This window comes from Podarcis liolepis (genome assembly GCF_965112155.1).
Source record: "Podarcis liolepis genome assembly, chromosome: 10".
NCBI lineage: Eukaryota > Metazoa > Chordata > Lepidosauria > Squamata > Lacertidae > Podarcis > Podarcis liolepis.
Window position 1 is genome coordinate 29,862,793 of NC_139562.1, and position 247,622 is coordinate 30,110,414.

General features: G+C 43.7%; 12 protein-coding genes and 1 long non-coding RNA gene across 44 annotated transcripts; 5 read left to right on the plus strand and 8 right to left on the minus strand.

Annotated features, from left to right (window-relative positions):
• Positions 1 to 10,087: 10,087 nt before the first annotated feature.
• Positions 10,088 to 24,772, plus strand: KDELR3 (KDEL endoplasmic reticulum protein retention receptor 3). 2 transcript variants are annotated; one of them, XM_083462414.1, is made up of 6 exons: positions 10,088 to 10,406; positions 12,447 to 13,080; positions 18,799 to 18,899; positions 19,999 to 20,157; positions 20,356 to 20,608; positions 21,710 to 24,772. In XM_083462414.1, exons 2-6 carry the CDS (start codon positions 12,990 to 12,992, stop codon positions 21,748 to 21,750), a joined length of 645 nt encoding a protein of 214 aa, XP_083318540.1. In that variant the 5' UTR covers positions 10,088 to 10,406; positions 12,447 to 12,989; the 3' UTR covers positions 21,751 to 24,772. The 2 variants fall into 2 exon arrangements, with proteins under 2 accessions (XP_083318540.1, XP_083318539.1); XM_083462413.1 differs by having other exon boundaries at positions 10,254 to 10,368.
• DDX17 (DEAD-box helicase 17) lies at positions 22,856 to 40,195 on the minus strand. The gene is made up of 13 exons (XM_083462328.1): positions 39,676 to 40,195; positions 37,016 to 37,154; positions 35,379 to 35,478; positions 34,515 to 34,648; positions 33,402 to 33,467; positions 33,109 to 33,250; positions 32,077 to 32,237; positions 31,820 to 31,992; positions 31,276 to 31,386; positions 30,655 to 30,716; positions 30,276 to 30,335; positions 26,239 to 26,475; positions 22,856 to 25,558 (listed from the first exon to the last, which is right to left on the minus strand). Exons 1-13 carry the CDS (start codon positions 39,717 to 39,719, stop codon positions 25,044 to 25,046), a joined length of 1,944 nt encoding a protein of 647 aa, XP_083318454.1. The 5' UTR covers positions 39,720 to 40,195; the 3' UTR covers positions 22,856 to 25,043.
• A 1,607-nt stretch (positions 40,196 to 41,802) lies between these two features.
• DMC1 (DNA meiotic recombinase 1) lies at positions 41,803 to 56,664 on the minus strand. 13 transcript variants are annotated; one of them, XM_083462386.1, is made up of 14 exons: positions 56,585 to 56,664; positions 54,064 to 54,154; positions 53,343 to 53,387; positions 52,013 to 52,159; positions 50,778 to 50,860; positions 48,848 to 48,900; positions 48,351 to 48,392; positions 47,309 to 47,381; positions 46,940 to 47,031; positions 45,979 to 46,052; positions 45,363 to 45,477; positions 44,899 to 44,959; positions 43,595 to 43,711; positions 41,803 to 42,660 (listed from the first exon to the last, which is right to left on the minus strand). In XM_083462386.1, exons 2-14 carry the CDS (start codon positions 54,118 to 54,120, stop codon positions 42,591 to 42,593), a joined length of 1,029 nt encoding a protein of 342 aa, XP_083318512.1. In that variant the 5' UTR covers positions 54,121 to 54,154; positions 56,585 to 56,664; the 3' UTR covers positions 41,803 to 42,590. The 13 variants fall into 13 exon arrangements, with proteins under 13 accessions (XP_083318512.1, XP_083318505.1, XP_083318508.1 ...); XM_083462379.1 differs by lacking the exon at positions 56,585 to 56,664 and adding an exon at positions 56,356 to 56,570 and having other exon boundaries at positions 54,064 to 54,114; XM_083462382.1 differs by lacking the exon at positions 56,585 to 56,664 and adding an exon at positions 56,356 to 56,570.
• LOC310687392 lies at positions 55,106 to 61,988 on the plus strand. Its single transcript, XR_014516403.1, has 2 exons — positions 55,106 to 55,194; positions 61,070 to 61,988. It is a non-coding gene; the product is annotated as an uncharacterized lncRNA (long non-coding RNA).
• On the minus strand, positions 56,937 to 82,417 carry FAM227A (family with sequence similarity 227 member A). 2 transcript variants are annotated; one of them, XM_083462343.1, is made up of 17 exons: positions 82,122 to 82,251; positions 81,104 to 81,169; positions 80,385 to 80,522; positions 78,206 to 78,291; positions 77,594 to 77,663; positions 75,607 to 75,671; positions 74,317 to 74,463; positions 72,484 to 72,585; positions 71,110 to 71,214; positions 70,433 to 70,556; positions 69,389 to 69,496; positions 67,257 to 67,327; positions 66,173 to 66,245; positions 65,091 to 65,209; positions 63,171 to 63,328; positions 60,744 to 60,893; positions 56,937 to 59,831 (listed from the first exon to the last, which is right to left on the minus strand). In XM_083462343.1, the coding sequence occupies exons 3-17, from the start codon at positions 80,503 to 80,505 to the stop codon at positions 59,708 to 59,710; spliced, it is 1,623 nt and encodes a 540-aa protein (XP_083318469.1). In that variant the 5' UTR covers positions 80,506 to 80,522; positions 81,104 to 81,169; positions 82,122 to 82,251; the 3' UTR covers positions 56,937 to 59,707. The 2 variants fall into 2 exon arrangements, with proteins under 2 accessions (XP_083318469.1, XP_083318468.1); XM_083462342.1 differs by lacking the exon at positions 81,104 to 81,169 and having other exon boundaries at positions 82,122 to 82,417.
• A 136-nt stretch (positions 82,418 to 82,553) lies between these two features.
• On the plus strand, positions 82,554 to 88,836 carry CBY1 (chibby 1, beta catenin antagonist). Of its 7 annotated transcripts, XM_083462431.1 has the most exons (6): positions 82,856 to 82,890; positions 83,965 to 84,034; positions 84,467 to 84,585; positions 85,758 to 85,863; positions 86,380 to 86,495; positions 87,545 to 88,836. In XM_083462431.1, the coding sequence occupies exons 3-6, from the start codon at positions 84,508 to 84,510 to the stop codon at positions 87,623 to 87,625; spliced, it is 381 nt and encodes a 126-aa protein (XP_083318557.1). In that variant the 5' UTR covers positions 82,856 to 82,890; positions 83,965 to 84,034; positions 84,467 to 84,507; the 3' UTR covers positions 87,626 to 88,836. The 7 variants fall into 7 exon arrangements, with proteins under 7 accessions (XP_083318556.1, XP_083318553.1, XP_083318552.1 ...); XM_083462430.1 differs by lacking the exon at positions 83,965 to 84,034 and having other exon boundaries at positions 82,554 to 82,870; XM_083462427.1 differs by lacking the exon at positions 83,965 to 84,034 and having other exon boundaries at positions 82,635 to 82,890; positions 86,380 to 86,506.
• Positions 88,837 to 92,131: 3,295 nt separating this feature from the next.
• On the plus strand, positions 92,132 to 97,419 carry TOMM22 (translocase of outer mitochondrial membrane 22). The gene is made up of 4 exons (XM_083462436.1): positions 92,132 to 92,301; positions 92,800 to 92,918; positions 95,230 to 95,347; positions 96,772 to 97,419. Exons 1-4 carry the CDS (start codon positions 92,197 to 92,199, stop codon positions 96,844 to 96,846), a joined length of 417 nt encoding a protein of 138 aa, XP_083318562.1. The 5' UTR covers positions 92,132 to 92,196; the 3' UTR covers positions 96,847 to 97,419.
• Positions 97,420 to 97,687: 268 nt separating this feature from the next.
• Positions 97,688 to 104,915, minus strand: JOSD1 (Josephin domain containing 1). Of its 6 annotated transcripts, none has more exons than XR_014516386.1 (7): positions 104,750 to 104,887; positions 103,220 to 104,059; positions 101,029 to 101,157; positions 100,714 to 100,908; positions 99,803 to 100,060; positions 98,976 to 99,066; positions 97,688 to 97,913 (listed from the first exon to the last, which is right to left on the minus strand). XR_014516386.1 is itself a non-coding variant. In XM_083462425.1 (5 exons), the coding sequence occupies exons 2-5, from the start codon at positions 103,402 to 103,404 to the stop codon at positions 99,961 to 99,963; spliced, it is 609 nt and encodes a 202-aa protein (XP_083318551.1). In that variant the 5' UTR covers positions 103,405 to 104,059; positions 104,750 to 104,915; the 3' UTR covers positions 97,688 to 99,960. The 6 variants fall into 6 exon arrangements, 1 of the variants encoding a protein (XP_083318551.1); XR_014516388.1 differs by having other exon boundaries at positions 99,336 to 100,060; XR_014516387.1 differs by having other exon boundaries at positions 97,688 to 99,066.
• Positions 104,916 to 109,538: 4,623 nt separating this feature from the next.
• On the plus strand, positions 109,539 to 129,880 carry GTPBP1 (GTP binding protein 1). 4 transcript variants are annotated; one of them, XM_083462314.1, is made up of 13 exons: positions 109,539 to 110,048; positions 111,539 to 111,650; positions 113,194 to 113,374; positions 114,692 to 115,040; positions 118,036 to 118,159; positions 120,434 to 120,548; positions 121,732 to 121,876; positions 122,018 to 122,200; positions 123,338 to 123,473; positions 124,795 to 124,973; positions 126,229 to 126,429; positions 127,404 to 127,445; positions 127,875 to 129,880. In XM_083462314.1, exons 1-13 carry the CDS (start codon positions 109,818 to 109,820, stop codon positions 127,965 to 127,967), a joined length of 2,091 nt encoding a protein of 696 aa, XP_083318440.1. In that variant the 5' UTR covers positions 109,539 to 109,817; the 3' UTR covers positions 127,968 to 129,880. The 4 variants fall into 4 exon arrangements, 3 of the variants coding, with proteins under 3 accessions (XP_083318440.1, XP_083318441.1, XP_083318442.1); XR_014516381.1 differs by lacking the exon at positions 127,404 to 127,445 and having other exon boundaries at positions 123,338 to 123,545; positions 124,313 to 124,973; XM_083462315.1 differs by lacking the exon at positions 127,404 to 127,445.
• Positions 129,881 to 131,783: 1,903 nt separating this feature from the next.
• On the minus strand, positions 131,784 to 162,327 carry SUN2 (Sad1 and UNC84 domain containing 2). 2 transcript variants are annotated; one of them, XM_083462312.1, is made up of 18 exons: positions 161,871 to 162,327; positions 158,006 to 158,172; positions 152,656 to 152,852; positions 151,568 to 151,705; positions 150,228 to 150,323; positions 149,396 to 149,489; positions 147,946 to 148,016; positions 146,947 to 147,068; positions 145,783 to 146,001; positions 144,857 to 144,934; positions 143,125 to 143,168; positions 141,969 to 142,134; positions 140,651 to 140,866; positions 139,785 to 139,869; positions 139,263 to 139,378; positions 138,115 to 138,282; positions 136,636 to 136,728; positions 131,784 to 136,249 (listed from the first exon to the last, which is right to left on the minus strand). In XM_083462312.1, exons 2-18 carry the CDS (start codon positions 158,134 to 158,136, stop codon positions 136,133 to 136,135), a joined length of 2,151 nt encoding a protein of 716 aa, XP_083318438.1. In that variant the 5' UTR covers positions 158,137 to 158,172; positions 161,871 to 162,327; the 3' UTR covers positions 131,784 to 136,132. The 2 variants fall into 2 exon arrangements, with proteins under 2 accessions (XP_083318438.1, XP_083318439.1); XM_083462313.1 differs by lacking the exon at positions 161,871 to 162,327 and adding an exon at positions 161,335 to 161,536.
• A 6,734-nt stretch (positions 162,328 to 169,061) lies between these two features.
• Positions 169,062 to 189,533, minus strand: LOC310687333 (extracellular serine/threonine protein kinase FAM20C-like). The gene is made up of 11 exons (XM_083462341.1): positions 189,515 to 189,533; positions 182,858 to 183,980; positions 181,452 to 181,615; positions 181,053 to 181,131; positions 179,236 to 179,328; positions 178,821 to 178,936; positions 178,299 to 178,479; positions 177,169 to 177,278; positions 174,451 to 174,532; positions 172,548 to 172,607; positions 169,062 to 171,583 (listed from the first exon to the last, which is right to left on the minus strand). The coding sequence occupies exons 2-11, from the start codon at positions 183,331 to 183,333 to the stop codon at positions 171,307 to 171,309; spliced, it is 1,638 nt and encodes a 545-aa protein (XP_083318467.1). The 5' UTR covers positions 183,334 to 183,980; positions 189,515 to 189,533; the 3' UTR covers positions 169,062 to 171,306.
• An 802-nt stretch (positions 189,534 to 190,335) lies between these two features.
• Positions 190,336 to 197,905, minus strand: DNAL4 (dynein axonemal light chain 4). 2 transcript variants are annotated; one of them, XM_083462442.1, is made up of 4 exons: positions 197,783 to 197,905; positions 195,206 to 195,407; positions 193,677 to 193,760; positions 190,336 to 191,369 (listed from the first exon to the last, which is right to left on the minus strand). In XM_083462442.1, exons 2-4 carry the CDS (start codon positions 195,275 to 195,277, stop codon positions 191,205 to 191,207), a joined length of 321 nt encoding a protein of 106 aa, XP_083318568.1. In that variant the 5' UTR covers positions 195,278 to 195,407; positions 197,783 to 197,905; the 3' UTR covers positions 190,336 to 191,204. The 2 variants fall into 2 exon arrangements, with proteins under 2 accessions (XP_083318568.1, XP_083318569.1); XM_083462443.1 differs by lacking the exon at positions 197,783 to 197,905 and adding an exon at positions 197,453 to 197,737.
• Positions 197,906 to 206,096: 8,191 nt separating this feature from the next.
• On the minus strand, positions 206,097 to 233,358 carry NPTXR (neuronal pentraxin receptor). Of its 2 annotated transcripts, none has more exons than XM_083462351.1 (5): positions 232,392 to 233,358; positions 212,135 to 212,348; positions 211,210 to 211,454; positions 210,018 to 210,197; positions 206,097 to 209,154 (listed from the first exon to the last, which is right to left on the minus strand). In XM_083462351.1, the coding sequence occupies exons 1-5, from the start codon at positions 233,019 to 233,021 to the stop codon at positions 208,930 to 208,932; spliced, it is 1,494 nt and encodes a 497-aa protein (XP_083318477.1). In that variant the 5' UTR covers positions 233,022 to 233,358; the 3' UTR covers positions 206,097 to 208,929. The 2 variants fall into 2 exon arrangements, with proteins under 2 accessions (XP_083318477.1, XP_083318476.1); XM_083462350.1 differs by having other exon boundaries at positions 212,135 to 212,351; positions 232,392 to 233,353.
• Positions 233,359 to 247,622: the final 14,264 nt, after the last annotated feature.

Sequence of the window (247,622 nt, forward strand, 5' to 3'; positions counted from 1 at the left end):
AAACATTTCATGTTTCATTTTAGGGTTTTATTTTATTTTTTTGCCACCTCATGAAGACCTTTTGTATTTCAGCAGGTATCCAGACATCTGGGTTGCTAGTTTTGTTGTTGTTGTTTTAAAAAAAGTTCTTGTGCCTGTAAGCCATTTGGATTTTCATCTGATGTATTTGTTTTTCATTGTAATTTATTTTAATTTATTTGTCTTCTTATTTTAATTTATTTGTCTTCTTAATTGTTAGCTGATTGTTATACTGAACTGTTGTAAGATGCCTTACATAGCTCTTTTGAGATTAAAAAGCACAGTGTATAAAACTCTTAACTAGCTTGCTATTTAGCTAGTAGATAGCATAGGAGAAAAATAGTATCTATCTGTCTACTGGATTGACCAACATATTGACTGACTGGCACTTGGTCTGATTCACCAGGGCTCTTATGTTCTCACAGGGACACTAGTAAGAATTCAGGAATGCTTGTTACATATGTTGGCAGACATCCTATTGATTTACGGCATACGTTTTTGGCTAAAGTTTCGCATGTCTCTGTCAGTTTAAAAATATTATCTATTTGGTACTGAAAAACAAGAATGGGCCTAAAAAACTATGTGTGGAATTGAATTTACAGCTTGTCAAAAATCATTCTGTAATAGAGGATTGGACACCAGTTGTTCAATACAATTCAGTTGAACCCTCTATTTCATATGCAGGTTATGAGTATTTATCTTGGTTTTGACTAGAAAAGTTATTTTCTGGAAGAATTATGTCTTTAATTGTGAAAAGCTTGTAAGATAGATGCTTAATAGCAGATGTCAGTGGATATCAAGGGAGAGAAAGTATTACCCTTTTTCCCCTTTTCAAATTCTGGTGCATAAGATAAAAGCCTCTTCCCTCCTCTTTCAGTTTTTGAGATTTCTGGTGATGCCTGGCTAGAAACACTTTACCAGAATAGTAGTGACGTTTTATGTATTTTCTTAGCATAATAATACATCTCCTTTCTTCTACCATGAATCTCAAGGTGGCATATACAATGTACCGAGGCTGTCTCCCATCCAAGCACTGCCCAGACCTTGCAAGGTGGCTGGATCTTGTGTTAAAGGTAAAGGTAAAGGTACCCCTGCCCGAACGGGCCAGTCTTGACAGACTCTGGGGTTTGTGCGCCCATCTCACTCAAGAGGCCGGGGGCCAGCGCTGTCTGGAGACACTTCCGGGTCACGTGGCCAGCGTGACAAAGCTGCATCTGGCGAGCCAGCGCAGCACACGGAACGCCGTTTACCTTCCCGCTGGTAAGCGGTACCTTATTTATCTACTTGCACCCGGGGGTGCTTTCGAACTGCTAGGTTGGCAGGCGCTGGGACCGAGCAGCGGGAGCGCACCCCGCCACGGGGATTCGAACCGCCGACCTTTCGATCGGCAAGCCCTAGGCGCTGAGGCCTTTACCCACAGCGCCACCCGCGTCCCGCGATCTTGTGTTAGGCAACCCCTATTCCTCTCACAGAGCTGCAATTTCCAGATCAATCTCTCTTCCTAGGAAACTCTGAAATTTGTAGCTCTGTGAGGGGAATAAGGGTCTCCTAACTATTCTTGGCACCCTTAGCAAACTACAGTTCCCAGGATTCTTTGGGGGAAGCCAAGGCTATTTAAGTGGTATGACACTGCTTTAAATGTATAGTGCAGCAAAAACTCTCTGGACTCTGGAAAGTATTCAGGTTGATACTGCAAACTAGAGGGCACTCTTGATCCACAGAGCCCAACCAGCCCTTTTTGTTGAACACGGGAATCTGCCTTATACGGGGTCAGAACTTTGGTCCATGATCTAAGTGGGAGAGACCACTTCACTTTTGGATTAGGATTGGATTAGGATTGGCTGAGTGGTGCAGACACCTGCCTAGTCAAAGAACAGTAGATTGGCATAAATGTTTGCAGAACTTCTCTGAGTTCAAACAGAAGTATAAAATGTGTGTAGGGAAAGAGTGTGTGGCTTTCAGATTTGGCAGGGGCAGTAATTGCTTGTCATTCTCCTTGGGAAGGCTGTGCCCCAGTAGCATCAGGGGACCAGCCTCCACTGACCTCATAAAAGGGAAGGCACCAGAGACAAACAGCTGGAGGTCTTTGTTCCAAATCTACTCTGGCATTTTACAGTTCTGGATTTTCACAGGTGCATGCCAAAGAGGCTTAAATGCACTTCAAGTGTGAAACTGACCTACACATAACTAATAAAGGGGAAAGTAAAAGAGGGAGCGCCGTGGTGGTGGTGGTAGAGTCCTCCTATGGGGCCTGCCCTACCATTGCTGAGGAGAGACCAGTATCCTCCTTTCTTTCTTGCCCTCACTTCAGTTTCATCAAAGCACTGGTGGTGGAAAGGAGACCTGAAGGGACAACATTTTATGAAAATGATGAGGTCCCAACCTGGGGGCAGGAGGGAGAGAATAAACAACTCTCTCAACTTGGAAAAAATAAAAAATAAAACCCCACAAGAACAACAGATAATCAAGAACCCCTTCTATTTTTAAAAAAACATTTCTCTTCCTTGTCACCCTAGCGACATTGCTTGCAGTCACCATGGAAACCTAAGGCACTAGTGGGGTGGCGGGTTGGGTGGGGGCATCACAGGGAGAGAGACAGTAGAAGCATCTTAGATTATTTTAGGAGGCAGGGAGACACCTGGAGCGAGGCTTTTCAAGCTTATTTTGCAGCAAAGAAGGAGGTGGGGGGGATGAGGTTTATTTTTACTTGTTCCCACTTCATGTGCCAACTTTTTCTTTTTCAGTTATTCCAGATTTGGAAGCCTCTTCCCCCTTCTTTCAAGCCTCTCCTCACCCACATCCTCCCTCGACCATTTTGATGGCACATGGATGTCACATTCTGAGCATTCTCATTGCTCATTCCCCAGCTACTTCCTCTGCATAAGGCCTCTCAGCCTGACGAAAAGGGCTGAGAAAGAGAAGCTCTCTTGAGGGGCATGTTTGCATGGTGCGCTTCAAAGGCACTTATATGTGTGTGCCCTTTCACCTCATGCTGCTCTGCTGCACACTTGTCTGGATCAAATTGCAGCTAGCAGCTGCAGGACTCTGTAGCATGTATTGCCAGATTTACGTATAGCTTAGGGTCCCACTCTCTTGCGGGCCCCCCAAAAATCTAAAGGAAAAAACAACAACTGGATGTACATTTCCAAAATTTAAGATAAAAAACAAATAAAAGAAAGCCTACATGCAGCAACAGTGTTGTGTAGGCTCCTATGATGTAAGTAATAGGCCCCACCCATTTCACTATTAATAGACTTCTTAATTGTATTTCAGTTCAACAATTACTTTGATAAAATACATATTTTGTTATGTGTAAATGCCTTTAGATACCTATTAGGTCCACACATTACCATATAGCATATATTCAAACCATTCAAGCAGTGACAATTTGTTGTTGACAAAGGACAGCTGGACATATAAAGGGCCCCATGACCTACAGTAGCTTAAGGCCTCATCAAACCTAAATCCAGCCCTGGTAGCATGCAGTTACTCAGGTTTGCCCAACCCCAACCCCCCAGCACAGATCACATTGTATGTCCATCAGGAGCATGACAAGTAAAGTTTGGCCTGACATGGCGATGTGGTGATGGAGGAAGTGTTTGTTCAGTTTCTGTTAATTGGTTCTCGTGGGAAACTTGCAGATTCTGGCTAACACAATTAACTCCAGCTGGTGTCAATTTACTCTTGGCAGAAAGCCCAGGTCTGCTTGACCTAGAAACTACTTACTCTGATTGGTTAACGAGCAGCACTCAACTCTGTTATCAAGGGATTGCTAGCTCAGTTTGATGTGAGGTGTGTTAGGAGTTAGAAGTGCTGTGTATGGTTAAGAGAGAGAGAGAAAGAGAGGATTTATTTTGCTTTTATTTGTATGCAGAAACTCTGCTGGTTTTATTTTTTCCTTTTAATAAATCCTGTAAATAGTTATTCTGAGTCTAGCTGACTAGTCATTACTGCCGCAACTAGCTTCTTCGCTGTGCAGGAAAACTCTGCTACGTTTGGGCTAAAGCCAATAGGGCTATGCCTGACACTTCAAAGTTCCATGAGGTTATGGGCATTGTGCTGCCAGCCTGAGTTGTGGTGGTGTCAGCATCAACGGCGTTGGTTCCAGTAGTTCCAGAAGTTGTTGTTCCTGTCGGTGCAGCAGATGGACACTGGCTGGTTCCTGACCGTGGTGAGCTGGTGACGCAGCGGACACAAGGACAACAGCTGCAGCGTGTGAGTGCTGGGTGCTGTGGTTCCTGTTTTCTCTCTCTGTGGTCGTGAGTAGCTGGTTCCGGGTTCCAGGGACATCGCTCTCAAGATGGCCTCACAACCAGTTCAGATGGCTTTTGAGCGTCTGAATGACTCCAATTACTTGCTGTGGTCGGAACGCATGCAGGCAGTGCTGCAGAGGGATCGTCTCTGGCAAGTGGTGAGTAAGTTTCCTGCGAAGCCTGATGATGAAGACCTCGATAAAGACCAAAGAGCAAGGGCCACAATTGTCTTGGGGCTGGAAGATTCCCAGTTGCCATATGTGAGGGGAATCAAGACAGCTAGAGGTGTGTGGCAAGCACTTAAAGAACTCCATGTGCGTGAGACAGCGGTTTCCAAGCTGTTCATTCGCAAGGCATTGTACAAGGCAATGTTACAGCCTGGGGTTACAATGCAGGAACACCTACACAGTTTACAGTTAAAGTTTGTTGCGCTACAGGAAAGAGACTGTGCGTTAGACCAGCAGGAGAAGGTGGCTATTATTTTGAGTTCTCTCCCGGAAAGCTGGGATAATTTAGTTTTGTCTCTAGAAGGCATACAGGAGCGTGATTTATCAGTCAGTTACGTTACTGGGCGTTTGATTGAAGAATGGCAGAAGAGGCAAGAAAGGTTGTTGGCTGCAGAGGCTTCTACAGGTGGACGGTTTGGAAGGAGTTCTCATGCCGTGCCAGAGGTGAAGCAAAAGCAGCGTACTGGTGAGGAGTCAGCGTTTGCTGTTAGGCGTTGTTTCCGATGTGGGTCTTCAGCGCATCTAAAACGACAATGTCCGGAGTTGGTCAAGTCTCAGTGGCCGGTGCAGGAGCAGAGACGAGATCAGCAGCAGCAGCAGCGTAAAAGGAAATTCTTCAAACAAAAACAGTCGGCTCAGCTGGTGACCGGCGAGGTCAAGAGTGCTGATGAGAAACAAGCGGTCTGGGTGGTCGATTCGGGAGCGTCTCGCCACATCGTGAATTCAGATGAATTGTTTGTTTCCAAGAACTCAGCACAGCGCAGCCAGGTGGCTCTAGCAGACGGAAGTACTTCCAAAGTGATTTCGGGGGGTGCAGTTTTTGTTCCTTGTCTTCGTGAATGCCTGCAAAATGTACTTTGTGTGCCGTCATTAAGGAGCAATCTGATGTCTGTAGATTGTTTGCTAAAAGCTGGGTTTAAAGTGTATTTTGAAGGAGACAGTTGCATTATTAAGAAGGCTGGTGAGATTTTAGGCACTGCTAAGTCAGAGGGAGGCTTGTTTTGGCTTAAAGCAGGATCTCAAGTTGCAGCAGTAGTCAGTAAATCTCAGCCTGCAGTGAATAACAAAGCTATACATGACAACTGTGTGCACTTATTGCATAGGAAAATGGGGCATGCTTGCTGGAAAAGTGTACTAAAAATGTCTGAATTGGCTGATGGGGGTAATTTAAAGAGTTGTAACAGGTACCTTGATTGTAATGTCTGTAAAAAGGTTAAAACCCACAGAGTCTCTTACCCCAGAAGTGACAGAGTTAGTGAGTCACCGCTACAGCTGGTTCACATGGACGTAATTGGTCCATTTGCTGTAAGCAGGGGTGGATCGCGCTTTTCATTAACAATTGTGGATGACGCCACGCGTTATTCTTGGGTTTTTCCCATGAAAAATAAGGGTGACGTGTTCACTAAGTTTAAAGGCTGGGTGGCATCTGTGGAAAGATTTCTGTCCATTAAACTCAGAAGGATTCAGACGGACAGAGGTGGCGAATTTATGTCAAATGCCTTTAAAGATTGGTTACAAAAGCGTGGCATTGGGCATAGAAAAACGAACGTTTTTTCCCCAGAGGAGAATGGCGTTGCAGAGCGGAAAAACAGATCTTTACAAGATATGATGTTTGCCATGCTTGATGATGCTGATTTGCCCATGTCTTATTGGGGGGAGAGCATGCTCACCGCGTGTTATCTCCAAAATAGGCTCTTTCATCAAACAATAGGTACAACCCCGTACTTTAAATTGTTTCAGAAAAAACCTAAAATTGACCATTTGCATGTGTTTGGATCAAAAGCCTGGGTATTAATTCCGAAACAAATGAGAAAGAAGGGAGATCCTAAGACCAAACAGCTAGTGTTTGTGGGTTACCAGGAGCTGGGAAAAGGTTTCCGCTTTGCTGAAGGGACAAATGGCATTGTGATCTCCAGGAATGCCAGTTTTTGTGAACATAGTGGCTGGGAGAGACTACATGCCAATACTGAGGTTTGGTTTGAACCTTCCCAGGAGCTTCATGACTCTGAAGGTAAACATAGAGAATCAGAGTCTGAGGGGGAGGAAAGTTCAGATAAGAGCCCTCAAGAAAGTGGAGTTAGCCAAAGACCAGTTGCTAAGCAACAAAAGAGAGGTCGTAGTTCTGAGGAGGAAAGTGGGTCAGAAGAAAAATTTTCTCCCAGAAGATCTAAAAGACAAAACAAAGGAGTGCCTCCAGTGCGTTTTTCTCCTGATACTGCAAATGTGTTTAGTGTAATTGCAGAGCCCAAGAGTTTTCAGGAGGTGTTAAAGTTACCAAAAGAGGAGGCAGAGCTCTGGAAACAGGCAATGGAGGAAGAGATGTCCTCTCTGAATGAGCACAAGGTTTTTACACCAGTAGCAGCGCCTGAGGGGGCAAAGATTGTAGGCTGCAGGTGGGTGTACAAACTTAAACCTCTGGTGACAGGAGAGTACAAATACAAAGCTCGTTTAGTTGCTCAAGGATACTCTCAGAGGCCTGGAAAAGATTATGACGAGACTTTTTCCCCTACTGCTAAGGGGGACAGTGTAAGGCTGATTTTAACGCTTGGAGCAAAGAGAAAACTCCTGTTAAACCATTTTGATATCCAGACTGCATATTTACATGCACCAATATCAGAAGACCTGTATCTAGCCGAACCGCCTGGTTATGAGACAGGTTCCAATAGAGTGTTAAAATTAAACAAAGCTCTATATGGTCTCAAACAGGCTGCAAGATCTTGGAACAAATGTTTCCATGAGGCCTTAGTGTCATTTGGTTTCAAGCAGAGTACAGCTGACAACTGTGTTTATGTACGTGGTACAGGCAGTGATCAAGAGTTTTGTCTGATTTATGTAGATGATGTATTGTATGCCTGTAAAACAGATAAACAAACTAAAAGGTTTGCCAAGCAATTGTCCAGTAAGTTCAAAGTGAAAGACTTAGGCCCGGTAAGGACATATCTAGGGTTGGAAGTGTGCTGGGCCCAAGATGGCAGCTGCCTAATTAGTCAGCAGAACAAAGTTAAACAACTACTGACTACATACAGGATGCAGGATTGCAAAGGGGCAGCGGTGCCTATGGATCCAGGTTTCATAAAAACACTTCACATAGATGAGAGTCCTGAATTTGAACATCCTGATGTATATCACTCTGTAATTGGAAGTTTATTGTATCTAGCACAGTGGTCCAGACCTGATATTAGCTACGCAGTAGGCATATTAAGTAGATTAGTCTCAAAACCCACACTAAATGCCTGGAAAGGGGTAAAACAAGTTCTGAGATATCTCAAACAGACAATTGGCTATATGTTACAATTAAATTCTTCAGAGGATGAAATGTTGAGTTGCTACTGTGATAGTGACTGGGGAAATTTGCCAGATAGAAAATCTGTCACAGGACTAGTTATAATGGTCGGTGGAGCTTTAATCAGCTGGCGGTCACGCAAGCAAGACGTTGTAAGTGTGTCATCAACGGAATCAGAGTACGCCGCATTGAGTGAATTGTGCAACGAGGTGATTTATTTCAAGCATTTGTTGGCAGATTTAAATGTAAATTGTGGAGAACCAGTACAAGTTTACATTGATAATCAGGCTTGTATAACCTTAAGTAAAACAGAGGGTTTCAAATCGCGTTCCAAACACATCTCTGTAAAATACCAAAATGTACGTTGCTGTGTACAAGACAATGTAATCACCTGTACTTATGTGTCAAGTGAAGAAAATGTAGCAGATGTGTTAACTAAACCATTGGCAAAGATAAAGAACAAGCGAATGTGCAAGGGTTTAGGTTTGCTGGAAAAATAATCTCCTACATAGGTGTATTTGGTGTTAATTGTTCAGCAGAATCTGTGAGGGGGTGTTCAGTTTCTGTTAATTGGTTCTCGTGGGAAACTTGCAGATTCTGGCTAACACAATTAACTCCAGCTGGTGTCAATTTACTCTTGGCAGAAAGCCCAGGTCTGCTTGACCTAGAAACTACTTACTCTGATTGGTTAACGAGCAGCACTCAACTCTGTTATCAAGGGATTGCTAGCTCAGTTTGATGTGAGGTGTGTTAGGAGTTAGAAGTGCTGTGTATGGTTAAGAGAGAGAGAGAAAGAGAGGATTTATTTTGCTTTTATTTGTATGCAGAAACTCTGCTGGTTTTATTTTTTCCTTTTAATAAATCCTGTAAATAGTTATTCTGAGTCTAGCTGACTAGTCATTACTGCCGCAACTAGCTTCTTCGCTGTGCAGGAAAACTCTGCTACGTTTGGGCTAAAGCCAATAGGGCTATGCCTGACACTTCAAAGTTCCATGAGTGTTATCGGCTGAGTGTTTGCTTGAGGAACTTGAGGAAGCAATAATGGTGCGTGGAGCCATGAAGTCTGCCAAAGGAGAAGCCAAAGATAAAGCAGGACTGAAACATAAACTTCACACATGGCCTAAGGTTGCTGGACTACAATTCCCATCATTCCCATTGGATTGACTGTACTGGATGGGACTCATGGGAGTTAGACTCCAGCAATGAGCAGAGAACCACAAGTTCCCCATCCTGACTTAAGATATGCCTCCATAACTTGTAATCCACCAAGCCAAACTGCCTACCTATGATGCACTGTGGCCTACAGGTGCTACAGAAAGATACCTTGTACTAAGTCAGTCCATAGGCTCATCTAGTTTAGTACTTTCGGTGCAAATTGGCAGCAGTTCTTCAGGGTTACAGACAGGGGTCTCTCTCAGCCTTTTTGAATTCTCTCTTCTTTTTTCACAGCCCTTATTGCCTGCTTGCATTTCTTTCGCTAAACCATGTTCTGTTTTTGTTTCTCCTCATTCGGATGAGACTTCAATTTTCTGAAGGAAGCCTTTTTGTCACTAATAACTCTGCTTTTAAACCACACTGGTATCCTCTTAGACTTTTGGTAGTATGTTTTCTGATTTGTGGTATAAATTCTTAGGTGAGCTTCTATTATTGTGGTTCTGAATAACCCCCAAGCAGAGATTTGACCCATTTCACTTTCCCTTACAACTCCCTTTTTAGCAACTCCCATGCTTGTGAGAGGCTTCCTCTTTTGACGTCAAAAACCATTGTGTTGGACTTTATTGGCAACTGGCAATATTAACTTGTCGCCAGGTAGGCCAGGGATTCAGGACACTTACACTGAAACAAATTTGGCATTTTAATGCCTGCTCATCCAATGAGCGTTTGTTCTGAATCTTTTACAACCCAGAATTCACTGGATGATCCTGGGTTCTAACATGTGGGACAGAATAGATAAGAATTCTAGAATTGACAGTTTTACTTATAAAAACCATGTGTTTCCCCTTCTTCATTTTTTAAAAGTCTATCCCAGGTGCAGGAACATCTAGTTATGACATTGTAAAGAGTACATACACATTGACAGTTTAATGGCTCCTTTTTGGAGCTTGGTAAGGGTTCCTTGACCCCCATTTAAAATTGGGAACTGTTTTAAATTCCCCCTCAGTTTCCTAGTTTAGGGTGTGTGTGTGTGTGTGTGTGTGTGTGTGTGTGTGCGCGCGCGCGCGCGCGCGTGTGTGTGTGACTGCCCACATGGTTCCAGCACTTTCAAGAGGCTCTGTGGTTGTGTGTCATACTCCTCCACACTCATTTGTGCTCCTGGAAAAGCTGTGGGGGTGGGAGGAGGAACACATGTGCAGGCTGCAAAACAGGGGGAAGGTATATGAGTCCTAAAAATGGACTCACCCTACGAGGCAGCTCAGAAGGGAACTTTGGCTGTCACAGTCAGACTCTATTGTGTTGCCATGACGCCAGTGTGGCTTAACTCATTTCATGGAGCCAGTAGCACATCTGTTATTGACGAGATCCAAGTCATGATGACCACGGGCACCTCAGTTAAAGCTACCAAGCTTGACTGGCCCTGTTCTAGAAGGTTCTACCTATTTAGTCAGTCATAGTAAATGCCTGGAAGTAAGGCCTAGTGCTAGCATTCCAAATGAAATTTATTTCCCCATCTTCGGGTGGTGGGGAGGAGGGCGATATGAATGCACATACGTGAATGTGTGCGCATGCCAATAGGCAAGCAAACGTGAAGCAAGCAGTGAGAGACTGAGAGAACTCATGTTCAGGTTTCCCCTGAGCTAAGAGTAAAGTGGGTGACACACCAATCCTATCTGAAGGTTTGGTTCACTGGTGCGATAATACATGTGAAGGAGGGGGAGGGGGAGGGGTCCTGGCAAGTCCCTCACACTCTGGAACATCCCATTTCCCTTCCATAGACAAGTTGAAGGGCAAACGTCTGAAGCGAAGAGCCTCAGCGAGTGCAGGAGGCTGCTTGTTAAGCAACCTCATGTTCCTGTGGGGGGCTCCATGCGCAGTTTAGAGCCCTGGTCATGTCTCCACAAGAATAGGAGGGAAGCTTCCAGTTTGATAACCTTGCCCTTTAACACTGTTGCAGGAATTTATGTATAGGTTGGGGGGGGGGTTGCCCCTCCAGCAGATATCATGTACATGCAGCCTACTACCAAAATCAGCACAATCACTTTTGTGACTTTTGTGATTTGTCCCCACAAAACACTTCATCAGAGTTTCATCCTATCTATTCAAAGGGCCTTTGCTGCACAATACCAAATGTAACAATTCACTGATAAATGTATCTATGTACTGGCTGACAGGGAAAACTTCAGAAATTCATATAGACATGTGAGCTCAGCTACTCAGCAGCCCCTCTGCCTGAGTAATAATCCCTGGCATCCTGATACCTGAGTGCCAGACAGGTAGCCATTCCAGAAATAACAAACCCAGATAAAGACAAAAGGGTGTGATTAGCTTGGCTGGGAAACAGGGAAATGTAAATATCTTTTTTGTTACACTTGATGGGTGTTTGGTGGAGGGCAAGGAGAACCATGGGGCAGGGTCCACAATGCTCAGATTACTGCCACCAGACCTCCCCTTTTATGATATAATTGTGATGTATGATTGATGTAGTTTGGGGTGGTGTTAACATGGGGATCAGCAGCTAATAAAATTTTGGGGGATACATATTTTGTTCGAGGCTTCCATCTTGTTCCACCTTGTGGCAGGTGGGAGTCCTGTCGCGACAGTCTTCAATAAAGACCAAGCCTACTGGCTGCTGTTTTGCTCTGGTATTCCTGGTGTCCTTGTCCAAGGGAGCCCTCAGATTTCTCCATTAACAATTTGGAAGAGGGCTGTAAAAGACAGAAAGGGACACACTTCAGCAAGGTGGCAGCTGCACTGTGGACAAGCCATGGCAGTGACCATCCTGAAACAAAGGCTCACTGAGGAGAAACTCACAAGTGAAACTGCTGAATAGAAACTTAGCAAAAGGGTCTGCTCTTTAAATTTGGGTCGGAATAGAAACAATGGATTCCACTATAGGTGTTAATTTATTTCAGCTACAATAAGACAATTTTGTTCTCACCAATTACTGCTTCTGTGGTAATTTTCCAATATTTTTATTCTAACTGAATTGCCAGAGGCTGTGTACTTTCTGCATTCCATTGCCATTTAACTCTTTTACATTTGGTTACATTTCCCCGCTTTGCATGTGTGTGTCTGACAACCGAGGTTCATGCTCCATGCATCTGGGCTCTAGTCAGTGAAAGTTGATGCTATTATAAAAAAGTTGCCGGTTTATAAGGTGCCTCAAAACTCTATTATGTCCCCAAAGCGACAAGGCGGAAAGGCCTGGCAGAAATACTTCCTGACAACAAAACTGGAACATAGTGAAGGAAAGCCTGTTAAAACGAAGAAAGCAATCTGTGACCCTGGTCCTACAAATCTCTTTGCAGACTAAATAGGTCTGCAAAACAACACTGAGGGTTTGGCGACACTACTTTGCGTTGGGGCCCTGAGTAAGAAATACATTTTCTAATGGGCCTTTCCCCCTAATCTTTGGAATCTGGAGCAATTCACATTAATTTCCCCCTCAAGCGGGCAAAGGGGTGTCTGCTCCTCTTAACTGTCTTTTCCTCTTTAACGACATTCTAGGTTGTAACTTGAGAAGTTGGAAGGATGCAGGAGAAAGTTTAACTCGGCCTGGTTGCTCCCGCCTCCTTCTCCACCCTCAGTACAAACAGCATCCACGCCACGTCACCCAGTGGCTGTGCTGGGACTGCAAAGCTTTGGCTGTGATGTTCTTCCACTTCTCTGTCAGAGAGAGCAGAACGACTTAGGAGGAGAGCCAGCGAACCAAAGACTTCCCTACAGACAAAGTGATCAATAGGGAAAAGCAGAAGTGCACCAAAAGTTCAAATTCTAAGCTCATTGCAGAAGCCCGGTGAAGACAAAGATAGGCAGTCTGAGTGTAATCCTTCCAAGAGAGGGAAAGGCTTAGCAGAATACTCAATTGGAATAGAAAGGAATCATTTGGCTGTTGAAGAAAAAGGAAGAGAAACACCCTTTATCCAAGCGAGGAACCAGAAAGCATCTACTAAGAAAAGCGAAGAGGCCTGCTGTAGTGCCACAATCCTTATCGGGATATTAAACTAGCTGGTTTTCCTTCAGGACTCTCTGGGACATTCTTTGGCCAGCATGAACATATTTCGGATCCTGGGTGATGTCTCTCACCTATTAGCCATGATCATGTTGCTGGGGAAGATCTGGAGATCAAAGTCATGCGCTGGTAAGTTCTTGTTCTCCTTCCCTCTTCATCCCGTTGTGCTGGTGCTGGTGCAGAAACAATGCAGAAGGAAAAGAAGGGGGCAGACAAAGCTTCTGGGAGTTACTTGTCACCAGAGCACAAACTGTGCCCCAGAGACTGAGGATTTGGGTTTGGCCTCAGCCTGCGTGGGTCACACATCTGTCCTAAGGTGTGTTCACATTATCACTTTCAAGCACAGTGAATTTGTTCTCCCACCCCTGCATTTCACAACTCTTTCCCCTCTAGCTGTTCACATCAGCACGACTTCATTAGTGTCAGATTTGTTGGTGTGCACACCAGGGAGCATGGATGGGGCACCCTATGCAAAGGTGCTCACACATTTGCTAGAGATAAATTAGGGATGGCTTAAGGACTCAAATTGGATTGAGTAATAGCACATCCAACGGTAGTATTTTGCAAGGAAGTATGGAATGCATATGCATTTTGGGGAACTGCTGTGTGAGCACAGATTTAAAAAACAGCACTGGAAACACTGTGAGTGCACAGTAAGTGGGAGTGTGACCACTTGCCTAAGAAGCTGGATGTTTTAAGTCTTTCCCAGTAAATTTGTAGGACAATGCAGCATAAATGAATTAACATGGAATATTGATAGGAAAAAAGAGAACCAGCTATTAAAGCAAATAGCACTTGATAACTCACTGAGGTCAACACTTTCCCCATGTCTCATGCTAGACACCTGTCCATTGTATTGACAGGCAACCCTGCCCAGATGAGGTCATTTCAATGTCACGTAGAGATGCTCCTACAATATCTCTTTATGCAATTTTCAGTCACCATTGTTTTCTGCAAATTTTGAGATTTGTAGCCACTTGTGTGGGTTCCTTCTGGGCCTTTTCGCCAACTAAAACACGTTTCGTAAACCTGAGCAAAGTAAATGCCTTGGGGTGTGTGTTTGTGAATAAGACAGGAATCCTTCTGCATTTCAGACAGAATATTTCCCCAGGGCAGAAGGGTGGGGGTGGGGGCTGGGAAGCACAATACAGCCGGGGAAACCTCTGCCAAGGATTTAAGTAAACTGGTAAAGAACAAAGGAACCTGATCGACCAGGAACAGAGAAATGGATTGCCCAGGACAATGACTAGTCCTTTCTCTCCCACACAGCACTCTTAAGTAAGTCTGCAATCCTATGGATCTTTACTTCGAGGTAAGCATAGGACACTTTTGAAGAAACGTATATAGGACTGTGCTGTGCGGAACTGAAAATGTGAAACAGCACTGCATGAAATGCAGAAAAACCAAAAGTGCCGTTTAGGAAGTGCATTTTGGAACCCTCACCCATGTCTCCTATATATCTAATCTCCCAAGTTTTGGTGTTAAAAAGCAACCACAACAAATGGTCTTAATATACACTGCTTGTTCTCAATTTAATCTTGATTGTGAACTACAGCGGGCCTTTTAGTCTTCTTCCCAACCACCTCGAAGCCTGATTGTGTTCATGGAGAAAGCTTTTGAGTCCCAGAGTTTATGCTGCTAACTCCTTTTACTTTCTTGATTTCCCCTCTCCCCACTCCTCTTCTGCGGCAATATTTCCATGGCCTCTTGTTAAAACTTCTCCTTCTATTCCTAGTTTCCTCCTTTCAAGCCCTTCCCATTCCATTAAACTCCCCCTCCCCCTTACGCTCTTTGTGGGCGGAATCAAGATTCGTTTAGAAGGAGTGGTGTTGTGATGTGGCAGTTGAAGTGGTATAGGCATATCACAGTCCCTGGTGTGGTGTATGTGTCCATCGACATATATCCTGGGCTATGGAGACTGTTTAAGTTTGTAGCAGGAGGAGGAATGAACTTGTGGAATCGAGTTTCGTTCTGTACGTTCAGCATAATTTCTGTGCACCCTGCCTTTTTGCACTATCCCGTTGAGGCTGAAAAACAAGACGTATAGGAGCATCACTGTAAAAGTAAACTGCAGGGCCACGTCTTGCGTTGCAGATTAAACAATGAGGCAGAAATACTTGTCTTTGGTCTCTTTCACCTGAAGATGCCTATGACTCTTAAATGTTTGCAACTGCCCACAACATTTATCCAATAAACAGCATAATTTTACTTTCTCATTTTACTGCCTCGAAAGAAATAATGATAGAGGAGTGGAAAACTTTTGTTGAGTAGAGGGGAATTAACTGTGCACAGTTGAAAACGCTGGCAGCATTAAGATAAATTCAACAGTTTAATATTTGAGTGATTTAAGGTGGGAGAACTGACTTAAAATGGTTATAGTAAAATATGCAGGAAGGATAGACAACTAAAATGAACCATGGAAGGGGAAGGAGGGAAGTCATTGATTATATGATATTGTGCAAAATGTTTATTTTGAGATGTTAAACTATTCAAAAAAAGAAAATAATTATATTGTGTTGCAAAAAGCAATGAAGAGTCTTCAGCACCTGAAAACAGGGATGGGCAGCCTTTTTTCTACTAAAGTCCACCTTACCTCAGGACCCTTTAAGCCGGCGTCCTTTTCGTTGGATATTCATGCTGATTTGTGTTCATGATGGTATTGGGGCATTTATACGCAGCTCTACTTTGAATACTGTTTGTGTCTTCCAAAGTTTTGGGGTGGACATAATACTTCGTTTCCAATCAGTGCATCACCCATACATAGACAGCTTCACACCATGGCAGTTGTGCCTGGCTTTCGTTGTGCTATAGTACAAGATGGCAATAATGCCACCAACCTGTAAACCAACGACGACTCCCTAATCTACTTTTCTAGCTTTGATCTTCCAATCTGTTTAATCTCGTTTCTCTGCATTCGGGAACTTGTTGCACTCTCAACACAGAAGAGGCTGCCCCAGTGAATATTGCCATTTGAACTGTTCAAGGTCGATCAGTATGGGAAGTGTTGAGGGCAGCAAAATGATTGCGCAAGGATTGAGAATGGTCTCTTAGTTTGGCAAGATACATTGATGGGAGCAGTTTGAATAAATAAAAAAAAAATGTGGGGGGGGGGGAGAGAGAACAGCCATGCTGCCCTGAATTGCAAACACCCCTACCTCAAGTGACATGCCACGTGTGTAACATGGAAAAACCAAGCACTTACAATTGCACACCATGCAATATTTGTCTTTTTGGCTGGGTGGGAAGAGGGTGATCTAGAAACATGGGATATTGACATCAGTCCCTTGTCATGGTCAGAGGACCTCTTGTTGAGCTTTAGGCTTTCAGCACCTTTCTCCCTTTGCAGAAGTGGGAGACCTTTAAGGATGGTCTGCCCTCAGAGGTTGATGGATCCAAGTGGTTTCCATATGGCCGGTGTGTGTGGGGGGGGGGCTGTTATGACTGGCGCTCCTGTTAAATATCTGGATGGCTTGGGCCATTGACACAATTGCTCCCAAGTGCTTCGTGGAGCCTATTTAGCTCTGTGGTATACTACTGAAAATAGGGCAAAGAAGCAATCTGGGAGATGACTTGAACACAAGTGGAGGGAAACGCCAGACAAATACAACTGAACCCTGGTGAGTGTGCATTTTTTTAGCTTACTCAGTGGCAGAGAAGGCAGGAAAGAAGACATACTTGCTACCTCCACTTCAGCCTCACTATGCTATCTGGCAGAGCTTTTCTAGTTACTGTGGGGCCTTTTGCAGACTGGCCCCAAAGAGGTGGTAGAACCTATGGTAGCTCACTGCGACCTATTTGCCAAGCATTTTGAGGATAAAATTGCTTGCCTCTGTCGGCACCTTAACTCTGCTGCTATAGCAGCATCCTGAGAGATGCCCAGAAAACATTCCTCTTTATCCAGACCTTTGACCATTAAGTAATCTATGGCTTGTTAAAGGTGTGGGAGGGGACTGTTGGTATGATTATTTTATCATTATGCTGTGCATTGTGGTTTTTATTGTACTGCACAAATTATGTTCTTAATGTCATACACTGCCCGAGGATCTTTGGCTAAGGGGTGGTATATAAATTTAATAAATAATAATAATAATAATAGTGTGTTCACTAGCAGCGCTAGGGCTGAGAGGGTTAGTAGCAGCAGTCTGTGAATCTTGCTCTGGCTTCCTCACTTTCCTACCTGCTCCCCTCCCCCCTTCCCACTTCGCTGCCTTTCTTTGAGCTCTACGTAAGGGAGTATCGTAGAAAAAAACCTACAAACAAATTCCAGATGGTAGCTGTCAGGGGTTTAGGAGCAGAGGCAAGGGCAAGGGAGGAAACAGAGAGCGAAGGGGAGGAGGCAGAAGAAAAGATGAGTGATGACGACGACCCGAGATCTCCGAGTCTTTCCAGTGAATCAGAGGATTCACAGAAAGGAGCACCAGTGGCCAGGGCAAGGGGGGAGTCTAGGGGGGCACCCCAGGAAGATAGAGCCAGAGGGGACTCAGAGGAGAGCAGTTGGAAATCGGGACCAGCGTCACCGCCAGAGAGCAGGGAAGAGGAAAGGAGCCAGGGGGCAAGCGCTGGCAGCTCACCACAGGAGGGAGGGCACGAGTCAGGAGTGGCCACACCTCCATCGGGGAGCGAAGAAACGGTTAAGCGGAAAGTGGAAGGTTGGGCGCGCGCGCCAAGTTCAAATGCAGAGGAAGGTGGCGCAGTAAGCAGCCCGGAAAGGGAGCCAGGTCCTAAAGCCCGGCGCAAGGAGACAGGAGGGTCCGGGGGGTCAGCGTCAGAAGAATCCCGGAAGGAAGAGACCCCGGGGGGTAGAGGGACCCAGAGGAGGACAGTCAGGCGGAAAAGGTGGAGCCAGGCTAGGATATTAAGTTGGTGCACACGGGGCGGAGACTCAGACGGAGCTTCGCCGATCTAGCTACTAGACGTAGAGTTGCGCGCAGCAGCGTGAGAATGGAAACTGTAACTCAATAAAGACTTTTACTTAATGATCGCTGGCTAGCGTGATCCTCTGTGAGCTAGGATCTTCAAGCAGCTCTGACAGTAGCCATGTTAGTCTCTTACAGAAAAAAGAGGCTTGTGGCATCTTAAACGCTAACAGGCTTCTTGTGGCCTCCAGCTGTACAATAAATCTGTTGGTTTTCAAAGTGCCATAAGGATCTTTTTGTGTTTCCATGAGCAAAAACTGCTGCCACCTGGGGATCAATTACCTTTCTCCTGCACTGCCCCCCTACACCCCCTTGTTTTCTTCCATTACCATTTATTTTCTCCACTCATTTTGTAATATTTGCCTGAAATTTCCAGGCAGTATACTGTAGGTCAACTTGTCTTTCAGAAGAGAGAGGCAACACTGCTCACATTCACACCACACATTTAAAGCACATTGCCTCTCCCAAAGAATCCTGGGAACTGTAGTCTACCGCTGTAATTGTTAACATCCTTAACAAACCACTGTGTTTATGCTGATTTTCTGTGTTGGGCATCAATACAATGATGGTGTGTGGGTTATCTTTCTTCCCACCCTGGATCCTGGGAAGACATCCACAGGTTCTCCAGTTCACTTGGCAGTGGAGCTGGCTTGAGTGTTGAAGCTGAAACAGCCCCCTTTCATTCTCTGACTGTGCCTCTTCACTTGGCAGAAGGGTGATCCTCTCCAGGCTGTGTTTGTGCTGCCAGAGGATTCAAGTCCGCCTCTGTGGGGAGCTCTGAAGTTTGTGGCTTGTGGTGCTAGTTGCTACCTTCCTTACCCAACTAAGAACTTTGCTTGTTTATTATGCCAGTGCTAAAGGCCCAGGCACTTCTCCCGGCTTGTTTATTTTCCTTCATCATCTGCTCATTTAATTTCTTTTTGGCCTGCAGGTATCTCAGGAAAGAGCCAGATCCTTTTTGCACTTGTCTTCACAAGCCGTTACCTTGACCTGGTCACGAACTTCATCTCCATCTATAATACTGTCATGAAGGTAAGGGCAAGAGTTCAAGTGCCCTCCATCTAGTCAGTCTGAGATAGGAACAATTCTGGTATGTTCAGACCCTGATTTATAACTTTTAAAAAAGGGCCATTTTCAGTGGAGGTAGAGGGTTTTCTATTAACATTTTACTGAAAGAATTTCAATTACAGAGCTAGAGGGTTTTCTATTAACATATTACTGAAAGAATTTCAATTACAGTGGTACCTCGGTTTAAGAACTTAATTCGTTCTGGAGGACTGTTCTTAACCTAAAGCACCACTTGAGCTAATGGGGCCTCCTGCTGCTGCTGCGCCGCCAGAGCACGATTTCTGTTCTTATCCTGAAGCGAAGTTCTTAACCTGAGGTAATATTTCTGGGTTAGCAGAGTCTGTAACCTGAAGCGTATGTAACCTGAAGTGTATGTAACCCGAGGTACCACTGTATAAAGAAATAAAGTGATACAATCACTCGGCATCTTGCTTCATTGAGATTGAACAAGGCAGTCCATTCCCATCCCAAAGCCACAATGAACTTGTTTACGAACGCAGAGCTACAGTGCTCAGGGCTCTAATAGAATAGTGCCAGTGCACAATAGGTTTTTGTTGTACTGGGGAGAGAAAGCAGACTGTGTCAGAGAAAGATGACATTTTAAATATGTGCAGTGCAGCGCAGCCTCTTCCCTGTTCCCCCATTGCTTAATCTAGAGCAGAGTGGTAATGACCCAGTGAGTCTGATTGGAACAAGGTGCACCAATTCTGAGTCTTGTAAAGCCACTCTTACAGCAGGTTAAGCAAGGGTGGCTAGGGAAGAACAAGAGATGTAGTTAATGGGCTTCGTGTGTGTGTGTGTGTGTGTGTGTGTGTGTGTGTACATGCATTAAAAAAATGCAGTATCATCTTAAGAGTGCATTAAAGGTGCCAAACCAGAGTACCTTAGGCGAAATATAAGATAATGACAACAAATTGAATCTTGTCTGCAATCAGCCAAAGAACAGCCAGCAAACACTTAGGTTAGTGGATTCTAGCAGACACGGCTCTAAAAGTTTGAGCAGACCCATCCTTAAAAGATTTGCACTATGAGAAAGTAAGTTGATTTTTGTATTCCTCTGCAGGTTGTTTTCTTAAGTTGTGCCTACTTTACAGTGTACCTGATCTATGGGAAATTCCGGAAAACCTTTGATAGTGAGAATGACTCTTTCCGCCTCGAATTCCTTTTAGTTCCAGTTACAGGCCTGTCATTTTTAGAAAACCACAGTTTCACCCCATTAGAGGTAAGAAAGCCATTCATATTCAGTGGAAGAAGGTAGTAATTGCATCAAGTTTCCTTGAACCTTTGGTGTCTCGAACTGAACTTTATTTTGCCCAATGAAAGGTAAAGGTGGCCCAAAATAAAACTCTCATGTTTTTCTCTGGACTAATTCATGTATTACTAACATTTAACATGGACTTCCCTTTATTCTTCCCTTAAGATTCTCTGGACTTTCTCAATTTACCTGGAATCAGTGGCTATCCTTCCACAACTTTTCATGATTAGCAAAACAGGTGAAGCTGAAACTATCACGACACACTACCTTTTCTTCTTGGGCCTCTATCGCGCTCTCTACCTTGCAAACTGGATCTGGCGCTACCACACAGAGAACTTCTACGATCAAATTGCTGTGGTGTCTGGAGTAGTACAGACCATCTTCTACTGCGACTTTTTTTACCTCTATGTCACGAAAGGTAAGGGTCACAGAATGTTGGCTAGTCAGTGGCTGAAACTGGCAGTAATTGTGGCAGAGATCAGGCAGGTCAGCTATAGCTCTGCTCTCCCCACACACCCCTTTCCACAGAACCTGTTGGCTTTGTTTCTTTTCCATCCAGAACATTTAACAGCGGTCGTCTGAAAGACCACCTGGTCCTGTACAGATGGGCAAGAGCACTTAGGTCATATAGGAAAATTCTGATTGCGGTACTGCTGCTTGCAGAGTATCATGGCACAGTGATCTGAAAATTGGCATTCAAAAATGTAGCTTTCCACATTCTCCAATGGGAGGGCCCCCAGCAGTAAAAAAACTCTCAGAATTAAGCAGCAGTATATGCCATTTGTAAAGCGGCAGCCATCGGCTACTTTCCAAAATCTTGTAAAGACTTCCTCCCTGACCCATAAGAGAGGGCTATTTTATTTGCTTGAAGACTCTGAATGCTTTTATTCTGCTTTCTGTGTCTTGAGTTACTTTTTTAAAATACTATTTTTATATTGTATACTGCTCAAGAGATTTTCAGAACGTTGAGTGGTTGATCAATGCTTTTAAATAAATAAATTACATGAAATATTAAACACTTAAACCCAACTCAGAAGCTACCAAGCCTATAAGACAATTTCTACATTGCTATATGAGTAGCGTGCTCTGCACGTTAAAGCAGCGCGAGGAAGCCTCTTGAGGGTGGGGAGTCATCTCAGATTACAAATACTGGAAACTATGCAGAACACTCCACAAATTATGGAGTATTTTAGCATAGGACTCTTTTAATTATCTTTCAGCCTGTTATTAACTACGTCCCGTGTTCTGAAATTCTAAGGCACTGTGACCGTAACATGTGCAGGGTTTCTTGCTGCTATTAGAAACAAAGATTTGGACAGAGGTGACAAGAGTTTATGGAATCTTCTCATCCTAAAGGGGTTGCCTACAAAACACTTATTGCTATGTTGGGATTTTTTTGCAATTCGCGAGCTAAAAGCACCATTAAAAATGGCAGCATGAATGCATTTGGTAGAGGCAAGGTGGCATTCCTTTCTGTCAGAACAAACAGTTTAAGTCTTAATTCATTTTTCCCATTTAGTATTAAAAGGCAAGAAGCTGAGCCTCCCAATGCCTATCTGAAGACACACCCAAGCGAAGCAAGTTCCTGAAGACCCTGCTCCAGGACTGGAGGGTGTCCTCTTCCGCTTTTTCCCCATTCAGAGAACTTACCTGCTTCTCTACACTGTGACTAGCAGACTGTGCCTGAGAGATTTGAGGTCCAGGTGGCTAACACTTTAGGCTTAACACTTTCTAATTTAGTGTTGGAACAGTATCTACGTTTTCTTTTGTATGGGGATGTTTGTTGGTGTTTGAACTATAACAAATAAAATAGTGTGAAGTATCTTTTGGTATACTTTTCTCACAATTATCTCTATTTCTCTCTCAAATATGACTATCAAATCTCTTTTCCAGGCTAAACATTCCCAACTTACTTAACCATTCCTCAAAAGCCTCTGCTTCCAGACCCTTGATAATCTTGGATACCCTCCTCTGCACACATTCAGCTTGTTAACAACCCTTTTACATTGTGGAACCCAGAGGTGGACACAGTACTCCAGGTGGGGCCTGACCAAGGCAAGGTAGAGCGGAACTATTACTTCCCTTGATCTGAACATTATATACTTCTGCTGATGCAGCCTAGAATAGCATTAGCCTTTTTGGCTGCTGCATCACACTGTTGACCCATGTCAAGCTTATGGTCCACTAAGACCCCAAGACCTTTTTCACATGTACTAGTAAGCCAGGTGTTCCCCATCTTCTATTTGTGCAGCTTGTTCTTCCTGCCTAAGTGCAGAATCTTATTTGTCCCTCTTGAAATTCATTTTGTTAGTTTGGGCCCAGTTCTCCAATCTGTTACGATCATCTTGAATCCAAATTTTGTCTTCAGTAGTAGCATTAGCTGTCCCTCCCAGTTTGGTCCATCCAGGTCAGTTATAAAGACCTTGAGCAACAATGTGGACCCAGGAGAGAACCCTGTGGCACCCCACTTGTTTTTTCCACAACGCTGAAGAACTATTAGTGAGCACCCTTTGGGTTCAGCCAGTCAATCAGCTACAAATCCAATGAAGCCTACTATGGACATTAAAATGTTCATTCCTATACTTGTTGTATAGAGAAATTAGATATTTCTTACTGGAAAAAGAGCATATGAGGTTCTACCTTTTAAATGAGAGAGAGTTCAATCTTTATTGACAAGTATTTTTATTCATACCTACAAAAGAAAACAAGATGGTATCAAAAGGACAATTTACAAACTAATAGTAACATAGCTTTTTAGTATGCTGTGCCTGAATACCACAGAGCTATGAATCCTTCCATTCAAGTCTTTGTTAATACAACAGGAATGTGTTCAAATACCAGTAAGGGTTGAAACAGAGCACTGATCCGACCCAAAAAGCCTCTAAAGTTTAAATCTTTCAACTTAAAGCCCACACAGTAATTTATTTGGAAGGGAAGATGCTGGACTGGCATTTCGACAGACGTTTACTGGAGGAACAATGGACATCACCGCTTTGTCAAGGGGGCTCTTTAGCTGGTAAGTGGAACCAAGCAGCACCAAGTGGGACATGGCCAGAACATACCAGAGCATTCAATGGTTGTTAATATTCTGCATGAGCTAACAAGATATTCCATGATACGTTTCTAAAATGAGCGTTCATTTCTGATCTTTTCAGCACTGAAGCTTACTACTAGACTTCTCATTTCTCCAGTGTACAATTACAGAAGTCAAATGAAGCAAGGGCTATTTGAACTGGCAAATTTCCCTCTCACAGTCTGTGCCAACAACCTACCTGTATGTTGCGTGCAGACACACAACTTTTTATCGATCCCCGGGCTGTTCTCTACTGAGGAATACAAATGTAACGGCCCCTTTTTAAAAAATAAATGAGCCCCACATTGCAATAAAGTAACTGGGCTGTTGTACTTATTTGAACTATGCATTTCCCAAAACAGAAAACACTGTAGCACATACATTATGCCTCTCAATCAGTACAGTACACAAGTGATCTCCTGCCATGTTGTCCAAACATAGCCGGTGATGCACTAAAAAAAGCCAACTACTTGTCAACCCTTCTGCTAATAGTCACAGGACATAAGCCTTAGTACTTGAAGAATTCTATCCCACTCTCCCCACTCACTAACCTACAACCTGTTAAGGGTTTCAACAAGATTGAATGGAACGGTTTACTAAAGTTCCATCCTTTCCTAAAATTTCCTAGAATGCTACCTACCTGTAAAAGCTGAGTGTAAAAGACAGTTGAAGAAACTCACTCAAAAAGCCAAGGAAAGCCCTATTCAGATCAGGATGTGAATGCAGCTCCAAGACTTACTAGCCATCTCTTCCTCCTCCCCACTAAAGAGGGGGTTAGATTCCATTTGGCCTAAAGTAAATCTTCAAAATTTGAAACAGAAAAACTGAACCATTTTACACAGCACAGTGGGATCCTGAAATCTGCCCAATAAGAGATGTTATATTAAGGACATATATAAGTAAGTAAATGGTGACTGCTTAATTTTCCTCAGTATTTTCTGCTGAAGTGCAATTTGGAACTTGAGGTGGGGAGGCATAAGGTTTTATTATTATTGGGTGAAAAATCTAGCTGGTAGTAATTTTGAGTACCACAGAGAAATCCAATTAACTTTTAAGAATGAATGATTTAGTTATGAAAACTGGGGAGAAGTACAGAAAAGAAAACTCTTTCTAACACACTTTCTTTAAATCCCTTACGCAAAGGGTTGATAAGACATCCAGGTGCTGCAAAAATGCTAGCCAAAATTAAATGTTTTTGTTTCTTTCTGTCTGTAAAGTGGAGAGGTTTGGAACAACTGTAAGACGAGTCAAAACAATTATTATATTTTCAAAATCCACCTATTCAAGGACTCGGGTTCAATTGTCCTTGTGGAAAGTCTCAATTTTAATAAGCAAAAATTACACCACCTCAAATATTCTGTTAAGGAGTATTACACAACAACTTTCTTGTGGTCTATGTGATGGATAAGTTGTCCTCTCTGCAGCAAGTTTTCATACACAAGCCTCAGACACAATGACAACTGGGCTGGGACATATCTGCCTTGTAGGTGTTTTTTTGGAGGGGGGGTGGTGAGAAAAAAAAATCATTTCAGGTTTCTTAACATGCAAGGCCAAAACATGTAAAGAGAAGTTAGTTTTCCAGTCAACTCTAATTTTAAAAACAAAATTGGAAATGTAGACTGGGGCCAATGTTTATGGACAGTATCCGATAGTGAACTCTACATCTAACCTGCATTAGGGGAAAACACCACAATGGGGGTGGCAGGGGTGGTGAGGGAAAGGGGAGAAGAAAAGGTTCTTATTTGCAAGTCTTGACTGGTCACCTATAAACCAAATGGTCTCACTTGCGTGCAGGGGGAGGGGGTGGTGGAGGTGGTGGATACTGGTAGTTGGCAGTCTGTCCCATATAGCCCATCACGTTAGTGCCTGGAGGCTGAGGAAACTGTTGCGACATGAGAGGCTGAGGCTGCTGGCCGGAACGGCCCATTCCTGCATACTGCTGCTGGCCTGTGCTCTGCGAGTTTCTCCCGGCATTGGCAGCATTTGCTCCGCCATAGCCAGCGGCACCATATTCTGCCCCATAGCCACTTGCACCGTAAGCAGCAGCTCCATAGGCTCCCTGGGCATAGCCATACTGGCCCTGCTGCGACCCAAACGCAGAATTTGCACTCCCATATGCACCACCGTAGGCCTTGTTGGCTCCGTTTGCAAAGCTCTCGCCGCGTTCACGGTCTCGGAAGCTGCCCGAGTCTCTCCGGCCATCTTTAACACCCCGGAGCCGCCGTTCACACTCCTCCTGGTACATCAGATTGGGATTGTTGGAGGTGTTGCTGGTACGGTAACGAGAACGGCCGCCTGATGGTACAGATGAATGAATATGGTGTCAAGCTCACTTAAATGCCCTCTAGATCAGGGGTAGACAACCTAAGGCCCATGGGCCGGATGTAGCCCAATTGCCTTCTCAATCCGGCCCACGGACGGTCCGGGAATCAGCGTGTTTTTACATGAGTAGAATGTGTCCTTTTATTTAAAATGCATCTCTGGGTTATTTGTGGGGCATAGGAATTTGTTTATTCCCCCCCCCAAAAAAAATATAGTCCGGCCCACCACATGGTCTGAGGGACGGTGGACCGGCCCACAGCTGAAAAAGGTTGCTGACCCCTGCTCTAGATCAACTGAGCTTACACTATACACTTAACCTTATGCACGAGTTTTTTGCATTTGCATGTAGGGGCAATACCATGGCAGGGCCACACTTTCCCGCTCGCCTCACACTAACCGTGCATTGAGTGTGGTTGTCTGCCAGGAAAGCCCTATGAGGCAATTGGTTGCTCATGCACAGCGGCTCTTTGCAGATAACCCCATATTGGGAGGTCAGAGCTAGCACAGCAGTGTAATGCCAGGCACAGGGTAATAGACAAGGCACTGGGTACAGTGCTTGATAGCATTCTATTAAATGTAGCTGGCAAGCTAAAGGCAACCAATATGGAAACTGCAAAAAAAAAAAAAAACACATGTAGAAAGAAGCTTCTTACCTCCTCCTCCACCACCACCTCTATGGTCCACAAGCTGCATCAGTTTAGGATTGATAGCCTGATTGGCTTCCTCTAGGACTTTTATTAGCTCTCTAGCCTGCTTCAAATTCCCTGGTGTGAAGAATGTATAGGCAGTGCCTTTGTTGGTGCTACGGGCAGTACGGCCGATTCTGTGCACATAATCCTCCGAGCTGTTTGGATAGTCGTAGTTTATCACAAACTTTACGTCTTCCACATCTTTGTGAAGCAACCAAAGCACAGTGAGAGGTTGAGGACAGGATATGGTGGAAGGATGTGCCAACAGAAGGTGGGGAGCACAAATGCAGGTGACAGTAACAAGAAAAAAGAAAAAAGTTAATAGTTGTAAAGAATAAAGACAGTACAGACTTTTCCCAACAGAGCGAAAGGCTAAATGGAGAGATATGCCCATGGACATAAATAATTTATTTTCAGAAAGTCAAGTCAAAGCAGTTCATTCTTCCTCTAAAATTCATCCATCCTTTGCTGCATGCATGCTATGAACACACACACAAATAATATTAATCTCCAAACATTTCATTTGTGGAATTCAGGCAACTTTACACCAGCATGTCATCAAACAAATGTGCCATTCTTTTTATGGACACAGCAACTGGACTGGATGTAGGAGAGAACTGCCACATGCTTTTAACTCTGTTAGGAGAAGTCTACAAAGTCCAGCAACACTGAAACCACTTACCTTCCAATTGTTACAAAAATGGGGGGCAAATGCTTTCCCAAAAAAACTGATAGCTTAGATAATTTATTCCCCCTCTTCCTGGTATCTATAAATTACCCCAGTTTTAAATTTGAAGTACAGTTTGGCCAATGGACATTCAGATAATTTTAATTCTCCTTTAAAAAGGTGTATCACACTAACATTTGATACCACCAAGACTATCTTGGTGAGATTTCTAGCATAAACTGCTTGCAGTTAACTTGAACAATGGGAATAACCCAATATGTAAACATTCAAAACCTTCGAGGAAACATTTTAAAGTTCACAGGTGCAAAAGGCAGAAAATAAGTAAATGTTAGTGTAATGCTTTGAGAAAAATTGCAATACATTTTAAACAGCAATTTTACATTAAAATTTTAACAGCTCTTACAAAAAAATCTGCATTTTACAGAGAATATTGAGATTATATCCAAGATAAAACACAGATTGACTTTTCTCGTAAAAATTAGAAACGTTCCCTGTTTTGTTACCAGACCGATGCACACTCCCTCCTCCTGTGGGAAATCGCTGCAGACGATCCCGTCTCTTTGCCTTTTATTTTTGGCGGCCTCCTTTCGAAAACTCCGCCCTCTGACACGGGACCACTGGAGCGCGGGGAGCATGCATCAAGGGTCCATGGCAGCGAGAAGTCCCCACACACGCTCGCTCTGTGAACTGGCATGGATGCTTCTCTGTAGCCCCATTTGGCTGTCAAGCGCCTGAGAACCTGGGTTCACGTAAAGGTTTCAGGTCCTCCAACGCTTGTTGTCCCCTCACAGGGCTTAAAGGGGGCAACTGTCAAAAATGCAGATGCTAAAAATTACATCCAAAAGGTCAGGCTGCATCTATTGCCCAGACTGCATCAATTTCAAATAAAGGGATGGGGAGAAGGGCAAAAATAAAAGTGGGCTGTAGTGGTGGCAAAGGGGTATTACGTCTGTTTCTTATTACACCAAGGGGGGGCTCCTCAATCTTTCCAGACTCCAAAGTCCTGAATCACACCAAAAAGTGAGAAGGCAAGATTTCACAGGGGGCAGCGCGAGTCTCCAGCTAGGGTCCTTGGTGCAAAGATCTCAAAGGGCAAGAGTTGGGTAAGGGCAGGGTAACACACCAAGTGCATTCACATCTTCATAGCTAGGATTTAACTGGAGTCTGACAAACAGCAGGCTATGGGACCTCAGCCAATCCCATTCTGTACATCCATTAGTTAGGTAGCCATAATGAATACCAGGAAGCATATCCTTGTTAGAAAGCACAGAGACTGCCAGTTAACAATGAAGGTCTCAATGACTGGATTTTGGTGGAAATCCATGGAAGGGCAACAAGGAAGAGAAAAGAGGTGGGGTCAATTTCTACCTTTAAAAGGTGTGTATCAGATCCACATTATCTGAGTGGGGGAAGGGAGGTAGCATGCAGTAAAATGACTTCTTACTATTCTATCTTGCACTGATGTAAAATTGTGCTCATCACAGTACTTCTTCCAAGGAATTATAGAGATTCCGTTCTTGATCATTCTAGAAAGGAATATGGCTACCTGGGGATGCATTCACACTGAGATGCCCCCGGAAAATGACTGGGCATTTAATTGGGAGGGGCAGAAACTAGCAAACACGCTTCATCTAGAGAGCTGCTTCGACCACCAATGTAGATATGTCCCCAGACCTGCACTGAGTGATCGGCAGCTGATAAAGTTTCTGTTAAAGAAAACAAACAAAAAGAAATTTAATGATTTGACTTTAACAGAGTGAAGTGTTTAATGAAAAACAGTGCAGAGGGAAGTCTTCTCTCCTGGGGGTTATTCATAAAGAAGCCATTATGGGGGACTCAACTTACCTGGAAGGAGTTTTCTGAGACCAATGTTCCTTTGAGTAGAAGGAAAAACCCTGGTGACTCAGCCAAAAAGTGCGCGCCCCTGTTCTATGTTTTAGGTAGAAGCCTTCACTTTCCAGGAACTTGGAGGAATTCGTCCAGAGGTTTGCCAGCTACGTATTATTAAGCAGCAAACTCTGGGCCCCAAAACAAGCCAAGATGTTATTTAGTAACAAGAAACAGACTCTGGTACCTTTCCCCCCCAGCCTCGGTGAAGTGGAGAAGGCAGAACGGGGAGACTGTTTTCCTTAAATAGTATCCAAGTGAGTTGTTTTGGGGAAATATATATATATATGAGAGGGGCTGATTTTAAGTGTCTAGGCAAGATGCACAAAGAAGCTACCAGCACACAGCAAGCCTGTTTAAAAACCACTGCCAAAAAAATCTGGCCTCACCCCTTCTCCTAACAGGCCCAAGTTCTACCTGCACAGGTCCAGACATGACCCCAGAGGACAGAGACTGAAATCCATATGAACACCTCTAGAGAAGTGTTTCCAATTTAGGGGATGGCATGTGAGAATGAAGGTTATGTGATTAAAGGCTAACAACTTTTTTAGTATGTTTATCACATTTGGGAACTAAGCATTTCAAGTGACAAAATCCTCTGTTTAAACAAAGTCACTCTGAACAACCTGAGGGATTGTTTTCATTGATTGGGTACAAGATCTGCCACTGTGGGCCAGTCCACCAAATTCAACACTAACAGCTCCCAGGAATGGCCTCTTCCAGATTTCCAAAATATCTACAATATGGAGAATCTGACATTTCTGGCCAATTGAGATGCAGAGCTTAATCACAATACAGATATTAAAGCGGGACTGTTTACCCAAGCATCCGGAAGCAGCCATTTTTACAGCACTGAAGAAAACTGAGATACATCACACTACAAGAAACCCCTTGTAGCTTTTACTATATAACCTCAGCAATCCAGTCTAGGTGGGAAAATGAGGGATAATGCTCGTGTGTTAAAATACAAGTTACGTTCATGTATGTGAAACAGTGCTCCATAGTAGTGGTGAGTCTCTAAGGTGCAATTACATTAGTAATGCATCTGGACAGAGAGGGATTTTTAAAAAGATGTTTGCTCTACCGTCTGGTAATTCTGAACAACTTAGTGGGTGCAGTCCAATCCTAGTCATCCAGCAACAAAGCTGAAGCTGGAAATGAGAGGGTGTGTGGAACAATTGGGCTTGAGTAATTGGACGTCTCTTCTCCCCACTGGCGATCGATTAGTCATGCCTAGGCCTTGCTGCAGACCAAAGCCTGTTGTTAGGAGCAGGAAGAGATTTTGAATATGAAAGAAAAAAAAAGATCAATGTTAAAAAAGGCATTTCACATGTGGGGGAAAGTCACGCTTTAAAATTCTTTGGAATAAGTTTCAAATCTAAAGAAACGACCTGAGAAGCAGGCAGAGAAGCCCATGTGTACAAACCTAGCCCACGAGATGCAACATCCGTAGCAATGAGGATAGGAGCCTTTCCAGAACGGAACTCTGAAAGGAAAAAAGCCATTAAGTCACAAAAATCACACATATGAAACGGATCTTTCTTTCCCATGGTTCCAGAATTAGACTTGAAACCTTTACATCGACTCACACTAGGACTGCATGCACTTAATTTTCTGTTTTGTTGCATTTCCATTAGGAAAGCATGTAAGAATGCAAACTCAATACTGAAATCAACAAATAGCTAAAAATAAGCATGTTCAGCATATAGATGAGATCAATAAGCTTATGATTTTGTATTGTATTTCACTTATGCGCAAAATCAAGTATTATCTGGGAAGCTAGGGAAGCTTTTCCTGCTACTCACCATTAAGCACCCAATCTCGTTCTGGTTGACTCTTGTCTCCATGAATACACATAGCTGGCCATCTACAAAGACAAAAGGTTTTCAACAGTTTTAAGCTGCCATATGCACCTCTGGGGGACAATGTGGCCCTACAAAAGCTAGAGACTGCACCAGCGAATGTTCCAAGTGAGGGTGGCAACAACATACATTGGGGAACAAGAGCATGTTCTTCAATATTATTTTACTTGCACCACTCAATTACTGTGTGTGCATTTCCAAAGTAAGAACATAATTATCTATGTGTCATACTTAAAGTGCTAGTGGTTAATTAGTATCTCATTGCCTGGAGCTGCCTCAACAACCTACCTATCCCCTCAGATTCTGGAAGAGTAGTTTTCCCTTTTTATCTTATTGGCAATTGTTTTAATGAACATCTTTAAAACATGTACACTCTGGATTCTCAAATACAGTACTGCATACATTAAGTTTCCAAGTAGGCAGCCACACCATTCCTTCTGCAACCTGGATTCCATTGCAAGCGAAACATAGGAACATCATTGCAGCAACAAAATTAAGCCCTATGCATCTTTAAGGCTTTTCATCTGTAACATTATCAGTTCAAAGAAAGAGCAGAAGGCCTACCCATCTCTACGCATCCTTCGAGTTAGGTCATCACATCGTCTTTTTGTCTCCACAAATATAATTGTCTTATTCTCTTTTTCAGCCATGATTTCTTCCATCAGTTGGATTAGTCTTCGAATAAAAACACACACACACAACAAATTATAAACATAAAAATAAGCTAATTTTGTATTATTTGAGGCAAGTCATTTACAGCAATATTCAATCCACTCAAAATTAATTATACACAGCATTTAAATAATGAGTAAAGACTCGCTTAGCTCAGTGGGTGTTTTATGGATAAAGTAACGAACTATAGGTTTTTGGCCTCAATCACATGATTGAGGCCACATGTTATGTTATCATAACAAGGAGCACTGTTTGAACTGTCCAATTAAGATCCAAAAGGCAGGATAAAAACAAATAAAAATCATTAAATAGTTACATGTCCGGGGTCTGCCTGAATAACTAATTGCCATAGGCTTACTTAAATAATGCTACTTTAAAGGAGAGAGGGGAAGTCTAATTTACAAGAAAATGTAGGGAACTACAGCAGCATCCATACTTATGATCTTTTTCGCTCTCCATGCACACGTCCACTATTTGCAGGATATTATGATTGGCACTCAGCTCCAGGTTGCCCACATTGATCTGGATGTAGTCATGCAAGAAATCCTCAGCAAGCTGGCGCACCTCCTTTGGCCAAGTGGCACTCCACATTAGAGTTTGCCTGTCAGGCTGAAAGAATATATGTTAAGCTGGGTGGTATTCTTCAAAGGGGGGGGGGGTTAAGGAAAGCTAATACAGTGAAGGTTTACATACCCGTATCTGATCAACAATTTTACGAATCTGAGGTTCAAAACCCATATCCAACATCCTGTCAGCTTCATCTAGCACAAGGTACGTACATCGGCGGAGATTAGTTTTCCCTGCTTCCAAGAAATCAATTAGACGTCCAGGTGTAGCAATGCAAATTTCAACACCTTCAGGGAATGAAGTTGGGGTGGGGATGAAAGTTAGCATAAAAGGAACTTAATATTAACCAAGGATTCAAATACTGAATTCAAAGATACAACAGTTATGTACACAGCCAACACTTTTATGTGCATCAAGTTAGCCTAGGCCTTTTAGCCTAGGATTCTTAAAGAAGTTTAGATAGAGATACTGCAGACATTAAATATGCAATCAACATTCTTAGCCAACAGTCTACATACAGTCTATGCATACAACTCTTTGTTTTTTTAATGAAGGCAGACAGAAATCTTCCAATTTAGGTCAATATTTAAAAGACTGCATGGGAAAGAAAAGCCTCACTAGTACAGCTCACAAGCTGTTCATGTAAGACTTATCCTAAGGCTTCAAATTTCTACTTCCTCAGCCTTTATAAATATTTCAGTTGATTTTTTAAATACAGTAAGCCCACAGCTTAAGCAGGGGTTATGTTCTAGGGACCAGGCCTAAAGCCAAAATCACTTATCATCAAAACACATTGTGGTCAATGGTGGATGGAATTGCCAAAGTCTTTTTTCCAGGACACCCACCCCATTTCCATTTAGTTTTTCTTTTTTTGTCAAGCATATAAACCTGAATGCGCACAAGTTAAATGTATGTAAGTTGCACACTTACTGTAACAAATTTAGTAAAGAAGAAACAGAGGAAAGAAAATGAAAGGGGGGAAAATCCATCAACTTTCATTAAAAATACATTCACCTATGAGACAACCAACATAATTTAAATATATTAATTGAAATATGCTACCAAGAAAGTATCCATACAAACTTTTAATCACATATTGGGGTTGTACAATTAGTATGTTACAACCATCCTGCGTAAAGCAAGCCCACTGTTAATTACCTCTCTCCAAGTCTCTGATTTGAGGACCTTTGGGTGCTCCTCCATATATACAGGTACTCTTCAACCTTGAACATTTACCATAATCATCGGCTACCTGTTGGACTTGCTGGGCCAGCTCTCGGGTAGGAGCTAAAACCAAGCACTGCAAAAGAAGGCATCAAAGAATACCATGTGATTTTATGTAAACTGCTTAAACATAAGAGGCAAAGCCCACAGCTCTCTTTGATTTACTGAAATGTAATATGATAAAGCATAAAATGTATGTAAAAAAAGCATTAAAAATATTTACTTACAATTGGACCATCCCCTCTTTCCAAGTATGGCTGGTGGTTGATATGAACAATTGCAGGCAGCAAGTACTGAAACAGGGATAAATCAAGATATTATGGGACATGAAAATGAAAGTCACTTCTCAAATCTTACCTATATACTGCTTAAAGACACAAAGTGGATATACCAGCTGTCCAATTCACAAACGCATTTTAAGTTAAAATGAGATTTACAGCTTTCACCTCTTCATGTATCTGAGAACAGCCAACTTGGAGGTGAAAGGGGCAGGACACCAATACTGCAATGGGTCAACATGGTTCCCATAATCATCAGGCATGCACGGGTGCTGTACTCTCAAGTTTTAGTCACTGAACCAAGTGCAGAGAAGCAAGGATCAGCAACATTAGATGCTTCTGCCAGTAAGACAGTAATCATAGAAAGCCAAATACAGAAAGCTGAAAGTACTCCATCAGCTAAGCGAAGGATGCTTAGCGTAAGCTACAGCACAACTGAATAAAAGGCTCATGAGCTATGACAATATTCCCCTCAGTGTGATGCTACTCAACATTACACGGCTGACTTCTTACAACCCCTCCAAGCACATACACCACAAAAGCCTAAATCTACTTACATGACATCAGCTTCAATTAACAACAATGGACCATGCTCAAATAAGCATTTAGTATTGCTGCTTTAGACTGATAACTTCCAGATAAGCGCAGAAAGCATTATGTTAAGTCTCAAAGGACAAAGTGAGACTTGCATTGAAGGGGGTTGGATTAGATGATCCACAGGCTCCCTTACAACTCTATGATACTTCTGAGCAAACATGCACAGGCTCAGGTGTCATGATATAAAATGTGAAAAAATTAACCAAATATCACACCTTTACCTTGTCCTTGTTTAATTTTAGATATCTATCTATCTTTACAAGATGTTCACAGTTTACTATAAAAGGAAAAATATGCCCAAATTCTGCACTTAGCCTTGGTGTACTGCAGAAGTAACAGGAGAGGAGCAGCTTTGTTCTATTCTTTTCACATGAATGCATAATGTCACTGTGATTGAAAGTAAGTGCTTTCCTCCCAAGGAATTTGGAGACAAAAATCATTCAACAAAAACTGAAAAATACATACTGCCAATGTCTTTCCAGAGCCAGTCTGTGCAATGCCCACCATATCATGACCACTAAGGGCCAATGGAAAGCCCTGGCACTGAATTGGAGTTGGTTCTGTAAAATGCTGGTCAATCAAGACATCCATTACATACTCTGAAAGTTAAAAACATAGATGTAATCATACATTAAAAATAGCACAGCATATATTCTGTATGAATTAAATTTTTACAGAGTGCAGTTTAACCAATGCTACATGTTAGTATCACATTCTGGGGCCAAGTACTGAAGATTTATTGATTTTTATACTACCTTTCAGGGCTAAGGTAGTACCCAACTTAAAAATTATTTAAATAAAAGGTTGTCAGATACAAAATTCACAATAAAAGTACTAAAAGCAATTTATTTAGAAATAGAACCGATTGTTAAAATTACAACTAAGAACAAAGAACAGCATTGTTATCACTTAAAAGCAGATTTAAAGCTTAGTTTCGCCCCTGAGCACTGGGAATCAATGCAACTGGTAAAGAATCAGTGTTATATGCTCATATTGCTCCCCCCCCCCGAAGCCACTGAAGCTTCTGAACTGTTTCAAAGGTAGTCCCAGAAAGAGTGCATGACAGTAATTTAGTCTTGAGGTAATCAGCTCATCAATGACTATGGCAAATAGGGGTGCAACTAGCAAATGGCAAATCAGCTAGTTGTCTGGGAGAAACTCCAAGTTGTATACCTGGTCATTCAACCTCACCCAACACATCCAGTTCAGCAGATTTCCCAACCTCAATATTTCTGTCAATGAGGTTTCAGATTCTTCACCCTCTTTCATCCCAAAACTGATGTCATCCAAGATCTCCCATTAGTCACAGCTGCAAAGCAGAATACTTACGTGGAAAGTTACACTGGTGGAAGGCAAACACAGGCTTGGGACAAACATCTGATCCTCTAACTGTAATCTCTTTCTTTCTTCTTAGCTCTTCAACCTCATACTGTTTAGAGTAAAAAAATGCACATAAATCTTGTGAAAATAAATTTTTATATAACCTTCCATTGTCATGAAAAACATTACTGGCTGTCACGAAGAAGATAATCCCTTCATTTCTATCAGTGCATCATCATCCATTTGCACTTAAAGTAAAATGCTCTGTAGCTTTAGCTTTATGTTCCAACAACCCTACGTGATAGACAACGCATCTTTTAACCTTTTTAACCATCTTTTAAGGCAGAATAAGAGGTTTTTTAATAAAATATTTCTCTCCATATTAGTTCCATTATCAAGAAAATATTGAAAGTATAGCCAAGTAGGTACTAGAATTCACGTCCAAAACTGCATCCACCTCAGGGGATCACAAATCCCATGTAGTAAAAGCAACAACACACAAACCACCAAAAAACCTCTAGAGCTGCATTCCTGAATACATTTATCAGGAAGCAAATCCCACTGAATTCACCATCCAGAGTCTTATAGCAACAAAGTTTTCTCAGGTGAATTCCTTGCCCAAACTGCAAGATGTTCAATATGCTACTAATCCAAAAACGAAACACTAGTAAGTCACATATAACTCCTCATCTGCATCAATATTTCAATTTAGTTTAGATAAAGAATCTAGCAAGTTATTTTTCCCACTTGCTTTGCATCTGATTGATAGTTTCCTTTAAAATGCTTTATTTGCATACTGATTAACTTGAAGAGTTGTGAATAATTTCAACAAGCACTTCAGAAACCTAATTTCAGAACATTTCCAAGTGATTTTCTTCCAAGGTGACTTGCATATTAAAAATTAAGACATACACAGTATCAACAAAAAATAGTCAATTTGAGCACATACAATTCATAATACATAACTGTAATGCCACAGAACCAGCATCTGACAGGGAACAAGAAGAAAAAGGTTTCCTACCCAAAAGGGCACTGCCTATGTAAAACTGACCTTTAATAACTAAGTCTTCAGGGCCTACAAAGATTGGAGCACAACAGTCTTCTGTGCTTGGATTGAAACAAGCCAGAAAAATTGATATGCACTTAACACTTGAAACCAAATTTATTCCAGAAGTTCATTTTTAACAAAATACACTGCAACTCAAAAAACATCCAGGCCACAGTTTTAAGGTGAAATCACCTATATAAACATATATAACAAGTTAGACTTGCATAGGCAAAACTGGCACCCAGGTAATTACGAAGGGCAGATATTATAAAACAGATGTTTTTTCTCGCTACCATTTAGGCCATTTGATATGATACAAATTACTAACTTAAGTATGTCTGGGCAAGTAGCTTAAAATACTTTTGTAGGCTTTTTTACAAGCCTTGTGTAATCACAGAAAAGATAGGTTAGAAGTAACTTTATAAATTGCAGTAAGTGAATGAAAAGATTACTACTGCAATGTGCAGGCTGACAAAGCTATTGACAGAATTAATTCTAGTTATTTTCATATCTGTGTTAGCACTCTATATGGGAAGTATTAAAGCTGGGAAAGTTTCCAAGTATACCAAGCACAAAAGGAAGAACAAATGAAACTTACTGGAGTCAGTCTGGCCACTTCTGGGTGTTCAGCATAGAAATTTTTTTCAAACTTAGGCAATTCATTCAAGTCCCATTTCTTCTTACGGAGACGTTCACCCGGGTTTCCAAATTTTTTAGGAGGAAGTGGACCGCCAAACCTGGAGAGGAGGGGGATTCCAGTTGAAGTTATTTTTCAAAGTATTTGACAAACATATGCTTGCGTCTTTATTATTAAGCTAAGAAAACATTTCTGTAATGGGGAAAAGTGTCACCTATTTCATCTTATTGATGCCACTACCGAGAAGGCCCTCTGCCTGGTTCCCTGTAATCTGAATCTTAGTGAAGTTATATTAAAGCAACATTCTCCCCCTCTGACTATTTGCTATACTATATCCTTAACCAACAAATAAACAAAATGAGACCTTGGGGCAATAGAAGTATTGTTGCTTATCAATAACATAACAACAACAGTTCAGCTTCTGGAAATACTGAAGACAGCAAGAATTGATAAAATGTTTATTCCAGGGATTGTCTTTTTGTTTACTGTTGCAGGAAATCAGCAAAAAATATTCCAAGCAATTACTTTAATCTAAATGTTTTAGAAAGTATTATCAGCAAACACTGAAAAATTCTAAACATACCTTTAAATATTTTTGCAAGTTTTTTAAACTTTACTTTCTAACAAAACAGAGCATAACTTTGAAAGATCAAATTCCACACATGAAAACAAAATGAAAAACAAGGTAACTTTATAATCAAACCATTTTATGCACAATTTAGCAACAAGTTATGGGAAGCATGCATATGTACTAGGATACAGTTTTAACTGCAACAGTTCATTTATGACACCAACAGTGCAACTCTAAGCACATTTACACATAAACTAGTCCTAGCGAGTTCAGGGAAGTTTACTCCAAAGTGTGCAAAGGTTTTCAACCAATACTTATATGGGAGTAAATCTAACTGAACAAATCTTACTTTTAAGCACATATGGACTGTGCTGTAGGCTGCCTAAAGCTAGCTTATCAGCTGTATGAGCAATGGAACGCTCAAAAATTACTTTATTCCAGATTTTCTCATTTACTGGGAAGTAAGTCCTATTTAACGTAGTGGGCCTTACTTCCGAGTAAACAGGATTAGGATTGCAAAGCCAGGGTGCTTCCAGGCAGAGGTGTTTGGAACCTCAGTATCAGTGACACTGAATCAGCAAGTCACACATCTATAAACTGTGGTAAAATTGTGCAAATCCCCATGCAGTTCAATCAGACTAGCAATATCGGTATTGGCAGCACAGTGACAGCAGCACCAATGCTTCTACCACATTAGTGTTTACAGTGGTTGGAGAAGCAACACCTGGGGTTGTTATCATTTTCAGTATCACCACAAGCTGTGTCAGCCGATCCCAATTCTTTCAAACTGAATGCTGATCCAAAGCATATTTACTTGCAAGTTGTCTCCTTGATTTGAACAGGGGTTATAACAAGTAAATGTGCTTGGGACCACGGCATATGCTCCTCAAGTAACAACATAAGAAAATGATACTGATACTGATAATGATACATATGCTATCTAACTGTTTATGCACTCTATAATTAGGCTTGCGCTTAAATATCCCAAGTAAGAACACGACAAGGCATTGAACAACAGCATTATACAGTCACAAGGAAGTTCTCACAACTGAGCTAAAATGAGCTTAGGTTGCAATCATATTACAGAACACCCCATCTGATTTGAACAAATTCACCCTGGGGTAAGGATTGCACTATGCCTCTGCAGCTGTACTTTAGAATCTACAATACTTTACTACTGCTGCAAAAGTGACACTGACAGTCAGAGGAAATACTGTGTCCCACCTTAACCCGGAGGAAGAGGAGGAACGCAATGTTGGGGATCAAATAAAGTGATCAACAAGTATAAAATCTGCGGGAGTTGGGACCGGTGCAAAGTGTGTTCAGAGGCCTGCTGCCCTCCGATCAGTTAAAGGAAGAGAAGAGGAACACAAACGAACTTTGTCCAGGGAGCCTCTACTTCCCGCCTCCCAAGGCCTCGCATTTCCTACCCCAGATCTCCACCCCTCATGGGCCCACATTAAGCACCTCCCTGTCCCCACCTTGGACTCCATATTGCAACGCCATTTTCCATCCGCTTAGTTACATTCAGCAACCATATTGCAACCTTTAATTCCTGGCAAGGGAGAAGCCAGTAGTAGGTGAAGCTTTCCTCCCCGCGTTGCGGTGGTGCAGAAAGCTTCACCTGTTGGATTACAGGTGCAGCTGTGTGAAAAACCAGTAAGATTTGCTACAAAACACATACACACGCACGTATGTATGTATGTAGCAGCTTTTAACACACTGTAGCCCCTTATGTTTACTCAGGATTACCACCCGAGATCAAATAAACTTATTCCCCGAAGAAGCGTGTTCATAAAATCCTCTAGCTCGCTTCCCCACCCGCAGGGGCCGAGGACCCTCCGGCCTCTCTCCTCTCCTGGCGGGTCTCCTGTGCGGCAGCGACGAGGCAGGCAGAGGCCCAGCAGGGAAGGAGCATTTGCCAGCGCAGGAGCATCGCCACAGGAAAACGGCTCCTGGCGGCTTTCTGTCTGCCTGTCGCGAAGCCCAGTAGACTCGGGTTCCCCGGAGGAGACCGCCCCGCTCCCTTCCCCGCCCAGGCCTTCCTTACCCGCCGCGGTCGCGGTCTCGGCCTCGGTCTCCAAAGCCTCGCATCCTCACAGGCCGAAGGAGTCCTCTGGCGCCAGGCTACGTGGGCGAGCAAAGCGACGACCGGAGTCCCGGCGCTGAGAAGACCCGAGCGCGGTTGTTATTGTCCTGCTATATCCCTTCTTTCTCCCGCTAGGGCTCGATTCCCGCAGGCTCCAAGGCAGGCCGAATGGAAGCAGGAACCGCTCGGCGCGAAAGACAACGCCGTCTTTCTTCTCCGACCTCCCGACACAAAATGGCCGCCGCCAACCTAGCTCGCCGCCTCTTACGTTGTCGGTCTGGCCGACTGTTGCGTAGACTACGGCGCTGAATAGCCGGGTGGAACAGAGAGGGAACGGGCGCCTGCGCTTATTCTCGAAAAACGCAACGTCGGTCCTGTTGTAAAGGGCTGGTTCAAAATGATCCTTCTACCGTGCGCGGTACAGAAAGTACGCAGGCGTAGCCTGCATTCGTTTAGCTCCTTGCGTCGGGGAGCCAACTTCTGCCCATTCTTGAAAGTCATCTGCGCAAAGATCCTGTCCTATGAGCCTAAAGAAAGCTCTAATAGAGGTAATATAAAACTGCCTCCGTAATTTACGTAACTGGTGCCAGTGCTGCTACGTTGCGGGACTGTACAGTATGTGAGGAAGCTACGTACCCATATTTCGTAGAAACTACTGGGATATAGCAGAGCTACGCACACTCTGTAACGTGTAGGCTTCAGAGAATATCGCCTACCGGCTATACAGAGGAAGCGAACTGCGCTTGTGAGACAATGAACTTCGGATGCCGCAACACGGATCCGGTTTTGACAGCAACTTTCGCTCCTAAATGCTCCAAGACGCGGATTGCTCTCTGAAATTTCAGTTCGCTTCACTGCTAGGAACCTATTACTACACTACAGGCCACGCCAATGTACACGAGCAGTACGGGATTGCCGGGATTGCAGGCGGGCCTTAACCCAGGGCTTCAGATTTGTTTTGTTATTGGAATTAGTATTTATTTATTTTTTTGGCTTGTGCACCACTTTGAGGTCCTCAGGGCTGTGAAGCAGTTTATAAACTTGTACGCAACCGAAGTACAGCGAAACCGCAGAAATCGTTTACTTGGGTGATAAGCTTGAGATCAGGAACTTTTGTAAGCACCTTGGGAGCCTTTGTGTCTAAAAGCAGGTTACAAGAACATTTTAAAATGGTCTGCAGAATCAGACAAAATGTCCACTAGTGTAGCATTCTGATCTCAAAGGAGATAGCTAGATGTCATAAGAATAGTTATAATAATAATTTTATTATTTATACCCCACCCACTCTGGGCGGCTTGCAGCACATATTAAAACATAATAAAACGTCAAACATTAGAAACTTCCCTATACAAGATATAGCTACAGTCACCAATTTAGCTTGAAAAGAGGATTAGACACATTGCCTGTCAGTGGCTACTAGTTATGATGGACATCTCCACTATCAGGCAGCATTCCTCTGAATGCAAGTTGTTGGAGAACATGAGAGTACAGTACCATCAAATTCATGACCTGTTTGTCAGCTTCCATATTTTCAGGGTTGTGAGAACAAGTTGCAGTTGTCTGGTGCCAGCATAAACACTGAACCTACTCAAGGTACTGTCTGCTTTATAATTACTGCATGTGTCCTAGGCCCAAATCCTTGAGTTAAAAGCAGTACTGTACAGGGTGCTAAATCTTGGTTTATCTGAATGAGGCAGCATCAGAAACCATGGTTTGATCTTGGCTTGTTTGGATAAACCACGGGCAGTTTGCATGAATTAACAAATTGCAGTTAGTTTTAAAAGGCAGCAAATGCTTCTGATCTCATCGTGATTGAGCCCGAGGAAGAGAAGAAAGGTGGGAAGCCCACAAGCCTCAGGTTCAAAAATGTAATGCTATCAGCCCTCTGCCCTTTGTGTTCAGAGATGTTCAACATCACCTTTTGATTATGTTTGGCATTGCTGGATGCAGAGAATTCCTTGACACATATGCTGTCAGTGGCACAGATTACATAGAAAGAATAAGACAGTTAGAATAAACTTATTGGGAGGCAGCTTCCACATGTTACCCACATAACAAATGGGAAAAAAGTAGTTTAATGCATTTCACGGATGAAAAAGCTAGCAACTGCTACATTTTATTAAAAATGCAAGTATGAACAATTTAGTTTCAGTTAAATAGAGCTGTCAAGACTCATAAAAACAATTTTATAAACAGTTCTTCTATTCCTCTAGCAGAAGCAATTTCCATTTTTCTACACCAGCTTATGCTTTATCTGGAGGCTCCAGTGACAAGCATACTTTTTAAAATGCTGGGCAGTTAATAAATACTATTTTATTCTCAGTAGCATTCTATGCTATTATATTATATTCTACATGCAAATATTGTAAGACTTCAAGGACATAGTTAGACAGCCCTTGGCAGTAAAAACAGTGTTGGGTGTTATGTCCTTGAGGTGGAATGTGATTTTTTTGCAACAGAAACATCAGTTTTAAAAAAGGGCAACAAACAATTAACAACATCTCTTTAAAATAATTCCTAAGCATTTTGTAAGCCTTAATTCTCATACCCACTGGGTGCCTCTCAGCCTATTGAAATTGCTTTGTATTGACACCTAAGTTGTAGCAAGCCAGTTGCCACCTTGCACAAAATCTGTGTCGGCATGCAAAAAGCTCAGCCATACAGGTTTCAGAGGCTGACCGTGACCAGTTTACTACCTTCATAGAGCCAACCTGCTCTACAATTCCAAAAGATCACAACAATCTCAGTGATAATGTCAACAAGTGTTTAGAAATTTAAACACTCTGGATCTGGAACAAAAGTAACCAGGAATTAACTAACTTTAGACACAATTTAGCTTGTGGGCGTGCCTTCCATTGTTCACCACCAAGTTCTGCCTATTCTTTGGCATCTCCAATTCCTCCGGCAGTTATTGCAAATGTGGCTTCATTCTCAGGCATTTCTGGACTGATAAAACACAGAATTTGAGTCCATTTTTAATAACTCTACATGCAGGCATTGATGAGGGGAGGGGGGAATCCAGTGCATACATTACTTTTATGGGGATTTGGATAAAATTTGTCTTGACTTTCTCATTGAATTTATTTCTTTTTTTTTTTACTTGGTAGAAGCAATAGCCTGTATCACACATGGTTTTCAAGCATATTTTTCAGATTTACTTGAATTCTGATTCAGATCATCATAACTGAATCAATATAAATACTCAGACTTGGTTACCATCCTCCTTAATATCAAACAGGCACCTATAGGCCACGGCTAATTAGCAAGACTAGGGACACGGGTGGCGCTATGGGTTAAACCACAGAGCCTAGGACTTGCCGATCAGAAGGTCGGCGGTTCGAATCCCCGCAACGGGGTGAGCTCCTGTTGCTCGGTCCCTGCTCCTGCCAACCTAGCAGTTCTAAAGCACGTCAAAGTGCAAGTAGATAAATAGGTAAGGTAGACGGCATTTCTGTGCGCTGCTCTGGTTCGCCAGAAGCGGCTTAGTCATGCTGGCCACATGACCCGGAAGCTGCCTGCAGACAAACGGCAGCTCCCTCAGCCTATAGAGCGAGATGAGTGCCACAACCCCAGAGTCAGCCACAACTGGACCTAATGGTCAGGGGTCCCTTTACCTTTACCTAATTAGCAAGAACTGTTAATTACATATTTGGTTCTTTTGAAGGTGCTGAGGAGGAGAGAAGTTTAGTTCAGATTAGTAAGGGCAGTTTCCCCTCTTATTTGGAACCTGAATCTTAATTTCAAAATAGAGTGCCTCCTTCATTCACACTTCTCTTTTTTATATACATTCATTCAGTAACAAAGTTAACTCGAAGCCAAATAAACCGTAATAAGTTATTGGAACTATAGCATGCACTGTACCACACAACTTCTATATTACCTATCATATATCTTAGCAATACGCAACTCTCCTCTTCCTTTACGCAAACTAATCCTAGTTGTAGAAGCATGAGCGAGGATGTGGCCCCCAATGGGCTTTTTGGGATCAGCCTGAAAGCTAAAACAAACATACATAAAGGGATACATAAAAGGTACATCACGTCTGGTTACAAACACATCAAGATAATTGTAGTGAAGAATAGCTATGGATGTTATTTTGTTTAATTTCTATATTTTCTGTACTACAACAACCTCGAATGTGGTCCTTGAATTCTACCTTGAAATTGCTTAGGGCTTGCCACAAATGACAGCCCTAAGCAGAGGGGGGGTGGGGAAGCGTTCCTACAAAAAAGCATGAAGCAAAGGTAAGCGGCAGGGCTCATCCACACTTACCTTTGCTGCATCACAGGTCCAGGCTTTCCAGCTCTGTGTCTGAGTGCTTTTTCTTTTCTTTTCTTGCCCCTGTGCTTTCCCCATGAAAACCCACTCTTTATTGCTGAATCGGAGCAAAAGGCAATCTGTGGGAAGCCCAAATTGTGGTTTGCTCTGATTCAGTGGTAAGGATCAGGTTTTTCTGGGGGGTGGGTGAGAGAGCTCAGACACGGACTGGGAAAGTGTGGACCTGTGGCTAGAAAGCATAGGGCAAAAGTTAAGTGTTCCAAGTTAGTGTTCCAAGAAACACAAGGGGCTATGAAGGAAATTACTCCCTATTCATTAATTTTACAATGAATGATTTTAGAGTGTTGTTTATGTTATACTTTTATACTGTTTTATTGTTGTTAGCCGCCCTGAGCCCGGCTTCGGCTGGGGAGGGCGGGATATAAATAAAATTTATTATTATTATTATTATTATGTGCCTCCACTATCTGTTAGGCATTGTCAGAACCATCCCTGCTCAGCTGATGCTATATACATTTTTTTTAAATGCAAAGACATTTAACACCATGGCAGGTTTCCAAGCTGAAAAGTGCTGACACTCAGATGAGAATCTCCCCAGAACTATTTATATCTGAAAGTGAAACTCTAGTGATCTCCATCCATCTCCTTATGAACTTCAACTGGCATATTCTGGAAATGTGGATTTTTAAAGGGGCCACATTCTGAGACTGATGTTGATGGAGAGGGGCATGAGTTGGCTAACTGGTCCTTCTTTACCCATAATTGCAGTGCACTCTCAGAGAAGTGAGAATATAGAAAAACCTGTTTAACATTCTTCATAGACTATCCCACCTATCCTAGCCCTTTCCCCATACTATCTTACTTCCTATTTCTGTGGTTTATGAAAAATCGCAGTAAATTGCTTACGTCATTGTTGCTCCCGGGTCAGCAGTCATCTGGTTAGTTACAAACACAGCCACGTTATATTCTGCAGTGAAAACAAGGTCCAAGGGAAGATGTTACATATAAAGAGAAAATTCATTATGTTTCCTCCCAGAATGCTTTTAAGCATTTCTAGTAATAAATGGTGAACTATGCTTATTAAAGTTCCTGTAATATTGAAAAATATTAACTGCGTTTTAAACAACTAGCACATTTTTATTACATTTTCTGGTGGAGTAGAGGTGTGAAATACATTTCCCACAACCAAACTTGACACTTATCTACTACACTATACTTGCTCTGCTGGCAGTACATTATTTGGTGAAAATGCTATTATTAAATGCTATTATTAAATAATAATAAGAAGAAGATAATAGCTTTGGGCTACACTAACACTTATTTTTCAGTCATCTAAAAGCATGGTATTCTGCCTTACATGCTTCTCCTACCTTCTGATATTTTTTGAAGCCTTGACAGCATCTGAGCAAGCTTCTGTTGCCTTTCAGCCAGTTCCCCCCGACCACTGAAGTCCACGCGGAATAGTGCCATAATGGAATCAATTACCTGCAAAGAAATAGTAAAGAGGGAGAGGATGTGAAAGGAGAAGAATTTACTTGGAAAATATTCAAGATATAGAAATGAGCAGCACAATCTTATACATGTCTACTCAGAATTGAGTCCCATTGGGTCCCATGCTGGGTTTTCTGTGGGGCTGTTTGCTGTTAAGTTGTGTTCTTTTATAGTACAACAATGGATTTTAAATTAGGTGACTTCTATTTTTATTTTTCTGTGCTTTACATGTTAGCTGCTTTGAGCTACTCCTTTGGGAAGGGGGAATTGGGTATACATATTAGTATAAATGTAACATGAGTTCAGTGGGGTTTATGTTAGTGGATATAGGGATGTAGCTTATTATTTATAATTATTTATTAAATTTGTATACTACCCTATACTCATAGATCTCGGGGTGGTTCACATCATAAAATTACAATATAAAAACCACAAAGTATATAATAAAAATAAGGAAAGCAGAGCAGATCACTAACATAATCATATGAGTTATACCAATAGTTTGAAAATTCCTGGCTCCTCGTGGAATTTGGCAGCAACATAATCAAGCAATTCCATCTGATGTTCACCTTGAAGCACCATGGAAGAATGATAAAAACAGGAAAAGCAGTTAGAAACCAATATGAAAGGGGGGAAGAAGTAGGTAGCTTGCTTAGAAAGTAGAAACTTGTGTTCCAGAGGATTTGGCAGAAGCATAGTTTTCCACCAACAAAAATATATTGTATCTTTCATCTCATGTAATAATATCATGGATAAGGTTCCATCCACAAAACGTTTAAGATTTTTAAAAATATTATGCTATACTGAAGCACTTGAAGTGGCTTTTGCACATCCAAAAATAGCTTTTCACACAATTGTTTGTTGAAGAAGCAGTGGAAATCAACTTCACATTTACAGCTTTAGTTGACTTTGAGCAATGCTACTGTGGACTGTCTTCTGCATTTTTTTTTCTTGAGGTAACTGCTACTTTTTCTGCTTTAGGCAAAGGTAACTATCCAGAGCTTGGTAGGTGCTAAGGGAGCATATAATTATACCACTTGTTAGAATTGCTGTTTGCGCTGAATCAGCAGTAAAGCACAGGTTTTTGCAGGGAGAGCTCCAGAGCAAAAAAATTAATAAAATTATTTGGACCACAGACCTTAAAGCATGGACTGTGCATGGAAAACACAGAGGAAAGGTACATGTGGATAAGCCCCGTGGGCTCATCCCAATGCAGGTAAGCTTTATACCCCAGACTTAAATTTGTTCTGCTGAAACCTACTTTTACCCAATGTAAATTAGGTAAAATAATCATATACACTACAGGAATGCATAAGTACCACAACAACAAAAATACAGAGTTCATATTTTAAAATGGTAATTCATAATATTCCTGATGGCCCCTCGGTATTGAGATGAGAATTGTTTAATCTTAAAGTAGGGAGGATTTCCACGCAATCTTCAGTTGCAATCTTACTTGTATATGCCCGTGCATATAATACATTGTCAAGAACTGCATCATGGTCTGCATTGAAGCGATCAGCAATATCACGAAGACGGTCTGGACGGCTGGGGTGTTTCCTAGTTAAGGTATCTAGTTTCTAATCCAGTTTCTGAGATGTGGTAGCTGAATTCCCATACAAGCAAAAATTCTTCTCAGCAGTTCTTCATGCACTACAGTTAATTAAATGAATGGTATTTTTTATACACCCACCCATAAAACTCAAGTTTCATATAAATGGCTCTTCAGATCTTAACACCACAAAACTTTTTTTTTTTTTGTCACCATTAGGAAAATCTTCCAATTTATTCTGTTAAAGCTGTAATATCTCAAAAGAAAGGATACAAGGTGTTTTCTGTGTCAATGAAAATAATCTTCCCACCAGTATAGCCATCCGTTCCAGGAAGCTGGGCTGTTACTATAAAAAGGAGTGAACAAATTTAAGCCCTACTACATGCCATTTTAATACCTGGAATTTTTCATTATTGATAATCACTATCAGCTTTATAGTAAGGCCAGTGTAAATCCTCAAGACTACGTAGAAGTATCCCAAGTAATTTCTGTTCATAACAAGCCCCCAAAGGCATGATCAAAAGCACACAACGTGGAAAGAAGTTCCAAGAAAGTGGAGGAACTTCCCTTTCCATAGAGCATAGCAGAGTTCACTGGTTAATGACTCCGCCGTTAGGGCTGCCATACATCCAGATTTTCCTGGACATTCCTGGTGCTTTGTCCTGGGTCTTGTGTAAAAAAAACTCAACAACTTTTGGGGTGTCTTGGCTTTTACTTCTTGAAATATGGCAACCCTATCCTCCATTAGCTGAAGCAGAGAGCCTAGAAAACTGGGAAAAGGTCAATTTTGTTCTAGCTGTTGAGGAACGAGATTGAGGGTGTTGTTTTCTCTTCATCTTCCCGTCTCCCCCTGTACTAGCTGAGGAACCCAGTGATATGATCCCTTGGGAGATCTGCAGATCCTAAGCCTCCAGCACTCTACCCCAACTCTGTTGGTAGTAGCCTCCTGCCTGCTTGGGCACACCAGAAGCCTCAGCTGTGGCACATTCCTCCCCATCTCAGCAGCACTCCTTTCCTTTGGCAGGGAGGTGAATATACACCATCCTAACCTCTCCCAGGCAACAACATTGGAGGGGTGGTCTTAGGATTGTACCCTAAGTTAAGTTAGATCTGGAAATTATAAATAACATTAAAATAGTAATCATAATTAGTGGCAGTTTTTTTCATTTGTAAAACTAATAGACTTTTAGGCCTTCATCCTTAAAATAGATTAACCTTGATGCAGAAATATTTATAGTAGTTATTATTTTAAAAGCAAATTACAAGTTTTTGGAAACAGAACATACAGTTCTCAGGATGGGTGTCATTTACATACCACAAAGAGTGTGGGAAAGCTGAGTTTTGCCGGTTCGGAATTCTAATTAAAAATATAAAGAGTTAAATTTGCTAGTCATATGAAACAATATAGTCAGTATTCCCCCCCCACACACACCTGCCCCAAACACACACACACAAATTATTTGGGCTGCTTTCTGCAAAAAGTAGAATTGAACTCCCCATGCATCAGCTAATGTTTAGCAAGTTTGTCTGAACACTGCACAAAGCTGGATTAAGTTTAAGAAATTTAGGGCATAACTTAAACTGATCTTGAAAGAAATATTTCTTTTAAATTACCCATTCACCCTTTTTACTCATTTATATGGCCCCACCAAAAACACTAATGGCAGACATCCCCAGCAAATACATGCACTACAAAAATAGGGGTATGCCCCCCAAATATTTCTACAAACAAGCTAGAGTATCGTATCACCCAAACACACATTTGTAATAGTTTAGGGAAGTGAACGTGTTCCATGATATACTTTCACTCACCCCCAAAGGCTTCAGTAATTGCCATGCTTTCAATTCCACCACCCAAGAGTTTACTGGAAGTGCAGATAAGGGGAAGAAGTTATGCAAAACAAGTCACAAAGCCAAGAAAGCAATATGAAATAAACTTTTTGCTCTAAGGAAAGTGTGACCATGTTGAAAGACCCTGCATGTGATTTTCACAGCTTGTAGGGACAACATGGGTTGCTATTAGCTGGCTTCTAGCTTACAGGGAATTGTTATTCTTTTAGATCTCGAATATACACTATAGGGTTACTGTTGTGACATCAAATGACAACATTTGTACAGTCATTAAAACAAGATATGGACAAGCCTGTTGGCCATAGATGCAGCCCCTTTGCAAAAACTGGCAAATAAACCAGAAAATCTTCCATTGTTTCCCATTTCATCTGAATCAGGAAGCTATAATTAAAATCTTCAGAACAAGCCACAATATTAAGCTATGGTTTGAAGTTGGCTTAATATACTTGCTTGTTCTGAAGAAGCAGTAGAAGAGGAAGATATAAATAATTGGTTCATAAAGTTTCTGATATTTAAATATTTTGGCCACATTCCAACATGGAGTTTGCTACACTTGTTCATTGAAATAAATGAGCTTAAACCTGCCAAACTGTGTTGGACTCTAACCTTTTACCATATATTGATCTTTAGGCCACTTATTTGTACACTACCGTATATTTTTTTTAAAAAAGGAAGTTTGTGCTTTAAATGTGGTTTGTACATATTTTCTCCTATCTACTAATTGCCACCCATTTTGCCTAATAATATAGTTGCCAACTGCTCTTTCTTTCTTAAAGTATGAGGAGTAAACAACATGGCTTGTCCTGTTATTTGACTTCATTCATCTGGGAAAGAGAACATCACTTGGGGATCCAGTGTGGTGTAGTGGTTAAGAGCGGTAGTCTCGTAATCTGGGGAACCAGGTTCACGTCTCCGCTCCTCCACATGCAGCTGCTGGGTGACCTTGGGCCAGTCACACTTCTTTGAAGTCTCTCAGCCCCTCTCACCTCACAGAGTGTTTGTTGTGGGGAGGAAGGGAAAGGAGAACGTTAGCTGCTTTGAGACTCCTGAAGGGGAGTGAAAGGCGGGATATCAAATCCAAACTCCTCCTCTTCATCCATTGCTCCTCTACCCCCACTACCATGCCAAGAATATGGACACCTGTCCAAGTCATCTCTTGTGCTGTAGGAGGTACTGCTTACAGAAAAGGGCAATGGCCTTTCAAAAGAACAGACAGCTCTTCACAGTGCTGATAGGCAGTTCAGTCAGAAGACTCAGAAGGCTTCTGCATACTACTGAGGCAACAGCTCTCCCTAGCCACCACTGGGTACTCTGAATTCTCCAGGGGATGAAAAGCTGCCTTGTGTTTCCTGCCTCCCTGGTTAGGTTTTGACAACTGCTCCAGATTTACAGAATGTGCAATCCTCCTGATGTTGCTAGAATACAACAACTACTTTCCTGCTCATGGGAATTGTGGTCCAACAACAGCTAGAGGGACACAGGTTTCCCATCCCTAGTCTACCCTTACTGAATTGTCAGTTTTGACTCAATTACTTGACTGGACTTCTTTTGTCTTGACCCTGTTCTTGGGATTGCATCCTCTGTCCTATAAGGAGTGTCAGGACATCAGCTTGGACTTCCCTGGGACCTTAAGTTGGGAGAAGACAGGATAATGGCCCTGGCATCATTAGGCTTCAATCCTATACACAAACTTGCCTGGGAGTAAGGTCCATTGAATTTAACAGGACTTGTTTCAGAGCAGCATGCATAGTGTGACACTGTTAGCCATTAAATTGGGTCTGGATATAGAACTTGTTAGCAAACAAACAAACAAACAACAAAACAAGCAGCAACAATGAAAGCTTCTTGAAATACTGAGTTAAATAAAAAGCAGTGTTGGCTGTTTACTAACTCAAATTCTTGACTTCCAGTGGTGATATGGAACACCATCCTACGTTTCTCACTGTACTCAAAAGCTGTCAAAAATCCTGGTTCCTGTAAGAAGCACAAAGTGGTTGAAACCTTAATCAGCATAAACAATGATCAAGGATGATGGGAGCTCTAGTCCCACAACATCTAGATGGCCACACATTCCCCAACCCTGGTCTACACTAACTGGCAGCTGCAATCCTAGATTTCAGACAGGGGATGTCTCCCGGCCCTATCAGGACATACTGAAGATTGAACCTGGAACCTTTGGCATGCTAAGCATGTGCTGTAGCCACGACCCTTCCTTACTTAATAGAGAAGAGTCCTCTACTTGCAGGGCTGTCTGGTCCATCAGCTGACTATAAGGTTGTGCTCAGTGGAATGAAGAGAGAAGCAATTTTTCATGATTCCCTCTCTCCCCCAAACTTCCAGATCTACCCCAGAGTGTTAGGAGAACCCCCTAGAGGAGATTTAGGAGGACACAGGAGGCTGCAGTGGGGAGGGGATATAGCTGGAAATTGCTTCTCACCCAGTCCTGCTGATAGAAGTCAATCGACTGATCAACACCATTGGATACATACAACACATTCTTTCTAAATTTGCACATATGAAGTAGCATATGCAGGTGTGTGCCATATTTTGTCCATTTTGTGATGCATTTCCTCTGTTTCTGTGATAACTGATGTCTGATTAGAAGGCAATTTCCAACTACTGAACTAGTGCATTAATTACATGTTTATTGCATGTTTTGACAATGATCTCTAAAACATGTGAAACAGCTACACATTTATTTCATGATGTGTTTATCATGAGTACAAATTGCAGAAAGCCATGGTTCTCTTGCCACATGCTTTAAAAGTTAATGTGGTGAAACAAATGCATTGAACTGCCTCGCAATGGCTCATTATAAAGAAACACAGCTTCCATAATATGTGAAATTGACCTCTAAGATAAGTGTTTTGGTCAAGAAAGTACTTAGCTAGGAATATACCAACAGCTACTCCACGATAGATAGATAGATAGATAGATAGATAGATAGATAGATAGATAGATAGATATGTACTGGATTGCCAACCATTCCTGGGTGAAGTTATGATGGCTTGCCAGGCACATTAACTGGTACAAATATTTAATATGAGGGTTTCAATAAAGCAGTCATGATTATATTCCATCTTATGCTACCAGTGAGAAATGGATGGAGTGCTAGTGTTTGCTTACTATAAGTTTGTTGGCTGCCTCTTTTATCTTCTCCACTTTGGCCTCTGAGAGTCCCTTAACATTGCATAGTGCCCGCCTAGTTGTCATCTGAATTCCTTTGATTGTACAAATTCCCACTGTTTTCAGCTTTTTAATATCAGCCACATTCTGTGAAGGACATAAAAAGGATTAGAACTCTTGATGTTCATGAGATGTTACATATATCAGGGAGGTTAATAAACCAAAATCTTGTTCCTCACTAAAATTAGGAGGGCTTAGAAATGGTTTTTGGTGCAGGTTTTCTAATTATATTTATTTTTATTTCATTTTAATCAATAAATGTAAGTGTATCTTGATTTCTACTCTGTGGTGTGTTTTTTAGTCAGGTCCTTTTCAGAAAGAAAGGCTAGATCAGCATTATGAAAATAAATTAGCAGAATGAATGTGGCGCCTATATATTGTTTGGGTCTCCTTGTTTTCCTAAGCAGCTGGAAATCCAAGGCAAAATTGCACAACAGGGAAGAATGATGTATAACACAAATGGGGAACCGATAACCCAGGCATAGACAAACTCGGCCCTCCAGATGTTTGGGGACTACCAACTCCCATCATCCCTAGCTAACAGGACCAGTGGTCAGGGATGATGGAAGTTGTAGTCTGAAACATCTGGAGGGCCAAGTTTGCTGTGCCTGCTGTAACCCTCCAAATGTTGCTGGACTACAACTCCTGTTACCTCTATCAATTGGCCATGCTGGCAGCAATGGATGGGAACTGAAGTCCAACAACATCTGGAGAGTCTCAGGTTCCCCCCATCCCTAATTTCTAAGAATATTAAGCTGTGCCATTTCTATATTTTCTGGAGACATCCATATAGGAGTACTTATACCCTGTAGTTCTCTAAGCATTCATTGTATTTTTTTCTGAATGTAGTGGACATTTAATAATTTCTCTGTGAAGGTAATAAAAGCAGTTCCAGTGCAGTAGATTATGACACGAGCAATGGAACAGCTGAGTATCTTTTTGGGTACAGGCTGCATTTATGTTAGTCATTACCTTTAGGATGGCCAGGTAAAAATAAAAAAGACAGAGTTCTTGCAGCTTTGTAAGTTGTGTAGAAGAAGGAATTTCAGCAGACACAATGGTCTTTTTCACCTGGCCACCACAGCTTATCTCAGTTTAACAGTAGTGTACACATAGTCCAAGTAATCTTGATTACTATAAAAGACTGAAAATTTTATGTTTTCTTGCTTGAAATTAAGGATGTGACACCCGCTTCATAATAGCAGTCAGAGCTCAAACAGAGAATAGAAAGGCAAATAAGGATACAGATGCATTTTTAAAGTGTGCTTACAATTCCATGCTTCTGTAGCAGGTCGATGTCCTGGAAAAAGGACTCCTAAAGGGATGCAAAAACAAAGGCAGCTACCAGAATCTTTGTTATTTTGATATTTATGCACACATCTCTGGTCAACCAACTAACTTTATTTTATCCCAGAGCAAGGATTACTTTTAGAGGGTTTTCTCCATGCTCAAAGGTACGCAGTACCAGGACCACTTTTTTGGTTAAAAAGTATGGCACGTACTGTAACAACTTTATGGTGAGTACCGGCACCTATTTTTCTAGAAAAAAAGCACTGGGCGTTTCTTTAATAGTGACAATTAATTAATTGTAATGAATTAATTTGATTTTTTTTACCCAACCTTCACCATACGGTCCCAGGCAATATAAAAATACAACATTAAAATCAGTTAAAACAATTTACAGTCAAAAGAATAGGGTGGGTCCTAAAACATGCATCTCAGGTGCTAAAGGCCAGGATAAAGAGAGGTGCATTTCAGCTTATGATGAAAGCTATACTATAAAGGTGCCAGATGCGCCTATTTGGGCAGCTTAGGGGCTGCCCTTAGAGAATGCCCTCTTTCAAGTTGCCACCCCTCAAAATTATATGAGTATGCACATCTTCTAAGTTTTCTCAAATATGAACCATTTTGTTTACTAAAAAATGAATGCTTTATTCCATTTTATATAATTTTCTTGAGGACTCCAGACAAAACAAATTTTGCATCTATACCTCATCATCCTGGAATCCTGGTTCTTCCTGCACAACTTGATCCTCCATGGACTTCATTGTAATATAAGATATAGTAAGATTTCAGTCAGTGCTGCAGGAAGCAATTGGAGAGTGTAAAAGCATATAAAGCAATAAGATATGCAACTCTTTTATGGATCTGGTGTGTGCACTTCATGTAAGACGGCAGCCTTCGTCACTTATATAGCATGACCAAGAAGGGACTAAGCGTACTGAATAGTTTTGTCATAGATTTAAGAGAGAGTTGTTTGATTCCAACATGCCTGAAGACTTCCATCACACTGAGGTAGAAATGGCTAATTTATTCAGCCTGGGTTGTGAGACTCACATCCGTTATGGAGCATTGGAACATTTGATATTAAATGAAAGCTATAGTGTAAGAGAGTTCCCACATAAAAAATCTCCAAATTTACCATATAAGAGAAAATACAGATTTTGAAAGCTTTTCGTTTTTCTTTTCTGTTGTGATAATTTTGAAAATTTTCACGTGAGCCTCCTGTAAAGAGCTCCTCACATGAAAATGAGGTGAACAAGTCACCATACATAGACCTCAGCACCTCAAAAATATGGATTGGTCTTCAGTTTCTGTTCTTCTCTCATGCTACAACTGTGGAATGCTCTCAACTTGAAAAAAAGAATGGCATCTGCCATCCAATCACTCAGTTTCAATTCAACAATATGCTATTGAAGTGACAAGTGATTTAACAGTGAGAAAGCGAAAAACCACTAATTCGTAATCGTCATGTTTCAAAATAACTTTAGGAAAAGGTAAAAATATTTTCCTGAGGTAACATAACCACCCGATCTTGGTAATGACAGATGGGAAGCATCCAATTAAAAAGATGAAGGACATGTTGTAACTCCTTTTTATAACATCTTGCCTATTTATTGAAGATCACATCATACTTGCACATTGTTTTCTCATTGTTCCCAGCTTTCTTGACCTGGATACCGGTTTAAATATATATATATTTAAATTATACAACTGTGTCCATTCTCATTTTTGGACAGTGGCGCTACATATCAGGAAGAAGTGAGGCTATAAGTATATTCTCTACCTCAAGTTCCAGTGCCGCAAAGTGAAAATGGAACAGAGGCCAGGAGACAACTCAGGTGACTGTTTTACTAATTGTGAGGTATTTTTTTTTTAGGTATGTGAGGTGAGAGCACCCGCCATGACTCACCAGTGTATCACTGAAACCATTCCAGTGCCATATGGTTCTCATCACATTACTAAAAGAAATCACCTGATGCTGAAAGAAACAGTAATGTGAATCCACCCATACTAGTATCTTTTTTGAGGTAAAAATTAGTGGCACTCTTCTAATATATCCAGTGCAAGGTCATGGCCCTCTTTCTCGTGTGTTTTTCGTATTTTTTATTGTTTCTGACCGTCCAGCACTTTGACAGAAAGATAGTAAATATATACTAAAACTAGAAGAATGTGCCAGAAAAAGGAGGGCAGTTTAAGCATTCAAGTGGCAGAGAAGGCTCAGAATAATGTATGGTGGGAAAGAGCATTTTTTTCCTGTGCTTCTAACTTTTTACCATGACATTTACTTCCTCCTGGATGCCCTGAAAAGCAAACTAAAACCCTGAGACGTTACAAAGGAGAGATGATGTATTATTTCAGATTGTGATAGGGTTAGAGGTTTTTTTAAATGTTCAGATGTATCAATTTTTATGTTCAGCCTTACTTACCTCCCCCTCACCTCTCCTGCCCAAAAAATCAAACCTTTCCCCAGCCTCTGTGGTAACATATGACTGAGGCTGACTTGGTTTAAACAAGCAAGTCTGCTTCTGCTACACACTCTGGGATTCACACTCCAGCGTTGGAAGAAAAAAGGTGTAAAAGCTGCTAGACAGAGCTGCCAGATCTGAGGAGAAAAATGAAGCCAAAATGGCTTCCAGCTATACTCTGGGTAGTTGGGGAATGTATATTAAAAAAACAACCACCACCTCAAAGATGACAAATGCTTCAATCCTATCCACATTTACACCAGAAGAAGAATATAGATGTTGTATCTACAGGGGTTGCTAGATCTCCTGAGGAAACCTTGGAGCAAAGTTGCAGGCATTTTGACAGATCAAGGGCACAGCCTGGCGGTGCTTAGAGGGGCTATGCGGTGTCAATGGAAGAGCCCTGGTGGATTGGACTAAAGACCTAGACACCATCCTGTCTCTCACAGCGACTAAACCTGATGCTTTCGGGAAGTTCGGCATATACCCATTGTGACTTGTAGCCACTGAGAACATATCCTCCATTTCACCTACTAGGGCAGCGTGCAGATGGGTTTGGAGCCACAGTCTGAAGGATGTGGCGCTAGCAGTAAAATGGCTCCCAAGACAGAAAACAGCCTGTCCCCTTGGCCTCAGTTTTTATGTATTTTCTCCAGAGAACCTGAGGAGGCAGATATCCAGAAAACTACCAGATATCCTGTCCAACTACACCGAGCCTCCTTCTCACTATGTATTAAGTGCCCAGGCCACCCCTCAGTCTCACCCAAGAACAGTAGCTGCAAGTCTAACTATGGGTTTAAATCAGGAATAGACAAACTCGGCCCTCCAGATGTTTTGGGACTACAACTCCCATCATCACTAGCTAACAGGACCAGTGGTCAGGGACGATGGAAGTTGTAGTCCCAAAACATCTGGAGGGCTGAGTTTGCCTATGCCTGGTTTAAATCATGTTCAGTGCAGCCATCAGCCAGTCCAAAAGGGGGGGGGGAGATATATCTTAAAAGAAAAATGGCCTGTAATGTTGAGATCCTGACTGGTTCACAGCCCAGCAATGAGTAGGGACATTAAAGAGTGAGGGAGCTGGATGGAGGAGAGAGCAATGAGGAAAGCCAACAAAGATTAGCAGGGGTTTTTTTTATTGCAATCTTTAACTGTACATGGATTAGGAGAAGCAAACAAATCAAACACATTCTCAGGAAACAAAGCAAACCTATGTAAGAACGTATCAAAGAGACAAATGTATGAATGCACCAGTTGGTTGTGCTATTGGGCCATGCTTTGGCAACATGTTCACACTTGCAGGCTTCTGTCTGGCTATACCAGAGTAATAAGAATTTGGCCTCTACCATCTGCAAAGAGGATCAGGCCCATGAATTCTTATCTTACACTTTGAATTTGGTATGAATTTGGTACATGGCAAGTCTGGAGAGAGAGAGAGATTCTGCTACATATCCTTTAAAATTATTAAAATTCTTAGGAAGGGAAAAGGCAGCACAGAAAGGATTAGGCCGCTTAGAATCATATAAACACAGAATCTGAAAGCATTTTATTTACTTTCAACATTTATATGCTACCTTTTGGGAACAGGGCAGCAAACGATAAGTTAAAACAGTAACTAAAATACGATCAAAACAAAGCACACATCAAAACTACCAGTAAAATACACCATCAGCGCAAGCAACTTCAGCATCATGTTAATAAAAATCATACTTTTAAAAGCCTGCCAACCGAGAGTGTTGGCCAGTAGCCAGAAAATGAGCAGTAATTGGGCCAGGCTAACTGGTTGAGAAATGTTGTCTACTATCTAGACACCACTACAGAAAAGGGCCCATTCATTGTATCCTTCTGTCACACATCAGACTGCAAGGGGATATGGAGCAGCAGCTTCATAGGTGATGTTAAAGGACAAACAGATTCATAGTACTTCTTATGGGACATGTACAAGACGTTTAACATGTTTGCTCACATATGGGAGCCATATATGGCCACTGTCACCATTCACACTCCCAATGGAAACTTTATTATGGGACAGAACAATACTTATTTACTAAAAACAGAGGGGCCAGCTCTTTGCTCAAATTCATTGGGATTGATGGGATGTGATTCTTTTCAGTGATGAGGGAAAGGTATTCTGTACATGCTTAGAGACACAATTTTAAAACTATTTCATATGCACCTTGACTATATCCCAGTACTTAAATCTATGGTTCAGAAATGCAGGAGTACAAACATAGCCTTACTCTCCAGTTCACACTGTTGAACGTGGCTATTGCAAGAGGATTGGCAGTTGTAACTTCAAATATTTGGAGATGGGTACCTTCTTCTCAGTCCATGCAAAACAGCATGAAATCTGGCAAACTGCCTTTTTTTGGTTCAGAATTAAGAAATTGGCAGGTGATGTTTTTATGGACATTGCTACATGTCTGGGTATTTTATATAAGACCACTACACTAAAAGATTTCTTCTTCCAAAGACAGAAAATGTTAACTTGGGCACGTTTTTTGCAAACTGATTGTAAAAAAAAGAAAGAAAAAAGAATTCTAGTAGGATTGCTCATGTAATCCTCTAACTCCTTTTATTGCTGGGATTATAAAATGTGAAAAGGTAAACTTGTGCTAGATAGAACTGATGTCCTGTTACAATTTCTTTCCTAGATCACTATGTCTCAGGGAAACTAAATTTGATATATTCTTCATAGATTTGTAATAATGAAACACAGGTACTCCATAGATATATCACAGTACTTTTATGGGCATAAAATACTAAATGCTGCATCCCTGAGACCACCAACACTGAAGACCAGCACATTCAGTTCAATGGGCTGCAGGGTAAGATGTTAAGTAGAGAAAGATCATACTGCCTTGTGTTACAGCACTGATTAAGGAGCCTTTGAAATCATTGAAAAGGGTAGTCAATTCTGATTTTAAACAAATATTGTCAAACACAAGTTCAGACCTTTGAAGTGTACTAAATTAGTGTTTCTGTGCATTGTGTTCAGAATAACTGCATGAAATATGTACTGACAGTTGTAATGCACTGTTGAAGTAATGTAAATGACTGAGTTGTGTTAAATATATGGTTATTGCAAAAAGCCATTATTTCAGTACATAATGGTAGATTTTCAAAAGCAATGTAGGTTGGGATTTTTAACATTTCAAAATGCTGCCCCTTAAAGGTAAATATTACAATTTGCTTTTCATGAAAACAGAAAATAAGGTGAAGAGAAAACACATATGCTTAAATATAGCTTTCCAAGTAAGGTATGCTAAGATCTAGAAGATGTATAGAGATCTAGGCAGCAAAAATAAAATTTCTAAAGACAGCTTCCAGGTGCCTCTAAACCAGGCATGGGTAACCTGTGATTTTTCAGAGGTTGCTGGATTCCAGTTTTCATAAACCCCAGCTGGTGTGGCTAATGATCAGAGATGATGACAGTTGTAATCTAGCAACATACATACCCCTGCTTTATACTTAATCTGTCTAGCCTAGGATATATCTGAGCCCTGTTTTTAAGTCCCGTTCATAGTCAATATATTATTGAAATGGACACAGCCAAACAGTGGTATAAAAATGAGAACCCCCTCTTAAAAGAATTCAACATAAATGACATGCCTGAATTAATGAAGGAAACTCCCTCTCAGCCAGTGCTCACCTTACTCCTGTAATGCAGTAATACACAATTGCTTCTAATCAGAAATGCTTTTGTACATCTCTTTGCACCAAATCTAGGTTAATTTCCTTTAAACATTCTTTTTATAAAGCAGATAGTAACAATGTTTATAGAAGAGCTTCTCCCAAATAGATTCAATTTGAACTTAAGTCTCATTCATTTCAAAAAGAGAAAACTAAATTTATTGTTAGGGCCACGTGTAAGTTAACAAGTCAGTTAGTTGAAAGTGACTTTTGGGGTGCGGCATATAAACTTGTCTGAAGAACTCAGTCCCTCTGGGCAAGAAAACAACTCTTTCTGCTTTTGGGCCTGCTTTTTCATCTCTTCCAGCATCTCTTGCCTATGGTGACAAGGGAAAAAGTGTAATTAATTATGCTTGAAATTAATTTAAAGAAAAAGCCATTAAATTTAAGGAAGGTGAAGAGAAACCTTGCAATACATTGCAGAAAATTAGGGCTACTTTCACAATGGTCATTTACTGTGAAATAGCCACACTCTGATTACTCATTTTTTATAAGGCATCTGCACATCATGAATAAAACACAAGGACAGACAACCACGCTGAGAGGGACATAGTCTTGCTGAAGTTTATCCTTAAATATGCCTAAATGAGCCCTCCATCATAAACAGGGAAAGCACACAACTTCAATTTTTTAAAAAAAGTTTATGCAATTGTGCAGGGAGAGTTGTTCTGCTCACGAGGGATTATCACAAGTAAAACATTTAATTTTAAATGCTGGGAAAATGACAAGTCCATGCAATAGAAGTACAAAACTGAGAGGCAGTATGTGGACTGGTACAATAAATGCACAAGTTTAACTGTACACTACAGTATAAGGCAACATAGCAAAATTACAAGGATGTCTAAAACAAGAAAGGAGTTTCTGATTAAACAGCAGGAAGAACTTTCTGATAATAAGAGCTGTTCAACATTGGAATGATCTCCCTCGGGAAGCCGTGGACTATCCTTAACTGGAGGTTTTTAAGCAGAGGTTTAATGGCCATCTATTATGGATAATTTAGTTGAGATTCCTGCATTGCAGGGAGTTGGACTAGATGACCCTTCGGGTCCCTTCCAATGCTACAATTCTAAGCTATCTGAACTGTCATGACAGTTCTTAGTGTTAGAAAAAACAGCAACCACGCATTGGCTATGCATACAGCTGATCGTGGAAAGGCCCTTAGACAGTCCAGCCTCCTTCATGTTGAGATTGTAATGTATAAAGCTGTACTTAACAAGCTCTTTAAATACCTGAAAACCAACAGGTTATACTTGCTCAGTTGATCAAATTTCCTCATTTCTCTCCGGTGTCTCCGATAAGTCTTCATGAAATCCTTGTGCCTCCGGCGGAGGCTCTGAAAACTTTGCTTGATCACTTCTGCATATGTCTGGGCAGAATCCGTGATTTCAGAAGTAAAGGAAAATTTTAATCCGATTGCTTACCTCAAGCATACCAAAGAGAACATGTACTGAGCTTTTGGGGGGCGGGGTGGGGTGAGGGGAAGCATATTCTGTAATTATCTGGGAATAAAACTCAGTCAATGGCAACTCTATGGATATGCAAAACTATTTTTCAGAAATCTGTTACACCAGTTGAGATGGACATCAGTAGCAGCTTGGGGGAGGAAGCACCAATCTGCAAAGGACCCTTAACATCTGGCTACTTAAGCAGCCATTTCCAGGCCAGGGTTATTTCCTCCAAGACCTGTTGTGCGATGCAGAAATTCATCCGCTTTGGGGCATCCAAAGACTGGAAGGTGAGGGAGGCCTTTGCCTCACCTGTAATTCTTGCATCTACCACCAGGAGCCAAGGAACTAAGTAGATATCAAAATCAGCCAGGGTGAGGAAACCCTGCCCCGTGAGTGGGACTCTAATATCCAAATTGTTTTTGTACAGCATTTTAGCAATATTGTACACTCTCCCAAGGACTTTGGTTAGTAGGCAGGGTATAAATATTTCAACTACACAGATGTAAATATATTGAAATAAATGGGCTTAAGCATGCATAACTGCGCTGGATAGGGGCCATTATCTTTAAATATGGATCTAAAGTAGACTGAAGGTTCAGAGTAGGCTTTTATAAGAGCCCAAGACCACTAATACCGAGTCAAGAACTGCATGCACTCCTACCTTCTGCATTACAGTGGTAGAAACAGCCCCATGGTGTTTCTGGGAATGCAATTTTGCTTGAGTGGACCATGAAATGGCCAATGAAAGTCAATGGCTGCAATCCAGTGAAACTAAAAGGTATACACATGTGTTCCTTTTGTGCTCTTTATAACCCAGAAGTCCTCAGCCCTAGTAAATGATAAACTGATTTATAATCAGAATTTAAAACTTAAGTTTGATCCTTCTGCAGCACAGGTTGGTCATTTAATCACAAAAGACAAAAAAATATTGGGAGTGTGAACATGTCTTCCATACAGGGAACTAATTTGCAGACAGAGATGTTGCATCTTTAACTATAACATATTAAAACCAGCTCCTAAATCATTCTCTAGCCGTGCTTTTTTTGTCTCTGCTGACTAAATTGTTGCCCTCTACTCTAAGAAGCAGAACTATTTTATGTCTGCTTTAATTACATTTTAATGGTTGACTTTTCTATATTTTTAATTTGTTCTATTTTATCTGTGTAAGTCCCCTTGAGTGGGGACTTTTTCCCAGACTGGGAAAAACTATTACTACTACTACTACTACTACCACCACCACTTTCAGGGAACCCTTTCTGTATTGAATTGTCTCCCAAGAATGGATGGGGGAGAAATTTGATTCAGGTTTGCATTTAAAGGTGACTCTTATCAAATTTGCGCTTTTCAAAACACTATGAGAACAAGAACACAACCATGTTTCAGAATTAGCACTTATCCAATTTCACAATGCAGTTCTCCAACCAAGTCACATGTTTACGAAAATGCATATATTAGGTCAAAATGTGCATTAAAATGAACATATTAGTGAAAATAACACAAAAATGCTTTAGGAGAAATTGCTTGCAAAAATGTGCACAATAGTCAAAATTACACGGAAAAGGTATTTATTAGGACAAATTCACAATAAATTGCCAAATAATTCTCATAAGGATTTTTTTAAAAAATCACAAATTCCTGCAGAAATACTGCGAACTGAATTTAATGTTGGAAAAATGAGAAACTGAGAGAAGCAAAATTGACAGATCCTTCCCTGCATCTAAGAATTGATTTAGGGCACAAGGTTTCAGCTAGGCTTATCTGGCCTAACCTGTCAGATACTGAGAGCACATCCAGTATTTCACTACTGTTCTGCATTATTTCACAGAGAGATCAGGAACAATGAGCAAACTGTTATTCAAGTTTGTCTTCCCTCATGATCATCTCATTCAAGAATTCCTGACAGAGGTTCAGAGGAACTGCATGGTTCCCAGAACATAGTCAAAAATTACTTTTGTATATTTAAATTGACACTACACCCCTTGACACCCGGGACTCTTTGATGTGGCTTAGCTTAAACTGTTAAGTGTGGACATTTTTAAAAACAACAACCCTAATGCTCTATTGTCCTAATAATAAGCTATGAACTCATCAACATACTGCATAATGCACTGTACATAAGTAATTCTGAACTGGTGAATCATGAACAAAAACGTAGCTATATAAAAGAATTTCCCATCCTCGTTTCCCTTGAACAGTTCATAAGGATATGGTATTGGCTTGCAGATTGCCCTCCTGCTTAAAAATATGTCACATCCTGCCTTTGATACAGCATTCCGCTTCTGAAGAAAGTGCTGAATTAGTGGGCAGTGACCATGAATATTCAGGTGGTGCCAGGTGTACTCAGGACCAGAACTGGCTGGGTGTGACTAGAAGATAAATGAGGACAGTGGTTACTTCTATCACACTCAGATTTCTGGATGTAGTAGCATCTTACAACTGTAATTGTTTCCATCCAGAGTGAATGATCACAGAACTTTGATAATACATTCAAACTGTCCGCAACAACCACTGCTAACACCTTGTTAATAGCTTCTCAAAGTCTTCCTGAATTTTGATGGAGAACATTCTCCAAACGTTCCCCAGCTACCATTTGATATTCAATCATTTTGAATCCAATAATTCGACATCCAATAATTTTGCAGCAGCTGTTAACATTTCATGGCAAAAGGCATGTAGTATTCAACATTTGGTAATAGCTGGCAGCTATTCATTCTATTTCACTTTACATGCAACAGAATTCAGTATACTTTATGTAGATGCATTTGTTCCTTTCACCTATCAAGGGACGTAACAAATCAAAAGCAGTAAAATTTCACGTTTATGTTGCATTTCAGGTCAGAAACCTTGAATTGTTGCATCCAATTTTCACAATAAAAACCAAAGGGGAAGATTTAAAATATATTTTGAATGTCAATTGTTTTACAAATATACATCATTCTTCTAGATCTAGAAGATACATTATTGTATCCCTGATCTTTGATTTCCTACAGATTGTTCATTGGCACAATAATGCAGCAACCTCACCTTTACAGTTTGCTATATTTAATATCCTAATGTGAGCCCCTCAATAATGGGAAGGGTTGTCTCATGGCTGAGCAGGGCTTGCAGATGCTTTTTGCATGGATTCACGTTTTCTGTGGTTCCGCTAGCATTTTTCAAAACTTGCCCTTCTGGAGGTTACACAGGCTTTCTGCATGGGTGATGCCTTGTGGTCAGCCTGGCTGTGGCCCCTTATACTTCCATGTGGGTAGTTTTCAAGTGTGAATCAGCTCACAGATAATCTGGGACTGCTCTCTGATTGACATAACTGCTCATTCAAGATGCTTCTTTTCTGTTTCACTCCTGATTTTTGTGTCTCTCAAAATAATCATCCTCATTAAGCTTGTATCCTTTAAGGTGCTGGTTTTAACCTTCAAAACTCTATACGGCCTAGGACCCTCGTACTTACGGGACCGCCTCTCCTAGTATGCCCCGCAGAAGACCTTATGTAAATAACAACACCTTGGAGGTCCCAGGCCTCAAGGAGGTTAGACTGCCTTCGACCAGAGCCACAGCCTTTTCGGCACTGGCCCCAGCCTGGTGGAATGCTCTGTCACAAGAGACCAGGGCCCTGAGGATCTGACATCTTTCTGCAGGGCCTGTAAGATGGAGCTATTCCACCATGCCTTTGGTCAGGGCCCAGTCTGACCCCCTCTCCTTCTATAAGATCCTTTTATAAGACCCTGCATGTAAGTGGTCTCCGAAACTCTTCCCAATGTCCCAATAAGGCCAGCACAAATAGTTGGGCCTAGCAAGCACTTAATGTTCCCAACCCTTATAGTTATAATTCGTGGGTTGCCATCTGATTTTATTCTGACCTTAGCTTGATTCTAAGTTGTATTTTAATTGATTGTTTGATTCTATGTTTTTAACGTATTATATATTCTGATGTTAGCCGCCCTGAGCCAGGTCCTGACCGGGGAGGGTGTGGTATAAATAAAATTATTATTATTATTATCCTAGCTGAATAAACTTTCTTTTCTGTATTGAATTCAAAGGACATCTGTATAAGCAGTAGGGATATGTTACTATCTTATCCTCAAGTAATTGTGCTATTTTAAAATGTCCCCTCTACATGAATTACATTACCTCTCGAGGAAGCAAAGCAATCTTCAGTTTCTTTTTTGATGAACGTTGATGCTTCTGTGATGAATGCTGCTCATCATCCTCTGTAGTCCTCAAAGAGTGAAAATATAGACTCATTTTTTCTAGGGGTTGGGGGAAGGAGAAAAAGCTTCTCAGTTGTTATGTAAGCTGTCTCTTAATTTAAAAAGAATGACTAACAACAACAACAACTTTTTATTTATACCCCCACCCTTCCTGGCCAAGACCGGGCTCAGGGTGGCTAACACTAAATATAAAATACAATAAAAACATTTTTAAAAAACCAGTTGATTAAAATACAGCTTAAAATGCAGCCTCGTTTTACTGGGAGCCCATACACTTAATATATGAAGAAATGAGAGAACATTCCATGCTTTACCCAAAGGAGAGATTAACAACAACAACAACAACAACAATAATTTATACCCCACCCATCTGGCTGGGTTTCCCCAGCCACTCTGGGCAGCTTCCAACAGAATATTAAAATACAATAACCTATTAAACATTAAAAACTTCCCTAAACAGGGCTGCCTTCAGATGTCTTCTAAAAGTCTGGTACAGTGGTACCTCGGGTTACAGACACTTCAGGTTACAAACTCCGCTAACCCAGAAATAGTACCTCGGGTTAAGAACTTTGCTTCAGGATGAGAACAGAAATTGCGCAGTGGCGGTACAGCAGCAGTGGGAGGCCCCATCAGCTAAAGTGGTACCTCAGGTTAAGAACAGTTTCAGGTTAAGAACGGACCTCCAGAATGAATTAATACTGTAGTTGTTTTTCTCTTTGACATCTGGTGGGAGGGCGTTCCACAGGGCGGGTGCCACTACCGAGAAGGCCCCCTGCCTGGTTCTCTGTAACTTGGCTTCTCGCCGAGTCTGTAACCTGAAGCATATGTAACCTGAGGTACCACTGTAATTCATCTACATCTCTTACTTATGAGTCATGACAACACACGCTTCCATACACTCACTTGGAAAAAGCATGCCACATCAATGCTGTTAGCGTAATGGAGGACTCTAATGTTTACAACAGATCTTGCATACATTTATCAAATTTTTCACGGTATTACCTTCCAAAGGAAACTGCTTTTGAATTTTTTTCCTGGAGACAGACTTCTTGACTTTTTTAATGGCTGTATGCTTCTAGATCACAAGAGAGGAAGAAAAAATTCATACCACATTTATGTTTTTACATATTAAATTTGGGTGGGGAGGAGTAAGTTTGGAGATTTTAAAAAGGAGGAAAGGACTTTAAATATTGGGACATTATTCAGGTAGCATTTTTCATTTCTTTTTAATAGATCAGCGCTCACTCTTATTTACCAAATGCAACACAGCATTGGGAAGAGTTACTGGTACTATTTTCTTAAAATCATTGTACCATGGGGCTTATACACCTTAAGTCATATGAGCAAATGCCTCGATCGATAGGAGCACCAGACTCTTAATCTCAAGGTCGTGGGTTCAAGCCCAAGTAGGGCAAGATTCCTGTTGGATTAGATCAGGGGTCTGCAACCTTTAAGACAAAAAGAGCCACTTGGACCCGTTTCCAAAGAAAAAAAAAACTGGGAGCCGCAAAACTCGTCATTATAAAAACAACTTTTTTGTCACTTTTTTATTATTTCTTTGTTTGACCCCTCAGAATTACTCCTCCTCATAGAAATAAACGTTAAATTAACAAGTTACCTTTTTTTGTGTGTGTGTTCTTCACTCCCCGTCAAAACAGTGACCAGTGTACATGCCCCCTTTCAATGCAGTGACCAGCATACATGCCCCTTACAGTGTAGCGGGCGGGCGGGAAGATGACGTCGGGACGGTGCGTGACTAACGCACGCACCGCCCCCATGTGACGTCACAGCCAGTACAGTGCCCGCCACAGTGGGGAGTGTCGAGGCGCACAATGCGCCTCCTCCCCTCGCTAATATCCGCCCCGGAGCTGCGGCAAAGGTGTAAAAGAGCCACATGCGGCTCCGGAGCCGCGGGTTGCCGACCCCTGGACTAGATGATCCTTGTAGTCACTTCCAGCTGTACAATTCTATGATTCTATGAGTTGATCCTCCACCTACTCTGGTATAATCTTTCGTCTATCTTTAGAACACTTTGCCCGTATTAACAGCCCCTATACTGATGCTTGCAAATGAAATAACCTATTACCTTTCGGAGTGTCAATGGGTGCTTCCGTGTAGTACCAGGTAACGCATAGTTGCTAAAGGAAATATCACAGCCTGTGGAAATCAAAGTTGCTTATTATAAATTATTTCCTTATTACCTATGATTAGGTGAATAGGGAATTTCTCTCTCCGCCTGGGACACAGAACACACTGTCCACAATGCACACTTTATACTTCTTGCATATGCAGTTTGATTCTTTGGGGGATTTCTCAGAATCCTATTGAAATGATGAGGATTCTTCTTATGGAAGGCTATGCTCTACCCCAGTCAGTACATAGCCATCTTCCTTCCTACACCATCAGTTATGAGGCTCATATGGAAGCTGACCCCAAATGGTTCTGAACCAGCCAGGTAGGAGCTGAACAATCATGAACACTTGAATATTTTGCTGATCCAAGGGGGTAAATCCCATCAAAATAGGGAAGTGGATAAAGGCAGTGCTCCCTTCACAGCTGGATGTCAGCTCCTACGAAAGACAGTCCCCTGATCTATTGTACCTGGAACTGAATCTCCTCCTACACCACAAATATACTATATCAGACCTCCTGACATGTTGATTACACAGGGCTGTATCCAATTCTAGAGCCCTACTCAAGTAGCAGAGTTACATGAACACAATGGAACTTTTTCTCCTATGCCCTCCAGCCCGCCCTGCTCAAAATCAGCTCCCGAACATTGTGAGACCCTCCAAAGCAGATCTGCAGAGTGCACAGGTGAAACGAAATTCCCACTGTGCAAGCGGTATTCTGCTTGCCCAGCACTGGAATACATCCCACAATAATGAACCTAAGGAGAGGAAAACCCTCTTTAAAAGCCATTTGCAAATACTGCCTCCAACAGAAAAAAACCAAGAAAGGTTCTTTACAAAACTACGCTTACCCACTATAGTGACTCCATGGCACCACAATCTGTGCTGGTGCAGAAATGGTTAAGAGATTGGAAATGCACAATAGGATCACATACATGTGCAAATATATGCATTCAAACTGCCTACTCCAAGTATGAAACTGCAGAATTTTATCCCTTGCAAATGCTCCATTTTGAATCCAACCCGTTTTCCCCAACTAGAGAAAGGAAGTTCCCAAATTGACAGGCACTTCCTAATTAGGACCACAAGCCAGACATTCCCCACCACTGGCTTAGTGTGTTGGACTAGGATGATCCAGACTCAAATCTTCACTCAGGCATAAGAAAAACCTTGAACCAATGACGGCTTCTCTGCCGAACCTAGTTCACAGGATATGAGAAAATAAGAGGGAGCAGAAAAACCCTGTGTGCTGCCTTGAATTCCTTGGAGAAATAGCAGGATATCATCATCATCATCAACAACAACAACAACAGTGAAACACATACTGGCAACATCTGTAAAAGACGCCAAAGATTAAGAGGCGCTCTCACACATGGCATTGTTACTGTTGGGATACTGCCAGGGAGACAAAGTCCTTCATGGCCCCAAGCCGTCTGCCGGATGATCCATCAATCTCCCGTGGGCACGCAGTATCAGCAATTAGCGACATGAGTTTCTAGAAAATATCTTGCCACATTCTAGAGCTATCAGCAGATAATGCACAGCAAAAGTCGCACTCAGGAGAGCATTATTTACAAATTTTATTCAGCGTTGATCAGAACAAAGAAAGACATGACTGCCTGCATCAGTGTCTCCGACACAGAGAGAAACGAAAGCAAAGACACAAAAGAAACATCCTGTGAAAACAGGAAATACGCAGACTCTGTGACTCACAGCCTGCTCCCTTTTAAGGTGGAACGGAAATATCCTAACAGTTACATGTCTTTCTTACAGCTTCCAGTTATTCTACATGACTTATCAATTTCTCCCAGTTGTCAATACATTATTAAAAAACAAGCAACCAAAAGGCACCCTTCCCCCCACACCCAAAATGCCCTTTTTAAAGCATCCTTAAACAGAAAGTTGAAACTAAATAAATAAAATTGCATACAAAAATGTAAATATTAGGAGAAAGTGACACACATTCTGATGAATTTTCATGTGATTTTTTTAAAAATTTGCAAACTGATGTGGAATTGTAGAGAACTGAACTTAATATCTGAAAAATGAGAAACTGAAATTGAAAGATTTGCTCATCTCGACTTACCAGTCCCTAATTTTCCTTTTCCAGACAGCAAATCTTCTCTTCTGGATCGCTCTGGCTCCAGCTGAGAATAATCCCATTTAGTATAACTCCCTGGTGCATTCAAGCTACCTATATGGGGCGAGAGGGAGGACAGATAGTGAGAAGCAAAAGAATGCACTCGTTATTATCATCTATACACAGTAAATCATAACTTATTGGACAGTGTTATGTATGATTATGTTTTGTGTTGGAAAAAGACAGCCTCCACCCAAGAACTGAGGCATGCCCAATGGGTTCTTGACTTTTTTATGCCTTCATGCCATATTGCAAACTGCTTCTGAAAGATGCCTCACTTTCCAAAACCATTTCCAAAGTAACACGGAGAACGGCTGTTTAACAAATACAATTGCAAATTCCCCCTTGGGCACATATAAGTAGCTTAAACAACATAGAGTTTTATAGCACCTTAAAGACTAACTGGTTTATTATGGCATAAACTTTGATCATCTGATGAACTGAAACCTAATCCACAAAAACATATTCCTCTTAATAAATGTGTTAGTTCTTTTAAGGTACTACAGGACTGCTAGGTGCTTTTGTTACAGCAAACTAACATGGCTCTTCTCTGGAACTTATAACTAGTCAAGTGATTCTTTGGATTCGACTGTAGGGTAAGAGAAGGAAGCCTAAGGACAGCTCAAAAATGTCAAGATGAGACACATTTCTTGACTGAATGTGACTCAAAGAGGGGAAGGGGGTGGCAGCTAACTGGTTATGTTATGTTGAAGGATTGCTAAAAACAGTACTTTTTTCTTTAAAAAAATGTTTAGGGGTACTCTCATTTTGACTCAAGAAAATCACCATTTTATAGTTCAAATCGGGGATAAATAAATACAGTAAATGGACAAAAGTACAAAGATTTACAAAATGTTTAGGGGTATGCGTACCCCTGTGTCCCCCCAGAAAAAAGCACTGCCATAAACATTACTGCATTGTGTGAAACATGGATCTCCAAGCAAAGTCTGCCCAGTTCCCTTCATAAGCAAGGAGAACAGGCTATCTCACCTCGCAGCCACTCGGAGAATATATCGCAGAGCCCAGCCTTGAATTCATGTGTATTGAACCAGGACCTTGAGAAACAGTAGCAGAAGCAGGTGTACACAGCTTGGCTCAGCAGTGAAGGGAAAAGCTAAAACCAAGGCAGGGGAAATCAGAGCTCAAATAAATTGGTTAACTGCAACTGTTAACATGTTAAGTTAATGATGTGATCCACAATCATGCTGTGGGTTTTGAAATACTAAATACCAGGTCAGGTGAGTGATTGTCACTGTCACCACAGTACAGTGGTACCCCTGGTTACGAACTTAAAACGTTCTGGCGGTCCGTTCTTAACCTGAAACTGTTCTTAACCTGAGTTAAGGTACCACTTAAGCTAATGGGGCCCCCTGTTTCCACCACGCCACGGGCGCACAATTTCTGTTCTCATCCTGGGGCAAGGTTCTTAACCCGAGGTACTACTTCCAGGTTAGCGGAGTTTGTAACCTGAAGTGTTTGTAACCTGAGGTGTCTGTAACCCGAGGTACCACTGTACAAGGATAGGGGAAGGTTAAGCCTTCCCAGCGCAATAACAGTAAGCAATATCAGGGTGAAAATTAGTATTCAGAAAATATCTCTCATTGGCACAAATGGGAGTTTCCCTGCTTGAAACTTGATCTCTCTTTATGGATTTTTTTCATACTTACTGTAAGGATGAGTTCCTGACTGGCAACCTTGTGACAGCCCAACAGAATGCGAGAATAATTTTCTGAAATGCGTTCGAACAAACGCCCCTGAATCTCTTGATTCGGCTATTGGGAGAGAAATAAATGTGAGGCGTTTGCAATGAGGCTTCAGAAAGGTAGGATAAACTACAAACCTACACATAGTGAAATGAAAGCTACTTATACATGAGACTGCCTTTGAAAAGCATACAGAAACTTCACCTGGTTCAAAATACAGCTGCCAGACCATTGGCTGGAGTTCACAGTAGGCTTCTGATTTGATATTGGGCACAATACTACGGGCTACTGCAGACATATAGTGTTAACTTGTCTGAGACCCAGGTATCTCTGATAATAAGTGAAACATCAACTCTAAAAGCATTAGCTTTTATCACGATTTGATAATGCTATTATACTGATTTCTGTGTTAAACTGTTTCCTTTGCTAATGTTTTAAAGGTTTCATTGTGATTTTTTTATTTTTATTTGTTGGCTGCTTTGTGAATTCCTGTGATTATAAATAATACTATTATAAAAAATGATAAATAACTTAAAAGAAAGAAATGGCTACATAATGAAGAAAAGCAGGACAGGTGTTGGATTGAAGGATGCTATGTGGCAGTTGTCTAAATATAAGGGCCCCTCCAGACTGGTTTGTGTGGGTGGGTAGGCGGGTTTATTCTGCAAAATGCCATTGATTTAATGCATTTGTGCATTAGTGATGGATTTATACTGGATCATCTACACACCAGTCTGCTTTATTAGCTGTTTGCCAATGCATCTCCAATGTTATTGCGTGATGGCCATCTTGAAGGGTGTTCTTGCACTGCAGTGCAACAAAAGAAGGACAAAAAAAAAAACCAAACAAAAAAACCAGACAGACTAGAAAAGTTACAGGATTTCAGTAGGAAATTATGAGACATGCACTGACTGCAAACGGTATGTCTACCCTGAAACTTAACCAGGCACAAACTGCATTGAAATCAGGACTGTGTATAACTGTCCCGACACAAAAAATCAGGAATGCACAATAAAGAGGATGTCTAAAGCATCCCTGAAAGATGATGCAAGACAGTCAGTGCTTATTTAATGACTTAACGGGCAGGCCATCCCTGTGTGGCACTGAAAGTGAGGCTAGCAAGCAGGTCCAAAGCAGAAGTTACAGGTTTTTTTGTGCCTCTGCAATGCAATAAAAAAAAATCTGGAATGTTCATTTGCAATTGCTGGGCTGGCATTGGGACTAGCATTAGAAGAGGAATGCACTGTCACTGAAGAAGCTGAGCAGCTGCAAATCAGAAACGAAAAATCAGGAGGAAAACTATCTTCCAAGCCCCCAATATTCAGCCCTTATTCTTACATGATACAAGTGCAGAAACTGCCACCAGAAACTGTCCAGCAAAATAGCTTGGATACATGGCGCATCGAGAAACCTTTGCAGCATCTTTGAAGCCCAGCGTGTCTTTAAAGAAATTAAACAGGAATATAATGGTCTTAAATCAAGATTATGGATTTTGATCATACTGCATGTGTTAATTGGCTGAACAATAAATGCATCTCCATGGCCTTGTTAATTGTATCTCTCTTGCTTTTGTGTAATTATTACTGTTGCTTACTTTTACATTTTCATTTCCTCTGACCTCACTCCTCTTCAGTCCTGGCTCCATACTATTGGTACATCCAGACTAGTGTTTATTATGGGATGAGTGCTCCTCATCCTTGCAAGCTATTTTTGTAATGCCCACATAATGTCATAGTCATCAAAAGGCAAGTCTACCCCTGTTCCCAATTTAATCCAAATTTACGCTTTCTATAGAAAATCCAGTAAGTTTTTTTTTTAAAAAAAAGCTGTTGCCAACAATCTGTTTGCAACATCTCAATGACACATTTACATTATTTAACTCCTGTCTGGAAAACCCACATGGTGTGTGTGTGTATGCCTGTCAATTTAGGATTAAATTTCATGCATCTGATGAACTGAATTCCAGTCCATGAAAGCTTATGCCATAATAAATCTGTTAATCTTTAAGGTGCCAAAAGGCTCTTTATGGTCTAAGGAGCATTGTAAGGGGCTGGCCTGAACCTTTGATTTTTTGTACTGGATTATGGCTCTCCTGTATCTTCTCCCCACCCCCTTTTTTTAAATTGTTACTTTGCTTACAGGGTGGCTTTCCCGCTGAAGATCAGCTCAAATATGAATCCATAACGAGTATCAGTACATGCAAATTTTATGCAAATATGTCTGATTGGCTGTGCCCCAGGTCTTTCAAAGGCCTAGAAATGCTCTCGGTGGTCTAGAACAGAGCTTTCCAAACTTTTCATGTTGGTGACACACTTTTGGGACATGCATCATTTCATGACACAGTAATTCAGTTTTACTAGCAAACCAGCGGTTAAACTAACCCCTTTCCAGACCTGGGAGGGGCGCGGGGACTGTTCGCGTGACACACCAACACACTGCAGTCGACACACAAATGTGTCGCGACTCACAGTTTGGAAAGCTCTGGTCTAGAAGTTTCAGACCTTGATTTCACATCCTGGTTTGTTGTCCAAGATTAACTAGAGTTTTCCAGTTGAGATATAATGGGGAAATGTGGTATAAGAAACACTGGATGTTTCAACTGCGCCTTGAGAGAGAATGAAGAATGGAAGGAAGGTAGGAAGCAGGCAGGCACAATGCTCATTCTCCGGCCAATTAACCATGGCTATTATAGCAAGATCATAACTCCTGTACCAGATTATACACTTGGGTCAACTCCAGGTTTAAGGGAGCCCTAGTTAACGTGTCCTTTAGTGAGCTCTGTCCTCTGTCATTGGGCCCTAACTTACCAAGCTGCAGTCGCAGCATTCCAAGCGGTGATAAGCAACTGGATCTAACCACCATTTTAACTGCCTACAATGCCGCAAGGGTGATGCTAGGTTGAGCCACCTGGGGCTGTTCAGAGTGATAGACCAGGAAAACCAACAAAGGGGAGGGCGAGGGAAGTCATCAGATGTGACGCCTTGCCAGGATGCTGTGGCCCTAGCAACCGCCCGAAGATGCCTGGTGCTGACACTGCCCCAGCTATACTATCTTGCGCCAGGTAAATGCACGTCAAAAAAGCATGTACGGCCCTACATTATCAATTCACCCCTACTACCTCCTTCGTCCAGCCTGCTATCAACTTCTGAATGTTTGAGATATGCAGCGTACCTTACCAACTGGTGTTTTACCCTGGGCGCGAATCACCTTCTCCAAAATTTCACTCAGCTCTATTCCATTTGGCAATGGTGTAGGTTTCTCCTTACAGTATCCTGGGTATTGATATAATTCCACAAGTTTATCCTTTTCTGTTACCATCTAGGGGTTAAAAAAACCAATTAATATATGAGAAATCAAGAAGACACTCAGCTCACAATTCAACCCAGTGAGCACACTAATGACAGTCTGTTGACATTCCAAAGTTTCTGGGACTCACCAGAGTACTGACAAAAATCACCTTCATACACAGCAATGGTTAACTATTAACAAATCTAGTGCCATATTCAGCCTTAGCTCCTCCTCCCCACCTAGAATAAGGTACTAATAATATCTTAGTTTATTTCCAGGACTGTGGCGAGTTAAAGGATGTGAAAAAACCTTTGAACATTCAAAAGCACTGTACTGTACAAATGCTAATGACTAGTGTTATATAAATGAAACAATTATTATAGGAGTGTATAATGGATTAAAAAAACCAATTATCTGATTCATCATGAGACCTTCCTAGGCACTTTTGTCACAATGCATCTTGTTAAGTTGTGGGTGAACGTATCAGACGACACAGCGGTTCTTCAAACAGCTCTTGTTTATTCACAAGCCAGGACAGAACTGAACTGAAGGGTTCAGTCAGCCTACTTATATAGAGCTCCAGTACAATGTAACTGTAACAATTTCCTAAAAATATCCAATCACTGAATGTCACTTTCGATCCCTTATTTGCATAACTATCTACAGTATCCCCCTGCTGGCCCAGGGTAAGAACTTCAGTACAGTGGTGCCTCGCAAGACGAAATTAATCCATTCCGCGAGCCTCTTCGTCTATTCGTCTTGCGAAGCAACCCTATTAGCAGCTTAGCTGATTAGCGCTATTAAAGGCTTAGCGGCTATTAAAGGCTTAGTGGCTATTAAAGGCTTAGCGGCTATTAAAGGCTTAGCAGATTAGCGGCTAAAAGGCTATTAAAGGCTTAGCGGCTTAGAAAAGGGGGGGGGGAGCGAAAAAAAATCAGAACACTTGCAAGACGTTTTCGTCTTGCAAAGCAAGCCCATAGGGAAAATCGGCTTGTGAAGCAGCTCAAAAACGGAAAACCCTTTCGTCTAGCGGGTTTTCCGTCTTGCGAGGCATTCGTCTTGCGGGGCACCACTGTACATAACACATCTCATACTTCCTGAGCATTTAGGATTCTGCATCTTTCTAATATGCACAGGAATCAATGACTCCTGATCCCTCACATGCCATCATACCTTTTTCTGAGCTATTTTCTCTGTAGCATGCTTTCCAGACCTCTGCATCACCTTCTGGTCTCTCTCTACATCATAAGAGAAAAAAATGGCCACCCTTAGCACCTGAAGAGCATCTTAGGACGAAATGGACAATTTTTTCGTGGGAATTAGTTAAGTAAAAGCACTGGATTTGGGGTTGTTGTTTGCAGATATTTTTGCTCCACCAGAAAAATGAAGTAGCATATTTTCCCCTTTCCACTGCACTCCACCACATGCCTGTGCCAGTTATTAATGGTATTATAGTAGGTAGCAAATGGATTCCAAGGAAAGGGAGGTTTGTTATTTGTCAGTGGTTTGCATGGGTACCCAGAATGAAGTGAGCCCATACAGATGACCAGGAGCCAGAGTGGTATAGTGGACAGCATGCTGAACCAATGCTTGTTACTGAGAAACGTGGTTAAATTGGAACTCTAAACAGGCCTTAAGACTAAGTATATTCATTAGGGTTTTGCACTGAGCAAAGAGCATAACACTAACATAAGTAATCAGAGAAAACTCAAATTGAATGAATCATTTATTGAGGGGGGTTCCCAAAGCTTCCCACCAAAGTTCCCCAAGTGGCCTACCATAAAGGGTAATTTCCCTGCAGTGACCAGTATTATGCTTGTAATCGCTTAATGAACTCCCCAGTGCCTAGTTCAAAGCCCTGATTTGACCATAAATTATCCTCTGCAAGTAACAGCTTCCCTCCAGTAAGCATCCTCTTCCCTAATTAAATTCAGCACCTTCTTTTGTATTTTCCAATATATCTAAGCTCAGTCCATACCAGGAACACTTTCTTAAATGTACTTTGACTGGCTAAGATGCTCAACTGATTCTACTGCAACTATGCCCTTGGGAAACCTACCGTATTTTTCGTCCCATAGGACACTCCGTCCCATAGGACGCACCTAGTTTTTTTGGTGGGAAATAAAGGGAAATTTTTTTCCCTTTATTTCCCCCCCAAAACCAGGTCAGGGAAGCCGAACCAGGTCGAGGAACAGTGGGATGGCGGCGCTGCGCCTCCCTTCTGTCCCCCGAGCTTGTAGGGCTGGCCGATGTCTGCCCGGCGCGCGGGGCGCTCTGCTTCAGGGTGCCCCGCGCGCCGGGCGGCAGGCTGCTATCTGCAGTGTGGGGAGCCCTGCGGGGGACTCCTGCAGGGCTCCCCATGCTGTGGATGTCTGCCTGGCGCGAGGGGCGCTCTGCTTCAGAGCGCCTCTCGCGCCGGGCGGCAGGCTGCTATCCGCAGCCTAGACAGCCCTGCGGGACCTCCCGCAGGGCTGCCTAGGCTGCGGATGTCTTCCTGAAGCCTAGAGAGCAAGAGGGGTCGGTACGCACCGACCCCTCTTGCTCTCCAAGCTTCAGCGAAAGCCTGCATTCGCCCCATAGGACGCACCCAGATTTCCCCTTCATTTTTAGAGGGGAAAAAGTGCGTCCTATAGGGCGAAAAATACAGTAATTGTTGCGACTCATGACCTGTTTTTGTTATTACTAAATCTTATCCATGTCTGTCCCTGGACATCAGGGGGGAAAACCCTTTACAAATTCAGGCTAACGCTCACTGATAATTTTTCCCTCTATAACCAGACTCTTCTCACACACCCAAGTTGTTCAGTATTTTGGGACACAAAAAGAGAATAAAATGGTGATGGCAGTGTGGAGCCGAATAGCCATGTATTCCAAGCTCAGTGCCTTGGAGAAAGAGTAAGACAAAACAGTAATATTTATCTCCCTCTCTAATCCTTCCTTAGGGCAGAGATTATGGAAGGTCCCTATTTAACCACGCAACAACTTGGCCATCGGTGGTTTATTGCCAAGAGTTCTCAACCGCTGTTAGCACAAATCATGGTTTGGCATATCTGAACTACAGGACAAAATACAAATTTACTCGAATAAATATGTTCTAACAATAACATCATTTTTAAGGGGTTAGAGCCTCCATTTCATATTTGGTAGTATTAATGCATACCTTTCGCCCTAAGTGGTCTCGATACTTTTCTGGATGTCTTGTGTCTCTTGAGCCCCATTTCCCCAATCACCTTCAATGAGAAAAATAATGAAAAGGGTGGTTAGGCACTAACTTCCTACAAGGTCCTGGAATTTACCTTCTTTGTATTAAATAAGAGAGGCATTATTAAGTCCCTCACTATCTTGTAGTTCTTTTAACACTGAGTTTCAGTTAAAACCAGAACATTCTTCAGGAACCTAAGAAATGTATTTGAAATTAGGATTAGAAATGTGAGTAAAATAAAATATTTGACAACTAGAAGATCTTGTCAATAAATATATGTGCATGAAAAATACGGGGATTCAAAAACTTGCAATATTTAGGCCTAGCTGGTGCGATAGCTTCATTGCACCTGATGTATCCTATTCTAGGGTTCAACACAGTTATATTAGTGTTGATCTAGGACTTCACCTCAGTTTTAAAAAACAACAACAGCAGCAACTGATTTTCAGTTTGTCATCAAAAAGGCTAAGAAATATACTTTGACCAAGCATCTATTATTTAGAAGCAGCAGCAGCAGAAAAACACAGCGGGATTCCTTGTATAAAGCGCTGATAAGATTTCTTTACTCACTCCTTCACTACTGTCATATCTTTTCAGACCCAGTTCTAAGTGAGAAATTTTCTGGTTCACTTGTCCTATGCTGCCAATGACGTACGCTAACAGATATTTGTTAAGGAATATTTTGAAAACCTTCAAAGCATATGCAAAATTCTTCATCCTCCTTTTTGTTAAACCTCCTATTACCATCACTTAAATGCTGTATTTCCTTTATAAACTGTTACACACCACCCCGATCTCCCTGAGTGGTGTGAAATTCCAGGGGTTGCAGACATGCTTACTAGGGTCTGTATTACCTTTTGAGGCACAACAGAGACTGTGGTGTCTTTATGATATATGGTTTTATTACACATATACAACCTGGACCTAGATGGAGCGACTGAAGGGCATTCACATCCTATGAGGGTCTGACTTCCCCTTTAAGTGCAGCATTGGTTTCAAAGGACAGCCACCTTCTGTGATTCTTAATTCCAGCTTGTTATCCCCAACTCACATGGAGTCCTGCCCCTCCTCCTTCTTGCTGCTAATTGACTCAAAGGACTCACCACAGTCTACATCATTCAAAGTTGAAACCCTAATTCTAGCCTACTAGCACTCAACAAAGAAGCCCGGCTCCTGCTTGCCTGGCAGTCTTGACCTCTGATGGTTTCTTTGATGGTCCATGACTGGCCTGTGTCCTCTGCTAATGGCCCATCTAGCTAGCTCTGCAAAGCTGGCTTAGCTCCTTAGCATAGCTAAATCTAGGAGATTTCCATGTTTGCCAAAATTTAATCAAATCTTGATTAATTCTAACTTTTACTACATCCATGAATTATTGGGAGGATCTGGCACACCGGAATTTAGGGGAACCTGGCCCTCCACAAACCAGCAACTCTGGGAGCTTCCAACATATATAAAAACATAACAAAACATTAAACATTAATGAACTTCCCTGTACAGGGGTACCTTCAGATGTCTTCTAAAGGAATGTTGCTACTGCTCGGGCAGAGCATGAAGGTGGAGCACAACTTTTTTGTTGTTGTTTAGTCGTTTAGTCGTGTCCGACTCATTGTGACCCCATGGACCAGAGCACGCCAGGCACTCCTGTCTTCCACTGCCTCCCGCAGTTTGGTCAAACTCATGCTGGTAGCTTCTAAAACACTATCCAACCATCTTGTCCTCTGTTGTCCCCTTCTCCTTGTGCCCTCCATCTTTCCCAGCATCAGAGTATTTTCCAGGGAGTCTTCTCTTCTCATGAGGTGACCAAAGTATTGGAGCCTCAGCTTCAGGATCTGTCCTTCCAGTGACCACTCAGGGCTGGTTTCCTTCAGAATGGAGAGGTTTGATCTTCTTGTAGTCCATGGGACTCTCAAGTCTCCTCCAGCACCATAATTCAAAAGCTTCAATTCTTCAGCGATCAGCCTTCTTTATGGTCTAGCTCTCACTTCCATACATCACTACTGGGAAAACCATAGCTTTTACTATACGGACCTTTGTTGGCAAGGTGATGTCTCTACTTTTTAAGATGCTGTCTAGGTTTGTCATTGCTTTTCTCCCAAGAAGCAGGCATCTTTTAATTTCAATATGTTATGTGTATGTTGAGTCAACAAGTGTTCAACTGACTGCCTGATTTTGACCACATGCTGCTTGCTGCCCCACTAGATGCAAGACAAATAATACTATTTCCTTATTTCAACTCACACAATTATCATGTACAACTGATTGCAATTATATTTCTTTTTTTCATGACAAAGTATCTAAGTTTGGGGATGATGACCAGGTTTGTCATACATTAGGAAAATTCCTGACATGTCCTGGTTTTTAGGGTGTAAAAATGGCGTCAGGTGGTGAATTTTGTTGAATGTCAGGGAAAACCCGGATGTATGGCAACATGATGGAAAAAGCAGTGGAAACAGCTCAAAAAGCTTAAAATAACTATTTTTGGTTTAGATTTCCCAAAAAAAGCTCAACAATGTGGGTTTGTTCTCCAAAAAAGTTCCACAACTTTGTGGGTGTCAGGAATTTTACTCTTTGAAATATGGCAACCCCAATGATGACTCAAGATTTCTCCAAACCTCAAAAAAATGAGGTTCAGGTACCGAATAAGTATTACCCAAACAATTGAAATTAAAGCAAAAGTAAAACAGTTATATATGATACAAGCTATATATTTATTTACACATACATTGTTAATTATAGGAACAAAGGATACATCGTGGTTTGTCATCTAATGTGCAACTGACGGTGTCTCTTTTCTTTTCTTGGGTTGCTGATGGCAATATCAAGAATCCCTTTAAAGGGCTTACAAATGATTTAATAGTTACAAACTGCATCTTGAAATTACTAAACCCTAAAAAATAAAGTGGAGACAACACATTTACCGTATATTAAAAACAAGAAGTGTGCATGCACACAAAAGCTCATACCAAGAACTAACTTAGTTGGTCTTTAAGGTGCTACTGGAAGCAATTTTTTTATTTTGACTATGGCAGACCAACACGGCTACCTATCTGTAATTAAAAACACATTTCCCCACAAACTTGCTTACTATTTTGTTCCCAAAGCATGATCACACTTAAATTAACTTTTCCAATTGGCTTGAGCTGATTTAATCTTGAGTGCTATTTTAGGATTCCTCATGTGGAAACCAAAAGGGTTACTTTATAAATATACCGTAACACTTCTGCCCCACTCCCCTCCACCAAATATAGCTTATTAAGAGGAAGAAAGGGTCCCATGGGGAAAATTATCCTAATCTGTTTTACTTAATTTGTAGTAATTACAGCTGCCAACTCAGAGGCAGCAATTTGGAATTCTAGCTATAGTTAGGTATTCCCAGAAGAAATTTCAAGCCTGAAAATCACAACTATTAACTGCATTGTTCTCCACCATACGGAGGGATAGCAAAATATCAGGATTTTATGAAGCTACCAGAATTTTGTTTCTTGTTCTGTCACACACATTCGTTTTCTTGCTAGTGTTACTTTTTCATTCAAACTGTGAAGAGACACATAAAATTGTATTACCTTTGATTATAATTTTTTTCAAGTATAAAAAATGTGTATTTTAGCATTCTGAGGCTGCATTATATACACTTCCTTCCGAGTAAAAATGTGCAAATTCTAATCAGCCTAAAAGTATCATTACACTGGTGTATTCTCTACACAATTTGTCAACTTTATTTCCAAGAAAACATGTCCAATGCTGGAGTGCTTTGCATATCAATGTGCAGCCCGATCCTGCGCATGTTTATCCAGAGGTGAAATGGGTCAGGATAGGGTGGGAGGAAGAGGTTTGTTTGTTTTTTAAGCGTGTGCAGAGGTGCTTAAAAACATAACGGTAAATTCCATGCTAGTGATCACCAGGAAATTAAAACATGAAACTGAAATACCTTAATGACCTTCTAAATATGCCAATGCTGCAGCTGTGCATGGTATAAAATTCTGATTGCCCCATCTCAAAAAGAACACTGTAGAACTGGGAAAGGGGCAGACAAAATAACCAAGGGCTTGGGAGAACCTTTCCTACAAGGAAATGCACGACTATTTCAAAATTAATCAGTAGCAACAGAAAACTGTCGATAAGAAAACTACCAGTTTACACCACATCTGCACCAGGCATTTAAAGCACAATACCACTTTTAACAGTCATGGGTGTTGATATGGCCTAGGCTGAATTAAGAGAAGAACTGTCCACCAGGCATGCAGAGCGTTACTGATGCAGATCTCCCAGATTGGTCGCCAGATTAAGACTGTGAAGAAATTGCGAGCAAAACGAGAGCAACAAAATGAACAATAATAGTCCGTGTATTATGATCTCCCCCGCCTTTCCTTTGGGAAGCTTATAGAGGCTCATCAAAAGACGTTGATGGTCGACGTGAAAAAACGACGTTCCCAACTTATTCGGGTGTTACATAGCATCGCAGTAACACAGGAGCGCCCATACGCACCGGAGTGAAAGGGCAGGAAGAGGCCCCTCCTTGCCCACACAGCTGTGGGACCCTGTTTGTTTCTTCTGGACCCTTAACAAGACCGATACCAGAAGCTGCCCTTGCCCCACCGACTCTACCTCTCGAACCACGACGGAGTCTCTGCCGACCCCGCCCACAACAGGCCCTTTTATGTCCTCCTCCCTGAGCGTTCTTCCGTCACCGTGGCAACTACTCGGAGCAAACTATTTATTTCTTGAACCCTTATGCATCTCTAAAAGGTAGCATTCGATGCCGGCTACGACTGACGAATCTGCGTGTGAGATGCAATTCACTCACAAGCCCTGTTCCCGAGGGATAACACTGTTAACGTAATTTTACAACTCGGCCAAAACTCTTTTCTCTCCCCCCTTCGCCTTTTATAAACAATGGTACGGTCCCGTCCGCGGCGCTGCCGTTCGCTCCGCCTTTCCCGGCGGTTTGGGATACAACCATGACACGAAAAGAGAAGGGGTGCATTTTCTGATATTCTCACAAGCTTCCTCCAGACGCAGGGCATTTTACTTATTTTGAGCCGTTTTTTTAAAAAAATCCGTCACTCTATGCATTTAAAATGAAATGCGTATGCCCCCTCTTCTGTCCCGTGGAATTTTCGATTTCTTTCCTGGGGTGGTTCCGCCCGCTGTGCGTTTCTCGGCTACCGCAAGTCGCGAAGCATCAAAGAGTGCGCATGCGCAATTCACCTCGGAGGATACAACCGGGGTGCGGAGGTGTGTGGTGCATCTGTCGGGTGAGGAGCTCCACGGTTGTTGGTGCGCGATGCTGGGGTGAAGCCATTTGGCGGGTTTAGGACGGCAGCGACTCTCGACTCCCTCCCCCCCCCCCCGCTTCTTTATTTGCTGCGGTCTCGATCTGCCCCCTGAACAGTGGGGTTAAGAGTATTAAGCTCCCATTATAACCAGAGTCAGGATTTTGTTTGGTGTAGATGGGGTTAGTTAGGGGTCTCGGCACTTAAGGTGCCGCTAAGGTTGCCGCTTGCCGGCCCGAGAGAGCTTTTAAATGAAGCTGTAGTTCAGGCAGATATTCAACAGGTGCAGCTTTCCCAAAGATGGAGCTGCAGTGATGAGCTGCACCTGTTGATTTTTTGCATAGCGGTGCATCTGCTAAAATTGTGTGTAAGAGGTGGGTGGAAAATACTTGTATTCCAAGCTACGTGGTAAGTGATTCATTTCCACACTCTCCTTAGATGAATCCAGCAGTGCTAGGCATGGCTTCAAAGGGTCTCTCACATAATTGCATAAATAATGAAGAACCACCTTTTACAAGATTCAATTTAAGATATTGTGCCTAATCACACTCATTGTGCAGCTAAACCTCCAAGCCTGACTTTGCTGAAGCAGAAGCAATGACAACAGATTTCATTGTTTCAATATTAGTTCCAATATTGAGATAATTTTGAGGAATGGCACTTTGCAGGCTTGTTGTTAAGGGCAGTAATGAGCCGCAAAAGGAATAGGATATATGATACCCTTTTTAATTTTTCAAGTACTGTACATACTGTATTTAATCTTTTGCTACAATTGATATTTCCCAAACCATGCATACACTAAAGCAGATTGAATGACCTGATGATTTCAAATATGTGAAAGATGGTGACGGATTAGTCTAATTTTGGGTTTGCAAATAGCATTTGTTATTCTGTCACTTTCTATCTTCTTAAATAGGATATTTCCCCTCAGCCCAATGAAACTAAGTTAAACAGACAGAAGATTAGTGCTAAGATCCACCAGACCTGTGGAGAATGTGCTACCGTTCTGTATCCCCTATTCCCCCTTGCATTTTTTATTTTATTTTTTTGTGATAGGAATAAAGGGAGGATTGCATATGGATGACAACACTGTTTGTAATTCCTCCTAAAAATATGAGTGCATAAGGTATTATTATTTATTAAATTTATTACCCACCTTTCATAATTAGATCCCAGGACTAGTTACAACAATTTAAAATTCATTATTAAAAACAGTTAAAACAAATTACAATATGGAATAGGGTGGCAATTCCACACAAATTACTTAGTGTATTTAGTAGCCTAAGATGAAGCCCATAGCAGAAATGTTCTTTTTAAAAAATTACCAACCATTTTTCTTTTTAAAAAGGTTAGGCTAGGGGAGCTGTAAATGTTTTGACTATCCCCAGATCCATGAGAACTAGAAACTGCTTTCTGGAAAATGACAGTTATTGCTCTCACTATTTTGATGACACGAAGTAGGCCAATCTGCTCTGACTCACAGCCTCTTAATGTTGTGCACAGTGATGAGGTCATGAGGTAATGGTCTTTTGTTTCTTTTTCTTCCTTCTTATTTCAGGCAACCAGAACAATTCTAACAAGCTTTTAAGCGAGGAAGCCATGCCGCTCTTTGGAAACACATTCAGTCCAAAGAAAACCCCACCCAGGAAATCAGCCTCACTTTCCAATTTGCACATGGTAAATTCCGGAACCTAAAACAGGTGTCTGGGATCTAATTCTCCCCTTTTTAAAAATAGAGTCCCAGGGTCCCCCAGCTACAGTCAGTCACAAAATAGTGCCTTGGAAATAAGAGAGGCAGAGCCCGTCACAATCATATCCTGTACACAGAATGTATCATACAGTGGTGCCCCGCAAGACGAATGCCTCGCAAGACGAAAAACTCGCTAGACGAAAGGGTTTTGTGGTTTTTGAGCTGCTTCGCAAGACGAATTTCCCTATGGGCTTGCTTCGCAAGACGAAAACGTCTTGCGTTTTTTGCAAGTTTGTTTCCTTTTTCTTAACACCGTTAATACAGTTGCGACTTGACTTCGAGGAGCAACTCATAGAACGCGGTGTGGTAGCCTTTTTTGAGGTTTTTGGCGATTTTTGAAGCTTTTCCAAAACTTTCCCGACACCGTGCTTCGCAAGACGAAAAATTCGCTAGACGAAAAAACTCGCGGAACGAATTAATTTCGTCTTGCGAGGCACCACTGTAGACTGGAGTGTGCTGCCCATAGAAATCCATAAATAATACAGACCATGGGTTTTATACAATTGTGCTCAGTGTAGATTTGAAATTATGTTAGTCATTGCCATTCACCTCAAAAGGTCTGTTTTGAGCAGGACTAGCATTGGATACAGCCCCATCAATTCTGACCCAAAACTCTTAAGCAGCTGCACAACAGGAACAACTACACAACTACACAGGCAACTTATTAATACCTCTAATTTACAAGCGAGGAGTACCAACACTTAGAATAGCTCATCCACTCCTAGAAGGAAAAAGGGTTATGTTTCAGATTCTTGCTCTGATTTTTTTCTGAGTGGAAGGTCTGAATCATAATTATTGCAGTGTTTGTGTTGATTAATTTTAAAGGCTTCCAATTGTCTTTTAAAAACAAATAAACCATGCATCTTTGTTACACTGTGTGTCTGTCCCCCGTACCACTGTTTTAGAAGGTAAAATCTTGGATTGACAAAACCAGGGATGGGGAATATTATTCAACCCAAGGGCCCCTGTGGGGAACCTTTTGAGGGCCACATGCCAGTTATTGGCAAGATCAGAGTCAAAGTGGACAGAGCAATGAATATTTGTATAGTTGAGTTGAGGAGAATGAAAACAAAACGTTGTGTCCATTTTCCTCCTACAGCTGGATAGATCAAGCCGGGAGATTGAGCTAGGCCTGGAGTATGGCACTCCTGTCATGACCCTTACTGGACAGAGTATGAGGTTTGAGAATGGCCAGTGGATAGCAGGTGAGAGAGAACACTAATCCCGTTAGCCATAATCCAAAAGCAATCCTTATCAGGTTCTCAGTGGCCTCATCCTTTTCCTCAGAAGATACAACTCTTGCAATAACCCCCAGCCATTTGAGTCTGTACTCCCATTGTCCTCCACACCTCCTTATTTGATGTATTCTGGCAAATAGTACTGTAGTGTTGATGCTGGTTCTGGTTTCCGGCCTTGTGTCAGGAGTGGTATTTTTGTTGTAGTCTGGGTCTGACTAGGTGCAGATGCCAGCTTGAGTGGGTGGGTGTGCATGGTTCACCAATGGTCATCCATGTCACAAGGTTACTGACACTCTTCTTGGGGCGGACATTTAATAGGGTATCTTAAAGGTACACCAAGATGTCAGCACATTGACCGTGTTGGATCCCATCTAGCTAATGCAGTTGCTTCTCAGAGCTGCTAGAGGGCTATAGTTGCATAGTTTTTGACACTTTTCTATGAGTGAAAGGTGATTCTAGTACTGACCACTTTCTCTCTCCTAGAATCATTTGGGGACACGGGGGACCGCAGGGAGGCAAACCGCCTTCGGAAACGGATCCAGCAGCTGGAGGAAGAGAACAATCTCCTACAGCTGAAAATTGACATTTTGTTGGATATGGTGAGAATGAGGTGATTCACTCACCTCTGTGCATCAATATGTCTTTGATATCTACAGTGGTGCCCCGCAAGACGAATGCCTCGCAAGACGGAAAACTCGCTAGACGAAAGAGTTTTCCGTTTTGGAGGTGCTTCGCAAAACGAATTTCCTATGGGCTTGCTTCGCAAGACGACAATGTCTTGTGAGTTCCTGCTGGTTTCTTTGTATCCCCCCCTTTTCCTAAGCCGCTAAGGCGCTTATCAGCTGATCCGATCAGCAGATAAGCCGCTAAAAGCAGCTAAAAGCCGCTAATAGCGCTAAGGCGCTTATCAGCTGATCCAATCAGCAGATAAGCCGCTAAAAGCCTCTAAAAGCCGCTAATAGCGCTAATCCGCTAATTCTTCAATGGGCTTGCTTCACAAGACGAAAAAAACCGCTAGACGAAGAGAATCACAGAACGGATTCTTTGCGTCTTGCGAGGCACCACTGTACATTAATTTTTCTGCTTGATACAAAATCAGGGGAATGACAATGGTGACACAGTGGGTCCATGTCTCGTGGGATTCAAACCAGGCACCAGAACACTTGATGATCTTATTGAGAACCATAGCTGTCAACTTTTCCCTTTTCTTGTGAGGAAATCTATTCGGAATAAGGGAGTTTCTTTTTAAAGAAGGGAAACGTTGACAGCTATGTTGAGAACCCTGGGTGCCTTTTATGAGAAGACAGGCAGTGGCAGCATGGCTGCCCAGAAGAGAGCTTTTCCAATATTATTCTATTGATTTCCCCCACAAAGCCCAGGTTCATAAGGAATATGAAATGCATTCCAGAGGACTAGTGCTGGCCATTCATTGTAAATGTGCCTCATAACAAGTCCCAGAATCACCTGCAATAGGCAGCAGTTAATGGAAGATGATATGATGTAGAAGGAATTCCCTCTGGATTTGTAGTTTGAAATCCACTGCTTTAGAGAGAAACAAACAAACGTACTTGTTTTTAAGGGTTACCAACACTAAAACAGCATGGGAAAACAAATGCCATTTTTTGCCATTTCGTCCTTTTATTCATAGCTCTCTGAGACGACTGCAGAGTCTCACCTCATGCAGAAAGAGATGGAGGAACTGAAAAATTATAGCCGAAAGAGGAAGTGAACTGGATGTGAGGGCCTCTAGGAGCTGGAAGAGGGGAGAGCAAGAGGATATGGTTAAAACCATCCACTGCAAGGAACTTAGGAAGCCACACCTGCCTTGGAAGACATTTGTTGTTGTGACCTCACGTTGCTGAATATCTAGCCAGGACTCCAAATGTGAAATACTATTAAGTTCTACAGTGCTATCAGAAAGCAGCTATCCTACTTTTCTTCTTCCCTAATGGAGCTTCTATCCAAGTGCTCTTAACATATTTCCGCAATACGCATTTAATCTAATCAGTAGCAAGTAGTGGTTTGTAGTTAATAAGCATCTCTTCCCACCCACCCAAGAAGGCAATCAAGATCATGGGGTGTGGGGAGAGCAAAAAGAAATGGGAGAAACTGCTTGCAACATATAGCTACATACTCTTGCTGTCTCTCTCTTAACATGTTTCAGAAATGCTTTTCAATTGGCTGTTTCGTATCTTTGGGTCGCAGAATTCTCTGGAAAAGTAAGGTCCTGAACCTGAGCCAGTGAGCTGATACAGAGACACCACTGGGGATAGGCAGCATCCTGGGCCCTTACCCTTATAGGCCTGCAATATATGTTAGTGACGGAAACCTTTTATAATCGGAGATGACAGTGAACAATTTGGGAAGTTACATGCTTCAGTTGGTTCACAGTCATTCTGAATAGCAGTGGCCTATACTCTAAAGCTGACTGACACACCACGGGGGGGGGGGACAGGGGACCTTTTCAGCTCAGCATAGTGGGCCAGATCCTTAGTTCACCCACCTGTCAATCACATGACATCACCGTGTTTTGAGGTGACCTATTTTTCCTTTGCAGAGCAGCTTGAGTTCACAGCCACAGTACAGTGGTGTACCGGGAGACCTCTGTCCTATATGTTCTTTCATCTTTTCCTTTCCCACGCCAGCCCAGTGATTTGCTGTATTGCCTTATTAATATGGCAGAACTCCACATTGAACAGCTGGTTCTCTTCCATTTTTATCCCTCCCCTTCATGATGTATCAGAGTTCTATAACACTCCATGAATTCTGTGTGCATTCTACCTTCTTCCTTATCTTGGTAAAAAACAAATCTTCAGGCAATTCTTTGTACAGCCACCAGTTCCATTCAGGCCACTGTAAGTTAAATGTTGAGTTGAATTGTTGTATAAATCTATTTTTATACTTTAAAAATAAAGTCATTACAGTGTTTCTATTGCTGCAGCGTTGACTTGTGTTTTTGTTTTATTACATAGCCCATTACTCCACTGTGGGTGGTGTTTTAAGGGACATTGTCCAAGTTCAAGAGAAATCTGGCCCTCCTCAAGATTAACTCCTCAGAAAAGTATTAATCCTATATAAAAAATAATAATTTTAAAAAAGCACCCTGAAAACATGGATGCTATATATATTTACATCCACACACACACATTTACCTACCATATTATTTACCCCTTCGGAAGTGCAAAAGCCCCATTTTTCATAATTTACTCTCTTTAGAACAGTGTTTCCCAACCACTGTTCCGCGGCACACTAGTGTGCCGCGAGATGTTGCCTGGTGTGCCGCGAGATGTTGCCTGGAGGGAGGCGGGCGAGTCGGGCGGCGAGAGGCGGGGCGGCGGCGGCGAGGAGAGGCCGCCCAGCGCGGGGCTCTCGCCGTCTGCCTGCCTGGCTGCCTGCGAGCTCGGCGGGCAGCGCCTCCGTCCGCAGCGCCCGCCTCGCGGCTCTCATTCCCTGCCCCTGCCAAAGCTCACCCAGCCAAGCCGCGCTCTCCTTCCTGCCTCGCTTTGCTGCCTCCTCCCCCCCCACCCCCAAAGCTTGGAGGTTCCCCGGCAAGGGGGGGGGGAAATTGAAACTTACACTTTCGTGCATCCCTCCCGGCGTGACGCTGCGCGCTGACGTCACGGGGCTGTAATGGTGGTGTGCCTCGAGATTTTTTTCATCAAACAAGTGTGCCTTTGCCCAAAAAAGGTTGGGAAACACTGCTTTAGAATAAATCTTTGTTTGCCTTCTGGAATTTTGTGTCCTCTCTGTGTGTGAATAAAAGGGCCTGCTTTGCTGGTGGGCGGGCGGGAGCTCTTCAACTTTAAAAGCACCAGAGCCTCAGAGGTCAGAAAAACAAACACATCTGCCCAAGAAGACTGAGCTCAGTAGCCACGGGATCCTGAATGTCATTGGAAAAATGAAAGAGAGATGGAGTCGGACTGTCGGAAAGAGGGAAATCCCCTGCCAGATCTCTTCGCATCTTGTTGCAGAGGCAGCCATTGTGGTGGCCTCCAGGTCTTGCTGGACTCAGCCCCAGCCAACACAGGTCCATAGTCAGGGATGATGGGAGTTGTAGTGCACCAACATCTGGAGGGGGCCACCACATCTTACAATGTCCCTGCCTTATAATTTCCTGTCGTGGGGAGTGGGTTGGCTGACCAGCACCATAAGCAGAACCACTCTGGTCGTAAGGTGGGAGTACGTTGCAACAAAGACTATGGAAGAAAGGGGTCAAGTTCACTGCATGTACAGTACTAAAGGAAAATATAATGAAAATGATGTACAGATGGTATTTGACCCCTGTAAAATTAGCAAAGATCTACCATAATAGTGATAATCTATGTTGGAAATGTAAAGAAAAAGAGGGTAGTTTCTATCACATGTGATGGACCTGCCCCAAGGTGAAAGACTTCTGGGAGAAGATTTATAATGAATTGAAATATACATTTATTAAGAAACCAGAGGCCTTTCTTCTTGGAATAACAGGTATGGAATTGCCCAAGAAAGATGTTAAATTATTTTTGTATGCCACAAATGCTGCTCGAATTTTATTAGCTAAGAATTGGAAAACACAAGAAGTACCAACAGTGGAAGATTGGCAGATGAAGATGATGGACTTCTTGGAGCTAGCCGACCTGACTGGGAGAATCCGCGACCAGAAGAAGGAGGACTATCAGGAAGAATGGACGAAATTTAAAGATTATCTAGATAAACATGTTAAGTTAATTTAATTGAAAAAGCTTGTAAATACCAGATAGGCCTAGGATTTTAACATGTTAAGGGATGAATTAAGATGTTGTAATGCTGAATTGAAAAGAAAGAAAGATGTTAAGGACTAAGTTAATTTTTTAAGAATATTGGTGTTGGAAAACCGTAATAATAATAATAATAATAATAATAATAATAATAATAATAATAATAATTTATTTATACCCCGCCCATCTGGCTGGGCCTCCCCAGCTACTCTGGGCGACTTCCATAAAAACCAAAAATACACTAAAATATCACACGTTAAAAACTTCCCTGAACAGGGCTGCCTTAAGATGTCTTCTGAATGTCAGGTAGTTGTTTATCGCTTTGACATCTGCTGGAAGGGCGTTCCACAGGGCGGGTACTACTACCGAGAAGGCCCTCTGCCTGGTTCCCTGTAGCTTTGCTTCTCGCAATGAGGGAACCGCCAGAAGGCCCTCGGCGCGGGACTTCAGTGTCCGGGCAGAACGATGGGGGTGGAGACGCTCCTTCAGGTATACTGGACCGAGGCCGTTTAGGGCTTTAAAGGTCAGCACCAACACTTTGAATTGTGCTCGGAAACGTACTGGGAGCCAATGTAGGTCTTTCAAGACCGGTGTTATATGGTCTTGGCGGCCGCCCCCAGTCACCAGTCTAGCTGCCGCATTCTGGATTAGTTGTAGTTTCCGAGTCACCTTCAAAGGTAGCCCCACGTAGAGCGCATTGCAGTAGTCCAAGCGGGAGATAACCAGAGCATGCACCACTCTGGCGAGACAGTCCGCAGGCAGATAGGGTCTCAGCCTACGTACCAGATGGAGCTGGTAAACAGCTGCCCTGGATAGAGATTTGACCTGTGCCTCCATGGACAGCTGTGAGTCCAAAATGACTCCCAGGCTGCGCACCTGGTCCTTCAGGGGCACAGTTACCCCATTCAGGACCAGGGAATCCTCCACACCAGCCCGCCCCCTGTCCCCCCAAAACAGTACTTCTGTCATGTCAGGATTCAACCTCAATCTGTTAGCCGCCATCCATCCTCCAACTGCCTCCAGACACTCACACAGGACCTTCACCGCCTTCACTGGTTCTGATTTGAAAGAGAGGTAGAGCTGGGTATCATCCGCATACTGATGAACACCCAGCCCAAACCTCCTGATGATCTTAAAATGATCTACACTGAAATTCAACCAGGGAGACACGAGGAAGTCACTTAACAAAGTTACTGAAGTTTAGTTTAAACAGAGTGAAGATTTATGTTTGTTTGTATTGTTTGTTTGTTTGTTTTTAAAGCTTTCGGAAAAACTAATAAAAGTTTGTGGGGGGGAAAGAGAGTACGCTGCAACATCCCACAATTCAGCTCAGAGAACAAGGAGCTGCCGCGTCTGCAACTCGGGGCTGCCTTTGCACGACGACAACGAGCGAGCTCCGCGTTGCCTTTTCAACACTTCCTCCCGTCCGCTGGGTGTCGCTGCGCAGCAGCAGAGCACAGCCCGCGCGCTTCCGCTCTCCCTCTCTTTCCGCTTCCGGCGACGCTCGCTCTCTCCGCCGCCGGCCGCCAGCTTCGTCGTTGCCTGCCCTCCCCTCGTTGCAGTCATGGCCGCCGCGATGCCCCTTTCCCCGGAGGACCTGCTGCTGCCTAAGTCCGCGGCGGGCAAGGCCGAAGAGCTGGAGGAGGAGGTGGAGGACGACGACGACGAGGTAAAGCCAGCCCCTGCTGCCGCGAAAGCGCCGAGCTTGGCCGGGCGGCCATGTGCGAGGTGACCCCGCTCTGGAGTCGGCCCTGCCTTGGGCCCAGGCGGGGAGCTCGAGTGAGCTGAAGCCCCGGCCAGGAGACGTGGGAGGAGGAGGAGGAGCAGCGCAGGAAGCGTCTCCTCTGTATGTTTTCTGGAGGGGGCCTTGCACGAGCCGGGGTGGAGGGGGCTCTACGGAGGGGCGGTGCTGCTGGGAGCGTGGATTGGTGCCTGCTGAGGTTTCCCCTTGCAGGATGACTCCCCGGGTAATAATAATAATACTATTGTTATTATTGGCATCTGGCTGGCCGCTGCTGAGAACGAAGCTCCGGACTAGATCGGCCTTTGTTCCCATTCAGCAGGGCTCTTTCAGTGTTAACGGGGTCCAGGTTTAGGGAAGCGGATTGTGGGGCGGGTCTTGATTTGTGGGGCTCCCACCCTCATCTCTCCTTTCCCCCATTTGCAGCTGGACGAGACGCTGGCAGAGAGGCTCTGGGGCTTGACAGAGATGTTCCCGGAAAGCGTCCGATCGGCGGCTGGAGCTACCTTCGGCGTGTCTCTTTCTGTAGCCCAGAAAATGTACAGGTGAGGAGGGGTATATGGGAGGTGAGGACCCAAGCCCCTTGGTCCCTGGTCCGCAGATACCTCAGATACCTTACCATGGAGCTACCTTCGGCGTGTCTCTTTTTGTAGCCCAGAAAATGTACAGGTGAGGAGGGGGAAATGGGAGGTGAGGACCCAAGCGCCTTGGTCCCTGGTCCTCAGATACCATGCGCAGGTGGCCGCTTATCTATGCCTCGCAAGACTTGTGGTTTGTGGGTGGTTAAGGTAGCCCTTCTCAGGGAAGTGGCTGGCTCCTTCAACCACCAAGGGATGGAGAATTGTTAGGGAGTTGGTGGTGTTTTGCGTTTCTTAAGTTGGACAGAGAGCCATTGAGAACGCTTAAACTTCTTAATTCAGAACTCTAGATGTGTGTGTTTTTAGTGTGAGGACAGAAATGACCCGTTGTAAGCTGTTTGGATAATGATCATCAAGCAGTTGAGAATGTACCATGCATATTCAAGCTTTAATGAAGAAAAGGCTGAGAAATGAATGCAAATTAAATATAAAAAACCCTTTGCCTGCAAGGAGCCATTGACATGGAATTGATAATAATAATAATAATAATAATAATAATAATAATAATAATAATAATAATTTTATATCCCGCCCTCCCCAGCTGAAGCCGGGCTCAGGGCGGCTAACAACAATCAATCCAACATTCTAAAAACATATCATTCTAAAAATTAATTAAAATCAAATTGATAATAAATAATTGAGATAATTGTGATATCTGTAGTTGGGGAGAAAAGGGGTTCTATATTTACTTGTGAGAGTGAAGTTCTAGAGAACTATTTTGAGTATGCTTAGAAATATAGCACTCATAAGTCAGTTATAGTAGTTCAACTAAACTGAGACCTTGTAAAGGGCTTGGGCCCTTTATTACCTGAAATGGTAATTTTCCTTTTGTTCGCTCTTTAAACTCTTTTATTACACACACATACTCCATATAGACATGAATAATAAATGCAAGGCTGTACTACACCAAACAATTTGTCATCAAATATAAATATAAATATAAATTTCTCAGGACACAAAATAACCCTGTTAAATAGAATTTATATTCTCATTTTGTTCTTTTATTAATGTAGTCGTGATCATATTTTCTTAATCATTCTGAAACAGAATACATACTAAGAAGTTTCCATTCAGAAGAAACCAAAATTATTGCTGCTAATAAAAGATTGTGAATCAGTAATTTGCTTCAAATATAATTATATTCTTTTAAGACCTCCAGTAAAATAATTTCCATTGGAATATCCTTGTAAGTCCTTTGCATCAAAAACAAAGAATCCTATGATGCTTTTAAAAATAACAAGCTTTTTATAGCCTAAACTTTCATGGACTAAAGTTCATTTTGTCAGATGTATGAAGTATTATCCTGAGATAGGTATATATAATGAACCACTGTTGGCTGCTAATGATTAAAATTAAAATGTTGCTCTTCCAGGTGTCTCAAATTTTGTGAGGGTTGGAAAGCATAGCTTTGTTCTCTTGTTTAATTTCTAAGCTTTCATGACACAGTATCCTAATGTTCCCACAAAGATCAATCCATGTATTTAACTCCCCCCAAAAAACATTCTTAGTGAGTTGAGGAGGAAAGGTTTTTCTTTTGAAGTGATATCCAGTTATGTCCACTTATTTACAAACTTCTGTGAGTAGAAGAGGATTTCCCCTTCCCATTGTAGTCTCTGCATGCTCAAGTTTGCTCTGGAGGGTTGGAGAGCTTTTCAGAACAGATTTGGGATCTAAAGTGTGCTGTGGATGACAGAAAGCTGCATCACATGAGTAGAAGGCTGTTTGTTTGATGTTGGATATCACTCAGGTTGCCTATGATCTTTAAGGAAACTTCATTATGGTATAAAACCAAACTTTATACACTATTTATGCATTTAGTTCCTTCCTTTGCTAATTCTTTGTGTTTGAATGGAATCTTGGTAGTTTTAAGGGAGAAATCCTGGAGGTATTTCAGATTGTGATGGATATTTATAGGGAGAGTATTTATATTTGGAAGCAAAAATATGATTGTGATGAGACATGTTGTAAGGTTCACACACACTAATGTTGCAATAGGAAGGGGATTTAAGGCTGCAATCCCATAACCGTTTACCAGAAGGTATAAGTTTAGACAAGTGGAGCTTACCTTGGAGTATATATGAATAGGATTGTACTGAAACTGGAATAATAGTCTAATGCAATCTAACAGTGAGATCTTTAGGATAAGTCATTTCCGTTGTAGTAAAGTTGGAAACATTAGCTTATTACCTTCTCTCCCCTTCTCCCACCCCCAAAAAAGATTCTCCAGGGCAGCTTTGTGGATTGGGACCACTTCCTTCATGATCCTAGTTCTTCCTGTTGTTTTTGAAACTGAGAAACTGCAAATGGAGCAGCAACAGCAGATGCAACAGCGACAGGTGAGAACTGAATTACAGCATTTTTTGGCCTATTAAGTCTGTGATTCTCATCCTTTTCAGAATGTTCCTCCTTTTATCTGTGAATCTTCCTCCACCACACAGTACATTTAATTCCTGAATCTTTGCATAATTACCTGTCTCAAAGCATCTAGTGGATCAGTTTCACTGTATTTGATTCCTTTCTTCATCTATATCTTTTTGTGCACGTTTGCTCATGTAGCATATACCTTTGCTATATGATGAAATAATAGCCCCCCTCATTTACTGCATGACCTCTTTCACTTTTTTTCTCCTGATGAATCACTTCCCGCAGTGTCTTTTACAGGCATTCCATCATCCTAACACTTTCCTGTCACCCCAGCTGCTGATGCAAGATGGGGTAGATTTCTGCATAGTCTCTTCCTTTCTATGTTAATTCTAGCTTTGTACTGGCCATAATTGCACCGAACCAGCTAAAAGAGTACAAAACATCACATTCCCAGATTTGGCTGGGGTATTTCCTATTTTGTGACTTCAGAAGCACATCGGCTGATGGTTGTGTCCGCTCACAGCAAAACTTCTGAGTGATGACATTGGACTGGCCTTATTAGTAACAATGTGTTCCTTTATTTACAAATAACACTTGCCCTACTTTTCTTATTAGCATGAAATTATGACTGGTTAGTTTTCTTCCTTTACTATGTCTGCAAAAGTTACACTTTTTAAAGCTGCATATCACCCTTGATATAAGAGAACCTCTTTGGTCACCTGACGGGGGGGGGGGTATTGAAATATTAGAATTGCAAAATACCTGACACTTCTCACACCGCCTGAATGACCATGTCAGACGCAGCTAATACTGTGTTTTCAACTACCTTACACTTCATTCACTTAATTTTATCAGGGCAGTTTTTTCCACTTATATGAAAGTAGAAATCTATTACAGTGGTACCTCTGGTTGCAGACATGATCAGTTCCGGGGTGCCGTTTGCACCCCGAAAAGTCCGCAACTAGAGCGCCTCTTCTGCACATGTGCATGGCACGATCAAGCACTTCTGTGCATGTGCAAAGCACAATCGCTTTTGCGCATAGTGCGCAGAACGCTTCTACGTGTGCACGCACAGCGAAACACTTCCGGGTTTGCCACGTTTGCAAGCTGAAAAGACGCAACATGAACCTAACGAAACACAAGGTATGACTGTATTGTAACACAGCCTTGTATTTAAGTAATGGAATGCCACACCAGCAACAGCATGGTTTTAAGAAGAGACTGCTAATATTCCAGAATGGTAGGAAATGCTGTGTTCCCTTTTTTTAAGTTTTACAAAAGATCTGGAGGGTTATTCACCAGAAGGTGAAAATCCTTCCTCCAGTAGGCTGCTAAGTAGTTAAAATGCTGCTCTTGCTTTTGAAGCATTTGTAAACTTTTTCACATTTCTTAACAGATTTTATTAGGACCAAACACAGGATTGTCTGGAGGGATGCCAGGTGCTCTGCCGTCTCTTCCTGGAAAGATTTAATGAAGCTACACTGGACCCATATCGTGGAATGAAATATTGAAATCATTTGTTTGAACTGTTTGATTAGGCCAGCGTTTTTTTCTCATAACCTTGGGATATTAACTATTCTTAATGAAGGCAGAACCCCTATCTGGATCTCCTGCAATCTTTAGGCAGTCATGACTTTTCCATCCATTCAAGCAACATTATAGGTAACTATGGAGACTTTGGAAGCTTCTGTTTTGGTAGCCTTACCTCCAGGAAACCACCTCAGGACATGTCATATTTGGTCAACTTTAACCTGTAATTGTCAGTGTAAATAGCCCTGCGTTCTTCTCCAACTGCATTTCAGAGCAGTAACAGCAAGAAATGGAGTAAATATGCCAGAATGTGCCGCATATAGAAGAACCTAGAATGCACTTGACTCTATGCAGTGAGCTCTTACTTGAAAGATATTTGCCCTACAATGTTACATATTTGAAAAATAAGGGAAGCAGGAAGAGTCATTTTTGCCAAGTCTTATCTGTGCTGAATCTATTAGTATCAAAGTTAGCTAGAGCACTTTTGTATTAAAGTTTCAGTGCAAACATGGAAGTATTTTCTTTATTATCTCAGGCTTTACATACATTATGCTTGCTAACAGCAGGATACTAAAACTTACCAATTGCGTGTCAACCCTTAGCTTTACATGCTTGTGTTCGGTAGTAATGGCAGGGAGGGACCCTCTCTGATGGAGAGTAGCTGGGCAATAAGTTCTTCTTAGGCTATACAGCTTCATACCAATATGTGTTTATTTTTTTCCTTTATATACATTATTACAATACAATTCAGTTCAACACACAGAAGTGACAGGACACAGGAAGGCTTTTTCATGTTTAATATTTGGTTAAACAAAATACATCTCTGTAAACAAACCCAAGACAAGGCTATAACAAAACCAAACAAGCAGGAAAACAATTAAGGGCTTCTTCATTCCCAAGCAATGGGAATGGGCTGATTCCTTTCCTCTGCTGCCATAACTCTGGTCCAGAGGGGTGGGTGATCACATGTTCCCTTTTCCTGAGCTGCTGAATCACACCACTTTTTCCCTAAGGACAGAACAATGGCATAAATACACACAGACGGAAAGAAACAGCTGTATGCTTTAAAAGATATTTGCATATTGTGCACTGGTCCATTGGCTTCCATGCAAACGGGGTCTCTCCAAAGTGCTATTATTTAGCCAGCAGATAAAATAACGTCTTTGAGATTTTTTTTATTTTTTTGGGGTGGGGGATGGCTTCAAGTCAGAAGCAGAACTGCAAGCCTGATGTTCTGCTTGTGAAGTGTGTGCATGTGTGTACAAATTCTGCTAGCTGGCTTTGGTTATTGGAATGTGTAGTCCAGAAGAAAGGGGAGGGCTTTTGTAAAAATAGAAGTAATTAGGCTAGGACTGTAATACATGCAGAGAATAGCCAACACAAGTTCCCAGTATATTGCCTGCAAGGTGTCCAGAGGTCAATAAACAAGATGTTGAATACCATTCACACTGCATTCAACTGTGAAGGGCTTGGAATGCTGGCTTAGAAAGCATGTATCTTGCTCATGCTTAGAATGGACAGGTCAAATTCCAAGGATGTAAGGGGTTGGTTTCAGCCCTCCTTAACCATTACATTTTCCTATAGAATGAAACTAAAAAAGTGGGTTCTACTTCCACTGTTCCAGTACTACTGAAAATGAAGCTGGCAAAAAGCATTAATAATGAAAAATGCAACAATAGAATAAACGGGGTTCAAGGAGAAGTCAATCGAGTGAAAGGCCACCTTCTCCATTTCACCTACTAACTAGCACAAAGAAGTGATGTGAAACACCTGAATCAGATCAGAAGGAAAACTAATTCAGTCTCCTGCCAGGGTCTTTAGCTCGTTCACTTAGTTGGTGAGGAGAGAAGAGTTAAATTCAGGAGGGTCACCTGCCAATCATAATGGAAGAATGTGGCTCAGCCTACCTGTTGTAAACAGTCTTCCCTCATCCCCAGCAAACTTGCTTAAACATTCTCAACCCCAACAACTGACAGCTGCTATACAAGAGCAACAGAAATCTAGCCCTTTGATCTTGTTTCCCATAATTCCACTTGGAAATCAACATTTGCTCCATTTCCAGCTTCCTACCTTGCTGAAACTTGGTTACTCTTCCCTTTTGTTTCATGATTTCATCCTCAAAACAGCCTGTAGTTTTATTCCCTGCTCAGTGAATATTTCCCTGAATTACAGGACAGACAGATAAGAAAAATAAACACAGGCTACATGTGGACCACCTAACAAAAATACTTGAGGCTTTTAAATAAGCATCAATTTAGCTACCACTTTTCCAAACTATTCAGTCTTTCATTTTCAGACCACACTTAAAAAAGAGCATGAGACAGGAAAACTCCTGTAAGGAGTTCCATTATTATGGTCCCATTTTGTCTACATCTCCCCTAACTCTTGGCACAATTACTATTACAAAAGGGGAATCCACAAGCACCATACCTTTGCTAAGAGTATCTAGAGTTTCCTGAGAGACCCAAATGGTTTGCAAATTTCTTCAACATGAGTTTGGTGTTGGAGACAAAGGACACACATAATGAAGAGTATGGAGGCAGGAAAAGCCCAAAACTCCTGTAGGGAGTTCCACAATGAGGGTTAGAGGGAGGCAGGCATGGCTTTGGGGGCGGGGAGAATATGCCTGGCCCCAGCCCTACCCTGAAGGAGACACACACTAGCCAAACAGTAGCTATAGGAACTCCTGGAGACAGTTGTGTGTAACCCAGTATGAAGTCCTTCTAAGACCGGGGGGAGGGGGAGCAGGAAATTTAAGGGGAGTATTCCAACACCCATTTCTAAATGAAAGTATGCATTATAATTAAAGAGCACAGATCTGGTTCTGTTACGTCCACCTCCTTCTCTTCCCCTACTACATGTCCAGCTTCTGTTCTTCATGTTGGCTCCGACAATACCTTGTGGTTGCCTTATGGCCTCATAATGGCGGGGGAGGGGGAAATGCCAAAGTTCCAGGGAAGAGGAGAAGAGTGCTCATTATCCACATCACAGGACATTAGAAATTGGTGGAGGGAGAAGGACCAGTATTGTAGTGCGAGGGCAGGGTAGTTGCAGGTCATGCATCCGCTTTCCAACTCTGATGTGCTTCCACCTCTTCAGGCACCACTAGAAGAAGTTCACAGTTCTTTCCTCGCAGCTGGTGTCTCAAAAACTTCCTGTAGCAGTTAAAGGCGGGTAGGGGGAAAATAAAGCACAGTTCAAATGCAATCTTTTTGTTGAGTGTAATTTTTGGTATGCACCTACATTCTGACATTTAAATAGCTTTAAGAACTTGCAGGTCAGCCATGATTTCATCTTATTGGTTTTCTTCAGCTGGAACTGCAGAGATCTTAGAACTTTCTTTAAAAAATCTTACTGTTCAAAAGACAGTAACACCCTTTAACAAACTTTGTTTTAAAAGTCTATGAAGAAAATGGAAGGTGAGCCTTGAGCCTTACTATGAATTAAGTATTAAATAAACTAAAAAGAGAAAAAACGAGTGTGTGTGTGTATGCTTCTGGTTGTACCTGCCAGTCGAATGCAGCCCCCAACATCTTTCCACCAGGGTAATGTTGCCCTTGCCCTGAAAATGGGTTCCTATTACTAAATAACGTCAAATGCCTACTTATGAATCTGCGTTAATTCTAAGTGAAGGATAAGGACAAAGTCTAGGCTTTTTTTTTCATTCTTCACCATTGTTGGTACACTTTACTCCCTTCATCTCTGGGAGATTAAAACCAATCTACACTACGGATTATGCACTTCAATTCACAATATGTTCAGAGGATGGGCACCTAGGTTATACTGGCTAGGATGGAAGAAAACCTACCTGAGCTCACTTTCACCTCCAATGGATTCAGGCACCTTGAGTTTAGAGTCAAGGTTATAGTAGATACCTCCCACTTCTCGGACACAGATCCAATGTTGCCGTTTAAGAGGAAGTTTCAATGGACCCCAGCAGAGGCTTGATGGCAGATTCATAATGAAGCCCATCACATTGGAGAGGGCAATTACACTGACATCCCTGAACGGAGAATAATAGAAGAAAGAAACTGTTAGGCACTTACAGTTATTTATAAACCCAACTAGGAAGAAGCCAGTTCCAATGATGGCAAGTCTCTCTTGACAGTCTGGTTCTCTTTACCTGCGCTTATCCCACCAAACTGCTTCATAACCTTTGGTCTGAAGAGCTGCCATGATGACGTTCACATCATAGTTCCCGTTTCCCAGCATGCTTTTCTTGTGGGGTGTCACCATGGTGTTGGGAGACAACCTGAACATGAAAACACATTGTAGAAACATGAAGATAGGATTGGTCCCAAGTGGATGATGAAGCAAGGCTGACCATTTGGGGAAAGATAGCTGAAGATGGACAAAAAGGTTAATAAGTTAAGTCCACTACTCTGTCTGTGCATTTGTAAGGAAGAGATAGGTGCTGGCATGGACAGGGAGTGGGGAAGTGCATTAAGTGTTCTCAAAGTAAACCTATTGTTTTTCTGACACCGGATTTATATCCCTCAAAAAAGAAAATGAAAGTCATTGCTAACATATAGAAGATTACAATGAACCATTATAGAACCTACAATAAAAGACAGCAAAGTTTCAAAGAGTGAGAAGAATAAACTTTCACAACACTAAACCTGACTGGACCCTGATAGAGACTTCATCCAAAACAAGAATTACAGTACAATGATTTCTACACTTTTGAAAAACTGGTAAAATTCTTGATTTTACAGTGGCAGATACCTCTCTGTCTTGAAAGAGCATGACACTCCTGTAAGATTCAAACATCAACTATTGTCTGAACAAAGCCAAGTAGGTCATGCTGGTTTCAATCACATGAACAAGCTATGTGTGGTATCCCAACAAGCTCAATCTGTAATTATGACTGGCATCTGGAAATGAGCAATCCTCAGACATTTACCATGAAATGATCTCTCTACAGCCAAATGACATTTGTTCATCCATAATTGCTCTGGAGGAATGAAGGGCACCTTGTCCTTTCCGCTAAAGGTTAACAACAGACAGTGCCACTTTTTAAATAGGCAAGGAAGATCTGCTTTGATCCATTTCACATGCTCATGGTAACCAATACAACAGTCTATGATCTAAGACAGTAAAGAAAGCAGGCAAAGATGTATTTAACAAATTTGGACTGCATAGGGCCACTTTGCTCTGGTGTGTGATAGGCAAGTTTTGTGGGTTCGTTAATTACAGCCATAATCCTTCAACAATTACATTTGTAAAGACCTAAGCCACGGAATCCTTCGTCAGGAACCTAGGCGTTAAGAACTTTTCTAAATGTTCCTGAACATTTACACAAACTTCACTTTTCAGTTCCAATAACTTCAAGATAGAAACTCAAGGGAATCCACTTAAATGTACCGTGTCTTAAATTAAGCCTCCCAAGAGTCTCAAGGAATATGGAGAACTCCCAGAAGAACAAGAAAACACTACATAAACAACACAGGAACTATTGCCTTGACTATATTACCTATTTTAATTTTCAACAAAAACTTCATACCAGCTTTAAAATATATGCATGATCCTAGGCATTTTTACTCAAAAGAGGAAGACTATCCATAAAGAGAGATTGGGAGAATTCCAGTTTGCAAATGGCTGAGTAGCACATTTCTCAAAACATTTGTAGTAAATAAAGGATCAAGCATACACGCAAGGACTACCACCTATTTTTTCAGTTCCAAGCACTGTTTTCACGCTAGTTACTAACACACATGATACAGTAATGGGACCATATCAGCTACTGTTTAGTTGGATAGCAAAAGAAGATGCAGCAGAAGCAACTTGGGTGGTTGAATGGTATGGTGCATGGAAGAGTTAAGGAGCAGGAGGACTTGTAGAAGACACTGGTTCCCAGAGAGCAGACAGAGAGATATGATGAAAGACTGGCAGATGTAGCCTGAGGGATGATGGTCCACCATACCCAGGACAGCAAGAATTGTATTTAACATCAGGAAATAAGTGTTCTCATGAGATCCCCTGGCTACATTTTGCCTGTGTGTCTTTTTAATTACACATTAAAAAACCTATGCAAAGCGCAGCTCTAAGAGGATTTTGTTTCTGCTTCAAAAGCTGGTACGTACAGAGAGGCAGAACCCTGGACAAAAAGGCAAACTTAGTGTCCTTAGTAAAATGTGTGGCGATTGATGAAACAAGAAACCATTCAGAATCAGTGTTAAAATTCTGGAAACTCTTCTTTTCCTTATCCAGAGTTTCTGAGGCATTAAATACAACTAAAGAAGTGAATGTGTGTACAGAAAACAAAACAACACCCCCCCCCTTAACATAATGCTGGCAAACCAAGTTCTTCTTACCTTTGAAAAATCTCCTGTAATGTGTCTCGGGTAAAGGCATTGCCATCCTGGAAGACATTATTGAGGGCATGGAGAGCACACAACTCCCTGCGCTGTTTTTCATGATAAATACGCACTGGCATCGGCTGTGGTGTTTCAGATGATTCTGATTTTATTTTGTCACCTTTCCATGGCACACAACTCATTTTTTTTGTAGTGCAGGACGTGAAGATATGAGATGACAAAGTTTATAAAGTTTCTCCCCACCACACAAAAAGCAGAGCAAGCAGCCTTTCGTTTCTAGACAACTCCAGCCCACACAAGTGGAACACCTGCTGTTACTTTAATAGTTGTCTTCACTGGATGGCTGCAGAAATAACTTAAAGATTTTAATCATTTTTCTCCCACCCTCCCACCTCCTTTAGCCTGCAAGGAACCGTCCTTAGTATATTTGCATCTTTTTCTCGGCCTCCCCTTGAAAAATGTTTTATATGGCCTTAACATCAGAGTGTCAGATAGAATGTATCACATCGCTCTTTTTCCTCCATTTCCTTTGGTCAATGATGCTTCCAAGACAAAGATCCACAGCCTAACTTTTAAAATATGCTCAATCTAACAACAATAACAAAAAAGGTGTGGGGGAAGACAAATATCATGTAATTAAGCAAGGCCAAGTTGGTGCTGTCCAGAAGGAATACAGGGCCCCCAGAGAGGCATCAACTGCATTTTTGCAATCTTGTCAGAGAGGCTGCGTCCCCAAAACACAGATGCAGAGAGACAGGGAAACAGACTGTTTCTTCCAGGTGGGGGTCCTCCAACTTCGCCAGGTACAAAATTCCTTGCCCAAGGCTTCTTGTGTTCCTGATGGGAGAAAAGAAGAGATCCAATGAAGCACAGAATTACCACTGCCCGGTTACCGACTTTTTAAAACAGCACTCCAGAAAAGGGTTTCCAGAACTGCTCTGCATAAACAAAACAAACAAAAAAAAGCCACGGAGGTGCAAGGAAGGCCTGCCTTATGAGATCCGGGGTTCCCCACATCCGGAAAGAAGGGTATTCCTTTGCCTCACAAGCACCCCCCCCAGCCCTCCTCGGCGTCGCGGAGGGTGCCAATATCCCGCCGTTAAGTGCGGGCAGGAGAAGCGCGTGCAGGAACTGCGAGTGGGGGGGGGGGGAGAGTAGGGAACGGGAGTTTGTGCTTGCAATCACAGCAATTCTGGCCTGTCCTGGGGAACCGCAGTCATGCAGTCAGGAGGCCCCTGTGCCCGCTCGGGGGGAGGGGGGCAGGTCCTTCTCTGGACTGTGGGGCGCGGGGGGGGGGAGGCGTTGAACTCGCCAACTCGGGAGAAGGGGGAACCGGAGAGTCTTTTGAGGGGAGAGGAAGAAGAAGGGACTGTCCAGGGTGACGTGTGGGAGAAAAGAGCTCTACTCAGGTGGGGGCCAACCCCACAGGCCCTCCCGCATTCTTGTTTTTTGGGGGGTGGGAGGGCACGGAACGCCTCTCTCCCTTCGCGACCCCTCGCCCCGTCCCCCCGTCACGCTGCTACTCACCCGTTAGCGGCCCCAACCTGCTGAAGCCCAACAACCACCCAGGAGCCAGCGCATGCGCAACCATAACAGAGCCCTTCCCCGTCGCGCGCGCGTGTGTGTGTGTGTGAGCGCGCTGAGCCCGCCCCCGGCGCGGGCCTATGGAGCAGGGTTCCGCGTGACGTCAGAGAAGGCGGCGATCGCTCTCTCCCTCCTCCCTTTCAGACGGCGCCGGAGACAATATCTTCTGAAATCTTAACCCTCGGCTGTGCGTGCGGCTTGAGCTGTGCCTTATTATAGGCAGTGCGGAGCTGTGGGGCTCAGGGTTGGGCATGACGCGCCAGGAGGAGGACCACGTGTTCACAATTCCTCCTCAAGCCTATGAAGCCCGGCGCGGACGGTATTCTCTGCCAGGCGTCCTCTGAGCCCCGACCCACTTCACAGGGGTGTTGTTAAGGACATAAAAGGCGGGTGTAGGCATTCCTAAGCCGCGTGGCGGGTGGGATAAAAATATAATTAACGATATGCCTGCCTTTGAGTCAGAGAGTCATGGTTTTAAATCACCGAGCCTCACCCGCTCCGTTTGGGTGCCTGACATTGGTAAACATTTCAATCGGTGCATACATCGTATACTGAATAGTTCGTAAACAGAGCTGTTCTTAAACCGAGGTACCACTATTTCAGGCAGCTTGCATGCATGACAGCCGCTGCTCGTTTGTGCTGGAGCAGCAAAGATCCTTCCCTACCCGACTGCAGTGATTCCCAAAATATTTCTCCACACCCCCCCCCCCACAACGCAGGACCACAGTTTGGGAGCCTCTGCGCTGCTGAATGGACCTTTTCTCAGGGATGAAGCTGAAGTAGCCTTGATTTTATTTATAAACGAGAGTTATGTATTCAGTCTGTTGATGCGATTGTGCAGTATTTCAAATCAGAACTGGGAGCCAGTAACCAATGTTAGCCTCCCGCCTCTTGGTGCAGTCCCACCGCACATAATTGATCACAAGACATGGTGCATGTACACCATTTGAATGACAATGGTGCATGTACACCATTTGAATGACAATGCCCATCAACTGGGGGGGGGCAGCCCCCTCAAATATTTTATTGGGAGGCTGAAGACCCCAAGGGCCCCTAGGAGTTGGCTCCTATGGCTAGGACTGATTAGCATGTTAGTCCAACATCACATGGGGGATGCCCAGTTGGGGAAGACCCACATACTTCCTCAACTATATGGGCTGTCTTTAAGATTTAAGGACCATAAAGAAGGCAAGCTTATATAGGTTACATATGCTGAATTTATGTATCACTATCTACTGAAATCGGACGTGGGTGGCGCTGTGGGTTAAACCACAGAGCCTAGGACTTGCCGATCAGAAGGTCGGCGGTTTGAATCCCCGCGACGGGTGAGCTCCCGTTGTTCGGTCCCTGCTCCTGCCAACCTAGCAGTTCGAAAGCACGTCAAAGTGCAAGTAGATAAATAGGTACCACTCCAGTGGGAAGGTAAACGGCGTTTCCGTGTGCTGCTCTGGTTCGCCAGAAGCTGCTTAGTCATGCTGGCCTCATGACCCGGAAGCTGTACGCCGGTTCCCTCGGCCAATAAAGCTAGATGAGTGTCGCAACCCCAGAGTCGGTCACGACTGGACCTAACAGTCAGGGGTCCCTTTACCTTTACTTTATCTACTAAAATAAATGTGTCAAAATGATTTACAGCTAAGTACTGTAAAAAACACTAATAAAGCAACAGAAATATATCAAAAACAGATTTAGTATTAATATGTTGCCCAAATGCCCATGAAAATAAATACATATTTGCCTGGTGCTAAAATGACATGGTTGGCACCCTGTGGACAGCATTCTATGAATGAGGTGACTATAAATGGTTTTTCTCTCTTTGCCACCCTCCTTACCCCTCAGAGGGGGCACACAAAGGAGGACTACAGATAACCATCTTTGGTTCTGGACAGATTCATATGAAGACAGTCTTTTAGGTAAATATATTTTCAAGGTCAAAACAGCACTTTGAACTGGGTACAGAAACAAACTGGCAGCCAATTTGTACTGGCCATGTCCCATGCTTTGTATTAACGCCTTCTTGTTCCAGTTAACAATTTAATAGCTACATTCTGTATTAGCTGTGGTTTCCAAACAGTCTTCAAAGTTTAAACTGGAGATTACTAGAAAATAGACAAGCAAGGTCAGGCTATCCCTATCCAGACAGGGTTGTACCTGGGCTACCAGCCAAAGCTAGTAGAAGGCACTCTGTGCCATACTGAGGCTCCTCCTTGTGCCAAATGACTGGATTGAATCCAAGTGTACCCAACAGCACACTTGTTTCTTCAAGCGACACATCAAGGGAAGTGTAACCTCATTCAGAGAGACGAACCACCCAATAACGGGGTCACAGTGTTACGCTGACTGAGCTCCAGTTTGTTGGCTCTCACCCAGTCCATTACGAAAACCAGGCACTGATTCAGCACATCCACCTCACACCTGCTTTAGCTGTAACAAAGAATTCAAGTTGCATGTTGTCAACATATTGATGGTAGCACAGTCTTGAGACTCCAGATCATTCCACTATAATGTTAAACAGCATATAAAACGACAGGGCTATCTGTTGCCTGGCCAATATCTTTCCACTTCCATCTGTCAGTCACATCTGTCCTTACCAATGCAAAATGGGAACAAATTCAACAGCTAACACAGGCAATTCAATCATCATTCCACAGGATAACTCATCAACCAAATTAATATTATACAAGAGACAGAGTACAGGTAGGCTAAAAGCTGATAAATTCAGCCATTCCAAATGTCATGAAAATCCAAGTCTTCATCAATACTTTTAATATTTTCTGAGATTTTTTTCACCCATGGAAATAAGTGGCCCTCAGCTCCCTATAGCTTTATATTGTGTGCACTGTATAAATGAATGGGGATTTCCTCTATTCTCTCACACTGAGATTTAAAAGTCTGGGTCTGGGTCAATCCTTAAAGGTAAAGGTACCCCTGCCCGTATGGGCCAGTCTTGACAGACTCTAGGGTTGTGCGCTCATCTCACTCTAGAGGCCGGGAGCCAGCGCTGTCCGCAGACACTTCCGGGTCACGTGGCCAGCGTGACGAAGCTGCTCTGGCGACCGGCACCAGAGCAGCACACGGAAACACTGTTTACCTTCCCGCTATAAAGCGGTACCTATTTATCTACTTGCACTTAAGGGTGCTTTCGAACTGCTAGGTGGGCAGGAGCTGGGACCGAACGACGGGAGCTCACCCCGCCGCGGGGATTCGAACCACCGGCCATGCGATCGGCAAGTCCTAGGCACTGAGGTTTTACCGACAGCGCCACCCGCGTCCCGCGGGTCAATCCTTAGACAATGCTTATTACACAAGTCTGAAACACAATAATTCTCAACTGTTGTAATCTTATGCAACTGAGCAGTCACCACTTTGACCTGTGATTTATTGTATTTCCTCATGTCATCAGTGAGAAGAAAAGCCCTAGTATTCTCAATATCATTAATTTTACCTTGCTCTTTTTATTAAGAACTGGCCACTAATTGTCAGATTTCAACAACTGACTGGATTGAATTTCATTATTGAGTGCTGAATAGTACAGTAACACACAGCTCTCTTGCAGTGCTTGAAATATTGTGACTCCACGCTACAAAGATACAGCATTTCCCTCTCTTCCTTATGTATTCCAGATATATACATGTCTACATAGTATGGGAATTTTTGTGTGGAAGAATTTTGTATTTTGAGAAGATAGGTGATTCTTCCACCTTGCTTATTGGCACATCCTACAGGCCCAGGAAAGCTTATGCTACAAAACATGTTAATCTTTAAAATACCAAAAAGCTTTCTTACTTTTCCTAAAGGTGCAGACTAGATGGAACACCAATATAAAATATTTGTCCATCTAAAGAAACTTAAAATAACTAGATAAAAAACCCTCAAAAGAAATCTAGTCTTTGAGTGCTTGTACAGGTCAGCCTTCTAAGATGTGTTTTAAGAAAGGCACACATTTTTTCTACAAATGTCATGTATTTTAAGTGATTTTTAAATTTGAACTTTAGATTGTCCTAACCTGGCCTGGGACCTGCTGGTGAAGAACAGGTAATAACAATAGCAGTAGCATTATTATTATTGCTTGTCTGCTGGCTTCTCAAAACACTGAAGTCCGTGGGGGCCGTTCAGTTTATTCCTAATGGATAAGAAATGCGAAACCAGGAATACCAGTGCCAAAACAAAAGCGCTTGGGCTGAGTGAGGCTTCACCGATTTACACGACGCCTTTGAGCATTTGGAGATTAGTCCAGACACGTTTCAGCGCCACCTCCTCGCTCTCAAAATGAGGCTAAAAAACAAGGAAATAAAACGTTCTTGGCCTTGGGCGAAAGTCACGGAACGCAAGTATGATTGCTCGATTGCATAAGATTATCACCGCTCAAAGCGATTTATTTCAACCCCGTTTCATCAGCTTTTGCCAGGGATTATCCCGGGCGAGACAATCTGTCTCAGAGACAGAAGTAAATAGAGGCAATCCCCCATTCAATCACAAAATGGGTTGGGGTATTTGATTGGCTTTGGCATATGTACACTCCTTCTTATTGGCCGCCACGATCAAATTCTCGCCTTCTTTTCTCACCTACTCACCTTGGCCGTAATCTTGCTCTCTGATTGGCGGAGGCTCCACTCCCGCCTATTACTTAAATATTTGCCACGATTGGCGAGGAACTTTGTTTATCATGCATTCTTCCTTCCCATTGGCCGCGAGAAGGTAGAAATATAACACCGCCCCGCTCCCACCCAGAGTTTCCAGAATAGAGATAAATAAAAATCCCGGTAGCGCTGCTGCCGCTGCTTTTATTTTCTGAACCAGAGGAACCGCAAAAAGGGTCTTCGAAGGAGGCATATGGCTCATCCATATTAATAAGCTCTAGCTGCGGGTTGTCATAGCAATACAGCAATTACTGTATTAACAGTGCTGCTCCCCGATTGGTCAACAGGGTACTAAATTATTAAGCAGGCCCGTTCGGGGGGCGGAGCTCGGCGGGCTCCTCCGGCTCGGTCGACGCGAGGGGTGGGCGGGGCCTATGCTAATGAGGCCGGAGAAGGAGGCCGGGGCTGCCAAGATGGCGACGGAGCGCAGTCGCTCCCCGATGGGGGGCTCGCCGGTGCCGGCCTCGATGTTCGCCCCGGAGCCCGCCTCTCACGGCGGGGCAGTGGCGGCCTCTTCCAGGTTCCACCGCGGCGTCGCGGACTCGGACTGCAGCGAGGACGGCGAGGTGCTCAATGGGGAGCCCGAGCTCGACCTCACCAGCAAGGTAGGCCCGGCGGCCGGGGGGCAGCGGAGACCCAGGGCCCCGCCAGCCCAGACCCCGGTACCTGGCGCCTCCGGTCCCCCTCACGCGCCCGGAGGCAGCTCCGGCACTTCCCTCTCTCTCCGTTCGGTCTGGCGGTGGTGCCTCCCCTTGTCCTTCCGGGCACTTCGTCCAGGCCCCCTTTAGGAGTGCGGAGCGGGTACCCCGGGCCCCTTGCCGACGCTCCCTCCTGAGGCGGCGAGAGGCCGGCTACCCCCCTGCGAGTCCTGAGGCGAGAGTGTCGCCAAGAGGCAACGGCGGCAGCTTCAAGGGTACGGGCTGGTGTACGTGGCACGCGAGAATGGATTCAGACGGGGACGAGAAGGGGGGGCCGTAAACAGGCTTACTCGCAAGTAAGGCCCTCCGTTTTCAGTGGGGCTTACCCCACGTTTAGGCACGTTTAGGATTGCAGCCCCGCAGCCCAGCCCTGTAAATAATGCCTGCTCAGAAATAAGTTCCATTCATTTCCGCGAAGCTTACTCCCGGTTTAAGCGTAGGTAGGGTTTCAGCTGAAGTTGTTGTTTCCCCGTTTGTAGTTTCCTTAACAACACCACCACCACCACCCTCGTGCTGTGTTAATACAGCCCTTCTAAGTGCAAAGTTCAAGCTCCTCGCTTATCTTTTTAGGGCATTGCTTTTAAAAAAAAGGTTAAAGTTGAAATTGTTAAACAGGTGCTTTGGGTGAAGTACTGTAAAGGAATAGCCTTTATGTTTTGTAGTACTACCCTAAAGTGCAATAAGGGGCGATGTTTAAACAAAACAATGGGCAGCGATACCTGCATGGCTGTTAGTTAACCTGCTGGATGGGCATCATGTGATGTGCTCAAAAGGGGCAAAATCTCAGAGCAGAGTATCCATGAAAAGTGATGATGGGCCATTTTGTAAGTTCAGACAGCTGGGGCTGTTGTGCTTTACATTTTTTGTGTGACCTCTGCAGTTGTGGGTAAATGGAAGTCATAGGGAAAAGTGGAGTGGCTTTTCATGTGATCTAACTCATGAATAAACTAGGAGTACATTGAGTTTATTTTTTGTTTTAAGCCACCACAAAGCAGCATACTATTTTTTACGTTACTAAGGATTTGTTTGATCGACAGTGTTTTTAAAATGAACACACACACACACACAAATATATATATTATACACAGACACACACACATATACACATATACACTTCAGTCTTCTTCACGCTGCTTTTGCTAAGCTTTCTGAATTTCCCTTTATACTTTGTGGCTCCTTGGTGTCATATCAACCCTTTTTTATTTCCTCTGTCATAACCCCCCCAAAAGGACTACATTGCATATCTTTTGAGTATAAGCTGAGTCTCATAATTATGAACTCTTTGAAAAACAGTTCATAAACAATTTGAGAGAAAATCATCTACTAGTTAGTGCCAGTGATTTTGGCCCTCTCCCCCATATCAGCATGTTTAACACAGATACCTGGTTTATTTTCAGCTAGTAATGGTGAGCCCAACATCAGAGCAGTATGATAGCTTGCTGCGGCAGATGTGGGAGAGGATGGATGAAGGATGTGGGGAGACCATCTATGTCATTGGACAAGGATCAGGTGAGCATGGTTTCCTCCTTCAATACCACAAGCCAAGCTAAAGATGCTATAGTGGTTTCAGCAGAAACAGCTATTGCTTGAAGTATCGTGTTTGTGGGATGGGACAGTTAGTATATTAGATCTCAAGTGTTAAAAGCCTTTCTTCCATAACACAAATAATTTCATTGGATTATTCCTACATGCAGCTAATGCTGTGTTGCATGTTGGCCACATATGCCTAGTAGTAACTATTTGCTTTCAGTAAACAATTCTGACCTGCGTTTTGAATAAGTATATCCCATTCAAATGACATGTGGGGTAAAGAAGGGATGTGTTTTAGCTTGTCTGCTATTAAACCATAATTTGAATGATCTGTTCCAAACCATATGCTCAAGAGCACCACTTTCCCAGAGAGGCTGGCACAGAGATCCCTTTGTTACTGTGCACTGCTGATGTCTACTATTCTCACAATCCCAGGGTGGACTCAGTACAGTTATGGCTAAATTCAACCATGAATGATCTGAGCATAATTCTAGCAGCTAGTGAATTGTTTGTTTTCCCCAAACAAACTGTGAATGGTAAACCAAGAGCAAATCTTAGTTACAATAAGTTCACCATTTGTTGAGAGCGAGGAAAACCTCAAGCTTGGGTTTGCATGTAACACTAAGGCCAATGGTTTGGCTCTGAGTAGTGAAACAGCAGCAGGACCAGTGGAGGAGCAAAGCCGCCACAGTTTTCACTCTGGGTAGCTGCGTGTTTGGCTGTTGTTGCTAATCCCTGGTTTAGCTTAGCATTGCATGCAGTCATGGGTTTTTTCCGTAAAGCAAGTTGAAAATGTTTAGGGCAGTTAATGTTTTTCCTCTAATTGGGATTTTGGTTTTTTTTTTGGTAGTGCTACATATTTACTTTTCTCTGCTCCCACCACCCAATGTAAAAGATTAAAGGGTGTTTGCTGCCTTTGAAGTGACTGGTGGTTTTGGCATTGGTGTTCTTGGCTCAGGTGATGTCAGTCTGCTCAGTCTTCAAAGAAACGGGTGGGGGGAGGGGGGAAGTGTAGCAAATGTTAGATTTGCACCAGCATAAGTTTCTCAACTGTTATCAGCATTTAATGGGTTAGGGTAGGAGGAGTCAACCACACCTTGTGAACTACAGCTCCCATCATCCCTGACCATTGGCTATGGTGGCCGAGTCTGATGGCAACAGTGGTCCAAAACATCTGGAGGGCATCTTGGCTACCTCTAGAGTAGGGTGTGGGATTAGGTAATGACCTTCTTGCTGTGTCTTCAACTAATGGAGCCAAGGTTTTGAAGAGGGTAGCACAATTGACTCTCGTACATCCCACCTTTCCTTCCAAACTTTTGAGATGAATGCTGTTTAGCCTGGAGAAATAGGGCTAAATGAACCGTTAAAATGGATTCTTTGAAATTAAAATGGATTCTTCATTTCCTTGCCTGGCCCATCTGTGGCAAGACCCTGGTGAGGTTACATTAATGACAAAGTAACTCCTGGTTTGACAAAACATTTGAAGCAGCTGTTCCTCATTTCTTCCCCATGCCTACATTAGATGGGACTGAGTACGGGCTCAGTGATGCAGATATGGAAGCATCTTACGCCACCGTGAAGAGCATGGCTGAGCAAATAGATGCAGATGTGATCCTCTTGCGGGAGCACCAAGAGGCAGGAGGCAAAGTGCGTGACTACCTGGTGCGGAAGCGGGTGGGTGACAACGATTTCCTGGAGGTCAGGTAAGGAGATAGGTAGAAGGAGTGTTCGTCAGCATGAAGCTCACTCCTGTAATCTGTACACGTAGTGGTGAGAAGCTGGAAACTCTGGTTTGGCTATGGGAGTGACTCTGCCTCTCCTTACTAATTAACTTTCCTTTCCTCTGTGCTTTGTATACAAGCCAGTGGTTAGGATCTTGCGCACATACTTGGCTGATCAAGCAGTATCTGAATGAAAGGATTGCTGTTGTAGGTTTTTGCCCTCTTTGTGCTATGTGTAAGCCTGGATACTTTAGTTGGTTAGAGCATGGTGCTTATAATGTCAAGGTGGCAAGTTTGATCCCTGTACGGGACAGCTTCCTATTCCTGCATTGCAGGGGGTTGGACTAGATGACCCTCAGGGTCCCTTCCAGCTCTACAATTCTCTTCTATGAAACCCCATAGGTCCTGTCTTTTACTCATTTTTAAAGGGTTTATTGATTTCAGCCATAATATCGATTTTGATGCGTGGCAAGAACTATGGAATGTAAACATGAAATTTACGGCTTGTACTGCTTTAAAAGAGAATTTGTGGAAAATGATCTACAGATGGCATCTAACGCCGGTAAAGCTAGCAAGGATGTATAGAACAAAAAAAAAAAGAAATGTTGGAAGTGTGGAGAGGTAGAGGGTGACCTCTACCATATGTGGTGGACCTGTAGTAAAGTGAAGGGCTTTTGGGAACTAATCTATAACGAACTTAAAAAAATCTTTAAATATACTTTCCCAAAAAGACCTGAAGCTTTTCTACTGGGATTGATTGGAAAGGAAATTGAAAAAAAAAGACAAAAACCTCTTTTTATATGCCACGACAGCAGCCAGAAATATGTTAGCTCAGAATTGGAAAACAGACATACAGTAATACCGAATATAATGGACTGGCAGGTTAAAATGATGGACTACGCAGAACTGGCCAGACTATCAGGAAAATTAAGAGATCAGGATGAGCAGAAGTTTCAAGAAAATTGGAGTAAATATTTGATGTATATAAGAAACAATTGTAAATCTTTGAAGACACTGGTAGGGTTGGAATAACTCTTACAGCGTGTAGTTGATAATAAGATATATAGAGCACGTGATATTAGAACTTTATTTGATACTTACCAAAGAAATGGAGGGAAGTCAGAAGCATGATAGAGCCTAAGTTAAATATGTAACCTTTATATGCATAATTTATGAATGTATGTATGTGTACTGAAAATCAATAAAAATTTAATTTGCAAAAAATAATAATAAAGGGTTTATTTAAGAGATTGCACATGACCGATGACATTCTGATGGCTTCCTTTTGCCTTCCTACAGGGTAGCTGTGGTTGGCAATGTGGACGCAGGGAAGAGCACGCTGCTGGGTGTCCTCACCCATGGTGAGCTGGACAATGGACGTGGCTTTGCCCGGCAAAAGCTTTTCCGCCACAAGCACGAGATCGAATCGGGCCGTACTAGCAGCGTGGGCAATGACATATTGGGCTTTGACAGTGAGGGCAATGTAGTGAACAAGCCCGATAGCCACGGTGGAAGTCTGGAGTGGACTAAGATTTGTGAGAAGTCAACAAAGGTCATAACCTTCATTGACCTGGCTGGGCACGAGAAGTACCTGAAGACTACAGTCTTTGGCATGACTGGGCACCTACCTGACTTCTGCATGCTAATGGTAAGCTGTGCCATGGTGGTGGGATGTCAGTAGCAGCAAGGGGCTCTTAACATCCACAGCACTTTCCCATCTTTTTTGTTGGAGAGTTAAGGAATTAATGAAAACAATATAGGCTAGAATTCTCACTGTTATTGTGAACAGGAGCTCAAAAATTAGTTGGAGCCGTGGGCCATGTCACTCTCAGTAAGTGGTGATTTCCTACCATAGAATGTTGGAGGCTTCAAGGTTGGGAACAAACTTCTTGGAGGACTGTTTCTTGCGGTTCACCATGTTCCTCTTTTGCCTATCTGAGGGTGATTGATGGCCTATGTTAAGGATTGAACTGAGTTCTCCATTCATGCTCATGCATCAGATATGGGTGCAAGCTTCTACATAAGTAAATGCTCTAAGCAAAAACATCATGAAGTTCAGAAAAGTTCTTTCTGAAGTGCCCCCTGCCCATGTGTCAGGGTGTCAAAGATATTGTTATGTGTGCAAAGCATTCAAGGTTCGGTACCTATTTCCAGAACTTAATTTGACATTTGTCCTTGCTGGTCTCCCCCACTCTCCCAGCAGCAGCAGCAACAACAAAGATTTTTTTCTGCACTGTAAGGACACCTAATTCTGCCATAGTGGCTTAACACAACTTGTCTCAGGTTCTATCTGTATCAGTGGATTTATTTCCGCAACCATGAGAGGCAAACTATTCCTCCCACTGTGGCACATTCCTCTGTTGGTTTTGGAGTATGTGTGCTTCAGTCACATAAACAAAGAATTCTCAGATTTATTGGCAAGTACGGTAGTCTAAACTGCAGACAGGTGCTTCCTTGTGAGGAGATGAAGTGGTATAGAAATTCTTTAGCTTAGTTTTCTGTTCGTGGGTCAGTATCCCATATCAACCTTTCTTATCAATAAGAGCCACACCCTGCCACTTGATGACATGCTTGCAGAATGACATTAAGGGGTAGCTGATACACTCTGAGATAGTGGCTCAGTTGGGACATTGTTCCCAGGTTCATCAACCATGGTATATGTCAAGAAAAGGAAAACCTGTGGCCCTCCAGATGTTGTTAGATTCCCAAGTCCATTCGCCCCAGCCAGCAAGGTTGGTGGGTGGTGATTAGTGAGGTGAGGTGAGGTGAGAATATTCTCCGGAGAATATTCTCAAGAATGAGAATATTTTTGACAATATACTCTGCTAGAAAATTCTCTGGAGAATATTTCCCATGAACTGTAAATTCTAATGTAAGAACCAGTTTTACAACCCACATTAAAAAAATCTAGTAAATAATAAGTCAAGCTGTGATATTGCCAGTGTAAATAATGAATAATGATTTTTTTTGATCCAGTTACATTACTGGGCATTGTGTCATTCACCATTGGCAGTTCTGAAATGTGAGCTACAGAAAACTTTTTTTTTTTTTAGTTTTAAAAATGCTATTCATTTAATTTTATATGAACATTTGGATTTGTATGTATTTCAACTATTTGTAATAGCCTTTTTTCTATTTTGGTGTGACCTTATTCTTAGCAATTCTATACCCTTGGCCATAAGTGTGATTTTTCAAAAAATTTTTTACAGAAGGTAGTTTTAATGCTTTCTACACTTAAAAGTACCTAGGCCTATACAATTATGTGTGACAGCATGTGAGGTGGCCTTGATTTAAACAGCTGACTTTTCTATATTTTTATTCAGTGCCAGTAACTGGTTTTTGCAATGCCATTCAATGGTACAATATTTTCATTAATCAAGAATATTCTCGAGAATATTCTCCAAAAGATTATTCTCAAGAATTTAACATCACTAGTGGCGATGATGAGAGTTCAAGAGCATCTGGAAGGTCACAGGTTTCCCATCTCTAGATTGTGATGCTAGATTATTTTCCAGTTTTGTTAATGGGCATTAAACCAGAGTTCCCCAGTTTGGGGTACGGGGAACACCCATTTTAGGCACGACCTATATGTGTGCGACCGTGCACATGCACACAGCACCAGCCCTGGGTTTGACCAGGAAAGATGTCATCAAAATGGGGGGGGGGCAGGGCGTTTCCATTGCATGTGATTTCATGCAAGCTTGCAATGACCCGGAACATAACCCCCCCACAAATCGGGGCTTGGCTGTAATTGAGAATTCTGGCTTGATAAAAGCCAGGAGCTTTGTGGTGAAGCTGGCATGTGATGTGAGGAAGAGTAGTTAGGGAGGAGTGCTTGGCCCCAATGCTAGTCCCTGACTTCATAAGCCAGGGAGGCTGGGAACATCATCGGAACAGTGTCACTGGCTTCCCCACATGAAAACAGAGAAGTAGAGTTCTAGTTATGACACTTATTTTGGAGCAGACTATACTAGCCATTCTTGGCAATGCCAGGAGAAGGAGGTAGTGGGCATGCACCCACAAGAAGGCTAGCTCTGACACAATGTCACCTGCAAATGCAATGGTTTTTTAAAAGTGATTTTGTGATTGGCATGAACTGGAAAAAGTTAGACGATAGCCTATTCCACCGTGGCTTTTCCTGAGAGGATTATGGGAATAGGACCCAGTATTCCTCTTCCATCTGTTCTTGACATTATCCTGGTGAAGCAGCAGGAAATAAGCCTTTCTGGTTTACTTTGCACACCATGGAACATACCAGAAACGTTATTCCAAGAGTGGCAAGTGCTAATGTCTGAATTAGCTCTTACTTTATTGTAAGAGCACTGGGTTTCTGTCCAATGCTGTGTGAGCAGAACTCCTGCAACCGCCTGGAGCAGGTTTTGAAGCTGTACAAGGGGGCTGAATTGGGAGGAGAGGAAAGAGAAGCTCCATTGCCCAAATAGAAGTCTGTTGCACTAGTGGGACAACAGTATTAGATAGAACCATTGCTCTCATAATTTATTAAAAATTGACCTCCTGCCTTTCTCTTGTGGCGTATCTGCATTACGCTGCCCAGCAAAGTCGCAGCCGTATACCTAGACAGAGACTTAAAATTCTGCCTGCCTCCCCCACTCCCCACTTCATTGTGCTTTTCCTTGATATAGGTTGGCAGCAATGCAGGAATTGTTGGGATGACCAAGGAGCACCTGGGCCTTGCATTGGCGCTCAACGTCCCAGTCTTTGTGGTGGTGACCAAGATTGACATGTGTCCTGCCAACATTCTCCAAGGTATTTGCCTGTAGACTGCCCTGTGATTGTGGGGTGAAGGGTGGTATATAAATAAAATAAACTGAAGATGGCGCAAACAGCTTCTCTCTCCTGTGAAGTGTTTGCCATCTGTTTTGGTAGTGTGTCTTCAGACTCTACTAAGGAGCCGTTTAAGCAAACTCTTCTTTCTAGCCATCTCCAATTCCTGGCCTTCATTGCTTCTTACTCGTTGAGACTTATTTGACGTACAATTTTCTCTCTCTGTAGCTGGTCTCTTAAAACTGTCATATCAGCAGTTCTAAAACAATTGTTTTGCAACAGTGAAGCTGCTCAAAAGCAATGTTTTGGCTTGTGTTCTTCCCCAACTGCTGTAAATAAGATTATGGGAAAGAGAAGGCAGCTGAGAGTTAGACTTTTTGCATCTGTTCACTTCCTGGTTCTTAGGGTCATGAAAGAACCAACTAGTGTAGCCTGTTCCCCACAGGGCCCAACATGGTGCTTCCTGAAACAAAAGCAGCAACTCTTTCCTGCTGTTTCTCCTCCCGCAACTGATGTTCAGTTACACGATATCCCTGAACACTGAGAAACCGTTTAGCTATTGTCACCAATAGCCATAAACTGTGCAACCAAAATGAGTGCTTAGGAAATATTATTGCCTTTTCCCTTGTATGTAATTATGCACTTCCAAAAAAAGAGGTCCACAAAGATGATCACTAGTGGCAGATGCTGGGCATCAGATAGAAAAGGAATGCACTTTGGGACTACACAGTGGAAAGCGAGAGAGCAAATGGTTTGCTACCAAGCTCATTCAAAATGTGCGGGCTCCTGTTCAAGAGACCCCTGTTTTTCTGGTACTGCAGTTATTGGCTTTTCTGTTACTTGCTGCATAAGATGACCGAGGAACCTCTGCAATGTGCAGCTAGCACTGTGGTAGAAAATGGAAATTTGAGAATTGGTCAGGTGGACCTAGCATTCGGGATGCTTCGAAGTGGGCGCTTTTAAAATGTGTACGTGATGTTGCATACATCTTGGCACCCATCTTTCATGTGCACATCTTGTTTTTCACTCCTCATCATAACAGTAAGCATTTGTGAGGAAATCGGTTTATTCTGGCAAAGACAAGCTCTTGTCTTAGAGGAGCATCTAGCACAACATGCAATTAGACATGGAATCCACCGCCAGGGGCAAATTTTGAGACAAGGGTTTGGCTAGAATTGGACATCTTTTCAAAGTTCTGGTAGCACTGCTAGCTTTGTAAACAAACAAAATGAAACCACCAATTCTCAAGCAAAAAACACATCCTAGTCTTTCTTGTGAAAACGATAGCCTTCCAGTCATAAGATTCCATGGTTTCCCTACAGGCTTCCTGAAACTGAAACAGGATGTGTAGTACAGAAAAGCCTATGCAAATTTCTGGATTGTATGTAATGTTTGATAGCTTCTTAGTAGCAATACTGAACTTATTTCTCGCTCTGAGGCTTAGCTTGACAACTTCTACAATTAGAATAGCGGTGGAAATTCAATACATACTAGCTGTAATAGCTGGCTTGTTTTTCAGATCAATATGCTGGTGCCCACCAGATGCATTTACTATGGCTCCCATCATCCTTGGTTGATATGGCCAATGGTCCATAATGGGGGGGGTGGTAATCCAGAAATCTGGAGGTGTCAGACTGGGGAAGGTTTGTCAATGTGGTCAACATCCAGACATGGACAGAGAAAAGATCTGTTAAGGGCACAAGAAGCCCCATATTACAACCTCTAAAGCCCAATTTCACTAACCCTTTTGTGTCAAAGACTCCTGCATGTTCTCTTATATGTTATTGATACTTAAATAGCTTTCCTTTTAAATTTAAAATCTGTAACGATATCCCAGCTTGCTCACACATACATACAAACTTGGGGCAAAGAAAGTACACCCTCTCTGAATTCTGTGGTTTTACATATGAGGACATACAGTGGACCCTCGGGTTACGTTAACTTCAGGTAACGTAATTTTCAGGCTGCGAACGCGGCAAACCCGGAAGTGGGTTTGGCACTTGCGTGTGCGCAGAAGCACTCTTTGCGCAGAAGTGCTTTGCGCTGCTGCATGCATGCGCAGAAGCGGTCCTCCGGTTACGAAATTTTCGGGATACAGCCAGGCCTCCGGAACGGATCCCATTTGTAACCAGAGGTACCACTGTAATAAGGTCCGTTTTTTTAGAAGGTCTTAAAATTAGGTAAATAAACTAAGGCACTAAAGTTGAATGCAAGAAAGGGCATATTGATCTAATCCTTTCCATTTTATTCATCAAGAAACCCTGAAGCTGTTGCAACGACTTCTGAAGTCCCCAGGATGCAGAAAGATCCCTGTCCTGGTCCAGAGCAAAGATGATGTCATCGTTACTGCCTCCAACTTCAGCTCAGAAAGGTGACAGAAATGAAAACAAAGTGGACCGCTCTTTGTCTCCTTAGAACATGGGCTTTGAACTTTGACCCCAAGACTCTTCTGGGATGATAATTGGTTGGGAGCACAAACAGGTCTTTTCTAGTTACAGTATAAGGAATTTGTAACAGAGATGTGGAATATGTTTACAAGCTTAAATAGCAAGGATCCTGAATTGGTGGGATCTGCGCCTTTAGCTCTGTTGGGCAGGTTCAAAACAGATTATCCAGGTTTCTGGGCAAGAAATGCATGCGAAGAGGTGAAGATGGATGGTAGAAATGGTCAGGACTGGAGTTAAAATGGACTTCAGGAATCATCTTTCTTTTTGCCACATATATTAGTTTGTTTTTCTTGCCAGTGAGTGGGAAATGCCAAGGTCAAATTCTAATGAAACCATGTGGAGTTGTCTCTGTTGCTTTGAATCCATTTCTGGCATCCACAGTTGGTGCAAGGATGAAAGCAAGCAGAGGACCTAGGAGGATGGGGGGTGATGGCTAGGAGCAGAAAATGAATGGCCCTGCTTGTGTGTAGAGGCTGAAGCGAATGGCCTTGCAAGAAGTCTGGCCAGGAGTCTGCTGCTGATCTATTGCATGAGACACCCTCCCCGCCGCTGCCGCAAAATGTGGATGCCATGTGTATGGATCAGAAGATAAGCCATACTGGAAAGCTGGGATAAATGAAGGAAGTGAACAGTTGCATGAGGTTGGCAGCTAGGATTGTGTACGGTCTGTCCTTTTCTTGAAATATCCTGGACAACTGATGATGGTTGGCATGTCTGCTGGACCATTCTCTTAATGGCTTGGTCCCAACTGCTGATGAGAGAGGGAAAGAGAGTAAAATTGTAGGAGCTAAAAATGTAAATATTACATCTGATCTAACTAGAGCGTGTGATCTAAAAGGAAGCTGACCATGCAAGATGACTCTCCAGTTGAGTGGGCACTTTTGCTGCCATCCCAGAAAAAACAGAAGTAGTTATAAAGTTATTTAACTGAATGTCGCTAGTGTTAAGAGTACTACAGCTAGTACTTTCCTGTAGGGAATTTTCCTTCCAATACTGAGCATGCCAACCAGCACCTGTGATGTCTTGCAAGTATTAAGATCAACCTAACTTAGAACTGTGAATAACTCATATGTTCTTATTCTCTCTCTTTCTCTCTGTTCCAATTAGGATGTGCCCAATATTCCAGATTTCCAATGTCACCGGTGAGAACCTGGAATTGCTTAAGATGTTTCTCAATCTCCTGTCTCCAAGGACCAGTTACAGGGAAGAGGAACCTGCAGAATTCCAGATAGATGACACTTACTCTGTTCCAGTAAGGAGAGTGGTGCTGAGAGTCTCACTTCAGTCTAATTTTTTTCCACGAGGAGGAAGGAATGGGGATGTTGGCTTGATTCTGCTGTTGCTCTACCATTGTGACTAATTCATTTGCCTTTTGCACTTCTCCCTGATGCAGGGTGTAGGGACAGTGGTGTCTGGGACAACACTAAGAGGCCTGATCAAGTTAAATGACACCTTGCTGCTCGGCCCAGACCCACTGGGTAACTTCTTGCCCATTGCTGTGAAGTCCATCCACCGCAAGCGCATGCCCGTCAAAGAGGTTCGAGGAGGACAGACTGCCTCCTTTGCTCTGAAGAAGGTGAGTGTGGACTTCATTGGCCAAGGGTATTCCATTGCTTTTCTGCTGGGAGAAAATGAGGGTTTTTTGGGAAACTGCCAGTGCAGCTATGAGAATGTTTACTTTGAGACTGCACAAAAAGTAAAGCTAGTTGCATTGGGCCATAAGAAAAGTCCCAAAATCTACATGAGGGCAATCCCTAATGCTGTAAAATAACATGTAAGCTTTTAAGTTCTGTAGAAATCTTCATCAGACTAGATGGGAAATAAAATAGGGTTGTGGGGAAAGAGAATATTAGGGCTGGTTTTTGAGCTGCCTTAATGGTGTCATTTCGTCACAGTTTTAAGGCAGAATGTGGGAGGAGATAGCGGACAATCAGATGGGGTTCTGTTAGGTGCTTGGTTGATTTCCTGTTGCACCCAGAACTGCTGAGGAGAAACATATGGTGGCTGGTACTTCATGTTTGGGACATATGAAATCCAGCTGTTAATCACATCTGTCTTCATCCTTGGGCAATGGTACCAAGTCCTCCTGCATTCAGATGTGGTTTTCTCCCTAGTCATTGTTTTTAGCATTGCAACTTCTCAGGCTTAATATATGGAGCTGAGAGCAGGTTTTATTTGCAGGGTCTAATATTGCAAAGGCATGCTAGGACTAAACTTGTCTAAAGGCAGCAGTGGACATTGTGCTTTTAAGTGAGTCATTTGTTTGGCAGAGAGAAAGCCAAAGGAATACTTTCACTATTGCATCCCAACTTCTCTACATCCATGAAGGATGGACATTTGTAATTTCTGCATCATTTAGGCAACATAAGTGTGTCTGTGACTGAAGTTTGTCCTCATAGGGGATGAAGGAAGGACAGCGTGTAGGAAAATCTGATAACTTCCCTTAAGGATAGCAATTTTGTGCTGACCAAAACCATCCCTTGAAGTTTTTTTCTTTTGAAATTATTTCATTCTCATGTTTCTCCCAACACCTTTGTAAAACTCATGCTCAGCAGTATGTTCAGCTGGATGGGCATCCCATTCCATCCCAAAATAGTCTTATCTAGGCTTTCATCTGTAAAATGCTAGGAAAATATATAGATTTCTTCTTTTAAAAAAATCAGCCTAAGTGAATTAATTACTAAATTATTCTTTAAAATGGTTGCACTTCCAGATCAAGCGCTCCTCTATCCGGAAAGGCATGGTGATGGTGTCTCCCCGATTAAATCCTCAAGCGTCTTGGGAATTTGAAGCTGAGATTCTGGTTCTGCATCATCCTACCACCATCAGTCCACGTTATCAGGCGATGGGTATGTGTAGGGTTTTTTTGTATCCCTTACACACTCCTCCTGCCTTGGCCCTGGGTATTGAATTAATTTGTGGTCAAAAATGAAGGGGAAATGTGTGTGTGTCCTATGGAGCGAAGACGCCGTAGCCCCGCGACCCTCTCCCGGCTGGAGAGGTGACATGCGGCTATAGAGGCTCCTGCCGTAGCTGCGTGTCACCTCTCCAGCTGGGAGAGGGTCGCGGGAGGCTGCTTTAGCCCCGCCCGCGCTCTCCCGGCTGGGGAGCTGAAGCGCGGCTATGGCAGGAGCCTCTACAGCCCCATGTCACCTCTCCAGCCGGGAGAGCGCGCGGGGGGCTAAAGAAGCACCCCGCGACCCTGTCCTGGCTGGAGAGGTGACGCGCAGCTTTAGAGGCTCCTGCCATAGCCGCGCATCACCTCTCCAGCCGGGAGAGCGCTCGCGGGGCTAAAGCAACCCCCGCGATGCGTGGCTATGGCAGGAGCCTCTCCGCTGCACCTTTCCGCTGCTCCCTGACCTGCTCTTTGGGGCAGGTGGTGGGCTTCCCCCCCCCCCCCAGCCCCAAAGAGCAGGTCGAAAGGAACCTGAAGCCTGGAGAGCGAGAGGGGTCAGTGCACGCCGACCCCTCTCGCTCTCCAGGCTTCCAAGGTAGCCGCCTGAACGCACCTTAAACGACACCTTGTTTTAGAGCAGGAAAACAAGAGGGGGAAAGTTCTCCCCCTCTCTGTGCAGCGCCTCCTGCCGCTTCACTGAAGGGGCGCTGGGCAGAGAGGGGGAGAATTTTTTTCCCTTGTTCTCCCCCCCTCTAAAACAAAGTGCGTCCTATTGTCCGGTGCGTCCAATAGTGCGAAAAATACGGTAAGTTCTGATACCGACAAATTTACGAGGAGCAGCAACCACAAGAGGATGGCTGAAAGAGAAAGCAATTCCTTGTGGATCAAATTTGGGAAGTGATAGAAGGCTCTTATGGGATCTGTCACCAGGGGTGCTTGACTTGCACCTTCATCAAAATCCCACTTGAGCTATGGGTTCAGTGGATAGCTATAGAAGAATTACACTTGGCCTCTGTAGCCTTCCCTATAGAAGTTATGAGGCATGGTGGTAGGGCTGGCTTGCTGAGCAGATTAGAGGTAGGTACGTAGATTATCTTCTGACGTTGAATATACAGTACCTGATGACAAACATGGATTCGTAAGGTGTTTGTATTGTGAATTTAGCGGCATCTACATGCAGCAGCATAGCTGGTGGCAGTTCAGGGTATCCTGTGCTACTGAGATTTGTCTGCTTGTTGCAGTTTGAGTGTCAGTGAGAATCTTACTGTTCACAGTGCATTGTGGCAGCATCCGCCAGACAGCCACTATCCTCAGTATGGACAAAGACTGTCTACGCACAGGAGACAAGGCGACCGTGCACTTCCGCTTCATCAAGACCCCGGAGTACCTGCACATAGACCAGCGGCTGGTTTTCCGTGAAGGGCGTACCAAAGCTGTGGGTACCATCACCAAGGTAATAGAGCTTTTGGGGTACAATAGGACATAGGTTCTCAAAGTTTGTGCATGCCATAGGTACAGTACTACAGACACCTCCCTTCCCTCTAGTTAGTTACTGAAAACCCTAGCTTCTTGATAGATGATGATGGGGAAGTTGCTTGGTTTATCAGAATTTTTCATACCTTCCTTGAAACCATGTCATATGCACTAGTGGCTCTGTTCTCCTTTTCCTTTTCATTTTTCCCTTCTTTAGGATAGGAGTGAGCATTGCTAGTTGATTTAAAAACAACAACAAAAACCCCAACCTTAAACCCAGACTTGCATATAACCCTTCTAGACAGAACAAGCTTTCTTTCTCTTCCACTAATTCCTGTATTCCCTTACTGAATGGGGATTATTGCTCATCTGTGCTCCGCCCTTTAAACCATATGTTTCTCAAATGGCCAAGTTTTTTTAATACTTGCCAAACTTTTCTGCCAGCCCGGCCACCTAGTCTGTGCTGTGAAGGCCTTGCTTCTTTTCTGGGTGAAGGGCAAGTTGCTTGGCATTCAAGTTGTTTCTTCCCATCTCTATAAATTACTTTTTTTTAAAGATCTTGGGAACTTTGTGGGACCTGGTTGACAGAAAGCGGTTTCATGCATGACCTGGGTTAAAAATAATAATGAAAGGAGACTATTTTCATCCTGACTTGGCGCATGGCCCAGCGAGGCTTAGATGTTGTTATCACACCTCTGCTTTACCTACCTGTCCTACTGCAGGTAATAAGAGACATGAAACAGAAAAGTGCTTAAAGAACAGAGAGGAAATTGTTGTCACTTCCCTTCCCACTGCAGGGGAAGTGGGAGATAAAGAGAGCTGTGCGGGTGTGAATGAGATTTGGTGTGTTGCTGTGTGCGTGCACCATTCTCAGTCCTTCTATTTTATTTATTAAATTTATACCGCCCTTCATCTTGGGATCACAGGGCAGTTTACAATATAAAAACACAAAGATACACAACATTGTAACAAACAAAACAATACATACAAGCCAGTTCAAAAGGCCATAGAATGTTTAATTAGCGGAATAAGAGGAATGGTTTTCCTTAGCGCTTAAATATGTGTAATGAAGGTGCCAGGTGAGCCTCCCTGGGGAAGAGCATTTTCGTTCCACATATTGAAGTCCTGTTTAATGTCAAAGGTGAACTTTGCTTAAACCAACTCTGTGCTTAAAATGAAAGCAACAACACAAGCACAATTCTGTTTTTTGCCTCTACCATCCTTTCGACTGGCAGTTACTCCAGACCACAAATAACTCTCCAATGAACTCCAAGCCTCAGCAGATCAAGATGCAGTCCACGAAAAAGGGCCCCCTGACCAAGCGAGAGGAAGGGGGAGCCCAGGCTGGCATGGCGACGGCGAGTCCCACAGTGGCAGATGATGCAGTTTCGCTGGGAGCAGCCCCCTCAGCACCTTCGAGTGCCCAACAGCCTCAGGTATGCAGAACAGCCTGTGCCCTCCCTCCTATTCCAAAGTTATCTTTCATGGCTTCTTAAGCTTTTTGTAGTAAACATGCCTACCTTTTAAGGTGAGCCAGATTTCACCTGCTATCTCCTAGTCCTGTGCCTGAATACTAGTGAGTGGCTGGCTGTGAAGTGGCTTTAGGAAGGGAGGATGGTGAGAACCTTGCCAAGTGGGCAGAAACAGCAGGCCTGGCCTGGTGTGAGGCCCTGGGCAGTTGCCCCTGCTTGCCCATAACTGTATTGTTAACTTTCCCCATTGGAGCCCTGCTGCTGTTCTGCAGCTTATCGGTTGGGCTTTTCTTGTGCATGTCTTTGCTGTGTGCGGTACGGACATGTAGAGCTCAGAGAAGGACCTCTTGCGCAGTTGTGCACATGCTGTAGAAGGACCTCCTTGAGCAATGACAGAGCTGTTTCATGGGGCATCTGGCTGATGAACCTTTGAAATGAAGTTCTTTCTGCTGAAGTGAAATCTTAGTCTCAGTTCCTTTGCTCTTTTGTTTTTCACTTTGCTGTATTTTAAGTGTGTGTTGGCATTATTCTGAGACTCCTGAAACTGGAGGGGTGAGGTTTAAATGCTGCAATTGCAAGCATCAGCTACGATGATAATTGTAGCAAAGAAATGCTCTTTTATACATATGTTACAGGGTGCCCTCTAAAAATCGGACTGAAAGAATCTGAGCTGCTTTCTTGCTTTGCATCTTGGGTGTAAATGTGGCTTCTTGGTGCCCTTACTGTACTCTCTTCTCCAAAGTTTGTCTTGGGGGGGGGGGCAAAGTCTGTCATAGCCTCTGTCTATATCACTGGTGCTTTGTTTCCTCTCTTGCTGTGCTCACTTGGTGGCAGTTCTTAAGGGACTGCTCTCCCCTCTGCTGATCTTTGTCCAACCTCTTGGATGTCTGCTGCCTTCTGCTCACCTATGCTTCTCTTTCCTTGCTGCTTTCCTTCAGCCTGCCCTGGATGAAGAGCCCCACAACCGAGAGGGCAGCAAGGTACTTCTGCATCCTCTGTTGCTTTGACTTGATTGCCTTGGGGAGAAAAGGCCACCCTTGCAAGACATCCCCCTCCCCTCCAAAGTCTTACAATTTTCCTTTTAGAATTCCTGCTTGCTTTGGTAGAAGCCTGGCCTATTGCAAAGGTGCTCATAGGACCAGAAAGGACAAAGACAACTTCACTTCTTTCCTTCCCCCAGGGATGGGAGACCAGTGGCACTCCAGATGTTGGACTATAACTTCCAGCATACTTTGCCATGAGTCAAACATCTGGGGGACCACGGGTTCCCTACCCTTGCCTTTTACTTCTGGATACGTTTGGTTGACACTGTCCATTCCCGCTCCTCTTGTTCAGTTTAGGGCTGAGAGGTTCAGATCCTGCCTTCCCCACCTTGCCTTTACCTGAGCGCTCTTTTTATCTACCCCCAGGTGAAGACTGGAGGAGGTGGCCGCCGACGTGGAGGGCAGCGCCATAAAGTGAAGTCTCAAGGGGCTATTGTGACTCCTGCTGGTGGCTGCTGAACATCGTTTTTAATCACTGCGGAATTCGCACCCTCCCCTTCTTCAACCCAAAAACCCAGAGCAGCCTAACCAAAATCCATCCCAGCTGATCTGCTACTGTGGAACTTCTCCTCCTCCTCCTCCCCTCCTGGAGAGGAGCCACCGGGGGGACGCAGGGTTTACAGTTTAAGCTAACGAAGGTGACAAAAGCACACTTGGGACTGACCAGCTGCCGCCTTCTCCCTTTTTACCCCCCCCCGCCCAAACATTTTGTACATCGTGAGCTCTTAGTCATGATTTTTTATTAGTTTTTATTATGGTGGATGTTTGTGTGTGGTATGCGTGCGGATGAAGAATCGGGAGGCTCTAGGTATACAGAGTAAAGTAACTGCCTCCTCTTCTCTTCCCCACCCTGTCATATATATATTTTTGAAACTGACCCTGTGTCTGTGGTCTGCAATCAAGAATTCCTGAAATCCCATTCATACAAGTATGAATATGCTAGTTGGTTCGGAAGAGGTAGGAATTCCCCCCCCCCCCTTTCACACCAGTCAAACTGCGTGAGCCCTGGGCGGCCTCCTTTAAAGTACCAATGCCTGCAATTGGTAATCGACATGAAGGAACACACACACACACACACACACACACACACACTCCAGCAGCATCCCAAAAGCTGGATTGATATGAGATCCTAGATCTCATAATTATGCACTTGTAAGCTTACTTTAAAAGCGAGACTTGTGGGAGGAGGTGGAGCAGGCCACAAAAGCACTGGTGGCTTTGGTGTAAAGTCAACAAATTGATTTCACACAATCCTTTTTGGGCCTTGTGTTCAAAACCTACTATTTTTCTTGCAGTCAGTCATGGGTGCCTGCATATTCTGAATCCTGCCATATCTGGTTTTCTAACCAGCTACGTCAGATTGGGGAAAGGGAGAGACATTGCAAGTTGGCTTCTTCTGACTCACCCATTTCTTCCCCGTGGTATCCAAGTGTATCTTTAAAGGCAGTGTTTCCTTCCCCTCCTCAAGAACTGACACTGTCAGTGGGCGACTTCTCCCTGCATATTTGTGCAATGCAAGAATTCATTTCTCCTCATTAGGGAAATGGGTGTTGCTGCCTGTAAGTGGGCATGGGCCTCTTAGTGTCTAGAAGCCAGCTTGCACCCCTCATTTCAGCCTCTCCTCAGAATCATAACTGTCGTGGGTTTAGACACACTCACTGTGTAAAAGCAGGAAGAGGTTTACTGGAGCCAGCTCTGAGCTGTGCTTTTAAATTTGGACACATGTTCAGGATTTTATAACTTTGATACACATTTGCTGCTTCTTTTTGAGGCACTTATTCTGAATTGACTTTTAACTGGCATCATGTTTTTGTTTAAAAACAAAAACCAGGTTTGTAGTTCACTGGTTTGTAGCTTTTAAAGTCTCTCCCCATGTCTCTCATATTGCTGTCTGCAACATCATCCTAACATTTTTGAATGGCTGGAGTTTCCCAGAAGCTAAGAGTGAACACTGATGAGTAGGTAGGCATGGCTTATGGTCTACTTTCTTGCCTGAAACTTTGTGGGCAGCATCCTAAGCAGTGACAGTATTAATAACACTCTTGGGGAGAGAATGGAGCGTGCTGTGGCTAAAGGAAGACGGCAGCCTGTATCACTTGGTGCCTTGGGCGCCCGGTAGCGACACCCACCTCATGGCCTTCTATTTCCAAGGGAAGTGGAGACCTTGGTGTGGTGTCCTTTTTATTTTTTCTTCTCCTTTCATTCCTTAGTTCTGAAAGAGGAATGTGCAGTGCTGAAGTTTTCATTATAAAAAAAAAGCCACATGGTGCTGTGTTCTGTTTTGTGACCAGCATTTAAAGACTACTGAGGCTGGCATGATGTAATAATAATAATAATAAAAAGAAAGGTTTGTTTAAAGTTTTAAAATTAAATGGCTTTGTTGTTTGTCAGTTCTTACAACTGTAGAGGGAATGAAGCAGTGACTGTGTTGGTACCTCTGAATCGGCATGTGTCAGAGGGAAGGCTTAGATGTTTTCAAGCAGGCATCATGCAAAGCTGAAGCTACTCCTTGAGATCAGGGCTGGCTGCTCTCCTGGGCTAGGAACACACCTTGGTTTTTGTGCCTAGTCAGGGGTGTTAGTAGTGCTGACCACAAGAGAAGGGTCATTTTGCTCACTGTATGCAAAATGAGCCCCTACTTTTTTTTCTTTTCTTTTGCTATTATTGACAAGAGTACAAAACTTTAAGGAGGGAGGTAGTTTATCAGTGTAATATTCAGGTGAACAGCATCCACATATTCCAGTGCATGTGAACTTTGTACCCTCTGGTGTTGGCAATAGGTATTTTACATTTTCCCCTCATTTTTTCTCCAAGCAGCTCAAGGTTGGGGAGCAGTGTACACTATGACACTATGAAGAAGGTGAGGTGCAGAGACCAAAGGTCACTTGGTAAGCTTTATATGGCCGTGTGGGGGTTTGAACCAGTGTCTTCCCCAGTCCTAGTCCTTATCTGACATTCTAACCACTGCATTTCAATCATGCTAGCTCCTGTCTGCTGAATTCCTGCTGTTTGTGCAGCTGTTAAAGGCAAAGCAATAAAAGTTGGCAACCGGGCAGTATACCAGTGAACTTCAGCACCTAAGCAGAAGCTGAAAGGTATTGCCAATTTTTTAATAGGAGGAAAGGGCTTCTCTCTTAATAGTGACACATGGGGAAACGTCATTAGTTGTAGCATCCTCCCCCCTTGTGAGAAGGTGCATCTGCTGGAGAAATGCTGCCGGTCTGTTAAGCCTATCAAACACATGGAAAATGATTAAGTATTGCCAAACCTTGGTGGTGATCTTTCAGATGATAGGAACTGGAGAGAATGAACTTAACATTTAGTAAATATGTTGAAATGGTAGGTTTTAATTTTTTACACTTCTGTTTTCAGTACTTGTACCCTGCTCTTATAAGTGGAGCGGTTTTCAGAGTGGCTTAAATTGTACTTTAAACTTAAGTAGCAAAATATATTGAATGGTAGTTTGCAATGGACCAGGAGGCAATGCAGTTGGAACTCAGCTGTCCCACTTGCTTATTTATTGCATTTTTATAGTGTTTAAATTACCAAAGTCTCCCAAGTTAGTGGTCTGCAGTAGTTGCAAAATACAACTATGTTGGAAAGGGGCTAGAACCTGCAAACGTCTCTGCAGTCATGAACCCTGTTCTGTTTCCCATCTAGGCACAGATAAGAGAGCCAGGCTTTTGTTCGATTCATCAAAATTGCTGCAATTAAAAATAAGGGCATTGGCTGAATTTTACAAGAGTATTTGTATCCACTCTTCAGTCAAAAAGGCTCCCAGAGCAGCTTACATACAATCAATTGAAACAGGACAGTTTCTGCCTGCAGGCTTAGAATGTAAACAACACACAAGGGGGGATTTCTCCTTGCCCACCCTCCTTTCCCCCCTCTAATTGGCTTCATAATGTTGAGTTTGAATGTGTGTGTCCTGCACTGACTGAGGGCTCATCCACACTTCTGTACCTCCTGTCTGAGAAGTTTTTCTTCAGTCCCACTGCTTTCCCTGGGAAAACCTGCTGTGTATCACTGAATTGGAACAAATGTCAATCAAGTTTTCTGCAGATTACTGCTGAATTGGAACAAGCACCAAACAGTGGGGTTTCCCGGGGAAAGCAGTGGACTAAAGAAAAACCTCAGGCAGAAGGAACAGAAATGTGGACGACAGTGACAACAGCTCCAATGCAACTTATTTACAGCATAGTCTCTTCTCGCTAATGCTTCTAGCCTTCACCCTGGCCAAAAAGTGTCCCCTCTTCACCAATGGTCAGCTTCACCTTTTTAAAAAAAATTGTTTATTGTCTTGAGTTTCTTTTGCATAGGCATAAATTACAATCCAGAGATAGAAAATAAGGAACGGAACAGTGCAGCATTTGCAACAGGCTACATACAGTCTTAGATACAAATCCAAGCACAATTGTACATAACTGTTTTCATAGGAGAATCATTATTATTAATACAGCACCATCAGTGTGCATGGTGCTTTACAGAGTACAACAGGCCAGGTCAAAAGTAAAGGGAGCGGGCAAAGAAGTCATGCTTTGGAAGGTGCCTCCTACTTGCTGTCGCCTTGCAAATGCCATCTGAGCACCTTGCTACTGATCAGGGAGCTGACACAAGCATGAAATGCCTACAGTGGTCATGAAGCCATTATGTGCATGACTCACCAGCATTCTTCAACTGTTGACTCTTTGCTTGGTGTGGCTTTGAGTAGACCCTAGGACCAGGAACGTTTCATGCTTTTCCAAATACATTCATTCATAAGCTCACTGAATGTTCATTTGGTCACTCTAGATTTTTAATCACTTTGTTGCACTTAGGGTCTGTTAAACACATCCTTTCTTTCCATGCAACTAGTAGAGCAGAGAAGCCTATCTACATAAATTATTGTATGGAGCCCAACTGTGGGAAACTACCCCACAATGATCAACATGGGATTTATACACCCCTAAACAGACTTCTCCATTTTCTCCCAAGTACAACCTAGCCATCAACCTCTTTTATGAGGAGTAGAGAACAGGTAAAAATCAGTGCTTATTACACCCCCCATCTTTTGGAGAGTACAAAGACAAGAGTAAGTTACCTATATTTTTTTTTGCCTACAAAAAACACACAAGTTTTTATTAGAAATTCCCACCCCACCCCAACACCATAAGTTGACCTAGTGCTTTGTAGAAGCACAACAGGTTGCCTACCAAGCATGGTGAGCTGAAGCAAGCCTCTAAAACTGCCTAATTTCAGGCTACCTCGCCCAACATTGCCCCATCGCTGCAGAGAATCTGGAGCTGTATCACTCCCAGCTAATAGCTATCTGCTCAAAGACATCCAGTAAGCAAAAGCCCAGCACCCCTCAAGGCAATTGGTTCCACTGTCAGATTGCTCTTACCTTTAAAGAAGTTTCTCCTAAGGTTTAACCACAATCCACCCTCCTGTAACAGCCTGGTTTTTTCCTAGCCCTTATTCTGTATTTCAGATGAAAAAAGCAGGAAAACCTGGCCAATGTATTTTTGTAATGCAAACCGCACACACACACCTTCCAGAATGCTGCTTTTGCATGTCAGATGCAACTCCTGCCTGATATAAAGCAAGAGTTGCTTTTGACCATGTGGTCCTTCTACTTGCTTTCTAGGAAAAAAACTGTTGGAACTGGCCTTTATTCTCTTGTTGCATGCAAGGGCATCAAAACACTTCACAAGGATTCTGCCATAGACCAAAGAGCATAGCAGTTATTACTGGACCCTGATAGAATGATGTGCCTCTTCTAATAGTGCAGGTCATCTTAACTGATCCTGCAAGCCGCATGGCTGTGTTAGCTGGAGCAGCTAACAGCACCAGACTGGGGAAGCTGTGAAATGCTTAGAAGATAAACTGTGTTGATGTACTTCCACAGTAGCTTAGCAAGAATGCATAGATAGATAGATAGATAGATAGATAGATAGATAGATAGATATGTGTTTAGTTAGCAATGCTAGGCCCTTTAGTTATAATCAGGATTATGTGTTACCAGAAGCATCCAGGCAAAAGCTGTTGTTGGGGTGGAGGTGAGTGTATGCTAAATCCCACCACTACTCATGGTTTCAGGTTTAAAATAGGAAAGCTGCCCTCTTGTCATTTGAACTACCTTCATCAATCCTTATGACTTTTTTAACACTGAAGCTGTGAGATCCACGTAATACTGTTATTTCCTTATGGATATGTTCTGTTTCTTAGAATCACACAGAAGCTTGTCTTCTGTTCAACCCCTTATCTACTTGATGTGTGTCATTATGTAATTAATTTATATACTGCCAAAGTGGCTTCTACACATAACTAATGCCACTTTCCTGTTATAGCATCCTCAAAAGGTTGTGCCCTTGATCATATTTACTCAAGAGTCTACTTGGCCCCTCGATATAGTTGAGAAACCAGCTGTATTCTATATAGCTTGGGGAACTACTCAAGCTGGACACAGCATTAGCCCACTCCTCTTGGGATTTAGGATGAAGACAAATGCTTCTCCCTCCAGGAGTGAGAGTGGGTTTTTCTGCTATGGGGCAAACCCTGTTTTTCCTCCTGCCACACTGACTTCTCCACTGACATAACAAATCTGCGGCCAGTATGAATTTTTGCAGCTTCTCACTCCCCTTTTCAGGCACAACTTAGCTTTTGCCAGTTCCCCAAATGCCCGTATGTCTTATATTTCTAAATGTTTATTTGGTGCCATCCCTAAGTGGACATTGTTGCTATGGCCAAGCCCAAATGAAAAGCGATGGGCCAGCTGTTGTGGCAATCGGCACTCTCCACAGATAGCTGGAAGGGAGGTGGGAAGGACACAGCCTCCTGCTTATGTTAAGGACTAGCTTATCGGAACTCCGCACAGCCAGCTTGCCCTGAAAATAAAAGGCAGGTAGGAAAGAAACCCTGATTGCTCCTACATTAATTTCAGTTCAGAAATTTTCATTACTCAGCACTGCCCATGTGTTTTCAGCCTTAAGTTTGGTAAAAGCCTAGATGAAGGCACTATTTTATGAGATACTGTATCCATACCAGGAAGGCTGTCCCTCCAGAGTACAACTGTTACTGCTGGCAACTACAGATACCTATTTACTATAAATAACTAGTCAGCAAATGTTAATGTTAAGCAAATGTAACAAATTCTGACCTTTATTACCTTACCCAAGTAGTCATGAGATTTCCCGTATGGGCTAGTCTATATATTGCAGAAGAATGAGGCAATCACAGAGAGCGTACCACTTCAGAGTAAAGATGGGTATGTATGCCATTTTTTAAAATATCCTTTGCAAATTAAAATAAAAACTGGCATAGCAGGGAGAGAAATCCCACCTTTATTCCTCTGCTAGTTTTCTACTAACAGTATGGACGGGAAAATGCAAGGCTGTCCATTGTACCACCTCAGAACTTGAGCTGCTTATACTACCTAGTCTTATTGCACGTGGGGATCAGGTGCAGAAACGTGGAAAGATTTTCCTCACCCTTTTTGACCATATGAACCCACTGGGCATTGCAGCAGCATGTGAGTTAAAACCTGCAGAACAAGAGCCAAGCACCCCTTGTTTCCTTTACAATGGAAGAAAATGAAGTTTATTTGAAGCAGGGCTCATCAAGGCCCTGTAAGCTCTATTTTAAGATTGGGGCACATTCTCTGAGATAACGGGTGTCTCTGAACATGTACAGAATGCTTCCCCTTGCCACTTAACAAGCAGCCCTGCCACACCTGGGAGTTAGGCTAAGCAAGCACGACCGTGCTGGCCAGACAATATTCATTCCCTCTAGAAAATTAAGCGTTGTAGAATGGGAATGAGTTCCAACAGGGATACATATTAGCAGAGCTAAGCAGTTCCATTAGAAAACCAACTCTGAGCACTGAGTAGTGCTCTTCTCCCATCTTTCAACATGGCAGCCTTTGTTGTTAAATACTTAACCTGACAGGGCAAGCCCATGCATGTTCACGCTGAAGTAATTCCCACTAAGCAAAATGGGGCTTACTTGCTAGTAAGCTTGGTTAGGATTGCAGCCTCTCTCATTTAAATAAACATCAATTTCCCCCTCTTGTCTTTTTCTACTGTGCAGGCTTCTTTTGCAGCCAACGCCAAACCACTTTTTACAGTGTGATAAACAAAAAATTAAACCTTTCCAACCCAGGAAAGGGAAAAACAACAGCATGGGGTCTCCTACTACCCTTATCAAAGAAAAATTCCATAGATACACTCCCCCCCACCAAAATATAATATTGTTACATAAACACTGATAGAACTATGACAGTATCATGGCACAGCTTTCTAAAGGAACACCCAGAAACTATTTTTCCTTGATGGTGGAGGGGGAAGAGATGAACTGCATAGGCTTTTGTTTTTTTCAAAAAGCTGAATATAAAATACCAAAAATCAAGAAGCCCTCTTTCTCCCTCTGCATACTGAAAGGTACCCCCACCCCCTGCCCTTAGGAGAGAACCAATTGACCAGGATAGGAATTTTGAAGTCTCCATGCTTCCCCTCGTAACAAAAAGAAGCGTCACTCATCCCAAGTTGCTCTCCTTTCCAACACTGCTTTTCTCCGTCTGCCTTTTGTCAGTCTGAGGCGCAGAACTTGAGGTAGCCAGTGAGCAAGGCTGCGGCATGCAGGAGGGGTTAAGGGACCGGCTCCCCATGCACGCGGAAACGATAAATACAGGTGTACTCCGGGTGGCCCCAGTTGCTGAGAACTCTAAGCTCAATAAGCTGGAAAGCTGCAATCCTGCCTTCATCCTGAGGATGTAAAAAAGGGGGAAGCAGGGAGGGAAAAGGGAAGAGAGAAAGGCAAAATATTGAGGAGGGCCAGAGAAGCATCAAGCTTGTTTCTTTAGAGACATAGGGCTGCCATGCCGCCTCCTCTACCACCACCCTCTTCTGTGAGATGCTCTGGCACTGCTCACACTGGCATCTTCAGGTAGGGCTGAGAGAGGGCCCCTGCCCTACCTGAAACCCTGGAGACCAGCTGCCCATCAGTGTAGACAATACTGAACTAGATGGACCAAGTCACCTGATTCAGTCTGAGGTAGCTTCCTAAAAGCTACCACACTCTCCAGTTCTACCTTGGGCTAGGGTTTCGACCCACCACCACCCTTCAAACCTTGCACCATTTCCTTCCTTACCTGCAAGTGGAATGTTTGGATGGGATCCCCATCCTGGCTGTACGTGAACTGGCCAAGGAGGGTGCCCTCTTGCTGCCCTTCTTCTGTTAAGCCCTGTGGAAACAAAAACAGGTTGGGGAGAAGGAGGGAAGGGGGTGAGAGAATGGGGAGGGGAGGGCCGTGGGGAGATCAGAGCAACCGCAGGATCAGAGAGGGGGGAGGGACACAAGTGCGGTTAAAGGCCAGTCTTGTGGCTGCATGCCAAAATGAAACACACAGGGCTACGAGGAGGTAAGGGACAAACGGGAGCAGTAGAGGGGTGGGGAAAGAAGGCTGATGGTAGTTATGAACGTCAATGCCTCTTCCTCCTTTCCCAGAGAGGTGCAATTTTGGAATCTCACACCTCCACACCTGGGACCCGTCATTTGTTAAGGGTTCTGAGAGTGGGGTAACTATGATCCCCAGGATTTTTGAGAAAAGCCATGTGCTGTAAAAGTGTGATGTGAATGCAGTGCCTTATACTGTCTTGATTTATTCTGTCCCTCTTGAATACCCTGGGAATTGCAGTTCTGCAGGACGGGCCTTGGGCTCCAAATGAAATTTCAAGACATTCATACTACAGTTCCCAGGATTCTTAGGGAGGTGGGGGAGCTGCAGCAGTGCACTTGGACAAAGACTAACATCAGTATGCATCGTACATATGCCTGCAGTCTCGGCTCCTGGTTGTACCAACCCAAACTTCATCATTAATGATCCCAAGGTGTCTTAACAAATGGCTCCTTTCACCCCAGACTCTTGGGTTGCCTGGTGTATCTGTATTCACACTGCACATCAGCCTTGGCCAACATGGAACTCTTTGGACTACTCTTTGGACTACAACTCCCATCAGGCACAACTGATGGAGGTTGTGGTCCAAAACACTTGGAGGACACCAGGTGGGTGAAAGCTGATGTATATGATTGAACTGAGAGCCAGTGTGGTGTAGTGTCAGACTAGGACGTGGGAAACTAGGGTTCAAATCCCCCCTGGTCATGAAGCTTACTGGGAAGTACCGTTTGCTAAAGATGCTGAGCAACAATCAGTCCTTCTTCCCAGGGAAATCTGTCAACTGTAAGGTTAATAGGGGCCTCCTCTCAGCACACTTCACAAACTACAGTTCCCAGGAGTCTTTGGGGGGGAAGCCATGACTGTCTAAAGTGGAATAATATTGCTTTAAATGTATATCGTGCAGATGGGGCCTTAAATAGCTGTGCATCTGACCACCCAGTTGGGCAAATTTATGAAGGGCATCTTGCTGTACTTTGGGGGGAGAGAGAAATCTGAGGAGACTTCTGGTGGAAAAGCCCTGGATGCTATTGGAACCTCTGCTAGCAAAGTGTGAGACAAGCCTCCCTCTTCTGACTGAGAATGGGAAATTATCTCCAGTGTGCCTCTTTTAAACTTGCCCAATCTACGACATCCTCCCCCCCCCCCCACAGTCCCAAGCAAAGAGTGACTTACATAGACCGCAAAGTCCTTGGGGGCGCTGGGAATGGTCCCTTTGGGAGAGAGGGCTTTGGAGATGTGTTCTAGCGTCACAGCTGTGGGACGGATGTTGCTCGAAAGGCGAATGACAGCAAAGCCTTGGGAGCCTTGGAACGCCCAGCAGTTTCCAGGGTGGACATCTGGCTGAAATTAAATCAAACACACAGAGTTTTAGGTAAGAGTTAGGCTTAACCATTGTATCTGAAAGCAGAAATGATGCTCCAATATGCAAGGACCAGGAGGGAAAACACAATGAACTCTGGGTTGGTACTTGTTCACAAATTTAACACAGCCCTTGGCACCTTATGGTACTGTTATCGTATTCCATATAAAACAAGTATTTAAGAATTTAAGAAGTATTTAACAAATCACCTGGCAGGTGACTAGGAATTCCATGCAGGTCAGGGAGCAAATTGTTCCACCTGTAATATACATTTCGCCTTTCATTTCCAAGGAGTTCAAGGTGGAAAGACATGCTGTAATTGACACGGGAATGCTGCTGAATATGGCAATCAGTCCTGTCATGTGCTTTCTCTCTTCCCCTTATAATGTGGAATATGGCTCATCCTTGTGATGAAGTCATGTAGACCCCCTGTTTCTTACTGCACTCACTACCTCTCTGCTTCCTACAAGGTGGTTTTATATTTACTGCCACAGTTCTGTTTAATTTTTTTACATCAATATCCTGCTTTCCTTCCATCTTGGACCACACACCGGGGCAATAGTGGCAAAAGAACCCAAGGCAAAAAGCAAGAGTTTCTCAGGAGGGTAAACTGCCAGGTTCCAGATTCTGTCTAGTGGGGTGTTTATGCAAAGCTTTGATACTCTTTGAGCATGTAATAGCACACACAGCATATTTTCTCCAGCTCAACATTTGAGACCACTATATTGATACCTGCTTGCATATGAAGTTTACTGGGCCAGTCACATACACACTCTGTCCCAGCTTACTTTATAGAGTAGTTGTGGATATTCACAATACATACCAACCTTCTAGGATGAAGGTCTAAATAAAAAGGTAATCTGCTGGGTGAGGTATTGTGGATTTGAACCAGACACTTTGGGGAGAATAAGGTAACAAAGAAAAGGTAGGGCAGGGCCATTGTACCTTTAATAAAACCTACCTGCAGAATGACTCGTGGAGACTGGGAGTGGTACCACAGGGGGATCCCAAAGAGACTAAGCAATGCAGTCTTGGTCTCATAGGTTTCTGAGCACCGGGTGCTGATAACACTGGCCCCTGTAGTTAAAAAGATATGGGTGAAGGAGAGACACATCGTTTTGCCCTCTGCTCAAAGCAGTAAGAGAGCTCATGCAGACAGCTGAGAAATCTAAAAGATATTTGAACATTCCTTTAACATTCCCCACTCTAACAATAAGATATTCCCAAACTGCAACTGGGCTATTCAATGCATATTTGCATGCATTATTCTGAATGGGCAATTTGGGGTTTAGGAACTTTTCTTGGGAGAGGGCAGAAGCTGAATCTTGTAAAAAACGTGAAAGAGAAGATTCTCAGACAATTCCTTCCTGCAGCAGGAAGGAATCAACATCATGTAATCAACATCATGCCAATTCTAGCTCACGGGCCACCTTTCTTGACAGCTATCAGGACAGAAAGACCAGCCCAGCCAGAGTTTGCATACCTGCAGATTCAAGAGCATAATCAACCATTCCAATGCGATCATCGCTGTAGCGCTTCAGGGCCTGGTTGACAATGTGGTGAACTTGCTGAAACAAGAGAAAGGGAATGAATGTAAGGCGAGAACTCAGGATTCCAAAACTTATTTTTCAGTTTTGTTCTATTCTGCCAGGCTAAAGTGTGCAAATGGCAAGGCTACCTGAGGAATTCAGGTATAGCTTGGCTGGTGCAAATCCTGAGAATGGTTGCATATCAGTGGTGCATCAACAGACCACTAAGACATAAGAACACCTGCCCCCGCCGCCCGGCTTCGGAACGCTGCTCCGAAGCCGGGCGGCGGGGCGGGAACACCTTCTGAAGGCGGCGGGGGGCGAAAGTCTTTGTCCCCCCTGCCTGCCTTCCCAAGGGCTTTTAAATCGCCCCGGACAGCGGAGAAGTCCTCTGCTGTCCCGGGGCGATTTTAAAATGCCGCCCGCCAGCATTTTAAGATCGCCCGGACAGCGGAGAAGTCCTCCGCTGTCCTGGGGTTTTTTAAAATGCTGGGGGTGGGAAGAAAAGCCCTTGTCGTCCCCCCCCAGCCTTCAGAAGAGTCTGAAGAGTCTGGTCTGAAGGCGGTTTCCCTAGGAACGCATTAATTGATTTTCAATGCATTCCTATGGGAAACCGTGCATCGCAAGACGAAAAACTCGCAAGACGAGGAGACTTGCGGAACGAATTAATTTCGTCTTGCGAGGCACCATTGTATTACTTTCACATTCCAGACCTCTAAATACACACACACAGGTAACATTCTACATCACCATCTTAGCATCATTCTTGGAAATGCCCTTGTGAGGAACCACTTCAGCCAATTGGTAAGCGAATTCTCACCTCTTCCGTTACTCCTATGACGCCCTCCCTTTGGAGTACCACCCCGACATCTCGCGCAGAGAGCCGCTGGTCCTCAGAGACTTTGGCAAGGATCTTCTGCTCCAGGTTGAGGAGCTGTTCCTCTAATTCTTCACGATGGAGAAACAGATTGCCTGTCCCGTCCCTTTTAGACTGGGATAGGAATCGGCTGAGCCATATCGGAAACTGGATTTCCACCTGAAATCCAACAAAGAGAAGAACAGGTTTCATAAACACTTTTCCTCCTGTGAATTGCAGACCTTCTATGGAGAGAATGTAAAGAGATTACTGAGAACAAGCAACAGCTGCCCTGGGCTCCCTTGGGAGGAAAGGAGGGGTATACATTTGTTAAATAACAGCAACAGCAATGCTTCCACCTTGGAAGATTTGTTCTTTCTAAGGGGCATGATGGGTGGGGCAGAGATACTTAACAAAAATGTTTGCAGCTTTTCATCTTTTGACATCTTTTAATTTTGACATTTTGCTGATCCGTAGGCTGGACACTGACCTTTCCCACCTCCCGCAGGCCACTTTGTCGGATGGGTGGGGCTGCCCACCTGTCATTTACCTGATGTCATCGTGACAACAGGCAACAAATTTAATAAATATTTGGAATGCATTTGTCGAAACCATAGTGACACATGAATCAACATATACTTGAGGGAAACAATAAGCTTATATAGTTTTGTAATCTTAATTATATTGTATGCTTATTTTGTTTCTGCTGCTTTCCTCTGCTTTTAAAAATGTTTCTGATGTATCCTCTCCTTTTTCTATTCATTTGTTTATTTACTTTAATTTACTATAACAGTATCAATAAAATATAAATAAATAACTTCAATGAGATGTGCTTTCAGCACTGATCAGCAAGCAGGGCTTGCTGTCAGCGCCCATCAGTAATGCACTTTAATCTCCAGACTGTTCCTTTGCAGTCATGTTCTTACCTGCCACACATATGACACACCTCAGATGTCAGGGAAGGTTAAGTGTGGTTTGGGGAAAACAGCCTTGCAGGAAAAATTAGGACATCCGACAGACTTAATTTGGCCCCGAGGCTCTCCATGCCTGGTTCATGTCCACTCCTACATAGAAAGGAGCAGACCTCCAGTTCCCTGGCTATACTACGCTAGAGATAAAAGCTTTCCAAGAAAGGCTTAGCTATGAAGGTCACTGGGAGACCTTGGACTGGAATCACAGGTTTATTGCAAGACTTAAAATGCAGAGATGAGAAACCATGTATATCAGCTTGAGCTGGAGGAAAGGTATTAAATAAATGATATATAAAATAAAATGAACTTACATCTTCCCGCATTTCCTTGATCTGTCCTGGCAAAGAATCCACATGTTTTGACAACCTTTTCTGATCCGAGGCCAAGACCACAAATTCTTTTTTCAGGCCTGTCAGTTGCGCTTCCAGCCTTTCCATCTCCTTTTGGAAATTACCCATCAGACCTTCTTGTGTAGAGCTTCAAAAGCAAAATGAAAATTCAGGTGCTTCAGAGTCGGTTGTATCTTTAATTACCTCCACCAATAATGTTCTACAAAAACTATGTTTGGCTGTGAAGATTTCACCCCATGAAAATTAACCCATACCAGACAGCCTAATCTAAGCTATGTACCACACCATACATTTAAAGCACATTCAACGTATATTTAAAGCACATGAATTTCATCAAAGAAGCCTGGGAACTGTAGCTTAAGGTTGCTGTGAACTGTAGCTCTACAAGGTGGTGAAACTACAGTTCCCAGGAACTTTTGGAGAAAGTTGTGCTTTAAATGTGTGTGAATGTGATTTAAATGGATGGTGTGGATCTGCTCTGATTTCCAATATGTCTTGTTTGCTGTTGATCTCATGGATGTCTCTTTGCGAGACTGTGGATGCAGAAAGGGATAAAAAAATAATAATGAATAAATAGTTAAGATGTTCTGAATGTAGGTAATAGGGCAGCAACTGACTATGCCTCTTTATAAGTACTTGCCATCAAAAAATAGCACATAGTTCCTAGTTGATCTTTGACTGCAACAGGACTTAAGAAAAAGCACTTTCTTAAAAGCACAATGGTGCAAACAGCAAATGAATTAAAAACAATGATGTGCGACCCCCCCTCCAATCTCCTAAAACCATATTTCAGCCACTAATTACAGGTTTCTGGGCCAATCAGGTTTGACTTGTAATATAAGCAAGTATTACAAGCACTGAACATGCATCTTACCAGCTCATTATATGTCAGCATCACTACTTAAAAGGTGATAAATTGTATGAACAGCATTGACAGAAATTCTCAGGTTATTCATGCATCCTGTTATTCCAAGAATACGTAAGTTTCACTTTCAAGTTAAGAACAATGTCGCTTTAAACACAATTCTCTCAGGTTACATGCATTCCTGGCCCTCCTGCTATCGTAAGACAAAAACTGCCATAGGAGAAAACTCTTTCTTGAGGATGCTCAAATTACCTTTGCCACTGCGAAGTCATTTGGAGCATCCGAGTTTCTGTCTCCTGTGGGAGAAACAGAGCACAGGTCAGGAAATAGAAACAAAGCAGAATAAAATCCATTGCTTGTGCAGCACCGTGTGTGTAACTAGAACTGGAGGAGCACAACTGGAGGAGCCACAGTAAGGGATGGATGGATGAATCATAACATATCTTCTATTTGGACCATTCACTACTTCTTTGTCCACTTCTCAGTCGGTGAGCAGGGGTTAAAGCCATCTGCAAAAGTCCTCTTTGAAGAAGCGCCATGCTTCTCATTTAAGTGAGCAGAAAGGAGCCTCCTCTCTTCAACTCACCACTGGCTACATAGGGGAGAAGCAAGAGGCTGCTTCAAAGACTGCTTTTGCAAAGTGCTTCAAGACAAACCTTCCTCACCCCCTGCACTTCTGTTTCAGCCTCTGGAGAGAACAGGATGTACAGCCAATGCAGGACTAAGCCTTGTTCTTCTGCCCATCAGCTGACTTCATTTATTTTTTTTAAATGATATTTATTAAAGTTTCAAAAAAGGTTACAAAAATAAGAAAAAGAGAAAAAAAGAAAAGAAAAAATACAAAACACAGAAAAATAAAAACACTTAAAAACAAATCAGTCTTTCCATGTCTTGTCTTTCATTTACTTGTTTCCTTGACCTCCTCACACCTCCCTTTTTTGTATTCCAGTTCAGTTAAGTTAAGTCAGCAAATCCTTTCCCTCTTTGCTTTTATCCTAATCATTTAACTTAATATATTGTAACTTTGGATTCTCACCTGTTAGCAAACCATTTTTACATACTCCTTTATAACATTGGATGTACAGCCAATGCAGGACTAAGCCTTGTTCTTCTGCCCATCAGCTGACTTCATGCTCCCCCACTGAGTTAGAGCCCCCCCCTAGAAGTTTGGCTTGCATGCCTCATTTAATTAAATAGAGCTAAGCACATGCTTAACCCCCCCCCTTAAATTAGTGGGAGATGTGCTTAAGATCAGCTGCATCACACCTAGTAATGTTTAAAGATGCAGTGAAACAGAATTGAAATAATCAATGTAAAGGTTACACATGTTTTACTAAAAAGTGAAAACTGTAAATATTCTATTTGGATTAAAAATGGGGGGGGGACCACATTACAACTACAAGAGCTGTTAAGACAGTGGTTTCAGCTACATGTAACAAGAAACCATGGTTTAGTGCAACATGAAGAAGCTCCAGCAAGTTCAAGCACTTCCTCCTCCTGTGCAGTCAGGACGACGACTTCTGGGAAGGACCACAGCTCAGACATAGAGCATCTGCTTAGCATGAAGAGGATCCCAGCTTCAATCTCTATCATCCCCCAATAGGGATGGAAGAGACCCTTTGTCTGAAACTCTGGAGAGCTACTGCTAGTGTTGACAGCACTGAGCTAGATTGGGCAACTGTCTGACTTGGTATGGGCAGCTTCCTGTTATTCTGCAGAGTAACTTCAATTTCAAAGAAATGGCATCTTGTGCTGTATGAGCAAGGATTCTTGGCTTATACCAAACTCTAGTGAATGTCACAAGAAACTATCAAGAAGCTTCAAACCATGGTTTTTGAAGCTGGCTTGTTTAACCAGGAATTGTGTTAAGCCAGGATCCTTGGTTGATATGATACAACAAGCCAATATTCTTTGAAAGTGAATGCAGGTGGTATGACAACCTTCCCTACACACTGCATCCTTAAAATATGAAATCAAGTTTTACCTCTGAAGCCTGGGATACTTTCTTCAAGAGACTGTCAAAATCCTTCCGTAGCTGGGATCGAAAAGCATCCAACTCATTCTGTAGGGAGACAAGAGAAGTAGTATATAGCTTTAGAAACAAGCACAAGTTTGATAACTGATTAATAGTTTGGTTTTGAATTGGTTAATCAAACAAACCAATGAACCAAAATATTGACATTGCAAAACTGCAATTAAAGCTCCAGCAAGTAATTTTTGTGCCATTACTTACAGATAAATTGCGTAACTATCTGTTTTTTCAAGCATTTGCCCTCTATGTTGTTGTTCTGCTAGAACCCTCCCCTTAAGATCCCACTTGTTGCTGCTGTTTGCTGCAAACAGCAGCTTCAGGAGATCATTTTTAGGTGGAAAAAATGGTGCAGAGGAAAGGCTTGACCCTTCTCCCATCCCATGATCCTGATCAAGACTGAGCAAACTGCAACTGCTATTTTAAAGCAAGGGTAGGGAGCAACATGCAGAAGGAAGACATGTTTAATGTCAATGTCAGGGTTGCCCCTGAGTGAGTGCCCTAGAGCCATTTCTCAGAAACCTCTGAAAAACAAGGATTGCAGACAAGTTAATGGTTTCCTGAAGCAAGAGCGTTGCAGGGTTTCATCAGGAAGCTACAGGACATGCACCGATAGGAAACAAAGTAGTATGTCCACTCCAAATCTTTTGCTGGCCCAAGCAACATAGAAAGTGAGATTGTGTATAACCACCCCGATACCATGAGCATAAATCGTCATGAATGCAAAAAAGGGATCCAGGCTCTGCTCATACCCAAATTTGAGGAGTGTTCAAAACTGGAAATTAAGCAGTTATGTGCACAAGTCAACATGCTTGTAGCCCTAAAGTCAATTCTCCCCCTTGATGCCAAAATGTCCCCTTCATTCTCTGTTCCTGCCCTACCTGGAGGTGAAGGTCTGACTCTGCACGGAATTCCTCTCTCAAGATGGTTTCTCGTCGTCTCACCAGCCCATCCAGAAGTGACAGGGTATCGTCATGAGACAGGGCTGCCCCTTCCACCGTCTTTTCCCCTCTTTGCAGTTCCAGCACTGAAACTGCACCTTCCAGGCTCTCAAGATGTCTCTCCAGTGCCTGAAGCCGAGACAAAACCTGCTGCTGTCCCTTTTAAATTCAGGGCATGGGGGGGGGGGGAGAGAGAGAGAGAGAGAGAGAGAGAGAGAGAGATGCAGCTACATAAGGCTACTATCACCATAATTTATTAGAAAGAATCTAAAATGAATCGTGTAAAATGCTCTCTGCACCCCTGACAAACTGCAGCTCCCAGAATTATTTCATTTAAATGTATGCTGGAAATGAATCCTAGGCTTCAGATGCAACAAGGCTCTTTCTTTGTTCATCTATTCCAACCCCCTGCAATGTGGGAATCTTTTGCCCAATGTTTGGCTTGAACCCACAACCCTGAGATTAAGAGTCTCATGCTCTACTGACTGAGCTATCCCTTGGATTCTTAACCCACCATAAAAAAGATAAAGTACCCCTGACAGTTAAGTCCAGTCGCGAACGACTCTGGGGTTGCGGCGCTCATCTCACTTTACTGGCCGAGGGAACTGACGTTTATCCACAGACAGTTTTTCCAGGTCATGTGGCCAGCATGACTAAGCTGCTTCTGGTGAAACCAGAGCAGTGCACGGAAACACCATTTACCTTCCCGCCAGAGCCTATTTATCTACTTTCACTTTTTTGGCGTGCTTTCGAACTGCTAGGTTGGCAGGAGCAAGGACCAGACAATGGGAGCTCACCCCGTCATGGGGATTCGAACTGCGACCTTCTGATTGGCAAGCCCTAGGCTTAGTGGTTTAGACCACAGCACCACCCACCATAGTTCCCATTAGAATTTTATGACCATCTTAACCCCAGGTTACAGCTCAGAAGCAGCCAACAGCAAAGTATATGGCTCTGCATGAATCCACCTATGTTTACAAGAATATAATTATATTCCTGTGAAGCAAAGAGGGAACTCCCTAGCTCAGCTCAGCCTGAGGAGTGAGCAGAAATGTTGCAGGGTGTCTCCTACTGATGAACCTCTGAGATCCACATAGTACTCACCTCCGAGAATGCAACAAAATCTCTTGCTTCATCTCCCTTTTTGGTAACAGGAGAAGACAGCTTCATAGATCCCCAAGAAAACACAGATGGGTGGAGTCCGAAGGGGTAAAAATACCAGGCACCTAAATGTGATTAGTAAGGAGAGTTCAGTTACAGTTGGGTTTATCCGATGGGTCTTTACCCGGCTATTCTGTCAAAGCAGATGTCCAGTCTGACTTACAAAAATCTAGTTAAATATAAACTTCAGAATATACACCAATATTCAAATGAGGGCTTACGTGGGTAGGCTGATTTATATAACTCAACCTCATAACACTAGAACATACGGTCACTCAATAAAATGGATTGGCACCATAGCTCAGGACGGATAGAAGGAAGAACTTCACACAAATTAATTTGGGGAATTCACCATAAGATGTGGGAATGGACACCAGTTTTGGAAGCAGTCATGGTTCTTCTAGCTCAATGCTGCCTCCCATGGCAAACCAATCCTGGCAGCCCCAGCCAGCATGGCCAATGCTCAGGGATGGGGGGAGTTATAGTTCAGCAGCATCAGGAGAGCCCCAAGTCTGGCCTTCCCCCATCCATCCTGGAGATGCCAGTGGTTGAACCTGAGACCTTCTGCATGCAAAACGTGGACCCCTACTGAGCTACAGCTTCTCCCCAGAAGGGGAAATTTAAAAAAAATTAAGAGATCAGACAGAATCTTGGAGGATATTACTAACAAAAGCTACCAGCAGAGGTAGCAAAATTGGAAGCCCAGTGTTCAGATGCAGGCAGATAAAACAAAGGAATAATTGCCATAATGCCTTGTCTGTGAGCTTCCAGAGGCATCTGGTTGGCTGCTGCAGGAGGAGGAATGGTGGGTGGTCTGATCCTGCAAAGCAGTCCTTATTACACTACAGTTCTCCCCTTCCTGAAAGGAAGTTGGTGAATAACTAATCATTAAGCAGCACTTATTGATGTGCAGGAGGACCTTGACAGCAATATGGAACTCACCGTAGCCAATGGCAGTCAGGAGCAGCAACAGGAGCAACAGGAAGAGGAGCTTCTTCAGGATTGGATAGCTCCTGAGCACCAAGGAGCAAGAGAGAAAGGGAGAGGATAAGATGCAGTGGAATTCCACAAAGGCAAAACCTGACAAAGAAGCGGAGCAGCCACTGTCTATGGTCAATTTGCCCTTCCTCATAATGTCTACCATAAGGGTGGGGAAATCTTTTTGCAGCCTGAGAGCCACATTTCATTCTGGGCAACCTTCTGGGGCCCCCACATGCCAGTGGTGGACAGGGCAAAAGGCAAAAGCAGGGAAAACAATGTATTTACCTTTGTACAATGTGCTAAATTTCTACATATGCACTGCCACAACTCTCTCTAACCTCCATCCAGGGAAGCAAAAGGCATTATCCAAGTATCAGGGGTGCAAAGTAAGGAGAGTGAGGGGTGGGGCCTGGGAGAGCTCTGAGGGCCACACAGTGAAGCACAGAGGGCCACATTCAGACCCCAGGCCTGTGGTCCCCCACCCTTGGTCTACCACAACGCAGCATGTAGTAAGTAATTATTGCACTGCCCCTCTCAGAGACTGAGATTACTAATCTCTGGACTACCACAACACAATGTGTCAGCCATCAGACTGTGAGCTTTCCCACCCCACAATGCAAAAAGGGACAGGGAAATACGCAACATGACATCTTCGCACAACACTTTGTGCTATGGTTGCCATTAGTGAGAAGAGGAACCAAAGAGAGCGAGATGGGCAGCAGCAGTTGCAAGTCTCTTGCAACCTGTAGCTCCAATCTCAGCCCCAGATACTGGGTTGCATATGGTGGCCCCTTAGTTCAGCTGTCTCCAACCTATTGTCGTCGTCCTCCCAATGCTGTTGGGACTCCAAACTCCCATCAGCCCCAGCCAGCATGGCCAACAGTCAGGGATGATAGGAATTGTAGTCCAGGATCAGCCATGGGAGAGGCCATTCCAGCAAATAAGGGGCAGGCTGTATGACATCAGAAAGACTGCACATATTTAGTTTATTTTTCAAATGGCTAGCCCCCCTAATTTTCAAAAGCAGCTCAAGGCAGCTAACAAATTCATCATTCCAACCACACAACATACAAACATACAAACAACATACAAACAGACTGACTATAAAGTGTCATTCCAAGTTGAATAACAAAATCAAAATAGTAATGCCACTGCAACCACATCAAAGCTAAAACATCAAATACAAACCAGAAAAAGAAAGAAAAATAGTTCAGCATGGCCAATTTTCAGGGAGTCAGAGTCTATCAACTCCTGGGGAGCAAGAGGCTCCCACTCCCTCCTGTAGGGCAAGCTTTGGAAACCCTGTTGGCATTTGCACTTTTCAGCTCCCACCCAATTGCTGCCTCTCAGCCAGTTCAGAAATTGCTGCCAGCCGCATTCCTGAACATTCTAAATTCTCTGCCACACTGACCGTGTTAAGACGAAGACATCCAGCAGGGAGGCTGCAGTGGTCAGGCGGTACCACGCGGTCCCCATCCACCAGTATAGCAATCCAAAGACCCGACCTGCAAAGTCACCAGAGCAGCATGAAAAACAGCAACAGGCCATGTCAACAGCTCAGCTTGTTTCCAGATCTAAGACTTCATTTCCTGCTCTGGCAAAGTGGTATAATACCAGCTTCCCTTCACGCACTTCCCATCTCCCCAATGTAGCTCATCGGAAACAGGTCTTGGCACACAACTTCCTTTATTCGCTTGCCATGTAGGCAGATCTGGCAGCAGAAATGGCAACAGTCAGAGAAACCAGAACATCTAAATCTTCTGCAATGCTCCCACTGCTGTCCTAAAAAACTGCCCTTCTGTTACAGGAAAGTCAGGAGGAGACTCCATCGTGAAAGGGTTGAATTATATCAAGAGATTTGATTCCAGCTCTCTAGGGCTGGATATGACAGAAGGCCAATTTGCTTAGCAATGCTAAGACAATAATGTTATCACTAACTACTGTTGTCACAAATAGTCATGTAATTGTATTGGCACAAAAAGATCTTCAAGAGATGTATGGAAGCCCAAAGGGAGGGTGCCTGCTGCATCTCTGCTGGGAGAGTGTTCCACAGCACTGGACCAGAAACACTAAATGTCGGATTTGTAGTTGAGGCCAGCCAGGCCTCTGTAATATGATGGACAACTAGCAGTGTGATCTCAGTGGGGGTAGAAGGTCTCAGGCTGTCTTTTCATTTTCATTTGCTAACTTGCATAATGAAAATCACTCCTCTAAATAAAACACTTAACAACTTTTCCATTTACCTGGTGATGTAAGCACCAGCCATAGAAAAGAGCCAGCTTTGGAGATTGCATTCCTCAACACAGAACCAGAAGTGTTCTGGTCCAAGTAGGTCTGACCTGCAGGAAACAAGAGTATAGGTTTGTCAGCAAACAGGGCATCACTTCTTCCTCCCTCCCTCACACACTTTGAATGTAAGGAAAAGACATTATTTCTTTATGATTCTATTTCCTTGGTTCCCAAAGTAGAAGAAACCTGTCCAAGGAAACAGAGGGGACTGATAAAGCATTTACCAACCTGCCTGAGTTTTAAGAAGTGCAAGGGAAGCTTTGGTGGTGGTCCCTACACCTAGTGAGGAAGGGGGCACATGGGTGGGCCTTCCCTGTGCTGGCCCCACACCTTTGAAACAACCTCCCTTCTCAGGCCCATCCAATCACAACACTGTTGTCATTTTTTCAGCAGGTGAAAACTCACCTTTTTTGCCCTGCTGTGGGGTGAGGTGTCTTGGGCACCCAGTAGCATAGTGGCAAATTCAGAAGAGCAGGGTTCCTTCATTATAGTCATACCCATGCCCCCTCACAGCCTCACTCCTTCGAATATTGTACAACTTTCTAAGATTATACAATAGTAATAAAAATTAGGGAAGCATTGCAACTATCAGCACAGACCTCCATGTGCTGCCCTTCAGCTAGAACTACTGTTTCCTGTGCACATAGCTCTCTCCTTTGGAGTGACTTAAGTTGTGGTTCCTGTGAAGTTCCATTGTGCATAACAGAACTTGCACACCATTCTCTTCAAAATGAAGCAAAAATGTGCTTTCAGTGTTCCTTCACTTTGGAGCATACAGCAGCTAAAAAGCTTCCCTTTCATGCCGATCGGTCAGCTCTAGGATGCTGGAGACGCAGATCCACTGCAGAAATAGCAACTGGTCTTGCCTCACCCCCACAGAGCCCTAGAACACAAGACCAGTATGGGCATCTAAATTCTTGTCGCTGCAGCTCACTTAATTGAATTGGAATATTGCATTATGTGTCATGTTGTTCTTATTTTATTGTTTCTTTTTTATGAAGGTGAGCAGCCTTCCTGCAGCATGAGGGAACGGCGGGTGGGTGGGAGACTGATGCCAGAACCAAAGGTTTGCCAGTGTGTGTGAGGAGCTGCAAAGCTAGGATGACACTGCAGGCAAAGGGCCATTGTGAAAGGGTTATCTCTGTTTTCACCACAAGAGACATAAAAGCAGTCTATGTTGTGGGACAGGGCTTGGTGCAAGAAGATTTTTTTTTTACATGAGTTTTCTCTCCTAGGAGGTTTCTCATTACAGAGCATCATTGCTACTGCCTTGGGACAAAGAGCACTTCTGTACCTGCATAATCATCCTCAGAGGAATAGCCAGATGATGAGGCGTAGGTGTCGTAGGTTTTCCTTTCAACCAGCCCATTGATTTTTTTACTGGACTCCGAGCCTCCAGTACCTCTCCTCCTCCTTGCTGACAACTCCTCACCTGGCCAGGAAAGAGGAACTTCTTTAGGAACATAGGAAGGTGCCTTATCATACTGGATCAGACCATCAATCTCAGTATTGTCCACACCAGGGGTGGAGAACCAATGGCTCTTGGGCCCAATCTGGCTTGCTAAACCTTCTGATTTGACCCATGAGACAAATTTGGGCAAGCTACGCCCACCTGATGTCAAATTACCCATTACCTCCCTTAACAATAACCTGTAGCCAAGGTTTGTCCTACAACTACGGGCTGTGATTAAAGAGAAGAAACCTTAACCACAAACCTCAACTAAACTGTGGCTTGGCTGCCATCCTGCACCAACTTAAAAAACCTGGGGAAGAGCAAAGCGGATGCAAGCTCTTCTCCAGATGTTTTGGACGCCAACTCTCAGCAGCCTCAGCCAGCGCAGCCAACGGGCAGGAATGCTGGGATGCCCTAAACATCTGGAGGGCACCAGGTTGAGGAAGGCTGGTGTATTTAAATTCTTTTCCTACTTTGTTCTTCAAGCTAACAACATCACACACAGCAATACCATGAAATTTTCAGCACAACCATTTAGTATACCTAGAATCATAGAACTGTAGAGTTTAAAGGAACCACAAAGCTCACACAGTTCAACTCCCTGGAATGCAGGAATCTTTTGCCCAATGTGGGGCTTGAACCCACAACCCTGATTCCTATCAATATAAATAGAGCAGTCATAATACTATATAATTCTAACAGAAAAATATACATATGATCTGCAGAGCAGGCAGATATAAATATTTCAGAATAAGTAAGAAGTAGCTGAGGAGGGTGCTAAGCAACCATATAGAACCTCTCTACAGCTTATACTGGGTGGTAGACTGGTATCCCCCCCCCAATGTTGGAATGATGGGAGTTGGAGTCCACCAACATCTGGAGGGCAACGGATTCCCCAACCTCGGCTTAAGCGGAAAAGAAATACTCACTCCAGTAAGAATTGCGGTCTAGTGGATCATCCAAGAGGGCGCTGCTTCTGCCAGAAAGTCCCCTGCCATCTCCCAGGTAAGATTCGCTGACCACAGACTCGCTATAATAGGTGGTAGTATGGGCAGCAGGGTTGCTTCCCAGGCTAGGAGCCGGAGATGGCCGCTTCACACTGCTTGATTTCCTTCTCAGGCTCCGGCTGCAGGAGTAAAAAAAGGAACACACTGTCATGCCGATGTGTGTCAATGTGATAGTGGTTAGAATGGTGGACTAAGAAATGGAAGAAACAGGTTCATGTGGGAGCGGTGCATCTAAAATGCTACGGAAATAGTTAATGTAGCATATAATTCTATGATGTCACTGCAGTAGGCAGTTTTTTCAGTTACGTCTGTTATCAACTGTAGAGCGTTAGTGAGTTTGTTGTATGCTGCAATGTGCCTCAAAAGTCTGTAAAGTCTCATAAGTCTGTCAGTCCAAGATATATAAATAAATGCATGTAAATATGCTTTAGTATACTAGGTAAAATAATGTGTTATGTTTAAACCCTAAACAGAGTGCCTTGTGCAGTCTTTTCTAAGACAGAAAAAGAGAACTAGGTATATCTTTTAAAGGGTCAAACGACCTGGGGCAGCTTTCGCACATATAAACCCCCACTATGTCATGAAACAAACTGGTTGATTGAGACCTTCTCAAGCAAGCCTACCACCAGGGATGGGTGAATCTGACCATTTCTCATTCTTCCAGTCTTAAGTTCAGTTCTCCGCACTTCCATGTCAGTTTGGAATTTTTATTTTAAATTCATCAGCATTGTAGTGCTAATTTCTCCTAATGTACACGTTTTTGTGTCCAGTTCTGTTCAATATGCACATTTTTGCAAAGCAATTTTCTCTGATATATGCATTTTTGTATGCTATTTTCACAGTTATGTATATATTCCTCTAATATTTGTATTTTTGGACATATTACTTGGCTGCAGAACTGTACCGAAGAATCCAGGCAACTGCAAATTTTGAAGGATGGCTGTGTTTTGATTCTTGCATTTTGGAAAGTGTGAATTCAGCAGCTCAGCCCTTAAATGCAAACTTTATCTACTTTCTCTCCCATTCCTACCTACCCCACAGGGTTGCCATGAGGATAAAATGAGAGCTGGAAATAAACCCACAAACGCTACCCCGAGTTCATCAGAGGAAAGACAAGATACAAATTTAATCAATAAATGTGTGGGAAAGGCAAAGCTCACACACATGAAGCTGGTAGTATGTAATGACTAAACTCTCACCACTTAACAGACATGCATCTGGGGGCTGAACTTAACAGGACAGAAAGAGAAAAGGGGAAATGATGCATGTTCAAGGTTAGTGTGGATCTGAAAGGGATTAGAACTGGCTTTTGAATGTCCATTATGTGGCGATAATTGTGCACTGCAAGTGGGTGAGATACTCTGAAAGGGGAGTAAGCTGTAAACTTGGTCCAGGGAGGGACTGGTTCAAATCCCTGCCTAGCTGTGCAGCTCAATGGCTACTAGTAATCATGGTGGCTGGCTATGCACTACCTGCAGTATCAGAGAGAGTATGCATCTGGAGACCAGTTGCTGGGGAGCATGTGCGGCAGGTGCTGTTATGCTCAAGCCCTGCTTGTGAGCTTCCCAGGAGCATTTGGGCAGCCACTATGACAACAGGGACTCTTCTTACTAGGCAACCTTGGGCCAGTCACACATTCTCAGTCTTAGCTGCCACATGACATTTTTGTGAGGATAAAATGGGAAGGTGGACCCATGTGCACTGGAGAAAGGGTGAGATAAAGATGAAAGCAACAAGTCACCAACTACCATTTGTGTATGACATTTGGCTTGCTTTTGTTTTTATCAAAAAGAATCTCTGCAGAAGAATGCAAATAAGATCATGCACAGATAAACTGCAAGTCCCAAGTTAAAGCTATTTAGAAACTCAAAACTTTGAAAGGCAGGCATGCAATAGCCACTGCAAAATGCACAGACTACCTTTTGCATATCTGCAAAACATCTGCTGAAACATTCCCCCTTCTGCTTTGAACTTGCAGTGGAAGGAGCTGCAATTGTACAGTTTGCATAAGCCTGAAGCCCTTTCCCCTCTTTGTTGAACAGATGATGGAACCCAAAGAGGGCTGGGTGAAATCAGGTTGGAGGCTCCCTTGGGGAACCCATGCTCTATACTGTACACCCCAAAATATTCTCGGATTATGGGGATTATGGGGCATGCTTGATGCTCCAAGTGGGGAAAGGATCCTAGAACAAGTTTCTCTGTGGGTGGCTTTGTTCTATTCCTTTTCTTATGCCAGCATTGGAGCAATGTCTCAGTCCAGGCACTTGTACACACTATACATGCTTTGAACCATATCACTGACAGACTGCGGATGAACTGGGGCAACCCAGAAGTTTAAAAATGTGTTACGAGGCCTGAAGCTTTAAACAGGGCCAGGCAGCCTTTTTTGTACAAGGGACACATTTCCCTGGGGCAATCTATTGGGGGGCTGCCTACCACTGGTCATCAAAACTATTGGAGGTTAGCTCTCTCAATCCCGTGCAGGTCTACTCAGAAGCAAACCCCACTGGGTTTGACAGGGTTACTCTCAAGTAAGTATACAAGGGAGCTTAATACAACAGATCAATACAGCTAATGTTCTGGAAAGCAAGTGAAAGCAACTCCTTTCTGACTTTAGTGTGCTATAAACACATTCTCATATCCTTCCAGTTGTTCTGAAATTACATAGAAAGAGGGGAGACACACTTTAAGAAGCCAGGCCAGAAAAGAAAAAAAGAAAAGAAAAAAGGAAACAAAGAGGAAAGGAATAACCCCTGACAATATAGAAGAATGAGGCAATTTCAGGAGCCACAAAATTGATATTGAGGCCACAGGTTGCCCACCTGCACTTTAAAATTTCAATAAAACCTCACCAAACCAGTGGCTCATATTTGCTGTGGTATGATAGATACATCCAGTCTCACCTCTCTGTCTGTAGATTAGGTGTGACGGTTCAGAAAATAGCCACTGAGGGATCAACAACGTGTTTCCATTACAGGAAGAAACCAGAACATGGTTTTTTCATGCAGAATTAGGAGAAATGCCCAGGGTAATACAGAGATATACAACTTTGCTGCTGAGTGCATTTTTAAATAGCACAAGCAGCTATTTCTGCCTGGCCTATTTAAAAAATGATTTTTAAAAGTTGGGGGGAGCAGAGGCAGATGACAACATTTCTTAGCCGCCTACGGATCTTCTGCAAAGCGAGAGAAGATGTGTTCAGCACACAAATAGACTGCTCTGCTTGCTCTTTCTCCCACCTCTTACTTCCTGCCTGCTTCCTCTGCAGCAGCTGCGGTTTTCCTGGATGGCTTAGCGTCTAGCAGCTGCTCGTGGTGGAACAGGAAGGAAGGAGGAACGGAAGAGCCTTGCTGGACTAGGCCAAAGCCCCACCTAGTCCAGCATCCTTTTCCCACAATGGCCAACTAGATGCCTCTGGGAAGCTCACAAGCAGCTTGAATGCATTACCCGCCCCGCCCCCCGCCACCTCAGGAGCCAGGCAATAGCTACTCCTAGATGGAAAATGGGGTTGCCAACTGACTGGGCCAGGGGTGAGGGGGGAGAGAAAAATCCTGACAAGCCATTTGCCTGAAAAACAAGGAGCACAGCTTCCCCTCACCCTCTTTTGTAAACTGAACTTCTTTGGCTATGGGGAACCTGTGGCCCTGACCTGTTTTTGGACTCAAACTTCAAGAGAGAGAGAGCGCAGGATGTGTCATTGCATATGTCAGTCAGTTATTTCACCTTTCCTCCTCCTCCTAAGTACAGAGGACCAGTAAAAAAGGTTACAGCCAGCAAATAGAGGCCACTTCACATGGTGACAGGTGTGGTGCAGTGGTGAGAGTGTCGGACTAGGCTCTGGTTCAAATCCTCCCTCAGCCGTGAACCTTCTCTGGGTGACCTTAGAAACCACCTCTCGGCCTAACCTACCTCACAGGGTTGTTGTAAGGATAACAAGCAGAAGAGGAGAGCAATGTATACCACCTTGATCTTCATGAAGGAAAGGTTTAAAAGCAAAAATAGATAGATAAATGCAAGCACAGTGAGCCCTTGTAGTGGCCAGCCCATGTGACATCAGTAATGGCTGGCAACCAACTGAACTCCTTAGCTGTAACAAGCAATAACTTTTTTTATTTTAAAGATGATAGGTTTCTCTTTTTTTCATGGTGCATTTTGTGGCTGTTTTCTGTGGCTCTTGCTTTTAACTAAGCCACCTTCAGTCCCATCAAGGAAAAAAAGGCAGGGTATGTATGTATGTATGTATGCATAAACAAACAAACAAACAAACAAATAAATAAATGTTTTCCCCATACTGTGCCATTGTAGTGCTAAGCTACTGCTAATTTCTAAAAGTGAAACGTATAAAGCAGGTTTTGAAAATGGGCCCTGTCAAGTTTTTTTTTTCTTTCAAAGCAACGTAAGTTTCCCACAGCATAACCACCTATTTGTGCCAACTGACTGCTGCACCGTACATTCTATAAAAGGCTAGGATGAACTCTAGTGCTGCACTTAATTTTTAATAACACATTGAAGGGCCTTAAGACTTCTGTAATAAATTTGTAACTTTGGAAATGTCACATCCAGCAAAGCTGAAGAACTAGAAAAATTACTTCTCCTGTACTGCAACCCTTCCTTTCTCCTCTAATCAAGTAATGTGCTGTGCATCAGACAAGGTGTGGCTATATTGCTGCTTGGGAAAAAACTGTGGAAATAGGGAGGGTTATCACAAGTCAGATGTGGGAGAATGTGGCAAGAATTATCCTGGAATTCTGCGTAGGAAGAGAATCAAGTTGAGAGTCTTCTAAGAACCACTTTGAAGGATGCAGAGTTAGAGCTCTGGGCAATATAGCTGTGATTAATATTGCAGTTAAACCTGTTTGGGCCCCGCTTGATGTTAACAATAAAAATACAGCAGTGCTCAGATTTGAAATTCAACCATGCTTCAGCTCTATAAATCTGATATCCAGTTTGAGGTCCGAATACAACTTTCAGTGCTGAAAATTCTCAACCAAATGTCTAAAAGCAAAATGTGATTTTTCAAAATGCAATATCTATCTATCTAATTTGTGAATTTGGATTGCACATGCAAACTGCTATTAGTTTCTCCGACAACACAAAATGCCTCTTCCTATCCCCAGCTCATGCCAGTTACATATCACATGCAACCCTTGGATGTGAAAGGCAGCAATAACAAGCTAATGTTTTATAATGAGCTGCAGAGAAACTTGGCAGTGCATCAACATTTAGGAGGGAGGGAAAGGTATGGGTTCCCTTTTGCTTTGTTCTGACTTACCTATCAGAGACATCTTTATATAGGATGTGCTGACTACCCAGCAATGAACTCCCTCCACTATTACTGATGTTGTCATCATCTTCATTTTGGTAATAACGAACAGTTCCAAGGCGCTGGCTTCGTCGGGACATGGTCAAAGGAAAACCACCAGACCTTTGTCAAGATACCTGGGGAAGCAATAGAGAGAAGAGAGCATAAGGTCCACAAACTCAGCAGCTGGGACAGCCACAGTAACATTCCGCACTGTGCAATTAAAGCACAAAGCTTCCCCTAAATAAACTTGGGAAATGCACTTAAGCCTTACAGAGCTACAATTCCCAGCACTCTTGAAAATCTACAGATCCCAGAATCAGGCTCATGCAGAGCTAGTCTGGGGTCCAGGACAGGAGTCTTGTCCTTGGCATGACAGCGTAAGTTTTAGAGGTGTAGCAAGAATCTAACAGCCACCCTGATGGATCACAGGGTTGGAAAGACCTTGGGGTCATCTAGATCAGGGGTGGGGAAGCTTTTTCAGCCCAAGGGCCACTTTTCCTTCTGGGCAACCTTCCAAGGGCCATATGCCAGTGGGGGGTGGGGCCAGAGGCAAAAGCGGGCTGAATAACTAAATGAAAAATTTATGTCTGGACAGTAGGCTAGTTTCTACGCACTCAGAGCCCTCTCTAGCTTCCACTCAGTTGAGCAAGTGGCAATATCAGAGTTCATGGCCACATTCCAGACAAAAACATTTGGGATTCAATCACATACTAACAAGTTTAGGCTGGTATGTGTGGGAGGTTTCGCACAACAAACCCATTTCCTCCCCCAAATCAGACCTTTTGTGATAAGGAAAGCAATGGAAAAATGCACTGGGCTAACACTTGCTTTGACAAAATGTCATCTGACCGCCATCCAAGCGGATCAGAATGAATGCTCCACAAACAGCTCATCTGAAAACACTCGTAAAAGGGTAACTGATGCAGATCTACTAATTCTACTTGAAACAGGAGGATTAGGGGCATTGCTACTTGTCCAGCAGGAAGAACTGCGACCTGAGATCTAGAAGTTCCTGCTACCTTACAGGCCCCTTCACTAGAGCCTCCGTCTGGCTGGCCTGAGCACGTGAGCTCAACTTTCTAACCAGCAGACATATGAATCACATGCTCCTTTTCAGAGCACCAGGAGCCAAAACTTGGCAGGGAGCTGCAGAGCTCTTGGCCAAGAAAAGAACACATGTCCCAGGCCAGCCAAGGAGAGAGCCATCTCAGACTTAAGTCAGGCTCATTTAGGTGACCCTCTGGCAGCGGCTGTATTTTTACACCACCAGGCAGCCGCCCTGCAGATTTGCCTGCCAAGATGCAAAACAGTCCGAACAGCAGAAACCTAGCCTGACTCTGCTCAAATATCCACCCCTTATACGGTTATAAAGTCTGCCTCCCTGGCTCTCTACAATCACAGCAACAAGCAAGCAGTCACCAGGCTGTTCATAGGCAACCACTTATGAAACTTCAATAACAAAACCAGTCAAATCTCGATCATGTTATGCCAGCCTGCGTTTGTAATCCTGCACCACAGCTATTCTGGGAGATGCAGCCAATTCTCTTCAGGGCTACATTGGCAAAACGGCGCCCTGACAGTTCACATGCTTGCCTGCAGAAGATCCCTTTCCCTGGATCCTTGTAAAAAATTTAAAAATAAATCCCTTCCCTCCACAGAAGCAGGATGCTCAAGCTGTTCCTGTACTTGCCTAGAACTATACTGCAAACAGGGCTTATTATGCTCCACACACCCCTTTCCATCATTTTACAGCAGCCCACAAGAGACTCCTCCCCACTCCGTGTGGGCGCAAAGTAAAGAGGCATTTATATCAAATCCCAAAGAGCAAAAGAAAAGTACAAAGGCATCTGTTCAGTGCTATTAGGAAACAGCACTTATCCCTGGGGGGATACAACAGAAAGCATGTATGCTAACTCTAGGGATCAGTTTTGGCCTCCTTTCAGAACAGGAAGGGGGAAAGCAGCAGATTATAAGGGACCTCTGTCAAGTTACTTCCTATGCATGTGCCAAACTGCCTTGCTCCTTCCTTTCTTACCAAGTTTCATCCCCACCCTCCCCCCAATAAGGAGAATGACTGAGACATCTGGGGAAAAGGGAGTCCTTTCGGGGCCCAGTTCAGGTTTTTGCAAAGGCAAAAAGAAAGAACAAGTCCTGAAACTTGCTCCCAATGTAAAGGCTGACTATCTAACCTTGGAACATGTGCAGAAGCCACTGAACAAAGTATAACAGCAAAGGCTGTCAGTACAGTACAGCGGTTAGTGTGTCAGACAAGGACCTGGGAGACCAGGGTTCAAATCCCCACTAGGCCATGAAGCTCACTGCCTCTCAGCCTAATCTACTTCTCAGTCTAGTTTGACACTGTAACCACTACAACACACTGGCTGTCTTGACAGGAACTGAAGTCCATTGTCATCCGCTTCCCCATCATGGCTGGACGAGGACTAGTGGTAGCGGCGGGAATTGTGTTCAAATCCTGTCATAAAGTTACCTGGGTGGCCTTGGGCCAGTCACTTCACTCTTCCAGTCCAACCTACCACAACAGAACTCAGGGTGCCATTTTACCCTCACAAGTTCTGTATGGGGAAGGGGTGGAGTAGCAAATATAATAAATAAAAACACTCTTCAAAATAGTCCTGTTTTCCCCCCTCCCTAATAATGAGCCACCACTGAAGTCAGGCTTTCAAGTGGGTATGAACCTCCCCACCCCCTTTAAAATTCATCACTAGCAACAACTCTTTTGCTTGTTGACTGAGTGCCCTCAGACGCCCTCCCATCAGATGTCAAAAAAATAAACAACTATCGACTTTTAGAAGACATCTAAAGGCAGCTCTGTTTAGGGACGTTTTAAATGTTTGATCACTTTATTATTAATAATATCAATATTCTGTTGGGAGCCACCCAGAGTGGCTGGGGAAACTCAGATGGGTGGGGTATAATAAAATTATTATTATTATTATTATTATTATTATTACTCCTCCCTTTAGCCCCTGCCAGCACGGCCAATAGTCAGGGGCGATAGGAGTTGTAGTCCTGAACTTTATGGAGGGCGGGCACCAGGTTGGCAAGGGCTGCCGTTGCGAGTTACCGGTCGCGGGCTAACGGTTTCTGAAGGGACCACTCAAGCCAATTACAAACAGTAAAAGAAAGAGCGAGCGGGACCCGGGAGCAGATATGAGGGGGGAAATAAAAACGAGCCAGTCGAATGAAGCGTCCTGAGCTACCCGCAGCCGGCGGCCACGCGGGGAGGGCGGAGGGAGGGCGTCCTCAGGAAGTCCCACCCTGCTCCGTTTCCCTACCCGCTTCGCGTTGCTCCCTAGAACACCCTCCTCCGGCGGCGGCAGCCCCTGACTTCCAAGAGAAAGTCCCGGCGAACTCGAGGAGCGTTACACCCAAGCAAAACACGCCCGGGATGGGGCCGCTCCCCTCCTCAACGCGTCTCCCTGCCAAGCAAAAGTCCCTCCGATCTGCCGCAGCTGCCAGTGCCTCGCGAGGACAACAACAAAAGCAGCATGCGCGAGGCGGGTCGTCGCTGCTCCTTGCAAGGACGGGGCGGCGGGGGGGGATAAGCCGAGAGATAAACGGAGAGACAATTCGGAGCGTCTTTTCATACTGTTGTTTAAACGGGGGACATTAAAAGAGGCGGTAGAGAAGGAGAAGAAGTGGCGCTTTGTTCCGGGCCAGGGAAAGAAATCAAGGCAGGGCGGCTGAGCGCGAGGGGGGCTCGCCTGGGGTGACTTCTGGGGAATGGGGTGGGGAGGACTTGGGGCAACAGCGCAAGGGGAGCTTGACTCTGGGGCAGAGGAAAAAACAAGACGAAACAAAAGGGCGCCACCTTTTTTTCTTCTCCGGTCTCCTCTTGTCCTCTGCCTCTCCAAGCCGGGATTCCTCCTGAAGCGCACAAACTTATCCCGCAAAGCGCCCGAGATGCCGACAACAATAAGGATGGGAAATAAAAACCCTCAAGAGCCCTTTTGCCTCGCGGGGATGTGCGCGAGGTCAGCTTGCTGGATCCTTTTTGCAATTAATTAAGTTAATCCTCAGGAGCTGCCGCCGCCTCCGGTCCCGCCTGCTCCGAGCGCTAAAGAGAAGCCGCACGACGACAATATGGCCCGGGTTTTGTGTGCGTGCGTCTGTCAAATCCCAGCAGCGGGAGCTTATTGGCAAGAGCCGCACCTGACCTACGCCGTCAATCTCTCCCGACGGCCTGCGCCCATTGGAGGGTTTGAACAAAAAGCACACGTCGGGCCCGCCTCCTCGCCAGCTCCCTTTCCTGGCTTCAGCTGCCCGGTTGCGTAAGAGGAGGTCGGCCCCGGCGGCGGGTTGAGCTGCGACAGGCGGTGGCTCCGCCCCTCTCCTCCGCCCCGCCCCTTGGAGGCTGAGACGTATAAGGAAGGCCGCCGCGGGGAAAGCGCCTCTAGCGGGCAGAAATTACAATAAAACTCTGTAATAGTAATACAGTATTTAAAAAAATTCCTCGAAGCGATTGTGGGGAGCGCCGCAAAAAAAGTCCAGCAGGAAAAGTGAAAGCGTATTTATTTTTTATTGCAATGCTGTTCGGTAGTAGACTTCTCTGGACGGGGAACAATAAAATGAAACAGCTGAGATATTCTTCCTCGTTAACCATGATGAATAGTTCTGACGAAACTCGAAACCGGACGCTTTTTTATTTTTTAGAAAAGCATGCTGGCCCTAATGAAAGGATTGTTCTAATGTGGAGCTCATGCAGCATCCTGTCAATAAATCATGTTGAAAGTGGAGGGGAGGTGTAAGATACAAATACTGGTCCCCCAGGACTTAAGTCCTAGGACCCCTTCTGAAATAAAGTCCGGGCAAAGTTGATGAAGCAGCAATATTTTATTGAAAATAGACACTTGCAAGGTGGATGGCACACACCAAACATGAATATATATATATATATATATATATATATATATATACCCTTTTTCCTGAGCGCAAGTCCCTCCTTCGCTGCCCACTAAGAAAGGGGTGTGCGAAGTTTACACCTATCGCGTCCGTCTATTCTATTGCAATGTCAAATCCAACTACCATTCACTTTCCCGTTCCCCAAAGCCCCTTATATACTGTTTTTAGCAATACAGTAAAGCCATGTTCCTTTATTTCACTGAAGCATGTCAATACCTTGTTTTCTTGGTGTTCTTCTTAACCACAATTTCTGTAAAAGCATATAACACCTGTTCTTTCTGCTAGCATCTTTAACCACAATTTGTTCCACAAGCTATATTAGAACGCCCCCAGATAAAAATCCCCTAACCATTATAACCATATGACCTTATGACTTTTATAAAAAAGCAATTACGTAATAAGAGCAACATTTGTTTCAAAAAGGCAGTATAAAAACAACATAAATTATTTCAGGGGAGAAGAGATTTTTGTTTACCTTTGGTGCCTCAAGCTTCAGGACAGATTAAAAGAAAGGACTTCCTCCTGCAGTGGATAGTTAAACTATGGAACTTGCTTCCACATGAGGCAGTGATGGCCACCAACCTAGATAGACAAATTAGACAAATTAATGGAGGAACAGACTAACAGTGCCTACTGCCACAATGGAGGCAGTAAACTTTTGATAGCAGTTGCTAGAAGCCACCAGAGGGGGGAGTGGTCTTGTGCTCAAGTCCTGCACGTGGGTTTCCTCCAGGCCCCTGTGGTTGGCCACTGTGAGAACTCAAGCCTTAAATGCCAAAAGTGCATGGAACACTATTTTCACTTAAGCACAACTAAATGAATGGACTTGTTTTATTTAATTTATGATGTTTGTAAGTCCATCAGTGATTCCTGTTATCCTGAAGCACACGTTTGTGAGGCCAAAAGAGCAGGGGAAGAAAATAAAAAGTATAATCAATAATCAGTTTGCAACCAATAATGTATAATTTGCTCGGAGATTAGGCATGGATTCCCTGTGGCAGCCCATCTTATAGAAATACTCAGGTACCAAACATCTTATAGAAATACCCAGGTACCAAATGTTGATGACTTCTAGGAAGAACAGAGGGAGAAACCAGGAATGTTATCTGGGTTCTGCAGGCTACTGTGGTATCATCAGAGCTGGCCCACCCATCATGTGGAGGCCTCAGGTGGCAGAAGCGCAAGAGGCAGCACCCCACTCACCCCACCGCTTCGGGGGCACTGAATTTCAGTGAAAGGGGGACGTTCCAGTGGTGGGATGCTGCCTCTTGCACTCCAGTGGTGGGGTAGGAGTGGGGCAGGCAGTAGGCAGCATATGCCTGTTTCGTCTCAGTTAGTGAAAGGAATGGGCACCCTGGGGTATCATAAATAAATATACCAATTACACCCCTTTTCTGACTCCTGTTTGCATGACTTCTTTCCTTAGAAAAGCAGCTGCAGCAGCATGTATATACAGATTCCTTGTGTATCATTAGAGGGCTCCTCCAGAGGACCTCTTTAGTAAGCAATTGGGCCTGATTTGCTTGCACAAAGCTTACACAGAGTAGAGACTATGCCCAGTCCTTACTGAGCATTTGTTCCAATTTGTTTGCGGGGCAGTTATACAGCAATGAGCATTCATCTCGATTTGCTTGCGGGATGACAAAACACTTTAATCCACTTTAACTACACAAACTTACATTTCTGGTATGTGCTCGAATCCCTCCTGGAAAATAGTGACAGTCTGGAGGCACCCAGGATATAGTCTGATAGGACTATTTCATACATACATACATACATACATACATACATACATGCATACATAATTTTATTTCTATTTCACCTTTCCATAGTTAAAACCGTGCGCTGCCAAAGGAGAGAGGTGGGCAGGAAAGACATTATGTTCAGTAACTAGGATTTTCCCCAAACTATTAAAATGTTGCAGGTGCTGTACAAAGATTTAAAAAATGATGCAGAAACTGCTTTTGGGCTTACAACCAAAAACACATGGCACAAAAGGAAAGGGGGAGGGGAGAGAAAGAAAATGAAAACAAGGAAACTTGAGCACCAAAAACATCTTTCCAGTAGCACAATGACCAAGTAGAATGTCTGCTAAGAACAGTTTCATTAGGAGAGGCACAAAACGGTAGGTAATCCGAACCAATGGATGGGTTTTGCGGCCTCACCTCTTCCTCAGCTACAGCCAGATGGAAATACGCATTTGTTATAACAACCTCAATTCTCTCTTCCGTTAGAGCAGGATGAGATGAAAGGGCCAAGACAGGAAATGTAAGTTGCTTAGTATGCCCTTCATGTGTGAAGGAACTGCTGTAAGGACCTGTTCTGCATTCAGTGCTGAGGAACAAACAGGTGGCAGAGCAATCAGGAGGACCCATTTGTGTGCTGGGTACTTCCCAGTACAAGTAAAATCCTGGAACAAACATAGTCAGCTGGATTACTACACTAGTGCACTCATTACTAGCGCTCTCTCCTGTCTATTCCTTCTACTGGTTTACCTGGATAAGTGCAGCCTCGGTCACCTTTCCTTCCTGTTTAGAATCCAAAATTATAGCCATTAATCCCCAACGAGCAAGGCAGATTTATTTAGTTCTTTTAATCTGGCAGTGTGACAATCTATTCCATTCCTACAAGGAGGAGAGAGAACACCTAAGCACAGGCCTGAAGTTAACACAATCTAAGAAAAAAGCCCAAACCCACAACAGTTTTAAGCAGTACTTTGTTCTCCCCACTCCAGCTACACTCTTGGCATGAAATGATGCTAGAGATTAGAATCTAACTCCCTCTAGTGGAACTAAGAGAGAATTTATTGTGCTGAGCCTTGAATAATAGAATTGTAGAGTTGGAAGGGAACCTGAGTATAATCCAATTCTCTGCAAAGCAGGAATATGCAGCTTTCCCATACAGGGATCAAACCTGCAACCTTGGCATTATCAGACCACATTTTCACCAACTGAGCCATCCAGGCATACTAATATGATGCAGGTGGATAAACAGGATTTCCATTTAAACTGTATGTAATTTAATTTTTAAATGTATTATTTGGTGGAATGAAATGGTAAAAGATTGAGGGAAATCACCCTAGGCATGTGATGGGCATGCCCTCTCTGTTTTCTACAAATGGTATCAGAATGGTGTTGGAAATGTGTCCTCTCTGCCCTTTTCCCCTTTAATTCTCCCCATGCCAAAAGCTTAATGATCCTTAGTGCAAAGTCCTATAATCCCTGGCTAATTAACACAAGGGAGCCCTCTGTTGCAGTTGTGGGGGAGGGAAGACAGGGGCAGAATAAACATAAAAATAAAAGAACTAAATGAAAATGTACATTTCCTGCACACACACACACAAAATAAGCCTCCATTTTGGCCATTGTGAATATACCGGTACATATTAAGGTGTGCATGTACAGGAACAGAATATCTGTGCACATGTCCAAAACAGAAGGCAGAGGAGGAATATTTGAGAGGAGGGACAGAAAAGCAGCCCACCACATATATTGTGTCAAGATCTGCCCACTGGTGTGGAAGACAAGTAGTGGCATAGCAGGAAAAGGTAAGGTAAAGGACCCCTGGATGTTTAAGTTCAGTCAAAGGTGCAGCGCTCATTTTGCTTTTCAGGCTGAGGCAGCCGGTGTCTGTCCACAGACAACTTTCTGGGTGGCATAGCAATCAATATCCATGACTTAAAAAATGGGAATGGGTAGAAGCTAACTTGCAAAACATGTGCAAAGAGAAATCCAATCCTTATGATCTGTTTACAATAGAAGATCCCAATCTGGAAGTGCCCCCAAACCAAGAGGTAAATCTCACAATTTGTTGAAATGCACACATTTCCTGACATTTCCCCACAAGTTAGCCTGTACTTCTCTCTGCAAACATCCATCTGTGACATGGTCAGAGCTAGGCATGATATTTACAGGGAAAGCTAAGAGCACATTGTTGTGGAACTGCCCTGTGCTGTTCCCACTCAGTCAGGACCATTCTGCAATTCATTCCGCAATTCAACAGAACGTGAAAATACATTTTACACTGCATCAGAACAATTTCCCGTCTTACCCAGGGATAGGAGAGGTGGTGTAAAATTCTAATTGTCATGTGGACTTGGGCCAGAGCTTTACAAGTGTGTGAGAGTGTAAGGGAAGGTAAAGTAAGGGAGAAGGGCTGTTTGTCTATATATGAGAGTGAAGAGAAGGCTGTTTGTGATGCTGAGCATAGGGGAGACTGTGTCTGTGAGAGAAAGAGACTGTGTGTGTGTGTGTGTGTGTGTGTGTGTGTGAGAGAGAGAGAGAGAGAGAGAGAGAGAGAGAGAGAGAGAGGAGAGGGCCTACAAATATCATTTTTATCGCACATTCATAATTATTTGTTCTCATTATGCTATTGGGGCAGTCACACACAATCCCACTTTCCATACAGTTTGCACCTGCAAAAGTTATGGGATTGTGAAACTGTGAAAATTCCAGTCAGTGCATATCCTGTAACTTCCTGCTGGAAACCTGTAATTTTTTATGCCACAAATGTTTCACTTTATTTTTGTCCTGCTTTTTGTTGTGTGGTAGCTACTATGGACAGCAATGATGTGGTAGCACTGAGATAGCATTGCAGAACAAACTAAAGCAAAATAAACCCACCATTAAGGCACTATTATTGTGTCAAGAATATGTTTCAGAATACACTCGCAATAAAACACCAGTCAGGAGGAGCCCCCCCCCGGGGGGGCACTCAGGCATGCAGTCCTTGAAGCTGAAAGGTTTACCTTCCCTGCTTTACTATAACACAAAGTAAAAGAAAAGGTTCGTTCAGGAAAAAGAAAAGAAAAACCCAAATACAGCTCCATTCAATGCAGTTTCTAATCAGAAGTTCCATAGTACTTAGTAAGGCTTACTTCCAGGAAAGTCTGCACAGGATTGCAACCTCAGACATAACACACCCTGCACACACACACACACACACACACACACACACACAGAGAGAGAGAGAGACAGAGAAAGAGAAAGAGAAAGAGAGAGAGAGAGAGAGAGAGAGAGAGAGAGAGAGAGACTCTGTGATTTAAGACACTGCCCACTAGCTTGAACTGTCAAAGCTAAATAAAAGTTCATGATGACCTACTAATCTTCAGGGACATTTAGTTCTCTCATAACAAAGCAAACCCTCTCTACTGCCACATAAGCAGGATTAATTCCAGAAAGTTGACCTCCAAACTACAGCTCTTCTCCATCATTCTTCATTTATACGAGAGATTTCCCAATCTACTAAATAAGACTTGTGTGGTTCTGAGCCACTCAGGCTTTGGTCGCACTGCGAATTGGAAAAGACCCGAGTCACATATGGAATATAAGGGGTAGCAATCAATTTATCTAGTAGAACATGTCTGCAGAAGAATTATCACGGATATAGAACTTACACAAACTTACACAACTGATTGAAAACAAGGTAGACCAAATGGGTCTGCTGAAGTAGGCCTGGTGTCAGTCAAATACTCTCAGGTAGCTTCTAAAAGCCCTGATGTCTGCATTGGCATTGATTCCTGCCTTGGTCCCACCACCACTGACACCTGTTTCCCCCCTCCAGCCTACCCTTTCCCCCTGCTAGTGACAGTGGGTGGGTCTGGGAAGTCACCCACCATTTAAATTTTCCCACAGTGCACTGGGGCACCCAACACTCAAGGGCATTGTGGGAAATTAAAATAGCAGGTGGCTTGCCAGACACTGTCGTCAGTAACCCCTCCACTGTGGTGGGTCTCTGAAACCAGCAGCCTGGTCTTGTGCTGAGCTTAACCTTTGGGTTTAAGATGGAGGCTTGGAGCTGAGATAATTTAGCTAGTGAAATGCAACCCATGTCGAATATTGCGTGTATTTTTGTCACATTTATTCAACTTCATGGGAACCGAAAAACCTCTTGTTACAAGAAACTGTTGAAAAGGAAGACCCTTATGAACACTGACGGCCAATTAGTAGGCACAATGCAATATTTTCAGAGAAAGCAACAGTACAGTTTGAATAAGCAACAGCAGACGGGCTCATTGTTCCTGAGGTTGTTGCCAAGGGTGCTTTCTCTCATTAGGGCGCTTCAATCTTTATTTTGAGAAAATAATGAGAGAAACAGCAGATAAATTGGACGGGATCAGAGTTTAATAACCATAACACCAGCACTCTGACATATTTAGCAGGCAATATGGCCTTGGCTCTTGGCTTCTCTAAGGACCTGCAAACCTTACTGAAATAATTTGTTATTCATTCAATGCTTTGTTACATGTGCATTATGACTTTCTTTCCTAGAATTAAAAGCAGTGTACAAGGGGTTCGCAAGTGGCCTCTACACAGGCACTGACCTGGCCCAGATCTGCATAGAACCTTATACTTTTCACATTCGGAACTGCTTTATACATTACAAAATTTCTACACAGAAGGCCTGTCCATTAATTAATGGGCAGTCACATGTCAGATCATCACATGTAACAACACAGAAATATATAGCTCAGTCAGTACAGCATGAGACTTTTAATCTCAGGATCGTGGGTTTGAGCCCTGAGTTGGGCAAAAAGATTCCTGCATTTCATGGGGTTGGACTAGATGACCCTCGTGGTCCCTTCCAGCACTACCATTCCATGATTCGATAGGCTTTCCCCTGAATGCTCATAGGCTGGGAAGCTGTGCCTGCCTGTGGGATCTCAGTGTGTCTATAACTCACAGGGAGAGTGCCACGCATGCAATTGTTACACATGATGATCTTCCTACAGAGTACATGTTATTTCCACCTAGCTGGCCACTGTGGGGGGAAACAGAATGCTGAACAGCTGACTGAAATGCTTGGGGAGGGTTCACAGCTCAGTAGAAGCCCCAGATCTGCTCTGGAGGGTTAGGGGAAACCCCAGAACAGATTGGGGGCACGGTGGGGGGGGCACAGAAGCCTGGGAGAGGAAGTCCCAGAAGCCTGGGAGAGGAAGTCCCATTATGCAAGCAGGACAGGTTGCAGCCCATGGTTTTGCACGCAGATGTTCCCAAGTTCAGTCCTCTGACATCTCCAGTTAAAAAGATCAGGTCACAGGAGATGACAGAAAATAACTTTCTTTGGCTGAGACCCTGGACAGCTGCTTCTAGTCAGAGCAGACATTCCTGGTCTTGATGGACAAGCAGTTTGGTATCTGGCAGCTTCCTGCAGTAGTTGTTTTTGTTGTGTTTCATGCATTTTCTTATTATTGTGTTCTCTTCTGAAATCACTGTGAACCACTTTGGGCATGGTTTGCCCTGGGAAAGGCGGCATACACATAAACCAATAGGGCTGACTGCGTGATTGATATGCTGCTTTTCCAAGGGAAAAAACTGTGGTGGTGATGATAGTTTATGATGCTGCTGATAATAATTAGATGGACCTTGGTCTATGAACAATGTTTTATGAGAGAGGAGGCTGCTTTTGTTACTGCTGCTCCTAGGCACTCTTAGAGTTTTGCATAGCCCATAGTACTGTTGCCCTCTCTTCAAGTAGAGATCAGGGAGCTTTGTGGATAAAAGCAGCAATGAACTTGCTCACAGCATCAGTATCTTAGGACAACGGCGCCTGAAGTCCTTTCAGCCTATGATTTATTGGCACCTTCAATCAGAGACTGAAGTGGGTTGAAAAGCATGTTAGCAACACCTGGCAAGATCAAGACGAGCGCACATAGTCTCATTTCTTTTTCATCCCCAGGCAAGCTAACATAGTTAACAATGGCAGGTTGGGCAGAGTTCACGCTTCCACACAGAAGCCCAAAGCACTGCAAATGGCTCAAAATAAATAGCAAGAGAATAAATATGAGAGACATTCTTGGCTGTATAGATTGCTCTGAGAAGTGGGAAGGAGGGAGAGAAGGCACATTCCTTTCCTATAGCTACAAAGGAATTCTACAAATGAAGCTCCACTGAGCATTAATAACTTGAATGGGTTGCCAACATGATGCCCTTCAGCTGTTGTTGGACTCCAGCTCCCATCACTTCCAGCCAGTGGTCAGGGGATGATGGGAGTTGTAGTCCACCAACATTTGGAAGGCACCATGTGGGCTACCTCTGCTTTAACTATCCTTCCATTCAAACCACAGCTTGCCCATCAGGCTTCCAAGGCTTCACTGCAAGCCTCAAGACAATTCAAGAGCTTGAATGCTCACAGTTTTTCCTTTTATACTTGGTCCAAGTTTTGCTTCCAGGACCTTCCTCTTGTTCTTTTAAGATATTCCACGTTCCCTTCTCCCTTGGTTGCTCCCTAACCCCTTTATGTCCACACTGTAGCACAGAATGACTAGTGACTTCCCTACGGCAAGGCTTGAATGTAAGAGGTAGCATTAAAGAGGTGTCTTTGAACAGGCCGGGGATCCATCCCCTTCAGGCAGCGCTACTTCTCTTGTCTCGCAGCTCTGAGGATGTATACTGCTGTCCTTTTAAGTCATTTATCAGGACTTCCTGGCTTTCTCCACTCTTCTTCATGCAGTCCTCCACCATGTCTACTATCTTCTGGAGCCGCCGGTCCAGTGCCTTCAAGTGAGGCTCCGCTAAGACTGGTGACAGCTGATCAGTGGCCAAGGACTCACGCATGACGTCACTCAAGCGATAAGGCTCCGTAGCAAGCAGTTGGAGGCGCAAGAACGTTGACTTTTTTATACTGGATCCATCAATAGCAACAGGAAAAAATCAAGAAAGAGGAAGGACAACATTTTTAAACCATAAGAAACGTCACATTGAACATTTCCATTAGTACATGCACAGACTTGGGATATCAGAACCACATCAGAGGCAGGGGTGAGAGTGGGCAAGAAGTTATAGGGTCAGACTAACCACAAACATTATGGATTCTTGCCAAATAATTTCCTCCATATTTATCCCGAACCTGAAAGCAAGAGTATCATGCCACGAGTGTTTCAGGGTGGAGGAAATGCTGAGTCCGCTTTCATATCTGATGAAATTTTTGCTCAGTTGTTGCCCTACATAAAAGGCTCCTTGTTTTAACCACAAGCACTTGCATCTCCCTTTAGCTTCGGGAGGTGGTGGAAGTAGCTGAGTAGGCTTTCTCTAACTCAGAGTGTGGGCATTTCAGTTGGCTTCTGGCAGAAATGAGCCTGCATGCTCAATTGCGCTGTGCTCCGGTGTATCTGCTGGGAACTACCGGTAGCTTAGGCATGCATGCTTCAGATAGCTGAGATGAGAGCCAGTTCATAGAACTGTAGGCTTGGGAGAGAGGTCATCAAGTCCAATGGCCAGCCCCTCATGACTAACCAGGAGTAGCTAATATGGTGCCCTTCAGATGCTTTTGATTAATGACCAATGGTCAGGGATTATTGGAGCAGTAGTCCAAAACATATGGAAGGCTACCCCTGGCCTACACAATATGCCACCAGCAGAGCACAGTGGTGGACAAGGTGCATGGGCTTATGTAGAGGAGGCAAATGGCACAGCCACACACTTCCGTGCCACTACAATCTGACCAGGGGAAAATCCTTAACCTAAAAACTGAGAGCAATTTGGCCTACAGAACCAAAAAGATTACCCACCTCAAAATAATAAGACTTCCTTAATTATACCCCCTCCAAAGACAGAGTATAAACAAGATGTGAGAAAAGAATCCTTACATGCAACATTGCTGAAGTGGAACCAGAATGGACATTTCATCATGGGAGTGTCTCCCAAACCTGAGAAGAACAAAAGGCACAGATGGTTACTCTATTTTTGGGAAATGCTATTTTGGGAGTGTTTATCTTGCTCAATAAATACTTCTTTTGATATTTAAAAGTCCAAATGTTGCAAATGATGTTGCAAATGATGTAGATTATGTGTGCTTGTGCAGTGCTGTATTCATGATCCTGTTGCAAAGTTTACTTTCCCTGCAGAATTAATATATCTTGGTAGATATTAGAATGGTGTAGAGCAGGAATGTGACCCGCCAGATGTTGCTGGACTATTAAGAGGCATCATCCTTGACCATCTGGCTACACTCGCTGGGGCTGATGGGAGCTGGAGTCTAACAATAGATGGAGAACTACAACTTTTCCATCCCTGTGTAGAAACAGTTTTGTACTCTCTAGCTGTCATTTGCTATATTCAGGTTATCCTATAATTATATCAGGAAGGGACATTGGAAGGGAAGAGTAAATGGTATGGAATGGGGAAGTTGGAGGACAGCCAAACCACTTAATGTCTCCCCTCCTACATATTGAATTGATATCAGTAAATAACTATACAATTTTAAGGATTTTCCTTTCTTTCTGTTAAAGTATAGAGATTTTTGTTCCTAAAAAAACAACCCAGTTCTGAAAGTATCACAAACTACAAGGCCATCTTCTCCAAAGTGTGTCAAGTTTGTATGTCCGCACCATACATTTAAAGCACATTTAAAGCTTGTGGCTTCCTGGGAACTTTAAGAAGTCTTCTAAAAGACAAATAGCTTTGAGTCAGCTGGAAAGAGCTTTTGATTACATCGCCACCGCATTAAAGCTGAGTTACATTTCTTCATCAGAATACGTGGGTCTGTCATTAACATCAGCTACCGAGCACTTTCCAACAGGTCAAGTCCAAGACATTTCACCACCTGCGGTGAAGAACAAGATAACATCGCTCCCCAATTCCACATACAGTGGTACCTCGGGTTAAGTACGGTCCATTCTTAACCTGAAACAGTTCTTAACCTGAAGCATCACTTTAGCTAATGGGGCCTCCTGCTGCAGCCATGCCGCCAGGGCACGATTTCTGTTCTCATCCTGAAGCAAAGTTCTTAACCCAAGGTACTATTTCTGGGTTAGCGGAGTCTGTAACCTGAAGCGTATGTAACCTGAGGTACCACTGTACAAAAGCTGACTGGGCTTGCAATCAAATCTTGCATCAACACTGGTGACTGGGCAGCATCCTTTGCCACATCTGAGAGCCAGTGTGGTGTAGTGATTAGAGTTCTGGACTAGAATCTGGAATACCCAGGTTCAAATCTTCATTAGGCCATGGAGCCCAGTGAGTAATCTTGGGCCAGTCATTGTTTCAGCCAAGCCTACCTCCTGGGGTTGGTTGGGTGATAAAATGGGGAGGAGGAAAGGCGGGATACAAACATCATAATATCGATATTTTCAAGACAACAGGTTAACTTGGAAGGTACAGTGCAGGCCATGTGGCACAGTTCAGCCCTCTAACATCCCACCAGTTTCCCAAGGCTGTCTGAGTACAGTACCTGTTGTCTGAGGCGGCTGCCTCACTCTGCCTTACAGTAGGACTGGCCCTGCCTGATATAGTCAAATAATGGTTTGCTAAGAGCAGTTCAGCATGAACCTGCCACAGGACCACCTTATACTCTGGTTCTTGCCTGCTTTAGATCCTTGTCTTGTAAGCTCCTGCTTTCAAAGTTCACTCCCAGAAGAGCAGCTCATCTCAAGTAACAGCCTGAAGTAGGAATACCCTAGCCCTTTCTTCAAAATGCAGATCATTGTAGGACAGAGCTCAAAAGCTTCCCCTAGTCCCTCGCCCACACATGGAAGCATGTTGCATTCTCACCCTCGCCCATTGTCCAGATGAAGGAAGAAAGTGTCATTCCCAAACTTGTCAAAGGTCTCATAGTGGTGGCGATCCATGTTTCCTACATATGGAGGCAAGAATTATAGAAGAGGAGGCAGACAGCAGAAATAAGAGGAGGAAGAAGAGGAAGAAGGTATTAGAGAAGTCCACTACCCTGAGAGGATCTTGGGGCAGGATATAAATTCCAAGACCAAATGAAGAAGAAAAAACTGCAGACAATATCAAATAGCAATTATCAGACAATATCCTTATTCCATGCTATTTGTCTAGAAAAAGAGGTACCGGAACTCACCATGAAACCTCCCTCATTCTCTTAGATTAGCAACAGCACCCACCTGAGAGGTGCCAGAACTGAGTTCCGGCAAGTTCTGGCTGAAAAAAAGCCCTGTGTTTTATTCAGGCAAACTAGAAAGGCTCAAAGAGCCTGAGGTCATCAAAACTCTTTACCTGACGCTAATTAAAAAGAGAGTGGCTTCCAGAGAACTCTGGGAATTGTAGTTCTGTGAGAGGACTAGTGTTCTAGCTCTTAGCACCCTTAACAAACTACAGTTCCCAGGATTCTTTGGGTGTAAGGCATGACTGTTTAGCCCAGGGGCCCTTACCTATGTTTAGGATCCTAGAGGAAGCCTATTCCCTCCCACCCACTCCCGAACTCTTGAACTATCCTCAGCAGGGAGATAAAATAAATGAATAAATGAAATGCCCAGCTATTAATTGGTCAGTGGGTACAACCTGAAAGCTGTTAGATAGGGCAGAAGTAATTATGAAGTATTAAGTGGAGCAGAAGCGATCTCAAGGACAGAAATAACAAATCAGCCTAAGTTATTGGCACCGATGACAAAAGGATGAAAGGAGGGGAATCCATCCAGGTTATGTAACTTGTTAAACCAAAGCCAAATGGTGGGCAAATCAGATGCACCCCCCCCCCAAATAAAATGCTGTGAGTGACACAGACTTAAGATGAACTGCCGCTGGTATTGTCAAATTGAGGAAAGAGATAGAGTAGGGATAAGAACATTATAAAAGCCTATTTATTTATTTATTTATTTATTTATTTATTTATTTAATATCCCGACTTTCCTCCAAAAGGAGCCCAGGGCAGCACACTGTATATAGGGGGTGGGGAGGAATCTTTAGAATATAAGGAATGTAGCTGATCAAGAACAGAGGCCATGTGCTCTTTAATTCTGAAGTTCCCAAACTCTTTTCCACTGGGAAATCTAAGAAACTATTTTGTGCACCAGAAAATACCCACTTCACGGGGGGGGGGGGGGGAATCTGGCAATGAACAATACACTAAATGATGGTGGTGGCAGTCAGTAGTGGTGATTAATTAGTTCAAGTATTTATTTACCACTTTTTTTTTAATTACAAATTGGTTTGAAAGTAAATAAAATAAATAAATAAAAGACAAGAGAAGAAAAGCAGGCAACCAACCCCCTTCAATCTTTTTTTTTTAGAAATTTTTTTGGGAGGGTCAGCAGGCCTCGGCAGTCACCAAGGACAGTGTCTGGGGTCATGATGTTGGTCGCTTTATCCCAGCCCACCTCTGACTCCAGCAGTCCCTTCCCACCCCTGCCCCATCCCCACACTGTTCAGGAGGACCCCTGACCCTCTAAGTGAGGCTTTTTGAGAAGGGTGGAGGTGGCTTCGGGGAGAAGGAGGAGACCAAAAGCTTTTCCTTCATTAACTTCATGATCTTTCCCTGACTCACTGTGACATGTTTTCACTGGCAAATAACCTGCTTCATCCAATGTGCGAAATTGGATTGGAGGGGGGGGCGGGGGGAAAGGTGCAAGGATATGGTCCCATGAAATGAGGTACGCCAGAGAATAAGGCGATGTCAAAAGACAGGTGAGAACGAAACAACGGGAAATGCAACTCAATCTGCTTAGCGGGTTGTGTTCTAGTCATGTATATTAACACAATGCACAGCCAGAGATGCTTATTGCGGGGAAGCTGGCAGGCAGGCAGATGTACGCAGACATAGTTAATTTGTTTCTCAGGAACTCTCAGTGCTGCTGAGTTTCCATCGCGCCTAAGAATAAAATGCAATGAGGCAAAGTCTCTCTATTAAAGGCTGATCTAAAGGACTGGAATGACACAAAGGAAAGGGTTGCAGCAGTCAGAAACTGGGAGACATAGGAAGCAGCTCAGACTTTTTGTCCATCTATCCCGGGATTGCCTACTCTAAGGGGCATAAAGAAGGTCCCAGGTTCGAATCCTGATGTGTCATGGTAGTACAGCGGTACCTCGGGTTAAGAACTTAATTCGTTCCGGAAGTCTGTTCTTAACCTGAAACTGTTCTTAACCTGAGGTACCACTTTAGCTAATGGGGCCTCCCATTGCCGCCGCACCGCCAGAGCACGATTTCTGTTCTCATCCTGAGGTAAAGTTCTTAACCCGAGGTACTATTTCTGGATTAGCGCAGTCTGTAACCTGAAGCGCCTGTAACCTGAAGTGTCTGTAACCTGAGGTACCACTGTACTGGGAGAGAGCCCTGTCTGAAATCTTGGAGAGCTGCGACCAATGGTCGGACTCTGTATAAGACACCTTTCTGTGATCCTTTTTTTAAACTGCCGGTGCCAAGGATTGAACTTGGGACCTTCTGCATGCAAAGCAGATGCTCTACCCCTAAGCTATGGTCCCGTCCCCAAATGCAGTGCAGTTCTCAGGAGGAAATGTACCCAAGCTCACCCATAAGGAAGTCAAGCACAGTCATATCGATGAGGTTGAGGAGTCGGGATACGTTGTCATACGGTGCTGTCCGTCGTACCTCTGCGCAGTAATCATCATCTGATTCCCACCTTAGAACAGATAGTCATGAAAGGTTATCATTAGTTGCATATGGTGGGGAGAAACCTTTAATTTAACGGTCTCCACCCTTCCTTATAGCCTCTCTAGCTCCCCCAGGTCATCTCATCATTTGTCAACGTATCCATCACCCTGACAGGGCACAAATGCTAAGTGCGATTACATAAATTCTGTTTGAGCCTCTTCATGTACAGCTGCAGCTCTTTGAGACCACAAACAGAAGACTCGGGACCTCTTTAGTTGAATATGTAATGCAGTTTTGTGGCACTGGCTTTTAGAGTCAAAGTTGTGGAGCAGCAATGGCTCCGGAGCTTAAAACAAAAATAACTCAGGAGATGGTCTCCAACAGAAAACAGATCAGCATGTGTTCACCCCCTAGCTAGGAGTTAGTTCTTCCTTCTTGTACTGCTACTTTTTCAAACATTTACAATAAAGCAGTATAAAAAATAGTATTGTATTTATGAAATAAATGCATAAGAAATCTGTTGTTGTATTTGTACCCCAAATTTGTACGCATCTGACTGGGTTGCTCCAGCCACTCTGGGTGGCTCCAGCAACACAAAATCATAAGAAATACCAGCATTTCATATTACCCCATGAGCACATTCATTTCAGGAATTCCTGCTACCCTTCCTGTATATTGACAGAGCCAACCAGCCCTGAATGAGCCTCTGAACCAGTCTGCTGGTTCATTTACTTCACCACCATGGAGCACAGCTACATTGTGCACATAAGAACTACTTAGAAGTGATGGAGAAAAGGCAAGCTAAGAAGTGCCGAACAGATATGGGGTTTCACCTAAATAGGAGTGTTGGGGGAATGTAGATTCAGCACTCCATGCAGACTCATCAATGTCTAGGGCAGCCCTGGTTTAGGGACATATATACATTGCTTCCTCAGTCTTTGGCTGTCCTGGCTCATCAGTTTTCTCCTTTGGCTCTCTTCATCCAGAACATGCTTTTCATAATCTCTCATTCAATACTGGTCCTCCCTCTGCCCCTGAGCATACTTACTGAGCTTTCTTGAATTTGGAGTAAGAACGCCTCCAGGGGCTTCTCCACGAACGCCGGTCAGCCAGTTCTTTGTCCGGCAGGAGGGCCGCCATTGAGCCCTCGAGCTGGTCAGGTTTGCCACACAAAGCATGTTCCGTGGAGCAATAGTAGGAGCACTCGCCAAAGAAGCAGACGTTGCCGGCTGGGTTGACCCACGCAAAATGGAGGGAAGCAAAAGTGAGGGAATGCCAACAGCTCATCAACATGCCGCCACATGTCTTGTGGGTGCAAAGCAACATAACAGGAGGGGAGAATAGCTTACACGGCTAGCACAGTTGCTCTACACCAAAGTTGAGGGACCTGTGGCGCTCTGGAGGTTGTTGGCTTCCTCCCCTTTATCTGTGCCAGCCAGCATGGCCAATGACCAGGGATGATGGGAGCTGCTGTCCACCAACTTTTGGGGAGCAACAGGTTCTCCACACCTGTTCTACACATTAGAGCTCATCTTATGAAGGAGGGATAAACAGGGGACAGAGTGCTCACCTGGGGAGATGAAGAAAGTCTTAAACAGTTTCCTGTCCGTTGTGATATCACGGATTTCTTTGGTTATATTCACCAAACGGCCAGAAACGGGGGGAATTCTTCGGAAATCCAGGATCCTCCCCAGAAATGAGCAAAATGGGAAAATGAAACAAATTCTGTTTGCAGCTGGACCAAATAAACACTCTAAACACAGACAACAAATCCTACACAAATGCTCGTTATCATAGAACATACAATCAGTTTGGAAAATAGCCCTGTCTTTTCTGCTTCACACTAATACTTGTCTTGGACACTATCTTCAGTGTAAATTGCCTTGAGATGGTTGTTTAGAATTGATAAATCAATTATACTGATAATATTTGGCAGGAATCTGCCGCACCCTGCAGGACAGGAGAGTGCACTGTGCTGGACTCACCTGTCGAGGTGAAAGGCTGCTATTTCTGCATTGTGCCGTTCAAAATCTGAGAAGTAAAAGAAATCTGCTGGAGTCTCCTGATCTCGTGTTTGCCTGGGGAAGGGGCAAGAAGAGATGGGGTGGGTTATCATGTTCACTGTTGAGTGTTGAACTGAAGCCCACACATCTTTTGCAACTCATAGTCACTATGCACAATGCATGCATCCCTTTTATTGGGTGTTCATGGTGGTTTGTGCTCAAATTTACATACATGATTCTGTTTTCAATACTGTTTGCACCTGCAATAGTTTCAGGTATGGACATACCACTCTGTTTCCAGTTGCTGCATGCCCTCTAACGTCCTGCTGAAATTCTGCAACCTTTTATACTATAAATGTTCCAGAGCAGCTTGTGTGTGTGTGTCCTGTTTTAGTTGCACTATAGTAGTGCAAGAGGGTCCCTTCAGACAGCAGTAATGCAATAATGTAGTGGAAGCATCACGGAACAACTAATAATGTGGAATGGTCTGTGGTCAGCCAAATATAAACCCACCGTTAATGCACTGTTATTGTGTCAATATTGCAAGATACACCCACAAGGAAAAAACCCACCTGTCTGGAGAAGCCCTGAAATTTTAATCCTAGCTTTGCAAACTAGGAGCGATTGAAGCAGAACTCTGACACAGAAGTCTAGAGCCCATTTCAGTATAACAAACAGGAAGCCCCCATCCCACCCCCAATAGTTGCCCTGGTTTTGAAGCAAGTGAAACAATACACGTTACTCATCTGAAGACTACGAGGTCCGCCAGTCTAAAATAGCCTAACTGCACAACTGGCCAAGGCTGAAACAATATTGTTGTGGCCTTAAATGAAAGGGGAGAGGAGTCCATTGAGGACAACATAGCACAACATTTCACATCTTTTACCACCAGAGGTCGCACCTCTCCATCAGAAACAAACCACAACATGGAGGGCTGAGTTCGCCATTTACTGCGGGAGCTAAAACTGATCCAAGGTGATCGATGGCTCTCTGCCATTTCCACAGTAACGGCCTAGGTTTATCTTATGCTGCATCATTGCTAGGCTGTTGTTGAACGATGGTCCACAAATCCCATAATTAATTCTATAGAAACACCTGCTTTATGGTCCATCAAAACTGTTTGCTTTGACTATTAGCGAACCGATGGTGGTGAGTGCCAATGGCCAGGGAAGAACTGCACCCCTAACCCACCCCTAAGGCTGCAAGATCCCATATTTTCAGGAGACAGTATTACAACGCTTCCATTGCTAGGTTAGGGCTATTGAAATCCCAGTTTGCTTAGAAATGTGGTGTTACAAAGGCCATTAAGTCCAGAGTCTAAACTTGTGCCATTGCTGAAGAATCTGGGCAATGATGAAGGGAAAGCATCCGTTTCAGCCAACAATACTTGGTAGTGTGCAGTGAGGTTATATTATTGTATTTGCAAACCGCCCTGGGATCCTCAGATGAAGGGTGGCATAGGAATTTAATAAATAAAGAGTGTGAGGTGGCAGAGACGGTTCTCCAGGGATGTGGTAATCAAAGGAGGAGCCTTCACTACATTTGCTCCAGAGGGTTATGTCCAAACACAGCCTTGCTTTTAGCTCTGTTTGGAGAACTGGCATGAAGGGGGTCACCCTCACCCTCTTGCTACACAGAAGCTGCCTGGTAACTAATTAACTCAAAGTTTGGAAGGTTCCAAGCACAATCTGTTTTCCAGGTGGAGTCCATCGACAGGTTATTGCCACACATGAAAAAGAACTTGGACCCAGGATATTGGTACAGGGCCTCTAAAAGCATTGCTGGCCTTCCTTACTCACTTCATGGGTTTGAAGAGGGCTTGTCCATGGTTGGGGAAGGTCATGATCAGCTTCAGTTGTGTCCCTCCAGGCTTTTGAACTGAAATTACATTAAGAAGGAACAAGGCTCAAATCACCACCTTTCCCAGTTTTGAGAATGAGGACGAAACCTGGTATTTAAATATTAACAGAGTCCGCTCTGGTGCTTAGCACTGAGGCAGAACATTCCAGAAAGCAGTTCATTCCCCCTTCCCACAAGACTCTTGTCAGGATGGTTTAACAGGCTGGGTATCAAACTGAGAAGGAGAAACAAAGTGGAGATTGAAAGAGTGAGGGGGGAGGAACAAGGCAAACAGGCAGGGTGAAGTGAGAAGAAAGCAAGTAGGAGCGGTCGAGGGACCCGAATGTGGCACAGAATACCTGAGCTGACAATTGGCTGCATGGCCAAATCTTCCATTGTGGCAAGGCGAGCAGGGTCATGGCGGGCATACAGTTCATAGCGATTGATGCCAGTGTAGAACTGGAGCCAAGCAGGGTTGGCATCGTGTTTTGGAAGCTTCGCATGTGCCTTATTGCTGCTAGCCCTGCAGATCCAATACCCCCACAACACAATACACAAAAAGAATTGCATATATTATCATAGGCTGGTGAACTCCAGAAGGTAACAGAAATCTAGCTACTGAGAAGCAATAAGGAACGATCTCGCGCTGGACCAAAAATTTATTATGCATCTTCTTTTGCAATTCTCCATTAATGAATGCGAGAAGAGAATTATCAGGTCCCTGTTCCCCCAATGTACTAGAATGAACAGCATACTTATTCAGGGGTATCACGAGGTTTGCAAATGTACACACACAAAAACCCTTTAGGAAAAAGAGCCCAGGGCGGAGGAGGGAGAAAAGCAGGCCAATGAGGACTGAGTGTACTGGCTGGCTGTTGTGAGGTGAGGGGATGGAAAGGAGCCCTTTGCATGCTTTAACTGGAAAGCATGGCCTGTCTGAAAATGTTGCAAAGAAGCTTGAGCCCCCATGTATATCTAGCGGTGCTTATCAAACGGCAGGCCAACATTCTGAGCCCAGCTGCCCTGAGAGATCAGAAAATGGCAACGAAGTGCTGGCAGGGGCAGGGACTCCGTGGTGGAATTTGTTTTCTCCATATCTAAGGACAATATCTCAGCCTAAGACCCTGAAGAGCCACAGTCATCAAGGGTAGACAGGATGGCCTGCTGGTCTAACTCAATATAAAGCAACATGTATCCCTATATTAAGCAGTAACAGAGAATCTCAGAGACTAACATATTTATTATGGCATATGCTTTGGTGGATGGGGACGTGGGTGGTGCTGTGGGTTAAACCACAGAGCCTAGGACTTGCCAATCAGAAGGTTGGCGGTTCGAATCCCTGCGACGGGGTGAGCTCCCGTTCCTCGGTCCCTGCTCCTGCCAACCTGGCAGTTCGAAAGCACATCAAAGTGCAAGTAGATAAATAAGTACCGCTCCAGCGGGAGGGTAAACAGCGTTTCTGTGCATTGCTCTGATTCGCCAGAAGTGGCTTAGTTATGCTGGCCACATGACCCAGAAGCTGTACGCAAGCTCCCTCGGCCAATAAAGCGAGATGAGCGCCGCAACCCCAGAGTCGGCCACGACTGGACCTAATGGTCAGGGGTCCCTTTACCTTTACCTTTATGCTTTGGTGGACTCAAGCCCACTTTGTCAGATTATGATGAAGTGGGTTTGACTCCATGAACGCCATCCCTGCAGAGGATGTATACCAAATTGTATGGGCCACCCAGCTGTCCCTATGAAAAAAACCCCAAGAGCCTCTCACCATTCATTGCTACTTCTCACAAACATCTTCATCTTCGGTCTGGTAGCAAACAGCTTGTCTTTCTTCATAACTTTTGGGATTGGAATCTTGTAGAGCGGATGGTCGAAAAGTGCAGCCAGTTTGGACCTGCCTGTCCATGTTGGTTTTTCTTCTGCTTCTTTCGGCTCGAAGTTGTGACTTTGGAGGGGGATGTTGCCCCTGCTACCTGCATGCAGTATGCCTTCTGGTGAGTGAACACCTTTCTCCAGGGAGCTGTTGCTACCACTGAAGTCCTGGAGAATCCTCAGGTTTAACTTATTCTGGGCTGATAACGCGGGACTAGGTTGATCTTCTCCTTTGCGGGTACATCCACAAGAATCAAGGCCGGCGGAGAGCGTCAGATCCAACACCATGTGTACCAGGAGAGCCAAAAGGAGCAGAAAACAGAGAATGACTTTAAATTTCCTTTGGAACAGAGAAGGCAGGTGGTGCACCATCCTTGTGAAGTCCTGGATGCCAGTAGCACAAAACGTATGACGAAGGTCCACGTGTCAGTAAAAAAATAATAATCCGCAATTTGATCCCCACTCGAAAGGCTGTAAAGGATGTTATCTAAGGTTTATTTCCAGCTTTGGGAATCCAAAGGAAAAAGTAGAAGCTCAATTTAAAAAAAAAAGCAAAAGATTACTTATAAAAAACAAAACCTCTTCACTTATGCTATGATAATCCTTACCAAGGCAAAATAAATAAATAATTCTGGGTCTTGTATAAGGGGCCGCTTCTGCTAGGAATCATTCTGCTCACATAGAAGTCCTCAGCAGGAAAAGGGCAAAAAAGCTGGTTGCAGATGAATTTAATGATGTTGATAAGGGAAGAGCAAGTGGTGCCAAGGTTAACATGAACTAGTTAAACTCCAGATTGATAGCAGCAGATTGGTCAATGCCACAAATCTCTTCGAATTATGTTATTGCATCACAAACTCTTGTGGAACCCCATCGTCCCAGCAGGCTCACATATTGATTCCCTCCTTTCACCTATAAACACTGTCAGCTACCTACCTACATAATTCATATGACTTCTTCCTTGTTCCTTCATCCATTTTTAAAAGTTCGACCTTCACTGAAAAGCTGCAGTGGCTCAACAACTGTCCACAAAAGAAAAGAAGAATTAAAACAAGTTTCTAGGATTCTCAGGCGCAAGAGAGGCACTGCCCGCTCCTTCCATCTTCATTGTGGGGGGGTTTGTGAAGGGAAATCAGATTTTTTGAGGGAATTGGCATAAAGGCCATGTATTTTATGGAGCTCATGAAAATATTGATATGTGGCACCTAGATCTGAGCCCTTAGTTCCCCCTTTCCTCAAAGCACTCCATACATTAAGTGCATTATTTTATAAATACTGCTAAGTCAAATAAGTTTGAAGAATAACACCCCTACCCTTCAAAAAACACAATTCAAGCTATTCCTTTATTAAGCCAACGGTAATGATGGGAAAAAGGGACGCGGGTGGTGCTGTGGGTTAAACCACAGAGCCCAGGACTTGCCGATCAGAAGGTCTGCGGTTCGAATCCCCGCAATGGGGTGAGCTCCCGTTGCTTGGTCCCAGCTCCTGCCAACCTAGCAGTTCGAAAGCACGTCAAAGTGCAAGTAGATAAATAGGTACTGCTCCGGCGGAAGGGTAAATGGCGTTTCCATGCGCTGCTCTGGTTTGCCAGAAGTGGTTTAGTCATGCTGGCCACATGACCCGGAAGCTGTACACCGGCTCCCTCGGCCAATAAAGTGAGATGAGCGCCGCAACCCCAGAGTTGGCCATGACTGGACCTAATGGTCAGGGGTCCCTTTACCTTTAATGATGGAAAATAACGTGCGGTGCTTTGAGTTCTCCATAACTCTTCAATGGGCTAGATGGTAAACAGAGGGGGGAGGGAAAAAGTTGGCTGATGAAAGCTGTGGTGTCTGCATCTGGTCACAGAAATGTGAGATAAGGCAGCACACATTCACATGAGCCTCTATTAGGTGCTATACAGGTTTCAGGTCGCATAGCACCTGATAAATGCATCAGATGCAGGCTCCAAGACTTCCCCAACTTCCCCTGCCCTTTTACATACCAGGGAGAACTCACAAGCTAGTACATCATTTTGGCTGGTCTAATAAAGGTATTGTCCTAATGCGGATTTTGGATTTTCGTTGCTGTTCTTGGGCCAAACACACCTACATTCATTCTCTCTCTCTCTCTCTCTCTCTCTCTCTCTCTCTCTCTTTCTTTTTTTGGTAAAACGATCTCTTGCTCTTCCTGCACAGTGACTTAGGTGGGGTTCTCTCATTTTATCTTGGAAACATCTTGTATTGTAAAATACAAGGCTTCTCCAGATGATCTATTCATTCAGAATTCATCCTGATTTGCACAAAGCTTACACAGGGGTTAGTCTATGTGTGGCTTTTATTGAGCATTCAGCCCAATTTGCCTGCAGGATGTTAACACATCTTCTTGTCAACCACCCATCCATTCTGCACTTTTCAATGTGTTTCTCTGTCACTTTCCAAACTGCAAGAAGTCCCTTTTGCTTTTAAGTGGATTTGTTGCAATTGGACAGCAGAGCATTTTAACCCAATTCAATTGCACAAACCTCAAGTTCTGGTGAGTGCTTGAATCTCTCCTGCAAAATAATGATAGCCCAGAGGCTCCCACGATGCTTGTTCTGCCCAAGGTAACCTTTTTAGCTTTCTAGCTGAATGATGGCACAGCACCTTTTAAATCTTTGGCCCCATCTGCACTATACTTTAAAGCCGTATCATACTGGTTTAAACAGTCATGGCTTCCTCCAAAGGATCCTGGGAACTGCAGTTTAAGAGTGCCATGAATTGTTAAGATAACACCTATTCGCTTCACAGAGAATAACATTTTCATAGTGTCTTAATAATCAATCCCTCTTTCCCAAGCAGCTCTGGGAATTGTGGCTCTGTGAGGGGAATAGGAATCTCCTAAAAAAACCTCAGCTCCATTAACAAACCACAGATCCCAGGATTCTTTGGGGAAGGCGACCGCTGTTAATAAAGTGGTTTGATACTCTTTCAAATAGATATGTGGTGCAGATGGGGCCTTTTGTCTTGGCAATTATTTCTAGGACACTGAGGGAAGAGATGTGACCATGCTCATACTCTCTGAAAATACACAGCCACTTCCTCACCAGCATACCATTCACGACACGCAGCCGCGCATTTGCTATGGCACATTCACTTTGTCTCACACACAGAGAACAAATACCGTGAGCTGCGGAGAGAACGGCGAGCTCTCGGCTTACTTATGTCCCATGGTGCGGCGGTTGCCTAGTAACTGTCTCCAGCTAACACTTTCAGTCGCCCCAGATTCTGACAACACCATATTTCTTTTTTTCCCCTTTTCCCCTTGCATTGCACTAATACTGAGGCGAGGACAAGTCAAGTAAGTTCTATAGCTCCCTCAAGGTGGAGAAATAGGCTCTTGCTTGTGCTCATGTGCGAGGCTTGGGATGAACCGAGCTTTCCGGTCAAAAGGGCTGACCTAAAACCCTGCTTGGAGGACTGAGGTGTCTAAAAATGATGACTGATGAAGATGGCAGAGAGCCTTTAAGCGAGGCATTTTTAAGGCAGGGGTGGGGTACATGGGGCCCTCCAGATATTGCAACGTCAGCTTCCATCAGCCCCAACCAGCATGGCTGACAGGTCCAGTGACATCTGGAGATTCAAAAGTCCCCCAACCCCCTTTTACGGGCTCTTTGTCAAACCCAAGTGGCTCAGGTGATCTTAGCACATTATGTGCTGGCCCAGTAAAGTAACCTACTGTCAAGAAAAACTCTTTGTGTCTGTGTGGTGCCAGGCCCAAGTCCTGACTGGAAGCCACATCCTTGTCTCTAGTCCCCAATCTATGATCCTTGGTTCTGTCAGTGGGACAGCACCCCACATGAGCTCAAATACACACATTATTATAGCCCAGGTGTCAAGGGAAGAGGGCATGGAGGTCTAGTACTGAAAACTGGTTCTGAGGTGGACAGTTAAACCTTGCCTCACATTAAATGCTGATTGAAGTGAGACATTTATCCCCATACAGGTTGCCACTGGAACATGCTTGATGAGCTGATACAGGCCGCTGTTATCCCATACAAGTGATTAAACCAAGATTTGGGGGAAGGCCAGCCCTGGGCCAGACATTCAGTTTGGGTGGTGGTGGTGGTTTTTGGCCAAAACAAGCTCAAGAACCACCCAGCCCTCATTTTCAGGCCTCTTGCGCAAATTGTGTTCAAACATTAACATCTGAAACTATCTGCATATAACTGAACTGAGAAACCAACAACATATGCATGCTGTGGGACAGTGCTTCTGGACAAACAACATATGAACCGGGCATTAAAAGTATTACAAATACAGTATAATAAGTTCTTAACATTGCTAATAAAGCATAGCAACACATTAACTTCTCAAGTAGCTATGAACCAAAGACTCTTGCCATCTGCTAGCTATGTTTTCACACTTCTGGTGAGACGTAAAAAAAGGGGAGGGGGGAATGTGCAGGGTTTAAATGTGCACATAGTCATGCTTGTGCATTTTAAACGATGAAAGTTATTTTCAAATGTTACACTTCAGCTCAGAAAGAAGAGAGGCAACCTGCTTGAAGATCTACCACTGACTTTTTGTTTCTTTAAATAAAGCACATTTGGTGGCTTATGTGAAAGAGCCTACAGACCTTGGACGGTTTTCACATCGTGCACTCACATTACAAAGTCTCTGCAAGCATTTCTCCAATTTTGTGTCATATGTAAATGCTATTTATAGAGAAGACAAATTGAAAGTATCACCTGGTGCAGACATGTTTAGAACAATTTTGTGCACAAAATGAATCAGGCCTTGCGTGACAATGCCTGAGAGACAGACAGGCAATCTGTAGTTTTCCCTTGCTGTTACAATTTTACTGTATTTTGAGAGTCCTGCGCTCTCATTTTGAATCGCTTTGGGGTCTCTTATATGGAAAAAAACCAGCATTTGTAGACAAATAAAAATAATTATTGTTTCTCTATATGAGGGTAGGGAACCTTCAGCATGGGTTCCAATTTGGCCTGTGAAGCCATTTTGGGGGACTCGACTGCATCACTGAATCCTGAAGAGAGCAGAGCTGAAGTCACCACCTATCAGCTGATGAGCAGAGTTCAACCCTCCTGCACCGGCTGTGCAACCAAGTTCCAGCAGCCAATCCCTGCAGATAGCTGCTTTGCAAGTCTTGTGCATGGTGCTTTGCTGAGCCCAGGGCTGGCAAAAACCCAAGTGCCGGAAAACTAGCTGGCTGCCAGGTGCTTGGAAAGCATTGTGCAAAGGACTTTGACAGGTGGGTGCCGCAAGGCATCTGTCAATGATCTGGTGTCATAATGATGCCACATGACTGACAGGTGGGTTGAATGGTGTAGTCTACCCCCTATGTCATACAGCCAAACCCCTGAAGGGAGCTGCCAGCTATCTTCTCCTTACTTCACATAATAATAATAGAACATGGCGGGGGGGGGGATGATGAGATCCCATGTAGTTGATAGGTTCATGATTGCCTTCAAATGTTAGTCTGATGGTCCAATGATCCATCTTGGAGGAGGCTGGTTTTGTGCGACAGAAGGAAAAACTAAGCAGGGATGAATCTTGCCACCCCCTGGCTTTGCGTCACTTCATTGCTGGCAATATAAACTGGAAGATTTCTCGTCGTTGGGTTTGAGTCTTGCAGTGAAATGAGATTTTCAAAGCCAGCCCTTCACACCAGGCAATCTGTCAATGTGCCTTGTTGCCATGACACCACTGCAGAGCAACACTCAAAATTCTCACCTCTTATTCCTTGATGACAATGCATTAGTCACATTGTTGCAGTTGCACAGTCACTCCTATTGCTACCATTGGATACATGGTGTATAGCTCAGTGACAGAACATCATGTTCCCATGGCTCCCTCAGTGGGAAAGCAAGTCACAGTGGTTCGCAGCTTAAAAATGGCATGCTAGAGCATTGGGGCCTAGCACTCAAAAGACATGGGTGTTTTACAGCAGTAAATATTACCCTCCAGTTGATCACTCCCACATCTATGACTCATTGTAAACAGAGGGGATAAAAAGCACCACCGTACGATATAACTCTTGTTATGCCCAATTAAGGAGAAATACATGTTAGATTTTGCAATAATGGAATTGTGGAGCTACTGCATAACAGCACTGTCAAATTTTCAGAATGAAGGCATTGATTATGTGTAACACAGAGGAGGTTTTATGAAGGTAAAGCACACTGAACTGGACTCCTGTTACCAAGGAAGAGAGAGAAACTTCTGCTGGAGTTCTGTAGCAGGGAGTTCAGACCAAAGAGCTGGGGATTGGCTAAATTAGGCTGGCCTTGCTTGCTTCATACAGGTCACAGCTACAGCCACATGACCACTGGATACTGATAAGAGACAGGCAAAGCAGCCAACAGATTGTTTGCTGAGATAAGCCCCCACCGTAGCAGTTTGATTTCTGTAGGTCAGCCTGACACTTGGTTGGGTCATCAAGACCAACATATGAGTGTGCGTGTGTGCTTGTTCAAATATGGACATTGTACTTATTTCTGTAATGTTATTAAAGAAACTATATCAATATGCATAGAATCTCATGCCCCATGTTTGCAAGAGAGATAATTATATACCTTCTGCAATGCCATATTCTATCATCGAAGAATGATGTTCTTTCTCATATGCCCATGTAAATCTATGAAAAAGATCAGATGGCCTACTAAAATTAATGCTGAGCACTAAGAAATAAGTTGATGAGTGAGGAAACATTAATGTGTTTCTGGGGTGGGGACGGGGACTAGAGTCCCACTGATTTTAGTGGGATAATTCAATGGCAAGCCATCAGTGAATTATCCCTTAAGGAAGCTTTCAGGTGCACATTCCCATGGTGTCATATTGAATACTACGCATGTTTATCATACAGATATTTTGCCAGATGTATATCAATGCAAGAGTTGGGAAGTCCCTCGTTGTAAGGCAAGATCATCCATGCAGTAATCCCCCACTATATAAGCAAGGCCATGGTGGAACAAAAGTAGATACCAGCTACAGTGCAAATATCAGCACAGTACTCAGGTAAGTCATATATCATAGGAAGAGGCAAAAATGTGATTCCTGGATATGGTTTAGGGTTAAAAAGTTTTTTTAAAAATAAATTGTGGTATGTTATTTTAAACTTTCTTGTTAGCTGCCCTGATCTCTGTTGAGGAAAGGCAAGATACAAATGTTTTAAGTTGTTTTAAGCCCTACCTACACCACCCTGAGTTCTATCACAGAAAGATCAAATGGGGAAATAAGCTACAATTGAAGTACGAAAATTGACATCACAAGCCATCCTTTCATAACATACACGGTAGAATTTGCTCTTTTGGCAAATATATGAAAAGCTTATGCCACCCTTCCACCACCACACACAAACACAATGGATCCAAGTGAATTCTCCAGACATAAGCCATGCATTTAAAAAAAGTTTATTGTAAAAAGTAAGTCCCCTTAACACTCCAAATTCAAATAGACTATATAGAAAATACAATAAGGACCGTTAATCAACACCCTCGTGACAGCATTATTAGACTCTACAAAATGGAAGTACAATTGTACTTAAAAGTTTTGAGAAACTGGCAGCTCAGGCAGAGCTTCTTCCCACGACCAGTTTCTGAACAAGATACAACATATTGGCATTGTGACACTCCCACCCCATCCCACATGCTATGCAAAATAGTCTTATTTGTGTGCCATACGCTTTACAAGCTATATCAGTGCTCTGTAGGTGTAGTGAGGAGGTGGAAGGGCAATTATCCTAGCAACCGTCCACTGGGTCAGGTTTGTCAAGCTGGCACACACACTTCTGACAACCAGGCAGCTGTCATCTGGGCAAAGAGAAATCAGATGCCTTTTTCTGGTCTTCTCCCAGAAAGTGGGAAGAGATAGCAAGGAGAAGCAATGGGAAGTTTGGATTCAAACTCTTCATGCTCTCTCTGCAATGTATGGCTTCATAAACTGTGACTTGCAGTCACCATCCCCTGATCCCCACCTCTAAGCAAAAAGCCACATTGGTAAAATCAGAGTCAAACACTCTATGAGCTGGATTAAGTAGCTCAAACATATTTACTTACACTCACGCACACACTCAGTATTTGTCATAAAGCTGGTATATAAATAAGAAAAAGCTCAATATTTTATTATTAAAAATAAGCCTGCCCTTTAAATTGTACAAAAACCAATGCAAAGTCTGGGGGGAAATCTCCTGAATGTGGTGAGCTTGAAAAGAGAGAGAGAGAGAGAGAGAGAGAGAGAGAGAGAGAGAGAGAGAGATGGAGTATGTCAGGAGCACTTCCAAACGCAAACAGCAAGACTGCCTCCAAAGAACATGTACAGCAGATTCTTCACCTCGTGGGTGATCTCGAAACCAAAGCCCTCCCCAATCACGACATGCCAGGAGGAGCCAAACTTCTTGTCCATTGTCTCTTTGATCATCTTGGCAGCACTCTGAAGGGAAGAAACAAGAGATTCAACAAGGAAAGGAATAGGAGCCAAAGGGGAAGGAACAGCAAGTTAGAAAGAGAGAAAAATGGATTCTTTCTCATCTGCCGCTGAAGCTCACCAACTGTTTATATATACAGTGAGGGGGGAAAGTATTTGCTCCCCTGCTAAATTTGCCCGTTTGCCCACTGACGAAGAAATGACCAGTCCGTAATTTTAATGGTAGGTTTATTGTAGCTGTGAGAGACAGAATAACAACAGGAAAACCCCCAGAAACCCAGAAGACAAAAGTCAGAGATTGATGTGCATTATAATGAGTGAAATAAGTATTTGATCTCCTATCAACCAGCCAGATGTCAGACTACCTGGTATCTTCACTGTTTGTAATGAGCTGAGATTAGAAGCACCTGCTGTAAGGGAGAGGTGTTACCTGTAATCCCAGCTCGTTACAGTACCTGTACAAAAGACACCTGTCAACAGAAGCAATCAATCCAGCAGATTCCAAACTAGCCACCATGACCAAGACCAAAGAGCTGTCCAAGGATGTCAGGAACAAGACTGTAGACCTGCACAAGGCTGGACTGGGCTACAAGACTATTGCCAAGCAGCTTGGTGAGAAGGTGAAAACAGTCGGTGCAATAATTCGCAAATGGAATAAACACAAAATAACTGTCAACCTCCCTTGGTCTGGGGTTCCATGCAAGATCTCATCTTGTGGAGTTGCAATGATCAGGAGAATCGTGATGTTGCAGCCCAGAACTACACGGGGGAAACTTGTCAATGATCTCAGGGCAACTGGGACCATAGTCACCATAAAACAGTTGGTAACACATCACACCATAAGGGACTGAGATCTTGCAGAGCCCGCAAGGTCCCCTTGCTCAAGACAGCACATGTACAGGCCCGTCTGCAGTTTGCCAGTGCACATCTGAATGACCCAGAGGAGAACTGGGTGTAAGTGTTGCAGTCAGATGAGACCAAAATCGAGCTTTTTGGCATCAACTCGCCGTGTTTGAAAGAGGAGGGATGCTGCCTACGACCCCAAGAACACCTTCCCACCCATCAAACATGGAGGGGGACATAATATGCTTTGGGGGTGTTTTTCTGCTAAGGGGACAGGACACCTTCACAGCATCAAAGGAACAATGGACGGGACCATGTATCGTCAAATCTTGGGTGAGCACCTCCTTCCCTCAGCCAGGGCACTGAAAATGGGTCAAGGATGGGTATTCCAGCATGATAATAACCCAAAACACACAGCCAAGGCAACAAAGGAGTGGCTGAAGAAAAAGCACATTAAGGTCCTGGAGTGGCCTAGCCAGTCTCCAGACCTTAATCCCATCAAAATCTGTGGAGGGAGCTGAAGGTTCGAGTAGCTACACATCAGCCTTGAAATCTTACTGACTTGGAGAGGATCTGCAAAGAGGAGTGGGACAAAATACCTCCTGAGATGTGTGCAAACCTGTTGGCCACCTACAAGAAACGTCTGAACCCTGTAATTGCCAACAAGGGTTTTGCCACCAAGTACTAAGTCATCTTTTGCAAAGGGATCAAAAACTTATTTCACTCATCAGAATGCACATCAATCTCTGACTTTTGTCTTCTGGGTTTCTGGGGACAAATTTAGCAGGGGATCAAGTACTTTCCCCCCTCATAATATAGAGAGAGAAATACACACATACATACACTGTTTTATCTGCTGTTCTTGGCTTCATTATGTAACTGCTTTTTAAAACAAACTGTTGTCATTATGCATATCAATTATATGGTCATTTTTGTTAGCTTTGATACATTTATATTTTGATACATTTATATTTTGGATGAATTTGTAACTTTTATTGAAGTTATCTTTTTAACTGAAATTAGTTGCTCCACCAATTTAATCAATCATGTGTTTACATGGGTATTTTGTATTAATATGATTCTGGTATCATCACTGAATTATTTCTATTTATTGTTGTATTGGCTAATTAAATTTAATTTCAAGTCAACTGAGAGAGAGATCAATTAATTTCCCCCCACAGACATGGGAGCTTAATAGTAATGTGTGGAACGCCCTCCCATCAGATGTCAAACAGATAAACAACTACCTGACATTTAGAAGACATCTGAAGGCAGCCCTGTTTAGAGAAGTTTTTAATGTGTGACATTTTAATGTATTTTTAATCTTTGTTGGAAGCCGCCCAGAGTGGCTGGGCATACCCAGCCAGATGGGCATGGTACAAATAATAAATTGTTGTTGTTGTTATGTATCTTCCTTATCATTCAAAAATAAATAAATCCAAGCACGTAGTTCTCAGAGATGACCAATACCTCATTGTTGGTGGAGTATTTCTCACATGCAGTGACACACAACTCCATGGTCTCTACTCGCATCTCCTCTGGCATGTCTGTGTGCTGGAAGACAATGCAAGGAAGGCCATCAGCCACAAAGCAACCCACACTCCCAGACCCATCTGGGGGCCACCACCTCTTCTTTCTTTCATGCTTGGCCAGGAGTGGGCAAAGGATGGAAAGTGTAGAAGCCAGGCACAGGAATTCAAGAGAAATCCTCTGTGACTGAGAAGTTTATTTAGGCAACTGGAATATCTCCCCGTTTATAGAAATGGCAGTCCTGAAGCAAGACGTCTTTCCAAGCTAGATACAGCTCTGAGGTACATTGGTTTTCTGTCCCATTCTCCTCGTTCCATCCTTACTGGGGGCAGAAGCATGCCAAAGATTTTAAAACCTAGCTGTTTGCATTAAAATATAGATATGTATAACAGTAAGGAAAACCTTGCTAAAATAAGTAAGTTTGCAGTTCTTGAACTTGCCATACACACAAAGACTTTCAAATGCCAAGATAATACAAAATGGTTTCCAATCATTCTGCTTTCCTATTACACAGGTAAATGTCTCAGCAGCACATGCTAAAAATTGCAATACTCCATTCCTAGAGATATTATAATCCTGCCCATGCTTATTACTTCTGTGCTAAGAATAATGTGGAGGCAGGAAGTGAGAAAGAACATGCTAATTCCACCCCTTCCCCATGCAGCAGGGAGACTTGTTCTGCTTGTGTGGCCTCTCCATGCAATGTAAAACCCAATATTTCAGAGTCTTAAATAATGGATGGAGCCCGCATAAGTAGAGGGAATGGCAAGAGGGGTCAGAGCTAGGACACTTGTCCTCACTCTTCCTCCTCTTGTGTTCATTTAACCCAGAAGTAGTATGTGTATACAGGACTTATACCTCCTCCACATGCCTCAAATGTTCCATCATTTTTTCTTGCTGCCCACTTATTGTCCCATCTACTATGAAGAACTCCCTCATAACATCACATGCCTTTCCTCTTTCCCATAGGCATCTGGTTGGCTGCTGCAAGAACAGGTTCCTGGACTAGATGGACTACAGGACTGATCCAAAAGGCTCTTCTTCTGGTACTCTGTTTACCCTTCCAGTTTTCTTTCATGCCTTCATGCACACCACTTTCTTTTGAGCAATCGTTCAGAAATTGTTGAGCCACTGTAGGCAATGAACACCATGACTTCTGCTTCTTCATGTGTACTTTGTAAAATACTTGATAATAAACTCTTTGGGGGAAAAGCGTGGGATAGAAATTTAATAAAGAAAGAAGATGGTGTTTGCTGAGCAATAGACACACATCCCCATTTTAACAAGATTGCTGGGAGTGCCTTGTGCAACTGTATTTTTATGAGATATACCAATAAAGTGTCTGCTTCACCCCACACCTCAGTACTCCTATTTAAATTAAGTAGCAAAGTAAAATGGAAGCTAATGGCACCAAGCCCCCACATCTCCTGATCCAAGAACGTATCATACTTCATTATTCCCATTCTTACCCTGATCAGTGGAAAGCTGTGAAGTCTCTTATAGTCCGCCTCCTCTTTTTTCCCCTCCCCAGTGTCTGCCATTGTCTGTCCACTGTGACCCTGGGAAGGGGCAGAGCAGCCTGTAGGGAACCAATCAAGGGCAGACTAGGAAAAGGCTAGGACCTTTTAGAATTCAGTCTGAACTGTTTTGCAGAAGCAGGGTATTCCGATGCTTAAGAGAAAAAGAGAGGGAGAAAATAGTTCAGTTGACGTATCCTCAGCATGAGGATATCACACATCTGAGATCTTTAAAAGAGTCAAAATAAAGAATGAGCCATTCATCTAGTCATGATTATAATGCTATAGTTTTAGATGATGGTCTTTTTTGCAACTGTCTGTTGTTATTAGCATAAGATGTAAATTTGAAATGGTAACAATATTAAAATACTGTGAAAATCCCAGCCTGCTTGACTTTGCTACTGCCATTTCAAAATGCCAACTCTGTTTTGTAAGCAAAAGCTTACAGAGTAGTACGTCTTTTTGCTTGCATATTCCTATCTGTCACTAAAGGAACAATGTCCTTTACATCCTGCCTAGTTAACAGCTATTCAATCAAATGTGTCCATAAGTACTTTGAGATATAATTTAGAAATTATATTCCTCCTGGTCTAACTAAAAAAGGCTGACACTTAAAAATGCTTATTTTGTCAACTTTAAGAATAGGAACTTAATCCCACAATAACCTTCTCTGATTAGCTTTGCACAAGCCCTACTTCTTGCCAGTCTCTGGCTTGAAATGGATTGATTAGCTCACAAAGGTGGGCAAACATCTTTCTCTTAACCCTAAAGATTTCCCCCCAGGCTGGAGCTACTCTAGGTTGAGAGATCATGGATATGGAATCTTTCAAAGGACCTTGGAATAACCCAAGCCAAGCGATGAATAGAGGTGTCAGCCTAGGTAAATCCTATATTTTGCCATGTTATGATATTTTTGCCAGTTTATCATCTATCAAAAGCCACTTTTGTGCTTAATTTCCCCATAAAAATGTATACACAAAATTTTTAAAAGATCAATTGAATGCTTGTTTAGATGCCTTCTTGGGGGGGGCGGAGTACTGATATGAGAACAGCAGGCCTAAAAACAGCTTTTCTTTGCAGTTGTTGTTTATTTAGGGGTATCCAATTAGCCCTTATACTTTGGTGACAGTTCTAGAAAAGCAGTCCTTGGGAACAGCTTAAGTAACTAAATGGGCTTGGATTTTATTCCAAGAGATGCAAAGAACCTCTCTGTGAGTGAGTGTAATGGTGGCAGATGTAGGTGCCTTTCTTCCACTGATAGGTGGACATATCTTTGTGCTCTGGTCTCTCTCTCTCTCTCTCTCTCTCTCTCTCTCTCTTGCAGGCAGGTATTTCATGTTATGCAATGCCTCCCACAAGCAGCCATTTTGTGACTGCTGCAAAATTCCAAATGTGCCCACTGGCCCCCAAGCAGGCAGACGTCATAAGTCAGTGGTAAAGCCCATGCTTTGCATATAGAAGGGTCCACGTTCATACCATTGCAGCTCCAGTTAAAAGGATCGATTAGCAAGAGGCAAGAAAGATCTCCACCTGAAATTCTGGAAAACTTCTAATAAAGAAGGCAATATCGGAGAGAGAGACCCCTAGCTTGACTCAGTATGTCAGGCTCATATGTTATCGAAATATCAACATCTGATGCTGCTGCTTATACAGGAAAATATCCAATATTAGTCATACTCAAAGTAGGCCCTTTGAAATCAATGGATGTAAGCAGCTTAGATATACTGTATTGATTTCAGTGTGCTCACTCTGAGTTTCCATAGCTGAGCTGTAAATGAAAAAAGCACATTTTAAAAAATTAACGCCAATGCCAACTTCCTGGAAGAGAAAAAGTTCGCTGTTCTCAAGAGACTGGCAAACATGAAACATCCATTAGCGCCTGGGCACTTGTGTGAATGACTTTCCTCTTCTATTAGTAATGTTCCCTATCTATGAGTACAGCGATGGGCCAAAGGAAGTAACCCGAACAAGAGACGGTATGTTTAGGTTTGTCTTCTGCCTTCTTCATGGATTCTACTGTTCCTAGTTCTCCCCTAGCAGACTTTTTTTTTTTTTGCATTTGCATTTGCACAAAACATTGCAAGAAGACCTAAAGTGTTCTAAAGCAGGTGAGCTAGAGAAATGATCTGCAACAGCGGAACATTTGGTGCCTTTGTTGCTCCCTGAGGAAATTCGTTTCATCCAGCCTAGACCTCTTACCACGCCAGAGTCCGCCGCCCCGCCAGGCTCCGCGTCAAAACCCAGCCCGCGCCCCGCGAAGATGGTAGCCTGGGATGACCCCCCCGCCCCAAGGGGGCCGGACCGCGCGAGGTGCTCAGGGCCAGGAGCGCGCTTCATCCTGTGAGGGGCCAGAACCGCCAGACCGAGCGGGCTGGGGGCGCTCCGAGTGGCCCTTGGCCGGCCGGGAGGGAGGTGTGGTGGGGGGCGCTGGGGTCTCCGGGTGGCGGGAGCGCTCAAGGCTCCACTCCGACGGGGCGGAGAGGGGAACGGGGCGCAGGGAGCCCGACCCGCCTGCCCGGCTTCTCTCACCTGAGTCACCTCGACCCGGAGCCCCAAATACCAGCCTCCCTGCGGTTGTTAAGGAAAGGAAACGTGCTTGTCTTAGCAACCGACGCCGGAAGTCCCGCCTTCCCCCTTCACCCATAGGGCGAGCCGCGAAGGGCGGAGAACGCCGGGTAGGTTGCGAGCGCTTGTCTGTCACGAGGAGGGGAAAAAAGGTCCTTCAGGATCGGCGGCGGCGGGAGTTGGGGGTGTCTATAAGCTGCCGGATGCGATTTGGGAAATAAATAAAATGCCTACATGCTGCAAAGCGGCACCAGAGGTTTTGCAGCTGTGATCGTGTTGTAGGAAGGAAGGTGTGATTTGTCCAGGCAGTTAAAGGTGCTCTGTCCCCGTAGGCACAGTCCAAAGCACCCGGCATTCTCCTGCCTCTCTCCCGTCACGTTGGGAGGGAAGTATCCCAGCAGGCGGGTGCCAGGGAACTTTTTTTTTAACCTAACCCTGTGTAGACCCTGAATTCTGTATTTATTAAAAAATAAACTGAACGGTTGTGAATAATTCAAATAAAAATACTAATGGGGCGTGGGGGTTGGGAGAAGAAATGAAAGCTGGGGGAAATTGATCAAGGCAAGGTGGTTAGAAAAAATCTGGATTTGCTGGTACATCTCTGCATGGTTCTCAGCATAGCTGTCAACTTTCAGGTTTGAAAATAAGGGATCAGCAGCCTCAAAAATAAGGGATCAGCAGCCTCTCCTGTCCCGGGGACAGGCTACAGGATATCTAACAATCCGGGATAGCAGCGGGAAACGGCGCTGGAATAAGGGAATTTCCCGCAAAAAAAGGGAAGGTTGACAGCTACTGAATCTCAGTAGAAGTGCCTATGATTTCTGACTCCCAATTGTGTCACAAGAGCAGCAACTAAACGCCCTCAATTATACCGCTGGAGTGAGAGCTTTGGAAACGAGGAGTGGGATTTTATTGAATGCTGGAGGTTCTAGTAATGAAACTTTGATCCCACAAGCCTGTTACAATAACAAAGAACATTAATTTCACTCATGGAGAAACAACGGCCCTATCTGAAAAAAGAGAACAGTTGCAAAGAGAGGTGTGGGTGAAGAAAGCATAGCTGTCAACTTACAGATTTGAAAATAAGGGACCAGCAGCCTTGAAAATAAGGGACCAGCAGCCAAAATAAGGGACCTGCAGCCTCACCTGTTCCAGGCACTCTAGTCTTCCTGTCCTCCTGCAGTCTGGTCAAACTCATGCTGGTAGCTTCGAGAACACTGTCCAACCAACTTTGTAACCAGAGGTTCAACTGAATAGAATCTGAATCACATGCACCACAAGGCCTATTCAGCCTCAACTTAAGATGGCTCCCCGGCCTGGCTTTGCACTGCAAAGTTTGCAGCAGCACGTGCAACAAAATGGCGTCCAGCATTCAAAAAACCCCTCAGCTTGCATTAACTAGCCACACACAAGACATGTAAGCTCCACCCCCCAGTCGTTCTTAGACTTCTTATTGGGTGAGCAACACAGCCAAGCAACACAGTTAGAGCCTCCGTCCTCCCTGGCCGGCAGGGAGGGAGGGAGAGGAGCTGCTTCCTTTGAAATTTAAGGGACATCATTTAAGGGACATTTAAGGGACATCTATCAATAAGGGACAGCAGCGGGACATGGCGCTGGAATAAGGGACTGTCCCTTCAAATAAGGGACACGTGACAGCTATGGAAGAAAGGGGAATACTGCTCATCATCTTAAATGACTGGGTGAACTGGCATTGCAGTGAGAGAGTGCAGAAGGAGGCTGCAGTTGGAGCCATCCTCCCCTAGGACTGACCCTAGACCCTAGACACTAGAGTTTAGACAAAGTGGAGCAGTGTTATGAAAGAGTAGCCAGTTTGGGAGGAGAGGGGCTGGTGGTAGGATTGCCATATTTTGAAGAGCAAAAAAGAGGACACATTTGCCGACTTCTACTTTTAACTATTGATCACTATGACGACTCTACCCATGAAAAAGAGGATGTGTCCTGGAAAAAGAGGACATATGGCAAACCAACTAAGGTGTTCTGCTTCAGGTGTCAAAATAACTTAATTGTCCTCAGGCACCAGGCACTTTGGTTTGATGTGGGGCAGAGGCACCATTTTCTCCTCTGCCTCAGAGAGCAAAATGTCTTGGGCCAGCTCTGAGTCTGAGAGTCCTGACCCAAAAATGATTGTTTTAAACCTCATGCCAATTTGGCCTCATTGGGCTGTAGTACGTGGCTGGCGGACTGCAGCTATTACATGTTAGGCAAACCAGACTGACAGAAATGCTAGTCAATCCAAGTATATTGTGTATTTGCAACCCATCTGTTTGGCTATTCACGATTTCAGTTCTCTGCTAACCTTAAGTCTTATTTATAGTGGCTGATATTTCTGCTTTTTTCCATTTGCTAAATTACACATTCTTTCTGGATCCCAGGACCTCTTGAACCATGTCCTATTTCTTGGCTTCCTTTGCAGCTTCCTTTTTTGATTGAGATTATACGTGCTCTTGTTTTGCATCCCTAAATAGCTCCTATGTGGAATTTTAAAGTTTTTAATTTCCTCTCCTTACCTTTTGTCTCCACCATCTCATTTCCTCACCACCACCCCCATATGTCATCATAGCAGAAAGGCTGTTACAGTAATTTTTTTTTTCATTGTTCAGCAATCTGTTGTTGTTCTTTGTGTGAAATGTACCACGCTGGTCCATATTTATAGTTTTCTTTTCAGCTATGCCATTTTTATTAAATACTTTTGAAATCATTTATTTTTCTGAGGAAAATGTTTCTTTGATCTCAGTCAACCCTTCCTCCCTTTCCTCAGTATTTTCACTCTGCTGTAAACCCCCCCCCAAACCCCCACACATTTATCTATGGTTCTGTTCATTCTCCTATTTACTTACCACATTTCCTGTGCTAGATTTTTAGTCTGTGTCACACATTATCTGAAATGCATGTGTGTCCTGGACTTGGTTATAAAATCCTACTGTTTGAAGCGGTTTTTCTTAAACCAGCTTCACACCAGCTAGAGTTCTTAAGGCATTGCTAATCCATCTCTAGCTATGCAAATACTTATAGACATCCCTGTTACATCAAGGCCCCTGGTGTGTACAAAAACAGAAATGAAGCTGACACTAATGATGCCATGCTGATGTATGGTGAAACACTGGAAAAACAACAGCCTCACCACACTTCAAAGTGGTAATGTGAACACACCCTCTGTGTTTGAACTCCATCAGAGTTTTCTGGCTCTGTTCAGAGCAGATTGGCACATTTCCCGATACGCCATGAATATGCTGCCACAGCAACCACAATAGTTTGGAGTGTAGATTCACTGGTTCAGATATAGCCACCTGTGTGAAGCTCTTAAATGTGTTGCAGCTACATGTGCTTGCAGATCACGTGTGCTGGTTGAGTAAATGTACAACTCATGTTAAACTAACCTGTAGATTTGGGATGGTTCAGAGACAGCACTGGAGAGGCGAAAGCAGAAGATGCTGGCCCAAGCTTTGCAATGAGCATTCAACATCCAGAGTCATAAATGGTTTTGTATCAGTGCCATGTGGATATTTCTCTGGTGCTTCCTAATGCCTGCTAGTTCATGGGCAAGAGCAAACCTTGGAGGTAACACAAAGTTGCACCTCTTTATAGTTGCCAGTAGCTGTGAGGTTGGGTGTGAAGGGTGGCAGGAAGATTAGGGCAGGGTATATAAATCCAGGAGCCACCTGTTGGTGACTGCTTGAATTTCCATTGCTCAAAAAATAGAAGACATTGCAAGATTTACAGTCGTCCTTGTGGTGTAATAAAGTCTGGAATCTGGTGATAGGTGAGAAAACAACACACAATTGAAAAGTCTCAAAAGGATCTGAAGAACATTTCTACACCAATTAGTGGGAATTTATTACTTATGCAACTGCCAATGATCTGCAAAGTTATTGGTACTAGTGTGTTAACATTGGACCTCATAACTGCGTTATATAAAAATTGTTCTCTGTTGATCTTATTCCGTGGTTAATATTAGATGAGTTCCTCTGTAAGGTGACAGTGAAAAAAAGTATTCTTAGATGTATATCCCATAATTGCAATTGTTAAGTCCTTTTCCTTTTTGTTACAGAATTCAATAAAACATTTAAAAAACAAAACATCCAGGAGTCACCAGCAAATTAAAAATGGGACTTGAGGTCTGGTACCTGGATTGGTGAAGAGGATAGGAAGAGTATTCTTTTGCCTCCTTAGTAGCTGCCCTATTATACCAGGTAAAATTATTTGCCGCTTTAGCCTGGCATTATTTATGCTGAATAGCAGCAGCCCTCCAGGGCCTATTTTCCCCATCTGATCCTTTAAAATAGACATACCAGGGATGTGAACCTCTAACCACCTGCTCTCAAAGTATGCGCACTAACATTAGCCGTCTGCCATGCATCCCACCCCGGTAACATGCTGCTGTGTGTAGGATCTAGCTACCTCACTTTCTTCAAGGATGCCAAGCATTTTCCTGTTTCTCTTTTCTCCTCACTTCGATATATACCGTATTTTTTGCTCTATAAGACCATAAGGCGCACCTAGATTTTGGAGGAGGAAAACAAGAAAAAAATATTCTGAATCCCAGAAGCCAGAACAGCAAGAGGGATCTGGCTTCTGGGATAGCCTCTGGCTGTTCTGGCTTCTGGGATAGCTGTGCCAAGCCTCTTCAGGGCAGTGGGATGAAGGCTCCCCTTGCCCGAAGAGGCTGCGCGTGGCTAAGGCAGAAGCCAGGACAGCAAGCGGGATCGCTGCCCTGGCTTATGGAATAGCAGCGCACAGCCTCTCCTGGGCAGCAGGATGAAGGCTTCCCCAGCCCAGAAGAGGCTGCGCGCGGCTAAGGCAGAAGCCAGGAGAGGCGCTTCGCTGAAGGGGCGCTGCGTAGCTCTCCCTCTCTGTGCAGCGCCCCTTAAGCGAAGCAGGAGGAGGAACAGAAGGAGCCCCTTCTGTTCCTCCTCCCGCTTCGCAGGACAGGCGCATCGCTGAAGGGGCGCTGCGCAGTTCTCCCTCTCTGCGCAGCGCCCTTCGCTCCATAAGACGCACTCACACTTCCCCTTATTTTTTAGGAGGAAAAAAGTGTGTCTTATGGAGCAAAAAATACGGTAATTTCCTTCTGGAAAGAAAAGTGATTTCTCAAGTTTTTGCAAGTGTTGCATGGAATGTGCAAGTGCCACTCAGTGTGTGTGTGTGTGCGCGTGCGTGCGTGCGTGCGTAGCGGGGGGGGGGGAGTAGAAACTGTGACATCACTAACAGGGGGCCATCTTAATGTTTCGCCATCAGAAGCAACAAGGCCTTTAACAGTGTGACACTTCAGCTCTCTCTAGCTCAAGTACCTGCAACTGCATTTGCTTAAATTCATCCCTCTCCTTGTTGCCTTCCTTGCTGTCAAATATATATGTAAGCTCCTTGGTGTCAGCGACCTGTATTATTATCATTAAGACCTGTAATGCACATCAATAGTGCCTTATGAAATAATCCCCTGCACCTATTATTATTATTATTATTATTATTATTATTATTATTATTATTAATGAAGTCTGCCATTTTACACAATACCCTCAGCATCCTAAAGAGAATCAAATACAAACACCAAAGTTTATTGTCAACCATCAAATATACAAAAAAAATACATATGACACATACATGTGTGAGCACATGTCAAATCCTGTTTAACAACTGTACAAAAGAAGGAGGGGGGAGCGAGAAGGAGAGTGAGAAAGTGACCAGTGGTCTAATTATGCCCTCAGGCTTGATCACAGTGTTTTACAACTTGAACATCATTGCTTCCATCCCCTCACCGATTTCTGTTTAGTCTCCTCCCTCAGAGGGGTTTGGGTTCCCTTGGCAACAGGACAATTTGATAGCAGCTTTATATGTTATAGTTTTAGTGGGTATATCTTGCAAGACTGGTGTGTACTGACATGACACTAACAACTCCACATACACTGTGGAGAGCTAGTGTATGTGGCTCCAAATAATGTTATAATGGGATGAGATTGGGGGTTGCAATGGATGACCTCAGGGTCCCTTCAGGCCCTGTGATGCTTGCTTGTAAGAGTGAGGTATGCCAAACTGGTTGGACTAGCATGGCTGCTGGTAATGACTCTGGTAATGTAGTCAAGAACCCTTAATGGAGAACCTTGTTAGGGAGATAGCTCTGTGTAGCTGGAGTCTTCCGGAAGAAAGAGCCATTCGTGAAGCAGGTCTTGCCTTCTCCCATGGGGTAATTCTGTACCTATGCGGAATATAAACAGTCCTAACTGTGACTCAGCTACACAGCTGCAAATAAAATGTTTGAAGTGTGTTTTAAGTGCGATATACACTAAATGGCGATGGTGAGCCTTATGGAAAATTCAATGTAGTTTTTAAAACGCTTTTTTTTTAAAAAAAGCATTTTCAGAACTTTTTTTATATGTGTGTAGATTCCACCCCAGTCAGAACATAGAGGGCTGAGCTGTTCTCCAGGAAATCCCAGTGGTGTTGGCAGTTTCTCTGGAAATCTGATGGGGAGCAGCAAACTCTGGAGATCTGTTGATGGGTTCAGTTCTGTGAATCTCCACCTATGCTCCATCTGAATATATGTGTAAATAAAACATATATCACAAACTACCAGTAAGTCTCTAGCGGCCTCTTTCTGAAGGAAACAAAATCCAGCAATGCTTCACCCCTGGATTTCTCGCCATTTGGAGAGTAGTAGGTTTCTGTGGCTTATACTGTATCTACCCTACATGTAACAGGAGGCAAGTGGTTATATGCTAGATCAAAGATATAACCTCCTCCAAATGTTGTTAGACTAGATGTTGTTAGCTCAGTTGGTTAGAGTGTGGTGCTGATAACACGAAGGAAGCAGGTTCCATCCCTGTAGGTAGGGGATAGCTACATATTCCTGAATTGCAAGGCGTTAGACTAGTAGATTCTCAGGGTCTCTTCCAACTCTATGAACTTCTGGAGGAGCACCACCACATTGGCTATTCTTGTTCTAGATCTACTTTGCCCATTAAAAGTGCAACATATAAAGCAGTCCTTAAAGGAGGAGCCAGAAATCTATGAAACGACTTTGTCCGCTCTGCCTTCCCTCACCCCTTTTGTTCAGAGAGAGAGAGAGAAAGAGAAAGATCCAACGTGTTGTATCACCAGTCATGGCAAGTGGTAAGTTTAAGGTGAGGGAGGAAGCAAAATACGACACAAGCAATCACAAGAACCCCAAAGGAAAGCAAAATAACTCACAGGTGCAGTTATCAGTGGGTTCACAGGTTTCAAAACCATTGTAATATATCAGGCACTCAAAAGGCATACAGACTTCCCCAGCTACTACATTTCTGACCCGTGGCTAACCAGTCACCCTTCCAATCTCTTCCCAACGTCTTCTTTTCCACTAGAGTAGTGAAGACTCTCTCGTCAGCTGCTCCAAGAGTTATCGTAAGTCCCTCCCCCTAAGTGGCACATTGAGAATGTGGGGGGGGGGGGAATGGCGGGGATCAGAACAGGAAAAAAGAACACAGCTAGATTAACTGCACAGACGTGGCCTCCCATCTCAGAATATGGCCTGTTCAAGGCTGACGCACACACAGCATTTTCTTTTACAGGGTTCACACAAGGGGTGAAGGGTTATCACAGATACATCCAGCAAGAAGTCACGTGGTCACCAGAGAAGCTTGAAAAAGAATCATAGCAGTCCATGGGTATTCCAGTTTGACGGTTGTCAACTAACCAACTTAACCACAGTTTTAAGTCTAGTTTCCAGAAAAGCAAATTGCAAGGCTGTTTCCGCCTGCTCTGCTGCTGCTAGTAGCACTTCGTCTCGTGAAACTGTGCATCTTAAATGATGCAATGCCTTCTGTGCTTAGTACTATCCCTGGGGCCAGTAAAAACCACTGGCTAAGTGCAGGCAACCCTACAAAATTCACATTACATTTATCTGTGAATGTGTGCTGGGAGAACAATTCAACCAGGCCTTTGGCAGATTAACAGTCTATGTCCTTTTAAATGTGTCTGGAGGAGAGGGGTTATTGGTTGTTTCGCTCTTGTTATATATATATATATATATATATATATATATATATATATATATATGCAGGTTTTGGTGTCTTCGGGTGTCTTCCCGTGTAAGAGTTGGGGTGTCTAGGCGACGTTTCGACGAGGTCTCATACACACCACCCTTCATCTGAAGATCTCAGGGCAGTTCACAAGAGAAACGTATTATGTGCTTTGTGGTTTTATTCTGTATTTTTATGCTGCGTTTTACAAATTTGATTAATACAAATTTATTTCATTTAAATTTAAATAATTAATAACAAAACAATTGGGCTTGCGGATTTGTGTGATCAAATCCATGTTTTATTTATGCGGCAATTGCTTCTTTTGACTGGTGGTACTACTGAATAATCATGCATAGGATTGTACTGTAAATACCAAGTGGTCCATGATATGCAGAGATTGGGCTGGGAGCAGCAGGATACTCTGCAAGCACTTGGGTCACTTACATCATTGCTGTTTAAGCCACAGAGGAGGAGGCACACACGGTTACCGACTCAGGATGAGAAAGGCTCGTCTTAATGAATTCAAAAACAGAAGAAATATTTTTACCTTAAATGTAAACATTGCAACAGGTTGAAGGAAAAAAACCAGGGAGGGAAGGAGGGAGGCAAGCTCCTTCTTCAATGCATGCTTTATGCTTGATTTGGGAAATACTTAAGTATCCACATAATTGTGACAATCTGGAAGAAGGGAAAGAGTCTTGAGGGTGCTTCCCAACCACTGCTATTTGGGGGAGGCATTCACAGAGTGGCATATTCCGGCTACGCACCTAAAGCTGATTCACTTGCTTCTTGGAAAAGTAGGACTGGAAAGTGTGGAAACACGTGACATCGTGTGACCTCCCCACAAACAAATCAGAATGGATCCTCAAACATGGTTTTATGTTCTTCATACTTGCGTTCTAATCTCTCGTGGTGAGAAGCCAAAGGGATCATTTGCTATTGCTCTTTCTGGGAAAGAGACTGGGGAGGAGATGGGAGTTATAGAACTATGAAATAATTGAGCAATGTCTAGTCCAGAGCTTTCCAAACTTTTCATGCTGGTGACATACTTTTTAGACATGCGTCATTTCGCAACACAGTAGTTCAGTTTTACCAGCAAATTAGAGGTTTAACTAACCCCTTTCCAGCCCCGGGAGGAGTGGGGGGAGCGGTTGCGTGACACACCTGCACACTGCAGCCGACACACTAATGTGTTGCAATGCACAGTTTGGAAAGCTCTTGTCTAGTCTCTACTACTCATTCCCCATTTGAGTGCTTTAAGTCAATGCACCACAAGCATTGGAGAAAGTATGTCATGAGCATCTAAACTAATATCTAGAAAGCAAAAACGTAGATGCTGATCATTCTTCTGGTTTGATACTTTCCTCTCTTATTCTGCTACTCCTTTTCTCTCTTTTTCTGCCACCACTTATCTCTCTCTTTCTCTGCCTGAGGTCCAGCAGCCTGGATCTAATTGAAACCTCTGCTCAACACAGAAAATCCTAAAGCAGAGCACACCCAGCAAATGGCCATCTAGCCTCTGCTTTCACAGCGAGGAGGAGTCTTTATGGTTCTTTTCTTGAGCAGGGACATTGGATTGTCAGGAAGTGATCCTGCTGTGACCTATTGGCTGTTCTTCTTCTCATTTACCAGAAGGCTTATAACTGTTGGAAGCAATCTACAAGGGGTCAGCAGCAGGAGAGTCGACCTGCTCATACAATTTTGTGTTGCCTAAACCATTAAGAAGCTGTGTAGCATTCGAGCTCATTAGTGCATGCAAATCCATTGTTTGATTATTACAGCCACATTGACACTATACATTTAAAGGACTGTGATGCCACTTTAAATAGTCATGCCTTCCCACAAAAGAATTCTGGGAGCTGTAGTTTGGGGGAAGCCGTGGCTGTTTTAAATGTATGGTGTGCATGTGACCTTCATCGCCAAATAATAGTGACTTGCCTGGGTGGAGCAGTCATCACAGATCGAAAAGACAGTGAGACTTCCCTATCATATCACACATCTCTTCCAACACCATGCTTTTGAATGGAAGCCATTCACATGCTCAGCTGCGAGTCATCAAGTGATAACACCGTTGAGTGACAAGAAATCAAGTAAAAGAACATGCATGTGCGAATCAGCCCTTAGAGGAAGGGAAGAGATGGGAAGAGCAGCTCCCGTAGATAAAGGGTTAGGTAGGAAAGTCAGAATTTTCTGGTTGCCACTTATGCGTTGCCTCTTTAAAAGCTATAATAAAGTATAAAACAATGGATTCTTTTTTAAAAAAATAAAAAGCTGTTAAAAGAATTTGGAATCTTAAGTCCCATTAAAAATGAACAGAACTGTGCAAATCACACAGCATTTCAAATGGCTTCGTATCTGGGGTGGAATGTTGGATTATCGTAAGGAGAAGAGAACCCGAACCTAGAATTTAGGCCTTTGTTGAATTAAGGAATCTGTTGGCAAAGGGCTGCCTTACTAGTGAAGGCTAGAGATCAGAGGCCAGAAGGCAGAAAAGTCAGTGGAACTTCCTGGTGGTTGCATGCAAAGACTAAAGGAATATTGGCTTGTGTATTCCAAGACAATCAATGGCTTCTCATGGGCAAATACCACCACTACCAAGCAAATTTTAAAGCCTTCAGAATCCTGCTTATCAGAGCCCCCTTATCAAATCAATGATGGCACCAGCAAAATGGGAAGGGGGGGAGCAATGTTGGCAATACCAGTTCCACCAACAGTTTCCCATTCACAACATCAGCCCCTGGCCTTCATCACACTGTTGTTGGGATATGGCCTACCGCTCCTTAACACACACACACACACACACACACACACACAGGCCGTCTTTTTGGAGGGCCTTGCCACTCACGGTATGAATCAGAAAGAGTTTTACTGAAACAATGAAAAAACACAGTGTCACAATTTTCTTTGAAGTTCAGAAGGTTTCCCTGTCCCTTGCACACATGCACACACTCACACACGCAGCTCTCTCCCCAGACCAATTCAGACTCCAGGATGTTTTTGTATGGGGATAAAGATCTCCCGTGCTGCCTCATTCCTTAAGTAGAATGGAAGAAGGGGAAGTAGCTTTCATGCTCCTTTGGTAGGTACAAGGACCTCTCACGCCTTCATCCTCTCCTCACAGACGTCAAAGCTCCACTTGGCTGCCCCTCCATGGACCTCAACCAGTTTTTCATCCCAGTGGATGATGTTGCCTCGCAGGTGGGCCGTGCAGTTGGCTAAGCCCAAAATCTCTGCCGGGGTCAGGACATGATCCCACATGTTGAACTGAGAAATTTCACCAACGAAGGCCTGAGTGGCATCAAATCTTCCACCCAATGCATCCTGTAGCATCGTGTTGGAGAAAAGGACAGACAAACAAAGGGCAGCCAATAAGATAGAGAAGAAAAATATATACAAGAAATTGAATATGAGGCCTTCCATGGGCTCTGCTGAACTATGGGCCCTGCCACACTGCCAATCCTCTGCAAGTGACAACGTTGGGTCAATTGGTTTCCAAGGAGTTCAGGACCCTGTTTCATTCTCATTTTTCCTTAGCAGTATGGCACAGCAAACTATGGAATAGTTTTGCTCTCTCCCCACCCTCTGCAACTTTCTGCATGTCCAGTTTTTGCATTAAAATGCAAATTTCCAAGTGCTTCCATGCAGCAGTTTATTGTGCAAGCAATAATGCGAGCTTCCACACAGCACTATCTTCTGACACAGTACCGGTATATTAGTTTCCTGTTTAATCAAGATTCTCCACTTCTGCCCGAAATCCCCCAAGTAAAAATCAAAACAAAAATGTAGAAATTGTACATCTGGACTGAATATGGGGGCAGTGGTGGAACATAGGGTGCCATTTGGATGAGGGTGGCATCATGTGGGCGCTGCACAAAACTTGCATGCCAGAGCAGCACCAAGTTCACAATAAGCTGCCATGCAGACACATTCTTAGAATTTTAAGAAATTTCTGTGGGCATTTTTTTGGAACCACAATTCTATTAAAGACACACTGCAAATCCAAACCAGAATCCCTGTGTGGTTATAGGCTTCAAGGACAACACATGTGGCATGTCCAAGAGACCAGCTGGGGATCTCTTATGCCCAAGTTGTCAAATTTTGTTCCTTTGAGCCCAAAACTTGGGCAGGTCCTTGAATTATGTTTAAGTTAACTACTGCAAAGACAATACATGGATTAGACTCACCTGCTCCTGGCCCAAGATGATCACACCATGAGGTTTGACCGGATGCCAGGATGCCAGGTTATCACCGGCCCCACGCTCCTCCCCATTTTCATATGCTGACCATATGCCATCGCGTGTGATCCAGGTCAGGCAGATGTGGTGCCACATCCCAGACTTTAGACTCATGGGCAGCTGAGCCACCTGAGAACAAAACAGAAAAGTGCCTTAAAATGAACAGTGCAAACAGTTTTTTGGAGGGAGACTCCCACTGATGTATTTTAGCATCACCTTCCCCAAAGCTGATGAGGAGCACATCATGTCCTTTCTTGCTGGCTGCAGAACAGGAGTGGGTGACACATGCCTTTCTCCAAGCCTCTCTCTCTTAGGCCCTTCCCCAGTCCTGGTCTATGCCATCCTTGAGTGCTCTTTCCTGAATGTGATGATTCCTCCTAGCTGGGTGGGTGGAGAGATGTGTAGGTATAAGCCTCTGATTTATACTGTTCAAAGGTAAAAATCACATCCACTGCTCCACTCACTTTTGCCTCTAGCCCCACCCCCCACCACAGGGGCATGCAGCCCTCCAGCCTCCTGGCACCATGCCTGAAATTTGGAAGTAGTTTGAACTCTGACCCAATGGGATGCTTCAGCCTATGCTGGTCCATCATCTTCTCGGGTGACAGGGACCAGTGCAGCACCAGCATTGCTTGCAGCAACAACATGGTCACTGTCTCCTGTTCACTATGACCCTGTCTGGAAGGAAATGTACCTGCCACTGCCTCTCCCCACAATCTTGGCTGCACGTGCCAGGAGTCCTGAACCTGTGACTCTGAAAGTACTTACCAGGTGGAGTCTTTGGTTTGAACCCATTCCCTTCCACTTCATTTTAACGAGGCTGCTAAGAAGTGAGCAGGAAGGAGTCATGTATATCCAGGGCTCCCCCCCCCCAGCCAGAACTCACCAGAACTCAGTTCTGGCACTTCTCAGGTGGGCGCCATTGCCATTATAATAGAACAAGGGAGGTGGTGAGTTCTGGCACCTCTTTTTCTAGAAAAAATAGCACGGTATATATCTGTATCTCTCTAGATTCATTAAATACAGTTGGCTCTTGTTTTCCGAGCTAATGTCATTTTTCCTAATGGAGTGGGGCCTTTTCTCAACATAAGGAAGGTTAGTACGTGTGTCTTCCAGATGCCCATGACAAAGTCTTCCTTACCTTGTCATTGATTATCAGCTCCATGGGGTTATTTCCCCACTCCAGCAATACAAGCTCATTGGACTGTCCTGGTACCGAGTAGGAGAAAGGGGTGCCCACCCCTGCTGGGCCCTTAGATTTCAGCCACATGCAGACTGTGAAAGCATAAAGCTCAGGCAAGCTCTTCTTCATCCGTGCATACATATAGTTGTTTCGTACGGGGATGGTGACTTTGAACGCTTCTGGGTTGCTGAAGGCTGTAGTTTCTGGGTGCATAACAGAGAAATGGGGGGGGGGGAGTGTCAAGAAAGACTACAGGGATAGCAGCTGAGAAGAACAAAAGACCACAGACTCCAGAAATTCAAGTCAGGCCTTGCCAATACTGCACAACAACACCACTGCAAAAATGGGTTCCACTTGTTATTGAACTTTGGTCATTCAATGAACCTGACCGTTCATTGACACATTGCGTAATGATTGGGTAATGATTGGCAGCTTGGATGGCTCAATTTGATTTATTAGACTTGCATATTGCTTTACCTGCACACAAAAGTCTGAAAGTGATTTACAATGATTGTATAAGATCCAATAAAATATGATCAAACAGATGACACAATATGCAATACAGTATCAGCATTCCTTGCGTATATTTAACTCTCCCTGTGTTTATTTTAAAGGGGGTTCAGCAAGTTAAGTTTGCCAGTGGCTGCTGCTTAGTTATATTATGATGACTATATGAAACCTCCAAATTCAGAGGCAGGGTGCCATTGTGTAGTTTTTACCCCTGTGTAGATTTCGGGAAACTAATGGGCTAGTTTGTCATGCTTGTCATTCATAAATTCATGTGTCTGGAATGGACTCAGGAAATACATATCTAACAGGCAATCACATATATGTAGCAACTTTGGAGCCCTCAGATTTGGCGCTCTTCCTTGCCAGGACTGACCATGCTCAAGCTCAGTGACCCGGTTCTGGAGGGCATCCAGCTCCTTCTCTACATCTTGCTGTTGCAAGTCGTGGTTGTTGGGGACAGATGACCGGTCTTTCTCCAGAGCTAAAATCTTGGAGAGGATCTGCTCCTCCAGTTCTTCCATCTTGTTATGGATTGTCTCTTGGGCTGGCACAGGAGCAGAAGTAGCATTCATTCGGGCTGGAATATCCTGCTGTGCACAAAGGAAAGATATATGATATATGGGAAACAGTGTGTGTGTGTGTGTGTGTGTGTGTGTGTGTGTGTGTGTAATATCTCACACAAAAAGTATCCAGGCAAAACATGTTAACCTAGCAAGAAAAACAGGGCCATGTTCTCAGGGTGTTTCCAGGCTACTGCTGTTTTGGGGTGGGATTCTATCCATAGCTGTCAACCGTCCCTTATTTGGCGGGAAACTCCCTTATCCCAGCGCCATGTCCCGCTGCTGTCACTTATTGATGATGTCCCTTAAATTTCTCGGGTTTCATGCTCGTCCGGCTCAGGAGGGAAGCAGCAGCTCGAGGTCCTCTACCATGAGAGAGAGCGCGCACACAAGCTGCCATGTCTCTGTCTCTCCCTTTCCCCCCTCAGGGACGCGTCGTGAGGAGACAGGTGGCGGTGGGTGGGTGGGCAGGCAGCCCCTCTTTTGCGAGACTTCCACCGCGCTGCCAGGGGAAGCCAGAGGCAGCGGCGGCGGTGGCTGAGGAGGCAGCCTGAGGGAGGAGGAAGAGGAGGGGATGGGGAGGGACGCAGAAGGGCAGTGCTTCAGCGACCACTGCAGTGCTGCAACCACCTCATGCCAGGCTCGTGGGCGGCATGGGCGAGAGTCTCTCTCCCTCCACCCTCTCTCTCGGGCGGGGAAGGGCTGATGGAACTCCTCACGCCAGGACAATGGCAGCCCCAACGTGCTGCTTAGCGTACCCTCCAACCAGTGCAGCATCTTAATGTAGTGATTTCCCCTCTGCATCCCTTTCATAACTCTATTTTTATAAATCATTTGTCCATCCATAGTTCAAATTTTTACTACAAGTTTTCTGTCAATCCTACCAATGTATGTAACTCTTTACAATAGCTTTTCAACTAAATTATAAACTTTCCCCATTCTTAATAAAGAGGTCCTCTTCCTGGTTTCTAATTCTGCCTGTAAGCTTTGCCATCTAGACATCGTTCATCAGCTTTGTCTGCCACTCTTCTTTGGTCGGAGTTGTAGACCCTTAGGATCATCTAGTCCAACCCCCTGCAAAACACAGGCAGTCGCAGCAAAAGCAGCATGGCTCCATCAGTACCCGATTTCTGTATAAGCTAAGCAAAATCCCTTATTTTGGCTGCTGATCCCTTATTTTCGAGGCTGCTGGTCCCTTATTTTCAAATCTGTAAGTTGACAGCTATGATTCTATCATATACTGGTAAATTTAAACTGAAGTTACCATTGATAGGGAATTCTTGTGCAACAAACCTTCTTCCCCCAAAGATCAGACTTTTTGTGATAAGGAAAGTGAAGGGGAAATGCTGCTTTGGTGCAATGTCATCTAACGTATCCTGCAAACGCACCAGAATGAATTACCAATGTCGTCTAACTTCCCTGCAAACAAATCAGGATGAATAGTCAATAATCAGGTTGTCTGGAAGTACCCTCAGAGGCCACACCCACACTGTGCATTTAAAGCACATCCAACACACATTTAAAACACATCGCTTCCCCACCTCCAAAGAATCATGGGAACTGTAGTTTGTTAAGGGTGCTGGGAATTGTAGCTCTGTGAGGGAGCAGCAACCACTCGCAAGATTCTTTGGGGGAAGTTGTGTGCTTTAAATGTGTGTCGAATGTGCTTTAAATGGATGGTTTGGGTCACTCAAACCAAGAACCTTTCTGTCTAGGCACTGATGCCCCTTGCCGTGAACCAGACAGGTCCAGCCTAGCCAGGTGTTTCTGAGACAGAAAACAGTCCCATCTATGAGAGAGAGAGAGAGACCCTGATTTAACCTCTGACACCCCATCTAAATGGGTCACGTAATAGCAGGTGATGAGCGAGTCCTCTGCCTGAGGTTCCCATGAGCCAGTCAGTCAGAGAAGGCAATCCTGATCTAGATGGGCTGTTGGTCTGGCTGTACAAAATAGCTTCATACAGCTTAGAGACTGGAGGAGGAAGAAGTTGTTGTTAATGGTTTTATTTTTAGCCGCCTTGGAAGTCAGCAACCATCACTCAAAACCATCACCTCAAACAAGCTCCGTATCTCTCCCTTGAAAAGTTTTCCTATACAACATGGAACGTGTCTGTATAATGACTCTTCCTTGTCTTTCCACGGGATTCAATATGGAGAAATGAGTCAGTGGGACTCCGTTCTCTCAAAGGACACTTTTCTCATAAAAAAGAAAGAAAGGAGCAGTCAGGCATGGAGAGAAACGGGATCACAGTTTTTCCCTAATGAGGATGAAGAAGTGTGCCTTTTTTCTGCCGCTTCGAGGCAACGCCTGTCATTTTGACATTACATAGTAGTTCTGTAATCCTCTTAGAGCTCTACGAACTGTGTGAGTCTGTGTGCTGAGAGGTCACAGCAGGTATTACACAGCTACGGCAGGGAGCAGCACCCACAGCTGGAGGCAAGTCCTCCTTATTGTCCGCCCATGCCAACCTGCCAGGGCGCTTGCGCAAAGGGAATCCCAGGTTTTAAAGCTAAAGGTTTGTGTTCTGTCCACCAGTGGCAAGTGTGATGAATTCAATGCTGTTTCCATGCTGGGGTTAGGTGCATCCTTTCAACACACCCAGACTCTATCATCCTTTAACACAAACAGCCATGCCTTTGGGTAGAAATGACCACTGTACCATTTACACTATGGCAGTGGCGTACCATGCATTGCCAGCACTCGGGGCAAGGCAAGGATTGCACCCCCTAACCTCATTGTGGGTATCGTGCAGGAGGCAACAGGCAGACTTCGCTCACTTGCACCCCTGAAATGGCACCTCCTGTTTCTCCAAGGACAGTCCTGGGTTGGCTGACAAGAAAATCTGCCTGATCAGAAGGTCCTGCTTGCTTGAGAAAAGCGCTGCTCTGGATCAAGTGTCATTTGTGGGAGAAAGAAAGCTTACATTTTCTGTGACTTGTAAAACCACATAGATCACTGCCCAGAAAACACTGAGTGGTATATAAACAGACCAATGAGCAGGTAAGCAAGCTGTGCTCAGAGAGCTTATCTGAGAGTATACACGCACCATATATTTGAAGGCCATTTAAAGCTCATGACTTCCCCCAAAGGATCCTGGGAACTGTAGTTTGCTAAGGGTGCTGGGGATTGTAGCCCTGTGGGGTGAACTACAGTTCCCAGAATTCTTTTGGGGGGGGGGAATCATGTGCTTTCAGTCTGGAGCTTGCCTTTCCTCCTGGGCTGTGCTTGGGGGTTTTGGTGGAAGAACGGAGTCAAGAAGTTCCCATGATCTAAGGAAGAGGAGAGAAGGGAGGCATGACTCAAGTAGTCATGCAAGGCAAGGAGAGAGCAAAAGAGAAGGGATGGAGAGAAGCAAGGGAGGAGAGGCAAGGGGGGAAGGGGCCTTCTCTCCTCCCCATGACATTTCACAGGCCATTAGTCATTGCCTATTCCTCATTGTTGCCATCAGGACGAACCTTAGCCTTTTTGCCAGCCTGTGTGAGAGGAGAGGCGTGAAAGCCAAAAGGTTTGGGGGAGATCTCCGTCTTTGAGGACTCCCTGTTGTGCTCATTTATTACAGCGAAAGCTCATCAAAGGAAACAGGCCTATTATTCCACCACATTTCTGCCCTTTGATGAGGTGCTCCTAGAGCCCTTGCCTCCTAATTACTGCTACGGCTGCTTATCTCATCATTATTTCAGGCTGTGTTCCCTCTTATGCCAAGTGAAAAAGCAAGCAGCCCCCCTGCCTGTAATTCCTCATACGTTAATAGGGTACATCCATTGAAAACCGTGTTTTGTCTGTTATGGTGGTGGAGCTTTCTAAAGGGAACTCAGGTTGCAAAACTGAGGCTCCACAAAGGAGGCGGTGAGCCTGGAGGCAGAAAAGGTTTCAGCCCACTCTGAGTAAGTTGCTCACCTGAAATGTTCAGGGGTGCTGTAACTTCTTCCCTGCCCTGCAGACTTATTGTCAAGAGGATACCCACAAAACTATTGGGTTCCCCATCTCAGGGGAGAGGATATTCACAAAACTATTGGGTTCCCCATCTCAGCATTATTTTACCGTGCTCCTTGGATGCTCACCCTTTTGATTCTAGGAATCCAAAAATGAAGAAGAGGCTCCCTGGTGTGAAATGTGTATGTGAAAGACAAACTCATGCTTAGCGCTTGCACTCCCAAGTTGGCCTGAGATGAGGTCATTGCGCTAAAGGCCTCTAGATAATCACAGCTTAATTCATTACTTGGGGAGAGGCCATCTGAGAGTATGACCAGCTCAGGTGAGCTGAGTGGCAAGGAGGGAAAACGTGCTAGTTCAGAACCGGCCTGCGTTGTCAACTGTGCTTTACTTTCTCTGCCCTCGCCTCTCAATCCAGGTAACACAGTTTCCTCAGTTGCCTGTTTATCTTGCTTTTATGTAAGTGATCTGTGTCAGTCGCTTGCTGCTTGCTGCCTTCCAGATGCTTTTATGTCTGCCCTAGTTTCCCAACTGAACTTTCTAAATACCTTTTAGATTTGCAACTATGGATACTCGGGAAATGCTTTGTTTCATTTCTATCCTGTCCTTCTCCCTTCCGTGGGCCCAAGGCAAGTTACACATTGAATGGAACACTCTATCCATTAAAACAATGTAAGAATCGGGAATGAAGCACCATAAAACCCTTTAGTGTAGCAAAATCAAAACCATCTCAGAGGGGAAGGAGCTCCACAACTGCAGTGCAGCCATGAAGAAGGTCCTATCCTTTGTAGCTACCAACCTAATTCCTAAAGAAGGCAGTATTGGTGTCCTACCAGGGCTGTTTTAGCAGAGGGCCTGAATAATCTGCATGAACATGACTGCACTGCATGTTGAGGATCTTGGCTGTAGATAATTGAGCTCTATGTTGTGGTTCACCATAGGAGCTCACTGGAAGGGGAGGGGGAAGAAGAGGAAGGGTAACTTTATTCATTTCACATAATTTATGCACCACTTGATTGTAAAAAACCTCAGTGGTTTACAAAGAAGAAGAAGAAGAAGAAGAAGAAGAAGAAGAAGAAGAAGAAGAAGAAGAAGAGGAGGAGGAGGAGGAGTACAGTGGGTGAGCCAAGGAAGTGACGAAGTCTGGTGGAAGGAGATTCTTAGTTGATGACTGTAACAGCTGTCAGCATCTATTGCTATACAATCACCCAGAGGCTTCTGAGTATGAGGATACTATCATTCATGAGCTCATGTGTGAACCAGGGCTGTAGCTTCCTGAGAGTCAGTCCTGTTGGACCACTGTGTGTCTCCATTGTGATCACTGCTACGTGTGGAATGGAGACATATGTCTGACACATGAAGTAAAGATGTGCTCTGGAGACGCAGTTGCCCAAGGCTCATGTGCATTCTCAGTGACACGCTTCCCTGCCATATATGTGGCACAGAGACATGTGAACAAATGGGAGCTTGTTTTTCCTGTAAGATGGGAAGCAGCCCTCAACAAGTAAAAGAGAAATTATTTGGATTTGCTTGGCATCTGTTATGCTGCATGTAACATTTATAGGGCTGGTTATGTAAGTGTGCTGAGCAGTGGATGCTGCAAGCACATTGATTCATTTTTAGCCTCATCTCCACTTTAACTTTGGAAGTTCAGGGCAGTTTACATGGAGTTCCCAGGGAGATTCCCATCCTGGAAGATCCAGGATAGACCTATTTCACTTTAACAATGAAACAGCACCACATGTCCTCAGACCATGTTCCCAAATGTGGTTGAGACAGAGCATAAGAAGATAAGAGCCTGAGACATCAGGCCAATGATGCATCTAGCTTGGCATTCTGTTCTTACAGTGGTCCATACGAAACCCTCAAGCAGGACCTGGGCACAGGAGCCTTCTCCCCTCCTGTGTTTTCCAGCAACTGGTATTCAGAAGCATTATTGCCCCTGGCTGTGGAGGGAGAGCATAACTATAATGGTCAGTAGCCTTGGTAGCCTTATCCTCCATAACTTTGTCTAATTCCCTTTGGAGCCATCCCAATTGGTGGCCATCACTGCCTCCTGAGAAAGCGAGGACCATGGTTTAACTATGTGCTGTGTGAAGAAGTACTTTGCTAATATATCTGTTAACATACCATTCTGTTTCCTTGGATGCCCGTGTTAAAAGTGTGTGTGATGTATGAAGTGGCCTTGAGACTCTGAGGAAGCTATAATCCTTGTTCACACATGAGCTTATCCATGACCTTTCCACATCATCAGAAGGCACAGGGTGACTGCAACAGCTATCGATTTTGATAGGAGCTGCAACTGTTCATTCACCATGAGCCCCTTTCCAGACATTTTGCACTGCTTTCAGGGGTTACAGAGCTTAGCTCCAGAACTTATTTGCTTAGCCCTCCGAGCTATTCTACGTACCAGAGCTCAGTCTGGGAACATTTAAATTAATAACGAAGGACTAGAGCAATCCTGCAGGGAGTGCACACAAGTTCATTGCTCTGACACTACACTGCTCAGCACACAAATAGACCACTCCTGAGCAGGTATTTGTGAGCCAGCTCTCAGCTCTAGCTGTTAAACTCCTGCATCACAGGGGGCTGAATTAGAAGACCCTTGGGGTCCCCTCCAACTCTACAATTCTATGATTTTAAGCAACGCAATGTGGAGGGGGACCCAATTTCCTACTGAATTGGGTTCCTTGTTTTGCCTTGTTTGACCCTGAATGAATAAAGACAAACTTGCAAGCTTTTTATTCAGAAAGAGTTGGGTGTCATTAGATGATCTTTCCACTCACTCCAACTCTATCTTACTAAGATGAAGAGCTGCATTGTTCCTGGACCCATGGAAACTGGCTGAATTCCCCCCTCCAGTTCTCTAAAATCAAGGAACGCTTCAGGTAACACTTTTGTGATTAATCATATCAAGGTTTTCAAAAGTGATGTGGGAACCAAACCATCGCCTCTGTAGGGAAAATAAGGCATGGAGTGTACTGTGGAGAACAAAAGGGCTTGGATGGTGCCCTTTCCAAAAAGAGAGAATTAACAGGAAAATGCTTCATCAGGAAACGAGAGGAGGGCAATTGTGCTCCTTTATCCCCATGCCTCTGTGGGGAGCAAAGAAGATGAAGAAGCTTCAATTGCAATTATGACAACTGAATCATCGGCATTAACAAGAGATATGTGAAGTCATTGGCTCTCTCCTGCCTGGTTTGAACCCTGGATTGGTTTCTTTGGTGAGCGGCACTGTTCTAGTTTTAATTCACTCAACGCCCAAGACTCATGCTGTGTCCCCGAGAGGCTGTTCCTCATTGTATTAAATTAGCTGGCCACTGGGGAGATGCTTCCGGGTCTCCACACACACCTTCGCTCTGCTTTGCTTTTGCCCCCATTACATCTGGGCTTTTTCCCTGAAGGATATGAGATGCACAGAATGTGGCCTGTTCAAATGCCATCCAGGTAGAGAATAGAGAGATCCACAAAGAAAAGAGACAATTGGGAGAACTGAGCAGTGACAGGGACAGATGAAGAGGAAGGATAAAAAAAGTCATTATCCCTGCCCTCCCTTTGGGAATGGCAAAGGGAGACATGATTCCTGATAAGAGCTCATGTTTGCAGATGGTTCAATTGTGTTGCCTGCTGGTGGCCTGGACCAGCCTTCTCCCTTTTTTTGTTTTGCTATTGATGCTGCCAAGCGACTGGAAAGGTTTTCTGATCCATGGAGTCTGGCTGGTTTTGACAAAGGGTGCAGAGATACTGTCTGCTGCACCCTTTGATTGTTCCAGTTCTGGATTTAAATGCCATGTCCCTGTTTTTCATGTATGACTCCATCTGTTAATAGAAAAAAGGGTTTTTCGCTTTTGTTACTCTTGTTAGCGTCAAGGCAATCTGTCCTACATCGAATAATGAAAGGCTTCTTTACCTCCACCCCATCTCATTCCGTTTTCTGTCTCTGTAATCTCGCTTTTCCTTTTCTCATTTCTGTCATTGCCCTTACTAAATGAATCTGTTGCTCCTATACAGTTCATTTTTCTTCCTTCTGCTCTCCAGTACCCCAATTTCCTATCATTATTAAGGAATTACAGTCCTGGCTCTTACACTGCCAAGGAGATGAACAAGATTTGTGCCTACATATTCCAAGTATTCGTGTTATGCCACCAAAGATTACTTCTCCCTTCATGATAGCTGCAAGGGAAATTCTATCAACATTCCCTGCTTTTCCTGACAGCTGAATCAATTTGGGCAGGTCTAAGCACTGCCCTTTAATGGCACCCAAAACATGCCATTGGAGACTGATGTTTCAAGTCTAGATTGTGGTTTTACACCCCCCCCCCAGCTCTGCCCCAGTGCCAGCAAACATAGAACAGCAAATGGTTTAGAACGAAAGAATGATCTGTAAATTTAGATTGCAGTATATTAATTTGCTCCAGTGAGCTTATGGCTAGTGACCAAAGGCCCAGAATCACACCAAAAGAAAGTGAATTGAAAATTCATTAAAAATTATTGGCAAATTGTGGAAAGCTGTAAACAGTAATGAAAGCTAACTATATAAAAATGCTTACATTAATAAATGAAACAAGTACTGTGAGGCTACTATGAGCACTAAACAAAGGAAATATATGAAGAAATTATAAACGAAAAATGAAATACAAGAAAACAATTATCCTTCTAAACACCCTCCCTACAGTCCTGTTAACCGAAAAGCAATAGGAAAGTTTCATTCTCTTACAAAGGCATTCTAAAACAATGTAGGAAAAGTTACTTAAGATATTAAAGTAAGAGACAATGGGCTTCATGGAATAATGAGTCAAAGGTCCATATCTACCAGACTTGGTGTGGTGAGGTCAACCTGTTTCCACTGGAAGATTCTTGAGCAAAAATAATCCATGAGGATTAGGTAAAAAAAAATAAAAAAGGAGAACCCTAAGAAAAATCTAGGCTCTATGAGATCTATCCTGACAGTACAAGTCCCCTCTTAGCACAGAAAATTTCCCCAAAGAAATGCAAAAAGCACAGATCTACTCTCTATCTCCCAAGCTAGCACACCTTCAGGGAAGGTGCTGTTGTGGGAATAAAGATTAACCACGTAGGCTAAAAACTGTAAGACAACATTCAGAGAGAGAAAAGTGTCCTCCCCACTCTCCAATAAAATGCTCCAGTTCTTAAGGCGCCGAGGGCCTTCTGGCGGTTCCCTCATTGCGAGAAGTAAGGTTACAGGGAACGAGACAGAGGGTCTTATCGGTAGTGGTGCCCACCCTCCCTTCAGATGTGAAGGAAAGAAGTAGCTATCCTATCTTTAAAAGACATCTGAAGGCAGCCCTGTTCAGGGAGGTTTTTAACATTTAACGCTGTATTGTTTTTAATACTTGATTGGGAGCCGCCCAGAGTGACTGGGGAAACTCAGCCAGATGGGCGGGGTATAAATAATAAATTATTATTACAATTACTGCAGTGATCCAAGCCTCAGCACTCATCCTATTAAATCAGTACAGTGGTGCCTCGGGTTACATACGCTTCAGGTTATAGACGCTTCAGGTTACAGACTCCACTAACCCAGAAATAGTACCTTGGGTTAAGAACTTTGCTTCAGGATGAGAACAGAAATCGTGCTCTGGTGGCGCAGTGGCACCAGGAGGCCTCATTCGCTAAAGTGGTGCTTTAGATTAAGAACAGTTTCAGGTTAAGAACGGACCTCCGGAATGAATTAAGCACTCAACCCGCGGTACCACTGTATATGTAAATACAGCTACCAGCAGAAGAGACCACAGGGTAACATTAAATTCCAAAAATTCTGGTGGTATAGAATCTATTCCCAGTGCTTTTCTATTTCTTAACTGGCAGTCAACTAATTACTCCCCTTTGTGAAGCTTGTTTCACCTTTTTCAGATGGACATGGAAGTGTACCACTTTCTACAAAGAGAGATGCTCTTATTATGAGTTGAGCCAAATTGGCAGGTAACAATGTACACCCAGCAGCTCCCATTGCATTTCCAGCAGAGAGATTATTAGTAAATCCCAGCATTCTGGGCAAATGGGAACTGACTGTGTGATTTTGCAAATTCAAACAGAACAATTGCCCAGGGATTGAGCAATGTTTGGAGGCTGAATTCCCCAAGCAAAGCTGGAAAGCTTTTTGCACCTTGATGAGGATGGTACATGTCAGATATTTCACCCTCAGCTGAGTCTGCTCTGTAAATCACCAGGGAGTTTTGAGCTCTCCAGATCTCATGGCCTAAAGCCTTTTTCTCTCCTATGCCCAATTATCTTATTGAAACCAATGTGGGTTGGGTGGTATTTATCAGAGAATATTTACGGGGGGAGGAGGGAAATGTTCAGAATGCATATTTTTAAAAGCTGTTGGGTGATCTCATAATTTCCCATCTGCTGAAGCGAGGGCGGGGTGTGGGGATTTGTGTATGATTCTTGGCTGCCAAGCCATCAGAAAGATTGAAAGATGCCAGGTAATATTAATCATGTGAAATGTCAACGTCTGGAGTGGGGAGAAAGCGGGGGGGGGGGGGGGCGAGAGAGAGAAAAGCACTCTCTGCTTTTGCAATATGTGAGTCTACTTAGGTAAAGGGTAAAGGGACCCCTGACCATTAGATCCAGTCGTGACCGACTCTGGGGTTGTGGCGCTCATCTCGCTTTATTGGCCAAGGGAGCCGGCATACAGCTTCCGGGTCATGTGGCCAGCATGACTAAGCCACTTCTGGCGAACCAGAGCTGCACACAGAAACGCCGTTTACCTTCCCGCCGGAGCAGTACCTATTTATCTACTTGCACTTTGATGTACTTTCAAACTGCTAGGTTGGCAGGAGCAGGGACCGAGCAACAGGAGCTCACCCCGTCGCAGGGATTCGAACCGCCGACCTTCTGATCGGCAAGTCCTAGGCTCTTTGGTTTAACCCACAGCGCCACCCATGTCCCTTGTGTGAGTCTACTTAGATGGGATTAATTTCATTCATTGTCAGTTGCACACATTTATCTAAGGAGATCTAAAGCCGTCAGTTATTAAAGCATCAGAAAATCCAGTGTCTGAGACTTTCACCAGCTAAGGTAAAAGAAGACTGCTTCACAAGCTCATGCCCAACTTGTTAGAAGCTTTATTGGTTTGTTGTGGATCATTTGGGGACTTATGAGATGCATCCTTTTCCTCGTCTTTGCAGAGGTTCCCCTGGTATCTGAAATAGTAATAGAATCACAGAAATGTAGAGTTGGAAAGAGCCCAAAGGACCGTCTAGTCTAACCCCCACTATGCAGGAATCACAGCTAAACAATCCCTGACAGATAGCCAGCCAGCCAACCTCTCTTTAAAAACCTCCAATGAAGGAGAGTCCATCACCTTCCAAGGTAGTCCATTCTACTGTTGAACAGCTCTTACCATCAGGAAGTTCTTTCTAATGATTAGTTAGAATCCCCATTCTTGTAATTTGAGCCCATTGGTTCGGGCCCTGCCCCCTGCAGCAGCAGCAGCAGGAAGCCAGCTTGCTCCTCCTACATGTGACAGCTCTTCAGATATTTGAAGACGGCTCTCATATCACCTCTCATATTCTTCTCTTCTCCACACTAAACACATCCAACTCCCTCAACTGTTCCTCAGTCACACAATGTGCTGGAGTTTCGGAAGCTTAACAGAGCTTGCAAAGTGTGGGATGTGATAAGAATATGTGATAATTAAGAACATGATGCCCCTGGGTAAATCTCAGCTTAGCCACAAACTCATTAGGCGGTTTTAGGAAAGCCACCATCTCTTCACCTCAGTCATATTATGGGAATAATAATGGTGACTTATGTTGACGGTTTGGTCTAAAGATTACGGATAATAAGTAATACTGTCAAGTCTTACAGGGTTGTTCTACAGCAGGGTTTAGGAGCCTGTGGCCATGCAGATTTTGTTGGGCTCCAGTTCCTATCAGCCAAAGGGTCAAAGGCAATGGGAGTTAAAGTGAGCAACTTCTGCAGAGCCACAGGTCTCTCTCATCCCACCCCATTCTAAAAATTAGTGTCAGGGCCGGCCCAGTCATTAGATGGGGTGAGGCCACTGCCTCAGGTGGCAGAAGCCCCCAAGGTGGCCCTCCCATGGATGCCCCACTTGCCCTGCTGTCTCCAGCGGGGGGGGGGGGGAGAAGCGTTGCCTGCTTTGGCGCCAATTTCAGTGGAGATTTTGCTGATTTTGGCTGAGATCTCACTGAAATCGCCTGAAATCTTACAACGTGCACAATATCTCACCCAACATTGATGCTGCTTCTCCTCCAGCAGTGGAGACGGCAAGGCAGGCGGTGAAGGCAGTGGTGGCAGGGCAGATGATGTAGGCAGCAGCAACAGGGGCAGCAGGGCAGGACAGCACTTCCTGTTTTGCCTGAAGCATTGAAATGGAACATGCCACTCCAGCACAAGCTCTGCCCAGAGGTCAGAACTGCAAAATTGTGTACAGACATGCACAGGCGTGCCATCTATGCCAAGCCCCTCCAGATTTCAGTGAAGGTCCCGGGCCCCCTCCATGTTCTGTGGCATCCCCACGCGCACACCGCAGGCTGTCTGCATGACACATCAGCATGCCCCGTGATGGGCATGAGTAATGTCAGCACACTGCAGGGCATGCTGCCATCATGTGTGCACACTACAGGGCGTGCACGCACAGCGTGGTGGTATCATGTGGCCCCGGGCCCCCTCAATCATGGGGGCAAGATGGACATGAATAAATTCAGCACTGAATCTAATGGACTGAATCTAATGGACTACGTTCTACCCGGACACTGAGGTCCAGCACCGAGGGCCTTCTGGCAGTTCCCTCACTGCGAGAAGCCAAGCTACAGGGAACCAGGCAGAGGGCCTTCTCGGTAGTGGCGCCTTCCCTGTGGAACACCCTCCCACCAGATGTCAAAGAGAACAACAACTACCAGGCTTTTAGAAGACATCTGAAGGCAGCCCTGTTTCGGGAAGCTTTTAATGTTTGATGTATTATAGTATTTTAATATTCTTTTGGAAGCCACCCAGAGTGGCTGGGGAGGCCCAGCCAGATGGGCGGGGTATAAATAATAAATTATTATTATTATTATTATTATTATTATTATTATTATTATTAAGCAGTTGGTACCTTACCTTTCTCGCCCTGACCTGGCCACAGTGATCCATAAGACGGTCACTTCCAGGCTTGATTATTGTAACTCGCTCTATGCAGGGCTGCCCTTGAAGCTGACCCAGAAACTCCAGTGGTTGCTTACAGGGCCCTTACCGCAGGATCACATTCATCCAGTGCTTTACCAACTGCACTGGCTCCCGGTGGAGTACAGGGTCAGGTTTAAGGTGCCGGTTTTGACCTTTAAAGCCCTATGTGGCCTAGGACCCACGTACCTATGGGACCGCCTCTCCTGGTATGCCCTGTGGAGGACCTTAAGGTCCACAGATGACAACATTTTGAAGGTCCTAAGTGGCAAGGTGGTTAGATTGGTCTCAACTAGGGCCAGGACCTTTTCAGTACTGGCCCCGACTTGCTGGAACGCTCTGTCACAAGAGACTAGGGCCCTGCGGGACTTGACATCTTTCTGCAGGGCCTGCAAGACAGAGCTGTTCAGTCTGACCCTTATGTTTCCCTCCCCTTATGGTTTTGATCTATGGGCTACTTTTAAAATGAGGCTGCATTTTTTCCCTGTTATGTTTTTTCTGTAATTTTACTGGTGTTAGCCACCCTGAGCCTGGCTCTGGCCAGGGCGGGTGGGTTTTAATAAAATTTATTATTATTATTATTATTATTATTATTATTATTATTATTATTACAGTTGTTGTGAGACATAGGTAGCCTTCTGTCTAGAACTGAGCTTAGAGAGGGTGTCTCCCCCACCCCATTATTTGAGGAGAAGTCAGATTGGCTGGCCCCTCCACATTGGTGTTCTATTGCAGGTGTATTCTGCATTAGTGATGGATTTATTCTGCTTTAGCTTGCTTTGTGATGCTACCATATTATTGATGTCTGGAGAGGTTCTAAGCACTACAAAACTGGGACTGAAACATACCAGAACATTTGTGGTATGTTATGGGATCTCAACATTTGTGGTATGTTATAGGGACGCGGGTGGTGCTGTGGGTAAAACCTCAGCGCCTAGGACTTGCCGATCACATGGTCGGCGGTTTGAATCCCTGCAGCGGGGTGCAATCCCGTTGCTCGGTCCCAGCGCCTGCCAACCTAGCAGTTCGAAAGCACCCCCGGGTGCAAGTAGATAAATAGGGACCGCTTACTAGCGGGAAGGTAAACGGCGTTTCCGTGTGCTGCGCTGGCTCGCCAGAGCAGCTTCGTCACGCTGGCCACGTGACCCGGAAGTGTCTGCGGACAGCACTGGCTCCCGGCCTATAGAGTGAGATGAGCGCACAACCCTAGAGTCTGTCAAGACTGGCCCGTACGGGCAGGGGTACCTTTACCTTTACCTTTATGGGATCTCAGCAGGACATTGCAGAGTATGCATTGAATGGAAATGGTCTGGTATGACCAGCCCAAATCTTTTGCAGGCACAAGCTGTATTGGAAGCAGGATCATGTGCGACTGCTGCAATAGCCTCATAAGCACAAATCATGAATGAGCAAGAAAAAGGATATGGGGGGAGGTGCAAGTCAGTGGAGATAAAACACTTGGGAGCTTTTAACAAATAAAGCCACAAGCACAATTTTAATTAGATAATCATACGAGGCACTTGGAAAGAACCCCACCCAAAGAATGCATAGCTTGACAGTGGCTCCTGACTCCCCAAAGCTCACTCCGCTTTCACCCTGGAGGGTGGCAAGAGCTCATTTCACTTATTTTCCTAAATACGGGTTGTATCTGATTGTAATCATGCTCAGAATAGACCCGCTGAAATTAATGGACACGAATAAGGTAGCTCCATTGATTTCAATGGGTCTACTTTGAGGAGGACTTAGCTGGATACAACCCTGTGTCTGTAGGAAGCCCAGGACCACACCGGACGCAAACTTTTGTTGAAACATGCACCAAATGGACTCTTTACTTGCCCACTGTCACCCTAGTATCAACCTAATCAGAAATAAGATGCTAATCTCTAAGAAGAAACCAGCAGAAATTAGTCATGGTTAATGGGATTTCAGATAGTCTCAATTAAGGCTGCAAGCAGGGAGCCAACTGGGTGAAAAATGAGGACAGAAAAGAAAGAAAGGCTAGTGAGCAAATTAAACTCAGTATGATTTGTTTCGAAGAAAATGTGGTTAGGATTGTGCTGCATGTTCTGTTTTACGGCTTTCGGTGGGATAACTAATCAAAGTAATGGTTGCTTGTTTCTTTTCTCCCCTACCCTGAGAAGCGGTCTCAGAAGCTGCAGTCAAGAGTAAAATGGGGAGGAGGGACTGGTTAACCCATTCACTATTTGTCTGCTCAAAAGCCATCCACAAGCAGCTTTCCCTCTGGTGGGTAACAAAACTTGGGGTTCCCAGTTCGGAACAGGCAGTTTTGAGCAGGCAAGTGGCGGAGGGTGGGGTGGAGAATTAAGTGTCTCCTCTTTCTGCTGCTCTTCCACTCCTGATGCCAGCCTCCAAACCAGCTTTTCACTAAAAAGAAAGGTACACACAACTGCCTGTATACCATGGTTTAGCCCATCACATCTAATTTGAGCTGGATTGTGACCTCAGGTGAGTCCTTAAGGGGTTTAGTCATTACTACCATAAACCACATTGATCTGGGATTATGACCTGGGTCATAAAAACCAGAGCACTTCAGTGTGAATTAAGATCCAAAATCTTTAATAGGTATTTGATAAATCTTCCCCAAATCCAGTTAAGGTCTCACAGTCATAACACAACACATAGATTATAGTAATAATCTTATTTGAAATCCCTTCTCAAATTTCTGCAGAATCAGTGGATGCTCTCTAACGTATGTCAGCATGCAGATAAAAAGTCTGTGGGGAAATCCAGTGAAAGTTTAGTAGTGTTAATTCCATTTGATTTCAGCGGGAGATAATCAATCATGTATTCAATTCCCCTTAAAAAAACTTAAATGTGTTTAAATTTGGCTCTATGGGTCTGTTATTAAGAGGCTGTTTAAAATTAAATCAAACTAGTGTTTCGCTTACTTGAATTTTGTTTTTTTCTGAATTCTTCAGTAAAAGAACCCTTCTCAGTATCCCATGAGGAAACTCAGAGCAAAATTTCTAAAATAGCACAATGCCTGCACAAGATGCTCTGCCTGTGGTTGACTGGGTCAGGCGTTGTTCATTGCTTTCCCCCTGAAATATTAGTTGGGAATGGCAATAACCTGCCTTGCCAGCTTGCAAAGATCCTGGAATCTTAGAATTGGAAGGTGCCAAAGGGTCGTGCCCTGAGGCAGAACCATCCACCTATCAGGCACCCGTTTAGACTGCAATCCTGCAAAGAAATTTAATAAATGATGATGATAAGTTACCTAGGAGTAAGCTCTATTGAAACCAGTGGGACTTTCTTCTAAATAAACATGCATAGAATCACCCTATACCAGGAGGAGAGAAATAGATTCCTCAGCACCTCCAGCATGATTGGCATGGGCATGGGCATTCTGCACAATGTGTGCCTGTCAGATTTCTTCTAGACACTCTGCAGACAAATCAATCACATGAACCACCAGGGCTTTCCACCATTAAGGGATCTTGCATGAGAGTGCTGTCTGAAAGGAATGAACCATCAGTGCTGCCTCTTAGTGATTGCCATGGACATGTTTTAACTGTTTCACTGTCAAAAACGCAGCTCTACAAGACAGCCTATCACACTTGGATCTGAAAGACTGGGGCTCCGAAAGGACTGTTGTAAAAGTGAATGGCAGAAATTTGTATGCTTGAGTTCAACAGTTTTACATGCTATAGGCATGGTCATTAATAGCAAACAAGCATGGCTTTATCTTGAACTATGAATATACCCATCCATATAGCCCAGCTCACAAGCTGGCCAGGTGGAATCCAAGAGAGAAGTGCATTGCTTAATGCACCCTGACTGGGACTTACGTGAGCCATGGTTCAAATCACCTAGAGAACAACTGTCTCTGGAAAGGCATGAAAGTCAGCATCTGATGAGCTTCTTAGAGGAGAGAGTGTTCCATAAACTGGGTGTAAGGACCAAGAAGGTTCTCTCTCCAGTAGTTAACTGCCTTACCTCAAATGGTGGTGGTTAGAGTGGGGCACTGAGAAGAGGGCTTTTGGAGATTATTATGAATGTCTGGGCAGGCTATGACTTTACCCAATGACTATGTACTGTACCGGACCCGGGTGACGCTGTGGATTAAACCACAGAGCCTAGGACTTGCTGATCAGAACGTTGGCGGTTCGAATCCCTGTGATGTGGTGAGCTCCCATTGCTCGGTCCCTGCTCCTGCCAACCTAGCAGTTCGAAAGCATGTTAAAGTGCAAGTAGATAAATAGGTACCACTCCAGCGGGAAGGTAAACGGCGTTTCCGTGTGCTGCTCTGGTTTGCCAGAAGCGGCTTAGTCATGCTGGCCGCATGACCCGGAAGCTGTTCGCCGGCTCCCTCGGCCAATAAAGCAAGATGAGCGCCGCAACCCCATGACTGGACCTAATGGTCAGGGGTCCCTTTACCTTTACCTATGTACTGTACCAGATCTCACAAATTCTAAAAGGAATTCAGCCTGGAAGTTCAACCAGTGTATAATTACTGTACTAACCATCCAACCTTTGCTTTTTTAAAACAACAACAACAACCTCCCTGATGTATAACGGAAAGCAGGGATACAAACAGTGTCTTGCTAACTTCTGCCAGGATCCAGGACCACAGGAGGCTCTGAACCAGAGATTCAGTCTGGGCACAGCATTAAAGTCTGGCCAAAGGAGAAAACTGCAAGGCTGGTTGCAGATGTACATAAAAATACAGCAGTGAACCTACTGTAGAAGTGCACACATACAGTTTTCTGTTGGTACACATGCAGCCCCACAAATGTAAACTGTGAAAGCAATAAAAGCATGTGTTTGCCAATATCCTTGACATGAATTCACTCATCAGAAAGGTGGGATTGGCTTCCACTCCTTTGGGAGTGTGCACTCAGTGGCAAATAATATACCGTGCAAATTGCACCTCTCTGATTAGGAACCCTGATCTCAGCATCAGCTACTCAAAGCACATCCACAGAGCATGGGAGTTCAAAGCTCTTTCCTCCCTCTCCCTTTCTCACGCAGCCGTAAAGGAGAAAGCATCTCTCTAGGGAAACATCAGCAGTAGCTCTTTGTGTGAGGTTTGCTCTCATCCATCTGTAATCAGGCAGGAGGCAGAAATCTGGGGCAAGGATTCCAAGATGAGTAATAAGAGAATCCTGGTGGTGTGGGGGGAGAGGTGGGGGGAAGGCCCTAGGGCCAATATCTTGAATGTACAGGGGTGTGAAATAATATCTAGCTTCATCAAACAACTTTTGAGATATTGTGATTTTTAAAAACCAAAGACAAAATGACCTAGTGGCAGAGCCACCAAGCATTTTACACTGGCCTACTAGTAATACCATGTGCAGTGCAGGAGTTGACACTGGAGTAGAACTATGTCTTTGACTTTAATAGAGTTCTTAACAGGAACAGAAGAAAATAATAAATGAATCCATTTCCAAGAATTTATGTTGTTGCCTTTATTAATCTGAGTAACTGGTGGGTATACGGATATCAAGCAATGCGGCATGAAAATAATAAAATCAATGTTTTAAGCAATTAATAACACAGAGACAGGAGTATGCTCGTGGGGAATTAAAGCAATAATTAGTTCAAAGCAAAACTGAATAGGATTTGGATCCCCTAATGCAGTATCAAATTTCATAAACTTCTACTATCAGGTGCTCTAATATGTAACATGCCCCCAGGTTTTTCGTAATATATAGTATTTCAACAGAAGAGAAGAAAACTCTGTCTCCCGAGAATTAATTAAAATGTGACTAGAAAGAAAATGTGCTCTGATGATAGGGACAGAATGGCTGTGGGGTGTGCGATGATAATCTGACCCAAGCATGTGTCTATCTGGCTTTTGGTTTTTTGTTTTATCTCAATATATCTGTTTGTTCATCTGCTTGTATGCACATTTCTGCACATAGCCTATTTCTTTAACAGGTAATGTTTGTGAGCCATCAAAGAGATTGCTTACAGAGAGTACTAGAATGCAACTCACATGTATGTGCTCAGTGCAACAGCCAAGTACAGTGGTGCCTCAGGTTAAGAACTTAATTCGTTCTGGAGGGCCATTCTTAACCTGAAACTGTACTTAACCTGAGGTACCACTTTAGCTAATGGGGCCTCCTGCTGCCGCCATGCAATTTGTTCTCATCCTGAAGCAAAGTTCTTAACCCGAGGTACTATTTCTGGGTTAGCGGTGTCTGTAACCCAAAGCGTCTGTGACCCGAGGTACCACTGTATTCATCATCCTCTCATTATACACACACACACACACACACACACACACACACACAGTCACCCTCCACCCAAGTCCCAAACCTAGACACACACATCTTACCCAGTTAAGGCCAAGTGATTTACCAGAATATACCACAGCTATGATTAAATTGCATGAATTATTAAAATGCAATTTAAAAACAACAACCTTATGGGCAGAAGTAGAGGGGAACATGACTGTTCACAAACTAATAGCCTATCCTTACGGGAGAAAGATTGCTCCCATATACAATTTAGGTGATGGTCTTGCGGGGGGGGGGGGAGGTAATTAAAAATATTGGCAATGTGTGTGTGACACACACACACACACACACACACACAGAGAGAGAGAGAGAGACAGACAGAGAGAGAGAGAGACCATGAACAAGGAGATGCAGTAGTAATAATGGAGAGAAACCTGCCTGGGACTGAGGGTATGTGTGCCCATCATCTTCTCTGCAGTATTTACCCTGAAGTTAATTTATTATAGCAAGATGAATTTGCCATCTGTCCTCTTGCTATGCTGGAAGTGGAGCTGCAGTTACTTCCTAGCAGATCTTGGTTTCCCTCTTGCGAGTCTCCCCTAACCACTGCTTATGAGTAGACTTTTAAGTGCCTGATAATATAACTCCTGATTACAGCAAAGGAGGTAAAAGTAACGTGTGCATAAGGCAGAGGGGAAGCAAAAGGATGGGGTAGTAAAGGAGAGGGTGAACCTATAAGGAACTGGCTTACGAAGGGCAGTGCATTTTCATTTTTTACCTCTATCTTGTCGATCCTGTCTTTCAGCGACCTGACAGCCTCCTCGAGCTCCTGAATCATGGCCGGCGAGTCCCAGGGCAGGTCGCCCATGGTGTCTTGCCTGGGGACGCCCCAGACGGAGGGGCTATCCTGGAAACTAAGTTCAAGGCCGTTCTCGCAGCGGCTCAGCTTGGTGGTCAGCTCCCGGATGGTCTCCTGGTCAATGAGGATCTGGTCTTTCTGCTGCTGCGCCGTCAGCCGCAGCTGCTCGGCCGTGCTCTGGAGGAAGAGCAGCTCTTCGCTGGCGGCGGCCGCCCCGGGGCTGTCCCCCTGCGGGCTCCCCTCCGACGGGCACTCGACGGTCAGCGGGGTGCACAGGAAGCGGCTGAAGAGCTGCTGGTGCTGCTGCGGCCGGGCGCTGGCCAGCAGGTCCAGCAGCGCGTCGTGGGGCCCCGCCGAGAAGCCCCCGTAGGGGCTCTCTCCAGCACCATGGAGAGCGCCCAGCGTCTTGTCGGCCGAGCCCGAGGCGGGCAGCAGGGCCGCGGCCGCGGCGTTGGAGCCATTGTCAGCACCTTGGAGAGCTCCTTTGCCGCCGGCCGCAGGGTAGACGCTCGCGATGATGCAAATGATTGCACCAAGGAAAGCCAGCATCCCTGCGGCCAGGAGCACCACCAGAAACTTCAGGGTGGCAGCTTCGAGGGCGACCCCAGCCAAGAGAAAGCGGCACCCCGAGCGGGGGAGCCGGGGGTGGGAGAGAGAAAAGGGGCGGGAGGGGAAAGCGGCACGAGGTGGGGGAGAGAGGAGCCGGGGAGCTGGAGAGAGAGAGAGAGAGGACGGGCTGCTGGAGAAGCCCCGGCTTCCTTCTGCCACCTGAACCAAGGCTGTTGATTATATCTTGATTGGAGAGCGCGAGCGGGGACGTCATCGACTCTTCCTCTCCGGGCCCCTCCGGCGGCTGCCTCGTAACCCTTTCGGCGCCGGGAGGAGCGGAGGAAGGGCGCTGTTGGTGCTGCCTCGAAGAATCACCAGCTCTCTCGCTCTCTTTGTCACACACACGCACGCACACGATCCAGCAGGCATGTTTTTTACACTGGGGCGGGGAATGGAGGGAAATAACAATCGTCCTGGGAGCACTTCTTCTTTTGGGAAAGGGGAATGAAACCGCGGTGCCCGGGATTGTTTCCCGTCGGATTGAGATGTGAAGAGAGCAGCGTAATGACGATCGAGAGCTGGCAGTGAAAGGGCGAGGAGGAAACATGAGAAAGTCACGTTTCCTAGTTGATCTTTGCCCCTAGCCCTTCTCCAGCGAGAAAGGCTTGGTCCGTATGTGACCCTTTTAGCACTAGCCATACTTTCGGGTTAAGCGAGGCACAGGTTAGGTTGGAGGGTCTATAATATAATGCTATAGAGACTGAGGGGGCTTTCAGTGCTCCGGTAAAGAGGCCAATCCCAGATTGATTTATTTCTATTTTTGCTAAAGGACCAACAAAATCACATCGGAGCTCCTTAACGATTCTTGAGTGAATATCAGCTCGAGCAACCCCTGTGGCGCATTCCTTTTTGTCAATTGCATGTCTGTCACCTCTGTGTGAAATAGCTCTTCAGATGCAGTATCGGGGGAAATGCTTCAAGTGTGGATCTTTCTCCATCTCATGCAATTAAGAATGAGTCAAGGAGTTCTCTCACACTTTCCCTTTTGTCTGTGGTGCTTCTTTTCCACACCTTTGCCATCTAATAGTCCTTCTACCTCTCTGGCTGGTATCTGGTTTCTGGCGTACTTTAATAAATTTCTATGATCCTTTGTTATATACTTCCTCACCTGTTTTGCTTAACTTGTTGTAAATTTATGTTTGGTTTATCAGGATTAACATGTTTTAAAATTCTCCATTTTGGACAAGGTTGCCATTTTTTAAAATCTCAGTGCTTCAATTTAATTTCAGTGGCATCCTTTTAGATGTGTTCTGAAATTTCTTCTAATTTGCGGAATATGTTTTATTTGAAATCTTACTTCCTGAACAGATCTTACCTTTCAGTGCTCTTCTAAATAGTTGATTCATTTGCTATAACTTTGTAATTGAATATGAATGCACTGTATTTTTTATAATTGTAAAATTATTATTATTTATGAAAGCAGAAAATCTTATATGACTACATGGCCTTCTAATATGCTTCAGGAATACAAAAACAGGGGACAAGAAAAAAATAAATGAAAACAGGATACAGGACCACCACCATTTGCTGCATGTCTAAATAATTAATTGTAAAATGCAGTATGACAAAACATGTTAGCATCATTATAACTCTGGCAAGGTTTCTAGTTGTGTGCTTTCTGTATGAACTCTACTATTCCAAAATATCACATTTCTGTTAATACTTTTTGTGCAATAATAATGCTTTGTCATGACCGGCTCACAACTTCAAAATTGCCAGCAACATAGCATTTTTGTCTGGATTTTCAGCAGTTTTGAATTTCTGGATTTTTAAAAGCAGTTTTGCATGATCGTATCTGTTGCCTGCCCTAATCAGAGTTCCCCAGGAGCTTCAGGATGCTTACAATAGACCCTTTGCACGTTATAGCATTAAAACAAGAATAGTATTTTGTCTTGACTGATCCAAGACACAACTGTTTGTTATTTAGAAATTGTTTCTTTAGCATGACCTGAGTTTACATCTACCTAGTCTTCTGGCAGTTAAAAATTGCTCATTACATTCTTTGCTTTTGCTCCCTTCCTGATTTTTTAGTATCTGCAACTCAGCTTTCACCATTATTATGAACTTTCACCAATAACAGTTCCTAGCACTATTTTGCTTTCTTCCTCTCTCTCTTACCCGCCCCTCTCTCTATTCCTCTGTGGGACTTCTGTATGTAGTGGCCAAGACCCAATGAAACCTAGAACAACTTTTGCCTGCCTATGGGGCTGTGGATTTTTGTGACTACTAAGACCCAGCATAGTCACGCCAGATGAATTTCATTTCTTTTATTAATAGAGTTACAAGCTTGATAGATCAGGGGAGTGTTGTGAACACAGTAGAAATCTGCACTAGATTGCTGATTTTTTTTTAAAGCAAACTGATGTGAAAATGCAGAGGACCATAGTTAAGATTAAGAAAATGAGAAAACAACATGGACATATTTGCACATCTCTAGTTGGAGCTAAGGAGGTTGATGAGGGACTGTTGAGTATTGCAGATAATAGCAGAGAATCAAGATGCTTTGTCTATGCTTTGTCCCAGGTGCCTGGGAGCAATGATTAAGACTAAAAAGCTAGAAGAAACTATGCCAGGAAAAAGCAGCTGTACAGGAACTGAAGAAAGCCACAGTAGATGCCCACAGTGGAAGCTGATTATTGTAAATACTGGAGAGGATTATTTATTTTGAATGGTGGTTTAAATAACCATTAAATAGTAAGCTAGTTGCTTTGATCAGCAGCAGGCTGGTGGCAGAGGTGTGGGAAAAACACTTCATTGATTCCTCTACCCCATGCATTCTGCAAAAAGGAAGAAGGCAGAATTAGGCTCCTGTAACTGACAGGCCCCTCTTAGGAAGTATTGCAGAAGTCTGCCAGCTATTGAGGCAAAAGCAGACTGGGAGGTCTATGGGCCAGAGTTAAGTATCATGCTCATTATAAGCAATTGGGATGGTGGAGTGAAAGTGAATTACTGGCAGCTGGCTTGATTGGATAAGCCAGGGGTAGGCAACCTAAGGCCCGGGGGCCGGATGGGTCCCAATCGCCTTCTCAATCCAGCCCACGGATGGTCTGGGAATCAGCGTGTTTTTACATGAGTAGAATGTGTGCTTTTATTTAAAATGCAACTCTGGGTTATTTGTGGGGCATAGGAATTCGTTCATTTCCCCCCCCAAAAAAGTATAGTCCGGCCCACCACATGGTCTGAGGGACAGTGGACTGCCCCATGGTTGAGAAAGGTTGCTGACCCATGAGATAAGCTTTCCTGGTCTGGCAAAACAAGCAAATAAAACAAAAAACCAAAGACTTGTTCAAGGCCTCAGATCTACAGATTGGATCAAAGCATGACTCGCTTTGGGGGCTCTGGACTTGGCACAAGCTAGGGAAGCTCAGGTGCCAACACTGGCTACAAGTGCTTAGGTTACAGTTGGCATACCAACTGAATGGAGAGGTCTGGCCTTCCCTTGGTTATCAGTGCATTGATGACATTTTGGCAAGACTACTACAGCACATTTGACCTAGGGTTGCCTTTGAAGATGGTTCAGAAATTTGAGCTGCTGCAAAATGCAGCCACCCAAATACTAGGGAAGCCAATTCATGTGATACCTATGTTGCACCAGCTACACTGGATGAGTCGTTAAAAGTTAAAGCCTGAAACTGTCTGGGTTTGAGTTACTTAAAAGACCACCTTCACCCAGACCAGCCTGCTCACATGTTGAGTTCTACATTGGATACACTTCTCACTCTGAGAATATAAACAGGTTGGTTGGCATAAGAGGACCCTTTTCTGCAACAGCCCCACACTTTTTCAGTCGGGCTCCATCCCCCATTAGGAAAATCCTCAAGACCCATTTCTTTTTGCTGTCTCTTCCAAGGGAGTCTGGGTTGCAATTATGTATTGGATTTTAGCATTTGTGTGGGTGGGTGTCTGTTTTATTATTGTTGCTGGCATTTATTAATTATTTGGTGCTTGTGCTTGCATTGTATTCTGGAAGCTAACGGAGAGCATGCCTTTAGAGATATGATGGCTTTTAGAATTAGGGCTGCAATCCTAAACACATTGGCTAGAGAGAAATCAGCACTGAACACAGTGGAACTTACTTCTGAGTAGACCAGTACAGAATTGCACTATGCATGTTTTGATCATTCCTCATGACAAGGAGTTGAAATAAATGCTTAGGAATAAATGCTTTATAAGTTTTAGTGTAAAGCAAAAGATAAATGGGGTGAGGAGGAGGAAGGGCACTTGGTTGCCAAACCCATCAGTCTGGAGTGTAGGTAATTAAAGAGAGACTGTTGGAAAGGGTGAATTCTTATGTTTTGTCCAATCCACTTCCTATAAGGGATAAATATTCTATTTTGCTAATAGTAAATGCTGCCTCTAATGGTCTGGATGAGGATGAGTGTTATCTGGAGAGGGAAATATTTATTGGCGTTGGGAAACTGACTGCAATTACTCGAAGTGCTTGACTAGAGGAGAAATGCCTTTGTAAATAATTAACTGTGAATCCTGCTGTGTGCTTTAATTTTTGCATGTGTATCTGTGTAGATATTATTTTTCCAGGAAGAATGCTGTTAAGCATTATGAAGAACTTGTCTGGGAACAAACAGCTTGGTGAAGGTGGAATTTTAACAAAGGGTTCTTAATGGTATTGACTGGTCAGCAGGTGTCATAGTCTGGAATCCAGTCATCGGAACACAGGAAGCTGTCTTATGCAGAATCAGACCACTGGTCCATCTAGCTCAGTATTGTCTACACTGACTGGCAGCAGTGGCTTTCCAGGGTTCTCTCCTCCTGTGGTTTCAGGCATACAGCCTCTGACCATGGAAGTAAAGCATGGCCATCACGACTGGTAACCATGGATAGCCTTTGCCTCTGTGAATTTGTCCCATCCTCTTATAAAGCCATGCAAGTTGGGAGCCATCACTGCCTCCAGAAGTGCTTTCTTTTGTCTGTGTTCTGAGAAGGTGGGGCAACTTTTCTCTCTCCACTTTTCCATGCCATTCGTAATTTTATGCACTTCCATCATGTTGCCTCTTAGTCAAACCAAAAAGCCCCCAGTGCTGCAATATTTCCTCATAGATGAGTTGCTCCATCTCCTTGATCATTTGATTGTCCCTTTCTGAATCTTTTCAAACTCCACAATATATTCTTTGAGATGAAGCAACCATAATTGCCCATGTTATACGAAATGCGATCACACCATAGACCAGGCATAGGCAAACTCAGCCCTCCACATGTTTTGGAACTACAACTCCCATATCCCTAGATAACAGGACCAGTGGTCAGGGATGATGGGAACTGTAGTCTTAAAACATCTGGAGGGCTGAGTTTGCCTATGCCTGCCATAGACCTATATAACATGATATTTTCATTTTGTTTTCAATTCATTTTTCTAACGATCCCTAGCATGTAATTTACCTTTTTCAGAGCCCAGGGTTTTGTTCTAGGTCAGTCACCACCAGTTCAGACCCATAAGCATATATGTGATTCCCCCCCACCACCATATTCCTACTGTTTCTTAACCAGTTCTTGAGTCATAGGTGTCTCCCTCTCCTGCTGCAACAAGCTCCCCTCCTGTCTCCCAGAACCTGAAGGGGCTGAAACGGGCGAAGCAGCAAGAGGCTGCACACGGACGCAGTCTCCAATTGCTTGGGGAAAGCCCTGGAGAGGAGGGAACTGTAGGACAGCTGGGGGAAGTGGAGACTTTCAGTCTCAGCAACTGATTCATGGGTTAAGATCTACCGGGGATGGGCTTATTAGGCCTGACACTCAGCCAAGTCTTGAAAGATTGTGCTTTTGCTAATAAAGAGTTAACTCCAACTTTGAACAGTGTGATTTACTGCTGGCTCGCTCTGTTGACAGACATTTATTGAATGAATGGATAAATAAATCATAGATGGACAAATAACCTGACCTGGTATAAAAGCAGTTTCCCAAATATGCTCAGAACTATAGTATATACAACAAAACCCAGGATACAGCAGTGCAGATCAGAGTAGGCTTTCTCCTTAATGGCTTAGGTTGCTAGAGGCTAGCATGGGAAGAGAGCAGATTTCCTGCTACTTCTGTGGCTTCCCTAAGTGCACTCCTTTACTTACTCCTGTGCAGAGTGAATGATTGTCATTCCTTTCCCTTAGAAATGTAAAGTGCTATACTTGAGACTGCTGGTATGGTAGCCGCAAATTCTACCCTCCACTCTGGATAGTGGGTGGTCTCGCCTTCACCAACAGGAATCTCAACGAGGGCACTACAAAAGCCCTCCTTTTAAATCCATGTCTCATGATGGGTATTTTGCTAGCATTATAGAAGTGCCTCTAGCACATGCAGAGTACACATCTTTCCCCAGTCATCAACTGCTGTCTATTGCTGCAGGGTATTTGTTTTCTTAGGAGTGAAATCAATATAAACTACAGATTTTCATCTTTTGCCTTGCAATCCCATGTCAAGCTAAGAAGCAGTGTAGAAATTTCTGAAGAAAACACTCTATACTTGGTTGTGCCCACTCACATGCACCATGGCAGGCTTGCTATAGGGATCATGACTGGCTTCTTGGACAGGACTTTGTGCCACTAAGAAAAATCCATAGAGCATTTCATGAACAATTATAGTCCCTGTAATGAGAACACCGGTTCCTTTTCAAATGATTTTTGATGTGGAAACACAAGAGAAGGATGTTTTCAGTTCTGGCAGTATATGGGGTTTTTGGTTGAGTTTTGCAGTCACTCTCTATGACGCCTTTCAGGATAGAAAGGCATTGTGATTCATTTTCAAACAGATGGTGGTATACTTAATCACAGGGTATATTTTCAGGCTATATTTAATTCAATGGCCTGTACTAGCTCACCTTCTTTCTCGTATTTATGACATCTTGTGCTACATTGTGGAAAATGTATTAGCATGACTACTAGCTCATAGAAGATAAATGCCATTGCCTGCTGAGTGCACAGAGTGTCACAAATCACTATACAGAATCATGCGTTCCATTGCAGGGTCACAGGTATTCGTGGATATTAGTCGTGGTTATGCAGCATTGACATCTGCAGGGAAATACATATTCTGCTTTTCTTTAGCTGCTGAGTAGAACCTCATCTTGAAATCAGCACCTATATGACAAAGAAGCACCCCTAACACATGACCACTCAGGCTCTCCTTAAAACTCCTCCAGCAAAAGATCCTCAGCCACCAAACAAAATTAAAAGAAATATATAAAATACTCTTTAACTAGAGTTCTTTCATTTTCAGGCTAACAGGCTGCTTGTCTTCATCCGTTATTGTGTACTTTCATATCATTCACAGGATTAAAAAATCCAGGGTTTGGCTGCACAAAGGAAGTTGTGGAGTAATCCTAGACAATGAAAGGTATTCTTGATCAGGTAGCCTATGCTAGCAGTGCAATTCTGAGAAACATGGGAAGATTTGGAACAACTTCACTGAAATTTTTTATAACCAAGCAGGTTAGGTGGTGATCATGGATGTTGGCAGTGCTGTGGTCTGGTTTCCAGAGTGGAACTGAGTGAGAATGCATGAGGCTTATGTTTTAACTTTCAACAAAATCCTTCTTTATTAATTCCATTTATTCTTATTCACCTTTGTCAGTCTGTTTGTTTCCTACATTATGGGCAAGAGTCGTGGACAAATGCCCTGTCTCAGGGAAATGTAATACCAGGATCACAAAACCTTAATAAAAAAGAAAAGCAGAGACATCAACTTCCAGAGAGGTCTGCAAGATCAATTTAGTTGCCTGCTTGCTACCGACAGTTTCAAAGTTTTTTCTCTTATTTTTAGAAAGAGGCTTTAAGGTGGCTTCAGCATATGAAGAAGGCTTACAGTAATTATTATGTACCTATATTGGGGGGGATATAGCACATAATTTCTTGCTGTGGATGCTTGTGGGCAACAGTTAGGGTAAGAGTGGGGGGTGAGAGGCACAGAGGAAAAAATGGGAATGCTTACTGTGAATTTCTACTCCTAGGGTTCCTGGAGAGCAGTCCTGCTTGGGGCTGGCTCCTCCTCTCTTGCAGGCAGGTATCCTTCTGGGGGAGGAGCCATCCCACCCTCTCCAGTCTGGCCCTACCTTGTGTACAGAAGGGTCAGAGTCTTTTGAGCTCCGGAGAGCTCAGCAGAAAATCCTCCATTTTTCTTCCTCCCCCCCCCTTTTTATTTTCCTTTTATATAATTTCTTCGATTACTGACAGCAGTTGGGGTATTGTGGCGGCGGCGGCAGCAGCAGCAGCAGCAGCAACAACAACAGGGAGCTCCAGGCAACTAAATTCAGCCCTGCCCCTATCAACAGCCAGGGAAGAGGCTCAGACAAGGAAGCCCCACGGAGCCCAGGAAGGAGGGGATCTCTGGGCAGCATCCTCAACCCCTTGCATGACCTCAGCCGCTGCAGCCGGCCCTTGCTACGTTGCCTGAGGGCTTCCTGGCACGGCTTTGTAGTGCCTCTGAAGAAAAGTGCAGACTCCATCACAAACAACAACGCATCTCAAGAGTATGGATAGACTCACAAACATTTCGGATACATCTCTGAGGAACGAATAAGGAAAATCCACTCCCTGATGCAGAAGATACGGGAATCCAAGGTTGCAGATATGGAATTGGCAAATTTGCAGGTGCTCATGGTTTCCTGCAATGGTCTGGTAGATTGGACAGAACTCCACAAATGACCTGTTACAGACACTACTGCCGTTTCAAGAAATGATCGTGACATCCAGACACCAAAGCATTCCTATGGGCTGCCATAGGTGAAAAACAGGGGAAGGGACTGTTGCTAAGACCTTTGGTTGCTTCATCTGTTTGAATGTGTTTGTTTTTACCTAGATATTTGGCTAAATTATAAATATTGGTTTTTGTTATTGTAGTTTTGCATGTTATAACAGAAATTGTTACATTATTGCTTATTAGGTGTGTTTATATGACTTTGTCATTTTTGTATATTGTTGTTTTTTCTGTTTATTGCTTTCTTCCTCTCCCTGGGATTGACAATATTCAACAAAGAGCTGGCTATAATCATGCAACTTCAACTCTGTATATAAGAGTTGTCACCTTAAGCTTCAAACTGTTGAGTCTAGGATACGGATGGGGAACATTTTTCAGCTGAAGGGCCATATTCCTCAAGGGGAAACCTTATGGGGGCCACATGGTAATAATAGGGAGGGGAAGAGGCAAAAGTGGCTGAAGCTGTGACACTTACCCTTTGTACAGTCAGTTACGTTCCAGGCACACTAATGTCTGAGGTTTCTTCCCTCTCTCACCTCCTGCTCTCAACACTCTATTCAGGAACGAAAGAAACTCGGCACTACCATGTTCGAGAACTCATTCCAACCAAGCAAAAACACTTGAAGGAGGCCAGGGTGGGGTGCAGCCTAGGAAAAGTACTTAGTAGGCCTGGAGGGTTAGACAGTAGAACAGAGACGCCCCACCCTTGGTGCAGGATGTATTTCCTTAAATGCCCACCCTATTCCAAAGGCGCAATCATTCTCCAAAGGATGAATAAATATTTTAAAGGAATTCTGCCAAAAGCTAGGACTAAATCTAGCAGATGACACCATTCCAGCTCACTGTCTACAACAGTGCCATGCCTCCATGTAACTGTATATATGTAAAGAATCTGGCACAGTTAGTCTTTTAGCAGTTCTGGATAATCCTGTGTTTCATATAAATTTTAAAGTGCAAAGTATCAGTTGCTGTAAATGGAAAATATAGTTGGACATAACACCTGCTGGATTGTAGCCAGGTTATCAAGGTTAACTCTGTTCAAGCTGCTGAAAAGTCCCCTCATTGCTGAAAAGCCGTGTTGGAGATGCTTGCCGCCCCGTGCCATGCTGAAGTAAACACCAACGTGGCCTTTCGGCCTCGGACACTTGGTGGGGATTTTCAAATGGTCATGCAGGCAGGATTCATGACCCTTTCAGGCTGCACCCGGCACCTGGGCCGTAGTTTGCCAACCCCTGCTCTATTTGGACCCATGCAGTGTTCTTCCCATTCCAGCTTCCTAATACTGCCTTTTTGGGAAACAGCCATTTCTCTCCTCCATCCTCCCCTGCTTCTTTCAGAAAGGAAGGTGTGGCACCAAGCAGTATTTGTGACAGATGCTAGTTTAGCAGCTTTGAGAGAGATTAAAGGATTTCTTTCAAAAGGCTGCCTGTAATTAACAGCCACTCAGAAGGCACTGCTGCTGCCAACTCTCTGAAGGAACAGGATGCAGAAAGGCAAAGTACCAAGACAGGCCAGGTTCAAATGGAGAGGTGGTAAAGTGCAAATTGAACCAAATTTCCCCTCCGTTCCCAGCAGGGTGGGGAAGAGGGCATTTCCGCCTCCATCAATCAGTCCTTTTCAGTGGCAGATACTGAAAGTTCTAATCCTGTATCTAGCAGGGATGGGGAACCTCTTTCAACACAAAGGCTACATTGCCTTCTGGGCAACCTTTTGAGAGTCAAATGCCAGAGATGTGCAAAAGTGGGTGGGGCAACAAATATAATTTTTACCTTTGAATAGAAGGCTAGTTTTGGTACTCACACACCCCAATACATCTATGAGCAAAACTTGCAGACAAAGCCCAATGAGATGCAGTTCTCGGTTTCAAACGCTAGGAGAAAGAAAGGCATTTGCTATTGAAGTGAATGAGGTACTTGGATGCACAAGAGCTGTGTGCATTGAACTGCATATCGAAGGCACTGAACTGAGACATGAAGATGTAGATGATGCACACACCCCCCCAGCCCTGCAATGAACCATCAGAGTGAAACAAAGTGATTCAGCCCATTCCAGGGCAGAGGAAACTTGCATTTGGTCATTCGTATTTTTGTAAGTTAGAAGGGATCAAACAGACATACAACAAAGGCAAGAAGCTTTGGAATGTAACAATTTATTGGGGTTCATCTTTTTAACTCCCCATTTCTGGCATTGATACAATACTCAAGAGCAGCAGAAAGAACAAAATGTACAAGCACACAAGAGTAATTAGCACAACCCCCCGCAAAACCTGGAGCAAGCCACTTTTCTGATGGAAATGCCAATGGGGGGTGGTGATTCAATCACCCACCCCACTATGCTTCCCATCCATCCACTCTAGACAGTTTAGCCAGCTGAGAACTGGATTTTTAAAAGCAACCAAGCAAATGCAAACACTATATTTAAAAATGAATAAGACAAAAATAATAGATAACACTTCATTCATGCACAATTGTTTCATTAAATGCATTTTTTGCCAAAATTAAAAAGTTACCAGATATATATTTAGTTATTGGTTTTTAAAGCCTATTTCATACGCCAAGAGGCAAGAACACAGCAACTTCAGCTCACCCTTTGACAAAACTTAGCATAAGGCCTCAACTTCGCAAAAGCCAAATGTGCAGACTTACACTAACCCTCTCAATTGACTGCAGTTTTGTAAGGTTCGAAGCAAGTGCCACCATCGCCTTAGAAAGCCCTTACCTATTAACAAGGTTCACAATGGGATCACACTGACATCAGCAGCATGTCTGGCAAGGTTGAGGCCTGGCACTGGCAAGTGCAAGGGTGAGCGTAAAAGAGGAGCAAACACCAATTCTGAACCTCCTGGAACAAGAGGCTTTTCTCCAAGAGAACTCACAAAGAGAAATGTGGCAGATGAATTGGTTTGAGTATAAAATTGCAGGAATGTGGGGAGGGGGAATAAGCACCAGGAACATCACTAAAGCCGTGGTTAGATATATTTACTTTAGGCTGGTGGTAGCAGCCACCATGAAACAAACTGCATCCTTAGAAGTCCCAACTTTCTGCCAGTCCCTTGCCCCCTGTGGCATTCATCTTGGAGAATATCCACCACCTAACTTGCTGCCTAGCTTTTGCATCTGCACAGGTGTCCCACATTCTTTGCATGTCATGACCTATGAGCAACAGTATTCTCCAGATTAAAACCATAAATTATTCCCAGGTTAAGGGGACATCTTTCTACTACTGATAATGGCCTATGAATGCCACAGGGCAATCTTCCACTAATTACCGTATTTTTTGCACCATAACACTCACTTTTTTCCTCCTAGAAAGTAAGGGGAAATGTCTGTGCGTGTTATGGAGGAAATGCCTACAGGTTGCATGCCTACGGATTTTCCTTCTCTAAAAACTACGTGCGTGTTATGGTCGGGTGCGTGTTATAGAGCGAAAAATACGGTACATGGGACACATACAGCAGCCTCTGAAGAATAGTTGAGTTGCTACATTATTTTCTTGCTCCACTGAAAAGCTTGACTGTAAAGAACTACGAGTTGCTTCCCACATTACTATACATGCAACGTTGGAAAGTTCCTCCATGTCATTCCGGCACCAAAAAAGTAACATACATGTGTTGACTGCATAAGGACTGATACTGAAAGACTCAAGAGTCTCAGCAATACCCTTGCCAGTCTCTGAGTAATAAATATTCCCCACTATGCTATTTAATGACATAGGACAATTCCTACAAGTCATTCTTGTGTCTGGGAAAAAACAGTATGGAATGGCTGGTTCTGTGAGAGACTAGAATAAATGCTAAACATGGTGATCAGGCAAAGAACAATGGAAGAGGATCCCCCCATTTAAAATAGCAAAGTACTTCACATTAGAAGCCACAGTATGAGAGTGCTGAACTTTTAAAGCATGTGCTTGCAATTTTTTTTAAGTGCTATACAAAATTGGAATGGGTTTTCAGCATATTGGAATTGGGACTTAAATGAATCCAATCAAATGTTAAGCTGCAAAACATACTCATCTGCAAATTATCGTTTTACTGCCCATTGTATAGAAGAAAGTTTTTTCTCCAGATCACTTGCATGCCTTTATTTCCTTCAGTGAAAGCTTCAGACTAACAAGGAATCATCAGCATCCATCTTGGGAATGCTTCTTCCTTGTCAACAGCTATAATGTTGAGAGCCTTACACAGCATCATCCTGTGCTACACAGAAGGAAGAAATATAGCCACAGAAAGGCATACATTTTAATCCCCACTTATTCAGTATTGGCAACGACCAATTAAGTGACTGAAATAATCCCCAGATGTTAGCAAACCAGAGGGACCAACTTGATCCCTGCAGAATCTTTGTATATTGTAGCTGCAGATTGGCAAGTGATCAGCAACCCAAAGAATAAACAATTAAGCATAGTGCAGCCTTCAGGCTGCCTATTACATATATGGCACCCAATAAGGGTTACCAGTGGAGACAGCAATAGGTGGTATATGAGCCTTTGGCCTAACCCTATCAAGTTCTTATGTATTGAAGCAGCTCTGAGACCACACGGCTTTCATCAAGATGTTACTTTTACTTGACACAGCATCAGTAATGGGTCCCTCGTGGGAAAGTGGACAGGCTCCGCATACCAGCAATGGACTAGATAGCTCACTTGAATTCTCTACTGCAAGTAGAGATAGGGCTCCCCTATCTTAATGCAGCACAGAAGCACAGAAACATAAATTGAGGAAGAGTATAGCCCCTTTCTCCACGGGCAGCCCATTTTATTGCCAAGCTGCGCAGTGAGGAAAGGGCTCCTTTTCTCACCATGCAGCACAGGAAATAGAGCAAGCTCCCTCTTCCTCACTGCTGATATGTAAACTGAATAGCTGAACAGCATGTGTGGGGGTCTCCCCCACCACACAGCTCAGCTGATTGGAGATTACCACTCAACAGTGGGGAGAAGAGGGGCCTGGAGAGAGCGAGTGGGGTTTGGATGCCAAGGCTTGGTGGACCAAATATTTCGCATCTCCAGATTAAGTCTTAATGAAGGCTGAGTGTATTCTGTAGTTCAAGAGATTATGTATCTCCAGCAAGATAATCTAAACTTTGCACTCACCCAAGGTTGCTACATGCCTAAGTCATGCAAGGTTAAGTACATCTGCATAGATTTGCTTACTTTGCACCATTTACTCTGCTACTGCTAGTCATTGGGAGGCACAAGCGGAACTATGCTGGGCTGTGAACCCATGCTCAGGCCCCACTCTGGCTTCTTCGCCATGCATTGCTCACACATTTTCAAACTTATATTTGCAGCCATAAGTTAGCTTTTTTTTTTAAAGGATAAAGAATGCAGTTTCTTACGAAGCTGAATTTCAAATCCCTTACAAGATGCTGAATTCCAGAGCCGAAGCTAAATTCTACACTTGAACAATCACAGCCTTGGTCCTATGATCTGTGGCAATGGCACATCCAAATGCACAGATGCATTTCAGTGTCACGCCACCTTTTTGTTTCAAGGAAAATCTTTTGGCTGAGACTGGAGTAAAAGAGAAATGAAATAGATGGCGCAATTAATCGTTCAGGAAAACATGGAACTGACACAAAGGGCATAACAATGACATTGGGAGAAGGTCTTAACTCAGTGTTAAACCACATATTTTGAAAACAATAAGGGGCCCACGTTGAATCTCTTAACGCCCCTCATTAAAAGGGGCTGGGGAAAAAATCTCTGTCTGAAATGTTTAAGATATTGGAGTGCCACTGCCCATCAACCAACATTGGGTTGGTTGGATCAATAAGAACTAAATGGGACAAAGGTGGCTTCAGATGTTGTTCATATGCCATACATAAGTAACCCTGACACTTCAATCTC

What these genes read in the sequence shown, in the direction of transcription:
- KDELR3 (XM_083462414.1), top strand. Translation starts at nt 12,990, where the DNA reads ATGAACATATTTCGGATCCTGGGTGATGTCTCTCACCTATTAGCCATG. An exon ending in GAGATCAAAGTCATGCGCTG is followed by an intron (nt 13,081 to 18,798) that starts GTAAGTTCTTGT and finishes TTTGGCCTGCAG; the next exon opens with GTATCTCAGGAAAGAGCCAG. An exon ending in TCTATAATACTGTCATGAAG is followed by an intron (nt 18,900 to 19,998) that starts GTAAGGGCAAGA and finishes ATTCCTCTGCAG; the next exon opens with GTTGTTTTCTTAAGTTGTGC.
- DDX17 (XM_083462328.1), bottom strand. Translation starts at nt 39,719, where the DNA reads ATGCGAGGCTTTGGAGACCGAGGCCGAGACCGCGACCGCGGCGG. An exon ending in GCTCTGGAAAGACATTGGCA is followed by an intron (nt 33,468 to 34,514) that starts GTATGTATTTTT and finishes TCCCTGTTTCAG; the next exon opens with TACTTGCTGCCTGCAATTGT. An exon ending in ACGAGATTGGGTGCTTAATG is followed by an intron (nt 30,336 to 30,654) that starts GTGAGTAGCAGG and finishes TTTTCCTTTCAG; the next exon opens with AGTTCCGTTCTGGAAAGGCT.
- DMC1 (XM_083462375.1), bottom strand. Translation starts at nt 54,626, where the DNA reads ATGTATGGTGACTTGTTCACCTCATTTTCATGTGAGGAGCTCTTTACA. An exon ending in CAGGATTCCAGGATGATGAG is followed by an intron (nt 53,388 to 54,063) that starts GTATAGATGCAA and finishes GCATCCCTTTAG; the next exon opens with GAGTCCTTTTTCCAGGACAT. An exon ending in GCTTTCCCACACTCTTTGTG is followed by an intron (nt 47,382 to 48,350) that starts GTATGTAAATGA and finishes TCCTTTTTATAG; the next exon opens with TAACAGCCCAGCTTCCTGGA.
- FAM227A (XM_083462342.1), bottom strand. Translation starts at nt 80,505, where the DNA reads ATGCAGTTTGTAACTATTAAATCATTTGTAAGCCCTTTAAAGGGATTC. An exon ending in GAGACCACTTAGGGCGAAAG is followed by an intron (nt 75,672 to 77,593) that starts GTATGCATTAAT and finishes CTTATGATGTAG; the next exon opens with AGAGAGACCAGAAGGTGATG. An exon ending in GTCAGGAACTCATCCTTACA is followed by an intron (nt 70,557 to 71,109) that starts GTAAGTATGAAA and finishes CCTTGGTTTTAG; the next exon opens with CTTTTCCCTTCACTGCTGAG.
- CBY1 (XM_083462426.1), top strand. Translation starts at nt 82,719, where the DNA reads ATGCGTATGCCCCCTCTTCTGTCCCGTGGAATTTTCGATTTCTTTCCT. An exon ending in GTGTGTGGTGCATCTGTCGG is followed by an intron (nt 82,891 to 84,466) that starts GTGAGGAGCTCC and finishes TTCTTATTTCAG; the next exon opens with GCAACCAGAACAATTCTAAC. An exon ending in TTGACATTTTGTTGGATATG is followed by an intron (nt 86,496 to 87,544) that starts GTGAGAATGAGG and finishes TTTTATTCATAG; the next exon opens with CTCTCTGAGACGACTGCAGA.
- TOMM22 (XM_083462436.1), top strand. Translation starts at nt 92,197, where the DNA reads ATGGCCGCCGCGATGCCCCTTTCCCCGGAGGACCTGCTGCTGCCTAAG. An exon ending in TGGAGGACGACGACGACGAG is followed by an intron (nt 92,302 to 92,799) that starts GTAAAGCCAGCC and finishes CCCCATTTGCAG; the next exon opens with CTGGACGAGACGCTGGCAGA. An exon ending in GTAGCCCAGAAAATGTACAG is followed by an intron (nt 92,919 to 95,229) that starts GTGAGGAGGGGT and finishes CCCCCAAAAAAG; the next exon opens with ATTCTCCAGGGCAGCTTTGT.
- JOSD1 (XM_083462425.1), bottom strand. Translation starts at nt 103,404, where the DNA reads ATGAGTTGTGTGCCATGGAAAGGTGACAAAATAAAATCAGAATCATCT. An exon ending in TTACAGGAGATTTTTCAAAG is followed by an intron (nt 101,158 to 103,219) that starts GTAAGAAGAACT and finishes TTTCATGTTCAG; the next exon opens with GTTGTCTCCCAACACCATGG. An exon ending in GTTTGGTGGGATAAGCGCAG is followed by an intron (nt 100,909 to 101,028) that starts GTAAAGAGAACC and finishes TTCTCCGTTCAG; the next exon opens with GGATGTCAGTGTAATTGCCC.
- GTPBP1 (XM_083462314.1), top strand. Translation starts at nt 109,818, where the DNA reads ATGCTAATGAGGCCGGAGAAGGAGGCCGGGGCTGCCAAGATGGCGACG. An exon ending in ATGACACTTACTCTGTTCCA is followed by an intron (nt 121,877 to 122,017) that starts GTAAGGAGAGTG and finishes TCCCTGATGCAG; the next exon opens with GGTGTAGGGACAGTGGTGTC. An exon ending in ACAACCGAGAGGGCAGCAAG is followed by an intron (nt 127,446 to 127,874) that starts GTACTTCTGCAT and finishes ATCTACCCCCAG; the next exon opens with GTGAAGACTGGAGGAGGTGG.
- SUN2 (XM_083462312.1), bottom strand. Translation starts at nt 158,136, where the DNA reads ATGTCCCGACGAAGCCAGCGCCTTGGAACTGTTCGTTATTACCAAAAT. An exon ending in CTCTGAGGATGATTATGCAG is followed by an intron (nt 150,324 to 151,567) that starts GTACAGAAGTGC and finishes TGTTTCCTGCAG; the next exon opens with GTCAGACCTACTTGGACCAG. An exon ending in CCTGACTGCCATTGGCTACG is followed by an intron (nt 147,069 to 147,945) that starts GTGAGTTCCATA and finishes AATCACATTTAG; the next exon opens with GTGCCTGGTATTTTTACCCC.
- LOC310687333 (XM_083462341.1), bottom strand. Translation starts at nt 183,333, where the DNA reads ATGGTGCACCACCTGCCTTCTCTGTTCCAAAGGAAATTTAAAGTCATT. An exon ending in TCCAAATTCAAGAAAGCTCA is followed by an intron (nt 177,279 to 178,298) that starts GTAAGTATGCTC and finishes ATCTGTTCTAAG; the next exon opens with GTGGGAATCAGATGATGATT. An exon ending in TGTGCTTGACTTCCTTATGG is followed by an intron (nt 174,533 to 177,168) that starts GTGAGCTTGGGT and finishes CTCCATATGTAG; the next exon opens with GAAACATGGATCGCCACCAC.
- DNAL4 (XM_083462442.1), bottom strand. Translation starts at nt 195,277, where the DNA reads ATGGCAGACACTGGGGAGGGGAAAAAAGAGGAGGCGGACTATAAGAGA. An exon ending in ACAGCTTTCCACTGATCAGG is followed by an intron (nt 193,761 to 195,205) that starts GTAAGAATGGGA and finishes ATTGTCTTCCAG; the next exon opens with CACACAGACATGCCAGAGGA. An exon ending in AATACTCCACCAACAATGAG is followed by an intron (nt 191,370 to 193,676) that starts GTATTGGTCATC and finishes TCTTCCCTTCAG; the next exon opens with AGTGCTGCCAAGATGATCAA.
- NPTXR (XM_083462350.1), bottom strand. Translation starts at nt 233,021, where the DNA reads ATGCTGGCTTTCCTTGGTGCAATCATTTGCATCATCGCGAGCGTCTAC. An exon ending in ACAGGATCGACAAGATAGAG is followed by an intron (nt 212,352 to 232,391) that starts GTAAAAAATGAA and finishes CTTTGTGCACAG; the next exon opens with CAGGATATTCCAGCCCGAAT. An exon ending in AGCTGATAATCAATGACAAG is followed by an intron (nt 210,198 to 211,209) that starts GTAAGGAAGACT and finishes TTTTGTTCTCAG; the next exon opens with GTGGCTCAGCTGCCCATGAG.